The following is a 256,704-nucleotide window of genomic DNA, read 5'->3' as shown; positions in this document are numbered from 1 at the left end:
ATGTAGTGAGAATTGTACGAACTGAATTTTCTTTTCTTTTGGTGTCTAAGCACAGTGGACAAAGGTGGACTTTGGTTGAACTCAGATAAGTTCAAGTCATTATCGAGTGCTTGTGGAATCCGCTGTTGCTTTAATATACTAGGTTGTCATGTTGTTGCTGGTCATGCTTTGGGCCAGCTTGGCGTTTCACTTCTTTTGATGTGTCGTTGCCAGGGCCAAAGTTTTGTGTTTATCAAAAGTTTAAGTAATGCGAGGGTGAGAAATTGCTTGTAAAACTTGTGGCACTACAGTTCAGCTTATATGGCATTAAAAAGAATGTTCAGAATGAGGCAAAGTATTAGACAAGCTTAAAAACTAATGATGATGAAGCAGCTAGAAAATTAAAGTTTGCTTTTTTTTTGACTCAAAAGAGAAGAAATATTTAATGCAAGATATCTTGTACAAAAACAAAATAGTTTAGATGAAATATGTAAGCAAATTAATTAGAGTTGGTTGAAAGTTTTTCATGATGAATAAATGGAAAATTGCTTTCCAAACATGAGCATATATTCATCATCAGCTAGTTGGTGATAATGAATAAATAATGGACATTTTTCTGCAATGGTCGATTAATATTACATATTGGACTAGAAAACTTATCTTAAACTTAGTTAAAGCTTTCGAAATAAAATGTTTAATGCAAAAATTTGGCTCTTCATTAAACGTTATTACTTAAGTGTTATTCTATCCAGTGTTAAATGTATCCAATGGACAATTTTAGTATTTCCCTTTTAATATACAAGTACAACTAGCTTAAGTGTGGCACTAGGTGGACTCTGACTTGTTGAGAGCATTTTATGAACAACTTATGAGCATCCCTGTTTCGATTCAAATAGTGGAGATATTGGAGAATTTGATAAAAATAAATCATTGGAAGCTTATAAAACTAAAAGGAAAAAAGCCGCATTTAGTGAAAAATAATTGTGTTGATGGGCGATTAGTTATTAACTAATTTAGAAAGCTGTACCAGAACTGGATCCCACCAATAGAGCTAAAGAGCTTAAATCGAAAAAATAAATAAGTTTTGTAATGTTTATAACTGTAGGTCTATGGGTATTGCAAAGATTTCTAGAGAAGTTTGCCAAAAACCATCACCGCTGCCGCTTGGGTAGTCTCTAGCTTTAAATAGAATATCAATTTTCTCTAAATCGAGTTTACAATTTGGTAATTGGAAAATAATGCTCTTCCCTTTCTCTTTCACAAGTCTGTGCAGCATCTCAAGCTATCTGCTTTGGGCGGCTGTTGCTCCCGCTGTAACCCTTTGCTCAATGGTCATGAAACCACGGTGCGCCAATTGTTGAGCGCATCATTAAACTGCTCGGAATTGCGTGCAAACGTCAACGCGCTTGCAAGTCGAGTACAATAACAACAGCAACAACAACAACAAAAGGGTTGACTGCGGAATGCCAGTTCGCTCATTTCCTTCACATTTTTGCGCGCTATTTATTTTTGCCGCTTCAACAAGCAAAAAGGCAACTACCGACCAACAGCTGGAGAGGAGAGCTCTATACACCCGAGTGTATAGACGAGTGTGTCCAATGCCCGCCAAAGTCATACTCGTAATTTGCATAGCTAAGTGGGCTACGAGTCGTCAAAATAAAGTGACAGCTCGTCGTCCTTTAGGGTTTTGTCAGCGTTGCGCAAATATCTATCTATGTGTGCGAGTGTCCGTTTCATAACTTAATTTTAATTGAATTATGCAAATCACACACTAAAAATTAGCAAGCAAAAAGTTGTCATTGCCGTTGCCAGCAACTAGTTTTTAGTGCATGGCAAATGGTGAGCTGCAAATGGGCTTGATATGCAAATAATTAAAATTTAAGCAGCTATTTGAGCAGGCGAGAGGAGAGGAGGAGAGTGTGGGTTTTAATTAAAAGCAAGTGAAAATTAAATTTAATGAATGGAATGTTGTATCTTGCCACCTATCATCTTCTACTAACTGCCAACCAGCAAGCGGCAACTGTCCGATGCTTACTGCTGGCTGTTTAATCCGCATGAAGCGACTGACTCCAGCGATTTATCATCGTTGGCAGGATTAGATGAGCTCGGAGTAACAGCAGCAGGAGTTTGTCACTGAGTCTCGAAACGTACTATATAGCCATGTGTAGCCAGCATTCTGTCCGAGTTGCTCACTTGCAATTACGCTTTTCTCTACCTGCGTGTGTGTGTGTCCTGCCTCCTACTATCCCCTTCCATTAGTGTGCTTGGAAATTATGCAATAATCTACAGTAATGCATTGAAACTGTTGCCAATGGCAGCCCAAAACTCGACCAGCCAGCATCATGAGCGGCTTTTGTCAATTCCAGACTGTAGCAAACAAATCTGCTGCATACATTAGGGCGTGTGTTATGTATGTTAGGTGTGCGTGTGAGTGTTTGTGTGCCTTTCCCTTTGAGCATAGCTAGCACGATGCTTATGCTGTGACACAATCGGTTTAAAACTTTTAAACAGTCGTCTGTGATTCTGCAGCTGAGCACTTGTCCTCGTGACTCGTACGTGGGTAGCTCTGGGCAGCTGGCTCTTTAAATTTAAGCGCACAAAATCATTAATTATGCTACAATTTTAACACAAATGTGCAACAAATCATATTATGGCGTTTGCAAATCTTTTCAGCGTCACATTATCCACAACTAGCTGTAATGTGTGGCTGGCATTAAAATATGTAAATTGTAAAAATTAAATCAAATTGTTGCCGTGTGTAATTTAGATTGCAAAAGCAAAAGGGTACACATGCGATTGTCAATCGGGCATTGGAGTTAATGCTGAATGTAATTTATGATGTGATATGACAAATACAGATGCATGTTCAATTGTATACTCTATGAATCCATTAGGTGCAATGAGCTGGAAGGCATTGAAAATGCAAAATCGAATTAATGTTTCAATTTGGAGTGTTTTTGAAAACAACATAAATGGCAAATAATTTTTGTTTTGCATGAAAATTTCTAATATACTTTGTTATAAATAATGCACCTATGGGAAAACTTTACTTTTAAGAGCATTTATGTTTAGATTTTGATTGAGTTATATGCATTTATAAATATTATACAAGTATATTGATATGGATGCATAAATGTATTTTAAATTCAAAAGGACTCTCCCAATAATTTAAGTGCATAATTAAAATCCTATATGCATTAACCAATTAAAATCGTGAATTAATTAAAACAAATTGAATTTTGCTATGATAATACATAGGAATGTAGGTATATAAATTTATGTACATATGTATTGTTCTTGTTGTTGTACATGGAAACATTTCACGTGTTAATCGCCTTAATGTGCAAAGAAAAAAAGCAATCGGCAACGACACATCAAGAAAGATTTATGTGTTATAATAATACAATTTAATTTGCATATCACGCACAAATCGCGAATGCATTATGTATGTATACATATATACTTGTATTACATACATACCATGCGAATATATTTGAGAGTGTGTATGCGTGTAGGTATGGATGCTATCATTTAATCAATGCAGCATTTGCAATTACATTTTAGGCAACACAATTAAATTATGCGGCCTCTTTATGCAAATTCGTGGGGCAATTTGCAAAACGCAAGCGAAACAGAGCCGAGCCGAACATAAAACATATTTTATGCATGCAATTTAAATTATGTAGCTATTATTGTGCCATGTATTAAATTATATATTAGCAAATAAATACATATATACTCGTCTGTGTGCGTGTGTGTGTGTGTGTATGTGTGCTAGGTGTTATATGGCTTATGAAAAACAAGCCAGTTGATTAGGCAACTATAAAAATGACTAATTATATGCGCTGTGGCTTTTGCTTTTGCGGTCACATGCCCACAAACACAATCGCACACAATAAACTAAGCTGCAACAATACCATCACCACCAACAACAACAGAAACAGAAACAACAACAGTGAGAGCAGCAGCTATAAAACATATTGGATAGAAAAGTGAAGCTTATACATATAAATATACTGCATATTGTACGAGCATCGATGACTGCCTCCTCATGGTCGTATAATATAAATTTTCCACATTGTTGCCACAGCCACATGCTTCAAATCAATCCCTGTACCAATACCAGGACGACAAGGATTTAAACAGAATGCTGTCAGCGCAGCTGCCGTCCCTCCTGCTGCTACTTTTGCTTCTGCCACTGTTTCTGCTGCTATCGATGTTATATAATACCCGCACTATATGCATGGATTTGTCCATAAAAAACAGCAGCAGCCATAATACGGGTACATTCATTCATACATATGCATGTACTCGTTCATATAAATAAAAAGCCAGCAGCAGAAGCAGAAGCTCGCAGCACATCAAAATCATGCGTTTTATTTATGATGCTAGACGCGTGGCGGTTGCAAGAAAGATTGACAGGGCATGGCATGCCAATCGTGCGGCAAAATGTTGCTACATTTCAACATTATTGCAGTCGAAAAGCCAACGTATTTTAATCTATTCACTCTAACTGCTCTCTTTCACTTTGCATTTCTAGAATACAAGTAGCTTGCATCCACACTACACTGAGTTCAAATTTTTAAAACCTAAGGCCTTTTTACACACACACTTTTCTTGGTTAAAAATAAATTTATTTCATATTTTTTGTGGGAAAAAATGCAATAAAGACATTCAATTGTCTTGCTTTTCTCACTTTCAAGCCATTTCAGGTATTGTTTTCAGGCTTTTGAGTCCAGACTTTTCTTGGTTCAAAATACATTTATTTTATATTTATGGCAAAGAAGTCAATGAAAGCCATCAATTGTCTTGCTTTCTCTCTTTGAAGCCGTTTTAAGTATTCCTTTCAGACTTTTGACTCCCTTATGTGATGCCCGTGTGTGATTGTTCAATTTGCATGAACAGAAAACATTGGCAGAGTTACAATACAAATTAAAAATATAATGGTTTACAAGCCTCAAGTTCTGCCATGAGTTTCTTTCAGAAAAAAATAACCTTTTCAATAATTTTTTGTACTCCTGGTAGAGAGCTTTAAATAAAGCACTCTTTAAGGCCGAAATGGCTTAGCTTTGCAGCATAATTATAAATTTCCCTTTAATTTTGATTTTTTTTATTAAACGCGAGTTAGCTTTCTTGTTTTCGGTCATTGTCAAATATTTTGGTGGTAAAATGTGTGAAAAAAATGTGCAATGCGGCATTTAATGCTAACTTTCTTTTAATTTATATCTTAATTTATGTAGAAAAAATAAATGATGTTCTAGCGATATAAAAAGTATTTGGACAAAATAAAATAAAATCATGAAATATGATGATGATATAAAATATTATAATCGGTAAAATATATATTTTTCATTGATTTATAAGTCTTTAATTAAGTTATTCAAAAAAATGAACAAAATTTTTGGTTTTTCTAATATTTAGTGATATTTCAAAATTAATATTAAAAATTAAATGTACTTGTATATTATTAGTATACTTACTTTAGTGATAGCCTTGAAGTTAGCCTTTTCAACAAAGAGAAATAGTAGGTCGTCTATTTACTAGGCCATGGAATACAAAAAAATCGTATGTGTAGGTTAAATAATTTTCTTTTATTAATTTAAATAATTAATGAATTTGGGCTCCTATTGCATTCTTAGCTAAAAGCAAAATATTTATTTATTCAGTTTGTAGGCCAATTGAAAAATATTTTTATAAAATGAATTCCCAATTGCATTTCTCAATCAATTTAGTCGATCACTTTATAATTCCAGCAATGTAAGTTAGAAATGAAATGAAAACCAAACAATTTTTGCTACAAATATTTGGCATTAAATCAAATATTGATCATTTGATAGCCAACCAATATTTGATTCAAAGCTAAGCGTAAACGTATAAAGCTTTGGCAAATCCATAAAAATAAATGCTCATTCAATACAAATATATATATATATATATATACGAGTATGTGTGTAGTAAATGCTATAGCCATGGCAGATTTGTTGTTGTCGAAGTAATTGCAACACTTGCAGCTGCTGAACTTTCAACTGCACTTCAACTTCACACATAATTGCGAGCACTCAGCAAGCGCCATTGTATAAGCCGTAGTGTGGAACGAGATAACAAGAGGTGGCGCGGCAATGTGGCAAGAGAGGGATGGTGAGGATTGAGACTGGAGTTGCAAGCGTTTTAAAATAATTTAACAGCATTTGGAAGCGCATTCAAGTCAACTTCCGTTGCTGACTTGCCTGCCTGTCTGCCTGCCCCCCGCTCTGACTGCCATTCTGCCATTCTGGGATTGCTCTATGGCTGCTCAACAACTCAAATGCTCGACTGCTCGACTCCTGGATTCTCAGACTGCTCAGCTGTTTGGTCGCTCGGATGCTTGGATGCTCACATACTCGTATGCCTGGCTGCTAACAGACGTTTGTGCAATTTGTCATTTGGGCAAATACATGGAAGACGAAGTGCATGTCGTTTATACTCGGCTTCACATGTGTGGGTGTGGACATAACACATACACATTTATAAATATGCATGTGTGTGTGTGTGCGTGTGTGTGTAAGTGTGTTCATGTTTGTTTGGGGGCATGGGGCAATTGAATGGGCGAGTGGCGCCTTGTGCTCTTCAACAGCTTGCCAACAAGCTGCAGCTAATTTTTCAATGCGCCATAATTTTCGCGGCTATGCTAGAAGTGTCCACACTTCGTGGGTTCCTGGAGGTTCTTGTTATTTCTCATATACGAGTATGTGCGCGTAGTTTTATAAATGTTGCTTTTAAAGTGCCATCACGCTTGAGTTTGCAATTATTTGTAATGAGATTGCAAGAGATTTGGTGGGGAATGGTGCTGAAAAAAAACTGATTGTAGTGCTTTTCACTCGCTTATGCCATTGTAGGTATTCTGTTCAATCTTTTCCACATGTGTGATTGTTAGGGTCATATAAATCATAAGTGGCATAGAAAACGTTGGCGGAGATAAAATATTGCTGGCGAAATTGAAAAATAAACTATAAAACATCTTTACAAACTGTCAGCCAAAGGGGTCAAAGCTCAATCGTGCAATACTCTCGATTGCAATTGCGAACTCGTTCAACTATTGGTAAACACAAAGGGGACGGGTTCACTAACATAATTTTCTGTTAGTCTTCAATTGAAATGCAGGAATTACAAATACAACTTTTAGTTTTCCATGCAATATTTGTACCGACTCAAAGTTTACAATTAATAAAAATAAGAATTAATTAAATAAATTCAACAAAGTAATTTAATTAACAAATATATTTTTGTAAAATGTTTTATGATAATCTGCTCAATTATTATTAATACATGTTGGCAACATGTAAAGATAAAACTGTGTTCCTAAAAAATGGATCCTTTAGGGTTTGACTAGGCTCCTTTTTTCATTTTCTTGTGACTGAGTGCTAGTTAGAAAAAATGAGTCTTTAAATACAATATTTTAATGCGTATATCAGCATACTTTGTAGTTCTTTCTTGAGATTTGAAGAGAACACTCATGCTGGAGGTTGATTTTCTAAATATCGTTGTGCTTTTTTTAAAGAAGATAGATGGAATTAGCTCAGTATTTTGTAACAGATAAGCATTAATTAGTAAGTATCTAAATGTTTCGGCAGCATATGAACATTTATAAGGGGTTCAATGAATTTCCGCAACCATTGGTAAAGAGCAAAACCTGATGATGCAATAGAAGGTACTTAAAGGATAATAACCCGGATATGTTACACAGCCCACTCGTTTTCGAAAGTTATTTCGAAAGACTTTTTACTTTACAGTATAATTATATTTATATGTATTTAGGTTTTTCGCTATTCCACCAGGTTTGGCAGTCACTTCACCTTTTCGCACTTTTCTCCCATGACTCTCACGACAACCACTACCTGCTGTCTTCGTTTGATGCTAATGCGATGCTGAAGCGTAATGTGATTAAGTAAATATTCGCAGTTATTCTTACGTTTTTGCACAATTTACCGTTCAATTAAAAGTCACTTCCTCGAACGTTGGCCGAGACAAAAGTTGAGCCATGGAATTGGAAGTGGTTGCGGAAATTGTACTTGAACAATTTTTGAAAAATTAATTGCTTTTATTATCGTCAGAGAGCAGAAAGAAGCACGCGACATTCGTGGCAATTGCGACTGTCGAGTACTTCTTGGCTAATGTTTAAATATTCATTAAGTATACGCCTCGTACTCGCAGCCGCCCACCTTGGCGCCACGCTGTGCACCACTGCTACTCGTAATATGCAAATCAGTTTGGGCAAACAAATTGGCCATTGGTAAAAGGGGTTTGTGCGCCCGCCCCTACCTGCTACGTGACCTTGCCACATTGGCCAAAGTGCTGCCAATTAAACAAGCTTAAGCTCCACTATTGATTTTTGCAGTTCGCTGCTTTGTACTTCTTCTTCTGTTGCTTCATTTAATTGCAACATGAAACATTTTAAGCTTACTTCTTCATTTGCCATTCAGTTGGCTATAAATAAACCGCAACTACTTTCTGGGAGCGCAACTGTACCGCATACCTAAGTACTTCTTTTGTAGCTAACTTCAAAGTGCTTTTCATAATAATTTAACACGCTCGCTCACTCGCTGCCTCCGCCATAGCTGGCTGGTAACACTCAGGTGTTTAAGTTGCACAACTTTTTGAGAAGTTTTTCACTGTTGACGCTCAGAATACGGCGCGTTTTGTGCTTTGTCTTTGGTATTTTAATTAAAAAACTGTCGTTAGTTGTGCACGAAGTTTAAATTAAACAAGTGCACGACTCTCGGCGGAGTTGCGGCTGTTGGGAACTGTTGCTGGTCTGGATGATGCCGCCACTCCTGCCAGATTGCTTAGTTGCCACAGATACTGCCCGCATCTTAAGTTGTGCTTAAGTTGCCATTGTCATGCGGAATTCTGAAGGCATACAAGCACAGAGTGCTTCTTCAATTCCCAAACTCGTTCACAACTTATCAGCGAACAATTTCGTTAAATGTTGCGATGACAAGCAGAAAATAACGAAACTCTGTAGCTCAAAATTGAATTCAAAATGGAAATTTTCAACAGAATGCAAATTTTTGGTTTTTTTTTTTTAAATGTGATCATTTGCCATAAGAGATACCTCTTTAAAATAACACGGCACTAAATTCTTTAACTATATTAATTAATTCATTATTATAAGACACTATTCGCATACAATTTGGAAGAGCCTTTCAATTATAAACAATTTTACCCCGCCATTGATAAAGATTGGGTTTCTGCTTTTGTGCTCGGTCCCAACTCGACTGACTACAAGAGCTGTCATTAATAGTTCCACTTAACACAATGGCTTCAGGGTAATATGTAAACTTAATTTAATACAGATTGCATTAAACGTTACACATTAATAATAAACTTCAACTCATTATAAATTTATGTACTTAGTACTCCTGTTTTAACAACTCGGAATATTGATTTCACTGCGTGCGTTTATTTAAGTTGTTGAAATCTTCATTAAGCTAATGATGTCGCATTGAACTATTAATTGGGAAAAACTTAAATAAAATGAAGTCGAAGTCGATGTGTGATCAGAAATTGTGCAGAAATTATGGCGTGCATAAGCAAAAAAGTTATCAAACAATATCTTAAGACACATCATGTGACGCTTGTTGTTTCTGAAAGGCTATATTCTCTGATGAGAAAAACTAGACGAAAGAGCCTTAATACTTATATTTTTAATTTCATTTTGCTCTTAAAAATGCGAAGCAATAATGTTGCTATTAAGTAAAGATATATGGAGATATATACATATGTTCGCATTTTCAAAAGTCAATGTAATACTTAATACTAACAAAGCCTTAAAAATAATGCGCACTATCAATTAAGCATTTTGCAATTTATAGAGAATTTATTTAAATAAATTGTTAACATTTTACTTTATTTTTTTAAATCATAGCTTTGATTTTATAATTATTTAATAACCCTTTAATTGATGATCATTTTCATATTTCATCTTCTCTTACAACTTTTTACTTTCGAATGAAATCAAATAGTGTATATTTTATTCATACAAGTAGAATCGACTCTGATTTGAATACTTAATTTATAACAAAACCGTTGACCTTTCCTCCTGAAATATTTAGCCAAGAAGCTAACTCCGTTTGCTTCATTTATTAGGAAATTTATCAATTGGTGATTAAGCTATGAATTACCTGTGTATTATTTGCATACACACGCCTACACATACGCAAGACTTATTAGAGTTGCTTATTAGCCTTTCGCCTTTAGTTACTTCTCCTGTTTTTCCTTTTTGTCGTAGAACGCACACTCACGTATAATGACTACTAATTATGGAAAATATTGCTAATCACTAACAGTAATCGCTTTATTAATCAGATTATGTGTGTCAGACACGCACCGGTGGGCGATGGCCGAGAGCGGAGGGAGTTAAGGGGCAGACATGCTTGCTGCCTTGTTGCTTGGCATGCTCGTTTGTTAGTCAACGCTGCGCTTGATTAGCCATCGGACGACTAATTTGCACATTGATGGTGTCTTTTATTGAAGCATTGAGCATGAAATTTGTGCACGGTGAGCAAATTACTTTTCTTATGAAAGCATTTCCCGAGCCCCGACGATGCGAGTGGGGCCAGTTGATTGGCATAATTAATGCCGAATGGCGACTGCAGAGTACCGTCACATGTGTAAATAAGTAGAACTACAGATATGTATTAGTATACAGTGTATAAGAGCTCTTGAGAGATACAAGTGTGTCTGGGTGTTTGTATTCGTATTAAAGAAAAACAGAAAATGCTTTTAACGAACTCAACTCTCGAACCGTTGGCAGCTGAATGAGAAGAGTTCTTCCGTTTGGACTAGTTTACCAAAATTGTGGCTTCACTGTAATGCTTTTTGCTCTAACGAACTGCTTGTTTGCACATGTCCTCCAACTATTTCATTAGTTTCCAGCAGTGTTGGCAAAATTTCTAACGGGAGCGGGAGGTGGGAAATACAATTATACACTCTGCATTTCTTAGTAAAAAGGAGGACTATGCCTTTGGGAAAGTGTTTGTACATTTCTCAAAAGAAATTGCGGACTATACTGAGCAAGTCAGTTGAATAACCATACATAGGATTCATTACTCCTATTTTCCCACTAAAGCCAGAATTCGACAATATAACAGAAGAGAGAAAAGAGAGATGGACAAACAGCGGTAACAGGAAGGCCTCGTAAGCGAGAGTTTGACTTCGACAGCATTTGTTTCTTGGAATGCAGAGCCATCACGATGTTAAACTTTTGATTGGACACTAAACCTCATGTATTACTCTTATGATGAATATAAACCAACATTGTTAGCTATAAAAATAAAACCCTACATACATACATAGATTAAAGAGAATTTTGTGCTTTACTATAAAATTCAGATAGGGTTATGATGATTGATTGTTTCAAGCGTTTGGAACAATAACAATCTTAGATTTTCTGTCGAATTCAGATGCGTATCAATTATTTTTAAAACAGAAATCCAATTTTCTTTCTTATTTATTGATTACATTCTCCAATCTAACGATTAAATGTCGACAGTTCGAAGTTTAATTTGATTGTAAATTTCAGTAAGTAGGGAAAATTAGTAATTCGGCTTTTTCATATTATATTATTTTAGCTGGTACTGCTTTTATGAGGCAAAATAAAATATAACAACAACAAATAAAGTAAGCTGTAGAATATCAAATATAAGCACAATGTTTGAAGCTCAAAACCATAATTTAAAAAATGCTTCCATTAGATACCTGCCTATAAAGTTTAAATACCTTTAAGGCTGTCTTTTCTTTTGGCATTCAAATATAAATGTTTTAATTATTTTAATGAACTAATTTACAAATTTCTTGACCAATTTAAAAAAAAAGTATACTTTTATTCTCAATAATAAATATGAGATTGTTTCTTATTGTCGAAAGTAAGTAAAAACTATCCTGTTACATTTCATCACTTAAATGTATGTGTAGAGTATTCAAATGTCTCCCTCTTTCTTTGCTATAGTATTTTCTTTAGATTTTTCTTGCTTCTCGTACTTTTGGCTGTTAAGCAACGTTCAAGTGGCTGCTGGCAAAGACCGACAACATGTGTAGTTAAACTTAAAAGCAGCCCGCCAGCAGCACAACAACTACAACAATAACAAGCATAAAGCTTTTGTTTTTCTCACGCACACACAGGCATACACACACACACGCACGCAGACACTCCACTATTTTGCAACCAAAACCTAATGAAAACATGGTAATAAAAGATAAGCGCGTATGCATGAGAGCGTATGTGTGTGGCTGCGTGTGTGCGTGTGTACGAGTGAGCCCATTGTGCTTACCGCTTACATGCAGATAAGAAGCCCAACTCATTTGGCTGAAGTGCTGAAAATTGTATCGAGAGCCTGCCGCCGGGGAGCTCAAATGGAGCGCATGCGAGTATTAACTGAATTCCAGTTTGGAACTAAACTCATTAAATGATGTTGCGGCCCCCGCCTTCCACTTCCCATCATTATCCTCACCTCGATCATCAGCATTAGAGTCACCATTGTCATAGGTCCCTGTATGTTTGTATGTATGCATGTGTGTGCCACCATTGTGGCAAATGAATGCAACATTGAGCGGTCGCTTTTGCTCTTCTGTTCAGTGGTAATCACACCTGTGCTATAAATATGCTTTCGGGGATTTGCATGACACAATTAAATGAATGGAAAACTTCTCGCCACTTCTGTGTGGGCGTCGGCACTTTGTAGTCTCTATTGTACTTGTAGTCCCTGTGGTAGTTACTGTTGGTTTTTTTGTTGTAATTGTTGTTGTTATCTGTTCGTTCTTTCTCCCTTTGAAGCTTTTGCTCCCATTTTGAAATTCGCCACTGGCTTTGGAATTTGACTGATTAGCCATTTTAAAATGCTGTGTAGTGATGTTGTAACTGCAAATGGAGCACGTGGCAGACATTGAGTGAATATTGAAGAAGGAAGGAAAGTGGAGGAGAACGTAAGGAATGGGAGGGATTCGGATTGGCAGTGCTGTGCATGCTAAATGCACGCCTGCAACGAATTGAAAACATTGTCGTCTCCCATTGGCGTTCGCTTGTGCATTCACTTGTACATTCGTTCATTCGTTCATTCATTCATTTGCAGCAACATTGTGTGATGCTCAACAATGATGTCGTCTAATGAATGTGGCAGTAGCAACAACAAAAACAACAGAAATCGTAACTTGGAGCATTGCCGGTACCAACAGACAGATTGCAACTTTTTGGAGCTACATTTTTCCTTTTGGCCCCCACGTGTCTTTAAAGCCATTTTGACAGACTTGCAACTTGTATATTCGTTGGGCGAACGACTAGTAGCAATGGGAAATTTATTTAACATTGAAATAGTTGTAGCTCGCAAGTATTAGTCAGCATTTTATTAAAAATTTAAACGAATTTCTCATCACTTTTTCGCATGTATGTGCTGTAGAATTAATTAACATTTGTTCGTAGTTTAGGTAGAAAAAGGTTTCTCGAAAGCAAATAAATGTCTTTCACGAACTTGTTTAGGTTGTGAATAGATAAAAAGTAATAAATAAATATCATTTATCTATTATGGTTCTAAAGACCTTGTTTCACTAAAACAAAATGTAATTAGTGGCCTTCTCAACAGAAACCAAATAAATTACGATCCAGGTCCAGCTGATGAGACTATAATTTCTTATTTCTAATTAATTTCTGTCGGCAAATGTTGTCGTCAAAGCGGAAAAACTTTCAAAACGATATAGTATTCAAAAAGGAATTCGAGTCTTTGGGGAAATTTTCCCACCTATTCATTATAGAATAAACTTTAAAGACAGATTAAAAATTAGAACATTTAAATGTGAATTAAGTATAAATAAGAAATAAAGCAGCAACGGCTGATATAGGTATGTTTGATGCTTGAAACTCATTTTCTTTACTATCTCCTAATAATATAGGAGAGATAGTTAACGATTGATGGCCTATCTATCAGTATACTATATGGTGAAACGCTCTAAATTTTGAAAAAACCATATATTGATGAGCAAATAAGATCTTTATAATACATATTTCTGTATAACTTTTTCAATTCTTAAGCCACTTTCAGTTTAAAAGCGTTCGAGCAGAATATTTTCCTTTCCACACATTATAGTACGTAAATACTTGTCGCCTGAAACACTAACTATATTATTCGTAATAAAGGTCTCTTACCAAGTTACCAAGAAGCCTTAAAATTGTAAATGTTATTATTGCAGTTGTTGAAAGAGGAAATGTCATTTATCTCGAACTCTTAATTGTCTTCTTTCAGCGTTTAGAATTTCAACATGAATTGCTGATATTCTTATAGAAAAAATTATTATTGGCCTTTATCAATTTCATTTTTATTTGCTTTTCTCTTTTTTTTTGGCATCCTGCATACAGAACAGTGGCTCTAGCTATCATTTATGTTTCAATTCGCTTCACTTAATTAAAATGACATTGCATTTTGCTTTTAGAGCTTATTGCGCTGTCAACGCGATTGCAGCATCCATTTTGTCATTTGCTCAGAGCAAATAGATGAATGTGCGGCTAATGCCCAAATCGAAAAAGCCAAGCCTGTGGGGCATTAAACACAAATGAATATGAATAGCTAATGGTATTATGCTTTACATTGCATTTTTTCCCTCCCTCTCTGTCTCTCTCTCTCTCTCTCATACCCACCCGCGCCACCGGCAGCTATCTTTCATGGCTCGCCTGGGCACTCGCGCACTTGCAATGCAAATTTGAGCCAACTAAGTAGCGCACAAAACTACTACAAAAACAAAAAAGAAACGCCAACGAACAATTTTAAATAGCACAAAGTTCAAACAAATGAAACAAATGCATGGTAATGGAAAAAAAGAGATGGAAATAAAGAAAGAACCGGAACGGAATAAAACGAAAGCCAAACGAATGAATGTTCAGCGTTTTACAATGCTTTGTTGATTTTAGGGTTACCAAGTTTCAAATGCAATGGAAATGTATGTATGTGTGTGTGTATGGGTGCGGGTGTGTATGTGTGATTTGCATATGCATATATAACTATCTCGAATTCGTACCTACGTATGTACGTATATACACATATACATTTGTACGATTATATACTTGTATATCTATATCTAGCTATCTCCATCTCTCTCTCTGGCATTCTTCGTTTTTTTGTTTCGTTAATTTGACAATAGTGACGAGTGAGTGACTTTTGTCAAAAGCTTTAGGCCATGGCTAAAAAAGTTAGATTGATTAGAGCGTGAAGCGAATCAAAATATGGTATGGTGTGCCACATATTCCATAGCATACTTTTTAGCGTTCAGTGACACTCGTGCATGACGACGACACACATAATTAATTTATGTTTAATTTATATGAAGTCTATTAATGATGTATGACCGACGATGCAGACCAAAAATATTGCAGCGCGAGTCAACAATAAAATAATAAAATATAAAAAACGTTAAATATTTAATAATTATGTATAATTTATAGCTGCCGCGACGCTATGAACGCTGCATGGCTTATTTATTTCAATTAATTCGCATGTAGTGTTGGTTGGATGAACCGCAACAGCAACAGCGACGCGACCGACGCAACAGACACGCATAATTTAAACTTAATATTGCTAATGGCCGGTCGACGACAGCCTGCACAGCGACATCAATCATACGACACGTAGGCGCGCGAGCAAAGCAAAAGCAAAAGCGTAGCGAAACGAAACGCGACGCAACGCAACGAACGAAATGCAATAAAAGCCCTAAAGCCATTTTAAGCTGCATATTTATGGCTAAGCAGAAACACAGCAATACAGAAGAACAGTGTGAGAGAGCGGGAGAAAAAAACCAACAAGGAGGCAACAAACATGCAAAGAGCTGCCACTGCGTGCGCTGCGCTCCAAGCGATAAGCGACCTACCAAGCAAGCGAGCGAGTGAGCGTATAAATGAATGAATGGATGCCTGGGATGCTCCCAAAGCTGCAACGAGATATGCATGTTAAGTTGCGTAAAGCAAAGTTATGTGCATTCGTCGTTCGGGCAGCGCAGCCGTGTAACTGTAACTGCGGTTAAGTCAACAAATTAAAACTTTGCCAGCACACTCGCATGCTCGCAAACACACACACAGGTTCATACTTACCGTCGAATATCTCTACAGCGAACTTTTGCAAGCTACACTTTAACTTTAAAGTATGTAATATTATAAGTTTATATCTCTATGAATAACATTAATATTAAAACTTTGATTTTTTAGTTGGAGATTATTTTTGGATAACATATTTTTATTACTTTTTCAAGCTTTACCCCACTAACTAGCTTTGCACTTCATTTAGTGAAGAATTAAACGAAAGTTTTGATCATGAATTGCAAAAAGAAATTACGTTGTTTTACAAACTGTATATTTGTTTGTCTACATGGCATAACTTGCCTTCTTCCTAAAGATGCCAATTTAAGTAAATGTTAAGCGTTCTTTAACTAATTTCATGTTGTTCTCAAAGACAATACTATATAATATATACTTGAACCCGGCAAATGTTTAATAATAATAATATTTTATATAAATTTTAAAATATTTTTCAAAATCTACAATTGTATTCTATAATTTTTTGTTGTATTATTTAAATAATAATTAACATTTACTTAATAGTCTTAACTTATTCTGTTTTATTATATAAATAGACGTTTCTTTCAACATGTTGTATAAAAAGGTTCCTTTATACATACTTGTATATTGATTGTTTGGCTTGTTTTTGTTTGATAATATAAAGACAATACTACTTTGCTTCCAAAAAATTATATCCATAAGGAAGAAGCGCTACTGCAATTCGGAAATCGTTTATTAAATTTAAAACTTGATTCATTTAAGTACAGTCATATATTTTCACTGATTTCTTACAAATTACTTTTAGCAAACTTGGACTGTAGATGAAAGAGCATATGAGGGGAATGTGACTGTCGAAATGAGGGAAGCGCCACTTATGCCCATAAACTCCTATAGATACTCGTTGCTACAGTTGGAGTAGAGCGCAGGGTGGGAAAAAGTGTCGGTATAATATACGGTTTACTAAATATTTAATTAAACTTTGCACGTGTCTTGTTTGGCTTTGAGTGCCAAAGGGGTCTGCTATTTCCATTAATGTGCTAGTCCGTTGGCAACATGTACTTGTACATACATAGAGATGTATGGTAGTTGCCATTAACTGTAAATATTATAATTTTAATTCAATTAGAAATGCGCAACAATTTACACGAATCTGAGCAAATACAAAAAACTGCAGAAGAGCCATTCATGCCCTCACAACAACAACAAAAAACAAAAACCTCACCACTTCAAACTCATACATAATGTGTTTGTTTATATGTAAATATTTACGTGTCCAAGAGCGTGTATATGCTTGGCTCGCCTTTCAATTTAAAACTAATTTTCTCGCTCATTTTCAACTCACTCACGGAGATTTCTATTTTTATTGCCATGTTGTACGTGAATTTATAGCATGAATAACATTCTGCGGTGGCCAGCAATGGCCAACTAGAGTTGCTCATTTGTCGAGTACCCTCTCAGAATCATTCCTCCGCTAGCCTCTTCCCCTAATTCTAGTGTTGTACGTGTGTGTTTGGGGAAATATAAATTGTAGGGGACCGACGAGCGCGGCTCCAAAAGGGGTTTCGGTTATATAAATTGCTTGTGAAATTGAATCTTTATGGTTCAGCTGGAATATTTTGGCAGATAGTCTATAAATTATGACCACAAAGGGCATTCTCACCCATACACGCTTACCCATCCAAATATATATATATATATATATATATGTGCGAGTATGTGGCTACAAATATAAGTTGTTATAGCATCTGCTCTGTTGTAGTTGTAGTTGTTGCTTTTGAATGAGGAATGTCTGCGCCTTACTTTTGGGTCGGCTTGCATATGTCGAGCTGAGAGTTTTATGCTGACTTCTCTTGCTTTGTTCTTGTTGTTGTTGCTGTTGCTGCTGCTGCCATTGTTATTGTAAATGATTATCTTGGGCCTTGCGCCATTGCGTTGAAGTGTCATTGTTGGAACAGTCAGCATTCTGTTGTATTATGTACAATACGTTTGTGGTTGTAGTTCTGTGGCTTGTGTCTGCCCCAAAACATTTCAAATAGTTTTTAAATTAGTTTGCAAATGTTGTGTGAGTGTGTGTGTGTGTTTTTTTATTTCATATTATTTTTGAGGTAGCATGTGGCATGACACGTATAAGCTGGGGTTTGAGTTGGGGTCCTTAATGTGCGTGAAAATAAACAAGCAGCAAAAGTTTGCAAAACTATTCTCAACTCTATAGAGTAGTTGAATACACAACAACTACAACATAGCCGTTATATGTTACCTTTCCAACATAGTTTAGGTGCTCTAAAAGTTGCATTATTTAAATTGAAAACACCAGCAAATAGCTTTAAATCGTGGCTTTAAAAATGCAATAAAATATGAAAAATTGAAGACTATTTTATTGGAAATGAGATTGATCATGACATGACAACTGAAGAAAGAAGTAGGACATCTAAAACAAATATTAGGGGCCGTCATTTATACAAAATTGCAAACAAAATACTTGTGTATTGCTTCCCGGAGCTGGTTCTTGCAAAATATCAGTGATAGAGTCGCTAAAGATTGAGCATCGAAAGAGAATGATGTGTTGATAACAAATTTAACACTTTAATTGAATTGATTTGTTTTTTTTTTTTGTTTTTTCAATTTTTAGTAATATTAATTGAGATCTGCACCGTCTTTATTTGACAAACAGCTTCTTTTATACATATTCGTATATTAGTACTTTGTTTAAAAAATATACAAAATTCAAGTGATTTTAAGAGTTTAGGCCACACTTTAGGGGATATACTTATTGTTGTAGAAAAATATCACATAAGTATGTCTTATTGAAGAATAAGAAGTATAAAATATTTATAGAAAAAGGAAGACAACATTTATTGAAGGGAAATCAATTTAAGTTAAAGAGAAAGTGATATTTCTTCATTTATTTTTTTTTAAGGTCTAATAACGTCTCTGGCTACCCTTTGCGGTGAATCGGAGTATAGCTTGCAGTTTAACGAATAAAAATTCCCTCACTGATCCGTATTCGTTATATATTCGTTGGTGTAATTCCTATAGGCTCTTTTAAACTTTAGTTTTATTTAGTTTAATATTTCTTTTATGATTTTTTTCATTCTCTTTTTTTTACATCGACAGCTTTGTTAACCGATGAATTAAATAAATAAAAAAGTTGAATAAAATATAGAAACTAAAATAAAATTAAATCATTGTGTCGGTGTATAAAAAAACAAAATCGAACATAGATTTTCGAGAATATAAGCTGCTAAATAATACAAATAAATACGGTAAAAAAGGTACATACTTCTTTTTAGTATTACCCGTACTATGAGAACTTTAATATTGCTATTCAAAAGACTATATTTACAAATAAATTCATCTCTTCTCGAATTTTTGCTCACACTCATTAAATAAACTTGTAGACCCCCCGCTATTCCATACGAATTTTGTCGTCGCAATTTATTCCTGTACGCAATATAGTCATATAAAAACATGAGCTCCATAATCAGGACAAAGATTACGTTTCCTCTGAACAACGGGGCGTATGTGTAATATGTTAATCAAGCTATTTTTCATAGCTTACTTTTATGTTAATTTTGAGCGTGTAGTTTGCACATTTTAAAGCACTTTTTATAGCACACTTTTCTGCTCATTTGCAATTTCACATGCCACATGCCGCATGCCACGTGACGCATACGCAATGCGAGCACAGCGCAGAACACAGAACACACCCACAGAAGTCTCACTCATTTTCGAATGTCAACGCATCGCTAGCTATATGATTGATGGCAAAAACTAAACACACAGCTCGGCACGAACTGACAAGCGAACTAGACTGTGGCATCCGCACGCTTGGGGGCATAGACTTGCAACGCATTTCAATTTCAAGTAAATGCTATCGTTTTTGTTGGCAATCTTGTCTTCTACGTTTTTCAGAAGCTTTAGCTTTTTTGGCTTTTTTGTTATAGTTGTTTTTAAACCGACAGCCAAATGGTCATTAGCTCATAAGTATGCGACAAAGCTGATGGCAGTCTTCACAATATGTTGCAGTTGCCGCTTCACACACATGCTAAATAGTTTATGTCATTGTCATCAGTGTCATCGTCATGTCCATGCCTCTTAAATGTGTCAAAAGGCCAACTCTTGGCTGGAAACCAAATTTGTAGTATTGCCAGTACATGTTGTTATTGCTTTTTGTGTACTCTTTGGGGCAAGTTTTCAGGTAAGATTTAGTGTGGCACACACTCACTTATACACTCACTCACTTACTGGCAGTTGCAACTTTTGTTAATGCTCTTTTCCCCGCCTTACTTTCACTTTTGCAATATTCATGCCACTTGGCGCTTAACTTGCAGAAACGACCTTAGTGGCAAGCCTTGGGGCCATTGCTCGTTTACAGTTGTAAGTGTAATAAGTGAAGTGTATTTGCAACAACACTAACAACTTTGTAGGCATTACTTCTAGCCCAGTCCGTGCAACATTAAAAGCCTCAACTTTGCTGCTATTTTCATTGAAAAGTTTACGAAACGTACGAGAAATTGTTTGCGGTCATAAAATGTTGTTGCCAGCACCAGCCCCATCCCCATACCCATCCCAAATGCATGCCAAAGCCAAAGCCAAGGCCTTCGTCCGAGTCTAAAACAGCAAGTGGAAATTGTAAATTCATCCCTTGCCCCCCCCTCCCCTCTTTAGAAAACTCTGACACAGCACCATTGGGCATTTGATATCAAACTGTTACTGCTCTTTGGTCTTCAGTTGTTGTTCCTGTGCTGCTGCTATTTTCCCGTTCAAATATTGCCTGCTTATATGTCTGTCCGTCTATCTGTTTGTCTGCTAGTCTGTCTCTGGTCTAGAGTCTACTGCCAGTCACCAGCAGCTATACAGGTTTATGGGCGGCTTTTAAGTTATTATATTTATGTAATTGTTGTTGCATTTTCAGAGCCAAATCGAGCTTTGTGTGTATTTGATTTTAAATGTTTTGCGATCAACCAAAGGCGATTCTGCTATAAACAGATGTCTAAATGGGCTTACATTTGAAAGTGGAGACTCTATGACCTGCCAAGTTGTGCCAAGGATGTCAATGTTTTTGCATTATATTGAGGCGAGTTTGAACGGCAGTATATAAATATTTAATTTATTTTTAGCGTTTAATACACACGTAGGTAGATTTCGGATCATTTTCAAGAAGCAGTTTTTCTCCGAGACCCTTAAAAACTCATTCAACTCAATTATTTCAAACGAATTCGGACACACATTAAGCCTATTTCGGAGATTTAAATATATATGTTTATGAATAATTGAATGAAATGGAAAAAAATCCCATTTTTTCAATTGTAGTTTTGAAATTACCATTTATAAAATTAAATGAAAAGTATAAGGGTACACCATTTATGATTACTATGATTACCATAACGAGGTAAAGAGAAATGGAGATGTCATTCCGTCTGCTTAAATCAATTTTTTAAAGGCTTCTTTTTGATGGACAGCGATAATATGGGACACTGACTATATCAGATCCAACTTTAAGTATATGAGTAAACAACTTTTTGTTCAGAAAGTTATCGGAACCAACTACATACATACCATGAATGTTGCCATCATACCTGATGGCCTTTAATCATTCGTTGGTCGTGATAGTTGACCTCGAATGAACAAATGCAATCACGTAGGAATGCTTCATATTTTAGAATGCGGCTCATGACCAGCGAGGAATAAAGTTTTTATTGCAAGGAAGAGTGAAAGAAAACTTCTTAGCTCGCTTTTTCTATCTGAAAGCATTTAGTTTTTGTAATTCTTTTATAATATAAACCATTAGATAAATAATAGTTTTATGGACATCACACATATATACTTATAAATATTCGAATTCGAAAAGAAGAAGCAACTAATTTTAAGTATGTATAATTTGTTTAGGCCCTTCTCTACTATACACTCTATTTGTTCACCACTTCTGCTTAGATTCAAGTTCAACCAAGCCTGTGCTCTTTATCGTCAACATCAGCTGCTCATTGCACTGTAAAATGAAGTGTCAATGGTTATTGTCGCATGTTTTTTAGCTGACATTTCTAATGGGCACGACTTTTGTCTGCCATTTGCCGTTTCATTCATTACCCTCTGCTACAAATTGTTCACATTTCGCACAGCATGGTTCGTGAAACCCCAGCAGTTGATTAACGATAACAGAGAGAGAGAGAAAGAAAGAGAGAGTAATGTGAGCCTAGACTACGTTTAATCAGCAGATGTCACTAACAAGTAACGACTAGCTAAGACGGCATTCTCCATTCCACCAACGCCCGCTTCCATTAGCATCACTTCACTGACGCTCACGTAATCGCAATCCCCATGGCAAGGGTTCATGGGTTCATCAGCATGCAGTCGAGTTGCCTATGTTGTCGATGCCGCCGTTGCTGCTCATCAAGCGATTTTGTTGTCTCGAGCGTAAAAAATGGGCGTGCAACGACGGGTCTTTGATGTGCTTGCCTTAAAACCCACACGTATAGCACATAAATGTTAAAAAAAAACACACACTCTCACACACACACAAAATAAGTCAAATGCGCGACTTGGGCCTGAAAATTAGTTGCCTGCCATCCCCAAAAAGGGGTTTAAATGTAATGCGAAAATATATATTTTTGATAGACCTGTGAGACCTCTGTACGAAATGCAATCAATATAATATAAATTTTTATCATTGTTTGCATTTACTTTTTTGAATTTTATGACATTTTATGGCGCATAAGTCAAAAGCGCGAGGCTATAAAATGGCCGACAGTGGCTGTTTGTGTTCCAGTATTACGCATACGCCGTGTTGAACACGCAATAAAAATAACAATTGCAGTTGGCCATACAATGACGCTTACACAGACAAACCCCCACACACACACACACAATTTATACACCCACCCATACACACACCAGGACATACACATTAAACAGCCGGCACCCTTGTTTCGTAATGTTTTTGCATGCAAAATTTATTGTTGATTTTATTTTTTACGTCATCGTCGTCGTCGTCGTTTTTACACAACATTTTCTGCTTCCTTTTATGCATTTTTATGGGCATAAATTTGCAAGCAGCTACCGTAACGCAGGAGCTAAAGCAGCAGCAGGAGCAGCAGTTCCAGCTGGGCACAACTACTCGTACAACAGCCTTGACCGCATCCAACAACCTGTGGGCAAAAAATAAATTTACACTCAGCCCAGCTGCTCGAAACTTGAGCTCAAACACAAGTCACCAGCCAAAGCTAAAGCTGAAGCACAAATAGTGTTTCTTCTTGACTTTCTTGAAAACTATTTTTATGCGTTTGTAATGCAAATCTTTAGTGCATCGATCGCTACATTTTTGGACGTAAAATCTAAATACTACTAGATACGAGTAGTTGCATGTTGTCCATAAAATTCAAGTCGAGTACGCAAAACCAGTTTGCCACTTTATGATTTATTTCAGTGGAATAGCGCTATGAATATATTTGACTGTTCCTGTGGGTTTAATTTTTAAAGCAGTGGTGCCTTTTAAAATTATTATTTAACATCCTTTGAAGCATATTTTTGCCTTGTGCGGTAGTAAAATGAGACAGAATTATTTATTAAAGCAAGTTTAAATGCCCCAATTGCTTGTCAAATTATTAATATTTTAACTGATCAATGAATAATATGAGCAAGTGCTCCCCGAAATGATTGTAATTGAGAAATATCGCTTTACAATAAGCGATTATTTATCTCTGGATAACCCCAAGATTTGTTTAAAATTAATTTCATATTAAACAATGTTTTCTATTTGAAATTCTCCTTGAGAATGCAAGATTCTTGAAATGTTTTGACAGATACTTCAGTTTATTTGTGGCATTTGCTTCAAACAAAGTGTAATTTTCAAATTTTCATTGAGATTGAAGACATGAGTTCAACTAATTTATCAAAATTAAATATTCGTTCTTCATTTTAGGCAGCTTTCAAATAATTTGTTGACTGATATTATTTGTATTATATTGTTATATAGTATATTTTATTTTTTAATTAGGCTCCTTTTTATTCAGCTATCGTAAGTTTCTTTCCTCCCCATAGTACACTCTGAGCTTAACAATAATCATTTGAAATGCAATTCAGACAGTTAGGGTTTGCTGGCTTGTGGAATACGTGTGTATTTTTCTTGTTTTGTCTTTCAACGTCCAAGTGTACTGCAAAATTAAATTTATGCGCAGTCCTGGGATTAGTCAATAGTAGAGAGCTCAAGATGCTTGTCTTTCTGCCATAGACTTCAGACCTTGCACCAAGGCGATGTCTGATTACTTAGCCAACTATACATATACACGTATTCATGCGTTTGTATGTATAGTGTGCTTGTCTAGCCTCGTGCCATTTACTATTGCGTGAGTTGGGCACATTAGAGGAGGCATTGAGTATAGCCCGCCGGCAAAACTTGCTGCCTGTCAACTCACCTTGCCTTGCCCTGAAATAAGCGTGAAAATATCAGCCGTTGAAACTGGCAATTAATATGGGTTGGTGGGAGCGACAGACCGACAGACCGACCGACCATCCGACAATCCGACAAATAGCACACGTTTTTCGCTTATTGATTTTCTGTGCTAGGCCTGCCCTTGCCGAACTTGTTGAGGCATTTTTCAAAACGCTCTTGCACTACAATTTGCTGGCCATGAGTTTTGCCAGCTGGCTGGCATTTTCAAATCGTTCAGCACCTCGCCAACATTTCAAGTACAGGGCACACAGTTTCCCAGTCCCGCCCCCCAAAAATGTATTTCGCCCCATTGCGCGCGCGCTTTGGGTAATTGCAATAATTGTCTGATTGGCAAGCATGCGAGGGGGTAGTTTGTTGGCAGGTTATGCAAAGGGTGGATCAGGGTGGTGTTTGTATTTGCATCGCTTTTGACAGCGTCATAATGCGCTTATGTGATGGCCAGCTCCAGCTAATACAATTAGACATACATGCAAATAGAAGCCAACGCTTGTCAAATGCAGCTCAATAAACACGTTGGTACCTTGATACCTATCTCACTTATGTAGTTGTTGATATGTGATGTGTGGGTGTTTCTATTCATTATCTTTCAATTGGTATCTACAAAATTCAATTAATAAATTGTGTTGTATAGTAAGCATGCTCATATGTCTAGTACTTTATGATGCTATTTATTTTACATTGAATAATAATTACTTAGTAATAATACCTGTAGAAATAGCAATATAAAGCAAGGCCAATGCTTAGTTCTCTTCATTGGTCTCCTAACATTGGTCGAAATATATTTTTTAAATTTTCTTATAATTGTGGCAGCTTCGCATTAAAGGTTTGACAGTTGTGAGCGATAAAATTAGAAAAGAGATTCCACTTATTAATTTGTAAATTGTAAATGTTGTTTTAATTAAATTAAGCGTTTTCTGCATACATATATCGCTTGCAAAATCAGTAGGAAAATAACTTGCCCACAAAATGTGGACTGAAATGAGTTTGAAGAATAATTTTGATTGTAGACTAGATGTAAACCTTATTATAAGCAGCATTATAAATATTGTTTACTTGTTTTTGTTCAATTGGAACAACATCAGCAATTATATGCCGATTATTGTTTTTGCTTTTTCTTGCGATATCAGTCTAATAAAAAATTATTTGTTGTTAGTACAAAATAAACCAAATATTTTAAATTGCCTCTGCTTAACTATTTCCATTTTTCGTGGGCTGAAAGGATAAGGAGTTGTGATGGAAAAATCACAGTTTACTAAAGTCTGAAGTTGGGACTGTTTTTTTAAGCGGTGAAAGGCCACCAAACGGGATTGAACAAAATTTAATTTAAAATGTCAAATTATTGGTGCAACAAAAGAGTTATAAGGATACAATTTCTATCGCACGACACCTATATCGTTAAAATGAATAATAGTTTTTTTTTTATTATACCACCTTCTTAGAATGTCATCTCACTGTAGAATCAGCCTTTCTTAGCCCAAAACCTTCATTGAGAAATTGAAGTGAAAGAATTTAGAAAGTGAGAATTCATTTGTAGAAGGCCCTAATATGGAATTATCACAATTGATTGATGTATTAATATATTTCAGTGATGATACAATAAAAGATACATTATTTTACATTATTTGTATAGTTGTCTTACTGACGCTTTATTTAGTCTTCTCTTCTTACTTAATTATAATTCTACTAATTGGTTTAGTTAGACTTTCAAGTCGCATTCATAATTTAGCTTAAGATCTAATTATTACGTCTACCTCAAAGAAGCTTAAATGCAGTAAACAATTCTATACACTCACAGAGCCTAAACAACTTGTTGCCTGCCAAATCCTTGGCAGCAGCCTTAAAACCCTCTCGGCGTCTGCTGCTGCTCTTACAAGTGTGCTTGCAATTATTTTAAATGACTGGGCACAAAATTAAAAATGAAATAATTGCATACTGAAAGCGTGTGCCAAAAAACGGGAACATGCTGGGGCGCCACTCAGCTGGAACGCGAGTGATGCTTGGGCACAGAGCCAACAACAATAACAAAAGTAATAACAGCTGAGAGGGAAGGAACAAGTTGTGAATAATTCAGGCAACAATTTTGGGGGAACTTGGAGGCCAAGCGCTTTCAGTTGGGCCAGCGTGAAAACTAACGCATAAAGCGTATTAACTGGAAAACAACAGAAAAATGTTTTGTTGGCCAACACGAAACTCTCTCACACACACAAACACACGAATACAAACTTGCATGAACATACATATACAAGAGCACAACGCACTATGACAAGAGCACGGCTAAAGCGGCTTAAATGTGTGCTAAGTGCCGTTGAGCTTATAATGAAACACACAAAACAACAACAACAACAAGTGCAGCAGCAGAAGCGACAACGAAAACAGCAACACAACGCGCAGTCAGGCGCACTTCCGTCCCACGCAGCAGCCACGCCCACTTCCGGCATGTGGTGAGACTGGCAGGTAACGCTAATGCCAGCGTTGGCTTTGCAAGCCGCAAAGGCGCAGCAACAACACGAATACACAATCACACACACACACACACACAAACACACACACACACACACACACAAGCACTCGGAAAAAATAAAACAAGGACATCAAACTTGACATGGCATTGAGGCAGTTAAATGGTTTTCTTTTTGAACACAATCATAAAAAGTGTGCGAGCGAATAAATGAATTATATTTCCCCAATTGAGTTTGATAGCCTATTCATAGGCCGTGTCGACGAAGGTATTGTATTAATGGATTAGAAATAAGTGGATCAAATTAAATCTTAAAAATAACAAATTGTAGATGGTAGGAAAACCTTGATAAAATAAAGTGGTTAGATGTGGGAAAAAACGTAAATTAGGAACAAAACGAGGCCACTCTCTCTCTCTCTATCTCTCTATTATAACATCCAAATAGTTTATAAATATCTCAAATAAGAACAACTAATTCACGCAATTAGTTTGCAGAAATCAATTAATAAATTATAACCCTGTATAATTTATAATCACAGCTATTTATATATCTTATTAACATGAGGTCAACCTTTAGCTTTGACTGTAAGGCACATTTCACTGAATAGCTTAATGTTGCTCTTTGCTGCGAAAACAAAATATAATTATGGAGAAAATGAAACTTCCACCAGTTTTTTGTACAATAATTATAAGTTAAAAACGAAACAAAACGTCTAAACAAATGTAAAATGTCGCTTTGGGTTTGTGGCTTTAACACAATGCTGTCTTTTGTTTTTCTCTGAGTGTAGTGGTAGGCACCAACTAATACACTTTCCCATACCCATCTACATAACGCCAGACACACCTGGGTCAGTTGGATAGGCGTAGCCTTAACGCCTTGGGTTTGACGCAGCGACCACAGCCTCGCTTAGTGTGTTCCTGTTGTTGTTTTTGTGGTTGTTTTCTGGTGGTACTCGTATATTGTTGTTTTTTATGCGCCCCGTAAATGTCTCGAAAACTGATTTATTTATGCCCAGCTGTCGCTTGTTGAGTGTGTTTGTGTGTGTGCGCTGTTGTTATTATTTCTCCTTCTTATCCTGCAATTCCAGCAAAATGGGCAATTCCAGTTCTTTATGATTGATGACGACCAACATGTGACATTTTCAACGCACTTTTCCGCACAGCGAAGTGCCAGCTAATATTTTACTGGACGGGTTTATTAATTTGAGCGCCACTTCATCGCTTTAAGCAGTTGGCGCCTTAATTAGCGCAATTATATATCCATTTATTTGCACCACTCATATTTTGTATGACGTGTTCTTTCAGCTTAAGAACGAAAGGAATAGGAGCTGTACTTCCATACAAGCTTTTAAAAAATTCCCTAAAATATCACAGTTCTGCAAAAGTACTGCGGATTACAAAAAAATGTTTAAAGTTCGCATTCATGTAGGATGGGAAGCCGGGCAGCAAGATGGAAGGAACACCCAGAAATTGCATTTCTGTCGTCAGTTCTCGGTACTCACTTATTTTTAAGTAGTCAGACGAAAAAGTACGCAGCAGCCAGAGTTGTCAACCGCACGTGTTCAGCCGTAAGCCGTTCGCAGCAGAAGTCAGCCGTCAGCAATCATCAGTCGTTGAAGTAAAGAGAGTTAATGAAGTCAGCAGTCTGTTGTCATTTAATATTGCCTACAAGTTTAATAAGTGGTGACCACTTCTACATCGTTTCAGCATTATGTTATAGTCATAAATAGTCCTATAGATAAAGTGTATCTAATATATTTTGGACTATCAGACTATCTGATTTGTTATATAAAAGTAAGCCAATGCTCCCTTAATACACGAAATTATAAGACCAGTACGAAGGACAACGTTGACTGATTTTGTATTTAAAAACGTTTAATTGTTAATGATCGGTTTTTCCGATCAAATTCGTGATGTTAGGCTCTTTACTTATAGTAATGGTGTCTAATAAATATATTGTAAATGCAAATGGCTTATATTTCTTTTGGTTTCGTTAACAATTTTTTGCCGTAACATACTATTCGTAATGTTATGTTAAATTGATATTTTTCCGTTTTTATACCCTGCATACCCTTAGGGTAAAAAGGGTACATTAGGTTTGTATGTAACAGGCAGATGGAAGCCTCCCGGGCCCCATTAAGTATATATATTCTTGATCCGCGTGACAAGAGAAATCCATCTGAATATGTCCGTCCGTCGGTTTGGAAGAACGCCTGAGCTTTTATTAACCAAACTTGGTGTAGAGACGCTCTTAGTATTATACAAATCTATTTTATAAAAACAAAAACTGGTGCTCAAAATCTTCTAAAAATATCAATTAAAATTAAATTTTGTCTTTGAAATATATCAATTCTGAATTATTTGAATAATTTATCAATAACAATCTTACATTAAATAGCGGAACACATCACCCTTTGCGTTTCAGGTTGCTCTTCCAATCGTGAAATGTGTATCGATTTCCAAATGCCAGAAATGCAATCATAGCCCACAAGAAACCCACATAGAATGCAGAACTTCAAGGGAATTGTTTTATATTTATTTACATTTTTACATTTACTTTCATTTTATTTCGAAAATGTGTTTGCATACCTTTGATGCTCAAACTCTTTAGTGTCCTCGATTCTGGCAATTGCTCGAGTGGTTGTTAGAAAAGTCAATAGCAAATATTTGTAGTTCAATTATTCGTAACAATTAAGGCATAACTCAAAAGGGAATAAGAAGAACAAACATGTATGAAAATGGAATGCCAATTAATTGAAATATTTTTGAGCTTATTTAAGCTATGAATTTAATTCTATGAAATGTGCTTTAAATGTTATCACCAACTTTTTGAATATTCCACTTGGTCGATTTCAAATGTTTCGTATAAACGACACGACGCGCCCTCTAAACATTTTTGTCAAACTGCAAGTTGCAATCACAAGTAAAATTTTGGCCCTAAGGCCACAGACAAGCTTTAGAGCTCCCCCTCAATTCCATCGCTTCAAAGTGCTTTGTAACGCTGTTAGCTGCCTGTTTGCTCCCTTGGTAATGCCTCAAATGTTGCAACACGCCTCTGGGCTGTCAATGTCAGCCTCGTCAGCGTCGACGTCGGCGTCGTTGATCACAAAAATTGAATTGTATATACAATTGAATTTTGAAAAATGGCTGCGCAGCAGGGAACGGATGTTGGGAGCGCGACTCGCAGCATGCCACAATTTGAGTTATGACAGGGTGGAGAGGACGAGCAAGTCATGCATTTGAAATTGCTGCGTAGCTGCTTTTCGATTTTTTGTTTGTTTTATAAACGTGTCACAATGCATTGCACAATGTTGCCATTTAATGTGCATTGCTTAACTAACCAAAAATCTAAATGACAACAGCTTTGCCAATACATGTTTGTGGCTTTGACTGCCAGCCCATCAATTTGAATTCGAACAAAACAATGGCCGACCACACAAATTGCTAGCCTGCATCTAAATATTTACTCACGCTCAATGCAAGATCTCGGCCATTTGTGTGCTTGCCGCAGGACGAAAACAGGCAAGCAGGCAGGCAAGGCTGGCATTTAATTTGTGGCTGAGATTCCAAGCTATCGATTTGCCAGCAGACAAGTAGAAAATGTGGTCAAGGTGTTAAATTCAGAAGCACGCACCACAGCTATGCAGACAACAATAGACATTTGCTGTTAATATGGCAATTGGGAATTAAGCTGTAGGGTCTGAAATAACGAGATCTGTGCACATTGTACACATTTTTATGGCAGATCAATACAAATTATGAAGCAGCATTATTTGCATATGAGCGAATAAAAATGTTCTTAAAAACCAATGTTTACTTCATTAATAAATCGCAATTGGAGAAACTTTGCGTATTTAAAATGTACAACTGCGATCAGTAACTGACGTTCTTGGCGTATCATTAAAAATAAACAACCAATTTTAACAAGTCCGACAGTAAAATACCCTGTACCCAGACAAACTTCGGTCACTGAGAAGAAAAAAAGATCAACAAGAGCGAACTTGATGCTGCAGCTTGTGGGCGTAGTAGTAAAGTGAAATTATTTTGCTAATAAATTTTCTTAGAATTGACTGATTTGCAAAGATATATAGTTAATTGTATATAGATAAGGCGTACAAAGTTTGGTTTATGAAGCTTTTGAAATGTGGCCAGGATTGACGAAATTCGGTAGCTGCAGTTTTTGGGCGTAGTACTGAAGTGAACTTGTTGGGTTAATATGGCTATTAAATAACAATTTAATAGAGGACTTTGCAATTTCTTAGTCAAACGAAAATTTGTTTGTGATTAGCAGTAAAGTGTAAGCTCAACTGCAGGAACTTAAGGAATCTGCTGTGAATCTCGATTACAGTTCAGTTGCCAATGTCAATGCATGATCGCACCTTATTGAGTCTTGTGCCGCGATTGAAATCAATTTTAAAAACGCAGGCAACGAAGCGTGCCAATTTGGTAGCCTACTTTAGAGATGAAGCGGCACAAAGTGAAAGGCAAAGGCAAAACGGCAGTGGTTTTAATTAAAGGCTATGGCTATGCATGTAGTCCAAATACAATAGTTCCGTCAATGCCTTTGGCAGGCGTCGTTCGATCAATTAGGCACTGCAGCGGCACTTAAAGCTTTAAATATAAGGCCTTAAATACATATGTATGTACATAGTATATGCATAATTACAAGCGCCAACTCCGCCGCGAGCGCTTAACAAATTTTAATTGAAACTGCGTCCAGTCACGCACCAAGCGCCACGCCCGATTGGACGGACATTTGGATAGGCGGGCAGGCAGGAACTATGCTGTTAATTATAACAACTGTAAAGATGTGACACGTCCATCTGTGGGTGTTGCAATTTTATTGCCATGCGGCGGCAATTAACAGACACAAATAGTTGAGCACGCCTGACCAAGTGCAACAAATAAAATGGTCGCTGAGCGCCCGCCATCGGTCGCATGTTGCATGTTGCAGATGCTGCGATTTTTTGCCCGCTGAGTTATTGGCGGCTTTTCCATCTTTTTTATTTTGGTCGGGCCCTGAGCTTTAATCTGGCGGGCAGCCAACCGAGTTGCACACACGCATACACGTTGCGCCTCGTAAAGCAGGCACGGACAGATAAGGGGTCAGACAATGATGATACAGTCAGAGAAAATGTAACTTGGAGTTAATCTCATCAATGATATTTATTTTAAATAATATTAATCGTAACTTAATATTACACCAATCCTGCACTGCCTTTTTGTTGTCGCATATCTCTAAGGACTTACGAATGTCAAATACGTTCCCTAAATTGCTTTCCCTATGAAACCATTTTTTACACATTTTAGACATTAAAATTACAGCTGTTTCTACAAAAAAATATATGTATGTATATATGTACGTTTATCCGATAATGCAGAAACTGCAAGGCCATTACAGTAAATCACTAGAAAGTTGCATAGTATTGCCAGACTAACTGAATCGTAATTGTTTTACTATCGATAACGATAACTGATTGCCATACTCTCACACGCATGAATGTCATCTTTGGTGTGAGACAATGTGAGGCAGTCTCAATAGGTGATTTGGATTAGGATGAAAATATGAATGTTTATTCATAGCAGACAAGCAAATTTTCTATTGAGGCACAAAACTGCTCAACATTTTTGAATAATATAAATAAAAGAAATATCGAAAGAAGATTTTTTAATGACGAGAGACATGTTATTCTAGAGAATATCATACCTATAGCAAGTAATTATGCTATTATTCTTACTAAGTCAAAAGTATATAAGAGTTTGTTACCAAAAGCGTTATTCATATATAGAAGTGGTATTCCTGCAACTGATGCTGAGTTTCAACACACATTTATCACACATTAATAGTTTGATGACATTAAACATTTAAAGAACACTTTCTTTTCAATCTCTTCTTTTTCATTTGCTGACTTTTTCAAATTCTCATTTCGATACTGTTTTATATTTTCAAAAAACTTAGAAATCATTGCAGGAATGCCTCTTTCATGTTATCACTGATTCGGTTCCTTTTAATTTCTTTGCAATGCTTTGACAGTCGACTTTCATTAGCTCGTTGAACGGTAACAAAATATGTATTTGTTGCTCATCCCTATCAAAATACTAAAAGCAAAATACTAAAAGCTGGAGAAACATCGATGTTTACCCACATCGATGTTTCGATGGTTTTTGGGGAGAACAACGATGCTTCGAATTTCCATTAACGAATTTTGAAGAATGTTTTATTGATGTTTAAACATAGGGAACTTCATTTTGAAAGTATGACATACAAAAATAAAAGTTCAGTGGTGGACAAGTAGTAAAGAACATAGAACGTCGGGAATAAAACATCGATGTCTAAAAAAAATATCATAGCATTGATGTATCGATGTTACATCGATGTTTCGTCCAGCACTACTAGAAGCTTCTACAAAGACAGCAATCTGCACGCGTTTTTTATTAAACAGTAGAATGGATCCAACCGGCGACGATGAAAACTCTTACTATTCAACTTCATCCAATTCCAGTGGTATAACTATAGAATTTATGTCGGCTGATGAAGAGGAAACGTACACAGCTGTGAGTATAAATAGTTAAACGTTTTCTCGACAAATAAGATTAATATAAATATGTATGTATGTATTGAAGGCCGCTGCAGGAAATCCGGGAGCAGTGCAGCGTTCCCCTTTGGAACCACTCGCTTCGATGGCCAATACACCCCTATTGAACCACCGCCGTGACCCTCCTGCAAAGCAACCATTGCAGCTGGGTAACCTGCAGTTTATTCCAAAACAAGGTTGCCCTAAGACCGCCTTCATCGAAAATTGGCTTGACACTCAGCAGAATAAAGGTCCACCTAAGCTGGGCGAAACCAAAGCTTATAGTTCGTCCATAGGCGATGTTTCCACAGCTAAGGATGAAACCTTCGCCACTACTAATTCTCAGAAAGATCTCACTAATGAGCAGGGAGCAGTCGGTGAGAAGCAAGTGAGTACATCCTATATTTTTATACCTTTCCTATGATTTTTAAAGCTATCAACACAATTGATTTTCAGAACATTTCCGCAAATAAATAGATGACGTTCATCATATTCATCCGTCCAACTACACAGTATTAAAAAGATTGGCTCTCTCAATATTTGGAAGCTAAGCATGAGACTTAGTGGACAAACTGAAGAGATCTCAGATGATACTCCAAAAAATAATAAAATAATAATACAAATGAAATGTTTGTGCGAAAGAAACAAATTGAATTTTTAGAAGTATTTTTGGAAGCAAGATAACGAATTTAAAATTTCATAAACATCCAACTCCAGAATTATTGGCAAGTCTTGACTGCTAGCTAAATACTGGACTTTCGTCAAAATTTATATTTTATTCAAACAAGACTAGTTCTGCCAATCAATGGGAATATATCACCTAGTTAGCACCAAGTTAAAAATCTATGAAAAGGAGTGTAGAGACATTACTCTGTTTGGTATTAGTCACTCTACTTAGAATTAAACCTTTCATATAACGATTTTAGAATATGTATATAACATGTTTGGGGAAAAGCATTTTTTTAAGTGTATGTACACACATTCGAACAATGGCGGCCGTTTCGTTTTAGTTCGTGTTGGATTGCCAATACATTGGAGTTTTGGGCAGCTCGTTGGCAAACCTTTTGGTTGGTTGGGCTGGGGTTCAAAGTGGGGTTGGTCGTCTGTTTTCTGGTCGAGCGTTCGTTGCATTTTGTAGTGATTTGCATGCATCGGCATGACCGGCAACTCTTTATGGGCTGGCGTCATTTTGTGTCTCTCTGTGCGTTGAGAGTTAAGACTTTTTTGCACCCGAACGTGATGACCCGTTGGGTAGAAGGTAAACCGTAGGCACACGCACTGATTGCATCAACTTGAAATAACGTAATTAGTTTTTGGGCATTGCCCAGGGGTGGGGGTGAGCGGGAGGGATGCGTGTAATCTGTATGGGACTTACTGCTTCATTGTCGGACAAGCTGGCGGATTCCGTGGTTTGCCATTGTCAACAGAGCTGCTTTGTTGACTGTTTGGGGACATGGAGTTTATACTCCTAATGGTTGGTAAGTAGGCAGCATTCGAACAGAACGTTTGAAAGTCTAAAACACTACGTACTTTTATGTACTTATGTATAGTATTATCGAGATGACAACTAGTTGTACTTATACTTAGGGCTGGGGAACAAGATTTTGGATTACATAATGTGAGAAATAACGACTTCATATTATATATATCGTAAAACATTACCTAACCCGTAATACAGTCCATGATGTTGGCTTCCTTCATAAGACTATTATCGGTCATGTAGACGCCTCTAGAGCCTCTTGTGGACAAACTATGAACTACTTGTATTTGGCATTGCTTTGCATAGAATCTCAACCGAGTTGTACAATTGTTGACGGATTTTGAGTTCACATTATAATGTTAAAACTCAACGTTGTTTTATTATTATTCTTAAATGCTAAGCTCTTTAAAAGAACTGGTTAACAAATCTACCCCTTATTGAATATTTTCTGTTTTTTAAATAGGCAAAAAACTAAATGATCATACATTTTCATATATAGTATGTAGACTGTCTTTATTTGCCTACAATTTATTTCAGTCTTCTCCGAATCGAATAACGGCATTTCAATTGGTGTTATATTATGAAATCTCAGTCAATGCCCCCGAATGTCGCAGGACATCAGTCATTATGCACTAAGCCACACACGTACTCATGAATCATGACGCAAACAATCTCCAATATAGTATAGTACAAAATCACACGCATTGCGCTGTGCTGTCAAATAATTAATTAGAATATAATTGCTCGTAATAATTCATGGGCACAGCGGTACATGTCTATAGAGATATAGGAGTATAGAGAGTATTACACTCAGAAAATTTTCTACATCGAATTGCGTTGGAATTTGTACCATTTTCTAAATTATATTTGAACTTTCATCGATTTTCAATCTAGCATGAATAAATTATTCATTTCAAATCGAGTTGCTTCTTATTACCAGTTGTGTGTTGTAAATGCAAAGCGTCTGCGAGTACTATTCAGAGATATACTTGTAGTTTGTATTTTAGTAGAAGAATTAAATTAGTTGTTCTTCATTAAAATATTATTAAATTTATACTGGATCAAACATTTCTTCCGATTAACTTTTAGGAATGCTTAAGAGTCCCACAATTTCATTTAAATACAAAATTTGAAGGTTATTGCGAAGAAAAATTATGTTCTATATATATTATATTCTATATATATTGCACTATAGTTGACTTTTTTCTGAGTGTACCACCACAATATATGTATGTACTTGACAAGTATGGCAGTTGTGTTTCTTTTCATTGCTCTCCACTTCAACCACCGTGTTCACGATGGGGGTGCGTGCCCCGAAAATCGAAAGTGGTCATTTGCTATGCATTCGATTGGTGTTGCGGCTGCGTGGCTGTGCTACTGCGTGCCTGTCTGTCATGTCAGTCGCATCCAAAATTAATCAATGGCTTGCAGCATAATTCATTATGTCACACAGTCATTGCCACAGCGAATGCCACAAACAGCAAACGTCACACAACCGCAGTCGAGGCCGCAGCCAGAAATGAATGGTCCTAGCCACCGTTATAGGCCTCTCCGCTTCCTGTGGTTGTTGACTATTTGTCAAGGCCCATTTGAAAAACAGGCAGCACACACACACACAGTAAGCGGCAAATGGGAAGCTACGAGTCACGAATCACGTTACGTCGGATGTGGACTCTTCAATCAAATGCGAAATTATAATTACAGGCTGACACCGGCGCCGTCGACATTCAGAGCAGCAGCCATTTGATTTAATCAGGTTAATGGCAAAGCTCTGATTTGTTGTTAGAGGGCTTAACCGACCGCTGCTAAATGCTTCCCACTGCATTCCATGTGCAATTATAATGTTGCATTCTAATGGGTGCATCTACTTTATAATTAAAGGTCGAATCCACTGTGGCAAGTTTCGCTTGTTTCCACGACTTCAAGCAAAGAAAGTTCCATCATCGTGTCGCAAATGAATGAATGATTGAATGCATAAATCCAGGTGACCGCCCAGTAGAGCGGTTTGCTTATGCAACTGATGTTGACAGTTGAGTTTATGGCAGATGATAAATGCCACCACATAGACACACCGGCGGCTGTTCAGCCAAACTGTTCAGCTTATGCCAATGTTGTGCCTGTGGCGTTAGGGCCATTAGTAAGTTTATTCGCTTTAATTTTCATTCATGAAACTGTTTAAATTACTGCTCCGGGACTAATCGATCAATCTTTTTAAATTTTTTTTTTTTTAATTTTTAAATGCTCATTAAAATGTATTCGTCTGATTGTTTTGTTGCCCAGAGTCAGGCTTAAAGTTATTTGTAGCGTAAGAGCTTCATCCAATTTGATGTCAAATATGTCCAATGATCGTCATGATTGTCCCTAAAGATCCATATAAGTATCCCTTCCTCACGGGATATCATTGTCGAAGAGATTGTGTGGGGGATGGAAAGTGCGTAAAGTTTACTATTTCGAAAAACAATACCAACAAAGCACAACTAATTGAAGGCATTAAGCGGACTTGATCAGATATTTCTCTAGACTTATTTGGAGATTTGTATTTATAAGTCGCTTCCAAATTAAATCCATTAGGTTATTCCTAAAAATTAGGGATCCACACATTGATAAATATATTGAAAAAAGATCAATTTAGGTAATATAACAAAAGTTCTTGGCTTAAAAGGAACTGAAAAACAAGCCACATGAGGTAATCACCTTATTTTTTTTAAATACTATTATTGTAACAGTCTATAATAATACAATACAAGTATAGTGTATATATAATAGACTAAAACACACTTACCTTAAGGGGTATGGTAACCTGATTTCCCGTAGTGTATCATTAAAATTTTCAATTTTATTTCCTATTATATGTATCTTTATTGCCTTCTTCTAGGTAATCAAAAAAAGCGTAACCCTTGTTATGAAGCAGGCAGGCATTTCAAAACAATCCTGAAAATTACAAGGGTTTTATTAAAATAACAGTACACGTCAATATCACCGTTATTTTTTTAAAAGTCATTTTTGATGTTTATTATATTGGTTTGAAGATATTGGTCCTAACTGTAGAAAAACAATAATTGAGGTATGAACTGATAGTAGCTCTTTGAGTTTTCAAGTAAAGAAAAAGTTTTGCTCTTAAGCGATCAATTAACACTTTTGAGCAGGAATCCAGAATTTTCTATTTGAATATACAAATGTGTGTATAACATTGGTCAGATTGTTTCTTATACATATACCGTCAATAAATTTTTAAAATGTGACAAATATATGCAAATTCAGAGGGACCAGCTGCCTCATCTAAATGCAATAATATTCCCCAAGATCTTATAAAAATTATAAATACAATCGAATCGGACCATAAGCTGGATCAGGGCAAGACGGAACTTCCCTCGCCATTTACTGGTAATGGACAGGTATCTGGTTTTAAAGTATACACTTGAACCACTCGCTAGTTAGCTTCTGCAATTTATTAGAAAACTCTTTTTTTTACCCTTTACCCTTTTAATATCCCAATGGAAACACAATATTTTCTTTTTTTTTTGCATTTTTAAAAGTTATTTTTATTGCATTTCTTTCATGTATTTTTTATGTATGAATCTCAAATGTTTTTTTTCCTCTGCTATTGGGTTGCAATTTGCACACATTATTGCATGTAGTTGCCATTTTCTTTTTCCAAGTGAGTTTTCATTTTCATTTTGGTTTTTGTTTTACTTTGTATGTTTGTTTACAATTTGTCACAACCTTACAAATTGAAAATTGATATAAACCAATAGATTTAATTAATTTTTGCTTTAATTCCATACTTCAATGCTACTTGTGCACAAAACCAAATAAAATAAAATAAAATAAAGCAAAACAAAAACGTGTGTATAGTAAAAGCAAAATGTTGTTACAGTTTTTGTTTCTGGCACTTGCAAAGAAATAATATATGCGGGACGGGGGACCACTCGGTTGATTGTTATGTGCGGCAATTTTTACAAAATTGTCGCCTATCGGTTGCTGGTTAATAACGATTCTTGATTTGTTTCTTTTGTTGCTTCGCTTGCTATCAATTTTGTTGGTTTGTAAGGTTCGCTAGTTTTTTATTTTTATACACAATGCGAATTTTAAAAAATATGCTTTAGGTCTAACTTTGTTTTTCAAAATTAAATTAGCTTTTCATTTGAGGGGCAACGCATTTTAGTTTTGGTTTTTTAATTTTTCGTATTTATTTTAATTTTTCTTTTTGCATTTCTTACTGCAACGTTTACTTGTCCATTCATAAACAAATGGTACAACTTACAATTTGGCACATCATTATAGATTAGAGTTTTTATATAATATTAATATATATATATATACTTTATATTTATACTTTATGTAACGCATGTTGTATGCCTTAAAATGTTGGTGAACAAAGCAGCTGGCTTTTCACTTTTGTTTTAAGGTTAAGACTACACAGAGTGGTTGTTTAAATTTAATTTTTTAATCTTGCTTGCTTGTACTAAGTGTTAAAAAGTTTAAAAACGAAATACATTAAAAGAATATTGTTGGTTTTAACTAAAGTTGTTTTGCAAAATATTCGTATTGTATTTTTTGTATAGGTATTTATATGTATGTATGTCTATATATAGCTGCAGTGTTTGATTGAGTTGCATTTGCATTTTTGGATTTTTCTTTCCATTAATAAGTATATATTTAATTGTTTATTTTGTTCATATCTGGCTTAAGACAAAAAAGTGTTCGTTTTCCCTTAGTTTTTGTTTTAAAAAATTTGCGGTGGAAGTTGAGTTTATAATATAAATTTATATTCCATATTATTATTAGGTTTATAACTAGTTGGTTACGCATTTTTGTTTATCAAACCCAAAAATGTTCTGTCTGTGTACTATGTGTGTGTGTGTACGAGTATGTGTGTGTGTGTTTGCAGCCAAATAGTTTTTGGCGCTGGCTGTACTTGTTGTGTAGTTCTGTTCTGTCGGCTTTAAAGTAAACAAATCAATTGTTTGATGTAGGTGATGGTATTTATTAAATTTAATTACATGTCTATTTTCAAAGCTACATTTAATTTGGCAATTGTTGGGTTCGATTTTGCTTAAAACTTGTATTTATAACTTTTGCGCGCGTATTTCTTTTAATTATCTTTTCATAATGCTGGCTATAAAATAAAGGAGAACAATTGTTTTTGCTTTTTGAATTAAAATTAAAACTAAATATTGTTTTAAATGTAAACTTTGGCTTTAAAAATGTCAACATAATCGTATATTTTATGCTTAAATAATCTTCAAATAAAATTGTTTAGTTTTTGAGCTGAGTTGTTTCAGTGTGTGCGTGTGTGTGAGAATTTGATTTGAAAAATATATTCAAATATATTTATATATATATATATATATATATACAATCTTTAGTTGGGCAAATATGATGAATAATAAGATTGAAGTTGTGCAGCAAGCTCAAGTTTCGAGTTTCGAAGTTTCACCAGATCAAGCTATAAGTTATCCTACGTATTATCTTATAAGGAAGAGGGGGAAAACACCTAAAAGATTGCACAATTGTACACACATTTAATCAAATGTTTAGCATAGTTCACTATAAACAACTATGTAGTATAAATTGGATGACAGTAGCTGCCTAAGAATAAAAAACCTTTCACTTTTCATATCTTGAGCAATTTTTGACATTTTAAGACATTACACAATTTTAAAAGTTTGTGCACGAGCATTAATATAGTATAGTTTTTGCTTTCTTTCATTTAAATTGTGTGTGTAAAATAAATTCTTAGTTTTCTTAGGGAAGTTCTTCGCAGTTAGCCTTGGCCAGAGAGAGTGCATTCGGCCGAAATAATCAACAACACTGAAACGACTTTATCAAGTATATCTGTTTAGGTTTTAGGTTTCTTTTTCAAAACTTTTGTTTTTACACAACACACAAAGAGAGTGCTACGAAGTAGTTTCTAAAAATGTTTTTTGTTTTTTTTTTTTTGTTTTAATTTTAATGCTTACTACTCATCTTTTTTATTTTATTCACTTATATAAATGTTTGCTTTTGTTCTCGTGTTTTTTTCTTTTTGTTTTATGTCACTGGAAGCTTGACTTTATAAACTAGTACATTATTTTTTAGTTGTAGTATTTTATGTTCTTACTGTGTTTTTTATTTTTAAATCCTTTAATCTTTCTGGTTTGCTGCTACGGCGGCATTAAAGTAAATATTATTGTATATTCCAAGGATATGTCTACGTGTTGATCTTTTTGCATTACTTACGCTACAGGTTTGAGCAATGGTTTGCATTAATTAGTTGACTTGCGATTCTAGCTGCCAAAGTATAGATGTTCAGAACGTAAAGAAAATACTAAATGATAGGAACAACAAAGTAAAATAAAGTTGAAGAGGGCTTCGCACACAGTTCAGTAGTTCACATGAAAGAAGAGAATCAGTTTTGAGCTTCCTTCATTGGCAACTTATGGTTGCAATTCGAATATTAATTCAGAACAAATATTTATTATAGATGTGAAAGGACTTTGTAGAAAACTGCGTGCTAGGCTCAAAGTCGTTAATAAAGTAAGTTAAGAAAGCAAAGGCAAAGCATTGCTAAAATAAATTCGTTGACACATTTGTTTAAACAATAATAAGAGATGAGTATTTTTCTTTGGACATGTGGCTAAAGTATTTAAATAAAAAATAGAGATTTTTGCTTAATATCTTGCGCTTTAACATTTTGTTTGGCAACTTCTATTCCTTTTTTTTTTTCCAATTTCACATGAATATGTGTTGTTGTTGGTTTTTTTGTAGTTCATGTTTCCGTATATTTATAAAAATAATATACATATATCATAATTATGTGGCGCTTGTTTTTGTTGCTTTGTTTTGTTTTGTTTTACGGCTACATACAATGCTAGAGTTGTTACAACTACAATAACTACATAAGTAAATACAATGCGTAATAATGAATTGAATTGAAATTGAAAAATAATAATAGTAATAGACATGAACCTAACTTACAATGATGCAAAATATATATATGTATATATTTATATATATAAATATATATATATTTTGAATGTGAAATCATAATTCTGAGTATGTTTGCATGAAAGAGAAAAAATATAGGTATATACCCGCGTTATACATATACACATAAAAATTGCTCACTGTGATATACAAATACAATGTTTTATATGTATTATGCATATATATCTACATATATAGCATGTAGGTATATATACCCATATATATATGTATATATAAATTCTGTTGCTGCAAAGTTTCAGCATTTGCTTTCCTTTTGTTGTTTTGTTTTATTTTGTTGTTAAAAATCTACACATGAAGCACTTTGAAAACTATTTGCCATTAATTATGTATAAACTTCATAGAACTGTGTTTTTTTTTGTTTTTGCGGCATTTGCTTTTTGGTTTTTGCATTTCTCATTGTTTTCTCTTTTTGTTGGACGACATTGATTTGTTATTTTGCTTTTTGTTTTAGTTCATTTGCTTGTAACTGCAACAACTACACGCTATATGCTAATCTTTTGTTTAGATTTAGAACGCGGCTGCTTTTAGCTTTGATTTTCAAACTCCATCGACGATTCACGATGTGCTGCTTTGTGTGTATGTGTGCGCGTGTTTTGTTTGAGAAGAGAGCGTGTGTGCAGCCGTATTCTCATTTTGAGCGCCTGCGAGTATCTCTAATTCTTTAAGTTTACCTGCTACTTACTGCACGTAGAGTATTTACGTCTAGTTTTGTTCATATATGTATTGAGCATTGTCAAGTAGAGTTGTTCATGTGCTTTTTTTTGTTTTTTGGGCTGGCTTGCGAAGGTTTTTAATATGGCGTGAACCGATTGAAGCCACCGCGATACATGGTTGCCTGTCGATAAATGGTAAGAATCGAGTTCAGAACATAATTAGCAAAGGATTTAAAAATGGGCTTGGTTTTTAAGAGAATCGAATCTCCCCGTAATTCAGGATATAGACACAGATACTTTAAATTATGCAACAGAAACTTCTTCTTAAAAAGTTAATTTTTTATAAATACTTCAAAATGGGAAAAATATTTGATAAAAATACTTTTTCAAAATTGCCTTTTTACCAATAAAGGCAAACATTTTATAAAATAATACAGCGTTTTTAGGTAAGAGTTCTCTTGTTTTATTTTGAAACTTACCCCATAACCAGGAACGGGTCCAATTCCATGTCCTAGATAGGGATCCGCATATTCGCGCGCATAACTAAAAATATTTATGTTCATTCTTATTAATATGTTTAAAGCTCTTTGTTTATGTTTAAGTGCGAGTACTGCATGTTTTAACTACGAGTGTTTGAAATGAAAATGATGTCTCCGATTTTGAGTTAATGAGTTATGGTTAAGTGCTTGTTAGAAAGTTGATTGTGGTCAACATTTTTGAAGTAGAAATATACATAAACGTCTTCTTCCATCATCAATTAATCATCTTGCTGCAGCGGATCCAATCCCTTCATTTCAAATATGCATTATTCATTAGTTTTTATAGTAAATATCTCATTTTTCCACTCTTGGTTTTCTTTTAATTCAAATCTTCTTGATTCTTTCATTCAGCAATTCATATGTTCTCTTCCCTTATTTCAATAAAAATTGTTCAATTTCGAAATCGCTTTGCAAAAATACTCAACCGTTAGTTGTAATTCGTCAGTTATCGGTGTTAGATTTCTTTTATATATTTACGATTAGTAGCCAGGTTTTAAAAAGTATGCAAAAGAAAAGGAATTAGTTAAATATGTGATAATAAAATTGTTAAACAAAATGTAGTAAAAATCAAATGTTGTTAAAGTTAACTTATAATTTAACTAACTAAGTTAACTAATAACTAACTAAAATAAAAGCATTTTAAACAAAAATTAAGGTAATATAAAGGCGTTTTTTAAATATACGTATGTACAAGGTGTGTTCCAAAGTAAATTGAACTTTTTAAAAATAAGTTAGGTGGGAGAATACGGAAAGTGGTTGATAGTTTTATTAAGATTTTTTGTCAAAAAATTAGACACAAGTATCGACCGACGAGTCAAAATTTTCAACTGTGCGGAGCAAAGCAAAAACCAGACAAAATTGTTTGATTTAAATGCGGTGAGTCATTGATTTGGAGATATTTAATTCCATTAAAGTAAATTTTACCCAAGATTCTGGACCTTTGATAATCCGAAATTCTGGATGGTCAACATGTACATCAAAATCCAAGTTATTAAGTGAATATTTGAATCGCGTATCTACTCGTGAATATGAATATGTCATGTTTCATCACTAAAAACATCCCATAGTTCCGCTTCCAGTGGAGCTAATGTCACGACATTTTTACTGGAAGTCCATTTTACTTTGTTCTACACCTTTATACCTTTTATGTGAATAATCAAAATAATAAATACATATATGTATAATTAAATAATAATCATATTTTATATACACAATAAAAATAGCAAATGTAAATTTATTACATTGTATTATAAACTAAGAAAAAGATACTTAGACCCAATAGTTTTATTGTATTTAGTATTATTTAGTATTAGTCGATTATTTTGTTTCATTATCGTTTTTTAGGCCTTGTTCATTTCATTTAAATGCAAAGCAATACTTAAAAAAAAACAACCATTAAATATTTATTGTGTTAAAGCATTGCAACAAACTAATTTCTTTCTGTCCATGTTGAATGGATTACCTTTGTTTACCCAATTATTGGCTACATACCAGACCCGAAACACCAGTTAGACTGCGTTCGTACTAAACTATACTATAGTTATTGCTTTAATATTGTGAGTGAGTTGGTGTGTGAGGGTGGATGAGTGAGTTAATGTGAGTTGAAGAAGCAGCAATTGACTGATGGGCAACTCGCCAAGATTGGAGCGTATGTGTAGAGTGAAAACTTACCCCGCTACGGTGGCATAGCCAGCGAGTGCCGGTTGAGCGGCTGCAGCTGCGGCAGCACCGTATGCTGCACGTGCAGCAACCGCCGTATAGGTGGTGGCCGCTTGTGCATACGCCTGCTGCTGGGCCTGAGACAGGGGTGTCTTTAACAGCGGAGCAGTGGCCTGGAATAATTTTAAGCAAATATTGTGTTAAACAGACGAATTGGCAAATGGAAAACGCAACGACAAGACTAGCGAGAGCAAATGCCAAAGAAAAAAGAGTATTACAGTAGAAAAAAAAAACACCACACTAAACAAGTGCAACCAAATTAATTATTTTTCTTTTTTTTTTTGGGAGATATACACATGTATTTATGTATGTACCACAGGGTGAGAGAGCTACCAAACCAAGATGCCAACAAAGTGGGTCAACTACAAACGAACAAAGCAAAGAAATGTGTTTTTTTGTAATTAAACTTAACTAATGCCTATGACTATTTTTAATTTAAATATAACTTTAAACTAAATTAATAAAATATATATACATTATATGTACATATGTGTAGGTACGATATGATTCAGTAACGGTGCATATGTTTACATACATACATAGAATTGGAAAATGAAACAAAATTGTTGTGCAGTTATTGCTACAAAAAACAGGAGAACAACACGCAAACGCATGAACAATTAACTTATAAAACATGTACAACAACAAACACAGTTGCAGACACAGTTGTTGTTGTAACATAGATATTGGCATATCAACTTTCAATTGAACTAGCACTAGAAATGATTATTTTTACCAAAACATTCTGTGGTACCGGAATGCGGTTGATCGTATGTGGGGTACTGTTTAGCGTAGTCACAGTGCGGCGCTGTAAGTTGTTTATTTTATAGATATGTAATTTGTTGTTGTTGTTTTTTGTTTAGATGTTGTTGATTGGTTGGTTGATTGTATTTTGTAACAATTATTGTAGTAGTTGTTGGTTGTTGTTGTGGTGGGCGTAATGTTGTAACAGTCGTGAAAAGTAAATAACGAAAAGTATAGTAGTTACACGAAATGTTTTACATTACAGCATCGAAATATATGTTTATTTATAAATTTATTTATATATATTAAAATTGTTATGCTTATGTCGTTCAGTGTGAATACAGACTTTGGTAGTTTTTACCATTTATGAGGCATTTTTTCTGTTCTTTAAAGCGAACCACTCGGACATATTATGAACAATATTCGATTCATTTACAAATCGATTTTTTGCTTCTTCCCGAATTCAACTAGAGTTAGGGCCCCATAGTTGGCATAGAACCTTCAAATCGGACTGTGGGTGGAGCATTATTAAATTATCAAGTCAATACAGTAATTGAGCAGCTATGTTGTATATTAGTATATTGGCATAATTGCCAACTTATATTTACTCTAAGTCCTCAAGTCACACTGAACGATCTTGTATTTTTGTATTTGTTCAGAAAGTTGCATATAAAAAGAAAACTGCAAAGCAAATATTGGAACGGAAAGAAACTTGCACAAAATCGAAGTCGAAATTGTTGGACAAAATTAAGATTAAACTGTTAATTGCCTAAATTGATTGATCAAGAGCGGCATGCAGCCTGAAAGTATGCAATGCGCTGCATATTCTATATATATATTAGGCAGCGTGTAGAACTTGTCGAAGCTTTGATTGATCTTATATTTTTAGAGAGCACTACGCATAAAATTCTGAATTTGTAGCAAATTCGTACTCATTGTTCTGCTTAAATACATATGTATGTATTATTTATATATTTTTTTGAAATAAAATGTAGGAAAGTTAGGAAATACGTATAACGAAATGAGGGATGCATATACTTTAGGGGTGACAAAATTAATGATAATAAATTGCAAATGTGAAAATTGTTGCGACAATACGAGTATGTGAGATGTATGTATGTATGTAGCTGCCATAAACTGCTACGACTTTTTCTTAATATGCAGGTTTTTTGTTGTTGTATAAATAGTATAGGTATATGAATTATATACGCGCATGTTTATGACAAACAAATTTTACAGACGCATTTGCACGACCAGTTACCAGAAAACAAGAAATTCCAAATAAAAAAATTGCATTTAGAAATGTTACAGCAAAATTAAAAACCCGGCGTTAGTTGGTAATGCAAAATTAAAACAAATTAAGAAAATAAGAAAATACATTTTTTTTTGGTTGTTGTTGTTGTTGATGTAACAGAAACAAAGTTAAATGTTCCATAACTCAATACTGTCTACCATAATTTAAAGTTTTGTAAATAGTTTAGAGAGTATCAATTTTTTTTTTTTTGGTTTAATGGTTAGCATATTAATTTGATAAAGTTTCATTACATTTAAAATGGCGGCTGGCTGTGCGGCTGGAACTTCAGTGACCGGTTTGGCTGCCTGTAAAATTTATATATAATATAGGACAATTGGCGTTGTTTAGTTAAGCTAGCATTTAAAAGTAAACTGTTTGTAAATTAGATTAACTTAAGATTACACTTAAATGAACTTGAAATAAATTAATACTTTATTCGGACGCAGTTTCAATGCAAAACTTACCTGGAAGCGTAGATTTGGATCAGCGGATGCAGCGGCTGCTAAGAAGGGATCATAGTATACACTGCGAATATTGATGGAAAGAGTTTTGAGAGATGCACAAAGATTAATAATTCGGCTTGAAGTGGTGGTGTAATGAGGGGATTTTTAATGACAACCAAGCCAGAAAAAATTAAATGTTTTCTCTTTTCATTTCTTTGGCCTGGCTGGGTTGACATTTGTAAGCACTTGAAAGCAAAATTCAAAAATATTTTTTTAGTTTTTTCTTTTTTATACATAGGTAGGTTTTTTCTTTTAACGCACTTGTGTGATTTCTTTTGGACGCTATGAAATAAGGCAGTGATATTGGCTATAGAATGTTTGAGGATTGAAAACAAAATGGTAACAAAACGGTATTGTTTCTTCTTTTTTATATGGAGTACATATAAGAAAAGTAGTTCCAAGTTGAATGTGTTCAATATTATTTTAAATGCCAATTGTCATTGCCTTACGTTATTTGATTGTACCGGGTGCATTGGGTAAATGTCTGAAACTTAAGGCAGAACTGAAAAGTATAACACATACCAGACGGCGGGACTTATGTGGCAGAGAACAAAATAAAAAAAAAGAATAAGACCTAATTATGTATAAACGTAGCCCTAACTCTGCTGCCTAGACTCTGATCTGACTTATTCCCATGTGCCTACCTATCTGTAGTCCCCATGTCTTGATGCTAATTGTTGAATTGTTGTTGGTAAGTAAAGTAAGAGACAAAACAAATCATGGCACATTATTTTCATTTCATTCATTCGATCGCAAAATAACCCCAGTAACTACTACAGAAAATTAGCTTGCTGTTTCGGATTTAGACAGACACACTCATGCACCTAGCTATAGAGTTTGGTAGTTTAAATAATGTAGCATAACATTATCATACGCTATAGTGTTTTGTAGTTTTGTAGTATGTACTTAGTAACAGCAGCCACAATCAAATCAAACAAAAGACAAAATGTATGTATAGGTACGAGTATATAGTATGTACGTAAAAAGTATATAAGTTGGAAACATGCATGCGCACAGCTGCGGCAGCAATATCAAATTCATCATACGCCTAGTGGTACAATATACATTAAAAGTAGGTCCCTTAGCCATAAACAAAATGCCAAACTGCTGTCAGTCAAAAAGATATACATATGTGTGTGTGTGTGTTTGTGTGTAAATATACGAGTATATATTTGATGTAGTATGTATGTAGATGGAGTAAGTAGCGTGCTTCGTTAAGATTATATTTAGTTGCTGCTTTTACTTTTGTTTTGCTTAATTTTTTTTTTTGTACAAAAGAAACAAGTCTAAACTTGCGTAGTTGATTGGTTGGTTTTATTTTTGTAAGACTATGTGGCGCTATGCATTAAAAGACATACACACACACATACAAAATGTTGCTTCAAGGTAGCTAAAAATCACCGCATTTACCAGACAGAGAGAGCGAGAGAGATATATATGTATATAGTGAGATAATAAAAACACAAAACAACGTTAAAGGTAAAGCTATAAACAATTTTTGCGCTGGGTTTATGTAAACGAAAAGAAAATATACACTCATGCTTAAAATTATAAGCACACCAAGCTAGACTTTGCATTTACTGTAAATGTGTGATAAAAATCGTTTTATCAACATGCGTCTGAATTTTATTTGCATCAGTTTATTTGTTGTTTGTTTTTATTTTTGTAACTATGGCCAGTCATGCAAATGTGTGTCACATTTTTAAAATTTCCTTAATAAAGTACAATTTAATTGAAAAATTTACAAAGAAACTGTTTTTGGTGGAAACTGAAATAAAGGTCCAATAAACGACATTGAAAATTGTTGCTTTTAAGCTGAATAGAATAAGGAATTTTTAAGTCACTGGTAGAAGGAATAAACCAAGTCTATTCCACCATTACTGAACGAATCGATTGCTTCAAATGATTTTCCACCTTATAGAATGGGATTAAAAAATGAGGGAGCTTTAAAAGATAAACTTTAAACAAAGTATGAAGACTATATCTTTACTTTTACTGAACAATTCATTTTTAAAGCCGACAATTCTGTTTAAACAAATGTTGACGCAATTTTTTTCGTACTACACTTGTGGAGATCTTGTAGAAGAGTCCATGCCTTTATGTCGTTAATTTTATTGAAGCATTAGTAGAAGTTCTTTTGTTATCTATGGACGCAAACAACAATATACAGTTTACTTCTAGATACTATTTTAAAAGGCATCACGAAAAGATGATATAAAGCTGCAAATAGCTTGATGTAACTATTATTATAAGCAAGAGTGTAGGAGGGGTGTGTGTATGCTGAGTCGGAGTTGCTTGATTGTACACAACAGGGCGTATGAGCAATAAAAACAGCAGCAGCAGCTGAGCCGTACCAGTAATTCAAAGGCGAGAGTGTGGGTGTAGGTGTGTGTGATAATTAATTTGGCATGTGTTTCAATGCAGTGGGCGTGTCGATGTGTGTATGTATGTGGGCGTAACATGCGATGGCGGTTTCTTGTTGCTGCTGCTGCTACCACTGTTTTTACTGTTCTTTTTTCGCTTGATATGTTGTTGCATGAGGGATTTTTTTTAAAAGCAAGAGAACGACGAGCGCGAGCCAAAAAAAGAAAATATATATTTGTATATTTATTAACGGAAGACATCACACACGGAACAAAAATTAAGTGCGCTAAAACTACATTCAAACTAAAAATTGAGAGAAATGCTAAACAAAAATGTACAGAGAGCGTGATAGAGCGACAGATTTAAGAGAGATAAGATAGAGAGAGCGATACTACGGACTACTAAAGAGCTGATAATGACGTCGCTACTGCTTATCGACGCGATCAACAACTCTCTACTTACGGCGCAAATCCATGCAAAGCGGCGGCAGCGTTGTTGGCCGCATTGGCCGACGCCGCCATTGTTGCCGCAGCCGCAGCAGCAGCGGCCGGGGTTTGTGTTGCGCCTTGTAGGCGTGCAGCGTAGGCGGCAGCGGCGGCGGCGTTCGGATTGGCAGCGGCAGCAGCGGCTGCTGCTGCATTATTTTGAGCGGCGGCTGCAGCGGCCAAGGTATGTTGCAACGAATGCTGCTGGGCAGCAGCGGCGGCCGCACTGTTCGCGTTGGCAGCGGCTGCCGCTTGTAGGCCAGCGGCCGTGGGCACTGCAACAGCTTGAAGCGTGGGCTGCAGTCCCAGTTGGGGCAGGGCATGGGCATGCGGGTGGACATGGGCCTGTTGTTGTTGTTGCTGCTGTTGCTGCACTTGATGTGCGTGTTGTTGTTGCTGCTGTTGTTGTTGCTGCTGCTGGTGTTGCTGCTGCTGCTGTTGATGGTGCTGTTGTTGCTGCTGCTGCTGTTGGGCGGCTGCGGCAGCGACGGCGGCGGCAGCGGCCACCTGACGTTGCTGTTGTTGTTGCTGCGCAGCTGCAGCGGCGGCTGCCAGCGCCTGATGATGATGCGGATGATTGGATAGATGATGGAAGGGTGAGGCGCCGACCACGCCCACATGTCCACGTTGTATGGCAACTCCACGCATGGCAGCGGCGGCGGCTACGGCGGCTGTGAGGCGGCAACCCCATATAAATTTTTTTGTATTTCGGATTTTTTTTTTTTGAGGTACGATTTTACACAACAGTTTTACCAGTGTATGTGTGCGTGTAGTTGTGTGAGTGTGTGTGTGTGTGTTTATGAATGTGTTGTTGTTGTGTTTGCCACAAACGCATACAAGTACGTTTGTTTGTTTGTTTTATTTTGTTTTGGTTTTTGTGTGTATATTCGTGTGCAAAAAGTAGAAAAAAGGAAAAGAAAAGAACATAAAACGCATGCGGTTAGTTTCTCATTTATATAAGTAAATATATATTATATGTATATATTTATAGTATTTATGTAAATATATATATACGAGTATATATGTATATAAATGAATGTTTGCAAATTCTAGGCATTATATAATATATATGTATAATTCGTAGTCGAATCGATATAAAAATGTGTGAACGCAGTATGTGTAGATGATGATATATATATATATATATACATAAAGTAACAAATACATAAGACATAATTATGATGAAGATCGCTCGAAACATACTTAACATTATTAACATTTAATTACCAAGAAATGCTACGCAGTTTGTTGCTTAGTTTGTTGTTGTTTTTGTAAATGATTACATTATCGTAATAATAGTAACGCTTCCATTGTTAACAAATTAAATACGCAAGGAACATACGACCGATTTGGTTTAGTAATATATAGATATGCGGCAAGGCACTTTAAAAAATAACTCATTGCAGTTTATTTTTGCTGGATGGTGTAGTGTGTGTTTGTGTTAGGGGTTGTAAAGCAATATAATACATATTATAACTAAGACCCTTGCACCTTACATACATGTGTAATAAAGCTAAAAAAGAGACTAGCAAACATTTATTTAAAGGGGAGTATTGAAAATGCTTGGGTATATGGAATGGGAAGGGGAAATTAAAGTAAAAATTTGCAAATTGTTCAAGAAAAGCAGTAAGTGCTGCCGCTAGGAGGTTTAATAGCTTGCAGCTTTTGCATGTCAAACATTCAGAGTGAGTAGCTTTTGCTAATGACTTAAACAACAGTGTTGAAAAGCGAGCAATTACTCAAAACTGTGTTGCTTTTCAATAGTTGCCAGAGAGCATAAAAAATTGCTTACTTTGCAGCTTGAGTGCATTTTACATTTTGAGAGCAATAAGCAAATCGAGGTTTATGGATTGCAGCGTTTACAGATGAGATATTTTAGCAATTAGCTTGAAATGTTTTAGATGCGCATACATACGTGAGGTAGCGATCAGTACAAAACTTGCTTTTATTTTTCCTGAGCTTTGGTTTCTTATTGAAATTTTTCTCGGCGTTTAATAGACCTACATACTTGTATGTGCATAAATATGATACATTTACTTGAATTAAATGGAGCAATTCTTATTTAAAATAATTGCTTCGTTAAGCATTTAGATGGAAATATTGAAATGAAAATTGCAATTTGGAAATGTAACAAGTAATCTTTTGATTTATTGGTTGCAGCATCTGTGAAGTTATTGGCAATTTTCGTAATTGAAATAATTGGCGCTATGTTAATAATTTGCCTAACACGCACACATTCTATGGCAAAAGTATTTACAAATGAAAAAGCATTTAACAAGTGAAAGCAACAAAATTATCAAAATGTTGGTGGCATGCAACATAAAATCGAAAATTTTACGCAATTGATTTGCAATGCGTACGATGATTTTGACATTTCAATTAAGAGGCAAAAATATTGCTGGGGCAATTCAAAAGGAGACGGGAGACGGTTGAATGGTGGCCTAAGCCAAAGTAGAATCAAACGGAAAACTTTCAAGCGTGCACAAACTGCAATTTGCTAAACAAATGTGGAGAGAGGAAATATATAAATAGATAGATAGAGATAAAGAGAGATACAGAGTGTATATGCGCTAAAAAGAAACGTAGGTAGGTAAAAATGCTAAAAAAGTATGCCTTACAAAATGCTTGCTGCGCAAAGGCTAACGTTTTTGTATTTAAACTAGATAAATATATATGTATGTATAGGTAGGTAATTAAAGCTAAGTCCTGTCACATACTTAACAGCTAGGTTACACGTTTTTGTTTTTGCAGTGGTTGCCACTAGTAATGATTTCATTATTTGTTGTTTTAATATGTTGTGCCTAGCCGTATAACACAATGCAGGCGGTCTATCAGTCAAGGGTACGGCGCCACAAAGTATGCAAACCCAAAGGTAACAGAAGACCAAGACAACAAAGATATGTGGGTAATGCAGATTCTATGATACATCTCATAGCTAAGAAGTGAGTGAGTGATGGTTGTTGTTGTATTTAGTTGCTGTTCTTGATAAGAGATGTATTTAAATAAATATCGATGTTCTAAAAATATATGTATTTGTGGTCAAAGATTTGGTTGATTTTTATTGTTGATGTTACGAAACAGACGAACATAATTTAAAGAGCAATATAAATTGAATAATTGAATGATTTCTGAAACATTTTCGTTAATTTTATGAACAAAATGGGATAGCATCCGTTAAGGAATTATAGAAATTAAAGAATAAAAGTTGCCAGTTCAGTTGCAAATTAAATTTTTACAGTAATTGAATTAATTTCTATGCTTTAAAAGGAGAAAAAACGGATTTAAATCAATAAAGCTCTGTGGTGCATGATTAACAGTCGCCAATTCAAGATAAAACAGAAGCAAAGACAAAAAGAAGGTATTTTCAAATAATTCGATATTTATTTATACATCCCCATTTTTGAGTTAAAGTATGGTCAGACATGCAAATAGTTTGCATACAAATTTTGAAAAATAAATCTTTTTTCGCTGAAAAATGTTGTTGGTTTTGATTTCGTTACATACTTGTGATACTTTACAAAAAATCTTTGCCTGTCTGACCATAAATTTTGTTTTGTGTTGCGGCCGAATAGAAGATATCCATATTATGTATGTATAATTTGGGTCTGTTAAATTTTTGAATTCTGCTTTTAGGCGATTGTGTGTGCGCGCACACACACATAATTAAGTTCAAACTCAATACCTCCGCCTCGGCGTCGATGCTGCGGGCGCTGACGTTGGCACGGCGTTGTGTGGTGGGCGTGGCGCTAGAACAATGGGCGTTGCAGCAGCGGACGGTGCATTAGCTGCGGCGGCTGCCGCGGCTACTGCTGCTGCCGCTGCCGAGGGCGATGCATGACTGCCTGGCAGCGTGGGCACGGGCACGGGGAGTGGCATGGGCGTCAATTGGGCGCTGGCACCGACGGGTGCACCCAAAAATGGCCAGGCGGTCATAGGTAGGCGATAACCTTGAGGTTTCATTCAATATTGATTGATTCAAATAAATGTTGTCTTTTGTTAGCAAGGTTCAAATGCTGTGTTGTGTGAGTAGTGTTTGTTTCGAGTGTATTCGTTTGTGTGATTATTTACACAATTACAGTGAGTGTGGATCGAATGCTTAGATCTAGAACTAAAACGCGCGTTTCGCATGTTGCCACGAGTTACCATACATCATAGGATATATAAATATATAATTACGCTAAAGAGCATTTCAGACATGTTCGATCCAAAAACAAAAAAATGTACGTATGTAGAAAGATAGAGAGAGATTACCAGGAAAACGCATAACGAACTCAGGACAAAAGAAAGAAAGAAAAAAAAAAACAAAACGCACATACAACATAACGTTAAAAAGTATTGTCAAACAAAATTTCTTTTACATATTATTAAATTATTTATGAGGTAATATAGTAATGTGGTATGCAAAGACAACACAGCCGCAATATGCTAAATTCATAACGCAATCATCACCATTATGAGCATCAGTATAATCATTATCATCATCACCATCATCAATATCATTATTATTAATGCTAAGTAAAGAAAATGACGACGCGCCTGTTGCTTTTTACTCTCGATAATTTTTCTTGAGGTAGGTGTTAATGTTGTGGCTTATACGGTTTGTTTTATATATTTTTTTCAATCGAACTTTGGTTATAATGCAAAATTAAATGACGCACAAAAAAAAAACAGTTACAAACAGTTATCAAATAGTAGGTAGTATTATAATATGCATAATATATGTTGTTGTTGCTTCGGTACATAATTAACGCAATTTCAGTTACACTTGCATACCTGCGGGACCTACCAAAAAAATATAAACGAACGCATAAATTCAATCGAAATTTTAAAGAATAAGAAAAAGTTGAACTAAAATACAAATTCATATATATATATATTGTGTGTTTTGTGAAGTAAATACAATGAATTGTAGTTAAATATTAATTTGCGTAGCTAATCAAAAAACTTTATACATCAGGAAGGGCGTATTGTATTGTTGAGCCTAACAGAAACTGCCTAAGTTGAAATGCTTCCTTTGATTTTTCATATAATATTCATATTCATATTTACGTAGTTTTGCGAGAGAGCTTACAGACTAAAATGTTGAATGACTTAGGTTTAAAATGGTTTTAAAACTGATAATCAATGTCTATGTATATTTATGTAGTCGCTTGAGTGTGGTTTGTCAGTGTATTTATGTAAATATATATATTATATATAACTTGCAAGATTACAACGAAAATGTTGGCAGGCAAAAAATGTATAGAAATATTGAACAAACGCTTACCTTCAGGCCATTGTACACAAACTGTTTTTGTTGTTGTTGTGGTATGTGGATTGATTTTTATTGTTTTGTTTTTATTATATTTTTATTGATATTTTGATTGTCGGCATGGAAAGGTAAGAGAAAAAATATAAATTAGTTGTACTCATAAAAAATTGGTAAATAATATTTAATACTTAAAAGTTAGGCACAAAATACACGCAGCTATTACAATTACGAGTGTAATTTATTTATAGATTTATATATAGAGTTGACACAAAATATTGAATTGTATTGGCATAGTCAAATAGCATATGTGTATATATCGCGGGGGTGGGGAGGGGGCTTAGTTCGGCATGCAGCGATTTTGTATTTTTTGTTTATTTATACATACATACGTTCATAATGCGATTTACATTTTAAGTTGTGCACATGGCATGTGCACGGCATTTGGCATGCTGTTTGATCAGACATTATTTTATTGTTTATTTCTTTATTTTTATGCACATGTTCAACATGCAACAAACATTTAGTGGCATGAATAATGTGCGATATGTTTTCAATTCATATGCATTCTACATAAACTAGTACGTAGTAGAAATTGCTGTCAGTTAGCGCACGAAAGTATGCAAAGAAATTTTCCGCTGCCTTAGCTTCAGTTGTGAACATGTTCGTATAGTAAGTATTTGTATGTATGTTTGTGTGTAGTAAGACCGAGGAGAGGGAGAGCAAACAAAGGCACATTGCAAAAATAAACCATATAACAACAAATATGAAAAGTTGTTGTTGCTGCTGCCTCTGCTGCCTTTGGTTATTTTCATAGCAATCTGCTTACATTCGAACGCTTCGCTGAACGCGCAATGAGCAACGACAAAAGGAATTGTGGGGCGATATGGAAAGCAGGGGCAGCGCAGCTGCAGTTTTGCTATGCAAATGTTTAAACTATAATAGGAAGCAACTACACCAACAAAAAAGAATAAAAAAATAAACTTGACCTGCTAGGGCTTAGGGGAACCTGGATACCAAGTTTGGTAATTCTAGGTCTTGTACCTCCTGAGATCCTTGCGCTCATACAGACGGACGGACGGACAGACGGACATGGCTAAATCGACCCTGATCAAGAATATATATACTTTGGGGGTCTGCCACGCCTCCTTCTGTGTGTTACATACATTCGCACAAAACTAGTATAGCCTTTCACCCATTGGGTACAGGCTATAAAAAAGTTCAAAGTTCATTAATGGGCAGAGCAGGAAAACTTACGATAGCATCAATAGCACCACATACTATTGAAGAATTGAAGCTAGAATATTAATTATAGAGCTCCAGTTTAATTACGTATTGTTTATCTCGCTTAGTTATTTTAATTAAAAACGAGTAGAATTCTTTCAATATTTCAAACCGTTTTACTTCGGTGTGAAAACTTAAATTTTCATTATTTTAATTTTATCAAAAATTGTGTAGTTATCAATGAATGGTGACAAATGGTACTTGGTTAGCTAATATGCTACCAAATAAATCGAAGTTGTTGGCCAAAAACATGCCACTGTTGAAGTCGCATTAAGTTTACCATGTCAAAAGATCAGGGCAAACGAAGAAAAAAAGAAGTGTGTCGAGCCGTAGTGTAGGAATCAACATATATATAAGACAAACTTGCTTAAAATGCACAAAGTCTGTACAAAGTACAGGGAGAGAAAAAAAGACAAGCACATTTGCATAAGACACAACAAGGCATATACACACAACTAAACCGAAAATAAAATGCAGTGACGGCCCGCAAGGGTGCTGCACAAATTGTCTCTCTTGCTCTACATGTGTGTGTGTGTAGAGCTAAAGAGGAAACTTTTTGAAATTTATGTGTGTGCCGCCGCTTGCCGGCTGCGCAACATGTTTGCAACTTTGTGGTTTATTTGTAATTATCCTGCCGGCTGCCTGCTAGCCTCAAGCCACGTAACGAGCAGGACAACAAATACAAATACAAGTATAACAGCAACAGCAACGTCACAAGGTCGTAATGGGGCAGGCGATTTGCCAAGCGGCCAACATGCAAAAAAGCCGTAAAAACCCGTCGAGCAAACTGCACTCCGTGCGACGTGATAAAGTGACTGGCCAGAATTCAAACTCCCGGGTGTGTGTGTGTGTGTGTGTGTGGTGTGTGTGTGTGGTGTGTGTGTGTGTGGGCAAGTCTTGACTATTTCTATAATATGCTGCGTTCGTTTAAATTGCAAGCATTGAGGAGCTGATAGACATATAGACAAGCCGCTCCTACTACTTGTATTTAGTGCAACTGAAATGATGCGCATTACGTGCACATGGCCAGCTTCTGCAAGCAGGAGTGGGGCCATCAGGACATAAGCCAGCCAGAAGATGCTGGCAGAAAAAGTTAAAGATGCCACATGTTAGTCTGCCACCCTAACACCAGAAACACCCACACCTTTTCCCTTTAAATAAGTTTGTTGGCAATACAAAAGCATTTTGCATAGAAGAAGAAGGCAACGATGATGATGTCTGCTGCCAGAGCTAACTTCTCCGCTGGGAAAAACTGAACCAAGTACAGCATGGCCTGAGCAGCCGCCATTTGAGCCGCTTTGCCGGCGTTCTGCTACCAGCTCTCTCCCAGCCTGACTTGATATGGCCCATCATCTTACCGGGTTGGGTTGGGTTGGTTGGTTTGTTGGTTTGGACTGGTTCGGTTTGTAAGCGGCTTATCGTATTGAGCGAAACTAAAGTATAGATTTTGCGCTGTGAATACTTTTTAATGGCAAAGGAGAAAGTCGATTTAATCAGCAGTATTATTTATTATACATGGCATGAAAAACTTTACCGACTAGCACTTTTTCATCTCTCTTTTTTTTTTTTGATGAAAAGTTTGAACAGCTTCATGTGAAATTGTGCGAAATGTAGAAAAGAAAATAGCTCGTGGGAAGATACTTCAAAGAGACTAAAGAATTGGTCTTAAGGTTGAGTGTAATTCAAAATGGTGTACAATGGCAGAGGCACAATACATATTATGCATATTCTTTTTGAAAAACAACTTCAGCTCAGCCAGACAAAAATATATTTATACAAATTTGTTCCATCAAGTCTCTTGAAAATAAAACTGAAAAAAAGAAAAAATTAAACCTACGGTAATTATAATGAGCTAGAAATTTGTTGGCAAATTATTTCAATGTCTGACCACATCTAAAGCTATTTCTATGTACAAAGCAAAATGTTTTATTTTGGTGGTTTATTGAAGTCTGAATATTTTTGGATATATGTATTCGGATAGTTCGCGGATATGCCAGTTACATGAGGAAATATCTCAAAAGTATTGTCTCTCTTCAATCGTAAATCACACAAAATTCTACCAATTATTGCCAAAAATTCGTTAATGGTACACCGTTTCTAATGAAAATATTGAACACGGATAGAATATTTTAATAATATTTCTCCAAAACAATTACTAAATAGTATACAGGGCGCATCGAAATGTAAGGGCCAAGTTAATGTGCACAAATGTCACCAAAAAGAAAGACATCATTAAGGAGCCAAAAAGCGAATATAATCTTGTCCATTATGACAAATGGAAATCCGAAACTAATGCTGTGTTCTGTTTCCAACAGTTTTTTGATCGTGCAAAATATATATTGGGTCGAAAGTTGCTTTTTTTTTGGAATGAAATAAACTCATTTTGCCAAAATATTAATTCCTGTTTACTTTGCTAATGGAGTTGGCAAAATGATTTTTCATATTTTCAAACATTGATTTGTAATATGCGGACGGATGACAGGCACTGTTATGGTTCAAGGCACCAGAATTGTGTATAAATTAGAAATTTGATAACTTAATAGATGTTGTCTGTTTCAAAATTTTCTGTCAAGGGATATAAGTACAATTATATTTCATTTATATATATAGGTTTAGGGTTATGGAATTTCTGCTTTTAATCATGCTAAATATTTTGGAATTGTTATTTTTTGACTTGTATACAGATATTTGATTTCATTATTTTTGATGTGTTATGCATTTAGCCAATTAAGGGTTGCATTTTATGAACAGCAGTAGTTAACATGCAACATTCCGGGCACATAGGGTTTACATTTATGGGCACTGGAAGTTTCAGTTTATAGTTTATTGGACAACAAACAGTGTGTATGCAATTATTTAAGAGAGTTCATGCCACATGGCAAACATTCAGGTTAATATTATTATTATAATAATTATTGTTGTCGGCAAGCAAGTTAAAAACAAATAAGAAATGCATATCATTTTAATTTGTTCTCTTGTTTGCTCACCTAGAGCTGGAGCCGGAATGGCACCGTCTTTGGTCAGTACAACTGTGTAGTGTTTGAGAAAAACAATAAGTAAAGAAAAAATATAATGGAAATAAGTGTCATCATCATCATCATTAAAAACCATCATTAATATCATAATACTAAACAACAGACTCATTAAACATTAAGTTAGTGAAATGTTCACAGTAATCAATTAAAAGAACATTGCAAAAAATGATTACTATTTCTTTTTTGCAGTGTGTGTGTGTGTGTGTTTTAGATTTCAAAAAAAAAATGTTTGTTAGCGCCGCAACCCGAATGTTAATAAATGGCAAACCAGTTAACAAGTTTTCGGTTTTCTTGCCTTGGCACACATACATATTAACGTTAAATGGTAAAGCAATAACATTTTCAAGAAGAATACATTCATTCAATCGTTGTTGCAGCCGCCAAAAACTCAAATAAGAATTCCTTGGCACCCACAAGAACTCTGGAAAAGTTAAACGAGAAATGAAAAGTGCTGAGGCAACGCCGGCGCCAGCGCCAGGGCCAACAACACCAACAAGAACAATAAGAGAAAAGGCCAAAATGTTATGGCATTTGTTGTTAAACTTTTGGAATTGCTTGTATTTGTTGTTGTTGTTGCTAGCTGTTTTTGTTGCCTCTGCTCCAGCTGCACACTTTTCATTTCTGCCAGGCGGGCGTAATTGCATTTCTTTGTTCAACATTTAAACTTTTTCCCTCGCATAGCTTAAACTTAGAATTGCAGCCGTTTGTATCTGTGTTCTATAACTTAGTTGTTGTACTAGTAGTAGTAGCAGGTAGTGCTGTGTATGTGTGTGTGTGTGTGTGTGAGAAAGAGTGTTAGACAAACTTACCGTTGGGTACTGCTGTCACTTTTTTGGTTTGTACACGTGCAGTGGCGTTATTCACCTTCACAATGTTTATTTGATTTTTAGCAATAAAGGTACGAGTTGAGTTGCACAGCGAGCGTGTTGGTTGGTTGATTGGTTGGTTGGTTGGTTGGTTGGTGATGGAGTTTGGTTGATATTGTTTGATAGTTTCATAAATATATAGAAAATGTATATAGAAACAAATTAGGTGTTAGTTAACAATTGCATTTATCAGTGTTCTTTTTTTTATTATGTACTAATGTCTGTTGTGTGTGTGAAGAGCGTGCGCCTGATTCTGAGCAACATTGCAAAATTGAACTACACTAGAACAGATATGGTAGCGAAGTTTGTAAAGTATCGGATTGATATGGGATCGTTGGTGCGGCAAATAAATCAAAGCATAGAGGCTTTTGATATAACCCACGTAAATTGAAGTTGAAAGTTAAACGGACTTGCCTAATTAAGTATTCGCATTCAATTTCGAACTGTTGCTGTAAATGTATTTAATAATTTGAAATGTTATCGAAAATCTCAACCAGTTCTTTCTCATCCATCCTTGCCGTTTTTAAAAAAAAGTATCTTTTGAAAACGAGCACGATATCGAATATTTACATTCAATATCTATTCAAAATTGTTGCTTTACAAGTATTTAATACTTTGAAATATCGAAAATCCTACCAAGTTCTTATTATTATTCTCTTCCATTCTTGCGTCATTCAATATAAAGTATAAAATACGCTATCGCAACGGACTTGATAAGTGAAATATCCACAGGTTATTGGGTATTTACTATTGCTTTACAAGTATTTAATACTTTGAAATGTTATTGAAAATCTCAACTAGTTTTTATTCCTCTTCCATTCTTGCCTCTTTTCAAATGAAGATAAAGCAATCTGAGTACTCAATGCCCACAAACCGATACTCAACTCGTTCTACTTTTTTTCCTTTTCTACTTTTCTCGTCCATGCTTTGTACTGCCAGCCATTTTGAATGCATCGGAAGAATAAGGGGGAAACCAACACTGCTGCTGCCCTTTAGACACCACATATAATTAGTCTGACTGATTGCAAATAAGAACATTTTTAACAGCCATTTATTTTTGCCTCAGCACTTTTGCGCATTTTCAGCATATTTAAAATGCCAATTATTTGTGGCTGCTCATTTGTAATTAATTTTTAATGAAAGGCAAATAAAGGGAAAAAAGAATATGGTTCAACAAAAGCGATTCTGCACAATTTAAAAATCAATTATAGGCTGCTTATAATATGCACGCATGTACAACATGTACAAATGGTTTGTGGCAAGTAAATGGCTTAAATACATTTTAAATGCGGCTCGAATCAAGAGAAGAAGTGAATCTGAAAAATCAATGCTACCTTTGCAATTGCGCAGCTATTTTAATATTTAATTTGTGTTACGGCGACACGAAACCGTTAATAAACAACTGATACAGGGTGGCTATAAAAAAAAAAAAACAACTCTCAACTCTCCTCTAGAAAATGATGATATATACTAATATTTATATTTACATTTATAATTAACAATTAATGCAATTTTGGACAGTTTTAAAAAATAATTTGGTTTCAAAAGGAGCGTACTTTAAAAAGCAGGAGGTTTCACGAAAATTATAAAAAATGCTGCTGCTGTTCTTTTTTGATTTCGACTGCACCAATAATAAATTTATCTACTATTTATTTATTTATTCTCTAACCAAAAATAGAGAGAGAGAGAGAGAGAGGAGAGTTGCAAAGTTATGTGCATACTCAAAAAGTAAGATTGTATAAAGAGCATAAATTTCAAAACATGTATTAAAACAGGTACACAATTTTCATTCTGATCAAATTGGTTTTAAAAGTGCTGGATTTTGTATACTCTATAAAAATGTATAACAATTCAGTTGTTTTATAAACGCCCTGTTTGTTAGTCTTACTGATCAAAAAGTTCATTACTTGCTGCTTTAAGTTTTAGTGTTAGCTTGCGATAGATTTGCAATTAGTTGCAGCTATTAGCTAAAAATCTAAAGGCGTGTGTGTGAGTGTGTGTGTTTTAGATGTACATATGTATGTGTGTATTATGTATTGATTTCATGCACCCACCTCGATTTTGCGTCCCTCAACCACGGTGCCGTGTAGACGTTCGCGTGCTCGTTCTGCATCGTTGCTGTTAGCGAATGTTACAAAACCGAATCCCTGCCATTCGCAATCAAACATGCAATTAAAAAAACATATAGAGTATATATATATATTTATTGCTATAAAGTATATACGATTTTTGCTTTATGCTAAGCTAGGTGGTAAAAGCACAAAAATCACAATAAACAATGACAAAGTAGCTCTAGAGATCAGCGCTGTAAACATACTATACATGCAGGATTGGGTCGGAGTGGCCAAGGACCTGGCACCAGAGGATTTGCTTTAAACGGAGGCAGCATGCAAGCGCCCCATGCTGTAGCTCTTTCCGTACATATATTTATCTTTATTGCCAGCTCCTCTTAAATTGTGCCAGATATGGATATATATTTCTTGCTGTTGCTTGGTTTGTGTTTGGAGCTTTATGCGCCCGTAACTATGCAATTACTTTTGTGCTTCATTCACTTATAATGTTGTTATGGCGCAAGTGTTGAAGCTTGTTTAGAAAAGGCACAAGAACATTATGCTCATAAATGCCGGACAAGTGATATTTGAAGCTTTTCATGTAGCATCAGAAGCAACTAAGGCAACGGCTTCAACAAAGTTGCAGGTAGCGCTGGCAACGGGCACAAAAAGGCATGGAATATGGCAACTCGACGCACAGCCTTTGGAATGTGCAAAGTTTAAAGGAATTGTGATAGATGGAACAGAGATAAGGCGCTAGTTGTGCATGCTGCACATTTAATTAAAGCTATAGGTAAAGCCAAATAACAGTAGCATAAAAGCTATAACTAGGGGGTAAATGGAAAATCAGGTCATGCCACAGAAACTTACCTTGCTGCCACGTTCATTGAAGATGATTTCCACATCCAGTATAGTGCCAAATTGCTAGAGAATGAAATGAATGGAGTGAAAGAAATGTTCGATTATTTTTATAAGCATATACATACATTGGTATTTTGCTTAAACTATTACAAAATTGTCTTTTCCTAATTGTAAGAGTGTAAGTAGTACCTTGGTGTTTAAACAAATAAAGTTGTTATTATTTATTACGAAGCTTCATTCTATGAGGTGTACAGAAAATATTTGGTTTAGGCTATATAGACATCTGACATGCAGAAAATTAAATTTCAGTCCTCATCCAAAACGGAATAAAATAATGGGATCCAACGGAAGTAATCCTAATAGAATTTCTTGTAATTCTCTTTAATTTTCTTGTTTTTGAACTTCTGGAAACTTATGGAATAGAGCTTCATTTAAAAAAATATTATGGGAAGTCTACAAAAAAGAAATATATAAAATTCTTATGACTTGGACTCTTCAAAGCAATTAAGATTCGAATACGTTGCATTGATTCACTTTTCTTAATCTTAATAAATCTTATGAAAGGAAAATACATTTTTGTATTACCTAAGTTTCTTTAGCATGTTGAACCTAGCTCCTTTAACTAATAATTTTTTTTTTAAATAAAAATAAAAGTATTTACCCCAAACATGGCGCGCAGATCTGGATCCCGGAAGCGAAACGGTATATTGGATACGTGCAAACGCTTTGGCTGACTTTTGGCATCGATGGCGGCCGCAGCGGCGGCAGCGGCTGCGACTGCAACAGCGGGTACCGGTTGGGCCGGGACTAGAGCGCTCGTTAGACTAGTGGCCACATGGGGTGGCGATTGCACGGAGGCGGTCATAATACCGCTAGCTGCAGCAGCGGCCGCATTAAGGTGGGCAATAACCTGTGAGGTGCTGGCGGACACACCATTGGACGTCACACAATTGCTGTCCAGGCCGGGAGTGGCGCTGACTGTGGGGAGTAGACCAACAGTGGAGCTGCAGCTGGTGGCGGCCAATGTGCCGGCTGCTATTGAGCTGGCCGTGACCGAGGTGGCTGCCGGCTGCACCACCGCACTGCTGCTAATGCTAAGTGGTTGTTGTGTGGGTGGTGTTTGCAGCAATGGTTCGTTGTTGCTGCTACCCATTGGCTGGGCAATTGGTGATGTGTTGCCTGAGACGTTTCCATCGTTAGCATTCCCATTGAGGGTTGCTTGAGCGACAACGGAGGCGGCAACTGGGACGCTGGACGGTGAGCTGCTGAGCGGTGAGCTGGGCGGACCGCCGATGTTGCCCACTACTGTGTTGTTTTGCTGCTGCTGCTGTTGTTGTTGTTGCTGCTGTTGCTGCTGCTGCTGCTGTTGTTGTGCGTCCTGTTCGCTTTTAATCAATACTGTGGACTGTGTGGACGCAGAAAGAAGAGAGAAGGAGAAAAAGAGAAGCACAAATTGAAAAAAATAAATTAGTGAAATGCGACGTGGTTGGATTTTTAAATAAAAATTTAATGCTATAGTTGGATCGGCGACTGCCACTGTCTTTGCTATTGTTGCTGCTATTCTTCTTGTTGTTGTTGTTGTTTATGTTGCTGCAATGCATGACAAATCGAATGCGAAAAAGTGCCGCAATAAATAAACAATTGAAATGGAAATACAATTTTCAAGTGGTTGCCAGAGCAGCTCACACACAATCACATACATACATAGACATACTTCGACACATACGCGTATACACACATACTTGTACATATGTATTTGTAGGTGTGTATTTGTGTGTGTACGACCCAATAAAAAAAAAAAGTTACAGCACATGCCATTGCTGTTCGAAACGGAAACGAAAACGCACGCAGATAGCACACACAGCCACATACTCTCATGAATGCACCCACACATATTCTCCCCGCGCACAGAAACATACTCTTCTCACACATTTGTGGCACAAACTTCTGTTGACTTATGCAATAAAACTGTCGCGCAAACTGTTGCAAAAGCAGCGCGAACCGACGGGCGACCCTGCGGAAATGTTTGCATTTGTATTTTTGCATTATTAAAACTGCAAATGCAGCAGCATGCCACATTCGCTCTGGCATTGTGTTCGAGTACTCTATACCTCCCCCCCATTCCACTCTACTCGGATCTTGCCCCACCACACTTGAGATTTGAATAATATGAAAATTGTCAATTTACGCGCCCGCCATGCAGCAGAAAAATTACAAATAGCAATAAAAATGTTTGCACTTCGCCACCATGAGGATAGGAGGGTCACGTACATATAGACCTTATATGGATAAGGATCAATATTTAAGAGATAGAAATGATTTGGTAGGTACTTCAGTTTAAATCGAAGATTATGTGAAAAAGTTGTGCAACTGTCGAAATATTTTTGAACTACACTACACATATGGGATATCGGATAGCGTAAATAGAGAGAACTAGTTAACGACTTGATATTGCATTCGTATATAATGCCTTAAGTACATTTAATTAGCAAATTTTAGATCGAAACAATACTATATAGTTATTATCGATGAGATAAATTTGCCATTTTGCTGCCATTCCATCTTTTGTTTACATTTTAATTGACTTTTATAAATTAAATAGATTTGCTTTAATATTGTACATTGTGGTTACAATTCGTTTGACAGAAACATAATAATTAACCTGATTCGTGTCTTTAGTACTATGACGACTGAGAAATAATGGAACAGTGCTAGAGGACTACATAAGATATGTAATGCTGGCTCCTGACTATGAAATATCAGTACTGAATGCAGCGAAGGAATAGCTCACTCTAATTAGGTCCGATTAAGAGAAATAAAGTATTCCTTGTTATAGAATTCAATACTAAGAACATTTTGTGCTTCAGATAAATTTTAATAATTATTGAAATAATATATTTAAAGTATTGTTACAAATAAAAGAGGCCTGACGAATCGGTCTTTCAGTTCAATCGTTTAAATGAAATTTCGAAACGAACAAAATTCCAGCAATTAATTGATATTTAAGATTTTATCCACATAGTGCTTGAATTCGTTGTGGCATGTGCTATAATGTAGGCAATAGAACTGGCGCTTAACTTAATTTTTGTGCCACCATCAAATGCGCATTGTTGGCACATATATCTAAACAATTTCGAATTTGTATTACAACAACCAATGCACGGCATTGTTACATATTTTATTTCCATTCCTTTGGTTTAGCTTGCATGTTTAGGCGACATTTTCTTTCCTTTTCTTTTTTTGTTGTTGTTGTTTTGGGTGCTGCCCAAACTAAAGTGGCGTGAAAAAATTTCAACGTATAAATGACTAACGACAGGCGAAGTGTAGGAATGGAGGCAATGCGAGCGGGTGGCTTTATTGTAACTGCATTAAATGACATTTAGCGCTTTTTGGAGTTAAATGTCACCCCTTTTTTTTCGGATTTATCAACATCATCGGCACGCGACAAAAAAACCGAAAACGAAAAAAGGTTCACAGCAAAAAGGTCGTCGCATATTGGCCGAGATTTTTTCGTTTGGGTTCGTGCATACATTTTTGCATAATTTTAAAATTTGTTTGTATGTGGCCCAAGGTGTTCGAGTCGAGGTATTTCGGCTATGTTTGTATGTAAAGGGTGAAGGTGTTCGGGCAAGGTGTGTGACATCGGTTGAGAAAGCGTTTAATCGAACTATATGGGGAATGTATGTTGCTGGCACGGTTTAAAGGAATTTTGAATTTATTATCCTAACATGGATTGTTTTGTAATTGTAATATCATTAGTAGCTAGTTTACAATTTGTTTGTAGATATCTTACAGCTAATATATGACAGCTTATTTATTATAACGGCCTAGTGCAGCATACGTGTGTTTATTAAATAACTGAAACAATATATTCACAACACGCATGCCTTAAATTAGTAACGATTGCTTTATGTTTCACGGTCAGACATGCATTTTACTTAAATATAATTTAAGGCGCGGCTTTTTCACCTTTGTACAGATTTCTCAAACTTCATATGATGATTAAGATTGCTATTGGAAAAACGATTTTAAAGTTCAATGAGTTACGTAAAAATGTATAACTTTTTCGTTTAAATATCTGATCAGCGTTTAGTTCACTTTCCATACTTGTTGAGAAGTATAAGCCATAATTAGCATTTAGATCATTTTATCATACCATAAGCGCTCGAGTTGCAAACTTTATGGCATAGAGAATTGAAAATATATTCTCCAACAAAATATTTAATAAAAGCATGAAAAATATGCAAATATAAAAACACTTTCATTAAAATCTCAGCTCATTCATTGCGTGTGAGCTGATTAAAAATGAATTCATTAATTAACTTATCAACTTTTTCATGACGCTGCGCAAACTTTTTGCTTCATCACAAAAAGTGATAAAGAATCTGACGCAAAAAAAGCGTACTAAATAAATACGGAAAATTCGTTTAAAAAATAATAGAGAAAGACATGGAAAATATTTAATTTTAAGTTGTTTTAAACTTCATCTTTCTCTTTTTAATTGACGGCACATAACGCCATTTTAAAGCTTGTCCATATTTTTTCTTAACCTACACAAATAACAAAAGAAACTACGTGCGTAGCAAATTAAATTTGATTAATTTGTGAAATGGCGAAACAAGAAAAAAAAAGAAAGAAAAAGGGGATGCCTTAAAACTCGCAATCACTCGCGCAGAACTTGACGCAGAGTAAACAAAGGAAAAATAATTGTTTGGTTGCAGTTATAAAAAATAATTCAAATTGAAATGCAAAACAGATGCACGTGGCATTAAAATGGGCACAACAATAAAAACAATGCTCGTGATAATGATGATGATGAGGATGTTGAAGATGACAAAGAAGATGCAAAAAGTAGTAGACAGATAGTAAGTTTCATGTTCATTGAGGTGGGGATTTAATGCTGCAAATGGCACTGATTCCAAGTTGAGTTGCAGGTTCATTAACTTCATTATAGATACAGCCCTATGGAGTACTTTAAAAAAGTGAGAAGAAGCCTATCTATGAGATAGCAATCTGTATATGATAATATGACTTACTTATCAATTTGGACGTCCTTTAGATATCAGCTGAATTTATAAGCCATAGTTAGACAGTTGCAGATTCATAAGTTTGTATATTGTGCTGAATATATATTGCTATGGTCAGACAGACAAACAATTTGCACACAAATTTTTCTAATTTACGAAGTATTAACAGATCTTTAAGATATTATTTAAATGGCTTACTTGTTGTAATAAACGAAGTGCAAATTATTCTTACCTATTTTTGTTTGTTTGTTACTGTATTAGAGGACTGCATGAGTGGATTTCAAATATAGTAATCTTTTTTTAAAATATTGTAAAACGACTATCAATATATATAAGTACTATGTCCTACTATACTACTAAGCATTATAGATATATTTTGTTTTTATTTCCGAAGTATTTACTAGTATGTATTAAAAGTATGGGATCTTCGGCTTGAAAAAATAGAAGAATTAAAAATTATTTGTCTGATTTTTAACTGTTAATTTTTTTTAAATCTTTGATAACTAGATCTTAATAAAGATGTTCAAATATAATAGTCATATTATGCCAAATACGGAGCTAGAAGGCGTAGTAGTGAGGAGTACATTTTGAAATGAAGGTTTCTTATTATGCATGAAAGATAAAAGAGTCACAAACCTACTATATGCCTCCAAGGCTTGAAAATTATTATAATATAATTAAGACCAAATACATCAAATCTGTATAACCTGGATCGTAAAAAACTTGATCAACTTTAAGCTCAGTTTGAAACCAGTGTCATTTGGGCATTTATGAGGATGCTGGGAGTGAGGAACGTGCGGAGCAGTTAACAAAACACGTAGAGACTCAAAATTTTGTGTGTTTTTATGCATTATTTGTTTTTTTTTTTTTTTGTTTTAGAATCTATTATTTGCACATTTATTTGATTATAAAGTTATTTGTTTTTGTCGGATTGGTTCTATTCGTGCGCTCAAAACTTCAACTCACTATGCTGAGCACATTTTGCTGTGTCTCCATGGGTCCGTGTCCATTTGTCAGCGATGTCGAGTGCGGCGTGACCAGCAGTGGCGTCGTCATCGTTGTCGTTGAGGCGGGCGCGGGCACGGAGGCAGTGGCAGAGACTTGAGAGACAACATTGCCGTTGCAGTTGTGTGAGGTGGGCACGGGTGTGGGTGCAACGGCAATTGTGCCATTGTATTGTGTCACTGAAGCTGTTCCTATTGCTGGTGCTGTTGTTGCTGTTGTTTGTGTTGACAGATTTGTCTGTGATAAATTTGCGGATAACAACAAGGATTTGCGTTTTAGTGCTACGCTTCTCTGAATATATATATTCTGTTTGTTTTTATTTCCTATTATTATATTGTGGTTGCACTTTTATGCTCAGCTATAATGTCTTTTTTTCTATTAGGTAATTCTTATGTGGGTTGCACAGACTACCAACCGACCAACACCAAAATTGCTTAGTAAATAAGTACGTTGCAAAAAGTATAAACGTATATATAGTATATTATATGTAGGAGTAATGCATGTATATAAGTATGTAGAATATAACAAACGAGCGAGCAGTAATAGTTCATTGTTTATAAGGCATGGCACAGTTTTCTGTTTTGAAGCATGCTTTTTACTTTCCACTTTGTTCTCTTACCGCTCAAAATACAATTAGCATTGAATAATGATGTTGATCGAAAAAAAAAAAAAAAAAATGGAGTGAAACAAAACACACAAAAACATAATCATATACAATTGTTTGGATTATATGGGGTATTTAAAGCTGAGCGCCGGGCGGGGTTTACAGAAAAAGTCTCATTTCGGTTACATTTTTATCTTAGACTAGAAATATATATATATATAAGTTCATACAAAGAAAGAGATTCAAGTTACTGTCCAACTAATTTGTCATATACAGATAAGTGTATTATTATTATCATATATGTTTAGACCAAAATAAATATCACTCATTCAATCAGTAAGTCAATTAATTCAGCAAATCCATCAGCATCATCACCAGCATAAAAAATGCGTAAACTTAATGCTAAGATCAATGCCGGCATAACAATTTTATTTGTTGCATACATTTATATGACCGTGATTAGGGGTTTGGGAATATACATTTTGGCATAGTTATATATATTTAGAGAGAGAGAGAGATAGAAGAAATATACGTATTTAAATAATTCGTCAATACATCATGCGACCAACACTCAATATATATATATATGTTTGTATGTGAGTAATTTATGTATATGATTGATTGTCTATATGTGTGTCTGCATTCGAATAAGCCAGCCCTGCAGCCCATTGTACACTAGTTCCGAACTATTTGCCAGTGACAATTCAAATAAACGCACTCTTAATAATTTTAACATCACGTCAAGTAAAAACAAATGAAAAAGTTGAGGAAAACTATTACTAAGGAGTAGGGGAAACAATGGGAAAAGAAAAGCTATATGAAATAATTACATAATGTTTGCTACAATAGCGTACAATTACTTTGATGGAAGCTATTTTAGAAAATATTCGTAATTAGTTGCTGATGCTAACGCGATCAAAATTAATTTATATTTATTTTCTAATTATTTTCAAAATTTAACCACAATTGCTTTTTTCAATAGTTTCCCTGTGGGTAAAAATCGTATTGGATCGGATAGTTGCTCTGTGGGTGAACATCGAATGAAGTCGGAATTAAACGATTGAAAAATTATGATATATAATTATATAAAATTTAATTAATTATATATAATTTACTATTTGAAAATATTAATACTTTCTTAAGTTTTACATTCAGTATTGAACTGATCAATATACTGAAAAGTTTAGTACCGAAATTTCGGTTTCTAACGTTCAGAGTAGAAGATAGTTGGAAATACTTTATTTGATTACTGACCAATAGACCTATTCTCTTCAAAAAATAGTAGCGTAAAGTGTTGGAAATGATTGAATTTGTATTTTTCCGACAGAAATGTTAATATTTTTGATCTAGGCAGTAATAAAATAGAACTAATAGTGTAGAGAGGCAAATTACGATTTTAGTGCTGTTGGGACATCAAACGAGGCGTATGAGTAATTGTATTTCAATTTACATTTGTTGGAAAACCAAAGGACCTAGACCCAAAATGACAACACAAAATAGACCAAGGAAAACACAGCAATAAAATACATAGTACTTATGGGTGTGTGTGTGTGTGCCTATGTGCGTGTCAACAAATTCGAGTACAAAACTGATTGAATTTGACAATAGCACATTTTCCGAGCATTGTTTTTGAATTCGGCCAACCAGTCTCCTCCATTTGCTCGAACATCTCGTCTATCTCTACCTCGCCCATACTTTTGTTGAGTAACCATTTGTCAATGTTTGCAGCTTTTGACGCAAGTTGTTTCGTGTCTGTCTGTCTGTGTGATTGTTTGTTTATTGCAAGGGTTCGCAATTTTCGTGTGTGTGTGCCCATTTATACAGCTGTTGTTTCTATTTCATGTTCTTGTTCATGCTTATGCATGATTTATGTATTATTTATGAACTTATATTAGTACGAATTGTTGCTGTTGCTGCTACTGTTGTTGTAAGTTGTAGTATAAAGCAAACTGCGCCTTGCCTCCGCTGCTGCCGTGTTGGTCAATTAATATTGAATATAAATCGGACAGAGACTTATGTAGATAAATAAGCATGCGAAAACAGAAGAAAGATATTAAATAACATGTGTCAATCAGTGCTTGTTTTTTTTTTCATCTTCATATTTATGTGAAATTAAATACTTTTTGAGTTTATATCGTAATGAGGAAAGTGATTGAGCACTTGAGTTTTCTTTTTTAATTGGACAGCTGTCTTAATTAAATTTGGCGTTGGGTCTGCAAAAAGGAACCGAATTGTGTGAATGCTTATTATAATTGCTTCACAGGACTGACAGTTTAAAATATTGATTCTAAATATTCATTGTGTCGAAATATTTTATGTAACAATTTTTTAAAGGAATTTAAATTGCATATAAGGCCTGCGAAATAAGTCACCTTATCAACATATTTTTCTTAATTAAAACAAAAATCTTCGATATTTTAAATTGATTGTAATTTTTCCTTAAACTTTATAAAATGACAGTTTAAATTCAGTTTAGTAATATTTAAGAAATTATAAGAAACTTTTTTAAAAAATAAATGAAAATTTTTCCGAACGAAATAATTGAACTGATCAAATTCAAAAAACTTTATTTATATCTCGATTTACTTGTGTTTTTAGCGGTAATTGTTTAGATATGTCCTCCATTACTATTAATTACTCTTAACATGCGATCTGGCATTGAACTAACCAAGTTTTGAGGAAGTGATCCGTACAATTTGGCCCACTCTGTTACGATTGCTTCTTTTAATTCTTTCAAGGATCTAAATTGTCTGCCATGCATGTAAACCTTACTGGAAAGGATTCCCCAAAGGTTCTCTATGGGATTAAGATCTGGACTTTTTGCAGGCCACATCAAAAGTGGTATTTTGTTATCCTCAAAAAATTGTTTTGTGCGTTTTGAGCCATGGATTGGAGCATTGTCCTGCTGGAATGTCCAATAATCTCCACACATTTCTTCTCCAAAATGAATCAGGTTTTCGTCCAATAGCTCTACATAGATTTCGGAGTTCATTTTATGTGAGACAAAGCATATAGGACTCTTTCCAGCAAAGCAAAATGCAGCCCACACCATTAGCGATCCTCCTTGAAAATTGCGCGACACTTTCATTTGTTTGGGGGTCCTGAGGTCACGATAATAATATTGATACCCATCTGGTCCACCTAAATTAAATTTTTTTCATAACTGAAAATAATTTTTTTCCACTCCAGGTCCCAAAACTTATGCATCTCTGCAAAGTGCATGCGGGCAACTTTGTGCCGAGGAAGTACTTCACATTTGACGGTTTTTTTTCATATGAAATGAATTGATCGGCTCGTAAAATTTGTTGCACGCGACGTTTTGACACTGAGAGATCCAGTTCCTGACAAATTTCGCCTGCGCTCAGGTTTTTTTTGAGTGCTAACGGTTTTATTCTCCTCTTATCGCGATTTTGTACCAATGGCGGGCGACCGGAGCGTGGCTTTTTTCCGTGGTGTTCGGGGTCTTTCAAAAACTTTTGTATAGTAAAAAAGCTCCTTTGTATTTTGGAAGCAATTTCACGTAAGGGCATTCCAGTTTCTCGATATGCTAATATTTTAGCTCTTTCTTTATCAGATAGGTAACGGCTTTGATGCATTTCTACTAAAATTATGGTTAATTATAATCTGATCTAATGTTCTAAGCCTGGATTAAAGTCAAAACTCACTTATTTAATTTTTTTAATTATAAATCCCAAAATTTTGATGAAAATGGCCCTTTAATGCACTGGTACAATGACAAAAACTGATTTGATCAGCTCAATTATTTCGTTGTGTAAAGAGAGGCAGCAGCAATTTTCGATAGAAATAACGGTAGTAATAAAGGATTTCTGCTTCTCCTTACTGTTTTAAGCAAGAGAATTAGATGAAAGCAAACTATGCAAAAAATGAAGTGGAAAACATAAATGGTAAATCTGTGGCATTACGTTATATGCATGATAAGGTGACTTATTTCGCAGACCTTATTTGCGAGTTGTAGCTGTCGTAATTATTTTCTTCGTCTTCAAATTGGCCAAAAAGTCACTACCAGTATTGATTTCAAATTATTTTATAAAACTGTTATGTTAGAAAAAATGTTTTAAAAAATATTTAAAATAAATTGAAAGATGTTTCTGTGATAGCTAAAAATTAGCATTAGCATCTATAATTCAGTTCTTATATATTTCCATGACACCATTTGTTATATTTGTATATCCTTTTTGAAAATTATGAGCAACCCCTTTTCTGATATCTAAAACCGTTTCATACTTGTGACTTAAGCCTTCCCCACTCATGTCCTCTATGTGGAAACCAGATGAATTTAAGTGCAACATGTTTATAGATTCTTTTGGCAAGCTGCAACAACTCATTTCGATTCGGAATTGACTGCAGTTAAATTTACTTTTTTTTTTTATTTACGACCGCAGTATTTTACCATTGGAAACAACAGTCGTATGCTAAAATGTTGAAATTAATTTCATTTAAGCTATCAAAATTTGTCCAGTTTAATTTCTAAACCAAAGGCATTCCACATAACAAAATCGAACGTTTCAAATTGTATTCTCTGGAAGGCAAATGGCAAACATTGTCACACTATAACGAATTCGCCACAGGCAGGCAGCAAGCGAATTGTAATAAAATGTGGTCTCAAATTGTATTTGCACAATATTATTGCGTATTGTTGTTACAAATGTGTAGTTGATACAATTTTGTGTACAATTGTATTTTGCATATTCATAAAAGTTTGTGGTAGGCAATACGAGTACAACAGCAACAACAATTAAGAGGCAATAACAAGAACAACAGCAAGAGGCAAGTAAGGACAACAACGAGTAATATTTATTGCATTTGTAAATAATTAAATATTTGCTAATTTATTACACCTCAAAGGCAAGAGTTCACTTAAAACTAAATGTAAACATAACAAGCGCACAATTGCCTCTTGTTTTCTATACATATTGTATGTGTATATTAAATATTTGTTTATTTGTATTTGTTGTTGTGTGCGCCAAATTAAGCGCTACACAAATGCCACTTTGATTTAAAAAAATTGTTTAAAGCTCAAAATGTTGAATTATGTAAATACAGGAATCAATTTTCATAAACAAACAAAAGGGACGATGCCAAAAATGTTGTTGGTCAGCACTCTTTGTGTTTACCTTAAAAAGAACAAACAATGCCGTATTTATTCAAATTTAAATATTTTATGCTGAAGCTTTTAACAAGTGCAAATAGTTATGAACATTTTGGGAATATTTTTCCCATGCACTTGAAACATTTTCTATATGCCCGAAAGTATGCAAAGAGGAAACTTAATTTAATTTGTGAGCTCGGCTGCCTGGCTGGCATTTCAAAAATATTTTCTACTGATTTATTGCGGCTGCGTAACGAAAACGTGATTTCATTTCAGTTTTGACCAGAAGCCATCCACAGAGCCAGAGAGTTATTTTCAAGTTTCGTGCTTGCACGTGAAACTCGTACATGCGTGGATCTCTTCCCAAAAATGTTTATTTGATTGCTTATGTGTGCTTCTAAAATTTTAATTAGAAAAAAATGCCAACAACAACAACAAGCTGAAATCAAAACTACAAAGCATTGGCAGCATCACCAGCACCAGAAACGTGAAAATGTCCCCGAGCGCTCAACAAAAAGAAAACAAAGTAACAGAACATCCAGTAATGGCATGGCAACGCCTAACAGTAGGCTGTAGATAGGCTTAAGCGTTTCAAAATATTCAGTATCCAACGGTTTTTTATGTTGTTTTGAAAATTAAAGACATTAATGCGTTTTTTTTTTTTTTTGATTGGATTGTTGGCAAAATTAATCCGGTTTCGAAATGCACGAAAATGATCCTATTTTGAAAATAAACAGTTCTCCCACATATAGGATACATGTTTACATTGTCCTTATGGTCGCTTTAACGAACAGTTTGTTTGTAATAAATAGTTGCCGATTAATATATTTAGCAGTTTTCAAGACGAGCATTATTGCTGATTTCACATCAAAAAATAATCGAAATACAATATATGGAAGATATTAATCTTGAACTTTTACAAAACTAGCTGATGAAATATTTGTAAAGGGCATATGAAATACTAATAGCAAATTAATAAAAGTTAATTATAATAAATTGTTTACCAATTTAAATACAAGCATTCATATTTGCAATCAATGTGTACATTTTTTATATTAATAAGCAATCAACAAAAACTAAATTGAATAATACTTATGTTCAGAAACTAGTTCGCTCTGTTATAGCATTCGCTGATAAATTTCTTGAGCCAAGCGTGTCGCTTGTCCCACTGTGCAGCAACGCAGCAGCTAAAAAGTATGCTACAAATATACGAATGCAAAAACTGTGGGTTCTCGGGTTTGTGTTGGATTGTTGGTTTAGAATTCTGCGTATCTGACTATATATGAGCGACATGTTTACGTGTATGTATGTATGTGTGTGTATAAGTGAGCTGGTAGGTGGGTGTGTCTGCAGGCGTTTTGTTTTCTAGCTGCGTGTGCTGATTCTTGTTGTTGTTGCTTGCTCCTGTTGTGTTATGTTTGTTGCTGTTCAAAACGCATGCGATTAAAAATGTAAAAGGCAGCAACAGTACAATAATAACAACAAAGATGGCCCGATTTTGTGTAGCTGTATCTGTGTGTGTGTATGTGTGTGTGGCCGTGCATACTTATAGGCGCACAAAACGACCAAACCAAACCAAATCAAAGCGCAACGTTAACCAAACCCAAAGCCAAACCAAACAACGCTACAAATGCATACAGAAAATACGAGTACACGACCACACACAGACAGCGAGTTCTATAAATAGTATATATGTATGTATACATGTATATATAAGAATATATGTTCTGGAGTGGTGGGAAACTAGCATAGTTGCATAAATGCATATGTGCTTATTTCTGCATTTATGTCAGACTCACCTTCTTCTGTTGCATGTAGAGCGACGCATTGGCACCACCATCGGCCGCATTTGTAGCTGCCCCTGCAGCCACTGTGTTGCCATTGCCGCCGCCTGCTCCAGCAGCGACTGCAGCAGCAAGGCTGCCCTCGGCTGCCTTCAATTGGGTCACTGGTTCAGCTGCTTTGGCCGCATTGGCTGCCACAACCAGTGACAGACTTTCAGCAGCTGTGGGCGCAGCGCTGGCTGCTGCTGCTGCTGCGCCTGCCTGTTGTGCAGCGGCCGCGGCAGCAGCGGCTGCTGCTGCTGGACCTGGCGCGGCTGCATAGCCAGCAGGTGCGCCGGGGTAGGGCGCCACGCCAGCCTGCACCATGTGCTGTAAGTAGACAAAATACGAAAATATACATTAGTAATGTAAATGGACACAAGGGGAAAGGAGAGAGAAAGATAATGTGCTACACTGATATGTGAAAGTCAGGTTGGACTCGTTTTATCTACGAGTATGTTCTGCAGTTTGCTGTAGTTGCGATCAGACGTGTAAATAATTTGCTAACAAATTTGTCAAATTTTTCAATCTTTCCGTAAAGAGTAAATTCAAAAATATGTTCTTTTAAATTATTAAGTGTCTTTAGCAAAAAAAAAGACAAGGTTTGCTCTACATCCTCTAAAATGTTTAACCAAATACAGCTTCAAGTAGAAAGAATCAATGATCTTCTTTACGATGTGACAGGGAAGTTTTTCAGATTTTATAATATAATATTTTATTCAAAGAATAATTATTTTTCTTTGCAGAAGAGTTTTTTTAAATCAAATGTTCAACCAAAGTCGTATAACTTGCAAAAGAGATGATGATGTAAGCTCTATGATTTGATCAAACGTCTATGTTATTTCAATGCTTTTTTCTGCCTGTGTACCAATACGAGCGCATATAATCAGGCCTCCACATATTTCTAAACATTGAGCTCATATTTCGCTTTGTTTTTCCAACAGTTCAAATGAAAATTTTTCTGCCTTTTCGTTGACACATTTCATTTCATGGCAAGCAGAAACCGACGCGTGTCCAACAATCCCAACTCTTTTGTACTTAATGTGTGTGTGTACTTTCTGGTTGTCGCCTGATATCAACCTGGTTCATTTTGGGACCGCATAGTTAACCCGTACGCCAACTACATTGGTAAGCTTTTTGTCATACAATAACAACGAGAAACATAGAACTGTCACACACACTACCACACACACAGACACTCTCACTACGTAGACGGAAATATGCATAACTTTATTGCCTGCACAGTACGCGTTTTAAATTTCCACTTTTATTACATCTGCTCCATTTTTATTTGTAAACATTTTTGCCATTATTTGGCCAGACTATCTTTGCAATATGCCCGGGGAGAGACGAACAGGGAGAGGGGAAGGGAGAAAGCAAGCCAAGAGACTGTCAACATTTATGAAATATGCAAAATTTGCAGCTTATTGTAACTAAATATGCGACACCCCACGCATCTCCACCACCTGCTGGTTGAGCTCCGCCGCCGCTTTGTCAAAAAACTTTTTGGCAGCAGTGTGCGGCACCCGCTACTGCTATTGCTCCCGCTATGAAATGGCAAAAGGGATTATCATGTGAGTGGCATTTTAATATGTTTGGCTACGAAATTGTTGTTGCAACTTTCGGGCTGCTGCTGCTGCCACCTGAAATGGCTATTAATTTTTGGGATTTAACAAAACGGACAGTGGCTCCGGTAGAGATTTGTTGAAGCGCCGTGCACCAGACAGCGTCATTTTCAAGGTAAGTTTACGTATACATATGTATGTGTATATATATTTAGGTATTAAGTATTTGCTACTACTAAGCTAACACTTAAATGTTGTTTGTAAGCGGTTTTATGGCTTTGATTTTTTCTTAAACTTATCTTCTTATCTCTGTAATTTCATTGATATAGTTTTTAGGCTGTAATATACAAATATTTGTGTATTAAAAAATAAGAACGGGACCACCAGAGCACTTTGTGCAAAAAATATGATGAAGAACGATTTTTAAAACAATCAATTTCAAAAATATATTAGAAAAATGTAAAAGTATTTTAAATATAGAAATGTTATTGTAACATAGAAATAATTTAAAGTTTTTGAAAGATATTTAAATGAAATTCCTTAAGTGCCTAAGTGTTATTTAATAGCGCCCTATATACTACATATCTATTTTAATGGGTCCCTAATGTGTGTAATTTGAAACTAGCCAGCTAGTACCCAACAATTTTGAAATTATTTCAAGAAAATATTAAAAATAACTTGCCTTTAAAATTACATGAGCACAGTTGGCTAAAAACACAAATATTTTCTTTGGCATGCTGTGCTCCTCTCAGAGGTAACGATGATGAATCGTAACAAATTTGCAACGCCCGCATTTCTGACCATGCTCATCACTAACGTTAGCTTCCTCTTCTGTTTGTTTTCCCCCACAGCCACAGCCACAGCCACCGCCACCGCCACAACCTCCATCAACATTTCCACCAACCAGCAGCATCAACACGACGGACTGCCCAATGGTTTATGCTTTGAAAAATTAGCTTGTTAATTAAATGCAAGCCATATGACATGATCTGCTGTCTCATGCTGTTTTCTATCCCGCTCTATGATGTAATCGTCGAGCGGTGCAAATTAGCGCACACACACGTCGCGCATACGCCACGTAGTACGCTGTGTAGCATGACACAACGACATTGCATTCAAATACTACATACTCGTACATACATACATAGTAGGTATCGTGTGTATGTTGATATGTGGCAAAGTTTATTTGTATATTGTAGCGAGCAGCTCCCAACTAAAAAGAAAATTGTCATGTTAAATTCACATAAAATTCTCGAGAATACATTCTGATGTGCCAATGAAAATGTTTTTCATGACATCCAACAAAATATGACAGCAGAAGCAGCCACGTTCTATGGCAAGCAGGCGTTTCTTATATGTATGTATATGTACATGTTCATGTGTTGAATTATGCACTCGCTAGAAGAGCTGTGCGTGTGTGGGTCTTGAGGCATCAAATAAGCGCACTCGACGTTGAACATGTTGAAATGTCTTCTGGTTGGCGTTAGGGTCTCGACATGTCGTCTTCAACCGCAATTTTAATTGTGCAGGCAGCCGTGCCGAGTGCCACTTAAAAAACACATTCGCATATACTCGTTCAAATATACGCACACACTTTCTACTTATTGTTGACAATTAACGTGGCCATTGATTGAGCGCATAAAATACGAAAAAGGAAGGAGATGGGGAAAAACAATTACGTCATCAACAATAAAGCTTCCTGCACAACTTTCATAATTTAAATGCAATTTAACAGTTCTTTCATTTCGTTTTTCTTCAGTTCAGTTCAGTTCAGTTTTGCAAGCATTCTCCTGTATTTGTCATTTAATTGCATAAAAATTGCAAGACAAAGATACATTTGTTTTTTTTTGTTTTGGGTATACGAGTATTTACAAAGCAAATATTTCGTGCCATTGCAATTTGCATTCAAACAATTGCAGCATACTCTTCAAATCGGTTTCATCGGAAATTTCAGTAAATTTGGGCTTGACTTGTTTTGTAAAATAAAATTATAAAACAGAGTAAGCTTGTCCCTGATTTGCAATCAATTGGTTTTACTTGTGTTGGTTTTTTCTTATATCATGGGGACAGATTATGTGGTCTTTAAAATGTTTCTTGCAATATTTCATAGTTTTTAGAGTATTCTCTAGTCGTCTTTGACAAAAGGATCTCTTTTTTTTTGCACGACAGCTGGCGCTTATTTTATTGACTGCCATGCCGGTCGCCATTTTTATGCAATGTTTACTTTTGCCGACTTCTCACGCTCTATGTGACTGCCACCCACTTGCCGGTGCTTACTCCCTTTTCGATTCATTCATTGTGTTGTTTTTGGAACAGTTTCAACAAAACACTCTAGTTGTCGTTTTCAAATAAATTCGCTGCGCTTTGAAGTGCAATTTGAATATCCAAAGGTGTTTGCAGAGCATGTCGAAATGCATATTATTAGAAAGTATTTTTATTTAGCTTCGGTACACATGGCGTATGCTTAATATTATTCTGTTTTCCTTTGTCGTGCCAAATTCCACACGCGCTGTCAAAACAAATATTTAGCAATTACATCAATGGAAATAAATTATATATACATAGATATATATTTATATTTATAAACAATGACGTCCGCCGGCTAAAAATTTTCCTTTTTGGCAAACATTTTTCTCAATGCCGGCTAGGCGACGACGAGCCCGGCCGTGCGTCAGTTGTTGCGCTCTTTTCACCCAAAAACTCGTAATTGTAGTTGAACCTGACACAGTGAAAACGTTTGAACAATTGCTCAATATTATTGAACTAACTGACGCAATAGACTTGCGCGCCCGCCAATTTTGGTCAAAGCGAGTCAAAATTTGGGGCGATGGTGGCGGTGGCGACGCCAACAGTGCTCGTTAAAAGCCAACAAACAGTCAAGTTGACCAACTGCGCATTGCGGCGCATGCCAATTAAAATCTGAAGAGTGAAATAGAAATAGAGAAAAAGAGTAAAAAACTTTAAAAAAAAACGGGCGTGCAATTGAAATTGAAATTTGCTTAGCATGCGCGCCCAGCAAATTGCGGCGTTGATTGTTTGATTCGATTACTCAATGGTCGAGCAGAGCAGAGCGATTGGCAGAAAATAAAATCAAAACAAGAAATTCAGCGCAACATTTGTCAGTCGTTTTTTCCCCTTCTTGTATCACTGACTGTCAGCACTTGGAATGCCACTCACGCATGCACGCACGCACGCACGTGCCAAAGGGGTCGCGCCATGGCATATCGCTTTTATTCAGTTTTGGGCCTGGAAAGTGTCAAGCCATGCATATTGCATGGCATACATTTCAAAAATGTACTCGAATGTAGGTGCACATGTCAATCGATGCGTCATGCATGTAACCAAATTTTTGTGCATATTTCAGCATTGCAATGAGGCCTGAAAGTTGCCGGTACCAAGTGGCGGTGGCACCAACATTATTTACGCTGCATCGAAGGTCAACAGCATGAATTGTACAGCAAAAATGGCTGAAAAAACGTTGCAGTTGTTGCGACCATATTGGAAATGGTTATGCGACAGGTAGACTGTTTCTTCCATTAAAATATATATACTATAGATACTATTACATATACAGCAAGCCGACTTCGAATTATTCACTGTGGCGTAGTTATATGAAATACTAAAAAAAAAAAAATTAAATTTCACAAAGCAAGCAAATTAAATTACATTGCAATTGCGTGAACAAAAAAACTTATCGAATCGATAGAAAAATTAGGTCCAACAAGTCACTTTACAAACATGTGGAATTTCCAATTAGGATCCGCTTGTTTCCCACTAGGAAAGCAAATATAATTCGGAAAAAAACCCCTTTGTTTAATGGAGTCAGATATCAAACAGCAAACAAATGAATGTATTATTGGCAAATTGTATAAATTATTAAATGAATTATTTAATGAAATAAAATATCATGCACTCGTATGTTCATAATTACATACAACAAGGTTAATAATATTTCTTCGAATCAAGCGATTTTAATGAAATTTGAAATGAAGATAGACAATTACATATGTAAATCAAACAGTATAGCGAGGAAGGAGGGGACCTGACTAGATCGATTTTTCTCGTCCTGCTGAGTAAGAATATATATGCTTTATGGTTCACAGATGCTTCTGTCTATTACTTTGCACAAGACCACTTTATCCTTTGGGTAGAGTTTTAAGTAAGCTATACATAAGTAAAACACAAAGTATTTAAAAATTAACCTGACATTAAGGGATCATCTTTTTTAAAAGCAAAATGGATATAAATTTTTTATATTATGAAATATTTTATTTAAAGCTATTCGTTTATGAATTAGATGAAGCACAAGATTATAAGTTGCGTATATTTTTGTACATAAATAAGCATATGCGTTTGCCGAACACTTAAAGCAGCAGCATAAGAAATAAATATAAGGAATTCCTCTCACGATAGTTTTCTAAGTCCTTAACAAACTGCATTACTAAACTTACAAAGCCCAGCAAAGTGCGCAGATATTCTATTAGTTATAGTTGAGTTATAGGAATCGTTAATTGCATTTTTTCATTACGCTGTACAAATTGTATTTACTTTACCGATGGCATATTAAAAATGCACTGACTCTTCACCCAACGGCCGCTCATTGGTAACTCACTTAAGCCGCCATTTGCTCGAACAGCAAATCAATTTACATAGCAATTTGTGCCTGTTTTGTGCAACGGCCTGGGATATTAGAATATGATATTTGAATTACTATGTCAGCATGGCGGATGCAGCCATTTTGAATTTGGCCCAAAACATAAGCCAGCTGAAAGGCAAGTCATGCTCGAGCGAGTGATGTTGCTCTTACTGTTGCCATAGTTGTTGTTATTGTTGTTTCTGTTCCTGATACTGTTGCTGTCAGTTTGTGTTGAATTTCAGTTGAGTTTTCTCTTGCACAGGAAATTATAGCGAAAGCGTGTTGAAGTGTAAAAGGATGTGTCTAACTAGAGCGGGCAGGTGTGCCTGAGCGAGGGGCGTTTGTGGGGGGGCGTTACAGGTTTGGAAACATGACATGTAATATGACTATAGAAATTGCTGCTACTGCTTCTGCTTCTGCCGCTGCCTCTGTTGCTGATGTTGCTGTTGAAACTATAGCAATGGCAACACCAGCGGCGGCATAGTGGCAGCTAACAAGCATCAAGTGTGCGATGTTTGGGTGTCAGTTGTAAATGTGAATTTGTTTCAGTGTATGTGCGTGTGTCCGTATGAGCGTGTGTGTGATGTGCAAATCAACAGAACGGAAATTTATTTCAAAATACAAATACGTTGGCTGCTGTTATTGCTGTTGCTGTTCCTGCCTCTGCTGCTGTATGATGCATGCATCCTTTCTCATAATAAGAGATAGTCGAGCGCTGCTCAAATTAGTGAAGAGGTGGCAGGTGGCGTATACGTAATATTAGAAAAGCTGCTTGCCTCAAGAGTAATGAGCTCTAGGCTAAACAGCCAGTAGCTAGTGTAACAAAAATAAAAAACTAAAAGGTATATTTATATATTTTCTTATACATTTAGTACACAAGAGTATACTTACAATTTAAATATGGTTGCAGAATATGTTCTCAACAGATAGTTTTGAAGCGGATTAGATTTTCTTATATACATAGTGGTTTCAGAAATGTGTATTGAATAGAATGGTATAACAGAAAGCATCTTCTGTTTCACACAAGAACATTGCTGTGTCGAATATATAGTAGTATATGTGTATGTATATATGAATATATATACGATATTCGTTACCTTGTGTAGACAAAGTTGACTTTTATGTTGTATGAGCGCGCAAATTGACGCCAACGCAATAACACTCTGCTTCTTTTAGCTATTGTTTTTATTTTTATTATTATTATTGTGGTTGTTGTAGCTGCTTTGGCACACCTGGCAAGTGAGGCGTTTGGTCGACCAAGTGAATTTTGTTGTGCCAGAGGCAAGTTAAGAAAATGTGAGTAAATAAGAAGCAAAGTTGTGACAAACATTGCATTTGGCCCTAGGCAGACGGCAACAAACTTAGCCACAACCACAACAACAAGTGCTACTGCCACTACAACAACATGAAGTACTTGGCTAAGCCACAAACCGGTTGATGAGTTAAGGCATGGGATGCGGCGGCGCATCTGCAAAAGTTTACAACTCTGCTGCCTTCTCATCATCTGCCTTCTCCCCTCCCAGCTTCCTCATCATATCCACAACGTTCAACATTCAAATGCGGTTTCTGTGCCTTTGTGCAACACTTAGTTATTATTGCTGTTGTAGAAGTATAAGTCGGTTTTTCTTTTTCTTTTTTGTGTACCATTTTGTGTGTCACTGGGTTCTGTTTTTATGTCTATCTGCGCTTTTTTTTGTCTTTCTACATTTGTTGTACGTACACAAAGTTGGGTTTGTTGCTAATGGCCAGCACATAAACTGGCAACTGAAGATGCCTCAGGTTGCATGCCTCATAATGTTGTCGTTGCTGATGCTTCTGCTGCTGCTGATGTTGATGATGACAATGGCTGTTGCTGCTGTTTGGGTCACATTTGGCATTTAAATGGAATTTATGTGCCTGCTACCTTTTAGCCATGGGACGATGACGATGGCACTGAGCGTCTTGCCATGCAAAAATGCCTAGCCTGCGCCTTTTGGCCTGTCCTATTATTATTTTTATACAGCCAGTTGTCGTCAATCCGACTGGCTTAAGCGCGCCTATAAATGACGCCAACATACAATGAATTCGCGCAGCTGCTGCTGCTTCTACTACATCGGGTCTGAAGAGGGGGCGGACACATAAATTTAATGCCAATGAAAACGTGAGAATGTCATCGAAGTTGTCTCCTCAATCGCTGAGATTCATCAGCAATTGGACTCGTACGCCACCTTTTGAGTGCACCTTTTTAAAGATGCACTTTGGGTCTTTATCGCAAATTTTGTCGTATTAAAAAGTGCCATCGCCGCAACGAAATCGAATGAAAACTACGTGAAAACGTAACGAACGTGAGTGGAAAATTAAATAATTGAAGTGCAAGTAGCGTGCACAGCAAGCGAGAGAAAAGTGTCGGGAAGAAAAAGCAAAAGCATTCACGTTGCTTAAATGAAACCAATGTAAAAAATGAACAAAAGTGCATTGTGATTATTCACTGGCTTAGTAAATGAAAATGAAATTGGCCAGATGTATTGTATTGACTGCATAGCCTTGTAGGGAGATGGCTGTCAGACTGGGAGCCAAGTGTTGCAAGCACTCTTTCTACATCTTGTGCAATTGCCAAATAAATCTCGTTGAAAATCAATAAAAAAGAAAAGAAATATATACAATATAAATGAAGACAAATAAGACAGGCACGTAAAGCACACAAGGACACAATAGTAGGGAGGTCAAGTATTTCTTTAGACAAAACGAAACTCAAATGGTATTTCAAGTTGATTTTCAATGGATATAGTTGAAGGACATATAAATTTATATCTGTTTAGGTTCACCAAACGGATTGCTTAGCTTTGGGAAATGATCGAATCCTGCACCTACTGCAGAACTCAACTTTACGTCTTGGCGGACGAAGGACGATTATCATAATGAGTGGAGACTGCTGTGTCGAAAGCGACATTCATTCATTCTTTCCTTCTTCCTCTACTATTTAGATACTGGAACAATTTATATTCAAACACAACGCGTTCTTATATGTACATATATTGAAGAGAGTAACATACGTTTTACCAAGTCTCTTATTTATAATAAGGAATTTGGATAGAAGACAAATAGGATGTGAAAAATGATTTATTTTGACGAACGATTTTGAAAAACTCAGCCATTGTCGAATGTTGCCTTGGCCTATATGTGCTGGGGAGAATTTAAAGAATAAAAAACTCTCCGTAAAATGGATATTTGTGTCAAATATGTGCGATAATAAGTACTTTTTAAATAATGTTCACCCATATATCTTTTATATGGCTACACATATGACGCGATTTTAAACGCAGACAGTACAGACAATACCCGCATAGTTAACACATACTCGTATACATAAAAAAAATTTGCATTGTCTTGTCAATAAACAAAGCGTCACGTAAGAAATGAAAATAATGTCAAAAAGATGTGCAAATAATAAATAAGTATAGAAAAATACTCAACTCAGACCAACGCCATTTATTTGTTTCATTTACAAGAACAAATGTTTAGCTATGCAAATGACATGGCCATTAAAAAATATGGCAGCCGAAAGAAAAAAATGCGTTGACACAAAGGGAGGAGGAAAAAGAAGAAATAGGGAAAGAAAAAAATAAATGCCACACACAAATTATTTGCGCGTGTTTTAAAGGCCTGTCAATTACACAACATCAGAAAAGTTTGTTTTATTTTATTTTTTGCTCCGCTGCGCTTTGCTTTTTTGACTATAATAATCAAACAACAAATGGGCTAACAAGTGACAGAGCCATGAAAGCGTGAACATGGCAGAAAGGGCTATGGACGGAGAAGAAAATAAAATAAAAGAAATTGAAGAATTCGATGCGATTTTTCTCTCTATGCCACTTTTCAGCAGCTGAAATGATGCGAGCAGCGCTTGGCGGCAGCAAATGGAAATCTTTAAAGTGAAAACCTATGGGCCGTACATGAAGAGGTGGTATGGTATGGTGTGGTGTGTCGTGCTTTTGGCCTGATTCATGCCACTTATAAATATAATAATAATTTTTGGCCTGTACGACGGCTTGTACGTTTATTTTGCATATTTGCAAATGTTGTTTTGATGTTGGCATCATAAATCTTTTTTGGGTGCTGACAGTCGCATTATTTATACGCATAATTTGACAGCTCGGCCCGACTTGCTGCTCTTCCTCTTGTTGTTGCTATTGCTGTAGCCTTTCCTGATGATGCCCCGCGCTCTTTCAACTACTACTATATTAAATTGCTCAATGGGAATTGCGTGCCACAGAGCACAATCAAAGAGACATCAATACCAAAAGGATTGAAAGTTTGCGTCAAGTGAATGCATTGGATGGAGGGGGCTGGGGAGGTAGAGGGGAGAGAGAAAACCACTAGTTTTGGAACCGCTTTAGCTTTGGCACATACAACACATTACAGTTGTTGGTCATATTCGGCGTTTGTATGCAGCCAATGAAGCTCAAAATATCACATTACAAATGTGCAACAACACCAAACACACACATATGCATACACGCGGAGAAAAGAGCGGTTACTTTTGTTGTCTTTTGATTTCCAAAATGTATTAAAAGTATTATATAAATAGCTCTCCAATGACTATTAAAAACAATGTAAATTAAATATGAAGTCCTACAGAGTGGCCTTTTTAATTTGTAAGCTTCAAGAATGCCAAAGTGAGTTTGAGGAATGTGTTCTTCATGTAGTTGTAATCGAATCAAGAGTAGTCGAAGGATATAATCGCGTACCTACTGTGCATCTGTAGTTCTGAATGAGAAATTATTCTTAGTCGATTTCGGTTATTAATGCTTACGTGTATATGGTTTTAAATTGCAATTAGCATTGGAAACGTGCTGTAAATACTAAGACTAATAATTTATTCAATTCCATTGCATCTTATACTAAGACTGTAAATACTAGGACTAATAATTTATTCAATTCCATTGCATCTTAAATGATTTTTTCTCTTTTGTGTGATTTTTGCTTGTTATAAGGAGTAGTTCTAATTCCAAATCATTACACCTGAAACTGAAATCTAAAATTATTTATAGATGAAAATTTTTGGAACTTAACAATTGTTTAATAATCATTATTAAAATCAATTTTGTGCACTGTATACTATAAGACGCTGCAGACATGAGTTGTCACGGCACTGGTAACGGCAACGGCAACTTCACTTGACTACGCGCCACTCAAATTACCCACACACACGCACATACTATACAGACACACACACATATATATACATACATACAGCAAATATCCATTCAGATGGAAAAGCCAAACTGCAAAATGTTCGACAAGCTGAGCGACGACTTCAATTGAACAGCATTCGGCATGGCTTTACTTTATTTCTGTTTCCCCTTTTACGCAAGAGAGAAGGGCCAAAGTTGTTGCAACAAAACGTTGCAAAAATAAACGATGACAACAGCAACAACCACGACGACAACGACGACGACGAAGACACGACCCACTGGAGCGGTATCAGACTGACTTAAAAAAAGAAAAGTTATCGTTAGTTGCAATATAATGACCACCACCCAGCGTTGACACAAATCACGGCAAGGTCCGACTCTTTGCAACGTTTGATTGATTCGATCGCATTAAGTGCAATCAACGTTTTGTTTGAACTGCAACAGACGCCCACGCTAGTGCGCAATAAATCTAACAGTCATCGGGGGCGTTAACAATCGATATAAATACACACCTGACAGTTACGGGGGCAATAATAGGATAAGCCTCACATAAGGTACAGTAGATAACATAAGTAATTGCACAATGTTCGAAAAATCTATCGATCAATTAAAAAGTAGTTTGCCATTTTTCGAAGTCTGTTTTCAAGCTCAAACATTGTATGAGAGAGTAAGGGATATGAGAATAATATAAAATGCAATTGGAATCATGTCAAAAAAAAAAACAAAAAAAATCAAATGTTCTTGAGTTATGATTTTAAAAGCCTTTATTATTAATTAGTTTATTAGTTTGTTTAATTATTTAAACATTTCTTTTTTGTTTTTTTCTCATTTCAAGCAAAAGTCTAATATTTGAAAAATATATTACTTTGCATTTTTTTATTTAACATAAATTTTAAATAAAAGTTTAAATTAAGTACGATTTAAGATGCATAAAATAAGAATCTGTGTGGGAAATATAATGGCTTCCCATTAATCAATTTTTTTGTTTTTTCAAACTAAATGAATCGCTTGGGTTGGAGAGTGTGGCAATTAATCATGCTTCTGGTAATATCTATTAGTACATATATTAAAAGTCCCATGGCGGCAGTCTCCAGCACTATTGTTATAAATTGAAATTTAATTGAAACAATAAGGTCTGACAACTGGCTCTGTCAATAAGTATACAAACACTATACAGTGTTTGAGCTTAAACACGCAAGTCCCGCATTGTTTATGGCCTGCTTATTAAATATGGCCATATAAGGAACAAACAAACAAACAAACTTAGTGGGGCAGCGGAAGGAACTAACGGCTAAAAACAAAAGCTCACTTCCGCTAGCATGCAAGCGCATCAAACTTATGAAAAATAAATGAGCTTTACGTTCATTTATAAGTATGAGTATGTATGTATGAGTATGTATGTACTTGTATGCCTGTAGGTTGGCAGGCAAAGTGAACTAACAAATCAGCGCACGCGTTTGCCGACGAATTACACGCAACTTATGGTTATAGTTTCCATATAGTTCAGTTTGTGGGGTGATTCGGGGTTGAAGGTATGTATTTGGACGGCCACAAAATGTCATAAAGTGCGCTCGAGGCGCTTCAGAAGCACGCGACACAAGCACGGCTAACACTTGAGGGTGAATTTGTGTTTGACCACACGGCGTATGAGTGTCGACCTCGCTCTTGTTGTTGCTGCTGTTTGTGGGCGTGCGCTTTTCACACACCTGCAGCGACAATTACTGCTAAGCGGATTGTATTTCCACACACACACACATATATATATATATATATATATATATATATATATATATATATATATATGCACACAATGGCTCGCATATATACACATTAAACTGAAGCTAAGCACATTTTTGCTGCGCATTCTTTACGCTCATTGCGAGGTCACACAATATATATATATATAAGTTACATACTTACATAGGTATGTAACTAAAGTGCAACTTGCGTAAGTTGAAAAGCCTTAGATGACCTTTGACATCTGATAGCCATGGCCACCATTTATCATAAGTTTGGTCCAGACTTTGAGAGAGTCGCATTAATATAAGGACATTATTTATATTCCAAATAATTTACACGGAATTTGTGTTTAAGCAATGAAAAGTAAATAAAATTTTAATTGAATTTTATTTCTTTGAACCATAACATAGTTATGCCCATTAGCCCCAAAGCTGGTCATTTATTCCAAGCAAGAAATTTATTTATTATTTATTTTAGGGCCGTCTAGTGTTAATAACTCCAAAAATAAATTATACTTTTCGGTGAGCAAACCTATTTAGGGAGTTAATTGCACTGTTAATTCATATTCGGAAATCGCAAGGAAAAGTTCACATCTAATGTATAGATCTATTGAACAATGTTTGACAATTTTTTTAAAAAATATTTTTTTTATTTTGTTTCCATAAGCTGAGCTGGGACTAAGGCTGCCAATGCATGTGCGCCAAGTTTTCACTGAAAAGGTTTTACTGTAAGTATATGTAGGTAGGGGGGCACTATGTATTGTAGTGTTGTTATGCTTATGGCACTCGACGCTTTTCACACTTGTAAATCAATTAATTTTGCAGCTTGTTTTCCTGCTGCTGCTGCTGCTTTTCTGCTTTTTCTGTTGCTGTTGCATACACCTGCTGTTGGGCATTTAGTTAAGCGTGGCTAAGCCAAAACGCTCGACTGGCTCGCAACAAAAGTACGCATTGTGCCACTCGTCGAGGAGGGTTAAAGTGGCGAAGCCCCAGCAATGTGGGAACTGTGTCCTTGCGTGTTCTTTTTTATCGTTTGCTGTTCAAGGAACTAAATACCAATTGCCACAGTACTTAGTTGAGCATAGGCTTTGGATATATGGGTAATTAATGCGAAGCACTTGGGGTGGTCTGTCGGACATACAAATGTGGGTCAATTGTTGCCAGTTGAATGATGTGTAAAATCATTTTGAATGAGTGGAGTAAGCGGGAAAATTGTACAGAAGACGGAAATGATGTCACAATTTATATGGTCTGATGATTAATGGAAATATACAAGCAAGTATGAATCAGACAGTTTTCCAACAATTTTATTGAAGAAATTGCCCAAAATAGGCTATGATGATATTTTATGATATTTTACACTTTATTTTAAAACAGTTACCATTGATAATTTTGAAATTTGTATATTGAAAGTTTAAATTTGATTGTTATTTTGTTTTATGTACGAAAAATCAAAAAAAAAAATATAATTACATTCCCATCCCTGTTTCCGTTTAAATTCTGCTCATAATCACAACTATCCTCCACATTCAAAATGTTACGTGTAGAACCATCTGAACAATTGATCTTCAATGAAGGCGTACGATGCGCGTTCCTAACTATTACAAATGTGGATCCCAAGGCGGTGACTTTTAGGGTAAGTGTGTCGGTCCTCAACTACTTAGGTGACGGAATACTTTCTGATACGCAGGTTCAAAGCACTGTGCATTGCAAGTTCCGTATGAGTCCCCGCCATGGCACACTGGCGCCACGCGCATCGACTAAGATCAAGGTGGAACTGCTTCCGGACCAGTCCATCTCTCATTTGGGTCGTGATCGGATCCAAGTCATGTGCATTCCTGCACCTAGCACTCAAATAGACAAGCATGCCACCCAGGATTTCTGGCGACACAACAGTTGCTACAACTGGTATATAGAGAATCATAAATTGTGTTGCTATCAGCTCCGACCGGGAGAGTCGCCGCCACCGATTCCCCCGTCGAAGCTGCGGCAGTCACTCCTGCATTTTGGCAGTGAGACCACCAGTGCCACGGGCAGTGCCAACCGTGCCACGGGCGCCACACGTGTTATGGGTAAACGGTGGAGGTGATGGTTAGATAATTATAGATAATCTAATTTGGCTTGCTCAATAAATTTTTCGATAGCCCTTTGTCTACAATAAGCCGGTAGTAAATTTATGATGCGCCTCAAGGGAGGGTTATGCTGCACTTAAAAAAATAGAATCAAGTTCTTGCTTGACTAGCAAATGTTTTTATGGATAGCATTTATCAGCTAAATAGAAAGTACAAGTATATAGTATCTACCTGAAACGTAAACAGGTAACATTTTTGGTTTGTGCAAAGCATGTAACAGACAGACAGATAAAGCATCTCATCCACCTTAACAAGTATGACGAGACAAATCGATGTCCGTCCGTCTGTCCGCCTGAATTTCAGAAACGGCTAAATCCACATGGACCAAAGGCTGTATCTAGATTCTACTAGTTCCTAGGCAGCACCACTTTGTTTATTTTTCTTTTAGAATTCTTGAAAATATTTTTTGCCAGTGCATAGAAGAGCTATTAAATGGGAAGCTGGGCCACAGCTTGGTAATTAACACACACACATACACACATCTAAGAACACACATAAATGCTCGCAAATGTATCTATTCGGCAGACTGTGTCAAGGAAGGCAGTTGTGTAATAGCTACAATGACTAAGTAATTGGTATATGGTCGGTAGTCTAAGCTCTAAGCTCGACTACCTGACGGCAGAGCTCAAGTGGTAGATGATAAGCAGCAGGAAAGGGGGAAGCCGACATTGTTGATGAGCCTTCATTAAAAACGTGCCCGGTGTGAGGGTCTCGATGTAAATATGCGTTCATGTGCCTTTATGTGTGGGTGGGATTGTGGGTAAGAACCCTGCAGTTCGGATGGTGGTCGGTGTATCTCAAAGGCATATTGCGGAGCTAGTATGTACGAAAGCATCAACCACTGAAGTACTAAATAGCTAGATGACTAGTGACAATGCGTCCGTCTAATAAACAAAACGTTACAGGCTCAAATCCATCAACCTACTTAATGTTTAAATAATAACATAAAATCAAGGGTCTCTGGAAAGGAAGGTTCTGTCAGCATAACAAATAAATTTGCGCCATCGAAAAGGTTAAGCCGACTCTATTAAATACAAATTTACACACTGTTCCGGTATGGGTGTAACTCGTTCGTACTGAGAAGTGATAACGTGAACCTGGATTCTCGAACTGCGGGGCAGTGGTTGATAGCTTGCCTCTATGTAGAGCTGTGATACATGCAAAGGATATCAAGTGCTTGCAGCGCTTAAGTTGCGTACGTCGTCGTAGTCGTAGGCGTCTTCGTCATCGCTCGGCACTCAACTCGAATGCTACATCAAGTGGCTTTACATACAAACACATACGAGTACACATACACAATCAACTTGCTGCAGATAAAAAGGGAAAATTGTATGCATTTACAGATCGAGATGGAGGGCTTTAGGAGAGGAGGGCGGACATACTTAAACATGTGTCGTAGGCAAGAAAAACCAATTACCAATTTGACTGGCTGGCAATTAGGCGTTGGTTGTTGTCAAGCTTAACTGGCATATCGGCAGTTAAACACTCTCATAAGCGCCAAGTTGTCAGCAATTAAACGAGATACGTAATACGAGACGTTAAACAATTAAAAATACCCGCACATACACACAAGCTTCTTGTATATATATATGCGAGTATGTATTTGCATAAGAGGCCAGGAGACAGGAAGCGCCGAGTAAGGCAAAGAGGGCAATGGAGTAACCAAACGATGCGTTGGTTATAAAAACTTTTCCTGTATACGCGCGGGCTCTCGCACGCCCATAAAACGACAGTTAAGCTTGTTAACCTGACCATAAGTGGCAAAACTTTTGGCGCCACGGACTATCTGGTACACATACTATAAACGAGAACAGTTTTGTGGCTAGTGTTGCCAACCAACTTGATAGGCAAGGATTGCCAGATTAAAAGAAACTTGAAGTTGCAAAGCTAATGAACTACATGGCGGTAATATGTGGGAAGATATTTCTCATCTTCATCTTCTAAATATTTTATTGTATTGAACAAGTTTCCGATTGTGAATTATTATTCATAGATATTAAAAAGACAACAATCGTGAGTCCATTGTAGAATTCTTGTTAAATAAAAATGATTGGGATCCATTTTTAATTTGTTTGTTATAATAATTCTGTATTAAACTCTTACTGATGCTGTAATTAAATGTATTTTAAGCAAATAAGAAGCTGAAATTACCAATCAGAATCAATACTTTGGTAAATAATATGTTAATCATGCAATTTATGGAATTAATTTTGGAAAGAGTGTTTCTTTGCCGAACTACTTATGTAAGTGAAAGCTTTAGATATACGTTAAACAATTATGTAAAACACGTATTGATAATAAGAAGAAAGTATTAATTGCAGCAAAACTGTTAACTGTAAAGTCTGAATACTTAGACTGAAAGTAACATCTAGCAGGTAGAGGTTACAAAAAGTTGTCGACTATTAAGAGACATTTATGATAGCATATCTTGACAGTTCTGGATTAATAATATTCTTAAACAGTCCTTTAATTTAAAAAATATTTAAATATTGGATAATACTCCCCATAAATTAGCCATGCATCAATTGGCAATAGTTTATTAAAATTAGCATATATTTTTGGAGTTTTCCATGGCTTCCAGCAAAAAGGACAATCTGCAGAAGAAGCTGGCAACCTCGTTAACAGAACGTCATTAGCCGCACACATATACTATAGCTTGACGGTTCTGGACTAAAAATGCTTTTAAACAGTGCCTTCATTTATTTATATTAAAATATTAGACGATAAGCCCCATAATTTACTCATTCATCTATTGGTAAAAGTTTAGTAAGCTAAACAAAATTTGTTTAGTTTTCGATGGCTTCAAGCAAAAAGGACAATCTGAAGAAGGAGCTGGCAACCTCGTTAGCCGCACACACACAATTTGCTGTTGCATTGCCAAAAGGCGGTCGTAATTCATTTTGTTTTTTTCTTCTGCTTCTCTTTTTTGGGAATACACTCAACTTTACGTTGCTGCTAATGCTTAAAGTTTGTCGGCTAGTTTTTCTTCAGCAAAACTAAGCTACCTTCAATTTTGCTGTTAACACGCGCATAAATTTTGTATTTGTATTTGTGTTTAGCCAACAAATATACGAGCATGCTCGCACACACACGCTCCAAACTCGAAAGACAAACAAAACTAAATAAGACATTCAGTGCACAGCATGAAAAGCACTCAGCCAGTAAATTAGGTTCATGTCTCAACTATAGTTGACCCAAGACGGACCCAAACAAACAGTGGTGAGAGCCAAAGAGGAGGTTTTTCTGTGGACCGGGGAGTACAACTGAGGTAAAGCAGGCCAAGTGGCTCACTTGTTCCGCCTGAGTTGTTGTTGTTGTTGCTACTGACTGCCGAATGCTGGCATTGCCATTTGGTCAACAGCCCTGAACAACGACGACTAAATCATAGCCATGAAATATGTGCAATCAAAAAAAAAAAAAAAAAAAAAAAAAACAAAACAAAAAGCAAAGGAAAGGAAAAATAAAGAGATGCGATGCTTGCTACTATGGCAACTATGTATAGTAAGCTAGTAATCATAAAGAAAAGCTGCGCATAAAAACGTACCAAATTTATGCTGGCCAGACGAGGTACGAGGCTACCAACTACTCGTACTACCTTGTCGTTGTTTGTTTACTAAATTTATGATGGAGCAATTGCAAACAAAGACATCACACACCAAAAAAAACGTGACCAAGTGTGTGTGTTTGCCTCCGTGTATGTTCTGTTCGTTTTTCCCCCACACTGTAGACGCGGGGCTGGCAGTGGGCGTGGAAAATGACAAATAAAATGTAATGAAAAACTTGCTCATGCATGCAGCTCACAATGTTTAGTGTAACTACAAACCGATAAAGGTGACGCCCTCAAGCGCTCTCTGGCTCCCTTTGAACCCTACTTGTGAACTTTGTTCCAAAAATTACAATGACTTTGCACTCAGACTACAACCTCCACTGGCAGCTATCTCCCCCAACCACTTCTAGAATATGCTGCCCCCGTCGTCGTTGCCGTCAGCGCTGCCGCACTCGCAGCTTTCTGCATGATTTAATGCGTAATTTTCAGAAACTTTGCAAATTTTTTGATAATTTATCATTTTTACACCCAACACAACGACTTTATGCGCTGCAGTGTCGCCAAAAGGCGACAACGAAACTGACTGCGGCTGCGACACCTGCCGCTGGCAGTTTGGTCCATTCCGAGTACAAGGTAGGAGTTCATAACTAATGGCTTAAGACCATAGCAAAAATTGTGACCTCAGCTCGCTCACTCATTGACAATTTTCGAGATTTAGAGTTCTGGTAGTTTTAATGGCATGGAGAGTGCCGGGGTATTGCGTTGCCTTAATTAGAATTTGCTATTGAAATCGTTCGGTTAGAATGAGGTTGCCAGGGAACGCAGCAGGTGTTAAGTTGGCCCTGTCACTCCAATGATAAATGGGCATTCAGAGTGCAGCCCCTTAAATGGAAATAGGTGCGCCCATAATGCTGGAATATTGGGGATGAAATGGAGTACTCGGCAGAGGGGTGATTTACGAATCTTTTTGCAAAAATCAAACATTCCGGTGATTGTGATTAAGTATAGAAAATAGGTAGGCTTTTTGAAGATATACTATGTAAAGAGCTTGACCATTCGGATTGGTTTCCGAATTAAAACGTATATACGTATATCAATCATTATACCCTGTACCCAAAGGGTACAAGGGTATATTAGTTTTGTGCGAGTGCACATGGAACACACAGAAGGAGGCTTGGTAGACCCCACAAAGTATATATATTCTTGATCAGCATGACAAGCCGAGTCGATATAGCCATGTCCGTCTGTCCGTCTGTCCGTCTGTCTGTCCGTCTGTCTGTCTGTATGAACGCAAGGATCTCCGAAAGTATAAGAGCTAGAATAACCAAACTTGGTATACAGATTCTCCTGAGGCCGAGAAAGGACGAGTTTGTTCATTTCTTCTGGTCCAACCCCCCACTCCCCCCCTATTACCAATTTTCTATAACTCCCGTAATTCTTGGAATTTTGAACTTAGATTTGGTAGTCACATTAGGTTAGTAATTATATATCCGTATACCAAGTTTCATTATGATAGAATAATCGAAAAGAAAGTTATAGCCATATAACCAGGCCCAATGCACACATACATACATATGTACAAGTACACAAACACGCATAAGGCACGATTCTGATGTAAATGTAAATGTATGTATGCATGCATGGAATATTTTATATTTAATTAGTTAATATTTAGTTAATTAATTAAATTAATTTAGTTAATTAATTAAATTAAATTAATTGATTAATTAAATTACTTTTTTGTGGGGTGGTACAGGGTATTTAAGAGTTGAGCCTGCTCGACTTTAGCATTCCTTTCTTGTTTTGTTTTGAATTGTTGTGTTTTATTATTCCTTTATTTCCTTTCTTTCGAACTCTAAGACATTATAGAAAAGCTTGGAAAAGTATCAAGATAATAGGGCTATCTTTTGTTTTAGTAAAAAGTAAGTTGATAAAACTTGTTTGTAATATTATTTTGTTTCCTATTTAGTTTCGTAAAATATTTTTAGAAAAAAGACAAAAATATATACAATTTGATTTGATTCCGTTGATGTTCTTTTCAAACAATGTTATATAAATATTGATTGCCTTCAGATTGTAGTTTATAAATTTTCCTAGTTATTGTAAAAAGCATATTGACTTTAAAACTGTCAAAACTTTTCTTCCTAATTCAAATAAATTGTACATAATAAACAGCATTTAAGATAAATAAGTCATTATTTTTAAACCCTGTACCCGTAGGGTAAAAAGGGTATATTAGGTTTGTGCAAAGTATGTAACATGCAGAAGGAAGCATCTCCGACCCCATAAAGTATATATATTCTGAATCAGCATGACGAGAGAAATCGATCTAGACATGTCCGTCCGTCCGTCCGTCTGTCCGTCTGGATGAACGCGAGGATCTCAGAAACTATAAAAGCTAGAATAACCAAAGTTGGCATCCAGATTCTCCTAGGTCCGAGAAAGGACGAGTTTATTTTATTTTTTGGAATTTTCCCCCCCTTCCCCCGCTACAGAATTTCGTCAATAGCGTCCACATTTCAAATGCTACCTAAACCAAACTTTGCACACATAATTTATATATAATTGTCTACTGTTGTATAAAATTTCAATTTGGTCAATTCTAAGAAAAGTTATTAGCGAAACAAATTCTCGCCTGTACAACCCCCACAAACTGCAGCAAAAAGTTCGCTCCTCTTCTTCCTCTTTTTGCTGCTGCTATAGGCGCATATAACTCAGCGACGGAAGTTTACCTGGGTACAGGGTATTACACTGTCGGGCTTGCTCGACTGTAGCGTTCTCTCTTGTTTTCGTTGTTAAAGGCTTTTTCAAACATCTTTATTTTTATCACTGAACCTTTTGAGTCTAACAATCAATAGCTGAAACATTTAAAAAACTATAATCTGTATGAATTTGTCTATAAATATTAATATATCAAATAATTATTTAATATAATTTTCATTCAGTATCATTGAAGACTGTGTATTATTTGCAGATCAGTTTAACGTTTCAATCACCTCGAACTATTTTAAACAGCCCTTTCTTACATTTCATTGACATTAAATTCCTTAGCCTCTTTCCATCACTCTCTTTATCACTCAACATTCATCAACAGCTAAGTGTCCGTCCCATCCTGATGTGTTGCTCTCGCAAACGCAAAAGCAATTAAAATTTAATGCATATTTGCACCTTTGATTTAAGTAAGCTGCCAAAGGCACTGCACATCACCTGTGCCTGCTCTTCCGCACCTCCGCTCCCCTCCCCTTCCTCCAATATACACTCGAGTGCGACTGACTGTGACAGACAAACTTCATCAGCAGCAGGCTGGCACTCGAATGCCTGCAACAGGCTCTTCCGTGGGATCCTCTGCTGATATTCTTCTGGCAATGTCAATGCATAATTTATGTTTGCCTCAAATATTTTTGGTATTTATGAAAATATTTTCAATATATGCATTGCACCACGACACGAACTGTAATATTAAAAGCAAAGTTCCTCGACATTAATTATATGAAATTAATTTGCATATAAGGCAAAAGGATATGTTCATATGTGGGTGGTGGTTGTGGTGGTGGTTGTAGTGTGGACGAGATGTTGTCGTTGAAGGATTTTGTGCGTGAGTTGAAGATGCTGTTGCACGCAATCAACAAACTTGCCGCTCGATTATTGTTGTTGTAACTATTGTTCGGCCTGCGTGGCAGGCGTGCCGGTCTGTTGTTGTTTCTGTTGTTGTTACCATGGTGTATATAGCAATTATGCAAACAAGGTTTCGATGGTGGGCACAGGCATCATTGACTTTAATTATTGTAAGCTATACGAGTACAAGGCGGAATTGCATGAGAGCCACAAGAGCGAGCGTGCAACCAAACACAATCGATGTAAAATGAACCGACGACCAAGGATATGGCAAATTTATTAGGCTTTGTTGCCAGCATGTGCAGCATTTGATTAGATTTGATTGATTTGCGGGCCGATAGGTTTGCAGTCTCGGGCAATAAAGCCTTGATTTGGCAAACAGTGAGGGCATGTGCAAGGCGATGTAGAACATACACCACGTTCCACAAATTTACATGCCTGTGGATAATGCAGTGACTTGCTTAGCCTTTCGAAATATTTAACAGATTATTCTTGAATAATACACTATGCACAATGCTCTGAGAACAGTTGATTCGGTTAGACGAGCTACTACACTGACGATATAATTCAAATGTACGTGTCTGTGGATAATTCAGTGACTTGGTTAGCCTTTTGAAAAACTTAACAGATAATTTTTGAATAATATATCGATGCACAAAGCTTCTACTATACACTCACAATATTTTAATTTGAAATGTATGTTTAGAAGAGTTTTCTTAAAGAACATCATACCATAAAGTTGAAGAGAAAGAGAAAAACGACTATTGGACTAAGGAATTATGTGGACCTGAAGGTTATAGTTCAGTGGAAGGAACAGCTAGCCATTAACAACTTTGATTCCAAATGCAGTCAAGAGAAAAGTACAAGCTATAGGGTTTTTTCATGTAGTTGAAATGGCAGCTCTACTCAATATATAATAATTTGTGGAAAAGAAGAATATTGGTTTGAAAATGCTTTAAGTACTATATGATTAAGCGCAACGATTTTCATAAAATCAGTTCAATTATTAAGTTCTGCCTGCAAGCTACAAAAATAACAACAAAATGCGTTTCTCTAAAGATGTTAATAGCATCGACTTCAAATCCTACTTCATCCTAAATTAAAGTATCTTAAATTTAACAGAATTGTTGGCGGTCTTTAAGTTTTTAATTAGAACTCTTGTACAGAACAGACAAGAGGCCAAGATTTTACAAATGCCTTAACTCCCATGTGTGTGTGTGTATGTATGTGTGTTTGTTTTCCGGCATTTGGCACGGCTTGTGGCATAACTCAGACCTTCATCTACGTGGCACTCACATGCACACTCGCTCGGGCACTTTGAAATGCAACACATGGCTGCTGCTGTCGATGTCTGTTTGTCCGTCCGTCGTTTTGTCTACTTTGTCCCCGACTATGTTTGCACTTTCTTATGCACTCACGGCTTTTCTTTCAACTATTACTACTACTGCTGCCTCTGCTTTTTGGTTGGTTCTGTTATTTGCAGCCATTTGCTACAATATCCTTTTACCCTCGCACTGGTTGTGTCTATTTTTGTGCTGCCCCCGACCTCGTCCCACCCCTATCCATCCGTATTATCTTCATTCAGCAGCAGCAGCAACAGTCGGGCAGTGGATTTGTCGTAATTGCGTATGGAGTGCACGACATTTCCAACCAAGAGCTGACGAGCTCTTTAATAAAGTTTTCTTATTTCTTTTGGCGCTACGTTTCAGTTTCTGTTTCTACTACTACCTCGGTGTGTGTTCTTTTTTTTGTTTTTATTTTTTTTTTTTTGCTTTCTTTTCTTTTCCTGACCACAATTCTGTGCAGTTGAGATTTGAAGTGGGACCCCATGCTGCGTATTTGGCTGTGGCTACTGTCTAAGTGGCAGGCAGCGAGGCAGGCTGCCAGCCAGCGCTAAAATTAGACTCCAGACGGCGTTGTTGGAAGCGCTCATTAAGCGGCAACCCGGCAACTCGACAGCACGGCCGCTCGGCAGCTTGGATGCTCGGATATGGCACTGGCAACGGCAATGAGCAGCATTTTAATTTGTGGCATTAATGCGCAGTAAATAAGGGAAACATATCGCATTCATTGTACATATAAATACTATATACATACATGCAGATATATATGTGAATGTAGCATTATAAAACGCTTAAAGTGCTGCCAGCCAGCCCCAAAGGCGCATAAATATGCGGCTTAAAATAGGCATAATAGTATTTGCGGTCACAAGCCTCTTTACCCCTCTCTTTCTCACTCTCTCTATCCCTCTGTGAAAGTGTAATGTGTTTGAGGAGCAGGAAGAGGTCACTAAGCAGCGCTAAAACTAAATAACGGCACGAGAGATAGGACGTTATATTTAAAGTGTTGAAAAAGGTAGTTGCAGTTAAGGGGGAAATGTCGCAGTAGGGGTTTAGAGCGCTTAAACAAAATACTATATATGAAGATTATACGTTAGAATATAGATATTTTAAGAATACTTGTATCCTTGTTTTACCATCTCAATGGTAAGTCTTCTTTGTTTTGTTAAGGCGGGAAGTGACATTTTACATACCTGTAAGAAACGAAGAACACAAATTTTTGATTAGTCTTTATAAAAATAATATAAGGTATTGTTATATAAATATATTTTTAATTCTTCAGAATACTATCCATATAATGACAAAGTTTATATGTGTATTAATTTAATTGCACCCTATTAATTTGATACCAAAAATACGCAGTATTATCTTTCTAAACATTGAGCTATTAACTGCATAAATTATAAAAGCATCTAATGAAAACTAACAAGTATCAATGCCCACAGATTTAAGCCTGAAACTCTGTTCATATAATGACGAGGGTGATGTATGTAGCATAGCTCTTCTTACATATCCGTAGAGAATTGAAATGGTAACCAATACCAATGGTAAATACAGGCAACAACATGTTTATTTGTTTTGGGCAAAATATTTAAAATACTCTCTTAAACATGTGGTTCAATTTTGATAACCTTTAGCGACCCTCGAATTTTGTGATGCAAAAATCTCATTAGGACTACAAATAATAAATTTGTGTTATTAATAATTTCTTGGATGTGAGAAATACCTTTTTGTTTTTACAAATAGCAATTTTTCTGATTATTTTTAGCAAATTCTTTGCAGCTTAATATGCAGTCATAAAAAAATTAGATTGCCAAAATATGCAGATGTTTATCGCGTATTTTTAGCATTGCTTTGACATTTGCTAATTTTATTTGAAATTGAAATGAAAACATAAAATCAGTGTGGCTTTCCGCTCATTTTGGGTCTATAAATTAATTTGTATGCCAACAACCAACACTTTTGAGCAATGCAAATTATTTCCGATGTGCCTATGCATTATATTCCAAACAGATATTGAGGCGCCAATAACACCACCCATATAGCAACTGCTACTACTGCTTTAAATTAATTCAAACAAAAGAGAACGCTACAGTCGAGTAAGCCCGACAGTCAAATACCCAGGTAAACTACCGACACTGAGGTATATGCGCCTCTAGTAGAAGCAAAAGGAAGAACAGCGAACTTGCAGCTTGTGGGCGTAGTACCGGAGTGAAATTGTTTCGCTAATAACTTTTCTTAGAATTAATAGATTTAGATGAAATTTTAGGTATTTTTTAGTTTAGGTAGCTTTTGAAATGTGGACGCTATTGACGAAATTCTATAGAGGGGGAAGGGGGGAAAATTCCAAAAAATAAAATAATCTCGTCCTTTCTCGGACCTAGGAGAATCTGGATACCAACATTGGTTATTCCAGCTTTTATAGTTTCTGAGATCCTTGCGTTCATCCAGACGGACGGACGGACATGTCTAGATCGATTTCTCTCGTCATGCTGATTCAGAATATACAAGTATATACTTTATGGGGTCGGAGATTCTTCCTTCTGCATGTTACATACTTTGCACAAACCTAATATACCCTTTTTACCCTACGGGTACAGGGTATAAAAGCAAATAGCAAAGCAGGCAATGGCAATGCGCGTCCATCCTCCTTCCATTGTCAATGCCAACTCTCTGAAATGGGTATGCAAATCAAATTCTTTGGCGCATCACTATAGAATTTTGAAAATTTAAATGATGCCGCATATTTTATAACAATTATGACTCCAATTGTTTGAATTGTTAGCTCGCATTGCAAAATGAAATACTTGCATCAGTTTTGAAAATATTTTCATGTGCAAATAATAAATTGAGACATTTAGAGGAATGTGCGGCTTAATTACAAAAACAAATGCAAATCATCAAGTTGATTGTGGCGTTGAGAGAGGAAGAGTGAGATAGAGAGAGGGAGAGAGCTACAGACAAATAAGGGGCGCCCCCATCAACGGCAATAACAGTTTTTAACATCTCTCAGACACAAACACACACACACATACATATGTACATGTATACACTCACTTCGCTTAATCAGTTTAAATTGACACTGGGGGTCAAATTCATTAAGATAGAAATATTCTGTTTTTTGTTTCTTTTACAGCTTCTGATGAGCGACACAGCCCTGTGCTCTGCACTCAGTCATGGGCGTTGGCATCGTTGAACAGTGGGGTAAATAATACAATTTTTGTAAGCCTATGTACGGAAGTAGTAATATTAAAAGTAGGCGAAACAATTGCACTTTAAGAATTCTTACTTTAGTTTCATTGTCAAATTGAATACAATAAAGATTGTTTTGTTTATTTTTAGCTTAAAAAGTTAGAAAAAATGTTTGAAAAATAAACCCTAAAATATAGGATTTGTATACGTTTTATTTGTGGTTTGCAAAAAAAAAATGTAACAGGCGATTAGAGGCATCTGCGACTGTATGAAGCGCATAATCAGACAATCAGAAATAGACATGTCCGACTACCTGTCTGACTGATTGATTATATAGTCCATACGGTATATAATTTTATTTTTTAACTTGCCACCCACTCTGTTGCAGAGTTCCTTCAATACTGTCCATGAAAAATGTTGCACACTCAATTTTACTTATGTATTTAGTTTAATACCACGCTTTAAATATAGAAGTACACAATAGAAATTGTTATGTCATCAAGTGGTAGGTGGATAAAGCATATAAAAAATCTCTAGCTGAATTAGAATGGCAATCGAAATTGAGGAAAGACTCACAGAATTTGGCAAAGACTACTACAACTCTACTTAACTGTAAAAGAGCTCATTTCCCTAAATAAAATGTTGATATGAAATATATGGTACAATTTCCTAGTATTAGATAGCTTCGTAAGACCAAATTTTTTCCTATAAAAGGATAGTTTACTTATTTCATTTCGATTAGATTTGGATGTATGGAAATTGTTAAGTTTACTCTTTTCGAATAATTCAGCCTGGTAGTATTTTTAGTTCCATATTATAATTAGAATAAATGCCTTCATTATTGATATATAATATTCTATTGTTTGATCTTTGATATTCTAGCTCTCGTATTCAATGTTGAGAGACGATTAGATTCAATTTTCTAGATAGGCCTAATGTGATTTGAACTGTATTTGAATTGTATTACTGCCTTACTTGTAGAATCAGTTTTGAAACGTGAAACTCTATCACAGTGTGCACATTTGTCGTCGTCGTTGAGAGACAGCACATTTTAAAATCATAAATTTCCTAAAAGCTGAAAGACAAAGTAGCGATAAGCCAAAGGCATTTTCCCATTACATTTCATTCAGAATGGCAGACATGCGTTCATTTCTTTAGCATGCGCGATTACTTTTCGCGCCGACTGGCTTAATTATTGTGTTTCTGTTTCTCAGAAACATTGACAGGAAATGCCTAAAAAGTGCGCCAGCTAATGAGAGGCGCAAGTAGCTGTGGCGCCAACATTTGGAAACTCAATCAAACCCAAACCAAACCCCGGACCCAAACCCAAAACAACACAAACATGCGTTAATGCCAGCAGGGAACATAAATTAGTAAGGTACATACGAGTACGAGTTTGTATGGTTACTGGCTTCTTAGGCGCTACAGACGGGCCGGCTCGACGGTTGGTCGCTAAGCAGCCGTCACCGCGAAATTTATAAATAAGTTAAAAATAATGCGGCGACGATGTTGGCTTTTTCGCCCTGCCAGGATATGCGTGACTAGCATTAAAATTAGACAAACATTTTTCTTTGCTTTTGCTATTTGTTTCGCTGTCGCTGTTGCTGTTCCTGTTGGTGGTGCTGCTTTTTGCTCTCAGTGTGAAACGAGGCACGAGGAGGCGCTTCAAAGCACATCAAGTGGCATTAGGTGGGTGGACTGTGGTGTGGCTTGGGGTGTTTTTGGGAGGCGTTACTTTTTCACCCTCTGCCACGGCAAATAAATAAATGTAATGGCATTTGGAAAGCAACGACGACTTTGTGCGAAAAGAGAAACTGTGGCCACATTTATTTTCTTCACTTGCCGCCCGCAGGAGGCAGCAAAGATGTATGTTTGATTTTCACAGTCTATATGGTGTGCTAGGCGTTGACTTAACAAAGTTATATATGGTACGGACATGTGCACTTAGAGAAAGAGCGGCATAATTAAATGATGTTGAAACAACAAGATTTGTTGCTAGGAATTCAGTCAAAGGAATTTCTAATGGTAATTCAATTTAAGAAAGCAATGAAGGAGGAATACATATTTATGAGAAATTCAAATCATTTCATAAATTCTGTGACTCAACACAACTTTATTTATGGTTCTACTACACATAAGTACAATTATGTTTTATACATTGTTTTTGATCTGAACATTCTGTCTAAACAAACTGTGGCATATAGAAGCAAACTTTTAATTACGCTTTTTGCAAAGTTTCGATATGTTGGAACAAATTAGTATCAATGTAAAACATTTTTTTCTGGGCGGTAGTTTGTTAATATGTTGTTAAAGTTAATTTATGCGTCGGAGTTTTTAACTTTTTTCTGCGCATTAAAAAAAAATGCATTCCAGAATCATATTTCACTTGGCAAAAATGTCCATTATTTTCTAGTTATAAACCTATACCAGCCTACTTTTTTTACCTGAGCGAATTCTTTGAAACCTTGCTTCTATGTATTTGATTTATTGTGTTCTGCATTTCAGAAGCAAATACATATTTCTAGTCAGAGACGTAGGAGACGTATAGTACGTATCATTGAATTAGGTATAAAATGCAATTTTCTCTGACTGTCGCTCCACAGCTTTGAAAGTCGATTTATGTGGGTTCTCCATTCCTTCATGTGGGCGTTTATTAAGTGCACATATGTGCGTAAAGGCCTGAGCTGAACACATGTCTTTAATGGTGGTAGCACCCATAGATGTGGGTAGCTGTGCTTCTGCTGATGCCGCCTTTAATGAGTTGAAATCACACTTGCGCCTGCCCTGTTTGTACAAGAGTATGTACTATTCCATAATTTCATTATAAATTCCATTGTCATTGCCCACATTTGGCCACACATGCCAACCGATAATACAATAAAGAAGAAAAAAAAAATACAAAATATCCACCCTAGGCAGCAGCAAACGACAAACGAATTGCCTAAATTGCCCCTTTATTAGTTTTTTCACACACACTAAAAATATGCTATGCCAAGTCATAAACTCCAACAGCAACAACAGCAATAATGAAAGCAACAATAACCGAGTAAAAACAAGACCAACAGCAACAACAGTAGCAGCAAGAAAGGCAAGTGTACAAATTTGTAAGGTATTGGGCGCAAGGCTCGCGTGTTAGTCGTGTATAAAAAGGTGGGTAGACAGCGCAGGGTGGCCAAGCAGTCGAAACTATTAAATAGTACAGTAGTGATAGCCTAAAAGCAATTTCACAGAAGCGAATTGCTTTCTCAGCCCAAGCTCATCCTCGAAAGCATTAAGCAAATGGAAGAGAGATTTTTGTGATCTTAGTCATCGATATTCAAAAGTACGACCGAAGCAATATAAGTTAAGTGCAGATTCCTAAAATATAAGGTACTATTGAAGATCGCAAAGAACTACACTAAAAAATTAAAAGTTTGTAAAGTATGACTGATTTTCGAAGTGGTTTTCTAAAGCATTAAAATAGACATTCTTCAAACCTTTAAACTAAAACGGATATTCTTAAAATAAATACAACTCTCGTTTAAAAATGGGGTAAAACTCTCCAATTGACTTCTTTTCATCTTTAAATGGACTTTATTAATGTGAATGCTCTTTTGCTCCTTAAATCTTTCGGTTTTACTGGAATAATACGCTTCAGACAATTTTAATTCGTTTCAAATCTGTTAAGAGAAGTCACGATCAAAGCGAAGACTATCTTCTTGAAAATGTTTGCAGGAACTTGCAAATGCCGTTGGTCACCAGAACCCGGTGAGTTCAACGACAAAAATCGGTCTGCATTTCGTCAAATTGTATGTAATTTTTCGTGTGATAGACTATAAATAGAGTTTATTTATAAAATAAAACCTTGCAGCTATTAAAGTGTCTTAGCGCCATTATCATGAAATTACAATTTCTGAATGGGTTTCTTCTAACAAAAAGTACTAATTCTTTCATTAAAAGTACATTGCTTTTGTACATTTGCAATTTTCAAATAATTTTTCCATGTTTTCCCTATTTAAGCATAAGGGTATAAGGATGTAACCGATATCTACTGTAAAAGCAAGACCAACTAATATGTACAAAAACAAGAAATAAGCAGAACAAGAACAACAGCCGTGGCAAATGGCAAAAAGGTAGCCTCGTAGCCACTTTTAGTTTCTGTGGTTAGAGTAGCCTGTGAAACGCAAAATACGAGTATAACTGCCATTGCCAACGTAGCTGTTTTTGCTGTTGCTTCTTCTTGTTGCCGCTGCTACCAAGCCAAATTTTTTTTCTCGTTTTTACTCAATATTACCCTCATTATTATTTTGTGTGTTTCGCTTTATTTTTATGCTACACACAGACACAATTAACTGGCCACTCTTGTCTGCAGTCGTTGGCCGCCATCAAAGGATGACGCTTTGGCCCCATATCTTAAGCACAGGTCTAGGTGTGTTTTGGGAACGTCTTATCCTGCGAACAGCCCCCACTCTACCACAAATTGTTATTGATTGTAGCAAGAAATTAAGTGCAGTTTTGGGCTATCATTAAAGATTGTTGGCTTTAGGCGTTTTCTTTTTTTTTTAGGGGGGTTTGGTGCGGAACGTAGCTGTGTGCCTTGTGCTCGCTTATATCCTGCGGGCGTGCTCATAAATATCGTCAGCATATTGATGACTCTGAGGCACGCAAGACACGGTCTGGGAATAATACGCTGCTTTTCAGAGCGTTTAAATTCTTCCTTCCTTCTTGTTCTTCTGTTTTTTTCTTTGTGTATAGCATTAATATAATTTGATAAGTGTTTTCTGGCAGCCAATTGGTTGATTGTACATACAATGCTACTGTTCACACGCTTTGAAAACTCCAAGATTGAGTCTGAAGTTGATACAAAAATTGTGCTTAATTATTAAGTTGAATTTGTACAATTTAAAGAAGAAAAGATATTTAGGACTGATACAGAGTTGTTTACTACTAACTCCTTCTTAAATAGGTGGATATATTTGAATTTAAAACTGGCTCAGGCTGACGGAATGATTAAAAATTGTACAACTTAGTAAGCTGCTCAAGTTATAAGAAAATTGGTGCGTCACTCTTCCATAATAGGAAGGCATAATCGAAAAAGCTAAATATACCCACGCATACGTGTCTTTGTACATTTGTATAATTTTTACGGTTTTTTTTTAAAGGAATGAATAATGCTTGGGCACAGATGCAAATTTTCACCATAACCACACTTATTGATACAAACAACCAAAAACTCATGGCTAAAACATTCACGTTGCTTCTCTATTGACAGCAAGGCGGCACACTTTATTATATAATGTGCAGAATGGGGAGTGTTGGGGGCCGAACGTAGGTCCAACTGTCAGCAGAGTCTTAAACAAATGACACAAGTGCGTGCCTATCTGAAACGAAACGAACGAAACTTTGCCTATTCACCAGTTTACCATTCAGTACTTGGCGTTGTTGTTATCAACGCCCGTCATTGTCATTTGCATGCACAGAAGTCAAAACAAATGTCAAAATCATAGAATAGTCGACTGGCCAAATTGAGGTGGGGGCCCCATACAAAGGGGGGAGGACCTTGCGGTGCTGTGCGGTCACATGTGTGTTGCCATTGCCATTGCCTGCCTGACTGTCTAACTGCCTGCGTTTATTGAATACGCAAAAACATGAGAATGACAATAAAGTACAGCACAAAACACAAACATACCCACACACACACAGATACATGCAACAAAACCAGGCAAAACGGAGCAAACCAGTGAACATAATTAACATGCAAAACATACAATGATTATTGTTGGAATTTATGTGCGTGTGTGGCGTGCCTTGTAGGTGAAATGAGTGGGGGGAGGTGATTTGGACAAGGGTAACGTATTTTGTGGGGCTCTGTTGTTTTGCGCAGCTGGTATATTCATAAAATAACCGGCCAATGACTTTTCAGTCAATTCGATTAGCATCAGTCCGTTTATGCCATCAGAAATCACGAAACCATTTTGTAGGTCCAAGATTAATGAAATAAAATAGAAGTCTATGATTTGTTTAACTGTTTTAAATTTTACAAATCCGAACAGAATTTTACTTTAAATTCCGCAAAATTATTGAGGCTTCAAGACAGTTTAAGTGTTTTCAAAAGAAGTTCAGAGATTTCAATTTCACATGCGTTTAAGTTTGTCGCCCTACAAGTGTAATATCACGTCCATTCTTCCGTCCTTCCATTCACATTTTATTCCAATAGAATATGGCCAATTTTCGACATTCTTAAATCTTTATGGTAGCCCGATTTAGAAGCCATATTTCTAGCAGTTATCACCAAAAATATTTTTTCATTATATTGTCTTTCCGGCAAGTGTGGTAGCAGTTAATAGAAAAATTAAAAATCTCGCTACTCAACCTTTCCAATGTGCCTTAAATTTTCACAGTCTAAACCAAAGATTCTGCTTTTATTTCAAAACCACATATTTATGTGATACTGGATTTACAACCATAAGTAGAAATCCGTTTTAATGACTTGCTGGTACATTCCATTAGATATATTATTATAAGTTGTATAAAATCATTGCACATGTATTCAACTTTAAGAGGCAGAAAATTCCATGATTTCTCGTGCATAAACTAGAAATGAGTGTGTGGGTAGCAGTTCATTTGAGGCCTTTTTCAAAAAAATAAAGTCTAAAAACTGAAAAACGTAAAACTGCAAGGCCGCAGAATGCACAAAGGCGTATGGGCTGGCGAAAGTGGCAGAGCTATGCCATACCATGTGTGAGTTTCGAGTGTGTGGGTGAGGTTTTTGGAGAGAGAACGCAAAAAAGCCAATTTAACGCTTGAATACAATTTTCAATTTAAAGTTTTGCACTTTTTTCTCGCAAGCTTTCTTATTTTTTTTTTTGAATTTTTTTTTTTACCCGCACCATTCTGCTCCATTCTGTGCTACTCTGCCTGACTGCCGGTCTGCCTGGAATTTTCCACTTTGGCTCGCTTAACGGCAGCAACTTGTTACGTTTTTAGTTGCGCTTTTATTTTTACACTCCCACTTGCACCCGCACTCCCACTCACTTCAAAAACTCACTCAAAGCCAGCAGCTATACTCCCTTTGATACGCACAAATGTAGGGAAGAGTGGGGTGAGGCGGCGTTACAGGAAGCAAGCAAGTGCTAAAGTGTAGCACAGAGTCACATGATGTGGTGTACACAGTAACAAAAATCCATCAAAAGAGAGAAAAAAAGCAAAGACGAACGCCTTAAAAATGTGTAGAGCAACGCATAAAAGTTTACTTTGATTAAAGTTCGATCTAAAGGCACAAACCACACACACACACACACACCCACCCACAACATACCACACGTACACGTATATAAACACTTTTGTTGAGCTAACATCGTTGAGATGAAGAAACTTAGACTGGGCGTTCGCGGGTGGAGAGTGTCAAGCAAAAGCCAAAAGGCAAGTCCATGTAAGCGGGTAGCTATACTTATAAGTGAGCCAAAGCTGTTTCAAAATGATTGAGACAGGACGGAGGAGCTAGGAGCTAGGACTCTTTGAAGTTGAGTGCGGCTTGCTGTTTTGTGTCATTATAGTTTGCTGTTTATATTGCGTAGTATATCGAATGATAGGGAAAGTTGAGCTTATTTTTGACTTGAGCTGAAATGTTTGATGGACAGCTGGAGTGGATAAAAGCATGGATTTTGTCGGAACAACACACTCGTAAACTGCCATTCATGCGGGTATCCTTTAGCATTTTTATGAGATTTTTTAAAGCAGATGAAGACATAAATCGTGTCAGAAATGTTAAGAAATACTTGACCCATGGTCGAAGAAAAAGTTAAATATGTAAGATTGTATAATATTCCGATTTGTTTTGATAAGAAGGATCCCATTGCAAGTTTTGGAAAACATCAAAAATACAAAAAAACGGAATTAAAATTCCATTTAATAAAATAATTTGATTACTTCCATCGAAAAGAAATATCGAGATAATGATATCCAAGTAAGTATAACGATTGTGCATTTATAGAAAAAGTCATTGTCCATAGTACAGGAATATAAAAATGTAGGAGAAAGTATAAAATAGTATAACAAATAAATAAGAGGGGTAGTGATTTGTAAACAGTTCTTAATTCTTCACGGTCTAAAAAACACTTGGTAAAATGCAAATATACGTCAGATATAACTGTTCTGAACTGTTTCTTTTTTGCACACAATATACTTGGACTTCTTATAATATATACTTAGTCGCATTCCAGTGTTTCTTAGCCCTTTGAGCACTCACTGCAGTCACAAAAAGACCACGATATGTACAAGTTACGTAATAAAATTAATGATTCAGCATCTTGTTCGCCCATGTCGTGCTCATCAGCAACAGCTTGTACTCAAGATTGCAACAATCTTCCACGATATGTGCCTACCCATCTATTTATAAAGTAATATTTCGGTACATACCTGCAAAGAAACAAATTGAGAAAAGATTGTGATTAGCATTTTAGCAATATATCAAATCATAGCAATTTACAATTAATAATACAGGGTTGGTAAATATTTTCACAGCAAATTAAACAAGCCAGAAGACACACCCAACAACCCAAAGCAAGCATTACTAGCAGTTCTTTTTCTTCTTTGCTTAAATGTTGTGTCTTGTTTACGTGAATTACACAATAAGCAGAAGCAAACGTCTTAAACACGCCTTTTGACAAAACACAAAGCAAACAAATTATGCTTGGTTTTGGACCCCCAAAACACACAGAGAACCTTACAAAAGCCAAGAGGAAGAAGATTTGAAAAAAAGAAAGAAAAACTCGTTAGGCGCTTGTTGCGATGAGTTGTTGGCTTTAATGAGTAAAAGACCGACCCCAGCTATCATAACACATTCATTATACTCGTACATATACCTTGGCCATGTTGTTGTGATCTTTTTAGCCACGCACAAATGAACAAACGGAAAATCAAATAGCAGGCAAGTTGTACAATACCGAACAACAAAACTCTAAAGCGGCGCATAATTAAAAGAGCGTTTCAAAAACGCTGACCACAAGTGCGCATCGAAGTCTTTTTGCTGCTGAGACATACATACTCGTATAATATACTTGTATATGTATTTAATATTTTGCTAAATGAAAAAAGTGCGTTAGTCGTGTGCAGGTTGCTTAATAGCGGAATAAATGAAGCAACTGAACATTAATGACCATAACATTTGAACATCATCAGCAGGCCGAACGTCTGGCCTATTGACCAACAATAACAATAAACGGCATTGAGCAATGATTTATAATTTGATTACTCTTTTCTGCCTGATGCGCACGCACTGACACATGCAAATGGGAAGGTCAGGCTAATGTACATATACTTGTATTTAGCGATGGCTGACTCCTCTACAAATTACGATGATTACTGCAATTCAAATTTTTAATTGACCATTGTTTACTTCAACGAAAGTTTGAAAAATGTAATCTAAAATCTTTTGAAATTAAAAGCAATTTTTTTAAATTTTTAAATAAACGTTCAGACATCCGCAAATAATTTGCACAAAAAGATTGTCCAATTTGACATGAAGTTGTGGAAATTCATGAAATTTTTAAGGGATTTGCTTGGTTGTCCAAACAATGTTCATATATATATATATTATTTTTTTTAAATATTCTTTATTTATTTATTGTATCTCAGCTTATTTTGTTAAAGGACTTAAAATAATCAAATTTCTTCTAATTTATTTCACAATTAGGTATTAAATTGTCTTTATGTGGCTGTGGCAGTAAACTCGAGTTAAACATCTTGCAAGAAGATTTGGATGTGAAACGAGTCCTTTTTGATATTTTGTTTGTTCGCATGCATCGGTTTTTATATACTGACCACTTATTTCATTTTTTTGTCATGTTTTGCTGATCTCCTGCAAACTGTTTCTGACACAAAGGTCTGAAAGCTCCGAACAGACATACGCTGAAACTCAAGTAGACTTTCTTATTTTTTTTTTTGGAATTGCAAATCATGGAAACTCATCACATCGTGGCTAAGTCAGTTGACCGTTGTTAAAGCAAATGCAAAAGCCTTAAATTGATTCTCTTTCAAATTGTTGCAAGTACATTTTGATTTTGCCTTTTATCTCCTTTTATCTCCATTTGAAACTGATGCCCAGCCTGATTTTTCATTTCTCGACTAGCCCTAACGTAGCAATTTTAATTAAAATTTGGTCTTCCCTTTTACGTGTAAGTGGGGGTTATGCTTGATTTTGATGTGGGTGTATACTTTCGCCTTTGATACGTACTGCGGATGGATTGCTTTCAAACTGGATTCAGCTAGAAAGCTTAGGAGCTATTGTTTGAGTGTGACGAGCAGCTTTTAAAATTAGCAAATGAACAGATGCAGCGGCTAGTACTGAGCTATCCAACTTGACCCCAAGTCATCACCTTTCACACAACCACTGTCTATTGTATGGCATAGACTCGAAACACTCCGGCCAAATGTGTGACCCAGCGTGTCAGTTGCGCCCGAAAATAAAGAATTCGGTATGCACAGAGTAGAAAGCATTCATCTGGCCCCTCCTTTTAGTTTTCCATTGCATATGTGAGTTCCCCACACAGCATTGTGTTGCATTTGCACATATGGTAGGAATGTGACTGTGTGTGTGTGTTTGTGTGTGTGTGCGAGCATACCATGCGACATTTTAATTTGAATTTTATGCCCAAGAGCGCGCGCACAATTCACACTCGGGCAGCACAAGAAGAACAAAAATAACGTATACGCCGCATGTGCCCACAGCTTGTTTTCATTTCCGTCAGCTACAATTGACGCACGCGGCTCAACTTAACCTCATTCCACTCACACAAACACCAAACATATAACACACACCAAAACACACACACGCATATGCACTCAGTTCCCTGTTGTTCAGGGGACGGCTACCAAACCTAAGACTACCGGCCGTTGTTTCCCGCCCTGGTTCGTATCTGTTCGACAAAAAGGTGGCTCACTTATTATTTAATTCTTTATATTCTTTGTAAGTTGTTTTAAGAAGAAACTCCTCAATCTTTAAATGATTACTAATAGATTGTTGATAACTGCTTTTTAAGAAAAAAGCGGATCTTTGAATCAAAAATAAACAATACTCTTCTTATTATCTCAATTATTTTCAGATAATTTCGTTCAAAGCCAACAAGCATAAATTTTAAGCACTCAATATTTTTGCTATTCTGGGTATAATCGCATGAGCCCTCTATTGGTGTAGTGTTGTACTGGTAGCGTAATCGGATCATGCCCACAACCAGATAAACTGGTGGGTACTGCATGGTACTCCATCCTTCTTCATTTTAATTTGCATGCATTGGCAAGGCTTTTACTTTAGTGCTGCTCATCTGCCAGCTGGTTTTGTTTTCCATTTTCTTTTGTCGCCAGCACCGTTGGGTTTACCAAAGGAAAAGTCACTTCAAATTAAAAATAATGTTTACATCCACACATTCGCTCCTGCAGGCTAGCAAATGATGCATGGGGACCCACAGAGTCTTGGCATGGCGCCTACGGTTGCAAGATCTCGTTTTATCTTACTTACTCGTATAATATTTTACTTAAACAAGGGAAGAATTTATATTGCATGAGAAGAATAATGTGAAGAAATTTCTACAATATACTCTGACATCCAGTTTATAGTCAATTAAAATTTGTGTTCTTTATTTCTTTGACATTAACGAATATTTACAAACAAAGATTATATTTTTTTCATCGCAAGAGATTTTACTAACTGTTTATGATACTTAATAATTCATATTGTATGTCATATTTATGTGTGTGTGCGATTTGGCTTTCAAATAAAACAATATTATTTTATTTGTTAATTAATTTTGTTGTAACTTTATTCTTTTTAATTTGAATATTTCATATACAAATATTTGTTTAAGGTCCATCCCATAGTCGAGGGCTCTTCACTACATACGAGTATAGTGCGGGCTTCCTTTCCTGTCTTCTTTGCTCTGACAGCCACTTCGCGCCCTTAGCGCTCGGCACTGTGACATGATAAAGTGTTGCCTACACGCAGGCGGCATGGCATTGTCACGTTTCAGCAGTGCCAGCGATATCAGAGCACTATAATGCACTTAGCGTTAGTTATATATACACTTTCAGACAGACAGACAGATAGGCATGCAGCATGCACGGAAGAGGAAGTGAACCACAGGCAGACAAACGAAGAGGCGGCAGGCGACAGTCACTTGCATCTTATCAAATGAAATGCACTGCAATGCAAGTAAAAACAAATTGAAGCTGATGGCGGGGTGTTTCAGTGGGTGGGTGGGTGCATGGGTGGTTGGTTGTATAGGCAGAATGTTGGTTGGCTCTGACAACTGAGCGTTTCATCGACCAACTGATGTTTAAGCTCTAAGGGTAGCTGCCGCGCATTTTCACAAGCAATTTGAAAGGCTGGTAACATTTGCCCCATTGCTTTAGCTGCTTTTACTGCTTTTGTTGCTGTTGTTGTGTCTAATTGCATAATGCTGGGCGCAAAGTAACTGAAATTTGTCATGTGCAGCTGTTACTGCTCTTGTGGCAGGCAGGCAGACTAGCCGGCAGGCAACAAAGAATTCGAAAATATTCAACTAACGGGCATTTGGAAACGTTGTCAAGCACTAAATTGGTTAGACGGCTGGGTGGTGCATACGTGTATGTATGTATGTTGTTTTATGTTCAGTTTTAGTTCCATTGTTTGATGTTCAATAAGTACCTTCATTTATAAATCCTCGCTGAGCTCTTTTTGGAAACTTTCTGCTTGTAAAGAAATATTATGGAAAAGTGGCTTTAAACGCTAATGTTTAATGCATTTCATGAATAGGAAGTTTTAACAAAAATTGATTTTGTAGAACCCACCAAGTGGTTGTGCCATTCTAGATGGACAAAGAGATCTGAATCAATCCATAGGACGATAATTTGCAATAACTTTCAGCTAAGTATTTGTAGAATTTCATCTCTCAACTTTCCTATTTCTCCAGCATTCTTATAATTCAAAATTATCGCTACAGTAAACCCCGATACCTTAACTATTAACAAAACCCATAAAAACATTCTACTTATACATAAATGTATAATATTTTGTTAAAACCTAAACACAGCGCTTAACTGCTCTTCCGCAAAGCTAACGTATCTTAATAGTCTAGCCTCATATACCTAAGGAACTGAACCAAATCATGATTCCAATTTAAGCAGGTGAACTACATAATTCATTATGCTATACCCAACTCGAATGGCAACAGTTGAAACCGAGACATAATCAACGCGACCGCAATTTCCCAACCCAACATTACCTGCCTCTCCGACACAGTCTGATCCAGCAAATGCAAACCGGCGACGAGTATTACACATATCTGAACCGCTCTATTGTCTGCTTGTGTGGGGCATACATATATACATAAGTATATATATTTGTATGCGTGTGTGCGAAGTTGGTTTTGTTTTCACGTGCAAAATTGCTACTATTTCGTGTGCGCATAATTACGTGGCACAAAAGTGTTGCATGCTAACAGGCGCAGAGATAGATAGAGAGAGAGAGAGAGAATGGCGGCAAACACAGACAGGCAAACAGACTGCAACTCATCAGCGTAGAGTCTCGTGTCTGGCTGTAAAACTTGATGACGTATACGTCATGTTGTGCGGCAGAACTTGGAAAACTGATGTTGTTGCAGTTGTTGCTGTTCTTATTGCTGATGCAAGCACATTTGCCAACGCGACTCTGAAGCGACGTGCTGCATATATTTCTTGTAATTAAAATCGCATTGAAGAGCATAGCAAAGAGAGAGAACGGGGCGCTTGTTTTGGGGATAGGAGCGTAAAATACAGACAGTGGCACAGACTTTGCCTTTGAGGCAAGGCAACAAACTTGTTGACGGATGCGCGTGACTGTGTGTGTGTGTGTGTGTGTGTATGCGTTAAAGTTGTTACAACCATATATTTGTATATACGTACATACGTTTGGTATGTATGTCCATATGACCCCATGTACATAGGTGTGTGTGCGTTTGTTCCCTGTAATTAAACTAAATTAACAACTCTCTTGGAATTAAAATGAGATTTACGCTCGAACACACACATACATACAAGCAGACAGACAGACAAACGCACAACAAGCATAAAATTCTGAGCTTGTTACAGCTTCCAAGACCCACAAACCTCCGCACCTAATACGCTTTGCTTAATTACTTTTTGTTGCCAAAAAAGGTATATATCTACATATATAAAGTTCTGCATAAATGCGTGCCTAAAACTTTGTCGCTGTCAATTGAAAAAGGAAATTGTTGTGAAAATTGAGTCATTTTTGGCAGCAGTTGCCGACAAAAGGAACAGAAATGGAATGAAAATGAAGAAAAGATTTTTTAGCAAACTTTGACAATTGTCCCAAACACACTGACACACACACACATAACTACTCACACATACATACACCCATACAAAGGGCAAATTCAACCCCAAAAAACTTTCAGTTCGGCCACATTTTCAATTAAACATTGCCGTCTGGTTTGCAATTTTGATGTTGCTCGTCGCAGAGATTGACAATTAAATTACATACATACTTGTACAACAACGCAAAAAGTGCATGAAATGTTTTTGCATATAAATTAATAGTCTAGCAGAAAGTTAGGCGGCTCAACCGCTGAGCTCTTCAAAACCCGGCGGTCATGTGCCAAGTTTGGTAAAAATAAATTGCAAGTATTTGCAATTGCAAAAATGAATTCTGTTAGAATAGTTAACATTTTACGTTTTAGGAAAATGGATTTTCTAAATATATAATTGATTTTTCAGCTACATTACTTGTATTAGCAAGGCAACATATTGCGGCTCACTTTCATCTTTTACACCTTTTAAAAAAACGAATCAATTGAATTAAATTTCGTTTCTATCCTCTTAAGTGAGCTTGAGCTCTTTTTATGCTTGAAGGTTAGTTGGAGTTCCTTTTTTCGATCTGAAGCACGCCAATCAAATGTTTCAGTTCAATCGTTAAGGATTTCCTGCCTTCTTTTTCATACTGGCACACATATAAATATACTATTTATTATCATTAGAAAATCTGCGTGAAAACATCATAATGGAAGTCTAAGATCGATTAGAAGAGAAAAAAAAAACAGAATAAAATATCTTGGAATAGGTAAATTATTAGATCTGTAATATAAGAACTCTCAGAAAAGATTCGGCTTTGGCATAAAATTGTACTGATCCACCCTAGTACACAGTACACTCCAAATGTATATTCACGAGTGGTTTTTGTGCAGTTCTCTCTTTCTCTATGACTGTAAGAAAAACGAGCCTGCGTGTATGCAATGAAAAATTTGCATTGCATATGCATGGCAATAACAACAAAAATGTTGTCCAGAACTACAAAAACAGCATTAGACAAAACACCAGAAAGGAGAACAGCAAATAAGATTGTTCCACAGCTTGAAAAAGGCAACAAAGTTGCCAAAACTGCGTAATAGAAATGAAATTTTGTAACATACGGCCTGGAAGAGAATGAGATTAAGAGACAGAGATGGAGAGAATCGAGTGCGACAGAGGCATAGGCAAATTAATTTAAGGCGTAATTATGCAAACGCTTGTAATTAGTGTGCCCAAGCAAGCTGACTCTGTGACTGTTTTCCTTTTTTTTTTTGGAAATGTTTTTACCTCCGTTTGTCAGCTTGTCAGTCCCGCCTTTCCGTCTTTCCGACTTATTTTAATGCTTTATGGCATTTTTATGCCTTAATTTCGAGAGCTGGCAGCCCAAAGAGCGGAAACAATGCTCGAGAAATGCGGTTGAATTAATGCGAACGGCAATGGCGGCAAATGTGTATTTTATGCATGCCGCAAAAGGTGGCAAGAATGCGCAAAAGGCGCAACCCCATTCCAACAAATTTAGAGTCATGGAAGACGGAAGCGGGAGACAGTCGGAGCTGGGACCGGCAGCCGACAAGGCAAACGAAAAAATATTTTTTAACATTTCATTCATTTTTTTTTGTTGTTTTTGCGCCCAAGCGAATTGTAACAAATGATGATGCGACGAGTTTCAGTCGCGCCTTCAGTGGATTATGGGACAGAGGCGGATGCTGTAGCGGCTGGGGCGGCAGCGGCTTTGTAAGTTGCGCGACTGGAAAGTTCTGTTCTGTTTTTCTTTTTTTTTCTTCGTATTTTTATTTCATTCCCCAAAACGTACACAAAATAATTGTTTAGCGCAAAATGCGCATTTAATTCGCTTGCAGCGCAAATCGAGCGCGAAAATAAAGTTGAAGGCGAAAATGTTACAAACGCTCGGCAAAAACAAAGGGTATGGGTTATTGGGGGGTGGAGGGACTTGTGTGTCGTGTGCCGGCAAAATGCAAATGTGGCTTCCCCCCACTGAACAAAAATATTATTATAATGTGGTAAATAAAAAGGCACTTTCGACGCACACTGCGCCGCCGGTAACTTTTCAGCAATGAAATTTATGCATTCAATTATAGAACGTGCAAAAATAATAATAAATGATGGCTGACTGCCTGCCTGACTGCCTCTTTCAATGTTTGGATGGAAAGCGCTGATGGTGCTCAAGGGGTGGCGTTTTGTTTGTGAGTTGGGTCAAAACTTTTGTGCAAATATAAAATGTGCTAGCTAAAGCGCATAAATATACGAATATTTAACAAAGTGGAAAGCGAGAGCAAAAAAATCGGAAGAGCAAAATGAATTTAATAAATGAATGCGGACGGTCATGCAAAGTCTGTTAACAATAGCCAGCTCAGCCAAAAAATGCAGTAAAGTTACTAAAGGGATTTGAATAAGTTTATTCGCACATTTATTTAATATCATTTGAAATATGCTTTTGAGATCCAATTTCAACTAGTTTTTGTGAACTCAATTGTTAATCTTTTTTAAATATATCTATAGACATTAAATTGAAATCAATTAAACCATTCCATTTACTATTCAAAATGGTGTTTCACGATCGAACAAAAAATAAAAAGAAAATGGAAACCTTCATAAAGCCGAATAAATATTCTGTTTGTTGGGAAGAAAATCTGGGAAAACAAAGATATTATAACAGCTTCACAGAAGTACGAACAGAGCAATTAGAAATGTTTTATCTTAGCCCTGCAAAGGTATACATATGTATGTACATAGAAGAATATATTTGGTTTCATTATTTTTTAATTGTCCGACATTATTGCAACGATATCTAGAATCCAAAAATTATTATTTTAGTTATAAGTACATTCTATATCCAACTTGTCTCCTTAGTTGACAAACCAAAGCTCAATAATGAATCTAAATAGAACAAAATTATATTTATACTCCATTTAGAAGTTTAGGCAACGCGTTTTCTCTCAGTTTCAGTTAAATGCAGAGAATTGGCCAAATCAGTTTAGCAAAAAGACGAATCACAGTTTACAAAACAATGCTCCAAATCACATGTGGCTCCGAAATTTCAATCTCCGCTTTTTGCAAGTAGTTTCTCATCGTACGTACTCGTATGTGTGTGGAATCCGTTCATTGCTCAGTCAATACTACACACTCAAATCGGCAAACAAACTAACAAACAAAGACAGGCAGGCATTCCCAAATTGAAGGCGACCTGCGCTCCCCTACCAGACATTTTTGGCTTGCCAAATACGCAAAAAGCAAAGGTTAAAAAGCAGGGGCCAGCAGGTGCGGAGTCAGGGACGAATCACTTGCGGCAATGGTGGCGGCCAGGATATTGCCAAAGCGCAACGCTGAAAATGCCAAACAAACTTTGACTGGGCCTGCCAGCCACGAGGCATTGCAACACCAACACCAACACCATCAACAACAACAGCAGCAGTAGCAGTAAGGAAAAGCATGAGTGGCAAAAAAAAAAAGAATGCGGAGCACAAAAAAGTTTAGCAGAGTTTTCATTTGGTTTGTTTTTCATTTTGTTTGCGCTTTTTTCTACGTTGCTCTGTTGATTTTCTAGCTTGATTGAATAGCAGCAGGAAAACGGAACGAAAAAAATCAACAACAACAAAATGCATAGAATAATGAAAACGAGATGCAATAGAAAAACCCAAAGCCAGGGCTGCAAAATAAATAGCCTGGTGTCATGTGGCGTGACATCGTGGCGCCGCCAAAAAATATGCAATAAAATTTATTTTCGCCAAATTCTCGCGCGCGCACTTAACAATACCACTACACCAACAAAAAAGGAATAGAGAACAAAGCAACTCGCGCATATGTTGTGCAACATTTCCGTTTCCGCTTGGAATTTTCATTTATACATTTTTCTTGCTGCTTGTCTTTTTCTCTTTTCTGCGCGCTGATGCTGCACAAAAACTTTTGGTAACAATAACAACAACAACATCTGGAACAATGACACAAAGATAAAGAACAGCGTGGGAGAAAAATAAATTATTTATATACTATATATGTATATAAATATATGTAGGCTTGCATATGACAAAGTTTGCACTTTAACAAGAAAATAATCAAATAAATTATCATAAATTGTTGAAAAACGTTTTGTTTTGGCCGGAAGTCACGTACTGCCTGCACCGTAAGCGTGTGTGAGGCGCTATGTGTGTGTGGTTATGTGGAAAAGGGAGAGAGTATGTGTGCTTGATTAACTTGCCAAAAAGTCGTCAAAAATATATGTACTCGAATATGTACTATATATATATATACATATGTATACAGAAAGTTTCTGGTGTCTTGTGTAAATTATGGCCAAGTGGCTAAATTATGAGACTGTCGCGTACGCGATGAGTTCTCCAAAAATTGTGGGCGTGCCACGTAGTTAAGACATTTTGGGGCAAGACCAGAGGCATGTTACAAATGACAAGAGAGAGAGAGAGCGAGAGAGACAAATGGGTTTTGTGAGAAAATTATAATTGGAAATGCGTGCAACTCTTTGCCACTTTGGCCACGTTACGAGACTACAAAATAAGCAGCAGCAAGTTCAAGCTACATGTAACGAGAATATGCGAGAGAGAGGGAGAGAGAGAACAAACAGCAGCCATGACAATCATAACAGAATGCTTGCGGCAGGCAGCTCTCACACACTTCTTTAGAAGTTGAAAACTTTAGCAGGCAGGCACGACACTCAATCATATCGTAGAGGAACTGCAGCCTAGAGATGCATGTCCCTTCGTGTCACGATATGTTCAAAATTTAAATACTTGTAAAACTTTATGCAATTTCCCACTAGCTCTTATTATGAATAACTTCTGTTTCAATAAATATAGCTAGCTCTCCTCGCCTTTAGCTTTAAGAGAAAATTGAATTGCACTCTGAGATTTTTTAAATGGTAGGTAGTTATTCTAAAATGATATTTCACTTAGGAGCTACTCGTATATGTACAAGATGTTGGAATGATTCTTTCCATATTAATAGGTCAATTTTCTTCCCCTTAGCTTTATGCATTGCAATTGTTCTCAAATTATATTTGATGTAGGAACTATATATATGTACAAGGCGTTGGAGAAGGATACTTAAATCTAAAGTTTCTCAAAATATTAAAAAAGTACAGCATAAAAATGGAAAGTTTAAATGTTCTATTTACTACTAATAAGGTCGAAATTAATTTTTTTTGTGATTGATCTCAAATGTTATTTTTTATTTTCAATACTAAGTATTGCTGCTATTTTTCAAAAGTCAAAAAGAATTGTTCATATCGACTTTCAGCTTGTGCATGCTTTTAAAAGCGTAGCTGAGGAGCCATCTCTAATAGATGCAGCGACTAGCTCGTAGAATTGTCCGGAGCGGCAGTCAGAGGACAGCTCTAGTATGTTATCGCTGGCAAGTCAAAAGCGTCACATGACGTCCATGGCCAGATAAGGGTGACAAAAATATGTATTAAGTGTGCCCATATATGTAAGTGGGTATACATATATAGAATGTACAGGTATGAATGGCGAGCAGGCAGGCAAACAACAACAACAACAGCACCAACAACAATAGCAAAATAGAATGAAAGAACTGAAATGAAATCCTTTCATACGCACATACTCGTACCCACTTATGTGTCAGGCTTGACCATACATAAATACACACACACATACACACACACACACACAAAGAGAGATATCTATGTATGTATGTCGTCGCATATAGTTGTGAGACAAACAAAGGACGGTGGCATGAATGAATGAAATGCCAGCACAACCATGCACAAGCCAAAAGGGCCATACAGGCAACAACAAGTTGACACTTTTATGAGGCACTTAAATGACACAACACAAGCAACATTCGGGGTGGTAAAGGACAGCAAGGAAGGGTTGTTGGCCATATAGCCTGCACTAGATTGACATGCAAACAATGCTACTCGGCAGGAGGAGTGGGAGCAAGCGGGTTGGCGCCGAGGTTGGGACTTGGACTTGGACTGGGACAGGGGCAGGGCGCAACAATTGCAATTGTCCAATAAAGACTACCACAGGTTGACATGCCTGCTAATATTGCAAAAAGCCACGACAAAAAACATAATACGAGGCTGCCTAACAAAAGATTTCTAGTTGGGCATTCTTTTCACTTTTTTTTTATTTTTTTGGTGGGGACGTTATTTGTAGTAGGGTCGATGGCTGGGTTGCACAAATATTTGGGTTGCATAACAATAGTAACTAATCTTTTGCAGTGGCAAATATTTTATTTTGATCCGAAAATGTGGAGGCGAACCTTTTCAAATTTCTAGCGGACTCGCTGACTCTGCACACCCCGGCCAAAAGGAAAATCTAAATAAATAATTGAAAAAGGCAAACGAAACAAGCACTTCCGCTTATGTAGTCGGCAAATGGTGCTGGCGATGCCGTTGCCGACTACGTCGCTATATGCGTCAACCATCCATCAATTGAGTCAGTCGGCAGCGCATACTGTAAATCAGTTGTTGGCGCACTGCCAAAGAAAATTTATGAAAATTGAAAACTGTAAGCACTGGCGGGCATTTGGTGGGAGTAGTGACCCGGGGACGGGGACGGGGGCGAGCAAGGACAGAGCTTGCTGCCGGCAGTTGGAATATTTTCTGACACATTTTTATCGTTCAAATTGTCAAAGAGTTTAAGCATGTGCCAGCAGCATCGTCTTCTCGCCATTATTGACAGTTCATATAGATATTTTTGTATACATGTATTCGTCTATGTGTCTGTGCTGTGTGGGTTCATTTTCCTTTCTCTTCTTTTTGCTGATTTGCCTTTTTACACCTGTGGTGCTTGCCTGCAGGAAATTGGAGACCACTCAAGGGGTTGAGTGACGAAATGGAAAAACTCTTTTCTAGAATATCTAAAGGCATGTGTGCGTTGACAAATTCATAAACATAATTGCAGCTGTCAATTCCCAGTATTTGGCATAAGAGTGTATTCAAAAATGACTTTCAGAAAACCAACCCGAATTCCAAGAAGGGGCGACAATTGTGTATTTAAAAATCGGGTACATCTAACTAGACGTAACCGACCTGCTGTTGGTTAAATTTAAACTGCATAAATTTTGGGGTAAGTGAAAGTATGGAAAAGGATTGCAATAGGTGTCTCAAGTAATGTCGTAAAAATACAAAAAATTTAGACAATTTTGTTAAGGTTGCCGATAAAATCAACAAATTACGATTTATTTTTGGGTGGGCTGTGTACTGCAAAAAAAGGTCATCACAATTTTTTTTCTTTAGTGGAGTTTTTGCTTTCACAATATTTTGCCTTTAAATCTATGCTAAATGTATACCAAAATCTCTCGAAAAGCTTTAATTATAAATATTTCCCATTTGAAATAAAAGCAATTAAACATATGTTTAAAGGTAAAGCATTTCTCGAAAAACCAAATGTTTATTTATAAGATCCGAAGCCTTTGTATACAAAGGGCTTGCTCTAATACTCAACATACATATTCCAAATAAACAAAATATATTTACTTTAAATAGTGCTAAGGAATTAATTTGATTATACTACTGCAAGAGATAAGATTATGCCTTTGTCTTATTAGTCATCTTAATAAGTTTCTTCTAACTATCGGTGGGGGTCATCACTGGTTTAAAGTTTAAAACAATTCTCAATATTAAGTTTCCGACTTAAGAGATAAGACGTGTTCAAGATTATGCCTCTGTCTTATTTGTCATATAAACAAATTTCTTCTAACCATGGATGCGAGTCTACTTTTCAACAATTCTGAATTGCGGCTTTAAAAACACAATTGAAAACAAGTTAACAAAAATCACATGCTGGTCAGTGCTTACAACATTTATGAGTACAAAAAGCAACAACATTCATCGAATTTCAACAAAAATATTACCTGACGTTAGTTTTCCTTTATTAAAATGCATAACAATTTACGAGTATAATAAAATTGCATCAAAATAGAAAATTCCTATTTTCAACTGATGGCAAGTGCCAGCAAAGCAAAATGTGTTTTGACAAACGCTAAACCTAATTTATTTATAAATTTGCAATTTCATTTATAATTAGATTTTTTAATTATAAATAAATGTGCAGTGTGTGTAGATACATAAAATTGATTTGTAAAACCGAAAAGGACAATATAATTGAAGGTACGTTGATAACGAAATAAATTACTAATAATGTGTTGGGTATAGTATTGTTTCAAAATGTTACCGCTTTGAGGGCATGTTATATAAAATGGTTTAATTTGTTTATGTATCCTGTATCCGATGGGTAAAAAGGGTACATTTTATATATATATTCGTCATCAGCAGGACGGGACAAATCGATGTCTGAACAAGTAATTACACTCCCTAAAGCGCTGTAGATTTGCGGTTCTTCTTGCTTCTGCTATTAGCGCGTATAACATGCCATATAAAAAAGGAAGTTTTTTGTATACAGGGTATTTCACTGTCAGGTTTGCTCGACTGTAATGTTATCTCTTGTTTTTTGCCTATGAATGGGCTTATGGCGTGTAATTTATTTGGCAATTAAACAGCAATTTGCGTAAAGATTCCATTTTGACAGCGTAATTAAAATCAAATACAAACGTTATTATTGCGTGATTTTGTCAGATTTTTATTAATATAACAGCTTAGATATCGCACAATTCCATACTAAAATAATAAGAATATAAGAAGAAAGCGAAATTTTCTACCATCAACTGCAGTTCTACCATTAACTCTTGCCCTTGTTTCGGTCCTTACTTCGAGTGAATTTATTTAAGTAGGTGAGTTTCTCGAATTCAGTTGAATACAATACTATAGGTACCCGAATATAATTCGATATTTCGATAAACTCAAGAGAAATTTCAAGTTGAAATGGGGCCATCATCCTTAAAAAAAAAAAACGATCGACCGATCGTCATAGTTACTACAAAAACTGCTTAAATATTTACCTCCAATACTCTTTCGTAGCAGAGAAGCATCGTTCTCCTTTTGCAAGGATAGGAGTAAAAAATATTTAAACGACAGCGCGCTGTAAAATATAGCCCGATAGATTTATGGACAGCACCCAAATTGGAGCAAACGCGTGTAGTGAAGCATTTTTAAAGAGAGTCCCATTTTTTGCCCCCGTTTGGGGAACTTCATTGGCAGAAGGCCTGCCTGTCTGCCTGTTGCCTGCCTCGCTGGCATTTTTTCGAGGAGGTCCGAACAAACAAAAAACTTTTACTGCGTTTGAAGTGCACTCGTGTGGTCTCAATCTGCTGCTGTATGGGTATGTAATCATTTTAAATCACTACCAGATGCGTTTCACCAAAAAGGCTTAAATTGTGGCCAGTAGTGCTTGGGCACGGCCTTTTGTTTTTATGTTCGCAGCGGTAGCAGCAGCAGCAGTGGCAAACAAAATATTGCATATTTGTGCAAAAATTAATTAAAAATATTTCACATAAACCATAAATCCTTTTTGTATGCTTAACGTTTTGCAGTTTTTACGAGTTTATTCCAAAAATGATGGACGTGATCATTGTTCAAAGAATCGTTTATTCGCCAGCATGGTTGGCAAGCTAATCAAAAACCATTAGTTTAATTCATTTAATTACTTAATCAAAAAGGCACAAACAAAAGAAAGAAACAAAGAAAAACAACAACAACCAAATGCGCAATATACAATATATAGTAGGACATACAAGTACATACGTAGATAATCGTGTGTGGCTGCTTGGCTGGTAACGAAATGCAGCGTTAAATTTCTAAATTGTTTACATTTGTTATTAAGCAATAACAAAGACAGCGCAACTACAACTACAACAACAACAAAGACTACAAAGCGTGCTACGAGCCCGCCCGCAGCCCAAACAATTTGTAGCCAAAGCAACAACAACTACTACAACTACAACAACGACATAAAAATCCGCAGCGGCAGCAAGCAAATCAAGTCCAACCCGCTGGCTTATTAGCGCCCCCTTATTTCCTCACTCCATAGGCCGTTTGGGCCGGCATTCAAACTAAACTAGAAAATTGCCGACTCGCGTGTCAGGTCGCATTTTGTTGGCATGGCCCGGGCGGGCCCATCGTCGCTCGGGCTCGGGTCCCGGGCCTTGGTCTGGGCCTGAAGCTACCGCGACACCAACATAGCCATCGCCATCGCCATCGTCGTCGTCGTCACAAGTCGCTGCGTTTACGAAAAAGTTTTGCGCCCGCGAACAAATTTCGGCCTTAGCTTCGTTTAATCAATAACTTCTGTAATTCTCCTTGAAAGGGAGTGGGCGGGCAGGGAATTTGGGCATGTGCGGGTGGTATAAGTAACGCCTGCGGTAGGCAGTGTGGAGCGTGACCACGATAAGCGCTAATAACTGTTGCGTATACAATTTTTGATGTAAAATTATTCTAAAGTGGCAGCTCGAGGCGTCTACAATTTAATGAAGTTGATGAAAGAGCTTGAACGAAAAGAAATTGTGTGCCAAGCAGCAGGCATGAATTGATGGCTTAACGCGCTTGTAATTGATGCGATGCCAATCTCCAACCGAAATCAGCTGGCCCATTAAATGCATTGCAGGACAAATAGGAGATTCCAACGAGATACTTGTATAACTATGCCAAATCTAAGGGATCTTTCAAATTGCCTCCAAACATTTTCATAATTATCTAACGTGACTTATAACTTGTCAACCATGGTAGTACAAGATTGGTTGATGGAAGGCTATGGAGGGCAAACTTTTCGATATGCTTAAGTAATATTTGTTGTTCTTCTTCTTACTTACATTTGTTTTATTTACTCTCAAAATGTACACTCCCAGCTAAACTTTATGTTAATGGTTGCGAATTTTTTGTGAATAACAACTTATTCCTTTACGACTTGAAATTTTTGTTTTATAATTATGGAACATTTATAGGTAACATTTTTGAGCAAATAAGACATATGTACAATACTATTCACGTAACGTTACTCACTTATATGAGAATGTAGAAAATCCAAACAAGTATTTTTTTGTCGATTATAAAATTCTGCGCTTCATTGAAATTGAAATAAAGAGTTTGAAAACGTCAGATATTTATTAGTCAGAATCTGTTCTATTGTTTGTGGTAAGAACAGTATTATTTTTTTTTTGGGAATTAAGGATTGATAATATGTCATATCTATAGATAAATATAATTTCACATATTTACATTAAACAAATCTGTTTACGTTTATCTAGATCATAATGGTAGTTATAAATTATTTCAAACCTTAGATGTGGTCCAAATGGAACATTAAAACATTATTTCAAACCTGAGATTGTTTGATATTGTGAGATCATTTGTGAGGAGCTTGTCAAACAACAATGTTTGAGTTTAAAAAAAGCAGCTAACATATTTCACATTTTTGAATAGGTATTCTTAAGTCGAAGATCAAAGCTGTATGTAGGATATGGTTTCTAATGTTATCTTTGTTACAATTCGCTTCATTAATATTGCGGCAATATATAGTAGTTAAGTTTATCATTTGTCTGAGTAGTGAGCAGTGAGATGGAAAATCTCATTTTCTCCCACCCTACTCAATTACCTGGGCTAGCTGTCAATGGGAGTGAGTGACCATAGAAGTCGGCAGAAATCTTGCGGCTAATTCGGTTCGCGTCTGTCTTAATCTTCATCGCTAAAGTCGTTTTTGTCTGTTGGCAGTGACAAATGTGTCGGTCATTTGTCTATTTGTCTACGTGTCTGCCAGTCGCCAAATGATCGCAAAAACTATTGTAATATATACTAGTAGCTGAAAACAAAACAAAAAATAACTTGAGCAAGAAAAATGCAAATGGTTGCCAAAAAGAAAATTGCATTTTGGGCTGTCGCTGCCTTTGCTGCTTTGCTTATTTATTTTTATATATCAACTAAGTATGTCTGCAAACATATTCCTACATATACTGAAGTACATATGTGTACCATATGTTGCTGCTCTCTTGTTGTTGCATTAATTAAACAATGACAGCGCAAAGCTTTTGATGCCAATAAATGAGCTTTTTCACAGCGGCAAGCAGATGATACAGAGGCAGGAGCGAACATTAGCGGACAACACTGACAAAGACAAAGCCGAATACAGAAGCCCCAACAATCTGGCAAAGTCAGACGATGTCGTCCGTGTCGTCTCTGTCATCGTCGTCGTGGTCGTCGTCTGGGTTGCGGCTGCTTAAGTACAAAGAGCCTGCAACTAATTTACACAAATGAAACGCATTTATCAGTTGGCCATTGAACGCACGAGCAGACAGCCACCCAGACAAAGGGGAAAGCCGGGTGAATGGGTGGTAGACTGTGGCGGAATGGGCAAATAGCAAATATCTGGGTGGGTTGCCTGCTTGTCTCTATTCTATTTGGCCTTTTGGCGGGCCAAAAAAAAGTAAATAAATAAATATTTACCAAGGTCGTTGGTTGGTCGTCGATATGGCAACATTGACGTTTGCATTGATAGATGGCATTTGATTGCCTTTTTCACGGCTCTATCGGCTCTGGCCAATAGCTTAAAAATAGACATTTAATGATTAGGAAGTGATTTAGTGTGAAAAGCCAAAATAACAAAATAGCAAAGAGACTGCACATATACTCGTAAGTGATTGCAATTGGCAGCCAAATATTAGCCTCATGTGTTTAATTGCGCGAGAAATTCGCCAAAAAGCACTTTGGCAAAAATAGAAGCAGTCTTCTAATGCACATAATTATAAGCAAATTATTGAATATACTTGTAGTTTTAATTAAGCTGCATTTGCTAATGTTTTTTGAATAGGCTTTTTTCCAAATAAGCAAATAACATTTGCTTAAAAGTTTGGCTTTAATATTGATTGAAAATGTTCTTATGGTTAACAGCCGTTTGAGTGAATTACAAATGAAATAATAATAACAAGAGAGAACGCTACAGTCGAGCAAGCCCGACAGTGTAATACCCTGTACCCAGGTAAACTTCCGTCACTGAGTTATATGCGCCCAAAGCAGCAGCAAAAAGAGGAAGAAGAAGAGCGAACTTGTTGCTGCAGTTTGTGGGGGTTGTACTGGCGAGAATTTGTTTCGCTAATAACTTTTCTTAAAATTGACAGAATTGAATAAAATTTTAAACAACAGTAGATATTTATTTATAAATTATGTGTGCAAAGTTTGGTTTAGTTAGCTTTTGAAATGTGGACGCTATTGACGAAATTCTGTAGCGGGGGAAGGGGGGGAAAATTAAAAACAATAAAATAAACTCGTCCTTACTCGGATCTAGGAGAATCTGGATGCCAACTTTGGTTATTCTCGCTTTTATAGTTTCTGAGATCATCGCGTTCATCCAGACGGACAGACGGACGGACAGACGGACGGACGGACGGACGGACATGTCTAGATCGATTTCTCTCGTCATGCTGATCAAGAATATATATACTTTATGGGGTCGGAGATGCTTCCTTCTGTATGTTACATACTTTGCACAAACCTAATATACCCTTTTTACCCTACGGGTACAGGGTATAAAAATAATGTTTTATCGATGACAATAGTTATTAGTAGTTTTTAACAATTACTGAAATATGTACGATGTATATATGACTATAACTATATATTTAATTCCGAGCTGCAAATTCCCTATCTTAAATTAACATATGAGTTTAAGTGCCTAATGCTATGCAATTTAATCTATTAACTGTTTCTGGGTTCGTTTAGAAATTTAGAGCCGCACATAAAATATCAAATTTATAGAGAATGTTATTATTAACAAAAACGTGTACAAATTAAATCTTTGATTAAAAAAAGTATATATGCGTTAACCCTGTTCTGGAAACATTTCTAAAGCTCAATTCGCTGTAGAGCATATTATTTTTATTTCCAATTTTCTACATTAAATATTATTTTTAATGTGCACATACGTTTTTGTCATTGTAGTATAGTTTTTTGTTTTTTGTGTTTTTTAACGTTATCCTTTTTATTGTGTATTAAAAAAGCTGGTTTTTGTTTTGTTCATTTTTTTTTTGTGTTGCAGCACCGCAACAAGTAAAATGCATCAAAGTAATAGCAACAACACAGCCGAACAACACTAAAAATATTTACGAAATAAACATAAAAACCATATAATCCCCAACTCACATGCACACGAACGTACTCGTACTATATGAGCGCATACAAACAGCAAACAATGAATTCAAATAATTGTGTGCTGTGTGGGTAAATATTTTGGTTAAGTATACGCCATGGTGATTGAAATTGCACTTTCAGGTTTTGTTTGACATTCAATAGTTTTTCAGTAAAGGGAGCAAAAACTGAAATACCAACAGAAACAGCAACAGCAACAAAAACAACGATAAAAACAATTTCATTTATACAACAATCTCTTCTCCTGTCCCAGCATTTGCCGGCCCGTTGCTCATTTCGAATTATTTTTATGTGCATGTTGTGCTCTTTGTTTGTATGTGTGTGTGTGTGTGTGTGTGTGTGTGTGTGTGTGTGTGTGCTGATATTGGTGTGTCTGTGTGAGACTTTATTGCGTTTCATTTTTATGTAGTTACAGAGACATTTTGTTTTTCGTTCGTACGCTCGTTTTGTGTGCTTCATCGTGAACAATGAAGAGCGCACGGATAAGTAATATTACTTGCAAAAAGGGTCACCGGTCACGTGACAGGAGGTATAGGATAGGCATAAGGCAAGGAAGGGGAAGTAAAATATGATCATCAAAGAAACAGACGGGGTACATTGGTCATCAATTTGGATCTAGCTGGACATGAACAAAAAATATCAAAAGTACTTTTATAATATAGTATAGTATTATAGTATTATGCACTGCATAATCGACTTTATATTTTAATTATAGTAAACACTTAGTAATCCTAAAAGCTGCATATATACGCATAACATATGAGCATAAATATGATACAGAACAATAATTTTCGTAACCACTTTAAATAACTAGGATAGAGTAAGAATAGAATAAGCATACTTGAATAGAGTAAGATCGAGCAGATATTATAAATTAGTTTATAGGAAAACATCTCGTACATAAAAAGGCAGACAATGTAGAAGCAGAATCAAAATTTCAAGCTAATATTGGTTTAATTTTTTTTTCTGTTTGCGAGCTCTTCGGCAGAGATAAACTGAACAGGATGGTATATACTTGTACAGTAAAATAATCTATTCCTTTGTCTTCGTAGCATTGAATGTTGACACCAGTGTGCGATGCACAGATTTTCTGCAGCAATTTATGCGACACGGCAACAGCACATATCTCTCACACACATCTTACATTTATATGCATATACGAGTATAAGTATGTATATCTGTCATTTGGATTATTTTTATTGCAATTCATTTTGTAGGGAGGTGGCAGCAGTTAAGTGAACACACATTGCTTTGGAAAATTAACTTTTATGAAGCATTCCGAATGCATGAGCTCTATCAGCACACACACACACACACACATGTCATTCACATATATGGCATTATATTCTAAATGTTCTACCAAGCACTTTGGCAATGAGGATACCTCTTTTCAGACTTAACTCACAAGAATAAAAGAAAAGTTTCACAAAGTAAAAACTTTGACAAAAACAAGAGTAACAAACAGCAACAACAAGCACGCCTCATTTTGTTTGTGAGAGCGTCTTAAAAAGTTACAACGTTCTAATCTCTGTTAAAAACTGCCAAAACATGTCACATGGCAAAGGCACCTCCTTAGTGGCTGTCAAAAGCGTGGAGGAGAACAGAACCTTTGGCTTTAGCTTGTTTTTCACAAACGTCGCTCCGAATAATTTACACTTGGCGAACTTTTTCGGCTTCAAAAAAAAAAACACATACAAAAAACAAAAAAAATAAATGAACGAAAGACTGAAAAACTGAGAGCAAAAAAAGTTATGTCTGCGCTTCTTGGGACGCCTGGGCTGACCAAAAGTGAAACAGCAACCGCAAAAGCGACTTGAGAAGTGGCAGCAGCATCTGTTTAAGCAACTCTGGGGCCGAGGGTCGCGCATAATTTCAAGAAACAAAATTCTCGCTTGCAACTTTTTAGCGCAGGTACAACAACAAAATACTTATGTACTATAAAATATAAAACGTACGCACAAAGTTTATAGCAGTACGAATAAAAATTAAACATAAAATTGCCATCGCATACTTGGACCATTAAAAAGTTGCCTATGCTCCCATGCCTTTCTGTCGTTGCTAGGCCTTTTAGCTCATTATTATTTTTCCCTTCATTTCCCGCCCGTACTTGGACATTAAATCAATTTGCTTGGATTTTAAGGCACCTGTTGGCGGACGTAGATTCTATTTTTTTTTTTTTTTTTTTTCTTTCTTGATTTACGGTCGAGTGCACCTAAGAGTGGTTTATGGGAAACTGTAAAGGCGCGAAAAGTACGCAAAAATGTCGACCAATTAAAGTACGCGTAGGAAAGTTAAATTAGAGGAAACTTACTTAACAGCTTGGTCTGCTGCTGCTGCTGCTGGGAGCACAAAAAGCTAGATCTAATTGGCTGTGAGAGCACTTCACGGATTCTTGTTCAACTTACCTGTAAAGAAAATTAGAAGTAAATGTAATTAGTGAAAAAAATTGTCTAACAACTTTACAAGTATATTCAATTAAGAGAAAAATAATTTGCAGACGATTGCTTTAATGAAATAAAATTGCACAAGGCGGCTAGAAAACAGTATTGGTTTTCAGCAAAGGAATGCCAATTAAAATGTCTCGAGGGCAGGGATAACTAGAATAAAATCGAGCCTAAAAAACAAATGCGCACGAGTCCTTTCGCTGAGCTCATATGAGTGGCAAATATAATAATTACTATAGCCCTATGACAATATTAGCGACAATGACAAGACTAGTTCTTGATTCATGTTAATAACACTCAAATAAATCACTTTAACTTAGAGCTAAAAATTCTGTGGTAGCTCTAACGCAATAATCCCCAAATTTTGTTTTAAAACAAAGTTACACTTGGACTTGCATAAGAAACGTTCCTTTAATGGTGTATAATTTCTTTTGCTGTATTCTTTTCGATGACATCTAAACGATTCAAGGTTCAAAACTCTGTTAACTTTTTTCCCACTTAACCGGTTAACCCTTGGTGGCAGACGCATCGTCTTTTGTTACCATCCACCGCATTCCAATCACCGGTATCAGCAGCAAGTAGACGAAAACGCTTGCTGCCATCAATCTCGCTTTGTCAGCGCGCGTTCAAGTTGCGCTGTTGCTGTCTTCTTGTCTGGCTGCCGCCTTGATGACGTCATGCCACACCCACTATAAACCAGTTTCTTGTTATACGATTGCATTGCAACAGAAAACAGGATTTGTTTTTGCCTTAAAGCGAATTTCATTGTCAAAGTCGCCTTAGCAGCACCAGCAACAACGACAATAGCGAAGGCAAAAAACTGCAGAAGGAAAATGACAGTAGGCGGCAACAGCAGTGGGAGGGAGGGGCGTGTTCAGTACACATCTGCGACAGATAAAAAGCGTTGAAGGAAAAACTTTGGAGCTGCATCCAGTTTTTGAGCCCTCCACCAACTTTTTTGTTCCTTATTTGTGTTCTCGGGCAGAAAGCTGACGCCCCCAACAGAAAGACTGCCACCCCCTCTCCCACCATCCGCCCAATCGAGCAGTGCATTTGTCTACGCCTGGTTAGCAGATTGACTGACTGGCTGACTAGCTGACTGGCTGACTCACAGACTGGATGCTTGGCTGGCTGCCTACGACTTCCTCTCTGCGATGACTCTTTTTCGGTGACTGCTTGTGCTTTGATTGATGATTTCGAATTAGCGATGCGGTGTCGGAAAATGAACGCAAGATTTTCATTTGACTCTTTACATGAGCCATCGGATGAGCGCACATAAGTTTTTTGACACTCACACACTATACATACACGTATATATTATATACATAAAACATAAGTATCTTTGTCGGTCTGGGTAAGTTTGCTCGAGTAAGTGGTGCCCAAGCTGCCTCGACTGACTTTTAATGATGAGGGCTGTCATTATCAATAATGGCAGTTCAACATGATGGCTGACTTGCTTACACTTGCCCGTAGTGGGAGAGAAGAGGCGGGCATAGCTTGGGAATAAACAACATAATGTCCGAATTCTGGATATAAAATAACTTTAACATTAAAAGTAGAGAAAACAATTTTCATTTCAATCGTTAATTGATAACAAATATAGTCCAACCAAATGACTATTAAATACCATCGAAAAATAAATCATTATTTAAATTTATCAAACGATTAGTGGAGCTTTTCGGCCAAAGATTGCTTTTTAATATATTTATTTATATACAAGTATTTTAGTTTTGTAAAACTTACAAATCAGTAAAAAAAAAAAAAAAAAAAAAAAAAAAAGTTTCTTTGGTGCCAAATTTTCCCTGTGGCATCTATTTTAGCTTTGCGGATTTTTGTATCCGATGCATAAGGTCGATGTTCATCTTGGACTTACATCACCAGCAGCAGCAGTTGGGGAAATAGTTTGCTCATAAATTTGGACCTACTTTATCAGCAGACAGGACTCAAAATGTGGTACATTTTAAAAGTATGTCATTAATAAAATATTCCTCCAATCAAAAGCAATAGCAACAAAAATATTTCGAAATTAACTTTAAGGTATGTGTGCAAAAAAGAACACATTTTTCTATGAATAGTTTAACAGTCTGAACTTAGCTATAGAACTATAATTATTTTGCATTTGATGTGACTTATAGTATAGTTATTTAAACATATTTCGAATTAAAACAAGTTGTCTACTAAATGTTCGCCTTCTGTTCGTTAATATTTATTTATTTTATTATTATTATATTATTATTCGTTACTGTGGCAATTTCTCGTAATTTCTCAATATATATTCCTAAGCATTTATTCTTCCATAAATACAAATTATTTTTAGTGGCAACTTCAGTTAATTTCGTTTCAAAATATGAATTGTTGCATTTCGTAATAAAATAATTGTGATCAATTCTATTTGGATCTAACACCTACACATTTTCTAATCAAACACATTATTATGGTAATCTTCCAAATTGCAAATAATAAATGGACCTCAAACAATTTTGCAATTTAGACGCCCTTTAAGCTGATATTATCTGACTACAGAAGATAGGCATGGCAACCAATTAGGGCTCATTATCGCCTTCATCGTTCGCCTTCTGCTTATTCTTGTACTTATTTGTCATGGCAATTATTTTCAGAGCTAACGCAAAAATCTGTACAATATTTTGCAATTAGCACATGAAATCGTGTCAGTCTTGAGACTGTTTAATGGGCAACCGGAAACAGCAACTAGAACTAATCAGAACATCTTTAAAATGTAACCTCTGGGTCAGTGGTCTTAGTAATAGTGGCGTTCAATGTTGCTCATTGTTTGTCTCCAACACGCTGCCCTCCCATGGACAAAGCAATTGAATGCAGCTGCTTATATATATACTAAGTATAGGTATGTATAAATCTTCTTTATTTACAGTACATACATATATCTGTAGAGTCACATAATTCATACTCAAGCAGCAGTAACAGCAGCACCGGGCTTTAAGTGTTGTTTCCTGCTGTCGTTTCCTACCTGCCCCCACCTCCCTAATCCCCGATATATACCTACAAACACACACTCACACACACACGAACACCATTGCAACTTCCCACGTTCGACTCGTGCCGACTTTGGCCGTTTGTGCAACAATGCGTAAATTTTTATTAGCTCGGAGCTGATGGCTGACTTGCCTGTGCAACAACCAGAGGGCCCCCGAATGATGGCATCATTAGACAATTTAGGCATTGGGCATTTGTCGTTGTTGTTATTATTGTTGTTGTTGTTGTTGTTTGCCTACTTTTGCGTTGATTGAATAAATTATAGCCACTTGCCCGTGCACATCCACACGTTGGCACGTTTTTTTTATATTTTCAAATTCTATGCCATCTTCTTTTTCCACTTTGCCGTTTCTACATTCGTTTTTTAGTCTGCGCACCGGAAATTGTCATTTGCCTTATTTAAAAACAATTTTTTATATGGTCAGGCCGAATGCGCGTGACTGTGCAGCAAGCAGCAAGTGGAATATTTTTAAAGTTGAAATGAAAATACATTTACATGAAAATACTAGGAAAATGCCGTTGCCATTACATTTATGTAATGTAAAAAAAATGGAAAGCCCCGCCCTGTGGCCAACTGCAAATCCTTTGAGCTCAGCTCGTTTTGGCCAGCTGACTGACTGGCATATCCAGTTACCAAGCGATCAGCAGTGCAAAAACCACTTTCACTGCCACTCGCCGGCGTCGGCGTCGACATCGACGTCGATGTATACTTCTACGTCCATGCAAGAGTCAGCGCCAGCGTCAACGCCAACGTTTACGTTTACGTCTGCAGGGGTTTATTGCACTCGTTTCGGTGCAATTTTCCACTGGTTTTTCCGGTTCTTCTCCCATTTGCAATGCTGCAATACTATTTGTTTGCGCAGTTACGCGCTGTCTGTGACGTGTGTCATAATCAGCCAAGCAGCGAGGTAACAACACTAGCCACCACAACAACAACAACAACAACAAGCTAGCGAGTGAGCGAGCGGCAGCCAAAACAGCGCCGCTGCTTAACCCATTAGCGCCTAAGAGCGTATAAGTGTGTGATACCTAATTGGCTTTATTTGCGCAACAAGTTTGTGATTTCTGCGAAAAACTTCATATTCTAATCGCGATTTCAAGTAAACAACATTACTGCAAGAATTTGGAAGTGATATTTCTACGTAAATTAAAACAAAAAAATTGCATTACACATTTATTTATTAAAAGAAACAAAAAATGCTGCCTAATTTAAATAGATTGTATTTATTTAATAAATCAGCAAATTGTGCTGTTTATATTAAATTAAAATAAAGATACAAAATAAATTATGTAATCTTTTCAACTTAAAGAGAAAGCCTTAAAAATAACGATACAATAATGTCTATTATGCCCCAATGTACAGCCAGATTTGTTCAGAGACATTATAGACCTAAAATTCTACCTAAGCTCTCTAGATGAAGCAAAGAGCAGAAAGAGAAAAAAAAGAAATTTTGTAAATTGAATAAATTATGGAATTATGAGAACTACATAAATACAAATTTGGAGTTAGAGATTAATTCGCAGAAAGTCTAACAGTCTTACAAGTATTCGTATGAAGAAAAGATAATTTTAAAATCGCAATTTGTATTAATTTCTTAAATTATATATATACACAAAAAGCACTTTAGTTTTTCTGGGAATATTTAAATAGGGAACTATTCCTGAGGAAATAGTGTTTATTTCAGAAGAACCAACATTTTTAGCGGGCTTTTAGCGCTAAATTAATGAAGGTACTATATATATGAATCATTGTTTTTGACAGTTTTGGATATTTGACTGACAGCTTAAAAACATTGTATCTCAATCATTTCTGAACCTTTTCACTATACTGCGATATGGGTAGTGGGTTAACATAGTGTTGCCGGCAATGCGGTTTATGTAAGACAAGAAAAGCAAAGCAAACTATAACTTGTACACAAAGCAAAACTTCTGATGACTTCAACACGCGCTGAGCTACGAGCTACGCCTCAAGGACAAACTGCTTCAAGCGTGCGAAATATTTAATTAATTCTTGGGCCATAGTCAAGAAATATTCTGCGGCGAAGCGTTTTACTTTTCATGCTGTCATGGCAACTTCGCTATATAATGACCGGTGGAGCGTAGAGCACAACTCGACAGACATTTAGAGTTGGCCACAACTTAAAATACGGATCACAGACTGGCGGATAGACAGACATACAGACAGACAGACACAGATAGGCCCTCCTACCGACACCCCAAATAGAGCGCTTCTTTGCTTCTACTTATTCTTCTTCGTCAACTTCAGAAACAACTGCTGCGTAAATAATTCTTTGTTGATTAATTATTTGGTCGGCTCGGCTCGACTCTTCGGTTTCGCGCTGATTTTGCTTTTACCTTTTGCCGAAGGTTTTGGGTAAATAATCTTTGATGATTGTATTATTGAGAATTGAACAGAAATGGAATATGAGTATGCCCCAAACATTATAAACATTATAATTAATTATTATTGGCATTTATCGCGTGTAACAACTAAACACGTTGCCGCTAAACTCGATTTGACTTAGATCTCGGCCTAATGATGTGTACTGAGCCAGCAGGAAGTCCGCAGTTATTATTTTAATTAACCTAATGAACGGCGATTCCAGCTAACTTGCGGCTATTTTGTTTAGCTAAAAGAATTTTTAAAATGCGTAGCTATAGAAAATGGATAAATTGCTTTTTCGGCTATTTTTTTGCCCATTGGCGTACGCTTTTCACCAACTCTAAGGTGTGTGTGAGTGTGTAAAGCAAAACATTTGTTAACTAATAGCCTTAGGTGGAGCACAAAGGCTTATAGGTTCAGAGCATTGACCAGTTATTAGACGAGAGGAAAAAAACCATCATAAGACACCAGTTTAAAAATGGTTTTGAGTTACGATGGGTTAGCCATAAGGCTAAAAAAAGAATGTATTAGTTTTAAATTGGCAAACAAACAAAATATATAAACATATTTTAAGATTAAATGTTTCACAACTCGTCTAAATTATTAAGCAAAAATGTTTGGGTTATGATTAGAGCTTTTGTATTTAAACAAATATTATATTTTTTCCATTCATTATTAGCACATGTTTGTTTTTTGGTCTATTGGTGAGCATTTTATTATTCTTCCAATTTCTTATCGGTCTTCCATCTTGAAAACAATGAGAAAGAGGACAGAACTCAATGGACAATTCGAAGATTTCTGACAAAAATACACAAATCGTAGCCTATACTAACTCACATATAAATCATGATGTACAAGTAATCACACAAAATTACTTCAAGCGAGATGAGTAATGAATTAAGATTGCAAAAAATGTGTATATGTTTTTTTAATAAACAATACAATGCAATGTTTTCTACCACCAGTTCCGCATGGGACTGTCATTGCCCTTGGCTAATAGGGCGAGTGTTCCCCAAGCTGCCGGCGGGTGGCGCGGTTAGTGCTTCAAAGCTGACTGTAAAAAAAAGGTGTTTTCTGGCCGAGAAGGATATGTTATTGATAGTGGATTAATACCATTCAGGCATCGAAGTTTAAAATGTATTCATATTTATGCCCCATGGATGCGAATCACCTTACTATACACCTCAAAAAACAATTTGACCAAGACATGTCCTACTGTCCAGTCACTCGTCTGTTTATTAGTCTAGATGAATGCCTGGATTGACCCACATTGACCAAACTAGGTATATAAACTGTCCTCGTTCATAGTTCCATAACCTTGGAAAACATTTTTCAATCACTATTAAAGTTTAAATTGTTTTTGAAGGTTAAACACCTGTATTCGATTTTATTTCCTCATTCCTACTTAAATATTATACTTTTTGCAATTTTTATGATCCCTTTCCCATACGCAATCTATGAGACATAAGCCAAATGAATGGCGTCCAAAACTACTAATTAAAAAACTATAATAAAGTGCATTAAAATTTAAATTGTGCATTTAACTAAAAACCAATGTTTCACTTTAGTTTTGAGAGCATCTGATAAGGAATTAATACGCCCCTTCAATTTGTTTTATGTCTTGCTTTCACAGTCACTCCATAAATTCACATTAAAAGCCAAAGCGAAACATTGGTCGCCGATATATCAGATCTAGTTAAACACTTAAGGCCACACCTGAGTTGAAGCAAACACCCAAAAATGGCATTAAAATTCATTCACTTGTCATTTGTTTTCCCAATTGCAGTCAAAATGGCAAACAAACTTTGTATTAGTCTGCTCTCAGCTACCAAACATACAGATCTATATATCCATTTCTGTATTCATTCGATTGCTGTTCGCTCGGCAATGGCTTCAGGCAAATTTATTATGTCAGCTCTGAAATCGTAGATTTATGTTGTGCACACGCACACACACGAACACACACATAATAAATTATCTAATTAAGTGCAAGCCAGTGAAATAGCAAAACTTTTGAAGCGGCTGTGATGACACTAATACTATACTATATGGCTACTATAGCACATTAGGTGCGGTGCACAATCAGAATGTAGATCTGTGCAATATTTATGCTTGTCACACAGCTGTTAATGTTAAGCGAAATGAAAGCGCCTTGTACATTTCACTTGCCCTGACAGCACAGCATACTATATCGCATATGTATATCCATCAGATTAACTGTCAGCCCAACCGCAACAGCAGCTGCTGCTGCAGCTCTTGTTGTTGCTGCTTCTCTTTCTGCTGCTGTTGTTGCTGTTGTTGTTGCAATTGCATGAGTGATTTGCAAGTTGGCCTATTTGCAATCCTCTCTACTTTTGAAATAATTTGTTTATTTTTAGCTTGCCAAAATAAAGTTTGCTCTGCACACACACACAATACGGTCAAACAGTCGCTTTTATAAAATGTTGAACGTATTCTAGAACAGCTGATCACACTGGTATAATATTAATAAACGTAAGCCTGAATTTGTATAGTCAATTCAAAAGTTCTGCGACATAGCTTTGATGCTTAGAGATTAAGATTCTGTTAAGAAACCCTCCTATTAGAATTCAAAATGCAGCAGTACCTTAACTTTTGGTGACAACGAAGTATTATTGGAAGTTGTTTTTTTTAAGTGAAAAGAAAGGGATTGCATTTTTGACGAAAAATATATTAGTTTTAGGCACACTTTTCAAAAATATCTTCTACCAATTAACTAAAAATAACACAAAATGCATATAAGTTCAAATATAAATAAAAACCATAAAAATATAATTACACTTATTTCTCAAGTTATTATCTCATTACTGAATATGAATAAAATAAAAGACAATACATAGTCGTATATTAACAAACAACAATTGTAAAAACTTTTAATAATTTAAAAACTCAAACAATAAATTCAATCAAAATAGCAGTTAAAGTATGTACTTATTTCAATAAATTTGATATGTTTTACATTAAATTTTGTAATTCTTTAATTTCTCAGTCGTTAGCAAGTCACGCAGAATGATAGACAGCATGATATCGAATAAAACATTTCCCGGCCAGAGTCTCCCTTAGTAACGGAACATATTTTTAGACGTGCCCCAAATAACATACTATATGCTTCTTTTGAAAATGTTCTCTATACATGTATCTACAAGAATTTCTCATTTACAAACTGTCACATCTTCCTTATGTAAAATTTCAACTGTTGGAGCAATGTTCATTTTCTGTCACTGCGCTTGTCTTCCCATTCCCTCCGTCGTACTCCATCCCGATACGCTCACGCTTTCCACACATAATTAACAAATGTTCCAGCGCTTTCAAAATAGTTGACCACATAACCAAACATTGGTTTCTACCTCCACTTGCCCCAATTTGCTACACTTTGCAGCGCTTTTCAAATTCAAATTCATTTATTTTACTGCAGCAACCGTGTTTTTCGTTGGTCTTTATCATTTTGTAGTTGTTGTTGTTGTTGTCGTTGCCGTTGGTGCTACAGTTTCGGTTTTTAATAATAATATTGTTGTTGTTGGTGCTGCTGCTGCTTTCGTTGGCCACACCATAATTGACACATAACAATTTTCATGTTTTGTTTTATCATTTTCCGCAGCAGCCGTGACATTTAATAAATTTTCATGGAAAGTTTTTTCTAGGGCGACAAAATCAGAACGGGCGTGTCACACGCACACATACACACACACAATCATTTCCATTTACACCAATTTTCTGGGTGCAAGCAAAGCTTTTAATTAATATTTTATTCATGGCTGGTGTTGAAAACCTTTTGGATTGGCCAGCCCGGTCGGCCCGTGTAATTAACAACAATTTGCGTATTAAAGAATATCCCTATATACATATACATACGAGTATGTGTTTATATTTGAGCCTCCGAACTCTCCGAACACACATATGGGGTAAATTTTTGCTTAAATGTGCAGTGGACCTTCGCGGTCAGAAAGGGTATGGTGGTGAGAGAGAAGATCAGAGAGATAGACCGAAACTTGCCACATGACGCATATTGAGCACAGCGGCTTTTGTTTTTGTGCGCTACCCTAAAGCAAACATCACACACATATACACACGCACACGTACAGACAACAGACACATATGCAGATATATAGATACGTGTATATGTATCTACAGTTGCTCGTGTCGTGTAATGTAAATTTATGTGCAAATTTTGACAACATGAAAATTGAATTCATATTTGGTGCAATGAATAATGCACGCCTTGGCACACCGGCCCAGTGCACTGAGAGAAATTTGAAACAATTAACAATTATCGAAATTAATCGAAATCGAATTAATATTTAACTAAATTCGCCAAATTAAAAGTTTTTATTAGAGAATTTTGAATCAAAACTGTAAAACATGAAAAGACCTATTAACATTTTGTAGAATATTTTATATTTTTCAACCAATACATATAAAGGAGAATTTTCATGAAATAAATTGATTCTAAGAGTTAAATAATTTTTAAAAACGTCAGAATAGTATTTATACAGTTCATTGAGGTTCGTTTCGTTTTTATAGACCAATTGTAAAACAACAATCTTAATATCAACATGAAGATATGTGGAACGTCTTTTTTATATCTCAATTCTTTCAAATAAATTCCTATTCATATTAGCAAAACAGAAATAAGCTAGCAAAAATTTTGTGTGTAAACAACTAGAGCTCTGCTCAAATCCCCCTCTGTTCTTGGGCTTGCTCTAAATGGACTTTCCACATTTGGTGCGCTCGTTCATATTTTATGTGGCTGACAATTTGAGCTGCTGATGCTGTTACTGTTGTGTAGGGTTTGTGTGCATTACGATTCACTTTAAAGTCAGGCGGCCTTTGTTACTTGGCTTTGATTTTGTTTGGCCAAAGTTAAGGTTAAGGACGCTCGTCATAGAACAAACAAACATTTTACACCAAATAGTAACGACCGCTGGAGGAGAAAAAAAAAAAAAATAAATAATTATATTCACTTGCAGCCGTCAAATTAAGCTGTCAATTGTCAGACACAATAAACATACATTAAGGCTCGCTTTGTGCGTCTGTTTGCACCAAAATTTTGCCAAGTCATGGCCGCACCTCCATGTAGATGCCAGAAATACCTTAAATCTGAGCATATATAGATATATACATATTTATATTAATGTATGTACGTACACATGTTTGACTTGACTGCTTTTGATTGGCAGCTGTTGCTAATAAAAGGCACACACAAAAGCGAAACTTGCCACAAAGCACAAAACTAATAGATAATGTTATGGGTATGGGTATGGCACTGGAAGTTTGAGGTAAGTTTGGGTCGACGTACGACGCTGTGGCAGTTGACAGTTACATATATCAAGATAAGCAACAATTTTTGTTTTGGCTTTATCAGCAAAGGCATAAAAAGACGAGCTGCCAATAATAAAACACACGCTAGGGAACAACACCAGCAAAATCGGCAACAACAACAGAAGAACAACAGAGCACAGCAGTTTGCATGTCGGAAACTTTTTTGATTGAAGCTTTAGCCCACAAAACAAAAAAAAAAAACACACATACACACATGAGCAACAAAATGGCGTCGCACAGTGTTTCACTATTGCGATTCATAAAATATTAAGATGTAGTAATCATAATTATACTTGTACAGAAAATAAGTGAAGGCAAAATCTGGTATAAATATGGAAAATATCCAATCGAATTTCAACTTCGAGCATTTCGGTGAACATATAAATATAGCAATGGAGATAAATGGTACCCAAAGAGTGAAAGGTTATACGAATTTAAGGATAGTTCCCACATCAAATTGTTTACAAAAGCTGGCATATTAAAATGATGTAATTCATGGCACGTGTAATACATAAATGAGGAATATAATAAATATAAAAGATAAAACATGAAAATACTTTACTATTTCAGATATGTTTTCTTATCTTATTTGCCATTCAAATTATAATACTATTTGAAAATATAATGAAACTAAACCAAATTATTTATAGACAGCACTGCTGATGTGTTGCCTTCGAGTTTCATAAAATTTTACCAAAAGACAATCAATTATAAATAAGTGTAACATTTATCTTCAATTATACCATACATTTTTTTTGGTGTTGCTTTTATTTTAATGCTTTTTGAGCTTAGGACAATTATTAAATGGTTTCCACGTACCTTTTAAAGCTTAGATGATACTTAAATGAGAAAATCAAAGATAAATCGCATCCTTTATAAACGTTTCAGGGGATGCGGGCGCTTTAGCCTCGAGCAAGTCTATGGCCCAGTAGTTTTGATCCGCTAACCTTCTAGGGATTGATTCTGCAAGCCACTATATCATTTCGCATATAAAACGGCTCCCACAATATTATGTCTATGTTCTATTTTTTATTTGATAATCTTCGATTTTGAATCAGTGTAAGTCGTGACAAAGTCAAAGCTCTGCATATGCCCGCGAAGGCGTGTGTGTGTGTGTGCGACAGCTGACGCCATTTAATTTTGAACGATGACGCGTCGTACCGCACGATAAAAGGGTTCCCAGCAACATAATTGGTTTAGGCATGGGCTTTGAATCGCTTATCTTATCTCAGCCGAGTGGCAGGGAAGGCGCGCGGGCGTTTCCACTGGGCCGCACAAAATGAAAAGCTGAATCCATATCAGACAACAGTTACCCGCCTAATTGCCATTGGCTGCGGACATGCGACAACATTGTGGGCATAGCTTGGCACTTATCGCTAAAGTTGGTACACACACTCGTATTCGTAGTATTATGAATATGGTTTGCCCTTAAATTTTGCGACGGAGGCGGGTGGAGTCAGTGTTTTGGGGATAGATTGAGGAAAAGTTTTGGCAAGCACATGTTAAACACTGCGGTTTGGTAAAATGAATGCTCCCTGTCATGTGATGAGGGATTAATGAGCTACCGAAACGGACAGTGACTGATATGTGGTTGAGGCTCAATTCATTAGCGTGTTGGCAGCAGAAATTTTACAATGAGTATGCATCTTAAACATGCATCAAAATTATTTCAATCAGTTTTTAATAACAATCGCATCCAAAATATAAAATTGGTAGAAATATACTACAAGTACACAACAAAAAATATTTTATCCATAAAAAGTCAAGCTAGAGATGGAAGTGCATATTTATTTATGTAGAAGATGTTGTAATGTTCTATAAACATGAAATGTTTTTATATAGCAATGTAACAAATTCTTTCTGTTACTATACATCTAAAAACTTCCTAAACAATTGGACGATTTTCAAAAAATCTCCAACAATACTTTCGCAAGTCTTTCACCATGAAACGAAAATGAATTCTGAATTTATGTCTACTTATAAATTGTGAGCATATTGAAAAATTGAAATGAATTGCGTATGCGAATATGCAAATTTAAATCTCAAACTGCACGTTTTATAAATCAATTGCATCGTTTTCATATGCCTCTTGACTTTTTGCCATATACTATATTTATAATATGTACGAGTATGTACATACGTGTATGTACTATATATAAAAAGATTTTTAAGCCTTGTGTTTTTATTTGCATTTCTTGTGATTTATTTACTTTTGCTTGTTTTATTTATCGAAGCGTGGTAGCCGAATGTTTATATATGTATATACTGTGTGTGTTTACCTTTTCATTAGCCAACTGGCTTGACTTTATTGATCAAAATTCGCTTGCCATTGGCCGATATTATATTTGCTAATATTTATGAGCAAGGCTTCAAAGTATTTTATATCTTCGCATATTTTTGGTGCTCAGGCAAATTTGTTGTCGAATGACAAACCTTTTGGGGACCCATTAAAATTATTGATATGCAATTTTTTGACTTATTAAAAGCTGGCAGAAGATTTATCGCATAATTATGCAACATTTTGATGGCAGCAAAGTCAAGAATCCGCAGTGAAATTTTAAATAATAATTAGGCACAAAGTTAAATAAAAGTTGGTGCTATAAGAAGAAGAACAAGAGAAGCGATAGCTGAAAATACAAACAAACAACAGCGAATACAAACAAAACAACAAAGCATTCAAAGCAAACAAAGTGAAAGAAAATGCGAACCGTTTTTAAGGTTCCTCTGTACGCGATGCCATAAGGATAGGTGGTCCTAAGGTCCAAGCGCCCACCAAACACAAATACACGGCACGAAGCCCACACGGAAAATTTATGCAAATTATGAGAAATTATAAAATATGAAGAATGTGCATATATAATTAAATTTTACACAGCAAAAAATTATGCAAATAAGGTGTGGGTTATTATCATTGTAAATTAAGGCATAATGTGTATAATATTTTGCCAGAATTGTTGCCATATTTTGCTTTCATCTGTCGCTCTCATGGGGTGGGAATTGAAGCTAGTCGAATGGCTGTCTCGCTGCATGCATAGTTAAAATATTGATTTTAAATTATTTTAAGCAGCTAACAGCGCCGCCAAGTATGCAACACGCTCAAGAGCAGGCACAGCTTGAGTTCAAAAACACCCACACACACACACACCTTTAGAACAGCAGCAAGCAAAGGGAGCTGGCAACGCTGCGTGTGTCCAAGGGTTGCTCTCTCAGGATGCTGTTGGTTATGAAACCTGTCAGAGTGGGTGGACTTGTGCAGTGATGTGCGCGTGACAACAAAGAGTCCATCGATCACGCAAGCTTGTCACATCAACGCGGAATTTTATTTTAAAATATTTCTATTTTAAGTTTGTAGAATAATTAAATTATTTGTAGCAATTTTGGATCCATATTTAAATCGAATTGAATTTATGGATTTTTTAATCAAGAAGCTGAAGAAATTAAAAAGATATCGAGGTATAAGTAGGTGTGAGTTTTCGTTCCATGTTTCTTTAAACTGAGGAATATTTATTTATTTTATTTGTTTTAGGAAAGTCTTGAAGTATATTCAGATATTATGTAAAATATATATAATCTATATATATAAAACAATTTTTCTGACTGCTGAAATTTTGAAGGCGTAGATTACTTTCCAAAGATTACTTTGGAAAATTCTGACTCCAATGAAGAGAAACCAAGCTCGAAAAAAATGAACTATCAGAAAACTATACCGATTCTGCATTACAAATGTTTTGTGGCGGCTGTACTCTCTGTAACAATGGTGTATTTCTTAAACTCTGGAAATTGCGTTCTATTGAAATGCTGGCCCTCTCTTCTGTGACTTACACAATCGTCATCTCTAGGCTTTTGGAATATGTAGGTTGTTTTTGTTATTCGTATTATTGTTGTAGCTCAACACTTGGGCGTTTCGGTGGTGCTCGACCTGGCTCTTTTAGATGTCACCAAGCTACGTTTGTTGGCTGGCTCGGCTGGCTCGAAACTGAAAAAGGGGTGGCTCTGAACTTTAGATGGTTGCGACCCTTGCGCTTTCAAGTGCCGCGTTTTTTTTCGAATGCAAATACAAAGAACAATAACAACAACAGAAAGCAGGGGTGTCGACATAAACACAGGCATACAGGCACATACATATACGAGTATCTACACATATATGTGATGTACGTATTCCTTGAACGCTGGTACGTAGAAACGCACATATTTTATGCATGAGTTTTGTGTGCCTCGTATTATTTTGCACTTGCTAAAGACCCCTGAGCAGTACAATGGGTGGGAACAACAACAAAACGAAGAACAGTAGCACCAACGACCCTGACCCCAAACACTTGCCCCTTGTCTCAACCTCACTCCCCCTTTCACTGCCTTTCAACATCATTCAAACATTGTCGTCGCATATGCTCCTCGAGTTAAAGCAACCACGCAGAATTTGATTTGTTTTAAGGCAGCGTGCAAAAAATGGTCCCATAAAAGAATAAAATGGTGCACAGTGGTCCGGCCTCATCTCAAAATGGAGCCAAAGGAAGTCTAATTAATAGGGAAAGTTTGAAAGTGCTGGTGATACAGAAAGTTTTGAAATTTTGCAGATAAATTTAAACTAACTTGCTTCTTATGGGGATAACTTTTCAGAGCGATTATTATTAAACCTCTTTATTATTGTTTATTTATTTAATGGTCATCCTGTTGCTACAGTATATTGCGGATTAGAATATAAATTTTAAAGCACTTTGGTCAGCAATAAAAATTTCACATTTTAAATGAGGGTAAAAGTTGCAATCAATGCGAATGTTTTTAATTAGTGGTTACAGAATTAATTATTCTTTATTTATATATTTCAAACATTTTTTTTTTTGGATTTTGAATAAATACACGCTTATGAAATAAAGACAAAACAATGCACAATATTTTAACGCGTGTTGTATAGAAACAAAATATAGAGATCGACTAATATTAAACAGGTTTTTAATTATAAATTAAACTGTAAATGAATTTATGTGTATTTAGGTACTACGATCGCCCCTATGGCATGAACATTAAAGAGCGCTGGCATTGAAAGAAACATAAAACTATTAATTTCGGACTCCATATCGTAAAAAACAATAAATGCGTTGTGTATACTCGAATAAGTAATAGAAAAGTGGCTACTAAGCCGTAACTGAATGCAGTTTTTAGTTAAAACAATATAATTATATATATTTTGTCATGGAGGATTCCAAGAATTCAATAAACTTACAAGAGGAAGAACGCTACACGACATTTTCTAGTTTATTTTTTTTTTCATTACAAAATTTAACAGTTTAAAAATGTGTGATTTTTATTTTGGAATTGCCTGGCACATTTTGACATTGAGGCCTCGTAACATATGAGAAGGTGGCATACCATTTTAAAAATATGTACCACAGTGGATATTTTTACAAGGGTGGTCGGCACAAAGCTTAATGCCTAGTTGCCTGCCTGAATCGCTGATGCGAATGTGCGTGTTAGTGTGTGGATGTGCGTGTGCGTGTGTGTCCTGGCTACACAATTAGATGTTGGCTATTTTCGTTTGCGTGGCTCGTCCACATCAGCATCAGCATAAGCAGCAGCATCGCAGCATCGGAGCATCGGAGCATCGCAGCATTGGTGGCAGCAACGAGCCGTGTCCCAGGCTATGCCCAACGAATGGTTATACTTCAGCTGGCAATCGATTTTGAGTGCCACAAAACTGTAACAGATGCTGCACACGTGTCGTTTCGCCTGTCCGTGTGTAATTGGATGCCCGGATGCCCAGAATGAGATAGCGAGCTGAGCTCTAAAAACAAATAAATAGTCTGGGAAAAGGCGATGCTAAGCAGCCGATGTTGGCTGCCTTTGAATGGCGGCTGAACGAAATACAAATAACATTTAATAAGAAAAGGAAATTGTCGAATTTGGCAGCAGCAGCGGAGAAGGAGGCGGAGGAGAGGAAGAAGAACAAGGAGCAGCGACGAGACAGAGCAGGATGCTCCTTTCCGTCTAATCAAAGCCAAAGGCTTTAGCTATTACTGCTCCTGCTAAATAAAAAGGATATCGCATTTGCCAGCTATAGTGATTGGTATTTCATTAAGACCTTTTGATTGCGACTGACACGACAACGACATCGACTAAATGGGATTTTATTTGGTTGTTAATGAAAGGTTCGAACAGAAGACAGGACCGGGCACTGATATGGGGCCTTGGGGCATGTTAGTAGCACAGCAATTAACACTCCAGGTGCGTTAAACTTAAGCACAAAAGCTTCAATTAATCAGCATGTTAATGGCATTTTAATAAATAAATACGAATATATACATGCCTACGAAAAAATTATTGACAAAGTTGAAGGTTGCCCGGCCCCGCCATAAAAAGATGCATTTATAAACAATTTAAAACTAAATAAATAAGCAATTGCAGTCGACAGCAAAATCATTACCACTCAACGTTAACGGCAATTGTGCATGGCATAAAATGTTAACAAAAACAGCATAAACAAAAGCAAAACTTGCAAAAACACTAATGAGCTGCACTCACGATGCAGCGCGGCTGCATGTTCCCAAGCGTTAATGCAACTTGTCATTTTATTGTTTATTGTAATTTCCATGCTAAATTTAACAAGCATAGGTTAACCCTTTGTTAGCAGAAAGATTGATGAACAAATTAAATACGAAAATATTTATTTCCTAAATTCTTCCACAGAGTAACTCACATTTTTGACGAGGGTTTTAAATAAACCTTACTGTGCCTCTTGGGAGGCATAAAAAATTATTTCAGCCACAATCAACCCAAGAAGGTTTTCTTGAAAAACATTCTGTTAAACGCTTTTTAAAAATTCACAATTCTTAAAAGATGCAAATGAGAATCAAAACACACAACTTTAATAAAACATTAATACTAATATTAGTTTACATTTCTGCCATACCGATATGTAAATAAAAAAACAAGAAGTGTTTATTTTTAGAAATTATTTGTGTAATATAATTTAATAAATTTTAGAGGGGAAAAAAACGAACCTGCTCTTGTAGATTCCAAAAAGTCAACTAATTGCTCACTATTTGCAGCTTAGGTGGGTTAATAGCTGTTGTTTTTTCTTTTGAATCTTTATTGATTTAATGTTTTTGGAATTATTAAAGCCGCCAAAGGAAGCCCAGCTAACTACTTAAGGCCGTCGAAGGTCACCTGGGGACGACATCCAAAAGGTCAAAGTGACAGACGGGTGATGTCAGCGATGCTTTTTTATGGTCAGCTGATTTAACAAACAATGGCAGCTGCTACCACATCTGCAGCTGAAGCTGAAGCTGCTGTTGTTGCTGTTGTTTAGCATCTTCATTTATCTTTCAACTGCAACTTAATTGCAAATCGTCTGACCTGCACAGCAAAGCACAGCCTTGCCGGCTCTTTATGCTAATGCTCGCTTGAATAAATGCAAAATAAAGATGCATTTGCACATTTTAACTAGGCAATAAATAACAATCCATTGACTAAAGGCACGAACATAAAATGTTCAGCGGCATAAGCGAAATCACAATAAATTACAGCAAAAGGCCTGGGTGCGATTTGCGCGCGTTTTAAAACGCCTGAAGAGTGTACGGGTTTTTTTTTCACAGGTACACATTGCATGTAATTTTCATTTTGAGGGAAAAACGTGCAAATATGCATATGGTGTTGCTGTTGTTGTTATTGTTTTTAGTTTGTTTGTAGTTACAGGCATTTTTTTAAATACACAGCTTTGTTTCTTGTTCATTTGAATGAAGATACATATATTGTGTACATGTGTGTGTTTGTTAATGCAATTAATTGTTGATTAATTGAATTTACATAAATTACGTGTGGTTTCCAATTAAAAGTTCGCCGGCTGCTTCTGTTGCTATTTTAATGCTATTGTTCAATGAATCAATATCAAAATATAAATAAATGTGACGCCATTGATGGCAAGGGTTATCTGTTTCCGGTTTAAGCGCCAACCCAATGACGACATGACTTTAATGAACGGCTGCCACAGAACATACTTTAAGAAAGAACTGTTAACTGAACATTTAAAGTTTAAGCAATGCTCTAGATTGAAAATAGAAATCCCGCGAAATTTTACAAAATAAGAAGTTGTAGTTCTTAATACGTTTTTATTGCAGTTATTTTAGCTCTGATTTCTTAGAACTCTGAAATGTTCAAACGAAAAATGTCAACAGAAAAATATCAACAAATAAAGCATTAAGCAAAAACGAGAATTCAATTTCGTTGAAATGTTGCGACCTAGAGACCTACTATATATATAAATTATTAAAGGCAAAACGAACTTGTTTGAGTCCAATCCATTGTAAATTAGAACCTGTTTTATGGAGAGTTTAAAAGCTACGCAAAAATTTACATTATTTATATTCTCAAAATTTAACGATTCCACTTTATGAGCTGGTTAATATTTAATATTTTGCTGACGCGAAACTCTTTAATCGCATCTAATCTAATTTAAAGCATTGTATAATTTGCATGCTGCGTAGGCATGACAATCGGATATAAATATAATGCTACTACTTATAAATAGACTACATCTATATATCACATTTCGACTTTGACAGCATTGCGGTTACTCAATAGACAAATATTTCGAGTATAAGAAATATATAGTGTATGTATCTAAAAAAGCAAAATCATGTACAAAAAACACAAAATCTCGTTTATGGCCGCGCATTTTTCTTTCTTAGCTAATAAAATGCAAATTTGTAGCGCGCGTTAAAAACAACGCAAGGTAGCGCCAACAATAACAACAACACTAACGATAAGCTACACTACACGGCGTGACTAAAGAGAAAATTCAAATAAACTTAAAAAAGCCGGCTCCGCCATAAACAAAAACAAACAAACTGTAGCGACACTTACGGCTAGCTATAAAAAAAAAAACATTGGTGAGACAAAAAGCTGCGACAAAGGCAAACACGTGGGCGGCACAAAACAAATAAAAGTACAGGCGAAACACTATAAGAAACATTTCTCAACAGTGAAAAGCCCTTTCAAAAGTTCAACATACAAGTACATACGACGGCAGACAAGTTGTATCTTAACTCGTTAGATTGGAGCTCCTTTTATGGAATAATGCTAGCGATTAATTGGCTTTGTTTTTTGCCTCAAACTTTCTTCGGCACAATCCGATCTCTTTATAAAGAATTGCAAAAGAAACATTTTACTTTATAATACACGTGTTTGTTCTACAATTGCTCTCCAAAAATTAATCCTCAACTTCTTAACATTTCTAAGTTTCTAAGTTTTTAAGTAAAACCTTTTCCTGCCTTCAACTTTGCTTAAAGTTTATTACAATTTTTCGAATTTTCTAATTTATATTAGAGTTTTCGGTTGTAGGTATTTTTGTTAATGACAATGCAAATAACTAAACTGCCTATGCTAGAGATACTTAGTTCCAACAGTGGGCGCTTTCACCAAGTAATTTTGATTGAAAAGAAGTCTCTGGTGAATGTTTATGATTACTTTTAAGACTCAAAAAATACATTATTTTCGTATAAACTTGAATTCACAAAAAACCAATTCTCTCTAAATTGTAATTATATTGTAATACAAATACAAGTGTTTTGCCTCCAAATCACGAAATATACTTCTGAGTTTCCACAAATTGGCTATTACATTTTTTAGCTTTAGTTTGGGCGCAAATTATCTGACACAAGCTTCAGTAGCTTCGCTTCGAATAGCTCTCAATTATGCTTTCATTCTCTGCAGTACAATCCCATTCGAAAGTGAATTTTCCATATCGATGTGCGACTGTATCTGAATTGGAGAGCAAAAACGACGCTAGATATCGAATGGAATTATGAATAAGAGTGACGTTGGCGCCTGCTGCGGTTTTGTGGGCGAGACAGCGGTGGCGCTCGCGCTCGCTCTATTACTACTGTTACACTGCACTATTGGGGGCAGTGGCAGCAACAGTAATAGTAAACCTGTTACAGTTGCGTCTGCGCAGCGTCAATGTTAGCCGCAGCGTCATTCGGTTGCTTGCTGAGTCATGACGCAAGCGTGCGACGTCAACTGCGGCAGAGGTAGTGGTAGTGGCAGCGATGCCGGCATCGCTCACACTTTTTGCTAATTGCCTTGTGTGACTGACACCTGCGATTAGCGTCGTCGCTGTTGTCGCCGTCGCCGGCAGTTGAACCAAATAATTTGCATGAAGTTTGTGCTTAAACGCTTTTCAAACTTTGAGCTGCCGCTGCTCTTGTTTATTGCTCTTGTTGTTGCTATTGTTGCTGTTGTTATTTCGAGCTTACTCGGTCGTTCACATTGCCGTAGGTTTGGGTTTGTTTATCTTTCGGTTTTATCAACGCAATTTTTTCTTACAAGCTGCAAAGTGTCAGCGCTAAAATTTAATTTATTTCATGATTTATTTGTGCGCGAATTTGAAAGTAAACATGAGAGAGAGAATTGATTTTTTCAAGCGCATTTACATATATGCTTCAAATAAAGTTGCTTGACTTAAGAAAAAAAATGAAGTGAATTATGTTGATTATTTTTAATTCTGGCTCGCTGGAAATCGGTCATTTATAAATGGCAAATATGTATTTATCTTATCAGCAGGCGCGTTAAGACGCATATTTCACATTCATTTGAAATGCCGCACATTTATCAAAATCAAGTCAAATCTTTATTCATTTCATTCATTCATATTAAACAGTGATGGCCACATAAATGTAGACATTTCAATGCCTTCGATTGAGCAACTTGCCCAACTTGTTATGCACCGTATCCGTAGAGTAAAAAGGGTATATATGTAACACGCAGAATGAAGCATCTCCGATCCCATAAAGTATGTATATAAATACTACTTATATTCTTAATCAGCATGACGAGAGAAATGGATATCTCTAGATCTAGTCCGTCCGTCCGTCTGGATTTTGGAAACGGCTGAGGCTACATTGACTTAACTCGGTGGGAAAACTATTCTATTCCCTAGGCAACTCGAGCTTATATCTAGGAATACCTATTTCAAGAATCTTTACTAAGTTGACAATAACTTTTATTTTAGATTTTTTTTTCTTCGCAACAGAGATCAAAATGATATTCAAAAGATGAAAATCTTTTCTTTTATTATAAACAACTCTCTACTACATATTCATCTTATGTGGATTCGTAACTTTAAAAGTTTCAGTAACATTTCAAGCTCAAGGTTCTTTCTACATCTATTATAGTCTTTATATTATTATTTTTATTATTTTGAGTAACTTTGCCCAAACAAACGTTACCATTTCTTTCTTTTTTCTATTTGATTCGCGTTGAAACCCGTTTTGAAAGCCTTCACCAGCTTGAACCACTTATTCATTGCACAAAATGTGTTATATCATCTAATAATAATGATGCCCTCCAGCACTTGATTACTCAAATAGCATCGTTTACCAAGGGATAGGATAAATTGAGTTTATAAAATAATGTTTTGCTTCTTGCTTTTGGTAATTGTTAACGAAAGTATTGCTGCCACTTCATCTAACGATGCCGTTTAATACATTTTTGCTTTTTTCTATTTTTCTTATATATGTATATACTTGTACATATTTATAGTATCTACGCGCACATGTAAAATATAAGCCGCAATTTATATAATTTGAAGGAAAAAGCGTCTCAGGCCCGCAACGTGTGACAATGCGTATCAGATGAAGATACATGTGCTGGCTGGCTGGCTGGCTGTGCTTCATTTGAATAAAGGCAGGCAGGGCAACATCTTTTCAGTCTCCTCCAGTTCCTCATGCATTACTTAGCTTTGCCTACGCACCCCACCTCGCCACGCCCCACCCCACCCACTTTCATCAATCAAATGCTGGCGCGGTAACGTCTTTTCGAGTGTGGGCCGAGGCATACAATTTTTTAAATCAGCTTTAATTGAAATAAATTGTCATATCATTTGCTGAAGTGGTCTTAGTTTACTCGACGGCATCTACAGAAAGAACATTTCGAAAACGAAATGTGGGCTATCCATGACTTTGCATTGGGCATATATACATATGTATATATGTACATTCTATATAAATATAATTTTTTTCCTAAAAAGAATTTCAAGTGCCACTCTCCGACAAAAATTTAAAATAAATAAAAATAGATATATTTTGAAAATCGATGTCCAGGCTGTCGCTGCAATTGAACGCCAAAGATGAATGAGTGCTTCATCAATCAAACCATACTGAAAAATTGTTTTGCATGCCATCATTCCCTCATTCCCTCCTCATTCTCAGCACATTAACACAATGAATGGCGTTGCTTAACAGCTTTGAAGGAAAGTAAAAGTAAAACTTCAAAAACTTCAATAGCAGCAGCAAAAGCAACGAACAAGTTGATTGAAAACTTCAGCTTCAGACACTTTAGTTGCAGTTCAATGCACGAACTACATTTTTGAAAAATTAAGCTACGCTTTAAACGGTTTGTATTAGTTTAGTAGTTGGCTGTAGCAGTTTTATTTTACTTGTTAGTGAAAGCAATTTTGTGTGCGCGATACTCTCGAAGGCCGTACAAAGAAAGCTTTAATTTGAATGCTGGAATACATATATGAATGAATTCCTACGCATACAACTTTTCCCACAGTTCGATGTGAAAAGCGGGAATGAATTCCCAATTACTTGTAGTACATTAAACTTTCGTTAATAAGAGTTGTATTCTTAAAGAAAGTTTGGAATATTTCTATAGTTACTTTGGAGGAGTATCTAAAAATGTTATAGAAGTTGGTCGATATTTAATAAGTGAAAGAAGCCGATAATTTAGTTATATATCTCACATGCCTGAAGTGTCAGCAAAATCGTTTTTTGACTCATTAACTAAAGCGTTGCATAAATTTTCATTATATAAATCTCACCCCAAAACCATACTATATTTTCGAAGCTATGAAATGGAGAGTATAGCAAGAAAAAAGGACACAAAATTGGGATGCTAAAAAAAGAATATAAGAAAACTATTTAAACACGAAGTATTTATACACCAATTGGACCTTTTTATGTCTCATGCTACAATTATGAATAGATTGTTTACAGAATAATTGCAAAACATAGTCGGTTGCTCATCCCCATCGAGTTGAGAGTTATATTTTTCTTATCTTTTCCTGAACTAAAATAAAAGACATTAACATTAGTTTAGCCGCACTATCGATATATTTACAGACCTCATACTAGGGCTCTTAGTGGAAAAATTAAAACTTATCTATTGTAAAAAATTTGCTTTGAACAATATTTTAATTCAATGCTACCTTTGCCGGAAATGGTTGGTTCATTAGTTTTCTGATCCCCAACTATAACTATATTGCTCCCATAATCTCTCCACTCATGGCATATGCAATTTTATAAACTTTTGTGCCATAAAAAACTTGTCATTTTTAATAACTCCGAGTCGTGTGTGCTGTTGATGCTGCCGTTGTAATAGTCGTCTACTAAATGCCATTTTAATTAAATGCAATTAAAAGTTTTGCACACACACATATGCATGTGTGTACGAGTATACCCGTAATTTCTACGCTCTCATCGAGTTACAACTAATTTTTAACCATGCCCACGCACAACAAAAAGAAAGCCGTCATGACGGGGGGGACGAACAATGACGGGGGAGTCACAAACTTTTGCAACTCAAATAAAAGACGATGACTATATAAAAGAGAGAGAGAGAGAGAGAGAGCAGGAGAAAAAAAAAACGAAACTGCGTCGCACATTAAATGAAATCTTCCTGTTCGCGTCGAGATTCAATTGAAAAATTGCACATAAATTGCACAAAATGCTCGACGCGTAAATTGTTTTTGCAAAATGTAATAAATACAACAGCAACCAAACTATATGAATTAATGGGCCCCAAGCGCTGGAGGGCTTTGAGAGACGACCGACCCGCCATTGTGCCATTGTGCGTGTGCAGTTAACCGCAAAGTTGGTAAATTTTTAAAACATTTTTCTCATATTTTTTTGGTGTTTTTTCCAAAACTTTAACGATTTTATTATAGCTATAGTTGTTGCTTTTGTTCAGCGCTATTATTAATTATGATTTTAATATTTCTTTTATTTCTCGACTGACTTTTTGAGCAATAAGTTCGAAGGTTGACCATAAATACTGGATTACAATCTGCCATGAAATGGCAAACAAAAATTCAAGGAATTTTCAGTAAAGGCACGCCCTTGAAAACTTTTTTGTTGTTTCATTTGGTTTGTTTATTATTTTAAGAAATGGAGTTTGATTTCATTTGTTACATACATGTATTACATATTTGCAGCTATAAGCAAATATCATTACATTTCTTAAACCGAATTTCAATAATTGTTAGTAGCATGTTTCAAGAGAATAATGGATTTTGGAAAAAAACAACTTTTGGAAACAATGGTACATTACATCCATTCCCAAATCCTGGTGCTTTTTTTAGCGTACCCTCAAAATAAAATTTATATTCTTCATGAGGGTCTAAATCAAATGTATATTATATTATATTTTCCTAGCAATTAGTATTATCAAGATTTTGAAGGAAGTATTCAGTGCGGTTTTTAAAAACACTCGACTTTTGTTTGGGGCCATGCCCCAATAAGAAAAGCAATATTAACAATATTAATTCTTGCTCTCCTAAATACCGAATTACTATCTATGTACTTGTTAAAAAATCGTGTTAAGAAATTAAAATTTTGATAGCGTATCTTATATCTATAGCCTTTTGGGTAGAGCCCTATTCGATTATATGTATATAATTTAAAACTCATCATTCGAACGCCTTTTAAATGACATCACGCATAAGGCGTAATACGCTGATATATATTCACAGTCATTCATCAAGTCTTTTGAGACGATTTCGAATGAACACCTTAATTCAACTTCCTTATCTATCATACCAAGTGTGCTTCTTTCTTAGCTCATTTACATTTGAATCAAGTAGCAGGGAATAAAAAACGTACCTGCAAAGAAATGTAAGAGAAATACAAATAGATTAGTAATTTGTAGCATTATTCATGGACACAAAATAAATTAACATTAAATAAATGCAAGTTTAACGTACGTGGGAATAATTGTCAGAATTTTCACAGGCTAATGTTATCTGATCTGAGCGAATGGAAACAGAGGCGACACGATTCACATCGTAAGTTCAATTTTAAAGGTACATCGAATTATAATTATATAAAAATTGTACATACATACATACAAGTATGTACACACATGTACACAAATATGTATACAAATATTTGTATGTATTATCTTTTGCTTGAACGAACACACACAGAACAAAGAATCAAGAGAATCAACAAATCAAAAGCCGCAAAGCGACCCGCTTTTGGCTATCAAATTACCAGAGCCAAACAAATTTTGGCAGACTTCAACCTCCACCCCAGCTCTACCCCGACCTTTCCACCTTTCCCTCTCATTGTTTACAAGCCGCGTTACACGCTGCTAATGACGACAAAGTCGCTGTTAAAGAAGAAGCGAATATGTAAACAATTTACGTGTATTGTCAAAAAACAAAACAAAAAAAAAAAACAAAATAATAATAAAAGCTAAAGTCAACAACAAGTGCTTGTCGGGGAGAAATTCCTGCTCTATGGTGTCGTCCATGAATTAGGCAGTCCAGCGGCCTGAACAGCACACGTGTGAAACACGTTCTCCACACTATTTGTTGTGGTGTATGTAAATAGGTAAACAGCTGGACAGAGTGGCAGAAGACAGATATAGGGAAAAAGAGGGGAGAGGAGGAGCTAGCAAGCGAGTGGCTGCTAAAAAGCAGTGTTGCCCATTTGGCTTGCTTTTTTAAGAAATTGCGCCTTGGGTTTGGCCACTTAAGATATGGAAATATGTTGGGAAAATATTGAATATTTTGATTTTAATGTACATACGAATTTTGTACGATATCTGTAACTATTACTGAGATCTGATAGCACAGATATGAAGTGCTGCTCTGGATATTAAATTAGATATTTAATTAAAACGCAGTAAGGAAAGATATTGCTAATAGTATTGCTTAGTAAATAATTGAAAGTTGTAACCCGTCCTCGAAACTTTAAATTTGCTGCAATGATTTGGTTTTTAAGAATGTGGTTAATCTAGGGCTACGAATATTTAGAATGTATTTAATTAATTATTTAATTGTATAGCAGAATGGCAGTAACAAACAATACTAATCTGATTTCAATACTCTTCATATCGTGTCATTTATAGAGAACCTCTATCTTAAACACAATTGACGTCCGTTTAGTCGTTCCTGTGTGCATCCTTAGAACCAAAACTTATAAGTGGACTTCCAGACCAGGAAACTAACTTAAGAACAATCTATAAATCCACTAAAAAATATGTAAGACTAATATTTAAAGAAATTCATGCAACAGAGAGAAGCAAAAAACATTTAATTTCAGGTCGAATCGATATTTTATTTTAGCTATTGGAATTGTTTAATGTGGCTTCGTCTTCAAAACACAATTATTTGCAAAACATAATTATTTACAAAATATTACTTAAAATGTCACTATTTTTTAAAGAATTTAAAAAGCGTTTACATTTAAAAAAATCTTGATCAGTTATCTTCAACAAGATTAAGTTGTTATCGCCGCTAAAGAAGAAGAAAAAGAAGGTATACCACCACTATCTCACTAAAGTTAAATATTGTAAATATATTGGCCTTTCTCGAGCTTATTGCATTTTCCTATCTAGCCATTTGGCACGCGCTGGACAGTTGGCAACACTGCGCTGAGCAAACGAGTTAACAACAATTTTTATATACGAGTACATATCCAAACATACAAGTACATACTCTTATATTGAGAGTGAAAACGACTTCAAGTAAACAGACGCTAAAACAAAAACAAAGCTGGCGCTCTCACGTGCTGTAATTGCCGCGCCTTTTTTAGTAAAACGTTAAAAACGCTAAAATGTGCATACATTGTAAAAGTTTAAATAACAAAAGGCAATGAAAAACTGCAGCAGCAGACAAATAAACGAACAAACAAACAGAAGGAAGAAAAGCAAATTGAATTGTTGTTGTTGCCCCCTGCTACTCGTATTTGCTCATGTTGTTGTTGCTTTTGTTTTGAGTTGCAATTTTGCGGCCATCTGTCTATTTGTTTATGCATCTCAATTTGTAGAGAGTTGCTGTTGTTGTGGTTTTTCTTATTTTTTTTGCTTACCGGATAATACATTCCTTGCGGAGGAAGAAAAAATGCCCCTGAGCCCCACAGTTTGACGGCTTTTTATTGTTACAGTTGCGTCGCGAATTACGTGCACGGCTCTTTCTAATTTTCCACCAGAACTTTCACGGCAGGTATTTTGTTGTTGTTAAGCAAATAAATTGAGCGTTTTGTGTTTTTTAATGCTCTCTCTGTAGTTATTTTGCTTTGCTTTTCCTTGACAATTTTTGACTTTATTTAGTGAGTATTTTTTTTGTTGCTCGTTTTTGTTTTAGAAATTTATTTTACTTTCTTATAACTTTTTGGCACAAATTTATTTATTGTGTGTGTTTATTAACATTTGAGTGAATTTAATTTTATATTTGCTAGCCGACGAGAGGTTGGTTTAGAATTTAATTTAATAAATACATACATTAATATTTTAGTTGTCATTGCAACACAACAATAACAAATTCTTAATCATTTTTTAAAATGAAAATAAAATTTCCTAAAGCAGATTTTATCTTAAAAAATGCTTTTTCAAATTATTCCATTCAAAAAATATTTTTAAAATTAAATTGCATTTCATTGAAAATCATTTATTGAAAAAACAGGTAATAAAACATTTCGCAATATATTATTTCGATTTTCTAAAACGAGATTTTTTGTTTTAGGTGCTTCAAAATGTTAAGAAAAAGTCGTTAAATTAATTGAACTTATTATATAAAATTATTATTATATAAATTGATATTTATTTCACAATATTTGGTCACAGATTATTATTATCACTCGATATTTTCAAAATTTCCGTTTGGTTATTTCTACGCAGCAGCGTTTTAAAACTTTGTTGCTTTGTTTTTCGCAGCGTATTTATTTTGCACGTGTGCCAAATTCTTTGCACAAAGAAATTTTTACTCAAAAATTCTTTTTGTTTAGGGGTTGTGAGCTACTGCTGTTGTTGTTGTTATTCTTGTTGTATTGCCGCCTCTGTTTGTCTGCCACGCCAAACAAACGAAAACAGAATTTGGATGCAAAAGCAGAATACGCAAAAAAAAAAATGATGTGATGTGAAAAATGAAAACACGGCGCAAACGCGAAACAAAACGCAAATAACAATAAGAAGAAGAACAGACAATACACGCGTTTTCTTTGAGTTTTGAATGAATTGTTTATAAACTATAAATGAATGCAGCAGCAACATAAACACAAAGATTAATGTGTTGTTGTAGCTTGAACGCGGCATTGTTTCAGCCTTTTATGCACTTAGTAGCGGCATCTTTTCTAAACATTATCCTAACATCATCTGGCACACACATTTTATTTGTACGGTCTGGCTGATTGCTAAGAACTGCGAACTGCGACTGCAAAGCAGACAGACAATTCAATGAGTGACTGAAAGAGAGACAGATAAAGAGAGTGAGAGAGAGGGGAAAACAAAACAAGCAAGCAGCTGAGCGCGGATGCTGCGCCAGTCGGCCGAAATGGGAAAAATCGAATCAGAAAAAAGAGGCATGCGGTTGGGCGAATGGCAATGTAAGAAGGATCAAAGGATAAACAAGGCACGGCCACATGTGAATATGTAAACGAAAGGCCAGCCACAAGAAGGTAGCGAGCGAAAAATGTGCGCAAAAATAAATGCAGAGAGCCAGGCAGAGGCAGAGGCAGAGCCAGAGACAGTGGCAGAGGCCACAATGAAATTGAATGAGCAATGATGATGCTGGTGCGCTGCTACTGCCAAGCAGTGTTGACAATTTAGCTATTTTCCCGCCGGTTAAAATGTTTTTATATGCAGATTGCAGAAAGCCGAGACCAGATCAGGCAACTTCATATTGACGAGACATTGAAATGATGTGTCTGACGACCTTTCGTTGCTTATGTAGATATTAACAATTTCATGGAAATATTGTTATTCTATGGATCGTAGAACAAATTTGGAGTGCGTCAGAAACAGCTAACCTTCCGCCAGCATCTTAATTGGCTTAGCTATTTCTAGCAGATTTTTAATTGTTGATCTAACTTTTTCTGGCACTCAAAAATTGGCAACTCTGGTGACGGGGTGGGAAGGTTGAGCAAAGGGAAGGGAGCGCGGTGCGCCGCACAGCAAGGCTGAAAACGTTCGAATGTTTCGAAGAAGAACGGCAAGGCGCAAGAGAAATCACGTCCCTCGCGCCTGCTGATAGAACATGAATAATGTTTATGCGCGTGTGTGTGTGTATACATGTGTGTGTGTGTGACGTCGCCGCTTTGCCTTGCCCTGTTGCCGTACGCTTGCCACAAACGTAGCCGCTGCCGTTGCCGTCGTCGTCATGGCATATATAAGTATTTATTTTTAACTTTTCATTTCGTTTTGCGGGCGCGCACTACAAAATTGTATCTGCGGGAGAGATACAACCAGCAGATTAATCGACGATATATTTTAGACACAAGCGTTTAAATATTCTCGTATGTTGTTGTCGTTGCTGCTGCTACAATCTTATTATTATTATTCACTTTTCACATTGTTGGTTTGTTACATACACATGCGTATTATTTGTTTGCTTTACTTTATCAACATTATGTGTTTTGATTGTTGTACCGTTAAAATTTACATATTTCAGCATCTCTCATTGATGTGTGCGTGCGTGCGGCGGAAAAACGTTTTTCACTTTCAGCGGCCGAAATTATCAACAGAGTCTCCGACTCCCACGACTTGTTCAGAAGACCGAGAAAATACAACTGGCGGCCGCTTCTGTAGCGCCGCTGACAATGGCGTTGACGTTGACGTCGGAGAGCGAGAGAGTGCCTTTACGAGAGAGAGCGCGCACTCAATGCGGCGTTTTGGTATTTTTCCCAAATACGTTTTGTGCTCAGCTTCGCATATTATCGAGCTATCGTGCGTGCGCAAATGCTGTTATCGGACAGCTACAATTTAAAATTTGAGCGCGTTATTTATTAAAAAAAACATTTTAAAAAAATATTTTTTGTTAAATTGAGATAAATAATTTATTTTGTCAATAGCGCTGCACTGCATTTGCTTGTGATTAGTATTTTATTTTAAAACGTTATTTTGTAAAGTTATAGAATAACTGAATATGGTTTTTCATGATAATTAAAAATAATTTCGAAATTTAAAAAACAAACAAATTAATTAAGAAATAAATGCGAAAAATACATTAGTGTGTCGTATGTTAAGTGCTGGTAATCCCAAAGAATACTCGATTCAGTTTATAGTGAACTAAAGGAAATTATTTGGATGTAAATAATTATATATGTACAAGTATGTACGTACTCGTTATAAAAAGTTATTAGCATACTCGTTTTTGTTTCCCCATATTTTAAATGAAAAATGTGTAATAAAGTTTTTGATGAAAATTTGACTGAGCTGCCACAATTTCATTAGGCACTCATTAATTGAGGATATCAGTTTTGTTCCTAACATCCTGAATTCAATATCAGTGAATCAGTGAATGTGAAATTCAAAATACACAATCTTTAGACGTAAAGTGTCATTATTTGAAGCAAAACTCTGTGATAACTTGGCAAGGCAAACGAAAAACTAATCTGGCCTCGATTCCATTTGCCATTTACATTCGACTTGTCGGCCATTAACGCGTCTGCAATTGTCTCACAGCCAATTTCACACACACTCGCTGTTAATGGCATCAACACACAAGGCCCTCCACAGTCTCCACACAACATGAGGGTGGTGTTCGTATTCGTTCTTCCGGCCATGTCCTTGCCATATGAAACGTCAACAAACAAGGTCCAGCCTGTGTAGGGCGAGCATCAAAAAATCAAAAATTCACACCGTTCCAGCAAAACCAAATCAAAAGTGACAAGCCTCATTTTGGGGCGGCCAAGCTGTCAAGATTGCATTAGCCGGACCAGGATACAGGATACAACGAGGATCAGGGCCAGTGTGGCCGCAGGCCAAGAGCAAAAATTCATAAATTTCCACATGTGTATACAATGAGGAGGGCGGCGACGACAACGCCAACGCCAACGAGGATGATGATGATGATGACCACGCTGGTCGCGTTGGCGATGGCGTTGGCTTTGGCGTTGCGAACGGATAGGGGAGAGGAGTATTTCGCAGCTGCCACCTAGCGTGCGAGGCTTATTAAACATGGCTATGCCTGCACTCTTCTCTTCTTCTTCACCGGCATGCAGATTTGAAATGCAAATAACCCAGCCACCCATGCACCACCAGCCATCCACGCTGTTGAAACTTGAATGCTTGAACGCAACCACAGGCGGCAAAAGCGTTGATTTCTGAACTCTCTGCTCTGCCTTGGCATTTCGTGCTGTGTGCGTGTGTGTGTTTACACAGGGGATAAAAATCGATCTGAATTTAATGACACTTTAATACAACTATTAATTGCTTCGGATAGATTAATTCGATTTTAAATGGAAGCGATTCAAGCCATTATACAAGTCTGTCCCGGACCGTTTTCAATTAAACTTTCAATGGAGAAAATTAAGGGTTATATGTTTCACTTTATCTCTCCCAATTAATAAGCGATATTCACTCTTTTGTCTATACATAGTGCTGCGATTTAATATCGCAACGCAATACAAAGTGATTAAACTTTTAATCAAAGCTTGATTTTAAAAAACAATTTTCTACTTAAGTTTAAGAAATTTGACAAGGCTATGAGAAATTATATAGAAATCCTCAGGCTTATTTGAAGTATACATAAATATCTATAAGAGGGGTACGAAAAGCTTACGTGTATATAAAGATCCACAACAGTGTTAAAAAAATTGTATTTAATTTCAATAGTCTTCCATCGAACACATCTCATAAATAAACGTATGAAATGATTCAATATTTCAATATAATTTTTTAAGTTCTTTCAAATATTAACAACTAGCGTCCTGCCTCTGCTTCGCACGGGTATTTTTACAAAAATTTAAAAAATTATATCTTTTATAATACACACACTCTTAACACACATACACCCTTCTTTTTGATACGAGTTACTAAGGAGTGCAATTTATTTTGGATATTATTATTTTAGTGATTTTTTGTTAATTTTGTTTTAATTTGTTGTTATTCTTTACTATGTCAGAGGTTCTCTGTAAAAGATATTTGATGTTTTATTTTGTGGTAAGAAAATAAATTGATTTTCAGCAGCTGCAGTCCAGAAGAGTTTAGTGAATTAAAATGTCTTCAATATTAATCACGGTGTCGGGCTTTTGAATAATATTGCCTTAATACGTATTTAAAGTGACAATGTTTCGAGGATGATTATGAACTAACAGCATGCTATTAGGTGTTTTTTAAGGTAATTTTTTTACACCTTTGGTTACATTATTGGCGTTTTAGTAAGGATTCCATTCTTTTTTCCAGTAGATTCGGAACCTTTTCAATTCAAACAAACAAACAATCAAATCTTTCCTCTTTATAATATTAGAATAGATGACATTAGAAACTATTTTAAATCGGCACAGTTTTGATACATTTTTCGAACAAATTTTAATCGTAAAAGTCGAAGATAGCTGAATCGAGTAATATTTTAAACATAGCATGATTTAAAGCAGCGATATTTATGCAACTTAATCCCACATTTGTAATTGCGATTTCTGCGCAGCTCTATCTTCAACTTTGAAAAATAAAAATTCTAATTTGTCAATTATTTCTGTCAGTGCAGGAGCATGTGTTGGTTGTTTGCACGATATGGTGTCATGGTGTGTGTTAGGTGTTGTTGTTGGTCCTCTGCAAATAACTTCGCCTCTAAGCTCAACACCATTTTGAATGCGTGGCGCTGAGTTTTTCCTGTAGCATACTTTATGGCGACTAACGCTTCCAGAAACTCCAGCCCGACACCCACACATAAATGCAAATCTGCGCTTGCAACTTTTAATCTCTCGGCCGCCAAATTGCAGTCGCAACTTCCTCTCTACAGCTTCTCCTTTGCGTTTCTCTTTTCAAATGAAAAAATGTGGCAATTTTCTCATGGATTTTGGTCGATAATAAATGCAAGTGCTTTGGCTTAAAAGCGGAAAAAAATGAAACGCGCCGGGCATAAACAAAATGCGAAGCGAGTGATAAGCAACGCTTTCATTTCATACTTTGCGAGCGAATTAAGGCAAAGATTAAAATAACATCTGGGATTAACAAAATAAAATACAATTTCAGTATATTAACATGGTCTACATAATTTCAATAAAAATGCAATTTCTTTCATATCGTCTACATCCGTTTAAAGTTTTTAGTTAATGAGAGATGATGGAGAAGATGAAGGAAAAAAATTAAATTTAAATTAAATGACTTTCAACCCATTTTGCAGATCAATCCTATCTAACTAATGAATGGCTTTTGGGTGTTGTGTTCAGATTATAAGATATTCCCCACTCACTCATTTACTCACTCACTCTCTCTCTCTCTCTCTCTCTCTCTCTCTCTCTCTCTCTCTCTCTCTCTTTATCTCCCTCTTTGCGATTCTCCAAGCTTATAACTATTCCGAAATTTCAATCTTTATGGCAAGATCGCCATCAAGAAAGATTTTTCTTAATTTTTTGCAGTATTGAGGATTGAAGCATATATGTTTGCATACCTGGTGTACAAGTATGTAGTGTAAAAGTTTTAAAATTTATTGAAAATCAAAATAAGTTAAAATCATTTACATCATTGCCTTTACGGAATGGAAAATAAATCAAAATTTTGCCAAAATAGATGTGCAAGAGAATTTCTATTCCACTATCCTTATCTTTCAAAACATTTAAGCAAAGGAAACGTTTACTTCTGGCGAAAAATCAGCTTTTTAGTCAATATTCTGTAATAAGCTCTTCCGCCGAAACACAGGAAACTATAACTTCTGCAGCAACATCGCCATGTGCGCCTTCCATGGTTGACTAAAAAGTTATCTGCATATTTTATTTTTATTACGCAGACTATTGTTAAAAATAATTAGATGCTTTTGTAGAGAATAGCATCGCAAATAATAATAAATATTAATAAACGTGAGCGTAAGAATAAAAAACTGGAAAAGTACATGCCCTGTGGCTTTAAGGAATACTAACCGCAAGCTGAATTTTGGGGCGCAACAAACCAAGATGGCGGGCTTAGTGCTTGATATATGGTTGGGCGTGTGCGAAAAGCGCGGCCAACAAGCCGCAAACAATAACAAACGATGGCAGTGGACTCGCTTATGATGCCTTCTAAATAGATACAAAGAAAATGCACGCCAGGAGTTGCTGATGGGTGGCAAGATCTGTGGGTGCGTTAAGGTACGAGTATGGGGGAGTATCGTTCTCAGTCTCTGCCTCTGTCTCGGTCTCGGGTCTTGGCCTGCCATTTACAAGCAAAAAGGATTTATGATGCTTGTTATCGCACTACAAGAAGAACGACAGCGATGGGCACCGAAAACGATGACAAAAGGTGGCCGCCAAGCACGCAATCACACACACACACACACTCACACGCACACTCATACGCGCACACGCACGCACTGTCAGCCATTTTGTGGGCCACTTCCTTTGCTCGGGGCGTATGTAGTCACAGCTGGAGGACGAATGGTTGGGGACGGGTTGGCACAGGTTGGCAATGGCGCGTAACATGGGACTCCATGAGCAGATAAAATCGCAGGCATTCCATACAATCTCCCACACATGTGCGAGTGTTGTTCAAGAAGTATCAGAAATGGAGGCAGGGACATGTTTCGTAAAATAAATATTTGATATAACAACTCTTCATTGAGATTGCGATCAGTTTTTGGTCCAAAAATTAAGGAATTTTTTCTGTTTTCATTGTTTTTAAATTGTTTTTATTTGTTTTTTTCTGACAAAGAACTGTCAAATACTCATTCAAACATAAAAAAATTTGAAAACACAATTAAAAATTAAAATTACAAAAATTCCTTAAACAGATTTGAAATTTTAAAGATAAATTATTTTGCAATAAATATTCACTCAACTATAAAACATATGTGAAAAAAAATTTAAAATAAAAATTACAAAAATTCTTTAAACAGATTTGAGATTTGAAAGTGCAACTATTAAAATATTTTAAATTTCTCTTTTAAAAGTCTCTATTATTTTTTAAAAGGAAGAACTGGCAAATATGTCTCTTCAATTATTTTTCAATAATAAATATTCATTCAAATATAAACAAAATGTAAACAAAAATCAAAAATTAAAATTACAAAAATTCTTTAAAAAGATTTGAGATTCCAAAGTGATTAAAATATTTTAAATCATTATTTTACAAGTGTTTATTATTTTTTGAAAGGAAGAACTGTCAAATATGTCTCTTCAATTATTTTTCAATAATAAATATTCATTCAAATATAAAAAAATGTAAAAAAAAAACAATTTTAAATAAAAATTACAAAAATTCTTTTAAAAAATTTAAGATTTCAAAGTGCAACTCTTAAAATATTTAAATTGTGATTGTTATTTTACAAAAATTCTTTAAAAAGATTTGAGATTTCAAATATAAAACAAATTTGAAAAAATAATTTTAAATAAAAATTACAAAAAGTGCAACTTCTAAAATATTTAAATGTATATTTCAAAAGTGTTTATTATTTTTAAAAAGGAAGAACTGACAAATAAGTCTCTTCAATTATTTTGCAACGACATAGCAGGGAAGGGCGCAGTAACGTCAAATTATTTCCCAAAATTCGTTTAGAAGCCCTGTGGCAGCATTAAAGAAAAGCCTCTTCTTCTATCAAGTCGAGAGCGATTGTTTGTTAAAATATGTTCCAAGTATGCCAGAAAGAGGCTGAAATTTGCCATTGCCTTAAAGAACGTCGCGCTAATCATTCTGTAGACGAGATTTATTTATTTATTTAATCGAAAATGAAACTTAAATTTCGAGATGAAGTCAGAGGCAGCAAGCAAGGAATTATTTCAAACCTAGTCATAAGAATTGCCTCAAGGCTTGTTCTGACTGTATTACTTGGAACTGTCATTGATGGCAGCTTATACTTATGTTGGGGCGAAAATAGCTATGTTTTGGATTTATTTTCGTTATTAAAGCTTATATTTATTTTGCTTGCAGCTAAATTTTTTCACACTCCAACTCAACAGTATACATTGCCGCAAATTTTTTCGCATTATTAGCTCAATATTGTTATTATTTTTTGTCATACAGCCCTCGTGCACGCATCTTTGGCTTTCATGTTGCTGTTGCTTCTGCCGTTGGCTGCCATCACATACTTTTTGGCGGCGTCGCTCGTAAACGCGCAAAACATGTGTTCATTCATTTGTAGAAAAATGGCTGCTGGCCTTGTTTGGTGTTGTTGTTCGGGCTAATGTTGTTGTTGCCATTTGTTGTTTGTTGTAAGCAATGTGTGGGTCGCATCCTAATCACAAATTTATGTGTTGCCCTTCTAGGCGCCCTAACAGCCCCCCAGTGCTCAGGTAAATGTCAGGCAATGGCTAATGAGCTATGTATGCGTGTGTTTGCGAGTGGCTGTGTACGAGTGTGTGTGTGCGTGTGTGTGTGTGTGTTTTTTTTAGCATCTAAGGTCTACAATTTCTATTAATTAAATTTTTCAATCTCTCACATGCACATTTCAGGTTATTGGGCCAAAATGAAGTTGCTGGCACATCAAAAAAAAAAAGGGAGCGGCCGAAGGGAGAAAAATGGATGCGCAATTTTTTGTTGCATAAACAAAGGACAGCGGAAAAGCTGCGGAGAGTGGTTCTTGGCCATTAAGCGTGCTAAAAGTATCTATTAGCACGCGCGCCAAATGGCCTCAAGACATTGGCTAAATTAGTCAATAAATTAAAGCATATTTTTGGGCGCAAGCACAAGACGCTGCGAGCGGCCCCGCTAAATAGGCGGCATTTATTTATACAGCTTGCCTTTCAGCACGAAGACAGTGCGCGAGTATGACAGAGAGGGGGAGTGGCATAGAGTGAGAGGGCAAGAGCGGAAAGTTGCAAGCAACATTACATTAAAAAATCCATTCATTAAAATGGCAACGTTGAAATTTATGGCCCAAACGCGAGTACGAGAACGCAAACGAAAACGAGCAGACGAGAACCAAGGCAAAGGAGCGGAACAGGATAACCGAGAAACGCAGAATGTTGGCCAAAAGAAAGCAACGCATGTGGCTTGGAAGGCTACGGTTTGTCGAGCACATACCACACAATCCCCTCTCCCTACACACACACACTCACACACACATGTCAGCGTCTCAAGTGGCCGCCCAAGCGCGGCGAAGCAACAACGCCCCCAAATAATACGCTCACACACACACACCTGCACATTTTAAGAATACACTGGGAATATTCATCATTAATCATTCGATTGAAATGTAAGGCTTTTTTCCAACTCCTTCAGTAAGAATACAAATCAAGCTTATTTCACCAAAAACCTAATAAACCCTTATGATCCTTCGTGTTCAGGTTATATCTTAAAAGTGAAAAAGAATGCAAACTGCACATAAAAGAGGGCTTGCAGCGAATTTGGGAAAAAGTTTAATAAGAAAGAACTGAAATATGTGTGGAACACTTTTTTACAAAATCTCAAAAAATAGGAATATTTTATCGTTATTGGGGTGAGAGATAAAGAAAACATACGCTAAACTGTTCCTAGTTTTGAATAAAGCGAATCTAATAATTAAAGCAAATGTTGACAAATTAAAGTCGTATTCGATTAACTACTTTTGCTTCCGTTTTCGTTTCGTAACGATAAGCAGAGTTTAAATTTTAATTTCACTTTATTGTAGTAGAAGAAGTAAATACACTGGAACTTTGACAGCCCTATTAATTTCACTTTATTGTAGTAGAACAAGTAAGAAAACAGGCAGCCGTATCACCTGATTCCCCGATTTCACTATAATTCTTAAGCTTAAGCTGTGCCTTTGCAGTTTTTCTTTGGATTTTTATTGAAATTGACATTATATTTGTAAACCACACTATTTACAACCGAATTGAATACAATGTTTTCCAAATCTAGTCACAATTTTAGACTTGGCTCTATAAGTTGGCTTTATTCTTTATTTACTCATGATGATGAATTGTTTAAAAAGCTTTGAAATGTTTCAAAGAAATATGGCATCTGTAATGGAATTATTGTGCTGAGTGTATTCACATCTACACATACATACAGAGACCACAGACTATTGGGTTTAGCTCGCGTTTGGAAAAATCATTTAAGAGCCAACGCAGAAAAGTAGAAAAGCGAAGGTACGGAAAAGAGAGCAAAATTAAAAGAAAAATCTCCAGCTCCCAAAATGGTCGTTGGGCGCTCAAATTATACAAAGCCAGCTATCAACAACAACAACAATTTAAACATGCCATGAAAGGTGCACGCACACACACACACACACACACACACACACACCTAAACACACAGACATGCAGTGGCAGGTCGACGGCCCGCCCAAAGGGATTTTCCGAACTGTTTGGGGACTCGAGCGGAGCTTAGGGAGCAGTTCAATGCGCTCTGCAATGCACTCAATTATAATTTGTCTGCGGGCTGTGAGCGCCTATGGGCGACATGTGGATATACTCTACATATACTTGTATGTATGAGTGTGTCTGACGCCGAAAAGTATGCAACATTTGCACAAAAGCTAAAAGCATTTCGTGGGCTTCCAGAATGCGGCGACTGTGTGTGTCTCCTTTTCTCTCTCTCACTCGCTCTGTGAGTCACATCTTCTCTTACTTGTATTTCTTTCATAATCACACTCCATGACGAAAAACTTCATTCCCCACTCACCTCAACTCACATCTCATCTAAATTTCATACCATTTGGTCTCGTTTGGTTTAACGTGATTTGCTTTATGTTTGTTTGGTTTTTTGCTGCGGTTTCCTTTCTTCGCTCCGTGCCGGCCATTATTTGTGTAATATTTTTTGATTTGTGTTGTCAGGACAACGCGAGCTGATGCGGGCAAAGTGTGTGCATAAACAGATATATTAAATATATGACTTTATGCCACCCTACATAACAGGTGCAGATGGAAATGTCTGGCTGTGCGGTCCTTGTTGTCTCTAAGTGCGTTTGAGTTTAGAGCAAAGGGCAGAAATATGCTGGCAAATAAATAAGGAGGCCTGCCCTACATAACTTGTGAAATGGCACAAAAAAGGCACAACTAAGGTTACAGTTAAAGAGATGCTTTGCAGGCTCTTTTTTGTTGAAACATTTATAGAGCTGCGCCAGCAAAAAGGACAACCAAACAACTCTGTCAAAGCTGAAGTTTTTGCGAAAAGGAAAGTTAAGGGAAGAGTGACGCCAACAGATGTTCGCCAATCACATTTCTATTTCTGTTTGGAAATTGAATAAGTTGTGAGATATTTATGTATTAGATTAAAAGTTAAAAAAAACTCAAATGTTTTTATTCACGCAAGCGCTTGCAAAAAGTCTATTGCATGAGTGCTATAATATATTTCTTGGATATAAATAAACAACACAAAAGTTTGTTGCTGGAGGAAGAAAATCGAATTGAAATGCAAAATTAAACACTTTACTATAACTATAGCCTGCAATAGATTGTTAAAAGTAGTTCTGTTTGCTATCCTCATTATAGCGCTCTTTAGAATCGGATTGAGTTGGTCCAGAAACAATTTTTCTTGTTGCTCTTTCTAGTTTGAACTGGCATCGTAATCTTCGTTTCCCACACTGCTCAAGCGGATCCTTGTCGTTAGTATCTTCTTCTTAACCACTGTTCAATTCCTATGCTCCAACTATATTGCATTTGCTCATCTACTTTCAAATCAACTATTCCTCTCCTTAATAAAATCATCTAGTGTTAGAGACCTTTGAAAAAATCACTGACTCTTTTTTTACTCTAAAAATTATCTATAAATTGTTTTTCTACATCAAGGATATTCTTTGTCAATAAATAAAATAACAAAATCAATAAAAAGACTTTAAAGAGCTCGAAGTTCATATTTCTTAGTGCTCATTAATAGTTTAAAGATATGTATGTATACTATATGTTGCTTTTTTTAATTGACGACCACTCGAAGCAACTTTCGGTGCGGAATTTAACAAATTTGGAACCGAATTTACATATACATGTATATTTTAACGCATTTCTTGACCTCGAGGCACATACAAATAAAAGAAAAGTGGTAAAACCTTAAGTAGGAAAATTTTACATTTTGGATTTTTCGTTGTAAATAAATGAAATACTAAGTAGAGAAAAATATGCCTAGAATCGTAACCATCATATGCAAACAAGGAGAGAGTTAGGAAGTCTTAAGCCGATATATCTAGAATTATCTGAACGAAGGTAAATATTTATATATATAAATAAATCGTTCAAAATACTATGTAAACAGAATGTTTGTATTAAGATACACTTGATTAATTCTTCTCCTTTCTTTCTATCTTTGAAGATAATTTTTCAAAATCCAGCATTTTTGAATAAAACCCTAGCTCTCAACACTTAGTGGGTTGCGTTACTTCCTCCTGAATATCTATAGATTAAATTAAAGGTGGTGGAATGTAAATATAAGCATTTGGCAAAGAAAGTAAAAGTCGAGAATAGGAACACATTTATCTAGATACATAATTTTGAAATAAATACTTCTTTGTGGCTGCAATAAAAGTCGTTGCCTGCATTCAAAATGCTTACGAGTAGATGCAAAAGTGTTATTCCAAATTCTGCGAATTTTTGAAAATGTATCATATTTTTTAAAGCATGTGGAAAAGAAGCTTCTTTGCTGAATTTCAAAGAAATTTGGGAGACAAATAAGTCATATGTCGATCAAAGAACATTTATTTGAATTCATTCAAAAATCACTATAAAATATGCAAAAAAAATTGTTGACCGTCTAGTTTCAAACTTTTCATAATTATTTTAATCTTCATAGATGCCTCATCTCATGCACAACATACAAGTATTTCAGACTTTGCTGCTTGAACTCCCAAATTTTTATCTTCAGCTTAATCCAAATTGTCGGCAGTATATTGAGTTCCATGTACAACTGCCAAAACACTTTCGCTCTACTCAATATTCTAATGAAAGACGCACAATAGTGTGCTATAGTTTTTGGCACTCTCTACTGCATCTCAGATAATTGCCGGCGAAGTGAATAGAAATCCTAAGTAACCGAAGAAATTGAGTATGAAGTGTTGGGCCATGCACTGCGCCAAATGGCAGTTTATGAATGCCATTGAATGCGGGCACTAAAAGGCCTCTGAAATTTGTTGCTATACGCTCTCGATTTTTAGTTGGCAAGGCACGTAAAAATCTATTTGGAAATGTCAGCCCGAGATAAAGAAGAGGGCGGAAAAACTTATTATTTTTGACTAAATTCCAAAAAAGATACAATAAAATTCAATTGCAAAGTTGTGCGCAAGAAAATGAAAACAAAATAATGAATATAGTGTGCTGGGCACGGCTATACAAACATGAACAAATAGGCAGACCAACACACATACAGGCAGACAAGACGCCAGAAAGTTGGCAAGTTTTTGCCCACAGACAGTGGTGCTAAGAAAACACGAAAAGTGCACGAAAATCTGAGCAAGTATTAAGGAAGGGTTTGCTGTGTCGATCCTACTCGACACGGAACGGCGGGGTGATGGGGTGGTGGCTAGTTCGGAGGAGAGCTTGCAATGAACACATGTCAAATGTGCTTTTTTAAAAACAAGTTTTTCCTTCTAGAGCCAGTTGTGGTTGTAGTTGTGCAAAACTGCTTATCTCTGCACAAAAAGAGACCCAGAATGCAACAAAAGTGCACTGAGAGGTGGCTGGGAGGGGGATGGGAGAAGAGAGAAGGGGGCATGACTGCTGCGACTAATGGTGCCAAGCAGCCGGAAATGTTGCCATGCATGTCTTGCTTATTTGTAGAAAATGGAGGCTGCACAAGTGCAAGTGTATTGTAGCTTCTACACACACACACACACACACACACACACATACAAACTTACATATGTATGTATTTGCACATATCTGCAAATATACTATATAGTAGAGCATGGGTGCAGATGTGTGCTGGCAACTTCATCTTGATTGCCTTTTGCTGCAAGCCAAAATTTATAAGTCTTCCGTTTTTTCTGCGCTATGATAATTTCCGCAGGCTTTTATATATAAAACGCCCAACCAAGTCGAGTCAAGTTTGAGCTGTGATGGGCACACGAACAACAACAGCAACAGCAACAACAACAATTTATCCAAGCAAAAGACAAAGTGGCCTTAAAATACACACACACTTACACTCTGACAAAAACCGAAACATCAGTCGAACACAAGAAAAAAATTCGAATGCGAAATACGAATTGACATTTTGGCCAATAGCCAAGAGTTTGCACAGTTCGGTGAGACTAGTGGCTAGAGATGGTACAACAACTCCATAAGGATGTTTGTCCCTTTTTACAAGTGCTGGGATTCCCATCTAAAAAAGAACCTATGTCTATTCGATTTATTTGTAAAGCAAGCAGGCCAATGGCGGAACTATTTGGTATATTTTAAAGTTTTTCTGTCCCGCTAGTGTCTCACTTATTTATGCGCAATTTTTGTTTCGACGTTTTGTTTTGGAAATTTCCGTCATAAAAAAAATTAAATAAACTCGGTGCCAATTATCATGAAAAAAAAAACTGCAAAATTGATTGAATTTCCATTTCTGAATGGTTTGGCAATCGGAATGGAATCAACACATTTCCTAAAAGGACGATGGCTGGTTATGGAAAGCTCGTTGAAGCAGTTCAAACGGTGTCCAATCCCGGACTAAGAGCCACGAAGGTTTCCATATGTTTCCAAATGAAACACTGAATTCGCACCTCTCTTGTTAACAATAAGACGAAGCTATCCTTATCTGATAATAACTCGCTGGAAACTGAGGGATGCATTTTTTTTAGGTGATGAAAAGGCATTCAGTACATTCATACGAAATGGCAGCTTAAAACCTCTTTAAATAAAATTTTAAATTAGGGTAAAAAATAGATACCCTTTTCCCGAATATAATACATATAACAAATTGTTACACAATTAATTGTTTATGTGGCATATGTTTGGGAAATATTAACAGAGTCCTTGTTGTGGTTTCAAAGGTCTTACAAGAAATAAATAATGTCAAATATTTAATCAAAAATAATTCAGTTCGTGCAGTATTCAAAAATACTTAATAATTATATGAAAGAAAATCAAATAGTAAGTTGTTGCCAAATTGAGTCTGTTCGGAAGGTTAGAATATGTGTCCGAGCTATGATTGAAGCTTCTAGATTAAAACGCTTAATTTTAATTTTAAAAAAGTCTTCTGCAAAGCAAGTTGAAATATCTGCAGATCTGTTTCTGGAGCCGTTTTCAAGGTAGTTTCTATGCTACTGTATCGTGTTTTTTTTATAGTAGATCACCAAAAATAAATGATGTACTTTTTAATATATTAAAAGTAGTATTTGTTTTCAATTTGCTTGTCTTTTAGTTCTGCTCAGTCTATAATTCCAAAGAACAATTTTAATTTAGTATTTTATAAGAGTTCCTTTTATTACTTTTTCTTAGCTTTCAAGTCTTAACTTTTAAAATCGCTAAGTAATGAAGGCCCATCCGCTTTTTCCCCGGCCACCATTCCCGAGTCACGTCCGCTTATCCTCTCTAGCTCGGACCCGAAGTCGATGTTGCTGTTTTATGTAAAAAGGCAATAAGCAGGCAGGCAGGCATCGACTACTGACTTCTGACTTTGGCTTACTGGATGACTGGCTGGCTCTTTCGCTGACTGAGTGACTGACTGGCTGGCTACGTGAGGGCCAAGGCATGTCTAATTGAATTTGACTTATGCGCCAAATACGGTTGCCTGCTTTAAGGCGCCCCAGTCAAAAAAAAAAAAAAAAAAAAAAAAAATTGAAAAGAAAAATTGACTCCAGAGCCTTATTTGGCAAACTTTTCGATGCTAAATAAATTTTCGCGCCACTCACTCAGTGAGGCAAAGTAATCAATGATGGGCGTGGCACAAACGCACCCACACACACACACACACGCACACACACACGAACCTAGTGGCGAGTGTAGCTGGTTAATTGAATTTTAGCGCTGTGTAAAATTTTTCGTCGGCACTTTGAAGTGCAAACTGCAAACTGTTTTTCGTGCTCCTGTTGTTGTTGTATGTATGCGTGTGTGTGTGTTGTGTGTTAGAGGCAGCTGAGAGAGCGAAAGAGAATTGCAGCTTCGGCCCTGTTTGTGGGGCTGTTTATCTAATTATAGCAACATTTTTTCAACCGGCATTAGCTCAAAAGTTTCACATTAATGGCACACGAAATTCACTTTGTGGTGATTTTCAATTCCTTTTTTTCGATGGCAAGGCATGGTGCGGCACAGTTTTCTAGGCACCGCTGAAGTTTTCAGTTGATTTTCATGCGGCCGTTTGGTTAGTTGTTTGCTTTTGGGGCCTCTGTGTGAGTGTGTGTGTGTGTTAGTGTGTGTGTATGGGTGTGTTGTGGCCGCATTCGTTTGATTGCAGTGCAAAATGGACAGCACGGACAGCTGCACTTTGACTGCAAGCCAATCAAAGTTGAAAATAGGCTGATGGACACAGGCACATTTTCACGCATTTGAGAAATATTTGAAAATTGTTTTAATCTCATTTCAGTTCGCACTGTCCCCACAATAAAGTTAACACCATTACCATCGTTTCCAAAATCGATATTATATATGTGCTTAAAGAATCAATAGAAGTTGTTTGATTTTAAATCTTTTAAACACTATTATATATTTTATTTTCATATGTGTTTATTTTATGATTTGCTTCGTTAAGAATTTCGATTTTTTTTTAGCTCTTTGCATACAAATTTGTATTTTCTTTGAAAAGATATTCACAATAAAGTTTGTTGGTAAAAAATTGTTATTAGTTTTTTTAAAACACAATATTATCTGCCTGTCCGACTGCTGCTTAAGTTCCTTTTTCTAAAATATTTGTTTTTATTAAATATTTTTAAATATTCAAATATTTAAACGTAGTTCAATTAATATCATACGTAGCGGCTAAGCTCTATAACTTGAAAGTGCTTGCTGCGCCACCTAGTGTGTAAAACTAAAAACTGACAAAGTGTCAATGGCGCCAGCTAGCGGCAAAAATTACAACTACGCACTATCGCTTTTAAAAGCACAAAGAGCTTAAAGCACCAAAGAAGCAACAAGTTGAGAAAATGTTGGCAATTCTGACTCACAAAAGGAAATGGAAAAGGAAAAAAATGTTACAGAAATTAAATTAAAATGACTTTATAAAACGAACCCAAATTTCTTCATTCAGTCCCATTTCGTCGTCCCATTCATTATTGAGTTCATCGTTTAATTGGCAACAACGATAGAAAATAGTCCAATTGCCGGTAATGGAGCCGGCATCGACGCCCGCTTCTAAGAACTCTTTCGGCCAATCATTCATTTTATTGAAATTTGTTGTTAATTTGCTTAAGTTTTGTTTAAACAGCACACGCACGATACGCACAAATAGTGCAAATAATATAAAACACAACACAATGTTTGAGAAAAACACAACGAAATAATTCCAGAATTATGAAGCGCAAATAAGATGAGGGAGCGTCGTTAAAAAAAAGCACCTGCCCGCGTTGGCAACAAAAATGCAACTAATGTCAGCGCCGACTCAAGCAGCTACAGAAGCCGGCGCAAGAAAGTTGCAAGGAATTGTGATTCGCGTGTTGTATGAATTGTGTGTGAGGCAACTGTCCGCGTTTGCGTATGTGGGGGTGAGGCAGCTTGCATGCTGCAAAATGTGACTATCGAGCCTTTGACTTCGCAGTAGGAATTATTATACATATGTACATATACATGTGTATATGCATTTGTATGAATATGTATATGTATGCTATATAAACTGCGCATTGGCGAATTTTTATAGTGATAAGTAGATAGTGTAAGGATTTTAAAGTTTAATCGCCACACATTATTTTATTATATTATATACAGTACATACATAGAAATACACGTTATTTCATATTAGGATACATACATACATATGTATATGTTGCATACAATATTACCATATTTAATTCGCTAACAATTTAATGATTAATTTTGAATTTACTTTGAAAATTAACCAATAATCAAAAAATAAAACGTATACAATAATGATTATTCTTTGAGTTTTATTTTTTTGATCAAAAATAAAACTCAAGCTGAAATGTTGTCTGTTTCATAACGATTAAGGACAAAATTTATATATATCCTTAATCAGTGAGTCAAGGCGAATATTTTTAATTAACTAAATAATTAATTTATTAAATAATTATTTTTTAAATCACAAATGCGAATGTACATATGTAACAGGCAGAAGGAAGCGTGGCAGACCCCGCAAAGTATATATATTTTTGATCAGCATGACAAGACGAGTTGATATAGTCATGTCTGTCTGTCCTTTCGTCTGCCTGTCTGTTCGTTTATATAAACGAAATTGTCTCACAGAATCTAGAATAATGATTATTCTTTGAGTTTTAAGTATAAATATAATAAGTATAAAAACTTAGTCAATGTCACCTAGGTTAATGTTTGATGTTATTTATTTAATATAATATATAATACAGTAAGTACACAAAAGTATATATGTACATACATATAACAAAATAAATAATATACATTTATGTACATATTTCAGTATATTTGTTTTGCTCTAACTTATTGAGATCATTATTATATGTAGCTACATTTTCCTTTTAACCATATACATATGCACGTTTGTCAACGTCCTACTGAGTTAAATTATTCCTTAGCAACAATTTTTGCGTTTTCATTGCACGATCGAGCATTGCGTCATCTATTTCCTTTACCTCTCTCATACTCATCGCATAGTTTACTTTTCAATTTTTCTTCTTCCTTTGTTGCTCTGTTTTCACTTGACTTATCGTTGTCCCTCTTGCACTCTCTTAAACTCACACCCACACACACCTGCATACAGATCAATGTTTGGGCTTTTCTTGCCGCCGTTTCGTATCTGCAGCTGCTCGTCTCTTTTTAATGTGTTGTTGTAGTTGTTGCATATTGAGGAAGTTGTCAAACAGTATTGTTTAACCGAGCTCCCGATGGCATTGTACGATTATCTGTATGATAAAAACTGCTTATTTATTATATATACATTTACTAGCACTCCTAATTATCGTTTATATCTTTTTCTTTTACTCCGATTTTATTTAACCTGTTGCATCCTTGCACTTTTTCCCCATAAAGCACAGGTGCTTTCAAAAGCTCAGTTGGAAAAGTCGCATTTTGGCATCCTTGCCAATAGATGGCGGTATCACTAAATTTAGCAGAAAACTTATAAAACTAAAACATGTAATAAAAAGTTGTCATAGAAACTATAGGACTTACAGATTCTTTTAGTGAGCAGAGAGATATAGAATCTAAATTGAAAATTGAGGAGAGTTTCGTGATATCTGATATTATGCTATAGTTTTGTATATTGCTAGCTACAGCGAAAGCTATGATATTAAAAAAAAACATTTGAAACAAAGATCCCCATTGTAGATCTGGCAAGATTTTCAGGTATTTTGACTTTACACTAGACTAGAAAGTTTGCTTGTTTATAGAATTAAAGATGTTAGGAGAAATGCAGATGTACCATAATTATTGTAAATCATAAGATTTCGAAAAAACGAATTTTCGGCTAATTCGATCAGCCGGAATCTTCTCAGAGTTTCCATTTAGAATTAGGTTAATCCTTAAGTCTAGTTATTATTTTGGTTTCTCTTTAAATATGCGACAATCGATTGAATTATGAATAACATTTTTGGAAAACTAAGTCCCGGTCCACTCACCTGTCTCTGATGAAATTCCATGGCCGGCACGGTGCCATTTAATTCAACTGCAGACATTTATTTTGATTTTTATTGTTAATTTTTGCGCTTGAAAATCGAAAGCGTTATTCTTGCTACTTTTACTGTTGCTGGTATTGTTGTTGTTGCTGGTGCTGCTTGTTTTCAGCTAAGCACACACCCACACTATTTTTTTTGATATACTAACAAACTGCCGGATAGCGGGAGAGAGGCAATAATGCGACCACTTTATGTGGTATGTTGCTTTTTCTATATAATTTGGCAGCTGCTTTTAACAGAGTTAAAACATTCCGACAATGAAGATGACTTTGGCGCCGGTGTGCCTCGAAGTTGATCTGAGCTGAGTCCTTGGGGACTGTTGTGGCGGGCGGGAAATGCGGAGAAAATTGTGTGAGCTTGCCTTTTTTTCCGCCTAATTGAATTCGCACACAGATTTGTTGGCTTTTTGTTGCTCCCACTGTTGCTGTTGTTATTGTTGTTGTGGTTGTTAGAGTGTTACTTTTGATATTTTTGGCTGAACAGACACCAAAGACGTGTCACTAATACAAAATGTGCACAAATACTTTTATACGAGTCCATACATATGTACATGAGTACGAAGAAAAGCTAAAATGTTGTTTGTTTTTTTTTTGTGTGTCAAAATCCTAAATGCAGTGCGACAGACAAGCCAGGATAGGATTATTGGTGTTGTTGTTGTTTTTATTGTTTTTGATGCTGACTGCACAGATTTGATTTCATTTGATTTTTAGTTGTTGTTTATGAAAAGCCTTTTGTTGCTGAACTTCATTTCATGATTATGCCTGCAAAGAGGAAATGGAGAGAAAAAATAGAATTATTTTTCTGAATTCTGAGTGGGGGTTATTCCAATAGTGTCTGCAATTCAAAATATGTACGCCTTTGCAGATATGTGATGCATTATTTCTTATGTCTTGAATCGGTTTTTGCTTTGTTGTTTATACTCTTAGACTTATATTCAAGAACCCCTTTTTTAACGACATTTCTTTTTGAACCCATTCTCTGTATAGAACGCACGTTTTAATATTTTTATGATTTTTTGCATCAAAAACAATAATAATAATTAAAAATAAAATAAAATAAACATATTTATTTATTTACTTTTCAATATTATAAGAAATTTTTGAACTAATCATTCCTACGGAAACTGTTTTATATATCAGTAGTACTCCGATTTTGTTGAAACTTCAGACTATACTCACTATACTATACCGAAAGACAATAATTTCTCGATGCTCATACGGACGGACAGACGACCATTGCTAAATCTTTTTGTCTCCTTATGGGGCCTGCCACGCCTCCCCTAGGCTGTTACATACTTTTTACGCTTTTCTTGGCTTTCTAGTATACTCTTTAAGCTTTCCGGTACGATATATGAAAGGAAAATGATCATCAAGAGCTAATTGAGAAATGAAAGTATAAGGTGTAAAGTTTTTGTCGTCAATTCCTTAAAAACATTAATTAGGAGCAGAGGTAATTGTAACATTTATTTATGGATCTCTTTACTGCAGAATAAGAGGTTTCGAATAAAGGGGAGAACCCAGCTAATATATTAAATGTTATTAAATACGTAAATAAAATGATTAAGTACGAAATAAATTAATAAAACCTAAAGGATAAAGAGTAAAATGAAAATTGATTGATATTCTTCTATTTTAATATTTATATATACAAGTATACTATACTACTATTACTTATTATGTTTCAGAATCTCACAATTTTTCAGCTTAGTTACATTTTATATATTGTATGTAAAAGCCTTCACACGAATCAGAATCAGATTTATTTGACTACAATTTAATATCCTGCTTATTCTTAGGACCTGCTCCTTTTCTCTAAGTATTTGTACAACTTTCGGGGTTACCCTCGTAGCGTTATCTAGTTTATTGATGAACAATTTGTCGATGCGTTCTTGCGGATGTGAAATGACTGCTTAAAAGAAAATATAAAAGTTGTCGCACATTAAGGCGGCTGCTCAGAATAACGAAAGGAATTGAAAGCCACGTGCTTCGACTGGATTGTTGTTGTTCTTGTTATAGGCGTTGATGCTGTTGTTGTTGTTGTTGTTTTTACTGCTGATTCCATTGGTTGTGTGTCAACTAAAGTGTTTGTATTCATTCATTCATTTTGCACTTCTATGGCTGCTGCGTGCTCTGGCGCGTGAATGTTGGCAGAATACGCAAGCGAATGAGGGGAGAGGTGGCTGTGGGGATATGGGGGTGGAGATGGAGGTAGTGGGCGGTTCCTCCTATAGATATATTGGCCAATATGCCGCAAATTGGCATGTGAGTGAATTTCGATTGATTGGCTGATATTTTTTGGCTTTACGAAGAGAATTTCTGAGCGTGGCACGTGTTGTATTTGTATTGAGGTTACGGCTCGAATGAGAAAACTGGCGAATGCATTGAGGTTTTTAGGCAAATGTCCCAGTTTTTGATAATTTCGGATGCAAGCTAATGAAAGTGGTTTTCATTTGAATATTCGATACAACTCGCTTGGCCATTTCTAATGAATTAGAAACTCATTTGAATGGCAATCATACAAGGTAAATAAGTTAATTAAAAGCTGATAAGAAGAGCATTGCATTTTCTTGCCCAAATGTTGTACCAAACAAAATTTGAAAAGGACTTCCTTTTTTGAGGTCAAAAGAAACAGATGAGAAAAGGAAGCTCACAAATATTTGTTGCTTGCCAGGAAAGCATTTGCTTTTGTGGTTTGCTGACGTTAGTCAAAGTATATCTATCTACAATTGACTTATACAAGCTTCAATATCATACTTCGAGAATAATCGTACTTCAAATATTAAGTACATTTTCAAGTAGGTTAAAAATTAGCTTGGACCTAGTTCTTGGAAAACTTGTGCTGCCCAAAGGGCAAAGGGTATGAAAATAAGTGCACCATTAATTAGATTTGAAAAATTGTTGCCAAGTATATTGCAGGCTTTTAAACTCTTGACAATTCCAAAACAATGACACAATGAGCTAATATTCTAAATACTTACTCCATCTAAATGAGCTGTTTTAATATTAGAGGCCTTGGATGAACAAAGTCTCAAATATACATTTTTTACTCTTCTCTGTTCAAAAATTCCTAATTCTGAGTTTTTATTTTCTTAAAGCAGGCATTGAATATTTATTTTCTGAAAAGGGTAGCTGAAAGAAACTACGATAGTATTCGTAGAAAGCCGCTTGTCCTCATCATATTTTTAGAGAATTTTAAGTACAAAAAAGTTGCTCACAATGTACGAGTGTAGCATTGATTTTATTTCATTTATTTATTTATATTTATGTGTCGACAAATATTCACTATCGGCATTGCAAAACAATATATACAAATTTTAAAAAAACCTTAAGCCTAAGTAGGAGAAATTTAATCAAATTACAATAATATATAATAAGCATAATATATTACATACAGTTTTCTGTTAGTGCCAAAAAATCTAGCTGTTGATATTATGAAGAGAAATAGCAATATATTTAACAGTTTAATTAAATCATAAAAAAGCCCGAAAAAGAAGATATTGCACTTAAATGGAAGCTCGTTGGATTAGGAAAGAGAGCTGATATAGACATACATATGATATAGTTCTAGGTATTTAAGAGCTTCAATGATTGACTGCTTTCCTTTATTTTTTGTATTAGCTTGGATTTGAGTGGAAAATCATCGATTGGGTCTTATAAATGGCATGTTCTTTGAATTGTGAGTATAATTATAATTCATCACTTGTTGGAGAATTGTTTTGTTTGCTACTATACCACTATACTATACTTGATGTATCCTTAATGTTAATTATTGGCCTTTCTTTGCCAGCATTTTCAATTATTTATTCAGGCCATAGCATGCATTTGCATATCCTAGATCTGGCCACAATTTGTTGAGTGATAAACAGCCAAGCAGTTGGCTAGCGTGCTCTCTCATCCTTTCCCCCCTCTCTCATTCTCTCCCGCTCTCGCTTTTCGAAATCTCAAAAAACAACCTCACATAAATTTGCATAACTGAAGTTACTTGCAAATGCAGTTTGAAAACCATTGTAAGGCAGTTGTAAAAACTTGTGGCAGACAGCAATACAAACATAAAGGCGACAAAAACCATATAGGGAGGATGCCAGTCAACGGCAACAGCCTGTTGTGTGCCTTCCCTGAATGCATTTGTGTGTGTGTGTGTGTGTGTGGGAAATAACTGCGCATATTTTTGTCTTCAATGGCCATTAGAAGCGCATTTCCATTTACACTTTGAGCAAAACTTGTAACTACACATATAGACACATGCATAAATACATATTTACACACAAATACATGCATTTATGCTCATCGACAAACATAGTACATACATACATATGTACATACATATCTGGTATGACTGAGCGGCAAACTACAAATGGCCGTAATGGCTATTGAAGGCAACTGACGATTGCGCTGCTCTGATCACAGCCCAAAGCACCCCCCTCCCCCCACCCCCCACTCGGCACCCCTTCTCTGTAAGTTTTGCTTTTTCCGCTCCTTTCCTCTTCTATCGCACTTCCGGTTAACCAATGCTTGTCGCGCTGTCTCATTCATTTATGTATGTTGCAACAACAATAACAAAAAAGCTAACTACGTTACACATTGCTAACTGTTTCGTCTGTATGTATGCGCGTGTGTGTGTGTGTTTGTGTGTAGAAAATGGCAAACGGAAATTGTGCATATTTCACTTAACTTCTTGCTTAAACGTCAAATGGCAAATGGCAACTGGCAGGCAGTCAGGCAGTCAGGCAGCCAGGTAGTTACACAGGCAGGTGATGCTTGCGACATTTGTCGTCGTTATGGTCTTCAATGCACAGTGGCACGAGTTACGTACAAATGTTGAGACAAATTCAAATTAAAGGACTTTTATTTTAACGATATTTTTATTTATTAATTTATACTTTAGCTGAGGCAGTCAATTTCTTTAAACTCCTCTCTCTATTCTATTATTGCATCTATTTCCTTTTCTTTATTAACAATTACATTTCACTTTACAAGACTATGGCAGAACTGGTTTTTCTCTTTTCTCTCCTTCTTACTGTAATTGATAACAAATTCCTATTACTTTAAATTTTTTTTTTTTTGAGTTGAATGCTCATTTTTTATTTATATAAAAAAACTTGTTGATATCTCATTTAAGGTTCTTTTTGTGCTTAAGTTGTTCAGTTGGTTTTGGATTTTGTAAAATATCATTTTAATAATTTTAATAAACTAATTCGAAAATTACTTTATGGCAGGGAAAGAAAGAATTTTAAATCAGTTAAGCTAATATTTGGTTAAATTATTATTCTCTCTATAAATTTTAAATTATATTTCGAAAGAATTTTTAAAATGTAAACAAAACTAAACAACGTTTCATTTTAAGAAATTTATAATTATGGGCAGTGTTGCATCATATCTCCAAGAATTAGATAGGGTAATCCCTTATATAGGCACAAAAAAAAAATTGTGTAATTCATAAAATTATTCTTCTTTAAGTGTATGTGTGATAGGAGTACTTAATTCTTTAAGAGGCCTTTAACCGAATATTTCGACAAAGAAATGAAAGCCTGCTCTTAATAAGTCAAAATGTTTATTAAAATTATATTTTTGATTAAAAGGTAGAAGTGTTTGTTTTTAATTCGATCGTTGAAAATAAGCCAACATCATGCTAATCATTTATGTGGAGCTTGTAGCAGCTTAGCTATATAAATTATACTCAGTATTAGCCGCGTCACCAAAATATTCTTGGAATGCGTCACTGTGCATCGTTGCAGCAAATATTTGTAAAATCAAGTAGCATAGGAAAACAGCAACTGATGCAGAGGCAGAGGCAGAAGCAGCGAAGGCAACAGCAGCCGCTGCCTGGCTTATAAAATGTTAAGTGTAAATAAATTATTAGCGCAGCCAACGGAGCGGTAGGGATGTGATGAGGTGTTAAGGCATGTGCTTCCCTTAACCTTAGAGTCCAGGTAGAGCTAACGGTAACAGCTGCCGCCACTCAGTCAGAGGGAGAAACCGATAGAACGATGGAGTGATGGAGCAAGTGTCGGAGAGGGTCGAGAGGTTTGTGGGTGAACACAAAAATGTGCCATGTTTGCGAACATGCAACGAGAGTAACGAGACAATTACCGTCGGGAGTTGTGCCTCACTGCCTTCACTGCCTTGGCCAACATGCAACTCTTAGCATCTACACACACACACACACATAAAGAATTGACATTAGAGATGGTGGAGGAGTATTATTTCAACTGACAATGCCCAACCAGAGCTGCATAAATGTAAAGGCACAACTGAATGAAATCAAGAAAATAAATAATGAATAATAAATATGTGAATAAAAGAATAAAACCAATGCTAAAGGCATACAAATAAATGTACAATAAGTTGGAAAATAGAAATGCAGGAATAAGGCTCAGGTTATAAGTAATTCTGCAGGCATTTGAGTTCAAGGAAATATATCTTGATAAGGTGTTATAAATGGATTGTAACTATATCAAGTAAATAATTGCATATACAAGTACAAGTAATTGGGAACTAAATGGATATTGAAACAATAAATAGCTACATATACACTAAATATACTGAAAGACTAGAAAAGAATAGTTATGAAGGTAAAACAATAGCACAAACATTTATAAAACACGAAACTTGGGGGGCTTCTGTTATCGCATCTCAAAAGAAATTTACAAACTTGTATAACAAACTTTTGTGAATAAGACTTTACGAAGCAGTTGCGTACAAAAGAGCTCTGTTTAAAATCCACATCAAACAAATTCAATGAGAATGGATGAGAATGAATGTAATCAACACGTAATCAGCAAAATAAATTAATTGAACAAATAAATGAGTTAAATAATTAAAGTGAACGAAAATGAAAGAGTATAACTGACATAAAGAAATAAAAATTCTCAGGAAATTGAAGTAAATGAATAAAAAAGGCTGAAGTAATGAAAATCATTTGTTGGGCAAGCGTCCTTTTCTCAAATGAGTGCAATTGAGCGGACATGAATAAAAGCATGAATAAAAATTCGGTAGATTATAGAATTGAAAAACGGAAAAAATCCATGAATTATAGCAGGACACCAATTTTCAGCAAAGCACTGTAAGAATAGCTCAAGAGTTATCAATCAATTTTGAAAATCTGCCAAAGTTCCCGTTTAGTGTGTGTGTAGAGGAGATGAGCATGATTTTCAGAACAAGCAATGTGTAGATTGATTTATCCGAAATATGTTATATGAAATTAAAATTAATGGTAAGCAGGTTGGGAACGAATTTTGAGCTTGCGGTGTTAAAATATCTAATGAAATTAAATGACTTATAATGAAACGAAAAAATATATTTTCTGGACATCAATTTATTTGTTAAATTCTCTTTTTAATATGTATACCATACCATGTGTAGAAAATATGAATTAGAAACGTAATTAATTTGTCACGAGTCCTGTCCACCTCTATGGCCTGAATGAGTGCGAAAATGTACGGCTAAAAAATACCTAAAAACTTGTTTGTAATTAAAAATATATTTTTCCGTGTGAGCTCGATTGGCTTGCCATTTAATTTGGTCACGCACCCATCTCTAATTGACATCAACACATACACGTGCTAGCTCATTGCGTCAAATGTATGCCAACAGAGTGGCAAAAACTATAGCATACATTGCAGCGCAAAGTTTGTACTCCATTTTTTTTATCATTTTGCTCCCAAGCTGAGTTTTGTGTGCGTATGTGTGTGTGTGTGTGTGAGTATGCGTTTGTATTGGACTGCATGTTAGGCGTGGCTTGGCTGCCTGGGCCATGTCTATGGAGACAACGTGTTAAGCTTCAGTGGTTTGCGTTGCAAATGGGACACATTAGCAATGTGCCTTGCATGTTGCATGAATAGACGTAGGAAGAGCGATGAGGGGGGGAAAGATTGAGGGGGGAGGGGCCGTCGAATGGGCGGAAAGGAGTGTATGTCTGAGCTTTGGCATGTGCCAAATGTGTGTTGGCAGCGGTCGTTGTCGACAGGGGAATGGTAAGGACTGTGGTGGGTGTGCTTCGTTTTTGGCGTGTGAATTGCTTAATTTTTGCCAGGATTTCCGCCAGACAACGTCCTGTTAGTCCCTGACGTTCATGTTCCTGCACGCGCTACAAATTAGTTGCCATATTCTCCGTTTCTTTTCATTCTGCTTCAGCTTGTTGTTGTTGTGCTTGCTCTGGGGTGTGTTAAATGAATTTTAATGTGTGTCTTTCATTTTAATGAGTGTTTAAAAACGTTAGTGTTCGGTGATTTTTTTTATGATGCAGGTTTTTGTTTGCGTTCCGCTGCATTTTATTATTGTCCTTTACAATAATAACAACAAAAGGCATTGAAACTTCGAAGGACTTACGCATTGCTGGCCTATTTGCAACTTTTGATGAACTTTTCCGTTTGCCGCGTGCAAGGCTGCTTCTTCATTTTGGTCTTTTTATTTTCCTTCGTCTTCATCTACATTTCTCCCTCCTCTTCATCTTCATCTTCATCTTATTCGTCTTGGCCCTGTATGTTTATTCTGAGCAAAAAACTTTTGCGCTTCTTGTTTATTTGTTTGGCTGTTTGTTCGGCTAAAAACTCTGCACAATATATATGTTTATATATATGTAGGCTTACATGCATATACATATGTACATTGTGTTTATACTAGTACACTGATAGAAAAATGGCTTTGTATGATTCAGGTAAGATCTTGGCTCGTACTTGAAATTAGAATTAAACAATAGAATATATTTTTACCAAGCCAATAGCTTATATATTATTTCAGTAAACAATTAATGTACTTAGTAATTTTGATCCTGAATTAGTTATATTAAAAGGGATTAAATATCAAAAATCATTCATATTAAAAAATATCATTAAACCAAAGTAAGTACAACCATTTTTTGTACAAAGATTCATTTTATGAAAGCTATAGGAAGTAATCAATTGAATTTGAAAATACTTAAGATTTTCAAAAGCGGTATGGTAAGCGCGAGACTTATGATTTTTGGCTCTTTCTCTTACATTTCCATTCATAAAGAGAGCATTCTGCTTGACAGCTGCAGAGGAAGACTTAGAATTGCTCAACAAGTTGAATGCGTCGCGTAACCGATTGCGCCCCATGCGTACGACAGGCGCGAGAGCCGATTTACAGTTATGATTATTGATCCATTCTCTTACGTTCGCATTCCTAAAGAGAGCAATCTGCTGACAGCTGCAGAGCAAAGCCTCGTTGAACACGTCGCGTAACTTGTTGTTGCTTATTGCCGAAAACTATTGCTAGGTCCCATACGTATGACACGCACCAGAGCCGATTTACAGTTATGATTTTTGATTCTTTGCTTTCACTTTTGCATTCTTAGAGAGAGTATTCTACTGGCAGCGGCAGAGCAAGGCTTAGTTTTGCTCAACAAGTTGAACGCGTCGCGGAACTTGTTGTTACAAATTTATGAAAACAATTGGAAAACGTTTAGTTTATAAATAATTTAAATATTATTGAAACTATGTACATACGTATTTAGCTTTTAATATATGTACATGTGTGTTTACAATTGTGTAACTGTCTCGCGATGTGATGTGTAAAATGTACATACATATGTATGTATGTAAATATATAAATACATATATACATGTGTGCATGTGATTTCAATTCAATTGCGCATTGGCAAATTTTTGTTGTTGTTTTTTTTTAAGTGATCAAAAATGTGATTCAAAAAATTAAACGATTTTTAATATCATAATAATCAATAATAATCTCCATGTATGTAAAGGTAAGTACGCACGGATGTATATTTTTACTTTTCAATTAATGTTTTATGTTTAATGTTTCCTATAACAGTTCATGTAATGTGCATAGGTCTCTCTGTTAGCGCATGCTTCCTCTTTCTTCAACTTCGTCACAGTTGTTGCGTTTGTTATCAGCTGACAAAAGCTCGCTCTAATAAAACAGAAGTATAGACACGCATAGACACTCAATCACAATCCCAAAGTAACGGTTCTTACTTACATACGTATTTACTTATGTGCCTAATATTTTTGCCACCAATATTCATTAAAAGTGTTATAAGTGGTCTGTTCGAAAGAAAATTTGTTTAAATGTTTATTTTTTTGGAAAATTTTTTATTTATTCATCAATTTTGTCACCTTCAAAGCAATCCCCCTCAGATACAATGCACTTATGCCAGCGCTTCTTCCAATTCTAGAAGTACTTCTGAAATGTGCTCTTAGGGAAAATTGAAAAATTAAAATTTGTTTCTTTCAATTTTCTTTTGAACAGACCATGTACTTCGAATTGTCCGATTTTTTAAATATATTTTCGATTTTGACAAAACTTCAGAATATCAAGAGGCATCTTACAAAACTAATATATTTAAAATTTTAATTTTAAATTTTTTTTAAGATATCTTTAAAAACAAAATTAATCCCCCTAAGAGTGATTTTTTTTGCCAATTGATTCTATAAAATAATAGGGTTATATAAAGTTTACAAAAAACTTGTTCTGTATATAGATACGAAAAGTCTATATATCGCTATACGCGATCATACAGACGGACAAGTCTATTAATTATTTACTATATGTACCTACCTATAGCATGAGATAGCCGAGATTGATTTAAAGAATTTGTGCATTTTCCGAGCTGATCTAGCTGTATAGAGCCGCTGGCAACGTAAAACAAAAACAAATGCGTTGCTCTGTCACGCGTTAAATATTTCTAAGAATGCTTTGTTTGTGTTTGTCTTTCCCCGCTGCATATGCAACGTGACTTTCGACAATTCGTTGCCGACGCATTGAGAGGCGCCACCACACAAAGGCACCACATGCACGCACCACCTAAAGCAACCACACAGAGCAGAGAGCAGCCACACAGACGCATATTGGTTTCTAACAGCGAAACACGTTGGTTGCGGTGCTTGTTTGAATGTCTGGTTGTTTGGTTGTCTGATTGTCTGGGCTGCTGCCTGCCTGCTGCGCACTATTGCTTCGACGTTGGCTACTTGGTATGCACTTTCCGAAGCAGTTAACAAGCTTGTGAGCCACTTAGTGACGAAATACGAAAGCTGAACTCAGTCACAGATATTGTGGAAGACGAGGTGTAGATTAAGGTGTGTGATAGTTGATTTATGTAATGTTTTTTTTTGTCTTTACTTTTTTGTAAACCGAGAGATTTTGTTTTATCTTTTTTTATAAATAATTTATTCCACATTTTTGTAATATTCTGTAAATGGTTCCTAGCAAAGTGGAGTGCTGAAAGACATTGAATCCAGTAACAGTTTGAGGACTAAAAGTTCTAAAAAAGCTTGCTAAAGACATTCTGAAATCTTAAGCAAAAAACTATTAAAAACTATTTCTTCCTGCCTTCAACATTTTATGTTCATTTTAGTGAATACATTCTAAGAAAATGTTTATGGAAAAGGCTTATTATTTCTTAGTTAATTAATTTATGATTAATTTGTATTCATTGGTTATACTGTAAAGTTTTTCAATTTTCAAAACTTCCAAAAAATATTTCAACGTTTTCAACAATTTATTTATGTAAATAAATAGCAATACTTAAAGTATTATTTACTGATAGAACAACTGTAGTCAACATTATGACAAACTCACATCCCATTTTTTCTGGCCTAGTAATTCCTCTTGAAAGCAATACTTGCATAGTTAGAGCCATTTTTATTTGACTATATGCCGCAGCATATTTTGGTATTGTGGCTGTTGTTATTGTTGTTTTTATGCTTTTTAATATGGCCTCGCTTGCATTGCTCGTAAACTTGCGCTGAAATGCGCGCCATGTTGTTAAACACATACGAGTATAGACATGCAGCACACACTCAGAAAAAAGCGAGATTTTCGTTCTGAAATCAATTGATTTTATTAAAGCGCAAAATATTTGAAAGTAATTTAATTCTATCAAGAAATGATGATGGTGATGGCTGATGGATGTAAGGTGCATTTCTTAAAAAAAAAATCAGTTAAAAATTGCTACAAATAATAATTTTAGTTGAAACTTACTTATTTTTAATTAATATAATAGATTAAACAGAATTCTGTATAAAAAGTTTAAATTTTACGTCATGAACTATTCGCAAATGAAAGCAAACTAATCTGTCTCAGTTAATTATTTTGTTCACAAGCGTCAACATTGTCTTCTAAAAATAGACATAATGGGACAACCTTGCGGTACTTTTGCAAAATTCTTTGCTTACAGCTCAAGCATACTTACTACAACCAAAAAATAGGAGGAAGAGGGAAAAAAAAGAATGGCATTTTGTGGACAATATACTTGTAATGTGCCAAGTCTTTGTCCCAGTTAATTATTTCGCGCACCTTAAGTTGGATTCATATTTTAATTTTAATGTTAGTCTTGGTGAAATTTTCCTTACGAAAATATTTTACAAGGTCCGGGCAATAACATTATATTATAGTTACTCTAATTTAATAAGTATATTATTATTCGTAAAGTATAAATCACACTATTAGTAGAAAATCTCCTCTGTCAATTCTACATTCATTTCAATAATGGCTCGCCGGAAACTCAGGTAGATTGGTTGTGAGATTTCTAGTCAAGTTTTTTTTGTTCATAAATCAGCGTTTTTAAGAGAAAAGAATTGCAAAGCTACATTCAAAAAGGCAGCCCAAATCGAACCTTCTTAAATAATATATCAAAACATTGTAAATAAAATAATTATTTTGTCCAATTATTGGAACCATTTCGTATATTTTTAAAATGTAATATCAATATTGAAAATAATTGTAATAAGTTATTAAAATGATGAATGACTAATTAAGTCCTTATAATCCCAATTATAAAAAATAACACACGATCGTATATGCAGCTTTAAGTAGTGCTTGGGAATTCAGCTTGATTTGAGTCTCAACCTTAGATTTTAAAATTATTCAAAATATATAGTTGGGTTTCCTGAGTTTTTTTCCCTAAGGGTATGTGCGTTTGCTTTGTTTGTTTACGGCCATTGTTGCTGTTGTTGTTTAAGAGCATGTGTAATTCAGAATTTTTATGAATAAAACACTCACACACACACACACACACACACATGCACAGTCCGCAGTGCAATTGACAACTAGCCGAGAGACATTCCAGAGCAATTGACAACAATCCGTAGCACTTTCCATCCCTCTTCCTTACAATGTCGTATAGCATTTTTCTTATTTTTTGTGCATTTTACGATTATGTGACATTTTTGTATTCTTTTGGGGTTGTTAAGAAATTGTTGCTTGACCCACAGACCAGCTACAGTGTTCTGGTTGTTGATGCCCATGCCATATCATATATTATGCGTGGACACAAAACTTGTTACTTTTTATAAAAGATTTAAATGCAAATAATGCGAGCTTTAAAAGTAAATTTGTCAGGAGAAGAAATAAAAAAGAAAACTCCAAAAATTTATAGTCTGCTTATTTGGGTGCGGCCTCATATTTTTAGGACTTACCAAATGAAGCAAACAAACACACACACACACACACATGGACATGGATATATATAGTACACCCATAGAGTTGTTGTTATTGCTGTGCAAACGTTTCGTCTTGATTAGGGGATTTACCCTAGGGATTTGATGATTGGCTCTGTGCACTTCACTTCAAGCATGCCAGCCAGAGTCTTTCCCTCTCCATTTGTGTTGATACGTGCAGATGCGTGTGTTTGTGTGTCTTTCTGTTTATTGCCATGAAATAGTGCAGAAAATGAGGCAAAAAGCAGGCTAAAAAGGAAAAAGGACAAGGGCAATAAAGCACTCTGTCCACAATAAATGCCGCTCAGAACTTTGCGACTCTGACAAAAATTTAATTTCAATTTTTTGTTGGTGGCAAATTAAAACAGGAAGCCGCAATCGTAAAGAAGAAAACAAAGCCATTTTACGTGCCAACATAAAAATGAACCAGAATAAATGTAATGCGTTGAGGCTCAACTCTTTTCCGCGCACATAAATATCTTTATCCGTGCAGGAGATATGATTTTTGCAACGAAAATAACAATTGATTGAGTTTCATGCTCAGCAGATTGTCACCAGAAGTCACCAAATGGCGAGGACCAGCAATTTAGGATGGATGGTTTTATGCCTACAATACGATCAAACGAACCCATAACATAAGAGTGCAATCTAGAATGGAAACGAGCCAACTACTATAAAAAAAACTGCATTTAATAAATGTTCATTACGAAACTTGATTAGTAACAACAAATGTTGAAAATTAATCGCTTCTTGCCTAAAACTAGTTTGCAGTCAATACTAGCTTCACAGTAGGCGTGTGCTTTGGTATTCAAAATATCAAGTCTGTTCTACTTTTCAGTCTAGAACAAAAACGAGACGCAAAACATCAATAGAGGACGAAAAACCACACTTAACTTCTCATCGCTCGATTTCGCAATGGATGCCAGAGAGGACGAAGGATACAATCCATCCCTTTGGGAGGACGAACACATTTCGGCGAACAACAGTGATTCTATTGTTCCACGCCATATCTCGAAGGCACTCGCACATCCGCAATACGATGAGTATTCAGTCTTTGTGGGCAACTTGGGATACCATGCCACAATTTCCGAGCTGAATCAAATCTTCGGCTACTGCGGACCTGTACTGCGTGTCACCATAATTGCGGATCGTTTTAAAATGCCGAAGGGATATGCATATATCAGATTTAAGTATCCCTCATCTGTACCTCAGGCCATTCAGCTGACCGGTACTTCCATCGGTGGAAGACGCATCAGGGTCAGTGAGAAGCGCATCAACGTTCCGGGCTTGTCAAGACTTCGTCGTGGCCTCTATTATAAAGAACGCAATGGCGATAATGACACATATAGCAGTGGATACGATGAAGATGGGGGATACCATGGATAAGCTGAACTTATCATCAATAATTTTCAATCGAAATAGCCAAATATATTTTTTCATGGCGTGAGCATTTAACAAGTGGTTTTTAAAGCCTTTTTGTGTTTGTTTGGGGAAGCACTCGCTAATCTAGAAGGAATAGGCTGAAAGGAAAAGGATAAGGGCAATAAAGCACTCAGTCCAAATTAAATCCTTTCCAGAACTTTGCGACTTTTTTTGCTGGCAAATTAAAACAGGAAGACGTTCTCGTAAAGAAGGAAACAAAGTCATTTTACGTGCCAACATAAAAATGAACCAAAATAAATTTAATGCTTTCAGGCTCAACTCTTTTTCGCGCACATACCTGGCCGGGCATTTTCTAATTTTCCGCAAATATTTGCCAGCGTCAAATACTTTCCACACGGTACCTTAGCAAGCAATTTCTTGTTCTCTCTCTTTTAGAACCTTTTCAAGGCTGCACTCGGAAAATAATGAATGTCTTAAAATAATAATCAATGTGGAGTTTTATAAATTATTAAGGTATTTGAGCTTAAAAATAAAGTATTTTCTAAGCCGCATGTATTGTTCGTCCATTTTTCTTTGTTCAAATTGAATTGTTTTTCAACATTACAGAACATTAAAAAAAAGGAAGGAAAAAGGAGGAAAAAGGAAAATGAGGAAAGTTATTTAGTCTTGAAAAAGTTATTCAAATCTTGACCCACAAATCAATGCTTGTACGAGATATTGTCGAACCAGTTCTTCTATGATTGAAAGGGTAAGGTGAAGACATGACTTTAAAAGACACAAAAAGTAGTAGGCTTCCATACTATTTTTTACAAAAGAGTGAAAAGAGAAGTAAAATGTGCTAACAATATTTTCGACCGTTTTAGCAACCGCCTACTACGCCCGATCCACTACGTATATAACTTTGGTTGGAAGCTAGCCGATATATAAGGATTAAATATTGAAATACAAAAAATGAATAAGGCTTTTTAATAATTTAATGAGACCACATCTATTTCATTTTAGGTATAAATAAATAAAAGATCTAATAGAGGTATAAATGTTGCCAGCTTCCATATGTTAATGTCGATATGATAATGATAGTTTGGCTATAATTCTTCGTTAAATAGTTGAAATAAATAAATTTAGGACTTCTCCTTCTTCAATCCGATGCTATGTCTATTGCCGCAATATATATTCCTAATTGCCGAATTAAATCAGTGGAGAGATTATTCAAAAAAGTAAAACAAAAAAGATTAAATCTCTCAAGAATACTTGTTAAATGTAACCAATTTAATTCCCGCAAAGACACTATATCTTTAGAAGAAACTCAAATCCATTTGTAAACTTTAATAATGAAGATTATTCTTAGTTGTTTAAATCGTAGTTGAATTGAGGAAAGTTAACACGCATATATTAAACTTATCAGTGTCTTATATAATTTTAGAGATGTGGTCATAAGCTGTGCCGCACCAGACAGTCTTCATATAACGAATCTATTTACATATGCTTTGATACGAGTCATTATTAAGTAAATAACTACATTCACGAAAATATGTGCTCGAAAAAAGAAAAAGTTGTTCGCAGATACTTGTAGTTAAATCACCTTAATGCGCAAACGAAACGCTACTTTATTTTATTTCCGACCTTCAAATGGAACTTCTTTTTTCCGAGTGTGCCGCATTCATTGTGGAAAGTTTGGTCATTAAACATTTGTTTGCAAATAAAATTAAACGCGTTGGTAAGCCGAGAAGCGATTTTTGTGCGGCGCGCGAACTCCGTTTGTTCGTTCGAGAGCGGTCCGCGGGACGCTCGGTCGCTGGCTTGCTCGCTTGCTTCGGCGCTCGTTTTTAGCTTAATCTTTCGCTTTGCCGCGCGATTCTTCCGGCACTTACTACTCACACTTTGAAGTCTGCGTGCGTACTGTGTGTGTTTTTAGTTTTCCGAAGGCGGCGGCAGGGACTTCAAACCAATGCCGCGTATAACAGTTTGGCCAGGCGCTCTCTTAAATATTTTTTCGCATGCTCTTAAGTTTCGCTCGCATGGTTTGTTTACATTTGCAAATTGCTGAGACTGCTCGGCAATTATTGCTGCTGCTGCTGTTGATGTTGTTGGTTTCGTTGTTGTTTTGCTATTGAAACATAAAACCTTGTGGCTACTTGTTTTACTTTTTGATGTTGTTGTTGCCAGTGGCTAATAGTTGTTGTAATCCCTTTTGTTGTAAGCTAGTTGTAGGGTGTTGCGCGTTTTATCGCCTGACACATAAATCGTTTTTACATGCCCCATTTCATGACCTTCAATTAATTCACCTTCCGTCTGGCATTGAACCAATTAACCCGCACACACTGACAATAAACAACTGTAAAAAGTGAGGCCGGCGAGTGGAGAGTGGAGGGTAGATTTTTCGAGCAATTAAGTAACAATCAACGTTGTTGCAATTACAATTGCAAGATCTGCAGTTGGCAAATTGGCGTTCGCCATTGTTCGTGACAAATTGAAGGTACTTTTGAGCTTGCCTCACGTTGATTGGCAGCATTTTTTTTTTTTTTTTTGATTGTTGTTGCTGTCCTGATTTATGCAAAGCTTGCTAGCTCTGTGGCAGTTGGATTTGAACGTTGGCCAAAATGCTTGTTTACTAAGTTGTTAGATCCAATGCCATGACACAATTTGGTTTGAATCTGAAGCGTGTAATCAGTTGTGTTTTTGTTGGTTCTGAGAGCGAGTTCGCAATTTGGATTTGCACGTTAAATATGTGGCATTTGAATGCTTGATTCTAATTGGTGCGAGGGAAAATAGTTGGTTCATTACGAGTCAAGAAAAACATCAATTCGGATCACTTTAAGTAGAGTATTTGTTTCGAAATTATGCCAAGAGAACATACTTATACTTATTAAACAAATTTACTTTGACGAACTTGAAAAGTTTTGTTATTTAAACATTAAATTATGAATATAAGTTACATGGTTTTATATTTGCCTATTGATGGAAATAATAATGTTGATACTTGGTGCTTTACTAAAAATTTGCTTTAAATACAAAATATTATTAAGTTAAGCCATCATTAACATTTTAGTAAATTCTTATTATTTTAAATGGCTATACCTACCAATAAATAAATATAGAACTGCAATAACTTTTGGAAAAGTATATATATTTTTACTTAAAATTTTTTAATATATTTAAAAGACATTTGAATGCATTTCTTACCCTTATAGGGTTTCAATTGCGGATTCGGGAGACATTTTTTGATTTGGGCCGCATTTGTTCAATTTCTTTAATTGTCTAAATACGTCGTGGCCATTGTAAATTGTAAATGGCAGCTTTTTTAATGAATTTTTTAGCCCTATCGAGTTTTATTGGCGGATTCGGGAGACATTATTTGATTTCGACCGCATTTAATTAATTTTCATAAAATGGATTTGTTTATGCATTATCTACTTGTAGTATTGTCTAAATGCGTCGTGGCTTTGCTCAAAATGAACATTTCCACAAATTTTGCGTGAATTGTGAAATTTAGATTAAAAATATTTATTGCATACTTTCAGGGCGTGCCCAAACATGCAGTTGTTTCTTTAAATGTAAAGCTACTGTTTTTCATCAAGGCTTTAAAAATAATAATTTTGTGAGATAAACTGCAAACTGTTCCAAGTAAGCTCATCATTTATTTACTTTCTTAATATCAAAGTATACAATTTAAATGGCACAGATAAGAGTCAGCCTTAGATAATGTTCTTTTCCATATTAGATTTGAAATGGCTGCAATTGAACATAAAACGTTTTCGTTTGCCAAGCTTGCCGGCTAATTTAATAAAATTTGCATTTAATATGCGAGTGTCGGCTCCATGTTTTTCCCCATTATTGCACATTATGTACTACATTGAAAAAGGTCAACATCGGACTGCGATTAGCATTTTTGTGACCACTTTGTCGAGCTTATAATTTAAAATTTTTTTTCTAGCTTATAACCATTTTGTGATGGGGCCAAAAGTAGAGAACCTTTTTCAAAATTCATGTGCTCCAGTCACGCCAAAGGTAGACAGACAGAAACCAAGCTAACCGCATCATCACCAACAACTACAACAACAACACCAACCCCCAAGAAAAGCAACCACAACGAAACCAACAGCAACAATAACGGCAACAACAACAAGAGCTACAGCTACAATAGCTGTTGTAACAGCATCGGGCAACAGCCAGTTAAGTTTTGTTGGGAAAGCCGACAAAAACACATGTCACATTTTTGTGTAGGAATCTTCTTAAAAATCTCTAAGCTGCGTTTTGCACAACTTTACCCAAGTGAACACGCACGCACACGCACAAACATGCAACATACAAGCATCGAAACATACCAACAAATACACAAGCAAGCGTCGACATGCATAGCATTCAAGGCTTTTATTATGCATAAACAAGGACAGCTGTGTATTACACACGCACACACGCACACACACACACACACACACACACACAATTATACACACGTGTTCGCGTAAAGTTGAAAGTGTGGGTGTGGTAAAAATATGCAAATACGTTTTCGTTGAGTCTAAAAGGACATAAGTGACGACAATTTGTATGTACGTATGCATATGACTGTGGACATGAACATGTATGTACATACGCGTACATACACTGAGACAAATAGCTACCTACCTAAGAGATGTGAGTGCTTTTTACATTTTAAATGAATTGTTTTTCTTACAATTTTTTTTTTTGTGAAGGAATTTCCTTACAAAAACATAAACGTGCTCCTTCCCCCTCAGTTCTTACATGTTTTTTTTTAAGGCTCTCGTGATCAAGTAGGCAGACAAATTGATATTGAAATTGAAACAGGTTAGCAGTAATTTATTTTTAATAAAATTGACAGTACTTTCTGTCTCAAAGAAGTTGTTAAGTAATTCCCTATCAAAAATATGTTAAAAATATTTGTAACCATTTTATTTTTTATTGTGGAGCCCATTAATTAGTAGATAAATACACTTACACATTGACATAATAAATAAATGAGCTAATATTAAAATGATATGCAAAAATAATTAATAAACTATTTTTAAATAAAATGCATACGGTAATATTTATAAAATATCAAGTTTAAGTCCAGCAAAAACGGCTTTATATTGAACCTTATATATAAAGGTTAATTATCAAGTCTTTTAAATATATTATTTAAGTGCTAACTTGCTTCAAGCTGAAAAATGTTATATTCCATTCTAATCCACCAGCAAAATATTTTTAAGGCTTAAAAGATTGTCAACTTAAAGCCAAGGTTTTTAAGCTAATTTATTCTTCTTCACTTTTTAATATAAGACAAAAACTTTGCAGTGTACGCAGTCAGTGTGTCCATATTAGCGTTTTTTTTTTGCTGCTGTAAGGACACAACTCATTTGAATTTTGCATTTGCATTTTCGTAGCTGTTTTGCACTTGTTTTTGTTTTTGTAATTCTTTTTTCTGTTGCTGTTGCTTCTGCCGTGCATCACATTAAGCTACATTGGAAAATTTGTTAAGTCACTAGCCATTTTATTTAGCTGCAAATTTTTGCATCCGCCAACCAACCATCGATCAAAGCATGTTGAACCGTCTTGCAGTAATTATGGAGAAAACCAACCGCCCCACTTGAAATGCCGTTTTAATTGAGTTGCGCTTAATAATTAGAAAGCAGCAAAAATGTTCAAGACGACGTCAACAACGACGCTGATGATGTTTATCACGACGATGATGATGATGACGATGAGCGGAAGCGGAAGGAGGACGTAACATGAAAAGCGATTTTCAATGCCGCTGAAGTTTGCATAATAAACGAGCAAATGCCGGCATAGCTCTCCAGCGCACAAAAGCTGGCTAAGAAAAATGTACAAAAAAAAGAACTGAAAATAACTGCAGTTCCTTGTTATATGAATAGCAAAAATGGCATTATGCTACTGCATTGTGGTATGTTTGTGGAGTACATACTTATATTCGTATTATGTGCGTCCCTTTTTTTTTTGGTCGTTATCAAAACTTAAGTTTAAAGCATTTCGCCTCTCTAGTCAACTGAAATTTACAGCTGAAGGAGTCTGCGAAAGTTTAGGGGAGAGCTTTGCAGTTCTTACAAATTGTTAGCACTTTAGCTTTTAAGTTAATTGATTTAATTCACTCACCAGACCAATGGCTGTAGCATGGCAGCTAAGCTCTGCGGCTTTTAATTGGAATTTAAATTCCATGCTAAAGACATTTGCACATTTATTTTGATAATTGAAATGAAGTTGAACATTGCATTGAACGGCATTCATTGAAATTGTGAATTTGCTGGAAAAAATAAATTATTTTTGCATTCTTACTGGAATTGCCGCAGGTCATTGAAAATGTGAAGAGTCTTAGCCAAAATATTTGAGTATTTACTCACATATGTGCTTAAAATGTGCTTGGCTGGCTGAAGAAATGTTTTGCATCGACTGCTTCCATTGGTAAATAGTTAATTGGCCTTTCTGCTCACTGAGAAATGCTGTCGAATATTGAAAATGTATTGCTTTTCACAGGAACAGAGCAATCAGAATAACGAGTGTATAAATAAGTAACTCGGTAGCTGAATTGCTGAGATGTACGTACATATGTCCTTACATCGACGACTTAATTAGTGAGTAGCAAGTCTTCTGAATTATCATTATGATATGTGAATATATATTATACTTCCAGTTATATTTGTTTTCGCAAATAAAACTAAAAGTAAACAGTTTCGTAGTAGAAACACAAAATTTGGGTTGATTGGTATTCAACAAATATAACAATAATATATAACAAATCAACAAAACTTATTCTCCTAAAAGTATTATTCTTCATCAACATTTTTAAAAAAAATTGTGAAAAACTTATGTCGAAATCAGCAATTTTGTAGTAGAAATTATCAATAAAGTAATCCAAATGTGCGGCTTAAGGATTCAAAGTAGCAATTTTATAAACATTAAGAGCTAAGAAGAAAACTCGCCTTTGATCGAAAATTGTTTCAGCGAAATGGAGCATGGAACATCTGAGCATCTGAGAAAATAGACACTGAGCTACATTTTAAAAAGGAAATACTTTTGAGAGCAAAACATGTTAACGAAAAAGAGTCATAATAATAATAATAGAAATTAAAAAAACTCAAATAAGAATAGAGCATTGATTAAATAAATGTTGCCAGTGCTCTTAGTTTTTATTTACTGGATTTTTATTTAAATTCAACATAAATATACCCCATTATTATTTTTTACGTGATATCAGCAGTTGGTATCAGATATTTCAAAGACATTTATTTATTCGCAACCATTCTTCATGTTCACAATGTGGTACTTAAATAGAATATTACAAAAAACAAATATTTTAAATCCGACAGTGCAATAAATATAAATCATTGCTTATGTCCTGCCAGAGTTGTTTAGCGGAAATATTCCAGCCATAAACAAGTTTGAAGGTAAATGCACAAGAGGCGGCGATTAGAGTAAGCCATCGCATATTTTCTGGCGTGCCAAAAGGCTCCCAACAAATTTTTATGTATGATATGATTATAAATGTTAAAGGACAGCTGCTTTACATTATCCTCCTGCAACAGCATAACAACAACATCAAAATATCTGATGGCAAAATATATATAAGTAGGTATGTGGGGGGGTAGATAGATACCTATGTAACACAATCTAAAACCCTCAAATTTTTGCCCGCTAGCAGAGAAAACGCAAAATTTTAATTGGATAATATGAACAAAGGGAAGCAAAATGCTAAAAGCAAAATACAGGGTGTTCTCCATTTATCTCGGCCATTTCTTGGCCACATAATGAGATGGCAGCATGTTAACGACTTGACGGCGACGCACAACAATAGCAACAACAACAATAACAACAACAAATAGTATTACAAGAACACGCTGATAACTTTGAAGTGTTATAAATGGCACACAGAAAATATAACGCCCTCATAGCCACTCTACGATAACTAAGGCAGGCCGCTAAGAAGGCGCCTCTTCTCTATTGCTTGAGAAGGGAGACTTGATATTGAATTGTTTTCGAGCAGATAGGGGATAGAAGATGCCACAAAATGTATAATGAAGCGAGAATATGGTCGAACAATTAATGTAAAAGTAACTACTACCCATTGATTTTATTAATTAATTAATTTTTTATTTGATTCGAAAATTAGTTAGTTCGACAAATGGGTCTGTCGACAGACAAACAAACAAAGACAGATGAGATGAAAATAAGTTTGAGATAATTATGATCATGTTTCATAAAAAGAGATTTAATTTGATAGTAAGGATATATAGCTATCCTTACTATCTAGTAAAAAATATAATACTACTAGTAAAAAATATAATATTGAAATATTTCCTATCTGATGCATTGAATGATATAACATTTCAGTAGAGTCTATAAGGATAGTGGAATGTTAAATCTCATAGTTGCTGCACAGTTGCAGAATTCTAAAAATATGTTTAAAACACTTTGCTTAGATCGGTTAAGTAAAAATGTATTTTGATATTTAAAAGATATTTATATGCAATTCCAAATTAAAATAAATGTTTTTTATATATAAAAATAATCTCAAATTAAAAAACCACAACAGTAAAGCACTTATTTAAATTTCATGAACGTTTTTTAAAAGAAATTGAGCTTGAAGATCAATTTATTATTAAAATTGTAAAAAATTCAATTAAATTAAATTTATTATATAATAATTTATCATATTTAACTGTAGTTGACAAGTTTCGTTTCAGAGATAACTGAATGCAATAAATGCTTGAATAAATAATTATAGCTCAAAATAATATATTGTCAATAGAATCGAATTCCATTAAATTAAATGTTTTTTACTGTAGGTACTTCGATTGTATTATAATAGCTACTGGAATACTTTTATTATTTCCCGGAGTTAATATTTCATCTCAGTCTTAGCATTATTGAAAATAAAATAGTACTATAGCGAGGCATTTCCATCAACTGCACTCTACAATATGATTTTACTTTTATTTTTTGAATTAATGAAAAAAGTCATTCAAAAAAAAAAAAAAATGAAAAAAGCATTTCGAGGAATTTCTGCAAGGGTATATAGTATTCGACTTTATGAAGAGAAATGGTTCCCCTTCATCATTTTTTATTTTCGCTTACATTCGGCTGAGTGGCGCGCCTTACAGCCGGCAGCTACTCAATGCAAGCTAATTTCGAGCGCTGGCGCGAATGTTCCACAACTACAATAAGAAACAGTGCAAACAAAGGGCGGCACAGCAGCAAAAAAAAACTACATGGTGTATATAGTTGTTGTTGTTGCTGTTCGCATTGTCGCAGCAGCCACATAAAAAATGTAATAGAAAAATGAAAAAAGTTTTTTGTTGCGTGCGTCACACCTAAAAGAAGGCAACAGAAAAAATAACAAATCAAAAAACAACAACTGCAACTTTTTGGCGCTGGTTCTGTGCCCGAGAGCCCGAAAGCCCACCCGAATGCCTGACTGCCTGACTGCCTCACTGCCTGATGGCTGACTGTTATTTTATTTACTGAGCTGCAATCGCGAGTTACCCGGGCAGGTCAACTTCTGGCAGCTGCTCTCCATTGTCCTTGCAACAAAATCCAGGCGCACTTCCGTCGCCTTGACAGCAACAGCAGTGAGAATACATTTTCGTGCGCTTCCTTTTAACTATTTTTCTAACTGCCATAAAATGTAACTTCCGCACGGCGGCTTTCAATTATGCAGGCACAGTTTTGCAGCTTGGACAACTTGGTCACGTCCTCGTCAGCAACAGCATCCTTCTCATACTTTTCTCATGCCTCCATGCCTTCCTAATCTTCTGATTCTCGTCGCTGCTGTCACGACTTGCCTGCAAAAACATTTTGATTATAAGCGGCGACTCGTCTCTCGACGGTTACAAATCTGTTGTGACAAAAGTATGTTCAGCATATTTATTTTTAATTTCAAGACGTGCCACACTCGCCTCGTTATTAATTATGCAATTTTTCATTGTTTGGAGCAAATATTTATGCTGCCGCCAAATTGTGTTTGCTCATTAAGGCGGCAAAAATGTAGCCAGGATAACAGCCTGAAAGCATTTGGCAGTCTCGGCCAAACATAAATCAACGCGCTGCCCCCCACAAAAGCTATCCATGGTGGCTGTAGGCAGCCAGAAAGGATTAGCCAACAAGCTCAATGACGTCAGTTGGCCAGTTTAAAAACGAAGCGCAATTATGTCAATAAGCCTAATTGTTTACAGCCGCTGGGCAGCAAACATGCAGCAAGACAGAGACAGTGAGAATTAGATATATATAGAGAGAGAGAGAGGGATAGAGAGTGAATGGAGAAATGGAGTCTGTGGCAGCACAATGAATTTTTGGTCATTAATCATTTGTACATGCTAGAAGAAATACAAAAGAAAGCTGCTGTGGTTTAAGTTAGCCATCATTGAAATTTGATGAAGTAGAGTGAAGTAAAGTAGTTTTGGAGCTGCTCCTTTGGGGGAGACTGAGCCGGAGGGTTGCCTCACAGTGGTCCCGCATCAACTTTAAGTGAAAAGGGTAAAGAAAGCTGATATGCTGAAATGCTGGAGTTGAAAATTTCAATTAGATCCCAAAATAGCACGTCCAGGTCTTTATTTATTGTTAATTTGTCCTCAACTCTGCTAAAGGTCGAATGCTAATTTATAATAAGAATTTTCAGTAGAAAAAGTTTTATTCAGTACCGATTTAAGTTCATTCCGATTCAATTTATTGAAAAAGAGTTTAAAAATTCAAACAGATTTAGGCAACAGATATAAGTATATAATCTATAATATAAATAATAACAAATGCTCATATTAATAAAGTTACACAAATTATTTATATTGGTGGCTTTCTAACTCGTAGGTAAGGTATAATTGATATTAGGACGAATTGTTAAAAAAAAGTTGTATTCAAGCTTTTCATAAAGCTGAAAAAAGTATTTTAATAACTTCTTAAAATTTGAACGTGTTAGTTTTGTAAAAGTATTTTAGCTCTAGTAGACACTATATAGTATACCGCTCATAAATAACATGGGTAAACGATTCTGGATCAGCCAATAACTACTTAAGATTATTTGATTGATTGTACTATATTGATAAATAATTTAACAAAATTAAATTTAAGAACGAAATATATCAGAGCAAATGGAAATTAAATAATAAAATCAAAGTAAATAAACCATATACCCAATTGAAAACTGAGAACTAATAAGACAAAAAAAGAATAAATAATAATAAATAAAAATAGCTCATTAAAATTAATTTATTGTGTTGATAAATAATTTAGGCTTTCAACAATATGTTTGTATTTAATTTAATAAAATAAAAGTAAATAAACCATACATACCCAATTGAAAAGTGAAAACTAATAAGAAACAAAATTAAACTAGCCAAATTTATTTATTTCGGCTTGGCTTAGAAAATGATTCTTTTTTCCTTATTAAATACAATTAATTATACATTTATAATTTTAATTATACTGTTGCTATTTACAATAACTTAAATTAAACTTATAGAAAAATACAAATAGAGCTTAAACTAGGAGTTCAGTTTTATTTAATTAATTATTTATACTCTGGATAAAACTTACTCTCAACACTTTGCGCATTATTTGGAAAATGCTTATGTACTGAATAATACAGTTGTATTATTATTACTTGTTACAATGATGGAATGAAACAACCATTTTGAGTCGCATTACGAATATATGAGGCTAATACAGACAGACATTCTAAATTGCCTTTTGCAGCAAATCTCTGCAAAGCAAGAGGCCTTTAAGTAATCGATTGGGGCTTTAAAAACACGTTTCGCTCGAAGTTCTAACATTTTCCTTGTACGCTTCAGCTGAAGTAGTAGTATATATTGAAATGAACCTACACTTCTTTATCCAGTTGGCTTAATAGTTTGTTACCAATGTGCGGTTGTCGGAAACACGCAACCGCATTAACTCTCAGTAAGCTCATGATTTTTTTCTCCGCCACGTGTCATAGTATTGTTAAACAAAGCCCCGAAAACTTAGTTGAGATTGTGCAAGCACACAATGGCCATGTGCCAAATGCTTTGTCATAGCACATTCACACACACACACACACACATATATATATTCACAAAATAAAAGAAAACTAAAATCTCCCCCGCCGCCACAAGAAAAACTTATGAAAACCCAATTTCTTACAGTTCAACGATAAACGCATGGCATAAAACTACAATTGATAACCAGTAAAGGAAATGTTGAGTCTGCGAACAAATGCCGTACAAGGCACGTATTCGTTGGCATTAAGCCCCTGATTCCATGACTTCTTCTTCTTCTTCCTCTTCTTCGGCCCCCTCCTCTTCATTTCTTCAGGAGCACTTGGGCCTGCTCAAGGCATATGCCGTTGAAATCAGTTAGAGGCAGCCTGTTATTAATACGCCAATCAGCATAAACAGCTGATGCGCTGATAACCAGAGCCGCAAGCCAAAGGCAAACACACACACACACACACACACACACACACACACACACTCACATACAAGTGGTAACAACAAGAACTACTCGTACAACAACTACAGCAACAACTACAACTACCGTTTCCAATTCGTAAATGCCGCTGTCGGCAGCCAAGTAGTCATAAATTTCGCCTATGGCCAGCAAAAGAAGGAGCGAAAAAAATTGAACTAAGCTGCGCCCATAACGAAAAAAAGCTGCACACAGAAAAAATATGTAATAATTCCAATTTAATATTGTTTGCCTAAAATAACAAATAAAGCCTTCAGGAAGCTCTGTTTAATTGCTGAAAGATGGGAACTTATATAATGGTTGTAAAATGTGTTAAATAATACTAACTTATATATTTTATAACATTATTATGTGAACTTATATAAATTTATATTTTGTTCATCGAAAATCTGCTTCTGCCTTTACTATACATTCATATTCGTTTAGCTGGTACCTTAGAATCGATTCCGAATCGTATTAACTTTTAAAAAATCAGTGCAAAATTATATATGCACTCAGAGCACTAATTAATTGAGTAGTCTTCACACAATTCTGTAATTCAGTTTGCAATTCGGAAAATATAATATATATATATATATATATATATTTCGAATAAGGATATCAAGCACTAGTTTCAATGGAGGCATTTGAATTCGTATGAATTCAATGCAGATTGTCAATTGTTTTAGCTAAATATTCAGTAAACATTAAGCAAGCGATTAAGAAAGTGATTAAAAAGTGATTTGCCACCAAACGGCTAACTGATTAGTTATTAAGCAACTAAGTAATGCTTCTGAGTAATATTTTTTATTTAAATTGTTAATAACATATCCTATTGGAAAATAAATATTAATTTTAAAAGGTGAAGCAAACAAAAATATTTCTTACATTCGTTTTTTTTTTTTTTTTTTTGATGCGAACTCCAAACTTGATAAGGAAACAAAGGTGTGAGATCGAAGAAAACAAATAAAATCTAATTGAAATTAGTTAATTATTTCAAGTAAGTATTTCAGTGTGCCATATATTTAAGTTCATTTTACGCTTTTCTTCAGCATTTGATTGCAATGAAAAGAAAAGAAATGTAAGTCCTCTCGCAATAGAACTCAGTATTTTGATGGGAACTAATTGGTTGTTTGCTAAGATTGATATTTTCAAAAATATATTCTTATATGCTCAAACAATGTTTTGGTGGAAACTAACTGGCAGTTTGCTAAGATTAATATTTTCAAAAATATATTCTAATACACAACACTCCATGGAATGACAATTAAAATGTAAAATCAAACTAGCAACCATTTTTTTCCTGTGCACGACGAAACTATGTGGGAGGTGCCACCACCAAGAGCCCAACCAGCATAAGCACCATTCAGTGGGGTGGCGAAGAGACCACCAAACGGCTGCCTCATATTGTTGTTGGCTTATCGTTGAAGGGAAATCAGTGGCGGCAGCGGCGGCAGCAGCAGAAGAAGAAAACATGCCGCAAAACGGAAGTGAAAAAAGCGACTTCACACAAAAGGCACAAAACTTTGGCGTCGTCGTTGTCGACATCGTTGTTAGCAACGGAAGTAAAGCAAAGTTGAAAAGAGTACGAGTGCATGCGAGATGGATTGGACTGGGCACAGGGGTTTCTGCGTCCAATATGATAAATAACTGATGAGCAAAGGGTGTCAACATTGCTTGCTACGGTCCCTTGGTGAGGGTAAGGGTAAGGGTATGTGGAGCATGTGGATGGCAGCTGGGAAACTTGAATTTGGTTGCTTATTGAAAGTATGACAACGAACAAACATTTGCAGATGCCCCCCCGCCCACACACACACACACACACACACACATACATACAGTGAAACAAAACAGGACAAATAATGCAAACAACCAACGTCATAATGTGAATATCATTGTTATCTGTAGATACCCATGCCATAAATATGTATGAGTATATTGTGAAAAGATTATACTTGTGTGTTTCTTTTGAAAAGTGCCCATGGGTCTCAGTAAAATAAATAATTCATAGATACTATATTTCATAATCTAAAGATTTTTAAGAAGCTATGCAGTTGGGCTTGCGGTTGGGGTATATATTTATATATATATACATTTAAAATTACAAATGACTTCAATAAACCAAATAACTGCAAACTTAATAAAGTATTGAAAATGATTATAATTTATATTATTTACATATTGTTGACTATTGAATATTAATGGATGATACATTTTCTATTGGAAACAAATAAAGCTCTTCAAAAATTAAAAAATTTATATTAAAATTTTAAAGCTTAATAGCTGAAATAACTTTAATTATTGATATATTTGTTATATCCAAATAATTAGGTAATATTAAAGCAGAAAAATGAAGGTCATATTAACGCAATGCAATTATTAATTTCACAAATAGTATTATATTAAACAATAGAAAAAAACGCCAACTATTAATGCAATTGCAGATCATGTAATTAGAGAATTGGTCATTAGAGCTTTCGATTATCCCAATTACCTTTAATGAATTTGAGCTTAGAACATTCCAATGTGAATTGAAGCTAATTAGAACTACTGCAAATATCGGTCTTGTTTCTCAATAGCACAAGAGAGCGCGGGGTCACCACAAGTTTAAGTTGCAGTGCAAAACAAAGTCTTTATTCATATTGTAAATGGGATTTTTGTGAGGTGCACAGCTACACCTAAACTTGGGCAGCCGCTGGTTCAACTTCAGCTTGCGACTCTGGGCGACACTTTGAAAATACATTGACTATGTGGAGCACCATGAATATTAAATTGTGATTATTGCCTTTGGCAATGTGTCGTTGGCATCGTTGGCTGGCTGCCTCATGGACTGGCAGAATGGTTCAATGTTGGCAGCTCAGCACCAACACACACACATACATATATATAAGTATATATGTAGGGTTGTATATATGTATGAGCATTAGTCATGGCGTTCTTTTGGCTAGGTATATGGTATTTCGAACGGATTTAGCAGCAACACACTCGATCGAGCTTAATTAAATGCGCTTTAATTAAGTCAAATATTAACTTAAATCCACCCAGTATGAAGTGCAAAGCCGGTCGCTTTCTCTGATTGATAAATGGCCAAGAGGGGCCAGCGAGTGGGGTAAAAGACAGAGAGAGAGAGAGAGAGAGAAAAGGGGGACAAAAAAGATTGCTTCAATGCTTTCAGGTTGATGTGATTGGAATTTGATTTATTGGCAGGCAAAGTTTGTTTGGCCAAATGCGCCGATGCTCAGCAGCAGCCGGCATTTGAGTGATGGACAGAGAAATCACTCGAATCGTGGTAGATACAAGTAGTATATAGACTACGGGAGCACTGTTCATTTGCATGGCATGGCAGAAATGGGAGGAAAAATGTGTTAGTTAGCATTGACGTAACGTTCATTGCCAGTGTCTAAAGGAGCTCTGGAAACAAATGTTTGTTCAAAATTATTTTCGTTAGTAAAGAAATCGCAAAAATATTTTGATTGTGACAAAATGTACTGTCGAGTATCGTTAGGTCTAACGCGCGGTCTACTGCCCATAGTTGGCAATCGTTTGCGTAACTCTGCCCCGGCGAGCCTAACCGTACGTCCGGAAACTACTGGCAGCACCTACAAACTGCCACTGACTGGCCTCACAATGCGCATCTACGAGCAACTGCGTCAGCCACAAAAACGTTTCTAAGGGTAACAAGTAAGTGAAGTAATGTAAGCAACCAAAAAAATAAATAAATAAATAAATAAAAATCCCTAACATATTTATATATCGGCAGCTCAAGCTTAAAATAAATACGAACAACATCGTAGCAACGAGACCCAAGGAATATAAGCAATCCGGCAATCACAACTACCTCCCCACTTTGCTTCACTTTATGGGATGTACACAAAATTTGAAGTCGTCAAATATTTCTGTTCTTTTTTGATTACTTTTACATTAATGCATGTGTGTTTGCACGTATCGCGCCCCCAATGTCACATCACATTTAACGCCGCCATTTATGTAAAAGCAATGAAAAAGAAACAATTGGCATCATCGCTCAATGAGGATGTCATAAAATCAAAGAACGAAGACTTTTTGTTCAGCCAAAACCGATGGGCAATGTTAAATATTTCTTGTTATAATATTCGAATGCATTAGGTAATTAAAGATCTTCGCACATCTCTTGAGACTGACTTGATATATTTGTACATATGTATATATTTATATATTTCCATAATAATCTCATATATATTAATTATTTCTACACTCCAGTAATGTTGGAAATTATTAAGTTCCTTGGTGATTAGAGGATTCTTGAGAGCGTGTTTTCTTTTTGTATTGGTATTTGTCTTAAATGCTTTGTAGAGAAGGCTTAAAACAGTTCGTTGCTCACTCGCGCTCCAAAGTTTAATTGCATTTTTAAAAAACTACTTACTATGTACAAATAAAACGGTTTTCATTTAAGCCTAAAATAGAGTGCGTGTATTAATAGAAACAGATCTTTTAATTTTTAAATGTTTGGGCTAGTGTTTTGTGGACAAAAAATAGTGCTTTTCAATTTTGACATCCGACATACTAATTCAACAAAGTTGTTCGGCTAATTGTTGTTGCAAAAGACTTTCGATGAACAAAAAAAAATATCAAAAATTGCTTAGTAATGGCATAAAATTTTTAAAAAGTGTGGATCAAGCTTTGAAAACGACCAAGAACATTTACTTATGTACATGTACGTTAAGCAAATCAAAGAATTTAAAGTTCGAAATAGTCAATGATGATGCTGTCAACACATTTCTAAGAAAACTTTTGTGTTTTGTCTCAAAAGACAAATCTCGTTCTTTGAGACAATTTTGCCAAAAACAAGACGCATAAGATTCCGTGTGATTTATAGCTTTTTAAGAAATTTAAAAGGCTACTCCGGGGCACTGTGCTGACAAGATTGTGGTACAAGTATTGAAAATATTTCAGAGGATTAGAAAGAAATTGCCAAATGTACACGTACACTGCATCAGGACGAGATTACTTTGAAAAAATTGTTTTTAATGAATAAATAAAGATGTTAAATACATAAAGTGATAAATAGTGTGGTTCGTATTTGTACATTTTTTGAAACAGATTCAATAAATTGCGTCTTAACTAAATATAATTTCGACAATTCATGTGAACAATGATGCAAATATTATAAATATAAACGATGACAGACAGAAGGTACAAGGTAAAATAATAATTTAGAACTCTAAACATACATACTTATGTGTTTTTTAATGGCTGGCATTATCTTGTTCCAAGAATATAAAACTGGTGAATCATTAATTTTAGAATATTGGCAGCTAATACTTTTAATATGTATTAAGGTAGGGAAAATCTTACCATTTCCCGACAATGTGCCGCAGTTTTGTGTAGCAACAACAATTTGTTGACTGCATGTTTCCAGCCTACATTCGAGTTTGATTTGAGAACAGAATCCGACACGAATGCAAGGCAAACATTTTTATTGATTTCACTTGCCATGGCATACTTTTAAACGTCGCAAATATTTGCTGAAATTATTTGAATACGTAAATGGGGCCAACTCTCGTACCTTTGCATCTCTCCCTTTGCGTGTGTGCGAAACTAATTCGAAACTTTTGGTAGCTAAAGTTTCAAAGCAGAGAGGAATAAAAATGCGTTGTAATTAAAAGCAAGTGAAAAACAGAAAACAGACAACCAACAACCAGCACGTGCGGCAGAAGCGGCAAAAGCAAATCAAATTGAAAAAGTTACACATGCAAAAGCAAACCCAGAACGCCCCAACATTTCCACACCCAGCCCCCACCTCTTCCGCCCTCCGCACAATTTCCTCTCAACCTATATATGTATGTGTGGAATGGTTGTTTTGGCCGTTGGCAGCAGCATAGGCCTAGGCGTAGGCATAGGCATAGGCTTTCTTGCCATTCATCTATCTTGCTCAACGAGCTTTTCGCCATTGTGCACATGGGGCTGTAGTGGTTTTTATAAGCATGCTTCAAAAATGGAGGCTAAGAGTGAAATGTAATTGAATGCGATTCTTATTTGCAAACAAACCGTTGCTTAGCTCAAGCCAGAGCTTATTAATTATGCTCATTTTATTTAGGTCGCGGCCAGACAATTGTAATGAAATAAAGGTTTAATGCGATTGGATTTACATAAAGCATTCAGCTATCAATGAAACAATTTTTAATGAAACGAGGTGCAGAGAGAGCCAAAAATCACACGCTTGTGGGGCCAACGAGGTGGTCATCCATAACCATACACACTGTTCGCCGATAATGACAAAAATGCTTAATTCCGCCCAGAAGGGAAATACAATGCAAGTCCAAGAGTGTTTCCTACGGGCTCACAGACTACTTATGTGTATGTGTCTGTGTATGGTGTGGTTGTGTGTGTGTGTGTGTGTGTCTGGCAGATTAACCGCAATCGCATCTTGATGTGGACAGTAGGGAAAGATTTTAAATTAAATTCCATAGCGTATTTGTTATGCATCGATATGAAAAATCGATTGTACATATATACAGTTTCGATGCAAGCGTTGCAAATGAAAGGGATATGCTCGTATTATTTGCATGTGTGTGTGTGTGTATGCATTTGTCTGGTCCATCAGAATACTTTGTAAAATGGTTTGGTTTCCATTTCAGAAATTGGAATCGTTAAGATCAATAGCTATTTAAAAAAGTCTGTCTCTTTTTCGTTCACTTTCCTGTTCCCTTTCCTATCCTGTTTGCTATTCTTTCCGAAATACATACACGAAACATATAGTTGTCCAAATAGACAGTTAAAGTAAAGAAGACTTTCAGAATTTCGAATAAACTTTCGCTTTTACAGCAGAAGTTGGCTTTAGAAAGTTTTATTTATTTATTGATTTTATTTCACATAGATCAATTATCATTACAGCTTCCAAAACTGCTACATATGACTAGTTTTTATATACAATTTCTCATTTTATTTAAACTTCAAAAAGGACATGTAAGCGTACTGGATGAAAAGGCGTTGCTTTTGCTCCAATGCAACATTTACCTTATACATTTCCCCAAACCCTTCCGTGCCCTTTTTTCCCAATTTATTCATTGAAAGCAATTTCACTTTATTGCCATTAACTTTTAGGCAAAATTTAACATGGAAACTTATAAACAAATTTTATTCTACCTTCTTCACATCATAGTACGTGCGTGCGTATATTTTTCAGCCAAGTTCAAAATATGAGCTCGTTCGGCAGCGGAAAGGAGGCAACGGGATTACTTGATAAACATATCAGGCCACATTATTGAAGACACACACATACACACTCACACCTCGCACACATCGTAGCCTACCCTGCTGAAGGCACGTGCGTACGTGTGTAAACGCCACCTGATCCTTTTTGCCATCATACGAGTATTACACGCATACATACACACACACACACACAGATACACATACATTGCCGCTGCCGTGCTCAGTTATTTATGATAATTCAAAGTAATATCCTGCAGCAATTTTGTCAACAAAGAGGGGTGCGTCGAAGGACACCCGGTAGGTAGGCAGCAGGTGACGTGTAAATGCAAATATCCTTTTTCAGCCAAGTGCCTAAAGTCGTACTTGAATGTAGGCGTTGAGCGCCTTTCTAGGAAAATTACCCAAACGTGTCGAATACGCTGCTGCTAATTGACTTCTTTTTTGAGCTTCCTCACTACTTTGGTAACAAAAGTCCAAGCAGAGCAGAAACGTAAATAAAGATATGGCTAACAATTTGCTTAAGAATGTGCTGCAAATATTTTAAATAAATAAATAAAAGGAAATAAATAAAAGGAATAGCTACAATTTTCCGTAGAACGATGCAACGTTCAACAACACGCCAAATAGCTGAAAGTTTTTATGAAAACTTCAAACTTTGCTTCAGATTTTTTCAGACTTTGCCTCAGATTTTTCTTCAGGTTTTGCTTCAGATTTTGCTTTAGATTTTGTTTCAGATTTAAAAATGAAAACTGATGGAAAGTGGTTTGGTTGATAGCCAAGCAGGCCCTGTGCGATGCCGGAATGCGTCGACAGGCGAGAATCCTGCTGCAGTTGATGAAAATGTGGCTGAAACATAAATCTATCGATTGCCTGTCGAGCACAAGAAATTGACTTTTCTTGTCATATTTTGCGATCAAATTGACACAAGAACTGGCACCAAGCCTGTCTGTCTGTCTGTCGCACGTTTGCTGGATGGCCTAAGGAGCAGATTGGAAATGGATTCGAATCATCTTCCCAACCAAGCAAAATGGCCGCATTTGGGGCAATATGCAGCCTCGGTTGCAATATACTGCTATGATAACTGATTTTATTATCCTTGGACGACATGCTGCTTTAAAAAGAGTTACCAAAGCGCTGGTTCGATTGCTTGTTGTCTATTAAGCTGGATGATTAAAAGTAAAGGAGTTTCTGATGCTGGTTCTAAGTCATATTTGTACTCTTTCATCAATTTAACACATTTTTGTTATCACTAGTATTTACACCATTGTTTTGTAATTGTATTGCATTCAAATACAGTATTTTCTTGCGCTACTTGCCAGCCACGCGCCACAATTATATCATTCAGGACATCCGAACAGACGCTATATACGCACGCAACCAACTAATTGACGGGAGCTGTGTCCCTTACTTGTGCTCGGGACAGGCCATTTGGTACAGGAACTGTACGAGAGTTCGGGTCGGTCGTCCCGTCATGCGACGTGCAGTCAGGTAGGGAATAATACCGAACTTGCTCAGCAGACCCGTGCCGCGTGTGTCTATGTGGGCCCAGTCCACACAGGGCACCAACTCGTGTAGAATGGCGGCGGCCAAGCAGGAGCTGGCCAGACCTCGTCCGTTGTTGCTTAGATCGAAGGCCAATTCGTCGGTCACTTGGTGTTTGTAGTAAAGCCACAGAGGTAGACGCCATACACGATCACCGGTTAGGGAGCCTGCACGCTGGAACTGCTTCCAGATGTAATGGGAGTTGGAGAAAATGCCGGAGGCACCGCCACCGAAAGCTTTCTTGACACCCGTGCCCAGGGTAGCCACATCGACGACCAGTCGTGGCTTGTAGGTCAGTTGTCCATAGAGCAGGGGATCAGCCATTACCACTACACCAGCTTTATCCAAATCACGAATGGACATAGACTTGCCATTCAACAGCGTACAGACATCACCAGGTTTGCAGGCCATGCCTGAGGGCATGTTCTCGCACAGCGGGATCACACAGGACACATTGATAGGCAACGAGAGGGCAGCACAGCAACGCATCATTGCCACACAGGCGGCGGCACCAGACATGCTGCCACGATACTCATCCATGCCCTTGCAATGACGCAGATTGATGCCACCAGAGTTGAAGGTAATACCCTTGGCGAGAAACAGAATTGGCTTGTCTTCGGGTGCAGTACCACAATAGCTTATCTCCATAAGCACTGGAGGCTCGCAGGATCCCTTGGCAATCATAAGGAATGAATGTAGGCGTTGTCCCTCAATCCAGTCCATAGTGCGGATCTCGACCGTAATGCCGCAGGGGCAAAGGGCGTCCACGGCAGCCTGTGCAAACAATGTGGGCGTCATACAGTTGGCTGGCGCATCACTCAATCGTCTCGCCAGATTCTGGGCATCAGCCTTGAAAACACCTCGGGTCCAGCCATCCGAATCGTTCGAGTCATACAATTCAAGTTTGGGTATAATCGGTCGATTCTTTTTGGCAATCATGTCCACGTAACGCCAGACAGCCAAGGTGGCACCTTCCGCAGCCTGTTCGGCATAGTCCATGCCATCGACATGCACCTCCGAGCAACCCTGCTCCTGCAGCGACCGTGCTCCAATGCCGGCAGCAACGCGTACATTTTCCATGCCCTCGTCCAGCATTTCCAGCTCGTTGAAACCAATGCCCTCAAGGCCAAGGCCGACGACAGCCACACAACGATAGTCGGGGTCAATATTATTGAAGACTTTGCCGCGACCCAGTCGGCCCGATATCGTGGTCTCGCATATCAACTCTGACAGCTTTCCGTTAACACGGTCGTTGAACTTCTCACCACTGGGCGTAAGTTTGGGATCCTTGTCGCCCTCCTTCAGGTACAGCCCCACGACCAGACCCTTGCCACCTCGTGACACGTCTGCGCATCCTGATGAGTGGCGCAAGCTACTGATGGCCGGCAGACGGCGCTGGCAGATAGATCTCACAAGAAACAACCGAATTTTATTCATAACGTGCATTTAACAAATTCGACTAGTACTGAAAATTTAGAACCGACTCGATGAGCAATGTGAGCCTGCGAAATTTTGCAACAGTTTCCGCCACAAACAATGTACACGGAAATCACAAACGGAAAATTTAGACCGAAGAACAATTTTGTGTTGATCAAAAAAAAAATTTTTTTTTGTGTTTTTCAGGAGAGTACAAGACGAGCTCCGTTGCCTACAAACTAACAAATAATAATGAACAACATGACAAGTCCGATATGTAGAGTTTAAGTAAATCCCAAAGCCATCTGAGGTTGTTTTAAGGTCTACTTTGTTGTCTATTTTAGGAGTACCTCTCCTTGAATCAAGCGCTTTCTAGGCCAGAAATACAAAGTTAAATAGTGTAATATATTTACAGAATATTGCTTTGGAAATATTCTTATATGTACATTCTGATGGGTTCCGATCGATGGACTTGATTTCGCTCAATACTGCTTTATTCAAAATGTTGTCTATCAATGAATATTCATATCAGTCATTCATATTATTAAAATTGATAGTAATAAAAAAAACAATATTTGGATTTCTTAATTCATAGTCAGTCTCTTTCACCATCGTTTAATCCATCGAATAACTACATATACAGCCTCCCAGTTATCTGAATCAACACAAGCACTATCAATTAAATAACATGTTTATTTACTCGTCCAATGCATTAATTGCTCAAAAAAAAAAAAAAAAAAAATATCGTGGAAGGTTTCTGCCAGTAGTCTCTCGATTTTCATTCAATTTTTCTTCTTCTTCTTCTTCTTATTCTTTGGAACAACACGCGCACCTGCAGAGATACCAAGCCAGTTGAGTCTGTAGTTGTAGATTTAACACAGCAATTCAGAAATATTTACTATCGCTTTGGGCCAGATTACGCCATTCGCACATCATACGCCGGAAACACTGGGGCTTCGTAGGTCCCAGAGTCAAATTGAGCTTAGTATCGTTGCCGTTGCGCAATAGGCGCCCAATGTAGGGCGCACAAATCATCATTGATCGCGACAGGAGCATTTTTTCTTAAGAATCATTACTTAAAATTTACAATTACAAAAATAATATATGTTCGTTTTTTAATTGCATGCAATGCTGTCGATAGTTGCTTCTGAATTGTGTTTTTCGAATCAAATTTGCTGTACAAGTCAAGGGTAACGTGATGAAAGCCCCAAATTAGTACGTCATTAATTCCGGAGCTTAATTTATGCAAATGCGTCGATAATTATCGCTGCTGATTAAGTAAGCCATGGCGAGGGTGAGTCATGAGGCGTTACATTCGCGGCTAATTGACTTGCGACCGTTCGGGCGAGGCCTGTTGATTAGTGTCGGTTACATGTCATTAGTGCAATTACTACACCGCTACTGTTCAACTTGTTAACTGCATTAAGCCGCGAGCCAATGCTCAGTTAAAAAATATATACCATATTAAGCCAATCCACATAACTTTTTACATGCCTTTTAATTAGTTTAAACAAATAGTGGCCGACCAACAAATTCCGTTGCCAGTTAATTTTCAAGCGGAAAACATTTTAAACAACGTAAAAGCCGTACATGGAAGTTGGCGCAGCTGCTAATGCAGTAGTTGTTGTTGTGGTATTGGTATGTGACTTTATTCAGAGCAAAAAAGTTAAGCGCAGGCTTCGAACTTTTCGCACTCGACGGTACAAAGCGAAATCCATCGCTTGGTTAAATGCTCTGCAGGCACCACAGTTTGGGCTGCCATGGCAGGGGACAGTTGATGTCGTGGGTTAAACAGCGAAAAAATTAACGCTATGGGATTTCAAGGAACGTTGAGTGAGAACTTTAATTTAAAAGCTCTAAGAAATTTAAAGTTTGCAAAGTTTCCTTAATTAGGGTATATCGTGACTGAGAGATACAGCGCTGAGCAGATTAAAAGAAAATGTGAAACCTGATTAATTAAGAAAAGTTTACAATACATACTTTCTCTCGTGTAGAAGAGGAATGTGACGGCGATGTGTGGCAGAAAAAATAAGTACGATTTAAGGAGACTGTGGGATTAACACTAAAAATATAGAAAGGAAAATATAAGGTTCAAATACATAAATGGATAGGAGGATGCATAGATAGATGGATAGATAGATAGATAGATAGATAGATAGATAGATAGATAGATAGATAGATAGATAGATAGATAGATAGATAGATAGATAGATAGATAGATAGATAGATAGATAGATAGATAGATAGATAGATAGATAGATAGATAGATAGATAGATAGATGGATAGATAGATGGGTAGATAGATGGATATATAAATGGGTAGATAGATGTATAGATAGATGGATAGATGGATAGATAGAAGGATAGATAGATGTATAGATAGATGGGTATATGATGGATAGATAAATGGATAGATAGATGGATAGATAGATGGATAGATAGCTGGATAGATGGATATATAGATGGATAGATATATGGATAGATAGGTGGATAGATAGATGGATAGATAGATGGATAGATAGATGGATAGATATATGGACAGATAGATGGATAGATAGATAGATGGATAGATAGATAGATAGATAGATAGATAGATAGATAGATAGATAGATAGATAGATAGATAGATAGATAGATAGATAGATAGATAGATAGATAGATAGATAGATAGATAGATAGATAGATAGATAGATAGATAGATAGATAGATAGATAGATAGATAGATAGATAGATAGATAGATAGATAGATAGATAGATAGATAGATAGATAGATAGATAGATAGATAGATAGATAGATAGATAGATAGATAGATAGATAGATAGATAGATAGATAGGTAGATGGATGGATAGATAGATAGATAGATAGATAGATAGATAGATAGATAGATAGATAGATAGATAGATAGATAGATAGATAGATAGATAGATAGATAGATAGATAGATAGATAGATAGATAGATAGATAGATAGATAGATAGATAGATAGATAGATAGATAGATAGATAGATAGATAGATAGATAGATAGATAGATAGATGGACAGATTGATGGTTGGATAGATAGATGTATGAATATACAAGTATATATGAATTGATAGATAGATGTGTGGATTTAATTTAAAATTCTAAGAATTAAAGCAACGGAGCATCATAAAATAATAAATAAATAAATAAATAGAAACTGATGTTCTTCAATTTCTGGGAATCCGTCCCCATTAAAAAAAACTTAAATTATTTTATTTTTAAATACAAGTTTGCATTGTTTTGTAAAATAAATAACATTGTTTTGTACTATTGTATATTCTAATGCCTTAAAAAGTGGCCAATGTCTAGCCTGTGTGTGGAATAAATATCCGTGAAGCCACACAAATTCGGTTTAAAAAATCTTAGATTTACGAGCTTGTTGGATACTATCCCTCATTAGCCACTTAGTGACCACAGAAGTAGTAAAGATGTCTCGACAACAATCTTGCTAAGGTCTCGAAATTGGCTGCTTCAGATTTGCACAGCATAAAACTAAAAGGCTAAGTGTTCAGTTGATGGCGGAATAAACCCATCGACATTATAATAAAATTTCGAAAATATGTGTTGCCAGCAGAGGCAACGCCTATGACGCAAAAGTCGGTCTCAGAACGTAACAGTGTGGTTTTTGTACTTTTTTTCTTTTTTGGTTTTCCTTTTTGCCTTTTTTGGCCAATGCCTGCTCTGGTCACATTCCCAAATGCCGTGGGATAAGTTTTTGGATTTTTCCGCAGTATAGAAAAACTGCTGCCGTTGCTGACTTTGCTGTGGCGGATGCGCATCATAAAATGGTGTTGATGATGGCTAGAAAAGCGGCAGATGTGTTTTGTAGCTTTATACATATATGTTCATGTGCATGTGTGTGTGTGTTTGTATGTGTGTATGTGTGTTGACTTGACTGACAATATTTGCTGCCAACAATTTCATTATCGCGCATTTAAAGTTTTGCCAACATACAAGCACATACAACATAGCAATGCATTTCTTTCTATTTTGCACTCTGCGCACATTTCTATTTGTGTTTTGACTTCTACAGACAAACACACAAATGTATATACTTATGTGTGTGTATATACATATATGTATGTATAGTATACTTATGTACTATACATATAGAGATACTTATACAGCACCCACAGTACACCGCACAGAGCTCGTTATAAATGGAAAAGTTTTGCTACTTGCTCAAGTGGTTTTCTTGTTTTTTCTTTGGTGTCTCTCTCATGTTTCGCTTCTCGGTTTTTGTTCTGTTTTTATTCACATTTGATTTCGAAACTTTTGCTTGTTTATTTTATTTTTTAATGAGAGACGAAATCGAGTTTCCAAAGCCCAACCCCAATCCCATCCATGACTATCACTTCCTATATCTATCGCAAGTACTGTTAAGTTTTGCACCTGTGCTAAGCGGTTGTGTGTTTGTGTTTTGTTTCGTATATTGCTTGGGGAATCTGGCGATTAGCCATGTGAAATATACGTCAACAAAAGTTTGGCTCAACGTGTTTATATGGGGTTTTTGGTATTTGCTTGAAATTTTTTTGTTTTCATTTTGTCTTCGTCTCTTCATGCAGGACAAAGTTTAGCAAACTTTTGCGGCACACGGGAAATTTGTCAAGTGGTGTTTAAAGTGCGTGTCTTTGGGCCTTCAACTTTGCTCGGCCCAGTGCGCAACAGCTTGCTGGGCTTATCTCAATGACTTACTTCTGCATAATATCGATTTCCGCAACTTTTTAGCATAGTCCAGCTTATCGGTTCTAGTGGCTGTGCAAAACACACAGTCGAGTGTTTTTAATTTGAACTTTTTGCGAACGATTCGCATATCAATGAGGCATTGGCAAGAACAGTCAGACAGCCATCGCCATCGCCGTCGCCATCGCCACCAACACCGACACCAACGCCAACACGGACACCAAAAACCCAGAGAAATGGACTCTTCACGGACCGTCCAACCGTGCATTGAAGCGTAAGTGGCGACAGCCTGTAAAGGAACAGACAGCGACAGTGACGGCACAGTTTCGAAGTATTATGCGTTCGGGTTGCAGCAAATAGAGTCAAATACCCTATTTTGAAAGAGTTAAGCGATTTGGAAAGGCAAGAAAATTTATTCATAGATACATAGTATTCTGATACTCTCTTTCTCTCATTCTCTCTCTGGGCCTAGTTTGTTATTAAAAGTACTCCAAGAATAAAGCATTCCTAACCTACAATGATAACAAAGGCTTTAAATCAAAACTGTTAAGTCTTTAGACATAATATTAAAAGAATTAAAATTTTTATATGCAAGAGTTTTTATTTTTCATGATTTTATTTTTCATTCGTTTGTCGTATGTTTCTGAATCGAATTGGTGTATCCGTTTTACGATTAGCGGATTTTCGTGGCTTAGGTGGATTTTAAAGTATTAACAATAATTGTCTTCTAACATACATACGAGTATATCCATAAAGTGTTACTATATCGTTTCTAAAAGTATACTACTACCAAATTTCTAAACTAACAATTTCATATTTTTATTTTTGTCAACGTAGGGTATTGCTAGATTCCGTGAAGGTTAAGGTTGCACAGTTCGCGCATCCCTACCTTTCACTTCACTTGTCTCTCGTCATTTTTTTATTTGTTGCTGCGCTCAATTGCTCACAGATTTTATTGAAAACTTAGCTTGCACTTTACTTCCTATGCTTTATTCAATTTTTATTAAATTTTTGCAATCGCTGTCATTGCTGTGCATTGGTAAGTGAAATTGCTTTTGCCATTTGCCATAAACAGTTTTCTATTTGCATCCCAAATTATGGACTCTGGGCAATACAAATTTAAAATTTAATCTCTTGTCGCATTTAAATGTTATCATTTGGTCATCTGTATGTAAATTTATCTGTCGTGTTTTGTTTGGGTTTTCATATCAATGGCAAGGCCTAGAAACACACTGCGCTTTCTGCATGTGTGTACCTTAGGCTATATATATACATATATGTATATATATCATATGTGTTTGTGCGTGCATGCGTTTTATTCAATTTTGAATATGTGGAAAATGTTTGCATTTTTAATTTAGCATATGAATTAAACAATAGTGCCTGCCAGAGGCCACAAGCAATTTATCTGAATTTATTTAACATATTAACAATTTTATTTGCATTCATTTATTCATTTCTGCTTCTGAGACTACAATATATAAATAGGGTTTTCAATTTAAAATGGTACTTTGTGCAACAAAGGCCTTGAATGTTATCTTTTTAAATCTTGAGGCTATTAGGTTTTATTTTCTTTCTGATATATACATATTCTTTAAGCTTTCGATGTTGAGACAATTTCAAAAGAAATTTCTCAAAAAATAGATTGATAGATTGATAGACGTAAAATGTGGTACAAGTATTATTATCTGTAAATAATCTATTTAGGAGGAATATCAAGTTATAAGAAATAAAATTCACTTTCCTTATTTGTCGTACTATTTTGCACGATTATTATGGTGAGAAAAAAAGTGTTCAAACTAAGTGAGTGAACTTAATAATTTATGTATGAAACTAAAAACACTTTCGTCCGACTCCGTTTTATGTTGTGTGATACCAAAGCCAAAACATCATTAATTACTTGCATACGAGTATAAAAAATGAATGCTGTTCAGCTTGGCTTCCCTTCTACATATCTCAACTTTGCTTCCTAATTGCTCATTTAATTGAATTAAATGGAAAAACTGCTCTTCCTTATCCTCATTCTAATGCTCGTACTCGTTACCAATTAGCTTGCCAAAAACTGAATGAGAGCCAAGTCCCTGCCAACACATCTCCTTCACAACCACAACCACCACAACCACCCTCACCACCATCACCACCACCACCAACAACAACAAGAAATTGCATTAAAACGAAACCCTCGAGTTTGTAGCAATGTAGTGCATTAAATAAATAAATGAGTTTGTTCCAACAGTAACAGCTCATTATTTTTATTTCTCCATCAGTCTCGAGGGCCGAGCCATCAAATGGCTGCAATCTTCAAAGCTCCGCATACACAACTTTTCAATCTCTGTGTACATACGTGCAACCGATTGAGTGTGAGCGTGTGGGCGTGTGTGCATCAACGTATTGATGGCAAATATGCAGTTAGTAGCATTTGCTTGCCAGAGCGCAACAACAAATTGAAAAGTTAAACTTCCAAACAAATTTGCACAAGGTTCAAAAAGTCGGCATTCGTCGACTGCCATTGCTAGAAATTTTGCGATCGCGTTCCCATGACCGGAAATGCTAGCACATGTGTGTGTGTGTGTTTGTGGCTGTGTGTGTGTTAGCCAAACTAAGCTACTGCTAAGCTGTTGCCGTTTTTTCACTGCATTTTTTTTTTTAGTCAAGCGACTGCGTGTTTTAGTCCTTGGGGGAGTAGGGTTCTTACTTTTATGGAACTAAAAGTTTTTGGTGGTTGGGGGAATCAAACTATTGCAGTTGCAGGGGAAATAGAAACTGCAATCGTTGCACATTCAAAGGTATTACATATCAATGCCATATGTATTGAACACAACTTTTGAATGCCCGACTTAATTAAAATTCAATTGACAAATATAATTGAGGTAATTGCAAAAATTGCTGCGAGCAATTAGGCGCAATAGCAATAAATATGCTACAAAAATGTAAGCATGTCCAAGCACGCACATATATAGTAATAAAAGAACAGTGTGCACTGCCTCTAGTAAATGAGAAATGATTTATTATTCTATTGAGTAATGCTTTATGAGTTTAAAGGTAAGCTTAAAATAGTTATCAAGAGACTTTTCCATATAAATGTATCCTAATTATACTTTTTTTCGTAATATATAATTTCAACTTTAAATTAAAATGAAACACTTGAAACTTAATAGATTTGGATTTAAAGTCATTTATTTATAAATTAATTTTTTTAAAGATTTGTTTGTGTTTGTATTATTTTGGGAATCGGCCTGAATCGACATTGATATTTTCCTATTGCAGAATTCATGCCAGCTCGTTGAAATATGCCAGGCCCCAACATTACATTTATTAGTTGATATCGAGCACACACTGTACGAGTATAGCTGTATATCAATTTGCACTGTCAAAAGACAACATAATCCGATTACATAATTTACATGCACACATGCAGACACACACACATAGACTACATAAAGCTAAGGCACGCATGGAAAACTGGTAAAATTTATTTCATGCATGACAAGCCTCTGTTCTTCCCCTTTACCACTTTGAAGAAAAATTGCCAATGTCGAAAATCTGCTTGTTGGCAACTTATCAGCACCAGCACAGCCCGAAAGAGGGAGAATTGAAGGGGGTGGAGTAAGCGAGTCAAAAAACATGACTAATTAATTTAAAGCGTTGTGGCAATCAGCGTTTTATCTGTCACGACTCACTGTTACGGACTGACGTTAAACTGGCGCGCATTAAGTTTCTTCCCATTATGGATAATAAGTGGGGGCGGGTGCGCCTCAAATTATGCAATCTGTCAGCGTTAGTAAGTGATGCGGTTGTAGCTATAACTTGATCTCCTATAGAACGAAGCATATATATTTATTTTCGAACTCAGTTCCATTAGTAAGCATTTTTAAAAATGTAAGTCATGTAAATGAAAAGTAAGACAGAGTCATGAAAAACTTGACTCAGAAAGGCGAAAAATGGTAAATTGCTCTATTTTTCAAATAATTTGTTTAAAAGGTTTTCAATAGCTTATAATTTGGATGTGAACAAAGGCGATCTGAATGATAACGTAATAAATAGTTTAATATAAATGAAAAGTGTCGGAATAAAACCAATTTTTTCAATTGACATGTGCATTAAAGTAAGAATTCTTTCTGAAACTATGTTGTCCCAAGAACACTTACTAAATATCTTTATATACGTATATATAGTAGACGTTGTTGTTGTCACTGTTGCTAAATTGTGACATTTATTAATGCCAACAGCAGCAACAATAACAAGAGAAACAACAACAATTGAAGACTGTGTTTGCGAAAGTGGAATTAAATACGCATTTGCGCTGTCAGTTTCAGTCGATGTGGGGCTGCCAAACTTGAAGGCAGACTTAGGGACAGACAGACAGGCAGAAAATAAGACAGGAGAAGGAGAGACCACGCGGGTGACACCGCTTAAGGCTTTTGGCTGCGTAAACGCGTAAAATTGTCATAAAAGTTTTGCACCAAGCCAGTCAGCCAGTCAGCCAGTCAGACAGCCAGCCAGCCAGCCAGCCAGCCAGCCAGCCAGCCAGCCAGTTGAACATAATGCAGCTAAAAGATAATAAAAGGCTAAGGTGCTTTGGCATATTATGAAAATGACATTAAAGTGAAGCAGACGGCAGCATGACAGCTATTAAAGCTAAAGCCCGCCCAGATATGCAAACGAAACGGAATGTTGCACGTTCGGGGAGCACTTGTGCATGGAAAGACCTCTCGGGCTTGAATTTGACATTGAGTTTGGACCATAAAGTGGCGGCAGCCATGGGAATTGCAAGTGTTTTTGAGTATTCAGCATGAATGGCCACTCCTGGCAATGAAGTAAATGCGTCAAATTTGAACTTAATATAGATGAGTGGACCACTGTAGACTGTTCCGATGAAATTTCAGCAAGTAAGGTGGCATTTTGATTTTAATGGGCTTGGGAGAAGTACTTAGAACTTTTGCAGAATATTAGTGAAGCATGTGGGAATGTTTGAAGTACAGCCTAAAAGTATGACTAGACAGTTAATTTAGATCACATGCTTTCGCACAGCACAAATAATAAACAATTAGTATGACAGTCACGTTGACTGACCTCATTATTGCAGGTGAAGGGAATGTATTAAATTTCTGTTATCCATGATAATGGTGCTCTCAAGTGGCTCCTTGGGCATTTTTATTATCTAGATTTTTGCGACAGATATCCAATTTCAAATAACTACTAAGAAACGTTTATTGTTTTTACTTTAATGTACTTGCAGTGTTGGCATAAATATGAAATATATTTATTTTTCGCCTTCGATTTAGTGCATTTTGTTTCTTTGAAGATAAAATATTTAATAATTGATTTATAAATTGTTTACGCTGAAAAAATTGCATTATATTTAAAAAATATTTTTTAAGCTCAAAATTATTTAGAACAATTTGTACTTTAATAATTAAATGGATAAATTAAAGTCATGAGCCGCGCAAGAAATTGAAGTCATAGCGTTATTAATATAATTTTTCAAGACATGTTTTAAGAAAAATACGAATGTAAGATTTTAATAAGAGAAATGTTTAAATTATTTATTTGAAAACCACATTTCAATGCAAAAAAATGGGCTGAATACAAGTACAACCTATAGTGCAATGAGTTAAAAAATTTAGCATTGCGGTTGCTTAATCTAGAAATAAATATATCTTTCTAAGCTTAAGTAACCTATTATTGCCATAAGATAAGCGTAGTCTAATTTATATCTTTCTAAGCTTAAGTAACCTATTATTGCCATAAGAAAAGCGTAGTCTAATTATCGGATAACGCACATTTTATTTGGGAAACAAAGGGGGAAATCTTTGGTTATACTTTCAAAATTATTATAAAGAACCTGTCACGTTTTTTGTTCGATTCAATAACTTGCTAGTCTGATTTGAATTTCATATTTGAGATGCTTTTTATCACAGAAATTTAAGTTTGCGTGCACTGTTGGAACAAAACACTCAAAGCTAACACACAGAAGCCATAAGTCTAATATTTATATTTGGTCAAAACTATGTGGTCAACTCACATAGCCAACATAATTCATATTGTGTGGCATAATTTTTGGCGCCATACACACAAACCCAACCAAACCAAAAAGAAAAACTTAGTGCTCGCAAATAAAGTAAATCAAAGAAGCGTAAGAAATGTATTTTGCATGTGTGTGTGTGCGAGTGTGTGGCCACAAAAGTTATAAAAAGCATGGAAGACAGTCACATTGTTAGCTACAAAACTAACAACAGGAGCAGTGGCGAGCTTAGTCGCCTAAAAGTCTGCAATGCCACGCTCTATGTGTTATATGCAGCATAAACTGTGCTATGACTGCGCAGAGCGCATGGCAACGTACGGCAAAGAGAGAGAGAGAGAGAGAGAGAGAGTGAGAGAGAGAGAGAGAGAGGGGGGGGGGGGATGAGGAGGAGGAGAAAGAGAAAGAGCAAGAGCGCGCGAATTTGGAGAGAGTACGAGTGGGTGGTCAGGCTGGCATCTCTAGCAGGGCGGATGCAGTGGTAGCATAATAATAGCAACAACAACAGCAGCAACGAGCGCTAAAGGAGCACACTTTAGGCCAAAACGGTAACAACGGCCTGACCTTCACCATTACCGCACGTTATTTTCCTGTTTTTTTTTTTTACTAACTACAACAATGCATAAAAAAATGTATGAGTGAGCCGTTCTCTGCAAATGCATATTTGTGTGGGTATGTGTGTGTGTGTATGTGTGTGTATGTGTGTGTATGTGTGTGTATGTGTGTGTGTGTGTGTGTGCGTGTGTGTGTGTGGGTGTGTGTGCGGCATGTCTTTTACGCTTTGCCTTTGTGGGGCTTAAATGCTTTTTGCTAAATGGAGCAGCAGCCACGTCATTGACGACATTGATTCTCGGAAGTGCGCCTACATGTCGGATACGCAATGTGCCGCAAAAATTAATGAGTTTGTTAACCCATAATGACACACACACAAGCACTTGTACCTCCACACTAAACCATTTCGCTGACGTCGTCTGCTAGAGCTGGCACATTTTTCAAACACTTTTTTCGTAGCCGCCCTCCATTTTGGGCTGACATTTACGATATGTTCAGAGAAATATGCTTAGCATGATTGATGACACGAGTGATTGAATTGTTGTTGTGCTGAAATGCTTGATAAATTGTTGAGCTGTCTGTATGTCTCTCTGTCTGTCTGTTCGCCTATCTGGCGTATCGCAAAAAGATGACACAAATATCGCTTTTTACATACTTCATGAAACTTGCTCATGTATTTATGCATGCGCCAAAGTTGAGGCAACACAATTCATATAAAAATATCATATGATGAAGCATAGTGGAGAGGAAAAACTTGTAAAGCCTTTGGGGTGGTTGCTTCGATGGCCAAGCACACTCTTGAAATATTGTTACGGTGCTTTCTGCTAAGCGGATTTCTAAGTAGCTTTTGTTTTTTCTATGGCCCTTCCATGTGGTTGCAAAGAGAAGTGGACATAAATATTTGGCAACTCTTGCATTTCTGATATGATAATGGTCTTTGGAATCACACAAGAGACAGCAGCTTTATTCTATGAACTATATAATAAGCTTTATAACCATTCAAAAAGTGTGTGCGTCCTTACCTTTTGTTTGTATTGCTGGAATGTTTTTTTCTTGTTTTTTTTTTTTTTTTTTGTTTGGAAATGCAAACAGACTGCCGCAAGCAAGGATCAAAAATGCCATTAAGTTTATTAAATGTAAGTCAAAACTTCATGCGGAGGACATTATAATGCCAAAAACGATTGCCAAAAAATGAGTGCATGGCCTTAGAAAATGTTGAATGTAATAATAAAATTGTTAAGTCTATTTTGCAAATTAAATTGTTTATTGCGGAAGTTTTTACAAATGAATGAATGTAATAATAAAATTTTTAAGTCTATTTTGCAAATTAAATTGTTTATTGCGGAAGTTTTTACAAATTAATGCATTTTATTGGAATAAAAAACATAAGCTCAATTTACCTTAATAATGAATTCAGACTTTTATCTGTTTTGCCTTGTGGCGGTGGATTATAACAAATTTTCTTTTTTTTAAATATATATAAGTCCCTTTAAATATGTAACCTTCATTTGTCTGAGCACTTATTTAACATCTATGTGGGAAGATCTATTCATTTTGCTGATGCTTCCAGGTTTTAACAATTTACAAAAAATACTTATTTATCATATTTATTTAAAGCTGTTCTTTATTTTTTCTCTCACTCTCCCACTATTAGTAGTTTTTCATAACCTTTCATAATCTAGGCGTTCGGATTATCGGACAGACAGACAAACAGATAGAAAGTCAATATTGTGCGTAGACTTTTTGATTCATCGCGGTACTTTTTTCCGTCAGTTTAAATATGCAATTTTTACGTTTTCATTTGAGATAGTTTGATCTGCCTGGCGATGAATAAACCAAACAAACAATGCCTTTCACAATCACATCAATTGATTGTTATTCTTAGCAACCTGACAACCCTAAGCCCCCTCCATTTTGCCACCCATCAGCAACCACATTATCTCTAAATAGAAACCCACGAACAAATAGTACAAATTTCTGCATAAAATTTTGAATGCGACAGTTGTGAAATAAATTTCAAAACGTTGCAATATGTTGCCAGGTCGCGTAGTTTTTGTGGCATTGGCATAAACTTGCCACATGATTGCGCGCATATACTCGTTTACTCTGGGGGCATCTATAAATAACTGCAAATAGAGCAGTTGTGTAAAAATATATAGTTGACGATAAACTTTTCTAGCAAGTCAAGGTTCGAATTTTAAAGTAATTGCTGTTTATGCCAAATTATTGTGCAACTTTGTTGTACTATTTGCTAGTGCGTATGTATGTTAGTACGACTATATAACATACATATATGTATGTGTGTGTGTTAGTGTGGCTTTTACGAATACGCCCCACTGATTTATGGTGCAAATTTTCAAAGCTCGTTGTCAAAAGTTTCTTCTTTTTTTTCGTTTAAACGAATAAAAGTAGAAAGAGAAAAAAGGACAAACTTTTATGTTGTGTCATCTACGTTTTCCCCAATTGTTATTGTTGTTGTTGGTGCTCATTTGGCTGGCTGTTTATTTCGGCTGCCAAGCTAATGCTTTGCCATCGATCTGGGTACTGCATTTTAACCTGAAATTTCATTATTCCGTTGACAGTTTTATTTTTGGTAGGAAATAAATTGGAAAGGCCATAAATTCGTTTCACGTGCAACTTGTTGTCACTTTCCCCTCACCATCATTCTTTTCCACTTTTTCGCGTTCATTCTTCTTTGCCTGTTGTTTAATTGTTTTCTTTTTTGCCTCTGTATTTTTTTTTCTGTACGAGTTTGACACTCAATTATTTAGAATTCAGTCCGAAATTCGTGGCCCAACAACAGATATTATTTTTTAAGGGTCAGGTTTTTTATGCTTTGTTTTTGGTTTTCATACACTTACAAAAAGAATCATTATTCAGTTTTTGTGCGAGCTTGACACTCAATTAATTTAAGTGCTGTTCAAAATTCGTAACCTAATAACAGCCATATTTTGATGTTGTTTCTTATACACTCACAAAGAGTTTTATTGTTTAGTTATTTTATTTATTTGTAATTATAGATAGTAGTTGTTCTATAAAAATTTCCATTTCTCTTATTTCAAAATTAAATGCTTTTTATTTAACAGAAAGTTTATAGTGAGAATTGGTTTCATTTAATCACGATTGAGCTACACTTCTCAGTTAATTAATCACTATGTGAAAACCAATGCATGCTCACAAAGATCATTCATATATTTATTTGGGAATCGATTTTTGTTACTTGACATATCAGCACCAGTTTTTTGGGAAAACAAATTAACTCCAAAAATAACCAATTACCAGTATTTTTTATTTATTTATTTATTCAAAAATCAATAACAAATCATTCATCATACACTATTTCAACAAAGGAAATCGTGAAACATTATAAAACAGAATTTAATACTAAAGGAAAGCAATAATCAGATAATTTGTGGCTAGAAAAGTGCTCTTCGGAAGAGTATTGAATGTTCGTTACAGCTGAGGCATAGGTCATTCCTTGTGTTTACTCTCTCTGCGACAAATTTGTCAGTTGGCAGCTTTTGAATATTGTTTTGTTTTTGTTCTGGACAAAGCAAAAACGCTTCTTACTGCATTTACTTAAACACGCGCCACAGATACGCAAAACATTTCATTTGATTCTTTTCACATTTTTTGCAGCATGCTTTTAGGCGTCGCTTGACAAATGCTTAACAGGCTAGCAGGAGGTGGAGTCAGGCAGTCGGACTTTGTTGGGCATGATTAAAAGCCGTCAACTAGCGCTTTAATAAGTTGAAGTGGTTGTTAAACAAAGGGCAGTCGCATAAATATTGCCAGAGAGTACAAAAAATGCAACACACATACTATAAGTATGAAGAGAAAAGAATGTGTGGGTACAACAATAACAAAAAATGTTGCTGCAGCTGCTTTGTCTGGCACGTTGAAGTGGCTTACATACACATACGAGTATATATATAAACAGCTTACGACTTGCCACAACCCCACAAGCACCTCAAGTGTCTTTGGCTTTCCAGCTTCCTCTTAGCGGAAGTCTCAAAGTGACAGACAATTTCTGCGTTAACAACAACAACAACAACAGAAATTGAAACTTACCCCCCTAACTGTGTTGTTTGTTTTTTTTTATTTTTTTGGTTTTGGTTAGTCATTGCCACATGTGCGCAAATATTTTTTTGAAAGCTGCAATTGAAGGCAAAAACAACTGCGTTGACTATAACAACAACAACAATATACATACATATGTAGAAAGAAGAGCGCACATTTCACCAGCTTCAGGCATCAAAGTTGTTATACAGGTAGTCGCTATAATGAATTACACTAGCACACATACACTAACACACATACACCCACATACATGAGCGCGCACGACAACCCTTGCAAAAGAGCCACATCATCAAGCAGTACTAACAGCATACCAGGCCAGACAAAGTTCTATATATATACGAGTAGAAAGGCACAGTAGTTGGCAAAAGGATGTGGAAAATCAGAGATAAGCTATTAGGTCAGCCCATCTGTCCCATATTGCTATTGGTTGAACGAACTGGACTGATGATACCCGATTCTAGGTGGTTGAAGACAATAGAAAGGAATTCCCTTACGACCGGTACGAGGAGGTATTGGACTTTATTTTATTTCCTAGGTTACCATCGTCATAATCATATTATTTTGAAAATGTTTTTTAAATTACAAGTATAAATATTTTTTTGTTTTGTAAGTTTTTAGCAACTGATGCTAAATTGTTTAGTGGATTTTTATTTTACGACACCAGCATTTAAAGCAACATAAGTATATAAAAAGGTTCTTCAAGCTTAGCCTAAAAACCTTTATTTACTTATGACTGATTGAAGAATTAACGATTGTAAAATTGCCTTCACAGAGAACTTCAGATATTGTATGAAGAAGAAAAAATTTAGAAATTTAATAATATATATGTTGATACAAGTATATAAATAATATAATGTGTATGTAATACATACTGCAATTCGTAGGCAACAATCCTGTATTTTTAATTAGCAACATAGGAATGAGAATACTTCTACCACTCAGTGTAAATTTTAGCCAGCATAGCAAATGCGTTTGTTACGCGCTTTGTGCGCTTTACGTGTTTTAAGCAGCAAGTAGCCTGCTACAATTTTACAATTGACTGTCTCCCTATATACATATGTACGCGTATGTACATACTATACATTCGTATGTATTTCTTAAATTTAAGCTGTGCGCGCAGATGGTTTGCATTGGTGGTGGGACGGTGCAGGGCGGAGCAGAGCTGTAAAACGCTCGACTTGTTTTACGCATTATTTACTAAGTTGGGATGCTGGCTAGCTGGCTGGCTGGCTAGCTGGTAGTCGCATTACATTTTACGTGGCTTCAGTTTGCCATGTGCCGTGAGATGAGGGCGGCCGGCAAATCTAACTGTATTAGTATAAGTGTATATGTATGAGTGGGCGCGGTCAGAGTGGCTGTGCGGTGTATGCCTGTGTGTGTGTGTGTGTGTATGTATGTGTCTGCTCGTGCGTGTGTGGCAAATGAACTAGCATAAAAGTAAGTTGTGGCAAAGTAGCAAAACGCTTGGCTGCAATTAATTTGAAGACTGCGCCAAGAACTGTGCGTAGAAATTGAAATGTTTTGTGCACGAGTATAGTATGCTCTGCGGGCTGGGAGGGTAGTTGTCTCTTTATGTGGCCATTTTAAATGAAAATTGCTTTTGGGGCCAGTTAAATTGAAGACGTAATGAAATGTGTTGGCATTTTAATATGTTTCCTATGGTTTCCCCTTGAACGTTAGCAAGGGAATACCATAAATTACACTGCTTGGTGTGCATAATTTCTAGTTAAATATGAGGACGAGGTAATGAACAGGCAGAGAATTTGGACCCAAGAAGGCAGACAACGACAGCATTATGAGCGCACACATCAAACTGTCTAGTTTGGAAAATAGCGTGCGGACAGCCTAAAAGTGAGTTATATTCGTTGTAGTTTTGTAAATGTGAAGGCTTAGCGTCGAAGCAGAAAATTGCCTCTAGAGCCAAACATCATTGAAGTTGAATAGACGAAGTAGAATAATTTAAATCTATAATTAATGTTGGGAAAGGCTTTGATGAATTATACATATACATATGTAAGCTGATTTTCATGCAAATTACTTCGTTAAGAATATCAAATAGTTCAAAATTACTGATAATTATTTGTTTTGACAAAATGTATTTATCAATTATTAAAAAAATATTAAATTTGTTAACAACAAACTAATAAATTAAACGTCGGGACAATTTAAATATTGAAAATATTAAAATTTAAAGTTACTTAGAAATAGAATCAAAATTTCTTTTATTGATGTTAGAAACCTAGTTGTAGGTCGATTAACCAATCGAAATGTGGATTTTTCAGACAACATTTGCATCTCGCTTTCCCCCCTGTGGAGCTCGAATTTTCCAAATCCCCTTCTTAGTGCACAATTACACTATGATAGGAAACTTGAGCCCAAATTTCAGCTTCCTAGCTTCTACAGTTTGGGCTGTGGGCTGTTCACGTGGTTTCTTTTTGTGCCTCATTGACTCCCCGATAATTCCGTCTCCAAGAAAAGTTTCAAAGTTCGAGTATGCAGTTTTATTTATATTATTTTATTGATGGATGATAATAATGGTTTTAAAGGATTCCACGCTTCCAGGCCTTGCTGATAACTCTATAATGTCCGCTTTCTAGCTGTAGAGAGGTACAGGATGTTATTTTTATCATTGGTGTTAAGTGTTGGTATATCTTCTCTTCTAATCGTATGCCCTAATGCTAGTTTATTTTTGTCGCCACACAACTTTTTTATGTCCCTTTCAGGCGTACATATTACAACTAGCTGAAGAGTTGGAATATAAAGCCCCCCTCCATCATTAAATAAATGTCTGCATAATGTGCGCTGAAAGCTCCAAAGCTTGCAATTTATTTCAGGGTACACGCTAAAGATGTTACATTCTTACTTGCCTGTCATAGAGCTATCCACTTTAAGACCAAAATAATGCGCGCTGTCAGCCACAAGAGTTGCCTCCGAACGTCTTTATTGTATTTATATTTATATTTGTGTTTCTGTTTGTGTTTGCACTGAGGGGGACAGCTTAAATTATGTATGACTAACAAAATGCGTGACTGATGGCGATGTTAATGTACACGGCATACAGTGACGGAAGCAGCTTATGCAACATTTATTTGTTATATTAAATATTTAACGCACGGACACGATAAAACACTTTTGCCTCATTAATCTTATGAACTCACACACAAACACACAATAGCACGATTTAGAATATTAACATAACCACAGGAGCAATGACTATAGACTATACTATATAAATAGATCTGCATACAGCCTCTACTATTCTGTTCTCAGCCGTCTTGCAGCTGGCTAATCAAAACTTTAGAACGATTTTGGCTTTAACAACTTAACACTTGAATTGAATTGAATTTAACTTATTTTGGCAACTTTTACGCGTCTCGATTGCTGTTCGCGGGTAAAGAATCGTAACGACTTCGAACGTACAGGCGTGTGTGCGTGTTCTAAACGTGAGCGCAGGCAATGGGAGACTGAAACACGCGCTTGTAAGTATGCAGCACTTTAGCAAGCGGTATAACAGTTTGAAGGTTCAATGCTTAGAGTGTGCGCTCTTCACGGAGGCTGCAGAGTTGGCAGAAGAAGCAGCAGCCCCATAGGCTACAGCAGCAGCCAAGTGCCACAAGCATTTTGATTACCTGCTGCCTGCTGCTTGCTGCTTGCTGCTTGCTGCGTGTTGCGCGTGAAAGTTGAAATGAAAAAGTTGACAATGCCAGGCGACTGTGCAGCGACCTTGGGTCCCTCTAACGTTTTTTATGTGCCATAAACTTTATTTTAAAATAACAAAAAAAAAAAAACTTACACGCCATTCCGCCTGCTTGGAATTTATATACTCTTTACTCTATTAAAAGAAAGTTTCATTCGTGCAAGAAGCTGTTCACAAATTGTATTTATATTTGCTTCATTTACTTGCCACACTTTTGCGGTCGGCCAATAAATGCGAAGAGACTCCAGAGTTTTATGTAACAAATATGTGTCGAATATGTCTTTCAAACCATTTCAAATACCTATGGATTTAAGAAACTAATATTCCTATGATAGCATTAAACTAGTTTGATCCGTTTAAATATTTTCTTAACTAATCAATTCGATTTAATATGAGGTGCTTATATAGATTGATATTCAAGTAATTCTTCTTATTCTTTTGAGGCATCCAAAGGCATATGGAATTTTTCCATAATATACCTTTGTGCTGGCACCATATATTGATGAGTGGCTGACGGAAGCTATATTTCGATGAGTAGTATACACGTATTTTGGTTTAAATCATAGTTCGGCACATCTTCTAACGATATCACAAGAAGTGATACTGTTTTTGTGCTATCGAAATAAAAGTGACGGTAAAACTTTTTCCCAAACGTTTCGATTGACGAATCAATTCGTGGTAGTGTCGGAAAGTGAAATATACGATTCAAAAATGGTTGGCCATGTTGGTGATTTATTCCGAACAAGTTGACTGATAACCAAAAACTGGTCTCATCGTTGGATACTTGTGATTGATTTTTCGACAAATAATTGCATCTATCTATAGGAAATACATAGATCATTTTCCTCAACTTGAAATAAAAGCGATCGTGAAATATTTTTACTTCAGTGCCAACCTTTTGCATTCTCCTCGAATTTCAAAAAATTAAAATATATTTTAATTACAAAACTAATAATTCAATATAATTATTATAAGACAAAAATATTAAGAAAGCATAATGTTTAGGAATGCGAATAAATTTTAGAAATGTCAAGTCGACTATTGGTTAGCAAAATGTATCGCTTTATTAAAAAACAAATTTTTTATAAATAAAAGGCAATTCCTGATGTTGCTTGCCATTACCTATGGACTGCTTTAAACTTTTTACCAAGCACAGCATATACTTTTAATTCCAGTGTAGGGTACAAAAAGGTAAAGAAAGCATGAATTGTGTGGCTTTAAAATGCTAGTGAGTGGTGCTTGTGTGGGGGCGGGCCTTACAACTATTTATGTCAGCATATGTGGTGCTGAATTTCACGCATTTTATTTGCGTGAAATTACTGGCAAACTGCTTGGCAGGCCAAACCAAAATCACTTCCACTAAATTAGCAAGCTAATGCGTTCAGTGCGTGTGCCACAATTTGTTTTTATTAGGGCCAAGGAAGTGTGTTTTATGTGCGCCAATCTAGCTTCTATGAATACTTATTTATGCATACTTACATACATACATATATACTTATGTAATATGAATAGTATTTAGTAAATTTATGGGCACGGAAATTATGATTGCGATGGTTTATTTTCTGTCTAACATAAACATGCCATTAAATTTAAGTGACTGCTTTTGGATTTCACAAACACCCACATATACGCCCGAGTATATATTATATAAAATCTATGAGAGGGAGACCAGAGTTCAAGCTCTTTGTCTTGTTTGCTTTTTGAAGATGAACCATTCAATTGAAGTATTTGTCAATGTTTAGTGAGCGGCAGTCGGGCTTTTAAGATGCCAAACGTTAGGCTTGTAGTATGGTAAACATTTTGATATTACTACCACCGGTTGTCTAAAAGCGAGCAACAAAAGATTGGCCTTTATGCCGGTCAGAAGCCGTATTGGGATCGTAAGAAAGCTGCTGGAAGGGCACACAAGATTGCCTCGAAACGTAATTGAATTTTTATACTCTGTACATGAAATGTACAAGAGTATATTAGGTTTGCGGGAGCTGAAAAATGTAACAGGCAGAAGGAGGCGTGGCAGACCCCACAAAGTATATATATTATTGATCAGCGTGACAAGACGAGTCGATCTAGCCCTGTCTGTCTGTCTGTCCGTCTGTCCGTCTGTCCGTCTGTCCGTCTGTCCGTCCGTATGAACACCTGGATCTCAGAGACTATAAGAGATAGAGACACCAAATTTTGCACGAAGATGCGTTATGTGTATATTCTATACGAGTTTGTTTTATTTTTTTGATTTTCCCCCCCACTTCCCCCCTATGGGGGTTTTCCCGATTTTCCATTCGTATAATCGCCTATATCTCGGAGACTATAAGACCTAGGCACACCAAATTTTAGTCCAAGATGCCTTGTGTGAATACGCAGAAAATGTATATTTTGGAATTTCCCTCCCTCCCCCCTCTCCCCCGCAAATGCGATTTTCTCTAACTCCCGTAATTCTTGGAATTTCGAACTAAAATTTTGCAAATACCCCCAGTTAGTAATTATGTGTCCGTATGCCAAGTTTCACTATGATAGACCGATTTACCAAGAAGTTATAGCCATAAATATATTTGCTGCTGCAGCGCTGCTGCAGCGCTGCCCGCGGCTGTTGTTGATGTTGCTGTTTGGTTGACTGCGAAAATGCTTACACAGACACGAATTGATGCGCATAGGCATACATACACTCACACAGACGCAATTGCTATGTAAATGTGCAATTATACACCCTTTACGTGAGTTCGAATACCGAGAGAGGTAAAATCGATCCAATTTTTTTTTTATTTATTTTTTTTTTTTATTTTTTATAATTATTGTAAACATATGTACAGAGTATTTCAAAGTCGGGACACCCGACTTTAGCTTTTTTACTTGTTTTGTAGGAGACTGAGCAGAATGAACAAAAAGACAACAAGACAAGAGACATTGGGATTGAAGGCGAATGAGAGTGACGGTGAGTGTTGAGGCAGGCAATGTGATTTTCCGAGTAAGAGTGCTGTGAAAAGAAGGAAAAACTATTTGTACGAACGGCCAAGCAGAAAGTTGAAAAAAATACGACAAAAGAGATGCCAAGAAACGAATGCTATAGCGATTACAATTAGTTATTTTTTTCTTTTAAATAAACACACTTACGGGGGATTTGTTTCAAGGTTGCAAATTAAATTCTGTATTACTTTGTAGGCACGTGTCACCCTCCTGTGAAGGCATTTTATGTTATTGCTTTAAGCAGAATATGCATAAACATAGTCTCCTAAAAATAAAAATAGCTTAAATTTAAACACCGATTAAAGGCTACTTCAAATGAATATCAATTATTAAGCGACTCAGCTAAACATTTTGGAAGAATGTATATAGGATATGTACTAATAGAAACATGTTATTAATGTGTTCAATAGACTTGCAGACTCAAATAATTTTATGAACGTGAATATAAGTGCAAGCTTTTTTGTTTTTCAATTTTTTGAATAAACTATTCGTGTTTCGGATTTGGCCGCAAAATACTCGTATATATGTAGATACCCTATAGCCTTCGCACTTTTAAATCTTTCATTAACATATTTGCAATGATCCATCTTTACTTCTGTGTTCTTCAAGCTTACACATCTGTCAGTGAAAGATATTTTGTGATTTATTCCAGTTCATGTGTATGTCCCAGAAAATATCGTAATTTATTTGAACAAAATTAGCTCCACCGGTACGAGCTAACTTAATTATTGTATAAATTGTATTGCTAAATCAAATCGACCATTGTGCCACAAAGAACCTTCTCTATTTCCACAATAGCTCCACGCAAATACATTTAACAGCCTATAGGAAACTACTTAGCGAGCCGAAAGGAAACTCTTTAACTTTCTGCAAAGCTCAAGAGCTGTAGGCAAACGAAAAGACCACTCGTGCTGCAGTCGACCAACTCAAATCAATTTGCTGGCCATGAACATTAACAACAGAAGCGAACGTTCGCGCAGCCATTAGCCATGCTGAAGGCCAGACGGGAGCTCGCTCCGCTCGCACATTTGTACTCGAGGCAGTTAGCCAAAGCGGCTTGAGCAATGCACATCATTGCACAATGCAAATGCTAGCAGTGGCTCTCTGGTCACTAGTTGCGGTCAGCTTCGGCCTAGGCCTGAGTAGAGCTCAGGGGACGCCCACGCCGCAAGGACAGCGCGGGATGAGCCTCAAGGAGTGCTACAATATGTTGCATATGCAAGGCGCAAATCTAACGCGTATTGTTGAGTGCCTCGCCCGCTCCACCAACCTGACCGCCCATCATGAAGATACACTGTGGAAACTGGAGCTGCTCGAGCGTCATTTGGATCACTTGTGGGAGACTATGCCTCAGGATATTTACCAGCACACTCCCTACGAACACATTGACGACGTGCTAAAGATCGAGGGCAGTGTTGCGAACTACGATTGTCAGGGTAAGCGCCATGTTGTGCAGGCCATTCGTCGTAAGCTGGAAATGTTAAGTGTGCTGAACGGCGGCGGTGGCACAGGGCTCTTCGACTGGCCTTGGCCGGGAATGCAGCTTGGAGCCGTAGAAGAAAACCCCCAGATTACAACACCAGGGACACAACACTTGCCGCCGGCTCATGAAGATATGGATGAGCTGCGATGTCTAATTATGAAAGCGATTGTACGACAGTCTGAATCTAATGGCTAATAACATGAGCCATGAATAACCCCCTACTGTTTAAATATTTAAACCTTCCGATCTTTGCTGGCTTAATTGATTGGACCAATTAAAATGACTGAAAAGCGGTGGCCAAAGTAAACAGCAGGGAGATGTCCATACTCGGCAATTGGCGGATGCATTTAAATTGCAAATAAATTTGTAGCTATGAAGTGGAGGTGTGTGTGGGTGTGTGTGTGCGTGTGTGTGTGTGTGTGTGTGTGGGCAACTGACAATAATGTGCAATCAGCTTCAGCAGCAACAGCAACAACAACATTACAAACAACAGAAGTCAAGTTCAGTATTACGTTCCTCAAAGTAGAGATACCCTTAGAAATAGTTTATAAATATCATGCAATGTGTAGTTTGTAGTATACTAGCTTATGTGGTTATTATGATATAGAAATATATATAATATATATAAAATAAAGTAAATATACAGTGAACTTTTTAACCAAATTTTAATTTGGAGAAAATTTCTTAATTCATAGAAAAAGTTATTCAGATTAAAAAAAAAATTTAATTTTTTAAAATTGTTTAATTGGTTCTATGTTACTATTATTGTTCATTTTGTATATAAAAGGTGCTTGTATATATACACGTCCACAACGTTTAATTCGATGAAAATTTATATGCGTCTCTAGCAGAATCAAAAGGAAGAAGAAGAGCGAACTTGATGCTGCAGCTTGAGGGCGTAGTACCGAATTAAAGTTGTTTGTCTAATAACTTTTCTTAGAACCAACCGATTTAGATGAAATTTGAAACAAAAGTAGATAATTATATAGAATATTATATGAAATTCTGTAGCGGGGGAAGGGGTGGAAAATTTCAAAAAATAAAATAAACTCGTCCTTTCTCGGACCTAGGAGAATCTGGATACCAACTTTGGTTATTCTAGCTTTTATAGTTTCTGAGATCCTTGCGTTCATCCAGACGGACAGACGGACGGACAGACGGACGGACAGACGGACGGACAGACGGACGGACAGACGGGCGGACAGACGGACGGACAGACGGACGGACGGACGGACATGTCTAGATCGATTTCTCTCGTTATGCTGATTCAGAATATATATAATTTATGGGGTCGGAGATGCTTCTCCTCCTTCTACATGTTACATACTTTGCACAAACCTAATATACCCTTTTTACCCTACAGGGTATAAAAAAATTGAAAACTTTTAAGATTGCTTAATAGGTTCTATGTTACTATTATAGTTCATTTTGTATATAAAAGGTATATATGCACGCCCACAATGGTTGCCTATTTGAACTTTTTTAGGAAATATTAAAATGAGTTTAATTTTAAGAAAATTTCATAACTCATAGAAAACGTTATTCATATTAAAAAAAAAATTAAAATTTGTGGAAATTGTTTAATGTTTTCTATGTTAATTGTTAATTAGTTGTAATGTTGTAGTTGTAATCAATGCAAAGATCGTGCAACTCGATCGAACGAGGAAAGGCAGAGATGCGCAGACTTGCATCTCCACTTGTGTGTAGAGTATATTGCAACAAAGGTGTACAAACAGCAGCCTCGGCACAAAAAGCATTGACTCGCGTCTGCCGCAGCATGAGGAGCTCATATGTGTGCGAGTACTCGTATGTGTGTTGAGTCTATATTGGTTTGTGCCTGTGTGCTGGTTGGTGTGCTTGTTTGTGGCATCTGGCGTTGCCAACATTGCTGTTGCAAATTTATGTCAGGCCCCAGCGGGCCAAACGGACGACAGCTTAAGCGAATCTCAGCACATGACCAAATGACCAATGCTACATAGTTTTTGCCGCAGCTGCATGCAAATGTGGAGCCTGGAACGTGCGACGTGGACATCATCACGGACATGAGCATGAGCATCCGGCCGTTCTAAGTAATTGCTTTGGCGTCTCCGGCAACATGCGCACCACTAAAGCTATGATAATAATGATAATAATAATAATACCTACTGGCAGTAATGGCACCAGCAATGAGACAGTGGCAACTTCACTTACAGTTGCAGTTGCTTTGGTTACTCGACTGTCGGTCTGTTTGTGGCACGGCCAGCGACGTGTGTGGGGACTAGAGCTTCGTGTTTTTTTTTTATGTTTGCATAGTTTACTTTAATGTGCCATATAAAATAATTTGATGGTCGTGCATGCAACAAGCGAGCGTTTGTCGGAGCGGCGATAAGAAGAGTGCTGCGATGTGTCGAGGCGGCGGGGTAATAATATAATAAGCAGAACGTCTGGGCGTTGAAGCGAACTATAATGATAATGGGTGAGGCACTTTTTACAGCGGGGAATACTTAAAGCAACCTCTTAAATTGCATCAAATTGAAAAGAATGTTTAAAAACTAATTTTTAAAAGAAAAAAACTATAATTTAAAGCTTTTAAAAATTAAGTAATTATGCACTTGCAGTTGAAAATCTAAAAATCTGGAAAGTAATTTTAAAATCAATAACTTTATTCAATCGTTTTGTGACAACCTCAAGTTCTCAAATTCAAGCTTTTTTGTAAGCTTTTCATTTCACTGTTTTGTTTGGTAGTAAGAAATGAATTAACTGAACAATAAAATATGAGTCTTAAAATAAATGCAAGAATTTATAGACTTAAAATTGTCCTCGAACTTAATTCAATAAACTAAGAATATTGGACAGCAGTCAGTGCTTTTGAAATTAGGATAAATTCTTTAAGCAAATAATTTCCGTACTGTATTGTATTGAGACCATATTAGAGTTGGGCACGGGCCGTGTTTTTTGTCGTGGCACTTCGTGCCACGCGTGGGCCCGCGTGTTCGTGTTGTAAATTCCGATTTCGTGCGTGGCCGTGCGTGTTCGTGTTGAGCCAAAAAGGCACGACAAAACACGCACGAGGAAACACGAAAGAACACTAAAATCGATGCTAGCTGAAATAAATGATAGCTTAAATAACGATTTAACACTTGAATCAGAAAACGAAGCACCCAATAGTCAACACGACTTTTCTGGATTTTTTGACACTAATAATTCAAAAAAAAAAAAATTAAATTGGACAGGTCAAGAATGGATATTGAAATAGATGATTATATAAGTAGTGTTGTTGATCCAGGAATTTGTGTGCTAACATTCTGGAAAAAAGCAACAAAATTTAAAATGCTAAGGCAATTATCAAGGCATATACTCAATATCCCTGTCAGTTCTGCAACAAGCGAACGAGTTTTTTCCACTTCTGGACATATTTTAAATGAGCGACGTACTCGGCTTCTTAGCTGAAATATTGATAAAATAATCTTTATGAATAAAAATTTGTAATGTTTATATATATATATATATATATATATATATATATATATATATATATATATATATATATATATATATATATATATATATATATATATATATATATATATATATATATTTTTTTTTTTTTTTTTTTTAAATTTTTATATATAATATATAAAAAGTTCGTGTTGGGCCGTGTTGGGCCGTGTTAAGAAAAATTTTCGTCGTGCGTGCGCGTGCGTGTTTCTAAAAGTTAATTTCGTGGCCGTGTCGTGTCGGGCCGAAAACAGCCGGCCCGTGCCCATCTCTAGACCATATTCCATTTTTTATAGTTGTTTATAAATATGCGATATACTGGTTTTACATGATAAAACATTTTAAAGTAAGACGCTGATATAAGTTTTAAGTATATTACCGAAATTGATCTAAAACTAAAAAATATTTATATTCGTGCAGTAAACTAAGATTTTAAGTCAACTTTTTTTAATATATGAAAAGCAACTAATATTTCTGATTTATAAAGCAGAAAAGTCAATCAGATTTGAGTGCACAGCTAATTAATTTCATTTCTGAGTCTTATACTCAAAGTAGACTCTCAAATACTATTATGTTCTCTCTCTTCAGTTTATGTCTGTAATTTCTAGGAATTTGTTTGACTCCAGCTCTAAGTTAAGCGAAAGAAAATGCGCTGCAAGTAAGAAAATGTTTATAAAGTTGCAACGTCATTCGTCATCGCCGCATCGGATGCACAGCGAATAAGGAAAGCCGTACTATAACTGAGCTGGTTATTATTTTGCACCAACAGCTTTTGACCAAGACGAAGCGACTTTATAAATAAGCCATACAAATTAACTGCACACAAAACTGAACAGTCAGCAGTAGGGGCAGCAGCATGGCGAGCTCTGAACTTGGCCCAACTCCGTTTTTGCCATTTTTTTTTTTTTGGGGCATGCCCGAGTATAACAGTTTAAAGCGACCCAACGACCTAAAGTCTGACTCCATAATCATCCTCCATCACCACTCATGGTTGTTCTAAAAACGCTGCCAGCTGCAAAAATATAAAAAATGTGCCGCAAGCCGTGTGGCTTCATTCGCTACCCACCCTCGTATCCTTCTCAGGACACGCTCGATGTGCGTTTGGCTTCGCTGCCGGTTGCCGGTTGCCGGCCAACGCCTCGTTGGTACGCAAAATTTATCGCTTACGGAAGTTGTCTTTAATGGTGCGCCCATAGCAGCCACGCCCACCCACACTCCCACACTCACAGACAGCCAAACGTCCAATATCAAAGCAGCTTTTGGTTGCTACATTTTTAGTTGACCTTCAGGGAAAATAATTTCAACTCATTGAGTTTAATGTCCTGGCAGCCCTAATGTTTAGTCAGCCAGACAAACGGCCAGCTGTGCCTGATGCCATCGCCAGTTACCCCGAATCTGTTTCTCTATCTTGCCATTTTTCTATTTATTTATCGGCGCACGTGTTTTGGCCTATAATCGTATGATTTATGACCGCAGAATATGCGAATACGTATAAATAAATATACAAACGTGCATACACATTTTTTATTCGTCGAGTTGTGGCATTTTTGTCGTTAAACTTGCAAATTGTATTTTGATATAAATGTACATATGCAAAAATATTTGTTTGTGTGTGTGCTAGCTAAGCCATGACCCGACAGCCCTTTTAAACATTTTCTTTCACATTTTTTTTTAGCATTTTAAGCCAACGAACAGACACTAATGCGTTTATAAAGTGTTAACATAACGTATGCGTAATATTCTGGTACAACCTTTCTCTGTGGCAGCGTCCATTTTAATGGTGACGTGTAGTTTTAATACTTTCGGTTGATTTATGTTTATGAAAGCCGCCTCTTCTGTTTTATGGGCCCTGTAAGTGTGTGCTCGTAAAGCCGAAGAGAAATGTGTAAGTACGAGTATTGATCACGATGGTGGTGATGATGGAGGTGTGTGTGTTGTTTGGTGTGCGGCCAAGCGTTTCGTTTTTGCTTTTGACAAGTGGTCGGAAGAGTGGTCGTAAATTTAATTGCAGCGATTATGGGGATTATTATATGCGCTCGTTTTGGGCAAACGGCAACAACGGAAGCTACAAATGAAAACGCCTTGTTAAGTGTGTAATTCATTGTATTTGACAATATTCGAATGCCTTACGGCCCTTTTATTATTATGTTCAGCACGTCAAGTATACGGGTTATCACTTTTACGCCAATTGGATGGGAAGATATTGCTGATAGCACTTTGTAGGCAATACAACTTGGAATGTGATGAATGAAATGATATTTGCACAAGTAATTGTAAAAGGAATGTTCTTCACAATTCATATGAAATAAAAAAAAGAAACTATCTTATCTTATCTTTTAAGTTTAGATTATAATGTTATATTAAGCCATATCGTCATTTTAATTTTATTTTTTTAATATATATAAAATGTTATAGTATATTTTAATAAAAAACAAATATAATACTCAGTAGTAATATCCACTCAAGAAAACTCCAGAGTCGGAAAAGATTTAAAAGGCTTTTTTCTCGAGTAACAGTGAAATATTGGAGTATAGTGAACCAACTTCCAGTTACCCATTTTGTTTATCTTTATTATGAATTATTTGATTAACTGGATTAACACAACCTATAGTTTCATTAAATTGCTACTACTGATTAAAATAGTTTTCAAATGCATTTAAAAATGTCAATTCTAAGACGAGGTCTTAAATATTTAATAACTCGATACCTACAAGCTTATTCCCATTCTTTTTTAATCGCAAACTGTCTGGAAAAGTCTCTTAAGAATTCCAAGCAAAATCCTTTGCGCAAGCTTTCGGATCCTGCCATCAAATTTATGCAAATTCGCTTTATATTTATGCAGGCAACGACCACAAAACGAAAGCAATGACTTCCTGTAACTAAGGCTGCTCACTTAAACAAAACACGTACCACGATTTCATACACAAACACAAAATATATATATATATATATATATATATATATATTTATAAATAAGAATGTATAGGAATACTGCTGTTATACACACACAAGCATCTAAAAATTAAAGCAATTCAAAATAATTTGGCCAATAGAACTTAAGTGGTAGCATAATTGCTTGGGGAATTGCTAGAAAAGCAGTGATGACGAGCACGATGAGCCAGCCGGAGCCGGGCGCTCTGCATTTAAATATTTTAATGCAGACGCACGAAAGTATGCAACACAAAATGTGTCACAGCAGACAACAGACAACAGACAGCAGACATGCTGGGTTATGCAAAATGAATATCATTTAGTTAAAAGAAGAAGAATAAAAAGAGAAAGAAGCAGCAGCTACAGCAGCAGCAGCAGCAACAGACAAACAAGCAGCAGCCGAGCGCTTAATTTATTTAAAGCAGCACCACAACGGCAACAGCAATAACAACTACGGCAACAACGAAAATAAAAGTTTAAGACAACAGGCAACGTTAAATGAAACACAAGTTAGAATGAGAGACGAGAGCACGCGTTTCGGGCGAACTGCCACAGTGTGTGTGTGCTTTTATGTATTTCAGTGTGTATGTGTGTATGTGTATGTCGAATGTCACACCCGACTGGTTACTGGTTAGGAACTTTCGCCTTAAACAAAAGCTTTATAAAAGATTTCGCTTCTTTCCCATTCACTTGAATAAAATCAGATTAGATTGCCACAAAAGTTAAATATTATTCTCAATCATTATAATACAGATAGTTTGCTGGATTCAGTTATGCTTAAATATAATATTTTTATTTTATTTAGTTTTTTTTTTTAAATTTTTTTAGTAAATATATCTGCTGGTTAACATTTATTCAAGTGAAGAAATACATCCAATAAAATCAATATACAGAATAAAGTATTGAAAATTAGGGCCAATTTAGAATTAAATGGAAAAATATAAATCTCTTGTATCGCAAAAATTATTCAATATTTTTCCTAGCCCTCGACAAAATTTTCGTAATTGAACTGTGCCCAAAAATTGCGGTTCGTAAAATTGTTCTATGATTGTATAAAACACTCAACTACAGAACAGAGCCGAATGAGCATATATATTAATTCAAGAACTATTCTAGCCATAAATGAATTTCAAAAATCATTTATAATAAATAGAAATAAATGATTACTTGCAAAACATAAGAGTATCATATTCTCAACAAATATAACAAACAGACAACCGATTGCACAAAACGTATGTACAAAATCCTCATTTCAAAAACCCAACGTTTGCCTAAAAGGTACATAGAAATAAAAGAAAAAGTATGTATTTGCGAACACAAAATAAAATGTATATGCAAAGAAAAGCAACAAAAAGTAATAAAATATAAAATCAACTTCAATGGTAAGGAGGGGAGAAGTGCCGAGGAATAAACATCGTTTGTGCAGAGCACAAAGGAGGCGCAAAACAATAGCGGCTTACATCACACAACAATCTCATTTTGAGGGAGTTAGAACAGGACTGGGAACAATACTGAATACAAGAAAACCTACAAATATAGCAGCAAGTAGAAAACGTAATGAACCTTAAGGAAGACATAGAACAGACGAAGGACTGACAGTGAATAGACACATATATTAATTATTAAAACCAATAATATGTTAAGGCATTAAACCAAACGAAAGTATACCGACAGTTTTGGATACGCACTAATTTATAAATGGTATAGAGTATACTCGTATTTAAGCAATGTTTTGTAATGTTTGTAAATGGAATTTTTGTGTTCGATGCGCAGTCGAAGAAGTTCATAATTTATTTAATCACTAAGTTAGAATACAAGCGGCATAAATACTCCCGCAGAAAACTGACACAAGCACTAAATAAAAACGCGGCCAACAAAAAATACAAAAAATCCACCGTAAGCTAAATTGTGAAATGTGTCAAAATGATTTATCTGCAATAAATTTTGTGATATTCTATTGCAGGTGTACAGAATTTAGATCAATAGTAAATTATTTTGCGTGTGTATTTAAATTTTACAGGGTGGGTAAACAGCCTGTCAGATGTTTTTGACTTTTGACATGCAGCAAAAAACACGAAATTATTTGTTTTGTCTAAATGAAAAATGTTACACATCTTCTAGTTAAATTTCTGTATCGTACCCAACTGGTAAGAACGGAAAATATATAAAGAATAAAGAAAAAGCCTTATATAAAATGAAACTTTGCTTATACAAGTATATGAAAAGAATAAAAAGTATTCAGCCCTAACTTCTGATAAACCGGGTCAGATTTTATTTTAATACAATTAAAAGCAATAAAATATAATACTAAGGTTATTTTGAAGCATTGGTTTTCTTATTGAGATCAAAAACTACCATTTCGAGCCAATAAGGTCAACGTGTATGTATGTTTCTGAATCTTTAGTTGGGTGGCTGACTTTTGATCTCGCATGTGCGCGTGTGTGTGTGTGTGTATGTGTGTTGATGCCTTGGCTCATTATTATGCTCAACACTTTGTTTGAAATATTTCTGCCGCCCACAATTTTGCCGTCGCCAAGAGACGACCTTCACACACGTCAGCAAAATGCAAACAAGAAACGGGCGTGCGCCCAAAAGTAGACTAAGCGTTTTGTCTGTCGTTTGCCTTTGCTTTTGCGTTTGCCATTTTGTTCATTGTGTGTGCCTTGGCTGCGTCAGTTATAGTCACTTAAGCATTCATGCAACAACAGCAGCAGCAACAGCAACACACCTTGTAGTCATCCAGTCAGTCAGTCATTCGGTCATTCAGCTCAGTCAGAGGCGGGAGCTAACGCCTCCCGAAGCATGCTTTGAATTTTTGAGTAGCCTTGGGACAAAAGGCAGCACGCAGACCATTTACTGTTGTTGTTGTTATTGTTGTTATTTTTGTTGCTGATGCTCGCGGCATTTTGCGAACGACAACTGTTTTCATTTTTATTGTTTACCATTATTATTATTTGCCCTCGTCTGGCATATTGTCTTGTTTTATTTGCCTACGTTGATTTCATTTTAATTTCATTAATAGTATTTGACAAGCCTTAATTTAACTTTATTGTTACTACAGGATAATTGAAGGACATGCTTTGTGCGACGTAATGTAAACATAAAACCAATCGTATTCGACTCAAATTGTTAACATTTCAACCAATTGAGTATTGAGTAGTTATTTGCTGGCAATTACTATAACAGTGCTTATAATTATATAATTTATATAAAATGTATAGTAAATTAAAGTCAATTTAAAATGTATGCTAATATACGAACATATTGGAAAACGTATTTTAGTTTATTTATTATTATTTATTTACTAATACAAATGATTATATCATTGCACAGCTCATTAGTTAATATCACAAATGAATTAGAATATTTATTTTTACAAATGTATAAGCATATTTATATTTAAATGTACATATATGTAGAAATACGTAAAAATTTTAATTTAAAACATTTGGCAGCAGAAACGAGAAAAGGATCAGGATGGTTTTTATACTAGTTTTGTTAAGGACACAAATTTTTTCAAATGAAATAGACATTTCATAATTTAAGTTAGTCTTTGAGACTCCTCATCCAATCTATTTGTGCAGATGTTGCAAGATACGCTTAGCATGTAAGTGAATATGTTATGTACTTAAAATCCATGCAATAAGTACTAGTATAGAGGGATCGTACGTGACCAATATATAGGCAGTAATCAGCGAATACTGTCATAAGGAAAGCCCTTAATAAATTGGCAAAAATATAAATAAAAACTTGATTTTTTCAATTAAACTTTGAACATTACAAACAATAATTCTCAAAGATTTTAGAAGCTGCATAATTTTTATGGGATAATTATATAAAGGCTTATTTTTTTTCTTATTATTTCTTTTAGATTATTATATTATAGTATATTTAAATACATGTGCTTCAATCGAGAGCGAATCTAGTCACAAGTTCCACAAAAACTTAAAACTAGTAGCGCAGCACAATCTACATTTTAAATGTGTGGCTGTGGTTGTATGTAGCAGCAGCTTCATTTTGCCAATAATAAGTAAACAAAAGACTTCAATTTGCATATTTAATTGAATCGGTGTTAATTAGTTTGAGTGTGTGAATACTAATCGATTGAAGTTGTGCTCTGCGCGTGATAAATGCAATTTATAAGCATACTATCGACCTGATTATGGGCATTTGCATACAGCAGTGCATACAGTTATACTTGTACATAAGTATAATGACGCATTATCGGGAGCAACAGAAACAGCAACAGCAACAGCTTAGCTCAGAGTCGGGGAGTCAAGGCCTAAGCCAAGTGAGACAAACATACGATATATGTAGGCACAGTTACTCATATGCGCAAATTGAGTTGCATAACTGGCGTTGAGGTAAGACGAGTCATTCAAATGCAAATGGCACTAACATATACGATTATGTATACATATACAAGTATACTTGCTAACTAACGCACAAATAGAAATGTCAGCCACATGCAACTCTGGGGCGCTTACCAGTGCCACTGTCACATTCACATCCGTCGACGACGACGACGACGACGACGGCTGTGACGCTGACGATGAGGTTGAGAAGGACGACTTTGGCTGCGGTATTGTTGCCACAGCTGCCGCCAGATATATGCCAAAGCCATTTAGCTCACGTTGCTGCCGCCATTGTTGTTGCTGTTGCTGTTTCTGCTAGTGCTGTTCTAAATAATTAACAATAACTCGGTCAACACAAGAGTGCACTCGCTCACATACTCGTACCTGCACAGAGCAAAACAAAATGTATGAATATCAAAGATCAAATTATTTATTAGACAATCATTATTATTTATTTATAAATAATAATCAAACTTCATTACGAAAACTACTGTTCTATTAATAATTTAGTTTGAATATTAAGAACTCTTTATTTAAATGAAATAAGCTGATAGTTAGTCCGAATCGAATCTTAAAATTATACAGAAATATTGATAAAAATATTGCAATGGGAGTAGAACAAAAGGCAAATCATTTCACAATTTAAAAGAGAGAAGCTTTCTTATAAATGAAGAACTATATATTTTTAATAATGCAAGTTATCAACAGAAGAAATAACAAATCAAATTGAAAATCGTTCTTTGGGTATCGCATAAACGTTTTTCGTCAAATTATTTTACTTCGCATTAAGTTCATGGAACTTACCTGAAAAACCAACAAAATAGTTGTCAAATGATACTTACAAGAGAATTATTAATCAACAGTTTGATCTTTATTCAGGATCGCGTCTACAAATAATGAGGAAATATTGATAAATAATATAAAATAAAAGTTATATACCATCTGCAGTAAGTTTTCTTTGATGGCTTAGCTCGTATTTCAAAGCATTGTTTTAATCAAAATATTTTCTTCAATTGCTTATGTTCGAGCAAAGGAAAAATGGGTTACAAAATATTTTTAATGTCCCTAATTTCAAAAGTTAATCTTTTGAATAATTTAAAACTTTTGTAAGTTCGTAAAAAATTAATTAAATTAATTTAATGTGAATAAAATCCACAGCGTCGTACAAAGAAAGGTGTAAGTATTCATTGAAATAATATAAAATAATAGTTTTATTAAAGTTTGACGAATATTTATTTTTCTCACAGTCATACAATTTTTTTGTTGTTCTTGTTCAAACGAAAATAACAAATTATTGGTGTACATCTTAAGGATCTGTCGATTTCGGAAAATGTTCTTACAAGATTGGATAAAAGTCCTTTAAAATAATTAATAATTGTAATTTTAATTTAAATTGGATTAGTTCATTGATTTCATTAAGAGACTGTTAAAAATTGTGTATTAGTATTGTATTTTCTTAAAGTGTATTAATTTTTTCAGAATATCCTGTCGGTTTGAATGCCAAAAATGGCAACTATTTCTTTCGAGTTCATTGGAAATTTTTTTCTGTGTGCCACACACGTGGGTTTGTAAAGGCGCGAGCGCGCTCAGTTGTCACCCAAAACATTTGCCACGATTTATTTGCATAACTTTGCATAGCA

At 36.0% G+C, this 256,704-nt stretch overlaps 5 protein-coding genes and 1 long non-coding RNA gene across 8 annotated transcripts; 4 read left to right on the top strand and 2 right to left on the bottom strand.

Annotated features, from left to right (window-relative positions):
* The first annotated feature begins 33,424 nt into the window (after nucleotides 1-33,424).
* LOC115623168 lies at nucleotides 33,425-34,158 on the top strand. Its single transcript, XM_030517384.1, has 3 exons — nucleotides 33,425-33,510; nucleotides 33,580-33,918; nucleotides 33,987-34,158. Exons 1-3 carry the CDS (start codon nucleotides 33,478-33,480, stop codon nucleotides 34,005-34,007), a joined length of 393 nt encoding a protein of 130 aa, XP_030373244.1. The 5' UTR covers nucleotides 33,425-33,477; the 3' UTR covers nucleotides 34,008-34,158.
* A 7,962-nt stretch (nucleotides 34,159-42,120) lies between these two features.
* Nucleotides 42,121-183,484, bottom strand: LOC115622118 (AF4/FMR2 family member 4). Its single transcript, XM_030515963.1, has 16 exons — nucleotides 183,370-183,484; nucleotides 77,192-77,545; nucleotides 69,640-69,915; nucleotides 64,308-65,051; nucleotides 63,656-63,709; nucleotides 62,789-62,881; nucleotides 60,678-60,732; nucleotides 59,821-59,862; nucleotides 55,568-55,588; nucleotides 50,279-50,972; nucleotides 47,414-47,474; nucleotides 47,201-47,254; nucleotides 45,648-45,719; nucleotides 44,864-45,024; nucleotides 43,133-43,196; nucleotides 42,121-42,835 (listed from the first exon to the last, which is right to left on the bottom strand). The coding sequence occupies exons 1-16, from the start codon at nucleotides 183,424-183,426 to the stop codon at nucleotides 42,791-42,793; spliced, it is 2,847 nt and encodes a 948-aa protein (XP_030371823.1). The 5' UTR covers nucleotides 183,427-183,484; the 3' UTR covers nucleotides 42,121-42,790.
* Nucleotides 91,720-92,490, top strand: LOC115622119. 2 transcript variants are annotated; one of them, XM_030515964.1, is made up of 2 exons: nucleotides 91,720-91,965; nucleotides 92,020-92,490. In XM_030515964.1, the coding sequence occupies exons 1-2, from the start codon at nucleotides 91,864-91,866 to the stop codon at nucleotides 92,416-92,418; spliced, it is 501 nt and encodes a 166-aa protein (XP_030371824.1). In that variant the 5' UTR covers nucleotides 91,720-91,863; the 3' UTR covers nucleotides 92,419-92,490. The 2 variants fall into 2 exon arrangements, with proteins under 2 accessions (XP_030371824.1, XP_030371825.1); XM_030515965.1 differs by having other exon boundaries at nucleotides 91,903-91,965; nucleotides 92,028-92,490.
* A 14,274-nt stretch (nucleotides 183,485-197,758) lies between the features above and the next one.
* LOC115622402 (polyadenylate-binding protein 2-like) lies at nucleotides 197,759-198,229 on the top strand. The gene has a single exon (XM_030516332.1). It carries the CDS (start codon nucleotides 197,759-197,761, stop codon nucleotides 198,227-198,229), a length of 471 nt encoding a protein of 156 aa, XP_030372192.1.
* Nucleotides 198,230-214,079: 15,850 nt separating this feature from the next.
* Nucleotides 214,080-214,808, top strand: LOC115622392. 2 transcript variants are annotated; one of them, XR_003995341.1, is made up of 2 exons: nucleotides 214,080-214,333; nucleotides 214,413-214,808. It is a non-coding gene; the product is annotated as an uncharacterized LOC115622392 (long non-coding RNA). The 2 variants fall into 2 exon arrangements; XR_003995340.1 differs by having other exon boundaries at nucleotides 214,080-214,347.
* Nucleotides 214,809-219,031: 4,223 nt separating this feature from the next.
* Nucleotides 219,032-221,016, bottom strand: LOC115622391 (cytosol aminopeptidase). Its single transcript, XM_030516316.1, has one exon. The coding sequence runs from the start codon at nucleotides 220,832-220,834 to the stop codon at nucleotides 219,251-219,253; it is 1,584 nt and encodes a 527-aa protein (XP_030372176.1). The 5' UTR covers nucleotides 220,835-221,016; the 3' UTR covers nucleotides 219,032-219,250.
* Between the last annotated feature and the right edge of the window lie 35,688 nt (nucleotides 221,017-256,704).

Source organism: Scaptodrosophila lebanonensis, unplaced genomic scaffold (assembly GCF_003285725.1).
Source record: "Scaptodrosophila lebanonensis strain 11010-0011.00,11010-0021.00 unplaced genomic scaffold, SlebRS2 tig00000043-arrow-pilon, whole genome shotgun sequence".
NCBI classification, from domain to species: domain Eukaryota; kingdom Metazoa; phylum Arthropoda; class Insecta; order Diptera; family Drosophilidae; genus Scaptodrosophila; species Scaptodrosophila lebanonensis.
The sequence above is the reverse complement of the archived record's forward strand: the minus strand, read 5'-3'. Positions and strand labels throughout refer to the sequence as shown.

Coding starts and splice junctions, on each gene's coding strand:
- LOC115623168 (XM_030517384.1), top strand. CDS start 33,478: ATGTCGGCTGATGAAGAGGAAACGTACACAGCT. Junction 33,511..33,579: donor AAGAGGAAACGTACACAGCT/GTGAGTATAAAT, acceptor TATGTATTGAAG/GCCGCTGCAGGAAATCCGGG. Junction 33,919..33,986: donor GAGCAGTCGGTGAGAAGCAA/GTGAGTACATCC, acceptor ATTGATTTTCAG/AACATTTCCGCAAATAAATA.
- LOC115622119 (XM_030515964.1), top strand. CDS start 91,864: ATGTTACGTGTAGAACCATCTGAACAATTGATCTTCAATGAAGGCGTA. Junction 91,966..92,019: donor CCAAGGCGGTGACTTTTAGG/GTAAGTGTGTCG, acceptor TCTGATACGCAG/GTTCAAAGCACTGTGCATTG.
- LOC115622118 (XM_030515963.1), bottom strand. CDS start 183,426: ATGTCTGCAGTTGAATTAAATGGCACCGTGCCGGCCATGGAATTTCAT. Junction 62,882..63,655: donor TCAATGAACGTGGCAGCAAG/GTAAGTTTCTGT, acceptor TGCGAATGGCAG/GGATTCGGTTTTGTAACATT. Junction 45,025..45,647: donor CGGTACCACAGAATGTTTTG/GTAAAAATAATC, acceptor AAATTATTCCAG/GCCACTGCTCCGCTGTTAAA.
- LOC115622402 (XM_030516332.1), top strand. CDS start 197,759: ATGGATGCCAGAGAGGACGAAGGATACAATCCATCCCTTTGGGAGGAC.
- LOC115622391 (XM_030516316.1), bottom strand. CDS start 220,834: ATGCACGTTATGAATAAAATTCGGTTGTTTCTTGTGAGATCTATCTGC.